We start from the raw sequence: 223,749 nt of genomic DNA on the forward strand, positions 1-223,749 counted from the left end.
GACATTTTCAGTTTGCTCCATTTTTCCCTTTCTGACTAGGTCTCCGAGTTCCTACAAAAGAAAAAAAATCCTAAAAATAAATTCCATCTTACATTTTCATCTGTGATTCACTGACTAGAGAAAGGGCCAAATCAAGCAAACAGGGTGTATTTACACTTAGTGACTGCAGTGGATGCAGCTCACATGGACACATTCAGACTAGTTTCAAGCCAGCCACAAAGTGGCATTTGCAGCCCCCTTGCTGCCAGCCATGAAGACAAACCCCTCAGTTACCACAAGAAGGACCAATGGCAGTAGGGGGAGGAATTTGCAGAAGATGGCTTCGACCATCTGTGGGTCTACTGAATTGAACAAGCCAGAACTGGGCATTTTTTTATGCTGTAGTGAAATGCCCACGCTACTGTTGTTGCTCTCAGCAAAGCCACCAAAAGAGAGATGTTTTACATGTGTGCATACACATGACTGTTCTGATCTATAGTACTTCACACATACACAGGTCATACTTACACTTTTATGTCCATGTCCTAGGATACCTCTGCTCTTCAGAAAAGAAAAGTGCTTTCATTTGACCTTCTTGAGTACCAACAAAAGAGTGACACAGGCAGCCTGAAACTCCACAACAGCTATAAAACCACCCAAGCCAAGTAAATACTTCGGTGAGTATCCCATACTGATCTGTGTGTTGCCGTGGCTATGCAGATAGCAGGACCGCAGCTAGTTTACACAGCTATACCTCAGCAGGTTTAAATGGCTACCGCACATTTCTCTAGAAGTAGGCATACTCACACACGGAAGTCCGTGATGCACAGCTACTTGCAAATCGAAGGAATTCACTCCCCTTCTGCAACTTGGAGCTGAAGGAAAGCTTTGGAAGAGGAAAACAGTATAAAAACCTTTCCTTTAAGAATAGCTAAGAACAGATTTCTAAGACCCAAGAGAAAGAGCAGGCCACGTGCATGGCTGGTAGCCTGTGCTTTGAGAGCTCTGACTTCATCTCCAAGTTCTCTCATAAGCTACCTACATAACCTCATCAAGATCTAATTTCTATACCTCTCTCCTGCAAAAACAGGGATAAGATGCTGCCCTCACTCTTTAAGACTGAAAGTAAAGACAGCAATGATTATGAAGTTCACAATGAGGAGCACCATGCTTGCAAGCTCACTGGGACTTCAGTAGCTCAGTTCTTCATTACAACACAAGGTTTTCAAATATTTCCTGGAAGACAGGAAATGCTGCTGCACTGGACACAGTAAGACCTGAGATTCAGGTAGATCCCATTAGAGAGATCTAACACAGATGAATATTATCCTCCCTCATCCTGTTTCATTAATCCGTCTCATTTGCCCCTCCCAGCTTCAACAGATGGAAACAAAAGCAGCATTTGTCTCCTCCCCTCCAAAACAGCTGCTCTCTCTAGCAGCAAAAAAAAAAAGTTTTGAGCAACATATCCACCTAGCATACACAGATAACAAAAAAAGCCATCATTAACAGGCAAATATAACGGTCCCTACAAAACAGCTATATCTTTGTCATCTGCCCGCCAAGTAGGAGCTGGATTTCTGCAGAACTTTCCCCCCCACACACTTGACCAAACAGGCTGCTGCTTTTCAAACAGCTGAGTGGATTCGAGAGAACATTGTTGATTTTCAGTGTAGGACATAAATCAATGGAGAAAAGTGCATTTAATCCCTTCCCCCGCTCTCCAGAAGCCAAGCAGCACTGAGCTTGTCTCTCTGCATTACAAGTCTGACAGAAGATGTCCCAAGCTATGCTGTAAATACCCAGCATGCTTCTTGGCTTTAATAAAATCAATGCATCAGAAACCAAGACAGAAAAGCCTTGTCACCCTGCACTCGCTCCCCAGCCTCCACCAAAACCCACAGAGCTAGGATGTTTGCGACAGGCCAAAGGAGAGGGAGGGCGGTGTTGAGACTGAACAAGGAGGCTATGCATGCAAAACCTCCTCCTTCAACATCTCCTGCCACTTCACGGCTTGCTCTCACATGACATTCAGCCTCTTCAGGAAGCTCCTCAAGAGCAAGTTTTGCTTTGGGGTTCAGTGGGGATTCTCCCCTCTGGTGTTCACCCTTATTATGGCAAGGGCATCTCACTTCATTGCATAGCAGTTCAAATGAGAGAAAAGTAAGGGCAGACATGTGCATGTGTGTGTACATATACATACATAAATATGGATACCCATACCACTTCTCACACAAACACCTACTGTCAAGACCTTTCCTAATTGTTTTCTGGGGGAATAGGTGGTACCTGTAGCACATTATTCTTCCAGGAGAGGCTAATTCTTTTAGCAGGCTTGTGAATGATTTAACCTGTTACTGCACAGTGCTAGCACAGCATGGGAGATAAACACCATGCACTTCTCAGTGGGGAGAAGAATGGAGAAAAGAAACCCAAGTGTTAGCTGTCACAAGCATTGAAGAAAAACAGACTAATTTACAACCTTCATCAATTAGTTAGCTTGCTGCACAACTGTGGACAGGGCCCAATTTTTAAGCCTAGAGTAGGTTCAGATTATAGCAAGTGTGCACAGACTACTCTATTTCAATCATCATGAGCCAAAACTCAGCTGTGCCATCTCACTTTCAGTCCCTCCCAGGTTCCCATAAGTAACCCCTACCAGGAAAGGGTCTTCTCTAGAAGCTGCCTTCCCTCAAGAGCCTGCCAGCTGTTGGGTTTGTTTCTGCATCTAAGCTGCTGGAGTATATTCATGGAAGGGATCCTCTCTCCATGTTCTACTGATGCTGTTTTCGTAACATCAGGTTACTCCTTTCACCTTGCTCCCCTTGCCCCAAGGAAACAGTGGGCTGCTGTCATCCCACATTGTCTGCAAAGTCAGAATCAATCTGGACACAGAAAGCAACCCCTTAAGATGTAGCTGTCCCCCTCCGCAGCAGAGCTACATGTTGTTTTCTCAGCCCCAAGTGGTGCTGCATACGCCCAGCAACAGCAGCTCTAACATCCACATCACCCAAGTAGAAGCCAAAAGGGAAGAAAAACATTGTGTCTTGAAGCAAAACCATTCCTGCTTGGACATGTAGGATAGATGGAAAACAGCTCTGCCATCAGTTTCCCTTCCTGCTTTTTCTTCTAGAAGAGCTGCTACACAGCAGTAATGCAAGCTTCTGCCCCTTTGATACCTTCTCATGTTGATTCCCTGATCAAGTTGTTCTGAGACTCCCAGAAGAAGCGTATCTTGTACAGCTTAAATGATTTAAACAATCTATTGATACAGTCAGTAGGGCAATAGGATTCACCCACTAGTATAGCTAGAAGAGCACTTGGAATCCCCCTGAGCAAAACCATATTCTGTTTGGCTTCACAACTCAGAAAATACAAAAACATGCTCTGAAAAAGGAGAGAGTATTCACACAACACCAACCAGCCTCTCAGTGTGAAAACTCAAAATAGACAAAAGAGAAAAACAAAGTAGAGGATAAAACCCAACATAAGGATTTCTTTTCACAGCAACTTTCAGCTGGAAAGGTCACTTTATACCCCATCAGAACTCAGACATTTGTTTGAACACTAGAGATTTAAGAAGCTCCCACCCCTCAAACAGGCTACAATAACTCATTATAAAAGTACTATTAGTCTTTCAATGCTAGCAAAGAAGTTATACTTCAGCAAGCCTTAACACTCTACTGCCAGCAGAGAGACATTAACTTGAAGACAAAAGTGAATAAGCAAAAAGCCTTATATCTTGTTGCAGCTGTCAGAAATATTTGTGTACATACATCTTGATACACCAACACTCTGTTTGTTTGATAGGACCAAGTCCTTCCTACCTGCTTGATAGACTTACTCTCTATGCAATCTAACAGTTAAGTGCATTCAGTATTTCCTCCTGCAAGTCAAAAGGACAGAGAGCTTCTCATAGCAAAAACAGCAATTCTGAGACCCACTAGCTTTATATAAACCTTAAGACAATCAACAATTGAGCCTGAAGTTAAATATTTATGTTAGCCTCCTGCCTCTAAAGGTAAAAGAACCTATAATCAGCAAGCTTCCATTTTTACCAACAACAGATATTTTGTAACACAACACTTACATTTTCAAGAAAAAAAAAAATTAAACTCATCTAAAACAAAAAATACACCCTTAGCTCAAAAACTAACATGTAGCCTAACATACAAGGACCCTAACAAAGACTAAATTTGTTTTGCTTTCTACATTTACTTACTCTCTGAAAGAACAAAAAAAAAAGGGGGATGTAGGAGTGTGGGATTTTATCCTGTTTCCTCTGAAAAACCTGCCTATGAAACTGCATGCTTTCACTTCCCTCAATTGGATTGGATAATTAGCAAGTTGATGGTATTCACTAATCACAGGTGTGCAGCATCTGAAATTAAAAAGGGTGGGTTAGAACACCAAAAGTTAGAAAAGCTGAAGAGAAGTAAGGTTTTTTTTTTCCTGAGTGTTTTGAGTTAAAGCAATTTTTGTTTTATCTGAAGGAAGGTTGGATTTAATACTCATATAAACATGTATGTAGGTGTTTTGGTTGAATAATGAAGTGAGTTGAAGAGTAAGGTAAAGGTGCCTGCGCTTAAGAGGTAGTGAAGGACAGCAAAGAGACTGAGAAAATAAAGAGAAGAAAAAGAAATGCATGGAGAGCTGTTTTTTTTTTTTTTTTTTTTTTTTTTTTGCTGTAAGGTAGGTAAGGCTTTTTTTTCTTTTTTGATGTTTTGATATGAACTTAAATTTTGCCTAGGAAATGTTTTTAAAAATAAAGGTCGTGTGGGCTTTTTTGTTTAAAGGGAATAAAACCCCTAGTTTTTTGCTGCTGAGTTGTCTGAACCAGTAAAAAACAAAGATGTATTTGTTTTATTTTATTGTGATGTTAGGTACAATATGTGTGTCGGCTTTATAAAAAACAAAAGAAATAAGTAATAGCAAGTGCAAAACAACTATGGCTGGAGACCTAGGAAAGCTTTTGGCGAACTAAGAGTAAACAGAAGCACTTTCCTTGTTCCTGAGGTTCAGCTTCTTGATAGCATGATGTTAGGTTTTAAAGAAACTTCACTTATGAGTTCATGTTTTTTCTGTTCTATTTTTCTGAAGTGAGTATCAATTTTGGTGTAGGGGGAGGTGTTTAAAAAACAAATATAAAACTTGGTGTAGAGGGAACTGTTACAAGTGTATAAAGTAAATTTTCAAATAGGCATAACATAGGAAGAAAGATGCTGGAGAAGGCTTGACTGAGACCGCTTGTGTGTTACTCTGTCTAAACCTTTGTTCTTGGAGGCTTGGGTAGCTGTGTTGTATCTCTAAAAAGTCTCTGTAATTTCTGAGTGTTAGTATTTCAGTTGTGTGAGTGGTTTTTGTGTTGGTGTGGGTCTCTACAGGAGAAGCTCTTCCATTGTTCAAGTTCCTGGTGTGGGAAAACCCATATGCAATTGTTACTGGATTAAACTCTTGGAATAGCATTCTGTTTCCCAGCAAGTAGCTGCTATTTGGAAGGAAGGAGTGTTTAGTAATTTAGCACACTTGAGTTTTAGCCTGTCAGTGACTGCCTGTGTGATATTCAGTTCATCGCCCCTTTCTGTGAGTGTTTTCGAAATACTGTACTCTTCTTGTGTGGTATTGTAATTACTAATGTAGCTGTACGTAGCAGACAGGGCAGCCTATCAAAACCCAACCTGTGAGAGAAACTGCAAGTCCTAAGCTGTAGTTTGGTTCTCTTGTACTTCTCATTGATTCAGCCTTAGTGGGGGGAGGGACAGCAGGTCACTTCTATATGGAAATGGTCCATGTTACTTCCACCTCCTTGCTATCTTTGCTTTTGTTCTCTTAAGGTAGCCACACGTTTGTTAGTAGCAGACAGTCACAAAGAAATGCTTAATGGTTGGATAAGATCTTATATGACCCTAAGGAAAAGGAAAGACTTGTACTAAACCAGAGTACTCTTAGAAATTGGTGTCTCTTATCTATTACTTTTGTCACTGGGGACAATGGCATGAATAAGACTCCTAAAGGGATTTGTTGGCCGTGATTTAGAAGTGGCCAAAAGCTGTTGACTTGCAGTGGCTGTTTACAGGACCATAAAACCCAAATCTAATAGCTTCATCCAATTGCTTAGTGGGCGTGCTAAGCCCCTGCACTACTAAATCCGTTGTTACAGTAAGCTGTCTCAAGAGGGGAAAAAGCGAAAATTAAAATAATTAGTGGAGACTTGTGGGCTCAATTTTTCAAGTATTTTTTTCCAAATCAAGGTTAAGAAATATGGTGAAGCTGAGGATTGCATGGGGGGAATGTGGTTTTGAACAGGAGCTGAACTGCTGCATGTGGGGGGCTGGGCAGAAGTCTTCTGTCCCCCGGAGTGTTTGGTTTGGTCTTTGCTAATACAGAGTTCGCTTAAAGTAAATGCCTCAACTTGGAAGAGCCTATTCTTTCAAAGGCAGCCAGTATAAAGCAATAATCTGAAGCTATGGAAGTGTTTGCAAGGGATCTGAGCACCCGGAGTCTTAGATTCTGTTCTGTCAAGTCGCTGTTGAGATGCAACAAGCCATTAACTTACGCTTCAATTTATAGCGCTCTAAATACATCGGAAAACCATGTTTTGCTTCTGTGTTGCTTTGAACGTATTTTTAGGCACTTGGGCATCATAAGATCAAGCCTGCCATTCGTATGCAGAGTTTGGTTATATTTGATCTGTTTCCTCCCTTTTCTTAAAATTGCTGCACTTGGGCTGTTGTTTCCCTCTCAGTAGTCGAATTTGATAACCTTAGTGGTTAGAACGACAGGATAATTTCATTAGGTATGCAGTCTTGCAAGAAACACGTACAAATACATTTGGACATATGCCTTGTTTGCCGATGCCACACTGAGCATATAATTCCTCAGAGTCAAGTTTAGGAACTCTCAACAATAACACTCATGTTCATTTTGCACAAAAAGAAGGGGAAAAGTCAGAAAGTATGCATGCTTCTGCTGAAATTGCTCAATATCTAGTTTTAATGACTGTTTGTGGCTGTCTTGACATCTTACTGGGTAAGACTGGCATATTTTCTTCTCTTGGCTGGAGCTGCCTGAACATATGGAAATATTCTGTTCACTGTTATTCAGCTCTTGTACCAATATTGTGCACTCCACAAACGTTCTGACAGGCTCAAACACACAGAGTGCATAATCTTAAGGAGAGGTAAAACTTGAGAAATTTCAAGTCTCTTTTTGCTTGCTTTAGGGTCATGATAGTTGGCATTAAAATGCTACTGTTTCCTACAGTATGTGAAGTACCAGGTATTTTTTGTTCTGCTTAGACATCCACATGTTATTCATGGATAATTGGGCACTTTAGGTAGCGTCTGCTATTAGTTTATTGTTGGATTTACTGTAGTTAATCCAGTTAGAGCTGGCCAAAAGTTGGATGGGGGAAACGTTTCAGGAACTGGTACACGTACTGTGTCGTAATATGTTAGTGAATGATTGGTCTAGCGAGATATTAATTGAATTAATTTCTTCAGAAACTAGTTGCCTGACTCCCTAATTGGGAGTTGAAAAACTCCATGTGTGTATCCCAACTCATCCTCAGAGCCCATAGTGATTAAATCCAAGCTGCTTAATTGTTTATCCATAATTTCAATAGGAAACGAATGCTGGTGGGAGCTGTTGGCCTGCTTTTCTGTAGCTCTTTGTGCAGATGGGTTGCTTTCTTTCAAAAGCAAAATAAATAAACCAGCTTTCCCAGAGAGAGGAAGTTTCCTCCTTTCCCCCAGTAGGGAGGAGGGCAAGAAGAAATCAGTGCTCCCTTTCTAGGGAGGTTCAGGGGAAGTAGGCATGTAGTTCATTAAGGTCTTGAGGAAGTGAAGTAATCCAGAAATGACAGAACATGGCAAAATCCTACAATTCCATGATTATAGGGGAATACGAATGCCAAAATTTCTGTAACTGTTTGTCTGAATCACAACTTAAAGAAGCTCTTGCAGAATGCAGCTTTTGTGCTACATCCTCTTGTTGATACCTGTGCGTTATTTAACTGCCATGTATGTGACAGTCCCCTGAGAATGGACTGAGATCTACATGTTGACAAGATGCCAAGCAAGAAATGGATGTGCCTTTGAAGCAGGAGTTTTGTCATTGGCTTAGTGAGTTCACTTTACTGTTTAACAAGTATGAGGTTGGACCTCTGAACCTGCTGTCCTGGAGTTTAAATTTTCCAATGCAACTGTCAGCAGACTGTTGCAATGTTTGTGTGCCACAGTGCCATGGCTGGGCTAACTTGCTGGTGGTTTAGAAGTAGAAAAGGTGTTGCTCTTATAAGCTCTATGAAAGTCCCAGTCTGCTTTTACCTTAGCATTTTGAATTTGATCCGCAGTTCCTACCTACAGATGTTTAGTTGAAAGACTTAAATTAAGCCAGTTTCACAGACAGATTATGCTGACATGGCTCTGAGAGAATGTCTGAACAGTTGTACTCTGCTGCCTTTCTACATAGGACAGTCTCTCTGGGCTTGTTCTAGAGGACTTGGGCTTGTTGCATCTGAGGCTATGCTTGCAGGTACTTTTTCTCCATGTCACTGCATTCTATACACAGCCCTATGTGCAGGGATTAGTTGATTTGATGAAGACTGAAGCACAGCAGGAGCTTAAGCTGTGAACATCCAGTTGCCAATGTAGTTGAGCTTCTGCAACTTTCTACTGTAGAATGGTCAATCTGTTCTCAACCAGGTTTGCATCACCCTCTTGAACACTAGCTATAGTTTTTAAATTTCACTACTGCTAACTGTGTTTTACTGTATTTTACAAATAGATAACCCAAAGCAAAGCAAAACCCCAGCACAGGTAACCTGAGACATGTTTCTTTAGCTTTCAAGAAATCACTGAGACTTGTGGGTGACTGGTCCAGGAAATCTGAGGCATCTAATTTTTCAGAGAAGTGTTATGTGCCATTTTTCCTGGAAAATTAGGGGGCTTTATCCTGTCCAAAAATGACTATTTCATTTTGAAAGTGCTGGCTGATCAGTATGGATTCTTAATGTGTTTGTGTCCTGTGTATTCAAAAAATGTGGAGGCCTGTGGGCTTGTTGGGCACACTTATATGTGCGAACATGTTAACGTACACTCATGCATATGTGAGTTGCATAATCCCTCAGTTCTTCTGTTGCAGTTTGCTTGAGGCAAATGTCCTGTGAGGTTATGTTTAAATAATGCCATCTAAGATAATCATTTAATGTATATTACTAATTTAACATGAACTGTAAGGAGTGAAGGTTCCGAGACCTGTTCTTTCAGCTCCTATTAAAATGCCAGCATGGTCACGGATGCTATGACACTGTCTCCATGTGGCAAAAAAAAAAAAAAAAAAAAAAAACTTGGAAAGGCTTATTGCTCAGTAGCTAAACCTTTTCTGACAGTCTCAGTGGCACAGATCAAAGCCATTTAAACACAAAGGCCCAAAGGACTCTTTACAGAAGTGATTGGAAGCCCCAAAAGGAGACAAGGGACGAAGGCCACGGGAACCAACGATACCAACATGGGTAACCTCATTAGTTTTCCTTTTACAGTCCTGCCTTTGTTATCAAGTTGTGACCTTGTGAAATCTACGTCTGTCCTTCAGTTTTGGAAATGAGGAGCTCTGGCGGTTTCAAAGGTTGTGTCTGGCCTTCAGCTAACTGCTGCTATGAAAGCACTGAGGGCTTGGAGAGAGAAGGGATGGGTAACAAGAGGGAGGGAAAAATCCTTGAAATAGTTATGCCTGTTAAACACTCTGGGGGCAGAAGAGAACAGGTGTAGTTGCTGTGCAACACAGGACAGGTAGTTTGGAAAAGGTCTTTGTAGATGATAAGGTCTGTCTGAGAGCTGGAGAAGGAAGGTCTGTAGTGCAAGTGGTTGGAAACAGCAGTTCAACATCCTGTTGGATCTTCAGAACTGCGCTACTCTTGGTCTTTCCTGAAAGCTTCTATCTATTTTGTTCTCATGTGTGTATCGAAAACACTTCTGTACCACTGAAAGGAAGATAATTTTCTGTAGTGAGCTCTTACATGTAGTTTTGCTTGTGTTGTCATTAAACCCCGTTTAAGTATGCAATGCCTATGACTTCCAATATTGCCCACCTTCTTCTGCTGTCTATTCTACATATTGGGCAGGGAGGGGGGACAAAGGGGAGTTCTATGTTAAGGGTGAGATGGACAGGGAATTCAAGAGCAATTTCAAGCATACTGTGCTTTTTCCCTTGGCTTCTTTAGTCAGCTAAAATGGTGTGAAATGTCAGGCTCAAATGGCTGCTGTGTGTAGGAAGAGCAGAGTGATAAATTTGTCAGTGAATTGCAGCACCCTCACCCTCTGCTATGTCCAATTCTTCAGGCCCAGTAAATGGGAGATAGTCTGCCCTCAAGTTCTGACCCTGCTGCAGATGGCCCTTGCTGTAAAGGATTTTTTGTGCCTTAGCCTGAGCCTGTCCCAACTTGGGTACAAGTGACATGGGCAGCAAAGGATGGGCTTGGATCTGTAAAGCGTAGGGCCCCTGTCCGCAGGGCTCTCTGGATACTGAATTCCCATTGAAAGAGAGGGATGTGGCCCAAATTACTTGCCAAGCTTGTTACAGAGAGTAGAGCAGCTAGGTCTCTCAAACCTTCTGTGTTGTTGTTGCTGGATAGTCTTTCACTGTTTTTTATTCTGATCATAAGCAAGTAACTTTTTTTCTTTAAGAAACTTGGAATCAAGATGTGCACTCCTTTGAGGCAGAGACTGAGCATGTTGCATTCATAGTGGAGATTTGTAGCAAATTGGTTCTGGATTATGAGCAGGATACTCTGAGCTGGTCTTGCAGAAGAGAGCACAGGGTTTTCCCCCCCCACCCCTCAAGGAAATATGTCACTCACAGAGCTTGTGAAAAAGGATTTTCTATTGCTGTAGCGTCTTGCTGTGTCTCTTGCCATCATCCCTGTTCCCCCCTCCCCCCCAGCATCATAAGAAATGAATGAGAAGTTGGGAAAGAATACATAGCTGCTCTCACTCCATCAGCCCAGAAGAAAACCTTTGCTAGGTATGTATGCTAATGTGTATTTGAATTTTGATGCGAGTGAGTCAGTGTGTGAAAATCTATGCATGTGAAATAGGCTGCTTGTCTTAATGTACAAATAAAATTCAGTAGGCTTTGGGGATTTGCAGCCAAGCTGTACAGACAGAACAGTGGAGAACCTTCCCCCAAAATTGATATTGCAAAAAGACAGATGCAGAATAATATTGAGGAGACCCTTTCTGTGATTCAAGGAAGGAGAAGCCTGACTTGTTATGGTTATCTGGACAGACATGCTGTGCAACAGGCTATATGCTTTTATCCTGTGATCCCTGCACCAAGTAGTATGGTTAAACTGAAAGAATGTGCTCTTTCAAAAGGTAAATTAATTTTTTTTTGCTTGCCACAGGGATGATCTATCCATTATCTTTCCATCACTTATAAGCAAATCCTTACAGATAGGAAAATATGTAGGAACACTTGCTTGCCTGTTGTGTGCTTGTGATGAGGCAGGCAAACAGGCTGGATGTCTCCTCTTCTCCCTCGTTCTGCACCGCAGCTGTGCACAGCCTTTTGTTTGGTGTTTGTTTCCCCCCTAGTTTGCTGAAAATGGTTGCCAGCGTAGCATTTACTGTTTCACAAGAGTTACACGCTGCTGTTGCTGCACAACAGCTTGACATTTGGAAGCTAAAAAATATACAAGTAAGTTTCATAATTGCTAAATATATTAATAAGAGACAGTTGTGACTTGTACTGGGCAAGTTGAGAGAAATACTACCTTGCTTGGGCAAGAAGCTGATGTTTGGTATGCTCAGGCTCCCCTGTGCACAGCATTAAGATGAGAGAGACTAGGACTCCTGTTGTTTAGAAGCCTTCAGCTAAGGAAATGAATATTTTGTTGTCTAGATTAAGACAAGGTGGGAATACTGACAGCTTTCTGCCAAGTAGCAAAGAACAAGTTCTGAGCTCTTAAGCAAAGAAGGCCTGGTTCTTGTATAAGTGTGATTGACAGTCACGGAACTTGCAATGTGGTCTTGTTCGCTCCTGAAAGATCCTCTACAGGGCTGCTGCTCCCTCTTCCCTGTGCTCCCAACCATGTGGTAAACATCTTCCCTTTGGCCCAGCCCTGGTCAGAGCAACCTCCCTGAAGTGCTCACACTGGAACTTGCACAGCCTTGGATCCAGCTGTGTTATGTATTCACTGGGCTTCTTGTAGTTTGCTGCTATTGTCTGGTTTTCACTAGACTTTTGTGGGCAAAATGTCTAAGTGTATTATTTGCCTGTATCTGTGGTGGTAAGTGTGCCTCTGCCACCACTGTAGGGCATGAACATCTATTACACTAACGTGGAGAAGCTGACTTTGCCCTTTTGTTTCTCTTAAGTATGCTGGTTGTAGAAATTAGCAGATCCTATCCCAATGACTACTGCAGCTGGGAAAGTAGTCCTGTCTAGTGAATTTGCTACTTTTGAGAGCCTTGCTTCCTTTTAAGCTATCCCTCAGGAATTAACGCTTGCATAAGAATTGTGAAGGATTTTTCCTCTTCCTTATGAGTTTGACTTATGCATAACCCAACTGTTGACAAATAGTCATGTTGTTATGGGTCTGAGATTGCTTGTGAAGGATTCAAAACCTTTCTGAAAGCCAGATGTAGAGTCTTCTGGAAAAAGTCCTCCACCATCTTTATGGCAAATCCTGTGTCTTCCTTTCAGCTCACAGGCATGTTGAATTCATCAAGCTATATTGCCTCCAAGTTTAAAAATAACCCCAGAAGAACAATCTTTTCCCTCTCCCAGTTTTGGTTTGCTGAATTCCTTCTACATTACTTGGTCTCCTATCTATACATCTAATAAAATACGAGATCACTGGGACTTATGTGGACAGATTTGGCAGCATTTCTACATTTATTTGGATTCTAAGGCATGACTCTCCTTCTGTTATTAATTTTTAGGCTTTCAGAGTATGTGCTTTTTTGTAACACTTAGGTATGACTTCAGTTATTCTGCTTTGGGTTATACTGGTTTGTGCTCTTAGTCGCAAAGAATTCTAGTCCTTTTCTTTCTTTTTAAAACATTAGGTTCAATAGAAATAGTGAGAAAGGATCAACAAGTAAATGAGACCTTCATGATCTGAATTGGGGGAAAAAAAAAAAAAAGGTAGAAACTGGACAGCAGTGTATATAACAGCCCCTCTCTCTGGGCGCCTATTCTCTTACCTACATTGACTTCAATCTCTTGACATACGTAGCTGGAAGTACTCAAGAAACCCAGTTTACCTAGCGGCTCACCTACAGAATTCTGCTGGGTGCTGACTTCCTTCGGAAACTGCAGCCTTCCCGTGCAGCTGTATGCATGCCTAGGGTAGGAAGCGGAGATCTACTGCACTGAAACGTCAATTGCTGCTTTAAATGGTCAGACCTGGATCCAATTATTTCTAAAGCACAAAAATTATGGTCATGTCATACTGCATCAGCTAAGACTGGGTGTGGGCAATACTTGGACAGGAGACCTCCAAGAAATGTGCTGAGAATCACAGGAAGTGGGTTGGGATACTTAAGGCTCTTACTTTCACTGTGTCTGAGTAAGACCAGTACCACATTATGCTGTGCAGTGTGGGAGAGCACCTTTTTGAGGCTAGAAAAGCACAAACTCATGTGTGCAGGTAAGCAGTTTCACCCTGATGTACTTGTCAAATCATGGATGTGCTGGGGGGGCATGAGAACGGCATGGATGGACAACTGGCTGGATCACTGGGCTCGGAGGGTAGTTGTTTAACTGACGACCGAGTGGTGATCCTCGCGTTCATTACTGGGGCTGAGACTGTTTAAGATTTCCGTCAGTGATCTTGATGGGACAGAGCATGCCACCCGCAAGCTCACGGGCAATCCCAAACTGGAAGGAACTAGATGTGCTGAAGTGTAGGGCTGCTGTTCAAAGGAACCTTGAACTTCAAGGCTCCCCTCAACCTGTTCCTCCAGCCTGTCAACTAAAATAGGCGCGAAGTCTGTCACCTTTGGTGGAATAACCCTGTGCAGCAGTACAAGCTGAGACCAATTCTGTTGGTGGCTTTTGCCTGAACTTTGATTGTGTTTCTTTCGAGAATGATAGTGCTATTTTTTTATCACCTCTTGTTTCCTTTGGGTTGAAAGTTCTGTGGGAAGGATAACTTCTTGCTGTGTGCTGATGTAGCTCTTCAAAACAGTGCCCTGATCTTCATGTGATCATCTCGATGCAGTCATGAGAAATAAGCAGTGATGAGTGTCTTCACTCACAGTTTGTATTCTCTGCTCTGAGGACAGACAGCATCTCAGTGGAACACATTTCTGCTGTGTTGCAGCTGGTAGGATTAGGATACCTTGTTGTTCCTGTTAAGGCAGTTGATCTTTGAATGCGATGTGCATGAATGTAAGCGATTTTGCGATGAGTTGAGTGGTGCATACATTTGGCTCTGTAAACCGCTGCATTGTCGTATTTCCCTGCCTTCTTCCAGATAGCTCTCTTGCAGGATATGATCTCTCTGAGCTTATGCTCATGATCCTTAGCCTGTCTGTGCTTAATCTCTTAGATGCAGACTACTGCTGTGATGCCTGCAGTGAACAAAATTGATTTGCACAGAAATGGCTTATCCGTCTTGGTTTTGTCCTCTCCTATCTGTGACTTCTCTTGGGAGAAGATCTGGCCACCTTAACCATTTGGAAGAGGCTTAACACGCATGCTGTGCTGTGAATTAATCTTGTTATTAAGTGAGCAAACTTTCTCTAAGGTATTCTTTGCTATCTGAAACTGAATTTCTGTGGCTTCTGAAGGGTCCTAGCTTAAGAAGGGCAGATAGACAAGCCAGGTTTGCTCAGTTATTTTGACAGCTGAGTTAAATAGCCTAGTCTCTAAGGAAGTCAGTTTTCAGGGTCCCAGTAGTAAGGAAAGAAGCAGAAGGATGTCCTTCCTGTACATGCAGAAATATTCATGAAGATGTTGAGATTGCGAGGCTGGAGTGAGAGTTCTCCATCAATAAATAAAGAGCATCAGTATCTCATGACATCAGTGAGGAAAGAATGACATCTCTTTTGCTTTTATTTCCTTCTGTTTTAGAACATTTGGGTTATAGCAGTCAGCTCAGAATGACACTTAAAGCAAGTTTCTGAAGGCTTTATTTAAAAAAAAAAAAAAAGACTATTTTGTGTTGTGCTGAACGAATCCATTAAGCACAGCAGGGGAACGTGCAGCTGTGCAGGTCTTCCCTAAGCCTCTCCCTAGGGTATCTCGGTGCCCAAGATAGTTGGCTAGCAGGTTCGAATACCCTGATTTCAGGCCACAGAGGTATTAGAGCAATGTCAGGAATGCAGGGTATACAGTAAGCATATGTAGGGAAGTAAGCAGAAAAAGCTGGTGAATTCAGTACATCAGCAGGGATAGTACCTGTAGCACAACTTCAGTGCTTGCATGATTTTTTTGTCAGTTTACTCTTTGTGTGGATTTTTGTTTTGTTTTTCATCAGGGTCACTTCAAAAGGGTTCAGTGCTAATTAAGAGAGAAGCCCTATCCCGCCGTGTTGGTGTCTGCTAAAATCTCACTTTGACCATGTCACAACTGTCTCTTAGGTAGCTGGTGGTAAGAACTATGTTGAGACTCTTTTTCTGTGTCTCTGCGTTTCCTTAAAAATTCTCTTGTGCCTTCCAGACTTCTTTGTCCAAGTGATCTGCTTGTTGGCCTTTGTCCTAAGATTCAGGAAGCCTACCTGTTCATTTGGTACAGGTGTAGCCCAGGCTCCAAAAACCTATTTGGCTCTTCAACTGATTGTGAAATGCATAATCCCATAGGCTTTGGTGGGACAAAGCTTAATTTCTGCAGTTGAGATTATCCCCTCTGACAGACTCATAAGGACATTGGAGGGCTGCAAAATATCTGTGATGGTGGAGGTTCCCCCATTGCTAACTTATAGCATCTCTTCCAGACACTGAAACAAGCTCATTTTTGGCATGAAAGAATCGCAAAGCGGGGGGCGGGCAGCCTGTTCGATTCCTGCAGACGAAAAAACTTGTCAGGATATCGTTAGAGCCCTGGCCTCTGATGCGTGATCTCAGAGGCGGCAATCCTGTTTCGGTGCAAACTGCAAGGGCCTCCCCTACAGAAGGTTGCCACTGAAAATAGCGATGCCCAGCCTGAGTACACATTGCTGTTCTGGTGCACCAGTTGAGTGGCAAAAGAGGAGGGGCTTGGCAGACATGAGCTCCTGTTCTGGATGACTTTACCTGGAGGTAATCTCTTCCACCAGGCTGACTCTGACATTAAAAATGGAAGAGGCCAGGGACATTTTCCACCCAGAGCTCAATGGAAAGTGGCAGGTGTCAGATTTTTGCAAATTTTTAACTCTAACTCACAGGCTTTTGCTGACAGGGACTTGAAGGCTCCAACCTGGAAAAGCTCCAACCTAAATCTCTGCAGCTAACTTAACATACAAAATATTTTTAAAAAGAGGGGGAGGGAGAAAGGGCAATGAGGTTAAAGGTAGAAATGGAAATTAGCTCAGAGAAGCAGTGTGTGGGGAGACATCTCATTTGTGTACTGTTAGTCAGCTGAAGATGTTCACTTGCATGCTGGTTTAGTCATTTAGAATACTGTCTCTTTGCCAGAAACACAAACATGAGGAACAGTGTTTTCCTTCTCTTGTCTTTCAAGCGCACATGGAGAAAAGCACAAATCAGTCAGGTCCTTGGGCTAACCTCTCCTGGGTTACCAGCTGCACCTTCTTTGTGTGTTTTGCTTCAAAGGCTGTATAGACATATCCTGCATATAAGTACATACTCGGTATCGTGTTATTTAGCCTACCATTAGATGAGGAACAGATGCTACAGGAAAGCAGATCACAACTTTCAGTGACTCATTTCCTGCTCCCAATAGATAAATGACGGATCTGTCTTGGGCAACACTTGTGTATTTTGTCATGGCAATAAATTTCATGAATTAACTTAACCCTGCAGACTGTCTTGAATGAGGTGCAGTCTTAGGACGAGGCACACGATGAAGATACAAGGGCTTAACAAGTTACTGCACATCAGGTGCTGTATGCTAGCTATTCACAGTTTGAGGCTGTTGTAACTGCAAAATGATGCAGCCCATGTTAGATTGATGGGAGACACTCAGGCTATGTGGTGCCTGGGGAACCTCTGTCTGAAGCTGGTGTTCATATCAGCTTTCAGACAGCTGCTTCAAAGTGGTATGCAAACTGGCACCTGGCAGGGAGCTGCCCCTGCTGGGGGGCAACTAGCTCGGGGTGGGGGTGGGGCTACCACTTTCTGTCAAACAATACAGCGATATAAATTGTTGAACCTTTGACTTCAAAGATAAGGAATTGGCTGAGACATGCAATCTGGAATCTGTCTGGGCTCCACAGAGTGTATTCACTACTTGGAGGAAACAGCTTTGTGTAGTAATCAATTCGGATTGCAGCTCGGGGAATGAATCTGTGTACAACAGCTAGTATTTCCTTGCATGCACCTGGACAGGAACTAGATGGAGTTAACTTGTTTTCAGAGACTTTGAGCTTTGGATTACTGAAAGAACAAAAGAATGTTTAAAGGGAATATTCTGGCTCAACTAGACCTCTGAATGGAGGAATCCTGTTAATAAATATTTGAAACTTCCTCTCCCAAGGATGTTAAGTTCTGTCACAGAACTGTACTTTTCCATTGCTCTAAAAATGAGCTTACTGGGGACGTTATCAAGAGTCAGATACTCTAAGTACTGCAATTGTGGCTGAAAGCTGCTTTATATATTCTAGTGGCTTTTGCCTGTGCTTTTTTCCTTTGAATTATCTTTTCTATTTACATGGCTTAGTCTTGCTGCTCTTTTTACTCTGTTGTATTTTCTTCAGCTGGGTATCTTCTTCAATACAGGGGTCTCTTTTGGCAGTTATTTGGGGAGGAGGGTGTATGCAGTCTGGCACTGAGCAGAGTCTATCAGCTCATTATGAGAACAGTGATCGCAGCTACTAATGAAGACAGAGTATCCTCCTGCATCTCACAGGAAGGAAGCTTTAAAGAAACTGAGTACCCTCCTTGTCTTAACAGCACTTAGTTTCAGATCCTCGAAGGTATTAAGTGCATTGCACTGATTAAAAATGGGACTTTCAAGATCTCGGTGTGGCCTTATGAAGCACAGGATGGTTCCTAGGTTACTTGAAGAATAAAAACCATTATAAAAGGACAAAACCTGCCCTGTAGGTAATGCAATGAGAGGATAAGTGTCCCTCTCCATTTTTTTTTACTAAAAGTCAGTTTCATCTCATCTGAGAGACAACACTAAAGTCTTCTTCCATGTCAAATGACTTATCTACTGCATCCACAGAATGTCAGACTGTCCACATCTGATCTGTAAAGTTTTTCAGATATGTGATGGGATTTGAGTCTTAAGAGTGTGGGACAGGAAAGAAAGAGGAAGGAAAATGGAAGCAAGGGAAGTTTTACTGCTGACCTGTCACACAGATATGAACCTGGCTTTTATGTGTTCTAAGTGAGCTCTCAGATCACCTGCTATTTTTCTTTTGCTTTCAATTTTTATTAGTTCAAAATCTAAACTCTCAAATACTTCATGAAGTGAATTTCTTGTTTTCTCACTGTTTAAACTTCTAAATGCAACTGTGTATGCAGGTGGGCTTTCTTAAGGAGTTATTCTTAGCCTAGGACGGGCGTACCCACTCCATGATTGCTGGCCATATTAAAACAACAAAGTAATTCTAAATAGAAACGAAGACTGTTCAAGCTGAAAGTTGAATTCAAAATTGCTTTCTCACTGTAGTGTTCAGTCATTTCATCTTGACTTTTTTACGGCAACCGTTACAGTGCCTTTAAATATTAGAAGCAGTAAAATAATCATAAGAAAGAAGGAAATACCTTGACTCCTGGAACGAAACGTTCTGATACTTTTTTCCTACTCCTTTTCCTCCTTCCTTCATTCCCCTCCACTAAAGCGGAGTGCAAAGTAAGAGATTACATGTTTCACTTGAACGTGAAAAATGTCAGTTTGGTGTAACTGCCTCCTTTTGAAGGAAAGCTGTTTCATCAAATATGACAGTGAGCTATAGCAGCTCTAATCCCCCCCTTCCATTTGGAAATTGTATGCAGACGGTACCCAGCTATTAGAATTCCTAGGCAATATTGCTGTTCCAAAGACACTGCTGGAGAGGTAAGGTTTGGCTTCTTGCCTTTTGATCTAGTTGCTCTTCTCCTGTCACTACTTTTATTCGTTCAGCTCTCCTTTTCTAGTAGTTTCCTCTAAGTTTGGTAACCTGAGGATAAGAAGTTAGTGTCTATGGAGGAAAAAAATACTTCTTCACTGTTGGAGAGATGCTTTTGCTCGCCTTTTTTGTTATAAATGTTTTAGCGAACCTTTAAACAAGCTGTCACAGCGTGGTACTCTGAGCATTAACAAGAGCCTCCATAAATAGGTTGTAAAGTGATAGCTATGTGAGCCCTGCTGTTGTTTGACAAAGGCTCAAATGTAAAAGGCATAAAGATAAAATGCTACACCTGTCCAGCTTCAGCTGAAGAAGGCAGCTACTAGCAGAGAGCTCACAAGGTAGCATGCAAGTTTCAGGTGAAGGGTGTGTGCATATGTCCTCATGTTGATGACACTGCTGAGGCATCAGAATTTTTATTATTTGTACCATACCCTATGTCATCATTGCAAGGCTGCCTAGGAGACCTGCCTTAGTTGTGGGTGGCCAGGTACAAATTTAAAAGAATATTATCTTGCAGAAGATGAAACCCCAAGCTAGAACAAGTGTATTTGTCAGAGCAGAAGTCCAGGTCTTGCAGTATTCTTTTTCTGATGCTGGCTGGTAGCAAAAGCTTAGCAGATGACTAAGAACAACTTTCTGCCTTGCGCAGTCCTGACTTTTTGCAAGGAGTGGTTGAGAGTCCTTGAGCCAGAGGCTGTAACTGCCTCCCAGTATTTGATAGCTGAAAACACAAGCTAATTCAGTTCAATGGAGCCAGGGAAACTGGAGGAAGGTAAAACCTACTGTTTTCAACCAGTCCATTCATGACTCAAAACTGTTCCATACAAGTTTAGGACTTAATGTTTTATCAAGCACCTCAGCATAAACAGTCTTAGACTTTAATGTGAATCACTGTATCCATAACTATGTTGGTATAACTGTTCCTTTTCATGCAATAGTCTATGAACATCTGCTTGTGTTACACAATAAAATATGCTTGTGCACTACTTTAACTGATTTACTTCAAGTACTTTGTTTTTGTACTTAGTTCTGTTATACCTATGCTTAAACATATTTAGATAAGGCACACAATAGCACACAGATTACCACCTCTGAGGTTTTCTGTTAATGAACAGTTGGTCCTCTGCCTGTGGTGTATGTAAAAAGGCTGAGCTTCGTATGTTTCCCTCAGTACATAGCTCTGAATTATTTATGACTGACCTTCAAAAGCAAAGGAAAAAGTGAAAAGCTAGTTAATGAAAAAGCTTTCAAAATCTAAATATGCTTCATCAGTACATTGTGCGTCTCTGGAACTGAAGACAAAATAACATTTCTGGGAGATGATAAAGCAAAAGCTCTTCGGAACAAAATGAAGGAAGTCGTGCCCTGTTGTCTCTGAGCAGAGGGATGCTGGGTGGTCTGGCTGTCACTTGGGGAATTAAGTTCTGGCACACGCAAAGCAGACAGATATTCTGCTCTTTTTATTTATTTATTTATTTTTATTACATTGTATCCTAGTCTTCATGCTGAGAAGAAAGAACTTACTGGGAAGTTCACCTTTTGGGAAAATGGGGCTCTTCACCGATAATGCTATAGTTGCCTGAAGACAGATATTTCTCGTTTTGTTAACAGATGGAGCAGGCTATGTTCTCACCCTGGCCTGGTGTAAGAGTTTATACGTCATGCACAGTGCGGCCCTGGCACAGAGTTTAAATAGTAGCGAGCCTGTCCTTCCGGACAAAACAACGTTCCCTTTGGTTTTGGGCACATATGCTTCTAATGCGCGTAGTTGGCTGTTTTGACTCTTATTTTTTTTTTCTTGTACTATCCCCTTTTTGGTGGCAGGATGATTCTGATCACTTCAGAGGGAAACTATGTAGTTCTGTTTGCTTGTTTTTTCACCTGACATCCGGAAGGGAAGGGAAGTCAGAGCAAGAGGGTTACCCTGGTGGATTCTACAGTCACTCTGCTGAACTGGACAGGCAGAGAAAGACTGCAAAAAGAGGCTGTGCAGGGGGCTTGCTAGCATCTGCTAGGCAGTGTAGTCTGCATGTTAGGGGCTTAGCTATGTCCTTCTGAAACAACTTTCCCCTGTAGAAACTAGTATGAACACATAGTAGCTGGTAGTGCAGGTCACGCTTTTTTCCATGCTGTGTGAAAGCTGTATCTTGTTTTGTCATCTGTAAGTGGAGCCTCCACTGATAGAGAAGTGTTTGTGAGTTTGCTCTTACCTTGCCTCACTTTGACTGCAGCTTCAGCGTCCCCAAGAAGTAATGCAAAGTAATAGAGGTTGGGGAGCAACAGCTGCATCAGTGTTTGAAATCTGTGCCGTTTCTCACACTGTACACAAACTCAGTTCAGTGTCAAGGACAACATTCTGGTTTTTATTCTTCCTTTCATCCTCTTTACAAAGAGCTCTTACATTACTTTCCCGACTTTGCTTAGTGTGCTGTGAAAAATGGTTTTCCCCCTGGACTGCAGGGTGGGGGGAGGTGGGTAGGTTGGGGAGTGAGCTGCAAATATTCCTGTTTTTTAGAATCAGAGACTGGCCGCAAAATGCGGAGCTCTTCTCTGTCCCGTTGAGGCAAGGCTGTCAAGTGATTTGTTGCTTGCTCTATCGACTAATGCTCTGTTTTTATTAAAAGTGGATGTAAACTCTGTGTTCAGGATTGCTAGCTCTGGAGTTCTCTGTCTAAGTATTCCACAGAACAATCTGGCAGCAGATTTGGCACTACCTCACCACATTGGTATGATTGGATGTTATCTGAAGGGAGGAAAGAGGATTCATCCCATTAAGTAGTAAAGGAGGAAAACAAAACTAACTTGAGGGAGAATGCTGACTGAAACATGAATTTTGTTGTGACAGGCACTGAGGGTTGGATTTGTACTTAAAGAATTGGATTTCGCGATGCTTGTTGCGTCTTTTGGGCTGGCATGCTTCTGACATGGCTGCATAGACTGAGAGCTGTCACAGTACATCTGAGTACAGAGTCCCACACACTCTGAACATATGTAGAAACTTAGTAAAGGAAAAATGTATTTCAGGCAGAAGTATAAGTTGTTACAGATAATGAGACACATGCTCCCAGAATATTGTTTTTTCTTTTTTCCCAAAGTATAACTGCCAAAAGAAGAGAAATATTTGCTTAATGAACAATTTGCAGACCACGCTCCATTTGGATCAATGCCTCTAACGAGGAAGACGTCCACCAACGCTTCTGCTTTTCTCTAACCTCTGTGCATCTGGAATCCTGATTGCTGGGTGTTAATTTCTCACCAGCAGCAGAATCTGGTGTTGTAAGTCATAGGGTCAGATGCCTCTCTAGGAAGAGGATCAGATCCAAAGCAAAACTTTATCTCCTGCAACTTTGTTGCTGAACAGACTACGCATTTGAGAATTGCGGTGAAGGGTGTGTACTCACATGGTGTAAATTCTGTGCTGGCCAGAGTCACCTGAGGATATAGTTAGGCTCTACTGCTTGTTTTGACTGGCATTCCCAGTCGTTGTTAAGCTAATCCTCTCTAAACTAGGCTAGTTTAGAGACTGTTTTCTGACTCTGCTATAGAAGTTGTCTGCAACTTGGAGCTATTTGCTTGGTCTGTCAGTGCCTAGGTAGCGTCCCATCTATTGATGAAAAAAAGTGGTGGTAGCTATGATTACATCTTTCTTGCCCAATTAGCTTCTGTAGAGCAGGGACGGTTCTGGTAGGTACGTGGCATAATCCCCTCTTCAAACAGAGTTTTCGCCTGCCCAAGAACTCTCATTTCCAGGAGTTCAGAGGAAGGTAATCTACAGCAAAGAGCCACTAGCAAAGTGGCTAATGGTGGGGAGGAGAAAGTAGAAGAGCACATGAAGTGTTCATAGCCTGCCTGCCTTTGAGGGGAAGGATATGGTAAGAGGGAAGCTTTTCATGGTATTTTGTGGCTGTAGCATTTGAAGAAAAAAAACTTTGAATTGCATGGGAAAAATCTGAATGAAGTTTGGGCCTGTTATTTGTCATCTTGCTGTTAGGAAGGCATATCGGCCATCTTTCAGAGGGCTGCTGCCTTTCACGTGCACATACATGGTACCTGTTCATCTGCTTGTGTGCATATACATGTGTTCCTGATGGTGTGTGTATAATTTTTCTTAGTCTTCTGTTCCTTTCCCTTCAATCGCCAGGACACTCTTGATTGCTGGTAGTTTGGGAATGCAACCCACACATATGTTGTCTTGCACAGTGAGGTAGAAAATGTCTCCTTGTTTCAGGTTCTCTGTCACACTGACTGCAATTATCTTTCAAAAGGACAGGATGATCGTTAGCAGCAGGAACGCATGATTCTTGCAGTGCTCAGGCTCTGCAGGAAACATTAGAAATTATTCCTTCTGGCTATTATTTCCAATGGAGTTGGACCTTAAGCTGAATTTTGGTTAACTGCAGTTTTTCTAACTTAGGAGATGTTAGGGGCTGGTGCTAGAAATAGAATAATCTAGCTTAGTATATGAAATCTTGTGGCCAAGGATCTTATCTTTTTCAAAGGGATTGGATTATTACTTCACCATATCCAATAATCTGCCAGTGGTCAATATTGATTGACTATGGCAAAGAGTAAAACACTGCTAGCGTACTATCACATACTTAAACAAGACAATTTTCTATTCCTAGGTATCTGTCAGTAAGTTGAATTTTGCATTCAAGGGCAACTTCTAATAATGATCTCTTACTAAAATTTTTTCATGTTTCACTTCTGTATTTATTGGTGAGGAAATTATCTAAAAATGTGATGCTTGCCACAGTTTGGGCAACCGAGTTACAGGCAAGGACTTTTTTTTTGAATGGGAACTTTGATTTCTACTCTGTATCACCTAAGGGTTTTTAAGAAAGATTGCAACATTCCAGTTGGTTCAAAGCTATTTTCATCATGGCTATATTGAATCCTGGAGCTGCTAAGACTGTGTTAGATGGAATGTCTTTATCCGTTTGACCTTACTCTTACGGAGAAGGTACATGGGTCTTCCAGCATAACCAGATGTGTTACTTCATTCTGTGGCCTATTTGGAGAATGTAGGTTTCTAACTTTGGTCCTTAGGTGAAAGCTGCATGCGCTACAAATCACTGTGTTAGATGTTTGCAGCATATATTTTATGTGAGTACTTGCATTGTCTTAGGAGCGCTTATTAAACTGCTCCCATGAGAAAGAAAGAAAAAAATGATATGATGTTATTCTTGCTAAGAAGACTTAAATATGCATTGTGGAGCTAAAAAAAAAAAAAAAAAAAAAAAAAAAAAGCAACATTTCTCAGGAATTGTTGGCCGCAGCATTTTCAAGGAAAGTCAGAGTACATTTATTATTCTAAGGTGGGATAAGAAAAATCTGAGACATGTAACTTGAAACAAAAGTGGAACAAGGGATGTGAAGAGACTGGAGACAGTGGTCTATTCCAATCATTAAATATTGAGGCATATGTCAAAACCAATGAAACTGATGAGTGTGCTTCTGTTGATGCGATTGTTATGAAAATTAGGACTGGAGAGAAGACAATGTGAAACAGGATGAAAGCTCTGGGGCATGACAGACACAGGTTTATTAAAACTACAGTCCAGACAGTAGCTGCTGTTCAATCTAAAATTTATCATTAAGTGAGTCTCCATTTCTCATATCCTGTCCCTCAGATGAAGATAATGGGGCTGTGAAATGTTGTGCTACAGTAGTATTGGAGAACCTTATTTAGATCTGTGCATGTTGACACTGTATGCTCTACAAATACTGAAAAGAAAGCCTGTCCCTATCTAGAGGTTTATTTCTTTCCCTGTGTTAGGCTAAGGAAAAATTTGGAACTGAAAAGCTACTGTGTTTGGAAAGTGAGGTTTCAAATTCTGCCATACAAGCCCCCCTTTTTTTGTGCGTCTCTGACTATTGGTTTGAACGGATGAATTTCTAGGCTCTTATTGTTTTAGAAATGATGCCACCTTGTGGGCTTGCTCAATAGGAAGGCGGGTGGGCTGTGCAAAAGATGGGGACTCGACTGGGCTGGAGACTGGAGAGCACAGTACTGGCATGATTCTGGTGTGTTGGAAAGGCTGGTAGGATTTACCTTTCTGCCAGTGTTCTACTTAGTCCCTCTACCATTATCCAGCCTTACACTGATCTTCCCTTTCTTCCTTAGTGTACTGTTTTTTTTGTTTTGTTTTTCCCCTCCTCCTCGCTATTGCTGTGGTATTTAGCCATCATTCCTACAGGATGATTTTAAAACCATTATTTTTATATTTGCAGTTCTTTGATGCGATAAGTATGGTAAGGATTTGTCTACCTTGGCTAAATGTTCAACTGGGACACTTCTTTCCACAGGGGTGGTGTGTAGCAGTATCACATCAAGTGTTGAAGTAAATCATTCTTACTAATTCTCATATGAAGTAGGTAGTGTGGCTGATGCGTGCAGCAGAGAATGGTACTAAAATGAAAAATCATAGATGAGGGAAAGAGAAATAATCTCTAGAAATGGTCATACTGTGATCTGAGGGAGATATTTGTCTTGGAGTCAGTCAAATGCTGTCTTTTTATTATGTAAATAGCAATTAAGATGTGAGGAGTTCAGCCTTCTGGGACCTTAACATAAGATCTTTGAGTAACCTGTTTCCAGGCCTTGACTATCTTTGCGTGTGTGTAGTTGCTCTTACTCCTACTGCTGTCTCGGAAATTTAGTCTATTTCACTGGCTTTTATTGTAGAAGTATACCTTGTTCTGCTAGGTAAAATATTTGAAGCTAAATGCAGTAGGTGTACCAGTCATGCTGATGGGTTGCCTGACAACTCCTAAGACTTCTCTATAGCTATTTCTTTCTACAGAGATGTGGTCTTACAGAAACTCTGGCATGGGAATGTCTTTTGAAATCTCTAGGTGGAAAACAGTTTTCTGCATCATCTGCCTCCTGGCTCTTTCTCTCTCTAGCTTCTCCCACCAAATGGAGACACTGCACTGTGATTAGTGGTGATAGTTCAAAATAATCAGATTTTTTTTGTCAATGTTAATGGCAGTTCTGTGGCTAAATCCCCTTAGCTGGCTTTGCAAACCTTAACAAAGCCACCTAGGCAAAATGTGTTCCATTGTTGTGGTGTCTTGGAGTTCCTTGTTGGGATCTGAGGTTCTTGTGCTAGAAACATAAGAATGATTGTGCTCTACCAGCACTGTGATTACTTCAGCCCACCAAGCAGAGGTCCTCAAAGAGTATGGCAATCCCTCCTTTCCTTAATTTGTATGACACGGTATTGGCTGTGCTCTACCTTCCATGCTGTACATTAGTAATTAGCTTAGTTCTGCCTCTTCAGAGCGAAATGAAAGAATCCTGATATTATGCAGATGTGAGACTCTCTCTCCTTCTGCTTGCATGGGTTTGCATTACGTAAACACACAAGGAAACATCTCTCTCTCATTTTAAGTACTTGCGCATTGGGGATTAGGGTGCCTATTAAGACTTACTACACCTCTTGGAATGTGGTTTCTTTAAAGCACATTTACAACATATAAAATATACAGATCAAGTGTTAACATGCTTTGCATCAATGAAGGTACCAGTGTGTTTTTCTTGCATCTTGCTAAAACTCAGTCTCTAATGTTATTTGGTGGCAAATTCTGTAGCTTAGCTGCTGTACAGATTATATGTACAGGAATAATGTGAAAAAGCTACGTGTCTAAGGACGATTAACTGCAGCCTACCTGAGCTAAGGCACGCTTTCATGCTGGATGGCTTCAGTGTCAGCTCAACCCTCTAGGGAAGCAGGAGCTGTCCATGGTTCCACATCCCAGTCCTCTGGCCTTAAGATGCTTCCAAGCAGAGGGTGTTCTGGGTGCGGTGAAAAGGTCTGTTTTCTGCTCCTTCTCTAAAATCTGAATGTCATAAATGATGGTGATACAATTGAACACACAGCCCTGAGGATAGTGTTGTAGGGACCAAAAAGCCCACCCCATTGTCTTCAAGCATACTACTATTGGCCTTGTAAAATGTCACAACAATTGGGTAAAAATCAAGGAAATATCAATGGTCATATCTTAGCATTCTTTTTCTTAAAGTGTTCAAAAGGGGAAAATGCAGTTTCTTCTTTACAAGGAGATAAATCACTGGCAGAAGTTACTTTGAAAATTTGCCCACTGAAGTACAGAAGCTTAATCAAGAATTTAACTTATGGTACGGGCTTGGAAAAACAAGTGCATTGATGCTTTGCCATTTTGCTTAGTGGTACTTAAGCAAGTCTACCAATACTGTTGATAACTTATTTCTATTGAAGAGTTCAACTTGTGGACAAAATTATTTATATATATATATATATATTTTTTTTTGCATATATGAATTCTTTTTCTTGTTTTTTTTTTTTTTTTGGTGTGTGAAGTGACATAAGGTGCCAGCAAACCCCTCAGTTATGCTTCCTTATGTAGTTTGCTCGCTGCCTTCTCATCTCTTTAAGCCATCTAGTGGCTTTATGCTACTTTTTCCTATCTGTGGTAACTTTAATTTCCTTGTTAACAGTAACTTTTTACATTTCTTGGTTGCCATCTGCTTACTGCCAACTTCTAGAACTGCTGTTACAAGGCTTATTTGAATTTTAATTTGCAGTTTTAAAAGCAGAAGTTAGTAATTTCATGTATTTGCCAGAGGGGTTCAGAAATTCCAACTACACTGCCAACAGTTGTTCACTCAATGAAAACTTTAGTAACTTTCACTTACTGAACAGTAATCTTTTCCTCAAGATTTCCAAGGGTTTAACTACACTAACCAAGTGGTGAGCTGAACCCACACGTCTGAGACAGATGAGGCATAGAAAAGTAACTTCATGAAAGTTCCTGAGAATGCTAATACCTGGGGCTGTTCTGTAACCATTCTACTTGCTGATGTTGATGAGAGGCCCTTAGAAGGATCAGACTGCTTCTTGTGCTGTTCTCTTGTGTCCTTTAAAAAAAAAAAAATCAGCCATTTGTGAGAAGATATTCACTAAGACGAAGGAAGGTATATCAAATACCTGCAGTGTTTTCAAAGGCCAGGGTGATGGGTAGAACATATAGACATACTGGCCCGCAGCATCAACAAAAACAGTTGTTATGTACTGTGATATCTTGTGACAGTGATGGACAGAAGAAAAAAATGTGTTAATGGCAGAGCATAGCAAAGCTGTGTGGGTTTCAGGTTTTTTCTACTCATCTGGGTGGGGGGGGGGGAGAGAATCTTCCTTCACACTACAGCTATCTCAATTCTGTGAAGGCAAGATTTGAAAAATCTTCTAATTATAATTGCTGCTTTTTGTTACAGCTAGACTTTGAAGATGTTTTCCATGGTAGAAGAAGTGTTTACCATTTGGGCTGAGGCTATGATTCTTGTATGCTAGAGTTTCTATGTGCAAAGCAAGACCTAAAACTGGCGAATCCCAGCCCTGAAAAGAGCTATGTTTATTATCTGTTATATTCATAAGGAAGTGATTGGAAGAGTGGGCTTAGCTAATAGGTTTTGGCTAGCAGACTGGTCACTTAAGGTCGTAAGCCATGTGTACATTTAACCTGGTTATTCATTATAGTCCAGAACTGGAGTGGGCTAGAAGTCTGCAACCATTCAGCTTTTACATATTGACTGCTGCTTGGCAAGCCATTACGCTTCAGTAATGGCCTAACTCCTTGTCAGCTACCCAAAGCTTTCTTAGCGCACATAAGCTTTAATACTGTATCTGTAGCGTAAACGATACCTCTCCGCCTCTAGACCATAACTTATTTCAGTTTGTTAGGAACCCATCTATGCCTCGTTAGCAATGACCCTCTTGGGTGCTGGCAATGGGGTGTGTTTACAGATTGTTTGCAAGTTGAATCTGTGTGTGAGTTCTTTTGTAGAATGACATTAGTAACCTGTAAGTTCCTTCATGCATTAACTATCCTCTTGCTGTAAAAGGTATAAAATAAAAAGTTCCTGGCATGAGAAGCTTGATGTTGAGAAATCCTGTGGGTTTTTTTTGTTTTCTGTAAATTGTGTATTTTGTTTTTTTACTAGGTTTCACTGTAGATCAGTCCAGTTCTGAAGAGGAAAGCAGATGCTAAAATGCCATTGTACTTGAATAACTAAAAAACTCTCACAGAATCTTACAGTGAATCTGCTTAAACTCAGAGGGTTGGGAAAAGAAAACAAAAATGCCTGCTTATTATTTTATGCTGCCACTGAAATACTAGATTTCTCTGTCACAAGAAACAAGTGTGTGTGAAATGAGCTTGTGGGTTGCCTGCGAACCAGAAGCATCCCTTCTGTTTTCATTTCATAACAAGCATTCCTGGGGGAGACTGCCAACACTTTTTACATGTTAGCAATGATTATCTTGATACATACAACAAGCACTGTCTGACTGTGGGGTTTGGGCCTATCAGAAAACATATTTAGTATAGAAACTACACATGCTAAGGGGACTTGAGGGCAGGAAATAAAAGAAAAAAAAAGAGGAGGCTAGCTGGCTGGGAGGTGTTTGCTTGGCTTTAGAGCTGGCGCCTCAGTGTTCCAACCTAGCCCTTCTCAGGAGGGACTGAAGCCACACTTCAGTACAGTGTGAAATGTCTTTCCTTTTTTTCTTGGCGCTCAATCATTAATACTCTGGGAAGCACACATCTCTTCAGTTGCGAAGATGAAAAGTGAGTTTTAGTAGAGCTCATAGCTGGAATAAGCACGGTATGTGCAGTTTGTCTTACCCAGGTGGCTGACTTCTCAGTTTGCAGCAGTAAGTACCTCCTGAATGCATCCACCAGTCCAGTAACTTTCACAGGGACCAAACTCCCTGCTAGCCCTAGGCCTTAAACTTCTGTGCTGGAATGAAGTCCTAAAATGAGCCAAAGGCCTGATCTGTGTCCCAGTAGATGGAGCCCTTGCTGAGCATTCCTGTTCCATGAGTACTTTTTCAGTTGCTGCTCCATCAGCTGAACATACCCTGGCAAGCACAAGTCCATGAGTACTTGCAAGGGTTAGTGCGATAAAGAGGAAAGTGATATAGTTGAAGCTGTCTGTGTGTTGGCAGATGCGTTTGCTTCAACTTTCCATTAGGACACGTAGGAGTGTCCTAGTCATGTTCTTTGTGAATACCTCTTTCTGCTTTATCTGTTACTGGATGCTAGCTGAATCCCCTGAAGGAAAACCAGGAGTCAGAACTTGCGTGTAACCCTGTTAACTGCACAATCATTTCCTTTTCAGATGACAGTCCTTTGTGTAAGACTGTCTGGGAAGGCTGATATTTAGCATAAGAGGAAAGGAAACTCAAGCTGAAAGGTGCTTATTAGGCAATGATAATGAGTAATATGTGCTGTTGATGGGCAAATGCCATTTTACTATGTAACAGAATTGCATGCCAACAGATGAATGTGTGCAAATGAATCTTTTGAACCGCTTAAAAGAACGTTTCAAGAGGCATGGTGTTTTGTGCTGTAGACTACATGATGAAGTGTAAGAGGGCATATAAGGGCTTTGGATTCTCCTTTGTGACAGAGGCATGGTTAGGGAGTTGAGAACTCTGAATTTTTGGGGTATGAATGTCTAAAACAGGAGGGATGTAGTACAGATAGTATGCTGTTACAGGGGCCTGGGGAATGAGGAATGAGTGCCACTGTGTTAAAGAAGCATTGGCAGGCATGTTTGTGTGAAACGTGCTATTTGGGTTTCCTGATCTATTTCCCCTCACTATCAAACATGCCAGAATGTGAGCTCTATAGAAGCACTGGTCAGTAAAAGGCTTTGCAGCACAGAAATACAAGAGCAGAAGCCATGTCTGCTGGGCTCTGTCTTTGTGATTTTCCATTTGACTTCAAGAAAGTATTCTAAGGCTAAATGGCTGAAAATAGGTTTGACTGAGTCTTGTATTTCAGGCGTAAACCTCCAAAGACTGCACTCCTTATTTTTCTGAGGTGCTGGGTTTTAATTCCCCAGGCCAGAGGCAGTGCTAGGATTATATTTATGAACACTACTGCTTATTATCCTCTAGCATGTAGGAACCTTAAACACGGACAAAGGAGTCTGTTGTGCTATGTACTGTACAAACATTGAACGAAATATAGCTCCTGCCCTACTGAGTTTACTGCATGCAAATTAACAGTCAATTACAGAAGGCTTAAAATAACTCTGGCAATTGCTGGCACGCTACAAAGAAGCTAGGCCCTACCACATCCTGTTCATCAGAGTTCTGTGGTTGACCTCTGAGTGGCATCTCTGGGCTGAAAGGCACTGAAGGGGTGGGGTGGCGGAAAGCTGGTGTTCTGCTTATCGTGAGGCGGCTACTTTCTTTTCTGCTCTCAAAAGAGAGAGGCTCGCCTTTACAAGGGAGGGATATGATGCTGCCCATTGCAGCTTTTGATTGTTGCCCCAGTACTTGCGCCTGGCGGTGAAGTTAATGGGACTGTGGGAAGAGTGCTCAGCCTATCTTAAAACCAAGGTGCGTTTGGATACGTGTTGGAATGAAGAGGCTGTTCTTAAAATGCTGCTCTCATCTTTTCCTGTGTGGATGAAAGTAGTAGCACAAAAGACTGAGCTTTGCCAGGTTAAGCCAAAGATTCTGAAGTGATTTGACATGTTCAGTTGAGCAGTGGTATTTGTTTATGAAGACAGTCTAGATAGTGTAAGTTAAGATACTAGCCAAATACTTCATGCAGTAGCGCTTGCATGCCTGTACAATGCTGGGAGTTACTTATAGCATCACACTTGTGCTTTCTAAGTAGTATGCTGCCTCTGTTCTTTGATACTCCCTTCTCTGTTACGCCAGCTTCTGGAATTCTGACTTCTTAGTTGTCAGTGGTGTCCTGCTGGCATCCCTAGAGAGCAGATGATTTGTAGTAATCAGTGTTCTCTGTAGCAATCAGCCTGCTTTTCAAGTGGTTGGTAATTCAAACTGCACTTGGAAAATGTTCCTTCAAAGTCAGCATGTGCCCTTGATGGCAATGTAGAAGTCGAAGACTTTCTCTGAAATTAAGTGGTCTGCAAGGCTAGCACAACAAACCACCCCAGCTTCTGCTGCCCAGGATGTGTGAGAAAATAACTCTCTAAACTTAAACCTTGGACTTGAGCGTAACTGGATTAACTGGAGGACCCCCCAGCTCAAGATCTATCCTCACTTCAGCCGCACTCCAGACTTAAGTGGTGTGCCAACAAGCTGTTCTCGGTGAAGAGGTCACAGTGAATGCGGTCTGGCATCACTAGATACTGTGAGAACAGCAGAAGCGGGGATTTGGAGGTGAAGTGATGATAAACTCAGTTTTAAACTCACTCTCTCATCTAAACGGGATCCAAAAATACTCAAAGCACCTTAAGCACCCACTAGAAGCCTTGTAAAATGGCTACGCACAGTGACAGCGACCCCTGGGTGGCAGCTGCTGAAGACAGAACGGCTATTTCACATGACAGTTGAGGACAGACAACGCTGTTTGTCTCCCAGGGAAAATAACACAAGCTACATCCTGGGTGGTAAGCCTATGTCCTGCTGGAGGCCTCTAGCTCAACCAGCTTTTACATTAAGATCTGGGTACATACTATGCTAATGACAGCTTTCCTCCCCTGCCTTTCATTTGCAATGCCTCTTTCTTGCTTCCTAGTCTTCTACGTTGCAATGTTGTGGCTTGTGTAGCAAAGCTCATGCTTTTTCCAGTCTTGGTAAACAGACTTATCAGACACGGATTTACTAAAGGAGACTAGCAGGGCTGAAGCCCATGACAGAAAATTGTCAAGGTAATGTACGCTCTCCCTTCACATGATGTGATCGTTCTTCCTCTGCCACTGCCTTACATAAAAACAGGGAATGTAGCCTCTGGGAATGCACTGGATTCAGTCGTGTAACAAGCCCTAGCAAGGAAAGACTGCAGCAGGAACATCAGTCTGGATAATACCAGCAAAGAGAAATAATCCTATTTGATACAAGCCCTGTGGCTATAAATAGAACGATTTGGCATGAAGTCTTTCTGCGGAGGTCCATAATGTGCCATAGTACTTGCAACAATGTAAATCATTTCAGTCTGGCAGACCAACTGCTGCCATAACCAAAATCAGTCAAAGTAATGTCCTGCTGGCCTTGCCTGCAACACCTGATGCCCAAGGCTCACAATGTCCTATTAGTTTTCCTTGCACCTACTAACAGCTGGCTGAAAGCTTTCTACCTCTGTTTCTGGGAGACTAATTCTGCGTGCCTATTGCTTTACCATCCCAAGTATTTTCAGCCAAGAGCCTGCTCTGTATCTCACAGCTCAAAAGCATGAATGCTGCAGGAAGGACATTGTAGAAAAGCAGTGAATCACAGTAAGAACACTTACGGCAACTCCATCTTGCTCACTATGTATCTATAGACAGCCCACACTGTTTTTAGGGTATTTTTACCTTAGAAAATGGTCTTGTTAAAAGGGAAGTGTGGCCTGAGCATGCACACTAGTACCACTAATGGAACTGGCAGATGTAATTAAAGTAGGGGGTACTTAAAGGAGAGTAGCTGGTGTATTTCTTTTGTAGCTTCTGTTTTGGGTTTTTCTTTGCCTGGATGGACTAGGTACAGTGCAGTGCAAATGCAATCATCTCTTTTTTTTTTTTTTTTTTTTCCCCCTCCCCTAGGCCTTTTGCTGATAAACCTCATGCAGAATGGTTGCTGTGAATGTTTTACTACTTGGCTCAACAGGCTAAAATGTGTAGTCCCAGGAAAGCAGAGAGTACTAAAAATTTTCATCTAGAGAAAGAGTGAATAATCCAAGTCTTGGATCAGATGTTTCAGATGAACTGTATCTAAATTTCTAGTACAGAAGGCTTGGTTTGGCTAATAATACAATAATGAACTTGCATGCAATTCTCTTCTATTGGAAACCTTTAAGTTCTGTGTACTCTACTGGGATGACTGGATGGTACTGTCTGCCAGGTCACTCCAACTTCTGTATTCGGACAGGCAAAAGAATTACCCTCGAAATATCTGTTAATTCTTCTCGCATGTAAAAACTTGGCTCCTATATCTAGGTAGGCTTCTAACTTCTATTTCAACTTTTTTGTGACTGTTAGTGAAATAATATCTTTATTCCTTACTCCTTATTGCTAGAGGAAAACTTGCTGTTACACTGGACTACTTGTTCCTGATTGATGGTGTTAAAGGATGACTAGACCTTGGCTCTCATTGGAACTGAGGCTAGCATGCCTTCTATTCTTTGTACTCTATTGCCTGAAAAACAAAAGATCAACATCTCCATGCAACATACTGGGGAAAAAAAATGGCTAAGTTTTGCAAGAGCAGTAACAGACTAGGAGTTCTTTGACAGTAAGGATACAATTTCCTGCAAAGGCAGCTCCTGGTATGCACATAGGGAAAACAAAATTAAGTGGAACTGAGAAGCAGGAAAGTTCATTGACCAATTCTCACTGTCGGTGTTTTGCTTGTAATCTGCGGGCGGTTCTACAAGCAGTGTTCCTGGAGAGATTTATAAGTGAGGTCCCAAGGAACTGTAGTAAAAGAAATTTCCATAGTCTGTTTTCTACCCTAAACCCCACCGGAACCTAGCGTGTCATCAGAATGCTTACAGAAGGTGCTTTAATGCCACCAGGGATTGGGCTTTTCCATTCTTAATAGTAGTCTTTTCTTCTTCAAATGGTAGTTGCTTCAGTGTACTGTGGCATGCCTTAGAGTCTCAGAGGCCCTCAGTGGCCTGTTGTGCTGGGTGCTGTGTAAGCCTAAAGGAAGTGCTACTCTCTGAAGAGCCTATATTCAACAGGCAGATGAACAGACTAGAAATAGGATGTGGGTAACTGCGATGCAAGTATTTAGGGCAAGTATTACTTGATAACTTGATTTTTAGAGAGCGCTGTTATCTATGAAAGCAGTAGATTATGCAGATGGCTGGCTGGATGATTTCTGGTATTTGGTCTTTTCATCTAGCTTATGGCTTGTTTTCTCTGTGCTTTAAGTGTTGCATAAATATCACACGTTAACTATAGAGATCCTCCCTCTGCTTTTTGATAAGAAATGGTTCTCTGTCTAGCATTTGCTTTTTCCTCCTTTGAATGCTGGAATCCAGCCATGGAGTTAGTGGTTTGTTTTTGTTTTTCCTGAAACATTTCCAGTTTCACTAGTGTTTTCTTGCTCTTCAGTGGGGGGAAAAAAAAAAAAAAAGTTGTGAAACTACCTGTTATTACCTCAGCAAGAGCCCTTATCAGAAAAGAAAGAAAAAGCCAAGCCATATGGAAATAAAGGTTAGAAAGGAACATAGTACCTACTGTATGTTATGGCTTATCTAAGCTTACTGATGATACTTAAGAACATCAACGGCATTGGTTGTTGCTTTACGTAAGTGTCCTGAATCTGCATCTAGCCATGAAAGAAGAAATTGTCTTTGCCTAATGGAAGCAGGCTGTATTTTACTATTGATTTTGGGTCTAGTGGGTCTGAGAAAGCTTAGACTGTCAGCACAGTAACACGTGGTAACTGAATGGGTATGATGGGGCCCAGTCTCTTGCTGGGGTATAATGCATACGTGCTTCATGTTATTCTAGCTGAGTTCGCTTACCTTCTGAACACATGCAATGATTCATTGCGAGGACTTTAAGATCCGTGGTAAGGTTTGATGAAGGCTTCAGTTCCATGACTGGAATCCTTTTGTTTGTCCAGCCTTCTGTTTCTTGACTTATTTTTAGGTTTTTTTCTGTATCAATGGAAGAAAGGCATAAAACTGTAATCACTTCTGAAGCAGTAACCTCTTGCCTACACTTCCTCCAAGGGGAAGGGAAAAGGAACAGTTGCATCATTAGCTCTGCTCTATTCCCTGGCTAGACTCAGTTCTTTTAGTACCTGGATGAATTGCAAAAGATTAAGAGGGGATAGAACATGATCAGGTAGTTAAAAGATAAGGAACTTGGGTGGCTAAATTCTATTTCTGGCCCTGACATGGCTCCCCAGGTGACACAGGGCAAGTCACTTGCCTTCCATCTAGCTCACAGCAACCTTTCCATTAATTCCTCTCTTCTGGGCAGCAGCAGCAGCTCTGAGTTAAATGGGAAACAGGTATATTTTTAATACCTTTGTTCTCTGTGCTGCCACCAGTCTCCTCTGCAAATGCTCTTAAAGTGCTGAGTGGTCTGAGCGGCTTGGAAAGGCACTCCTGGAACTGACGGATTAGAGGAAGATTTAGGGTATAAAAGCAAGCCTTTTGCCTCACTTTTGACGTTGGATAAGATGGGATGATACTCCCATTAAGTTCTTATGGTACCTTGAGATGCAATGCGGCAGAACGGGCAGAAAAACCTTGAGGGTTCATCACCTGGTCCATATGAAAACGCTGTCGGGGCTCTAAGCATGGGCACTAGTGGTGGGACTGGGTGCCCCTTCGAGAAGCCTCCCACTACACGAGGCAGCAGGGTCGCCCGTGGGGCGGCGGGCCCATCGCAGGGGCCTGGCCCGGCAGGCAGCACGGCCCGCTGGAGAGGAGGGAGCCGAGGGCGGCAGGGCAGCAGCCGTCTGCTCCTCCAGGCCGGGCAGGCAGCAGTGTGCACCTGCCCGAGGGAGCACTCGGCGCTGGGAGCTGCGGGGGGGTGGCGGCAGGCTCGGCGTGGGGGGCGGGTTGTTCCCGGGGCTGCCGCCGGCCTTTTCTCCCCCGCCTCTTCCCTCCCCTCCCCGGCAGGGACCGAGGGCAGAGCCGCCGTGACCCTCCTCGCCGGACAGGGGAGAGGACTCACCTGCTGGGGGGCGGGAGGGGTGGGGGGGGGTCCGGCCGGCCAGCTCTCCCCGGCTCCTCTGGGGCAAACCGTGTTGCAGCACCTCTCCGAGGCAGCGGGTAACTACGCAGTTTTCTAGCCCCCCCCCCCCGGCACGAGCGCAGCTCCTCACAGCCCCCTCAGAGCGGGCGGGGGCGGGGCGCGCGCAGGGGAGCCGGGGTTCTGGAAGGTTCCGGAAGGTTCCGTCGCTCGCGGCGCCGCCGGGCGCCGTGTAAGGGCGGGGAGGGCGCTCTTCCCCCGCAGCGCCGCGGAGCCCGCACGTCCTGGGTATCCGCCGTGCCGAGTTTCGCACCGGGGGGACCCGCGAAGGCGGTAGCCCCCGAAATGTCCCGGCTTGTGCGGCGTGCCGAGCCCCGGGGCTGCCGCGAAGCCCTCCGAGGCTGCGGGGCCCTTGGCTCGCGTTTGGAGCGCTGCGCGCTGCGGCCTCAGGTAAAGTGAGGAGAGAGAGAGGATGTTAGGGCTCCCCCTTGGGGGTCGGGGAGCCTGGGCTCAAGTCTCCTCCCAGTTCTGACCAGTAAATAATCAATTTCCACTACAATTGGTGTTTTAGCGTCCTAGCGACCTCCCTTTCCCGTCTGCAGAACTGGAGTGTGGTGTTAAGTAAAGAAATACCTGTAGGATTGCGAGATGCTTCTGAAAAATGAGAAGTTGTTCAAGTCTCCTGGGTAAAGTTGGTCCTTTCTGCTCAGAATTGGTGATGTAGGAAGTCATGAAGGATAAAGGGTGGGAAAGGTGGAGTCTGTTACCCCCCTCTGTATTGGGGGGAAGGGGGAGATGAAGACTGGGACTCGCTTGTGATCATGCAGGGTGTCTTGCAGTGCTTTCTCTCCCTCTCTTGAGTCTTACAGTGTCGACCTCAACTGCAAGATTCCTGTTAAGGAAGTGGCAAATTTGATTTATAAAATTTTACAGTAAGAGACATGTATTTGGGGTTATAACTTCTGCCTGCTCAAGGGATGCCTATTTGGTATCCCTTGCTCCTGATCTCAAGAGGAAGCAAGATATTGCTTTATAAACGATTACCTGGTAAAGTCTCACTGCTCTCTATTTCAATAGCCACTTCTGAGCTTGGAGTTTCTCTTTGTACGGTGAGTGTCTGTATTGTGCTTTGTCCTTCCAGGATGTTTTGTGAAGGCTGAATAGTGGAAATGCTAGGAGCCAAACAGAATAAAAACCTGTCTATCTGCTGGAAGAAGGTTCTCTGAAGTTGTATGCTCTTTAAATATTTCTGTGGTATTGATTTCATTTTCCTGAAGGAAAATTTAAATGCCAAGAGATCATGTTCATGTGAGCAGCTGTCTAACAGATGTGCAGGACAGAGATATACAGTCCTTAAAACTGTATTGTACGCATGAACTGATGGAATGTGAAAGCTGGATTTCAGAAAAAGTAAACCTACCTATTGCTAGTGTGCTTTGGGTACCAATGTGTCGTTAACTTTCTTCAGAACAATAGCTTGCTATATAAGCAGATCTCTCATTAGCAGTGTCCCTCCTCTTTAAGGTCTTGGGTACGTGCGGAGTGAAATGCCAGTTGACTGGCTTTATAAGCCAGTTCCCTAGCTTCCCTGTAGGGTTGAGAGACTGACTCAACTTGCGTAGTTGTCAAAAGTAACCGAGTCCCATTCTCAGAGGTCATGCCAAAGCTCAAGGCGCTCGATAGCTCTCATAACTGAAGCATTGGATTTTATTATATAGTGAGTTTGAATGTAGCGGCTTGAGTGTTGGTGTTGCCCTGTAAATTGGTGAGAGTCTGTAGCAGTCTGCACTCCCAAGGTTTGGCTGGACCATGTTTATTTTCATTATTTGCATTCCAGAGAGACTAGGTAAATTTGAGCTTTGAAGGCAGATGCTTTCCCCATATGCTTAATGTGATTTCTTCTCCGGTATCACTGTGGCAGCTTTCTTGACAGATGATTTTGAAGAGGAGCTATTTTACTCTTTAGCAGGAATCATGCCCTTGTTATATTGGCAATTTTTTCCACTGGCTTTGCACTCTTTGCTTACTGCTGTAAAGATGTTTTTGATGAACGTCAGTGTTGCGTGTGGCAATGCTAGGAAGATGAGGAAACTGAAGAGCTGAAATTGGACAATGCCTCTCTTTCTGAGGAACACTTCTGCTATGGAGTAAATACGGTGAATATATTAAATGACTCCAATAGAACAGGCTCAAGCCTCCCGCTTTTTCCCCTGAACGTCTGCCTCTGTGGTTATGAGAGCTGTATTACTCCTGCATTTATTATTAAACATCCCGTCCTTGAAAGAAGCCCTAAGGCCGGTTTTGCTCAAGAACTTTTATCTCTGGTATTTATTATTGTTGTCTACTGCTGTCTGTCTCTAACGTCATCTGTCAGCTTTATGCTTGTTTTGGCCTTGACTGCAGTGATGGTAAGGAGGGGAAATGAGTAGCGAAGATGCCATAACGCCCCTCTCCTAAGCAGAAGGGCCAACCCCAGATGCCTGCCTTTCAAATGAAAATCTCTAATTGTGGCCACTGCTTTTCTGGCAAATGGCTTGGAATCTAGCCCAACAGGACCCAATTCTGAACTGCCCGAAGGGTAACAGCTCCTATTTATAACCTACCCTCAATACATACAGCATTCTATAAATACAAACTGTCAACTTTGTGCTTCAGTTCTGATGCAGTTTTCATGCTTACACTTGAATAAAGCTTTGATTTGTGCAAAACTCTGTTTATATTTGGCTTTTTGGATGAAGCAGAAGTCCAAGTTACAAGGTTGGAATTACAGATCTAAGCTTACTCAAGTTGAGGTGTGGTTGAAGGTGGTATTTTTAGAGGCTGTCATATCTGTCATTTGCCAGATAGCTTAACTTTATTGGAGACGGGGACTTTTTCCTCAAAGATGTACCAGTTTTATGTCTTTTCATTGCTGTAGGTATTGCAAGGTTCTGACCATATTACGCTTAATGTGCCTGATCTTTGCAAGTTTAGCCTAGTATTTCAGGAAATGGGAGAGAGAATGATTCCTCAAGAGTGCACAAGGTAATGTGTGAATTAACTTAGTTTGAGCAGTAGCATTAGTGTAATTAGAAAAACTTGTTAAAAGGAATGTTAATATTCATGAAAAATACTAGATATGATAGATCTAGTGAGCTGAGATAGTTACATGTATCCGTGTTCAGCATGGATGAAACTGCCCCATCGCCATATCTGAAATCAGGTTATCTATGATTTAATCAGAAACATTGATTTCTTTGTGTAGATTTTTCACTGTTCAGAAAGGATATCAGAGGTCTAATGAGAGTGACAAGTTTGTCATCCAGTCACTTTGAAAACAGCCCTGTGGGGACATCAGCCAGTCAGTCACCTCATTGTCTGAACATCTTTCTTGTCCTTATCCAGCTGCTATAAACTGTAATAGGAACTGTTAACTGAAAAGTTCTGCTCTGTTATGTAGGTCTCCTGAAATTTTCGCAGAATTCCACTTAGTGTCGTTTTACAGCATGTAAGACTGGGATTATATGTTTCCTTTCTGCCAAAAGGAAGCTCAAAGATATTGCTTCTTTCTTTGCTGCCAAGTCTGTTTTGCCTACTCTTGCTGTGTGCACTGTAGGTTTATTGAAGCTGTAGCATATTTTTTGTGTCAAATCATTCATCTATGCATTTGTATTCCTTTCACAAGTGGGCAGTCTGAAGCAAGCAAGGAGTTAAGAGCAAAGATGCTATGGTTCATGGAAGAAATTCAGAACCTACAGCTGAGCACTTCTGCCAAAAGCATTCATTTGGAGAAAGGAAAGATACCTTTTTAACATATGTATTGCATCTCATCTGGCTTGACCTCTGTAACTTGAACAATGTCAAATTCTTCCTGTATAAGTAGCCTGTAGCCCAAGAAATATTCATGGAAATGGTTCAGAGAGTAATTAAAGGTGGGTTTATGATTTTTTTTTTTTGTTTTCAAACTGCCTGCAGTCGACTTCACGTGTTCTCCGGTTTCTCCTCTTCAGCACTTGGAACTACTCAGATGTCTTTTGCCCTCTGGATTATCAAATGGCCTGTATCTGAAACTTGAGTTGGTCATATGGGGCAGGTGGGAAATGAAGTGAAAAGCTAGGGCCTGCTTCTGTGACTAGCAGAGGCTCTTGGGGAAAAAAGCTATTTCCTGAACCAATTCTTTTTTCCTGAACCAATTCTTTTATGGATGTGTACTACTGATTAGCTGTTGACCTGTAACTCAACTCTGATCAGCTGACCGGTCTTCCTGTTTGGTTACCGTGTCTGGCATAAATGTACATAATATGGACTAGCAGACAAATAAGACATCTCGGCACTTCCTGAGAGATGTATCAGAGTGTGATATTGCCTCCCAAGAGAAGAGCGTGGAATCCATGTTTGCTGGTGTCACTTCAAGTTAGGCTCTTCAAAGTACCGGATTACATATTGTATCAGTCTCCAGTGGGGATCAATCCTACAGAATGCCCAAGGGCACTGAATAGATCTCTGAAGACTTCTTAAATCTTCCAAAGTCACTCGGATCCCATACTCCAGCTGTCTTAAGCAACATCAGCAGCTGCTGAATTTCTGTTTGAATTTACTGCTGTTTAAGGGTAGTCTGCTTTCCTTTTCCCCCTGCTCATATTCATTGGTAACTAGTTCACTTTCAATTTTACATGGGCCAAGAAAAATTGTACTGCTCTGCTTTCTGTTGGAAGGGAAGGGCCAAACTTCGCTTTGCTTTGGGTCTGCTCTAAGGACTTGCAAGGGAAGAACGAGCTCTTTCTGGCTTTGCTTTCTATTTAATGGCTCTTGAAAGAGTAAAAGCTCATCTAGTCACAGAACAGTTCCTAGTTGGAAGGAGCCAGTGGCAGCTGTGAATGATTTAGGAGTTGTCATTTACAGTGCTGAGCTGCTCCAACTGCTTTCCCTTCTCTATTCAGGACAGAAATGAACATGTCCTAAACTAATGATGTATGCAGAAAGCAAAACAATAGTGTAACTGTAAGAGTTGTCTAGTGCAGATGGAGTTCTGGTCCTAAGAGTTCTAATCCCACCTCTGCCAATCTCTTTGCTTTTCTTTCTCCATCAGAGATGACTTTTTTGCCTTGAACGGATGCTACTCCAACCTTTTGAAAATGGAGAAGGCTACACAAGTGCTAAATTCAGTATTGTCATTGGCTTACCTAGGAGAAAGCTTTGGTGCTGTCCTTGCCTTGCAAGAGAAAAAAAATTTCCTAGCTGTGTGGTAGGAAAGCAGTATTTGACTGTTGGTTTTAAATCGGAAACAGAATGTTTGGCAAAAATGAAATGCTGTATTTTACCCTTGAGTCAAATGATAGCAGAAAACCTCGTAATTGAGAGGGAATAAATAGGGAAAAAGTGCAAACACAGAATTAACCCCTTTTCTCGGTGGGCTATGTTAAATGTTCTTTTTTCTCCTCTGATAGCAGCATTTCTTTTGCAGCCCATCAATATCCACATAAGCCTTTGTGGTTGAATTCCATTCTCTGAACCGGTGGATGAGCGTCGTGCTGTCCCTCCCTGTTAGAGGGAGAATAGAGCCCGTGGGAAGTAAAAATGGTAGTGGTGCTGGTAGGGGCCCAAGTTCTTTGTCTTTCCAAGCGAACAGAGAAATAGGGATTTATTTCTGAAAATCGACAAGGGGAACCTGATGTCCAATGCGTAACTATTCTAAGCATTAGGGAGCATGCCTTTTGCTCTTACGATCTTGTTTACCTTCAAAAGTTATCTTAAAAATTTTAACTTATGCCCTGACAGCTCTTGCTTCAAGGATGCTTCTCTGAGCCATCAGGTGATGCCTGAAGGAGCAGGCTTCTGGAAGGGGTGGGCTTTGGTCTTCACAGATGAGCACTCAAAACTAGAGAGAGAAAGATGGTAAACTCCCTTGTGTAATAGCTGTATCCCTGACTACTTTTTTGGCTCCTGAGTGCAGGATTTTCTTTCAAGTCCAGGTCGGCTAACCCTGGAAATTGATTGTAATGGTGAGTTTTGTAACTTAGCATTGTAATTGATGGCCTTTGCAGGCAGACCAGTGCTTGCTTTGTTTGTGCTGCCAGCCCGTAGGAGACCTTTACAGTTAGTGAGCAGCACTCTGTTCTCAGGTGTACCCTGTTAGCTTAAATACAGTGGCTTTGGTCTGTGCTTGCTTGTGTGTAGTGAGTGAGGAGTGTGCGCAAAGCAATGGGTTTCCTGAGTAAAACGTCAGGGGATGGGCCGTGTTTTGTTGTTTACAAGTACTTTATGCTGTGATGTGCTTAAATGCTGGCTGTGCTTCCAAGAGTAGAAGGCAAATAGGCAAGAGAAAAAGCATCTTTAACCTGAACAAATTTTGGGTTTTAGCATCTTCCAAAGAAAAGTGGTTACCTAACGCTGCTGGTAGGTGGCTAGCTCCTTTTAGTGAACTGCAGGCTTCTGTCTAAATGTTCCTACAGCCCAGTGGTATTGGGACAGTGATGCATCTTGGCGTGTATAATGCTGCTATTCTGTATTAGAAAAAGAAAAATACAGAAGTTGTACTCTGCAGGGTGAGCGGTACTTTTATACAGAGAATAGGGGAAGATTGTATTTTCCACTTTAAAGAATCAGGAGATGCCTTTTTTCCTCTTTATTCGCTTTGTGTGCGCTACTGTGTTTGTGAGCCAAGTAGTCTAGCTGCAGCAGCGTGGGGGACGCCAAGTAGGCCAACGCACTCTGCTGCCGGAGTGGACGTGCTCTCTGCTGTCTCAGCTAGACTGCCTCCAGTTTCCAAGATAACCTGGTTATCTGTACTGCACTGCAGTGTAGACGAACCTTTAGTCCCTGACCACAGTTTCGTCTGGCAGCTGCAATAGTTATTATGCTAGATAAGGTTGTCCTCTAGGAGAGTGCTTGCTCTTTGGCAGTGGTCTGTTCACATCCTTGCGAAATCTGAATGTACCCAGATGCATCTAGCAGGCGTTAAAGAACAAACATGGGAGTTTGCCAATGGCTGGCTTACCTTCCCACAATAGTTAAGGTTTGCTCTGAGGACAGGCAGTATTGAGGGAGTTGAGGGCCCTGAGTTAAATGGCTTTCGGGTGTGTGGGGGAGTGAGGGGGAAACAGGTATTGGGGGGAGGGAGACTGGTGGGTTTTGTTTTGTGGCATGATTTTTTTGGTAACTTGCCATCTACCATGTTTTGAGCTAATACTATTTCTCTGACCGTGGTCAATTTGGGGTACATATTTTCTTTTTTGAGAGTAAATGTTCTTGAAAATGTGGTGAGTTTTTAATTTCAGAGGCAACATTACGCGATCAGATGTTAATGCTAAAGCACGCAGGTGTGGATTTATGTAAACTGCTTGTCTAAATACAGATTAGAGGAGGGTGTGATGGTATGGGGGTCAGCTTTAACATACACAAATGGAAGAAAAAAAAATGCTGGAGCATTTTCCTGAAGTATCTTGTATTAGAGGGAAAAAATAGTGAGTTTCACTTCTCTTTGTTGCACTGGAGAAAGATAGCACCATGTCTGAATGCATAGGAAGCCCATATTGATTTCTGGGCTTATTTTAAGTCCAGCAAATGAGTGAACAGTGGTAAAATTGAGATGGAACAGATGTGAGGGAATTCTCTCAATACAGAAAGCTGTAGAAAAGCTCCAAGTTTTTTCTTCCCCTAAAGAACAGGAGGCTGAGGAGACTGGTAATTCCAGTCACGATCTCCTACCACCGAGTGTTCTTATGCATCACTGCAGCATGTGTGAGATGTTTTGTCTTTCTGTAGCTGCCTCTTTGTCCACAATCTTGAAGAACTCCATGGTCTTTAATCAATTAGACCTTGCAGTACATGGCTGAGTTAATGAACAGCATCATGTGAATTTTATGGATGTAGAGAAGTTGACCTATGCCTAAGGTCACAGAGTTGCTCAAAAACAGGCTTAGATGCAGAATCAGAGTCCTAATGGATCTTTCTAATCCTAAGATAACAGTGGAATTTGAACATTTTTGTTGTGCACCTGACCTGAAGTTTCCTTCTGGGAATGACAATTAGTATTGCTATGCACCTTAAGGGAAAGTGCAAAACACGGTTTTGCTGTTTTCTGCTAAGGGCTTATTGGAGAAGCTAATGTGATCTTGGTAGGTGAGGAGAAAATCCTGTGGATTACTTGTGCAATGAAGGATGATATGCTAGAAACTCTCTTGAGAGATGGAAAACTTGAGGACCCTACCTTTTTATCCATTGCTCCTAGTTGCTGGGGACTGTCAGTGTTCCCTATAAAGCTGGTAAAGAAATTGCTGGGGCTCACTATTTCAGAATGTGGTTCTAGGGACTGTGGGTCTAACCAGCTCTGTGTTAAAAGGTGACCTAAGAGGTGGCATAAGCAGGAAGAGATTCTTTGCAAGCAAGATTTTACTGCTCGGTATTAAATACATGATCTATAGTACTCACTGTGAGGTGCTTGGATGCTTACTCAGTCTCTCTTTATCTGTCTTTTTATAAATGCATGCGAGTTCCGTCAGCCTTCTCAGTCTACTGAGGTAGCAGGCATCTAAATGGCTTTATAGATCTCTGTGTTTGTGGGCTGTCACAAGTCATAGTGCACAAGAAGATATTTGAAAGGGGGGGGGTCTCTGGAACACATTGATAGCAGGATTTAGTTGAAAATAGTAGTCTGAGATCCTGAGGTTGTAACGATTAAATATTAAAAATATTCTGATTAGGATGGGTTATGTCCATCTATTGAAAACAGGCAACCAGTTTTCTCTGATGTCTGTAATACGAGTCTGTCTCTTAAAACTTGTCATCTGCCATAGGGTGGGATATAGTGTTTCTGAGAGAACTGGAGCTCTTTCTTGTGCTAGATGCTGTACTGAATGTGGTAAAACATAAGCTGAGATTTCTGAGAGTTTCAAGCTACATGACAGACTTTGACTTAATTACAGTTAATGAAAACTTGTTATCTAAATTCCTAGAGCACGTTTTGAAGAAAGGAAAAATCACTGCCCGTGGTCACTGAACTAAGACAGTGTACAAGAGCAGATTAAACAGATGGTGTGACTGGGAAAAGAGGATCGCGTACCAAAACTGTGAGTTTTTTTTTTTTTTTTTTTTTTTTTTTTTTTTTTTTCCAGAAATAAGTGGTGTATGTACTTAGAGATGTTTTTATGCTGGAAAAAAACCTGATTACCTGTTAACTGGGTCTAGCTCAGTATCTCTGTCTTCTGTCAGGTGTTTTCTGTTTTGGTCAGGTGTATAACCCTAGTGCCCTAACCTGTCTGCTTCTAGGAACAAATAAATACTTCAACTCTTGTAGAACTGTAATCTTGCTGCGAATGGGGAGTGGTGAGGAAGGCAGGGGCACGCAAGCTCTGACCTTATCTAAATCAAACTAGTAAATGCAAGAAGTGCAAATATTCAGACTCCTCCTTAGGAGGATTCAAACCGCTTTGTTTTCATCTCCAGTCTTGTGTGCCTCGATAACAATGTGAGGATTCAGCTTGTTGAGACACCCCCATTCTGCAGTAGACCCTTGTTCTGATGATATCGGGTCTTGCTTGCAGTTTGCACATCTGTAACTGTTTCCTGGGTCTTTGTTGGTTTAGCAGTCTTTTTTTTCATTTTTTTAAATCTCTCTTTCCTTAGATTACATTGCAAAATCCTTCCTGATCTGTGAGAGGAGTTTTCCAGGGAGCTGTACTGAGAGGGTGGATTGGAAAGCACAGGGAGGTGAAGGCGCCTGCCTCCTGCCCTACAGCCACAGGAGGGTTAACGAGGCGTGCAGCTCCTGTGCAGGCAGTGTGTGTACTTGGCAGTGAGATGTGCTACAGTATATGAGAGGAGGAGTGGAACAGCTCTCAGTTCTGGTTACCGGCTGACGGACTAATCCTATGTCTCGGCAGCCAGTGAAGGGTCGTGGTGAAGGGTCCCCTCCTCCTCACCGTGCATCCTGTCTTTCTGAATGGGGACCTGTCTTCCTTCACATGGTGGCGTCTGAAACGGGCATGCTACTGTGAGGCGCTGGCGCGGCAGGCTCAGCTGGAGTTGCCCAGCTGGCTGATGAATGAGTGTTCCTCTGAGCAGAGCCAGGTAAGACGCCGAGCCTTACTCTTGTCCCTGTTCCTGCTGGTTTCTGGCTCGGGTCACCCCGGGAGCCCGTGGCAGTACCGTAGGCGCTGGGTTTTGACCCTCTGTGGGAAGCCAGGCAGATAAATCACCACGTTGGTCTCTTGGCACAGACTAAAAAGTATAGGTCTTTGGGGACACTGTCACACAGTCTCCTCTGGAGTACCTGTGAGGGCAGTTGCATTGCTTTATCCACTGTGGTCCCTATGTGGAGCACTGAAGTTACTGCAAGTCAATAGTAAAGCTATTAACATGGACTGTTGAAAGGCTGTGATGGGAAAGATCAGCTTCTATTTTTGGGGACAGAAGAAATTTGGTTGCTTTTCCTTTGCTTTCTTTTACAAGGTTTAAATGTTGCAGAGATGGATACATTGTGAAAATACTACATACTGTGTAACCATGGAAAGAATGTGTCTCTTCATGCAGGATGGGTGAATTTTTCAAATAATGGTATATCTAAGAAGTAATATTTTTTGGACCTTCTGGATAGTGCAGAACACTCCTGCAAATATTGTTTCAGTATTAAAATCAAGCTTTTCACTCCCTGTGCTCATGTCTCCTGTTTCTAAGGATTTCTTCCTTTCATTTTTGCTTTGATTTAAAGGCAAAATGAAGGTTTTAGCTCATTAGCTCACAACATGCGTTCAGAGCTTGTACATTTAAGTGTTTGCTTTGGAAGTTGTATGCTTGGTGTGAGCTAGGAGGTTCCTGAATGCAGCAGAGGAGTTTAGCCTTCTCATTCAAAGCATGACAGAAAAACTATTACAACAAACTAATTTCAGTCTGACCGCACTTTTCATGGCTAGCTCGCTGTGGTCATCTATGTCTGTATGTCAGGAGGCATTACTTGACAACTCAGTTGATTTACGGTGCTAAATCTTAGGATGGAGTGTGGGCAGAGCTAGGCAAGGATTTTGTGAGTATGCTCAGCTCATAAACTTCAATCTGACTAATCTTATTCATGATGATCCTTCACATAACGAGGCATTAGGACTTACTGAAATAAAAGATGGCGATGTTTTGCTTGGTTGTTAGCTGGTTGTATTCTCCAAATATCACAGCTCTGAAAAATTTAAAAGTAAAATGTGGTTTTTATTATTAGTTTTTTAATGGAAGGGAAAAAGATTACACTTATGGAACACTAGCCCCATGTGCTTAAATGTATAGAGTGAATGCCAAAGTAACAAACGTCATATACCATTGGAATTTTGATTGAAATTTCAAACTACAGTGGGGAAAAAAGCAGGTAGAAGTTTGACTTAATTTCTATGAAACATTCCCCCTATTCTTGGTTTAATTTTTTTTCAAAGCTATTTGGTGTTCTGTTGCTTACAGCAGTTGCAAGTTGTAAACAGCAATGGAAAAATACTGTGGTGTGTGACCAGTCAGAGCTGATCAGCTCATCTTTCATTTATTTAACAAGAAAATATTGCATCACGTGATATATAATCCATTGTGCCTGTGTGTTTTTACTGAAAATAAGGTGAAGCAAGTGGTGGTGGTGGAACTGCAGTCCATCAGAAGAAATCATGGGTGCAGTATTACCATGATCACTTTATTGGCCTTTTCCAAATAAGAGGTCTTAAAAAACAAACAAACAAAAAAAAGACCTCTGACTTTCTTCCCCCTCTCCCCCAGCACAGAAGCAGGGCAGTGAGTATTTGAATTCTTGGCCTGCTGTAGAAAGAGTATGTTCACTTCATCTTTTCCTCTTTTCTGTATTGTGTGTGGGTTTTTTGTCTTTCTCTCTGTGAACAAAGATTTTTGTCCATGATTAGAACTTATCTGTTCTTCACTAGGAAGTCCAGTAGGGATCAAGGAATGTTAGGAGGACATTCCTCTTTAAGAAGGAAGGAGGGATGTTAGGAGGGAGCACAAATAGAGCAACATCTACTGATGCTCCTGAGGGTTCTGTGTGCGCCAGGGACACATGCTGTTGAAGTTCCTTATAGGATGAGTGCAAAAATGCAACACCTCAGATACCACCATTAGTGTGGCTGGAGTATCCATTAGAACAGGAGCTCCTGGTTTTCCATTATTCAGCAGCTGCTAAAAATGCACATTACTTCAGTACAAAATATTGCTGTAGTTTACCACTATCTGCCTGCCTTTGAATAATCCCCAAACAGCTGAGGAAATCTCCTGAGGTTTCTCCCTCTTTAAGAGAAGGCCCTTCCTATGGAAAATGGGGAGAATCTTAGCCATTAGCACTGATTGCCTGGAGCAACAACAGTCAATTACATTTGTCATCAGAGCTACTCCCTGTCCCAGCTGTGAAACCAAGTGCTAGCAAAGTCTTGGGAAAGATGATACTGTACACCATTTGGGCTAAGAAGCAGTGCTAGTGGTCTGTAAATAGTGATGAGATACTGGGGGTGGGGTAGAGAGGAGTTTAGAGAAAAGAGGAAAAATTGGTAAACTTAGTTTTGAGAATTTGGAGGCTTAGGAAGCTACCTCCTAGTCGGACACTTTGCCTTGGTGTTGGCTTTAAATATCTTTGTCCTTTAAATATCGCAATGGCAAAAGGATTCTGCACGCTGAGTTGGGGAGCAGTAGTGTAGCTTGTGACCTGGATGATCAGCCCCAGATGGAATATCCACCATGGGATGCTCACTGATAATTGAGTTAGAGCAAAGAGTTATTTATGGAAGGCGTGTGCGTGCCGCCACAGAGTAGAAAGCGCGTTATTCTAACTACCTTGCATCTTGAAGAAATTCTGAGTCTTGGGAGAGGCCATGTCATCTCCAAGAAGAAAATGAAACAACCTTGGCCGCATGTAAGGCGCAACACCCAATATGGAGTAATCCTCTTCTATATTTGGCTGCATTTTCTGTGAAGGTTTTATTTATACATGACAAAGAATAGTTGATTAGCATCCCAGGAAATACTCTGCTTGTAGCGAGACTGTAATGCGCCTATATCAGAGGTGACTTTAAACAGTGAGTTCAAGAACTTGTTCAATACTGTGTATAACAACTGTTCAGTATTTAAAGCATCCATTGCTCGTTTTTCTAATTTTGTGAAAGATGTAACAATGTCCTATCTACCGTAACTGTGACTATACTTCACAGTTTTTCCTTCTTGTGAAGAGATTTCCAGAGTCAAGTTTTTGTCCTGACTCTGTTAAACTAAATATTGTTTGCTTGTGTGTGGTGTGGTGTTTTTCTTTTTTCTTTTTCCTTTTTTTTTTTTTTTTTTTTTTTGTAGAACAAAGCATGGTGCCATGGTTTTGGACTCTTTACAAAAATCTTAAATTGATTGACGTGCTGAAATCATACACTGCATAACCAAAATGTGGCATTCTGCATGTACAGTACTGTGAAAATATGGATGATATCTTATGGGGACCTGCGTTTCTGGTGTCTCTCTCTGTGCACTAAGAATAAGCTTCGCGATTTTTAATTGTACTGTTCTGTAGCCAATCTAATTCCTGGTGTTCCACAATCTCACTTCTGTTTTCAGCTTGATTCTCTCTCCAGTGCCTTTCGCACATGCCCACACCTTTCTGCCTCCTCTGTCCTCTCCCGCTTAGACTTGGACATTTGGCAAGATGGACGCTGAGGTATGGGCCTTCTGTAAGGCGGCTGATGCTTGTATTTCTAAAGTGGAGTTGAAAAGGAGCACATTCTGTAAGGGAAAGAAAAGATCATGTTTCTGGGCATGTGGCTGTGGCCCTTAATGACAGGGAGAAATTTTGGGCTTGGGTTTCTGAGCTCGCTATGGAATGTCACGCCCAAATCATGGATGGGGCAGGGGTACTAGACTAGAGGGACGATGCTGTTCTAGCCTTGTAGCTGCTATTTCTTGTGCTATCTGTGCCTCAGGGTTTGTGTGGCTTTTAAACACGTATACCTAGCTTCTGGACAGTTGCCTGTGTTCTCTTTTCTGCCCCCTGACTTTTCACTGTGAGACTAATAAGTAACTGTGTGCTACCTGCTTCCTGTGTGTACTGTACTGAAAGAAAGAGGGATCGGAAATGCAGTTCTGAGATAGGCGTCCGAGATGATTATGACTGTCTTCAGCCCTTGCGTGATCCAAGAGAAGCGAATGTAGAAGAACAAGCTGTCATCTTTCCCTCTGGTGTGACACCCATCACTGTGACACGTGGCACAATAGAAAGGCCAGAGACCCGCCAGCTGAAGAACCTTGCTGCCCTCGTGCCCCCTTAAGCAAAGAGGGAACACATCTTAAAAAGGACAGCTGACGTGACCTGACAGGCTTGGTTTTAGAGCTAATTGTGTAAAACGTGGAACAGAGCATGTATGGGCAAGGAAGGTATGTCTTCCCGAGTGCCTTGTCTAATGCTAAATCAACCAGGTGGCTCAGAACCTGGAACAGCTGGTGCTGTGCAGAAGGATCTTGTCCTTTGATAGGACAGAGCACAGGTGGATGGGGAAATGAAACCAAAGGCTTGGTGTGCTGCTCTAGGCTGTAGCGTTGATTGAGTGTGAGAGATTTCTGCAGCTCTCGCATGCGTTTCCATTTTTAACTAGGTCACTTACAGTAGTAACTATGCCCAACTGGCAGCCCTGATGACTGCAGCATAGCTATGTTTTTTCCATTCCAGTTCCTCTTTAGGCAGTTTTCGTGTGAAAATCTCTAGCGGGGAGTCATGATCAAAACAATGAGTGTGCTTGCAGGTCCACATATGTATTAAGCGAGAGGGAAGAACTCGCTCCTGGAACTGTTAGTCTCTTCATAATTTTTATTTAACTCTGTGGCTGAGAAGGAGAACCTATAGCCTCAAACACTGACGGATTATCTGTGTTGAAGTAAAAGATTAATCGAGGAGCAGCTCCGATGCACTGCTGTGATCGAGATTAAACTGCCGAGAGTCCACCTAACGACCTGCTAGTTGGCTAAGGCAGGTCTCAGGAGAGAGTGCTGCTGGGTTAATACGCTTTTTCACCCTGATCTTTCAGCTTGTACGTCCTGAGTATTTGCAGGCAAAATATTTGCAAGTAGTGGAAAGGAAAGGAAATAGAAGTAGCGAGAGGGCTCTGAGGGAGATGGAGGAAGTAAACTCAGTATGTCAGAAGTTCCTTGGAAGAATTATTTATATATTTGCACTTATGTATATGAAAGGCATCACAGGGGGACCTTGGACTGTAGCTGGGGTTTCTAGAAACTAATGCACTGCAAATGACCTTTGCAAGGGAGAGACTAAGGTCAAAAAAATGACCTGCCCAAAGGTGGCTTCTAGACTGCTGGCAAAACAGCCCATGTGCTGCTGACTGGCATGACAGAGTGCTAAGAAGATAGCCTTCAAAAGTATCTCAAGGTGTCATGCAGGAACATGCATGTATTTGTCATGAGTTTTATAAAATGGGGAGATGTATATTGCATCCTGAAAAGGGTTTCTGTTTGAGGCATTTGCAAACTACTGTTGCTTTTGCGGTAGAATGGAGTTGGCTAAAACATTCCAGTGCCCTCAGGAAAACACAAAATTAGCTTTACCTAAGGGGTTATTTACAAACGAAATAAGACATGCTTTTGTTTTGAATTAAAAATCTCCCTGTGGAGAGTTAGATGTGGCGACACTTTGTTTTAAATTCATTCCCCCTTAATCTGAATTAATATTCAGGCCTTGAGGTTGCTGGTCTGGATGCTGGCACTGGTATTTTGTAGCAAATGGACAGAGGCAGAATTGTAGGTGAAGTGCTTTCGTGCCCCGGAAGAGGGCTTACATTTCAAGGAAGATGTACGTTAACTGAGTGACTGCTCCTAGGGCATCTATGGATGTACCTGTATCTAAATATCAAGCTGTCTTGATAGCTCGGCAAAAAAGTGGGAGATATTCCTGTACATGAATTTGTGATATAGCCTGCAATGGCTGCGCTATGCATGATGAAGACATGCGTGTACTTCAGGGAGTGTGGCCTTCAAGCACTGAAGTGGGAGTGGAACAGGTAAGTTTTTCAGGGCGGGGGGGTAGGGGGCAGAGCTTGAGTAGAGCTGCCTTGTGTTTTGAGTTGATAGGCATAGAAGTTGGGCATCAACTCGAGCTTGGGTATTTGCTTTCTCCACCTGCTAAGCTCTTGAGTTGGTGTGGTGATGAGACGAACAGGGTATCAGCCATCTTAAAACTAGGAGCTTTGTTCCAGCAAATAGTTAAAAGATGAACAAACATGCATGATCCCTAGATTGCTTGAAATTCTGAAACCATTTTTCTTCCAGTGCGAATCTAAGGGCATATGAAATACCGACACACACAGAAACGTATCCAAGTGAGGCAAGCCTTGTGCAGATTCTCACCTCCTGTGCTGAGAGATTTGAGTAAATAAAGGATTTACAGGCAAACAGAATGAGAAACTAGACAAATCTTTGTTGCCTGGCCTGTGTATGTCTGCTGCCTGTTCTCTCCCTCTGCTCAACTTGAGTTTCCATCCCTTTGACTGTCTTGTCTTTGAAGTCAGCACATCTTTCCTCATGCTTTGAATCTGCGTTTGTGCTGTGTTTGCCTGCGAGGTTCAGACTCGCATGTCAGTTTGCCAATTCTTAGCTGCCTCATTGCAGATTCTGCAGTTTCAGTGAAGTGGGCATAGAATTTGGGCTTGCTTTAACCCCACCCTGAGTCTTCAGCAGTGTAAGTATTGTAAGGGCCTAAATACTTGACTAAAGAGCAAGGGGTTACCTGGATTTAGTATGCACAGCTTGGTTATAGTAATGCCAACTTATGTGCTCAAAAACCCCAGCTGACCCAGGCATGTTTACCACCAGACTTATGATAGAAGTTTTTAAGAATTGATCGTTATTCATGTTTTTTGGACAATGCCAAGTCAGTGACTCTTTCTTTCCTGCTTGGGACCTAGGGACACAGTGCTAGAAAAGGCTATTGAAATAGGGCCACTAAAAAAGTGGGCAGAAGGCTGAAGATGATCAGCTTGTTTTGTCCTGATGCCTGGTGTGTGATTTTTCCCCCCCCCCCCCCCCCGCTGCCCCCACATGCACCGTGATACATTTTTTCCATGGCTATGGCTAGTCCAGTCTTAATTAGATACAAGAAAGATAGCTTCTTTCAGTAATCGGTTCCATCCTTTGACCAGAAAACCCTATTTATTTAGAGTCAGAGCAGTCTAAATGCTGAATGATTTATTTTCCCCCTTGTGTCACAAGGGAATGAGAATGAAATATGTGATGACTGCAGGATGGAGGCTCTAGGCTACGCTGGCAGAAGAGAGAAGCTTCTGACTTCAGTGAGATGTTGGGGCATGAAGGCAGCTGTGTCTATTGGTCTATGGTTTTGCGAAGCAGCATGCGATCAGGGAGTGTTTCTAAAAGCAGTTAACTTTGCACTTGTGTGAGGCAATGTGTTACTCTGGACAACGAATGTTTTGGCTTCTGCCTTGCAAAGATATGGTTTGGTGTCTTGATACTCTTGTGTTTTTTCAGCTGCTGTTGAGCTGTCTCTGCAGTGACAATGGGCTTACCAGCTCACGTCTGGAAATACCCTGTCTCCATGTGTGCAAGCTGCTGCTCCAGCATCAAAAAGCCCTTAGAGAGGTTAGAGCTTTAAAGCCTTAAAGAGAGGAGGCAGGTTCCCTTTCCAAGCCTTTGTAATCCTATGACTGGAGTGGGCAGATCAGTTCAGCTGTGTATTTACTGTCTGTGTAGGTAAGCCTTTTACCTCTTTATATCTCTGTGAGGAAGGGCCTATCTTAGCATGAGTAGTCAACTCCCAGAAATGTGGGCTCCTAGCTTCTGCTGGAGCTTTTAGGCAACAACACAGTACAAATAACAGTATTGTTTTTGTGTAGATACTATCTCTACGTAAAGGATGAAGGAGATGTATTAGGAAACTTAAGGGGGAACTAAAACTTAAACTGAAGGTGGGTATAAAAATCAACTCCTCAATTTCAGTGGTGTTTTATATGCCAAATCATCTTTTCTTTTTCCAGTGGAATATAGTTGGTGTCACACCACAGACTGTGGATTGCAGCTGGGGGACACAAAGCCAAGCGTCCTGGTGCTCTGTACTGGCTGATGCAGCTCTACTGAAATAATGGAGCCGCTCTGCTTTATGGCAGCGAAGAGCTTCTGCCTGTAGTAGTTTGTTTTTTAATCTGGTTTTGCATAGCTGCCCGTGTTACTGCTAGTGTTTGCTTTTAGGTGGCTACAGCTTTTCATTCACTGCCTCTTGGACTGGTAATTGCAGAAATTGAGACTGAACTGAGTAGGCCAGGTAATGCACCTGGCATTTAGTATTTGATTGGCAGGGAAGAAAAAAAAAAAAGGCAGGGAAAATTGAGAGCCTTACGGAAAAGGAATAAGATTTACTTTTTAAATTTATTTTTGTTGGCTGGCATTGCCCTTGACAGAGGCAAAATTCTCTTGTAACAAGCCTATTGCTGTTCCTGAATTGGCCATCTCCTTTGACTTCATTGTCAAAATGTCAACTAATACTGAAAATGCTTAGTAAATTTGGAAGTGAAAAGGGAGACTTGTTAGGATATCTCTACTTAAATGCTGTGGAGTACTCCAAAGGGTTTAGAGTAACTGTGGATCTCAGAGCTACATGGGCAACAAAAACTTTTTAGTTGATTTAAAAACTTGTGGAAAAAAATGTCACTTCATTTAAAGCTGCTGATGTTCACTGCTGCAGCTCAATTTCCAGGCTGTTTAAAAACCTCTCCCAATGCATAAGGGGCACAGTGCTGGCTCCCTTTCTGTTTATTGCTTACTGTGCAGTTTGGTTTTTACACACAGGTTGCTCTGAGATCCTGCAGCAGCTGCTTAATCAGTTTCTTTTAAGAGCCAGTTGAGGCCTGCAGGCAGGGGTCTTGGGCTTTTTTGCAGCTTCCCTTCTGCTGTCTTGTCAGTCTCTTACAAAGTGTAGGAGTTCAAGGAGTTTAACGCAGCTCTCATGTCAGCCTGTCATACTTCTATCATGTTTTTTGATTTATTTTTTTCCTGTTACTCAGTAAAAGCCTAAATGAAATTATTCTGGGCTGTAATTTAAATGTCAAGTGTAATTATTGCTGAAATGATCCACTTAGCGCCCTTCGCTCTTTGGAGACATTTCCATTCGTCCTTAGAGAAGAACAGAAATTGAGATAAGGCTGCTGGAGGCCAGGACCTGCAAGCCATGTCCACCACAGAGCGTTTTCCCCCTCCCCTTCCCCCGGGATCTGATCAAACTTTACATAAGAGTATTTAACTTAAGATTAAAACAACAATTAGGAATATTGGAATAACAGACTCTCTCTGGTTTCTGGCATAACTCTGAGGGCTGTGATTAGCTCAGGGTAGCCTAGAGTTTATAGCAGTAATGGGGGAGTCAGCAGCTCATCTTCGGACTGGCGTTAGTGACGGGTTTGCTGATTTCGCACAATCCTGCGTTACTGGTTAGAGCAGAATTTTCCAGGGTTCTCTGTAACACAACACTGCTTGAGGGAAAACTCAAATTCATATCTCAGTGTCCTGTCCCTTCTTGCTGTAGCATCTGCAAGATTAGCAGCTCTGCCTCTTCAGTTATTTCCTCTCTTCTCCCTGCCCCCGTCCGACTTTGATCTAATAAAACACTTGTTTGGCTTCTCTACCTGCTATGTGTAATTGCGTCTCCCCAGAAAGACTTCTGGCTAGTAACCTCTGATTTGGAGAAGGCTGAAGCAGCTTCAGCTCTGCATTGTGCCTAGGCAGATGTTGTTCCGTCCTGAGGTTTGCAAGAAACCTTTCTACGTGCCTTTTCTGAGGATACCTAGATTAAATGTCTAGATACAAGTAGCTAGTAAGGTGTGATTTTCGTATTGCATGTTAGTCATGTAAAAATTTTTGGACTGTTGAGCTTCTAACTAGCCTGGCTAGAGGGGAAAAAAGCTCCTACGTGGCAAAGATGACCCTTTACTAAGGGTCCGTGCGCTGTGCTGGGTTCAAAGGCAATTCTCTCAGCTGAGGCTTCTAGGAATTCCTGTGGCTGCTATATTTAACTTCATTTAGCTGCATCTAAAGTAAGTAGTCACTCGAAGAAGCTCAGATTAAGGCTATGGGAAGATCTGAACTTATTTCTTTGAGGCAATCTCCAGCAAAATCTGACTGTTGGGTAACCCAAACCCCATCAGGATTCACAAATAGAGGATGACAATTGGATACGAGTTCTCTGTTTTCGAATTGGGGCTGTTAAATGAAAATAAAGTTTAAGCCCCTCATTATCACATGTATCGTATGTTTAAATTGCTATTACTGAGCTCGACAACGATTTTTTTCGAAGTTTGAGAACTGAATATGATGCATAAGCGGTTCAGTATTTCAAGTCAAGAATCCTATGCTTTTCTGAGCTTGAAATTGGGAGTTCCGTCTCTCATACTGAATAACCTCCTCAATGCATCAAAACAGTCATGAGGACATTAGAGTCCCGGCAATGGAAATTGCTTTCACTTTACAAGCATGTTTCAATATTTCATGCAACCTTCTTGCCAGATCTTATGGCTTTTCTACCCCAGTATATTAGTGCAGCACAGAATGCTTCTGCGAGGATGGTTCAGCTGACTGCAAAACTGCCGAAGGGAATTTGGATGCATTTTAAAAACTGGGATTGGGCATATTTGTCGTCTACGTGGGGGTGAAGAATAAGAATGGTAAAGAATATCTCATCCTCTCTCTCTGTTGCTAGACAATGTACGAGGCTGTCAGTTATTATAGAAACAAATCCAAGTTGTCAGAGACACCTAAAGGTCATTTGAATGGACCATTTCATGGTCCAGGAGTAAGAAAAGCTTCTGAAAAGCTTTGTACCCTTTTTCCAAGGTCATCACGTATTGCCTTTTTATTCTTCGACTTCTTCCTGGCTAGCTCCAGACTCCAGGGAGAAGATAACTAATCACAGCAACATAGCAAATCCATGTTAATAGTTTTACTATGAGCATGCTCAAAGATATGTGCCACAGATGTGTTTAAGTATGAGAAGAAATGGGGTAGAGCTTCGTTTATGGCAGGTACACCTGCTCTGAGTAACAGCTTGGTATATTAAAATCCAATTGTGCTGCTTCCAAAATGTCAAAAAGAAAACTTGTGTAGCATTTGACTGACTGTCTGTGTGCCATCTGTGTGTTTTCTGGTGAAGCTCTTCAATAACTTGCAAATTGTTCTTGTGTGTGGTTGATGTCTGTATCACCCATGATTGTTAGCCGAATTCCCAAGATAAAATAATTTTTTTTTTTTTCTCTAAGGGGTTTCATTCAGCTACGTGACCCTCCTTTCCTGGAACTCTTACCTGAGGAGGAAATGAACTCCTATACCTACACTGGTGTTCTGGATTAAGGCATGATCCCATCACAAAATATCAAAAGGTCTGCCTACATTGAGCGCTCTCAATGTCTGCAGCAAGAAGATGATAAAAACAACAGATCCAAGTTAACCGTTTAGTATTAGATGGAAATGGAAGTAATGAAGCAATTTGAGGCAGGAGAGGGAGAGAAGGTAATGCAGGCAGTTTGAAGAAGGTTGTTTAAGACTACAACAAGTGAGAAACAGTCCTGCAGTCCGGCAACGTAAATGTGTTCAGCGGTAGCAGTAAATTGTGTTGGAAATGAAGTTTTGAAGGGAGCTGCTTTTCTTTTGGTTTGCTTGGCATTTTCATTAGGATACTGTAAACCCACAGACAGTGTCCTACTGCTTGTAGTTCTAAACTGCCATCTTCCCGGCATTAATGACTTAATTCTACAAGCATGATATTATGTACAAGCTATGAAGTGAAGCTCTCCCACTGTAGGAATAGGTAACCTATAATGCCAACAAAAATACAGGAAATAAAATCATGAACTTGGGGGAAGAAGATGTGGAATTCACTCTGAGGTGCTTGGGTGGGTCTCAACTGTCCCAGTATTGTCAGGGAGATGCAATTAGGGATACGTATTCTGTACCTGAGATTGGGAGGAAAATGAATTTCCTGATGTGGCTTTTATCAAAAGTATTGGTAGAACTTGAAATAACATCTTGCCTGAGGCTCTGCAAAGCGCCAGTGTTTAGCCCCTGAGTATCATAACACGTACTGGATTTTATATTTGTGAAGATGATGTACATTTACCATAGACAAGGAAAGATGCTCCTAAGCAGGCGCTCAGACAAGGAAAGATGCTCCTAAGCAGGCTCTCTTGTCGTTCATTTTCAGGACCGCATGGGTGGGAATACTTGGGAGATGAATGCTCTGTGCTGAGGACTGGGGCACGGAGCAAGAAAAGCTTTAGAGCTGTTGTGACTTAAAAATGCTCAGGTGTTTCAGCATGGAGAGCTGGTTGTGTCTAGCCGTGTGAGCAGTAATGGAGAAAGATTAAAAACAAGAAGTAGTATCTATTGCTAGTGAAGAGAATTGCTGGCCTGTTCCCCTGGAAATGAGAGACAATGGGCCACGGCCACATGCGTGCTTGCGCTCTGCAATGAAGTGGCTTGTGAAATTCTGAACTGTGCTCTGATAGTTAAGGAAGTGGATTATCTTAGAGTTTGTCATGGAGTTTAGGGCCACAGAAGTCTTTGAGGGCTGGAAGCTCTCTTGAAAATGCGGTTATATTATGCAGAAGATTCAAGTCGGGGAAAAAAAGCTTATCCCATTTGATTTGTGAAGGTTGGCTGGTTTATCATGTTGGGGTTTTTCTGTGTTATTTTGTGGTCTGAATAGGCAGAGAAGGAAACAGGATTGCTTCAAAGTAGGACCGTTTCCTTCCCAGAGCATTGGTGCATATGACTCACTAATGAGGCTGGGTTAAAATGGTTACTTCACATATTACACACCCTAATATTAGTTTTTATAACTGTGGATGAAGTTGGTCCAGGTGTTAAATGAGAGTTCTGCTCAGGTCATCTTCGTGTATCACAGAGGGCCTCTCTGGAGAGAGAAAACTGCCAGGTAAACAAATTGCATCTTTGTTTTTCCAAGCGTTGCTGACTTGAGCCTCGGGTGTAGAAGAACTGCTTGGCACAGCTGCTTGTGCTGGAAAAAAATAAAAATAAAAAATAAAAAAAAGCTCTGACTGGAGAAGGATTTAAAAGATGCTCACAGTTTGAGAGTCATGGGAAACTTCTGCTATTTCAACTTTGTTAACTATTGCAAGGAGAGAAGCACAATAGCTCCAGTACTGAGGATGTTTTTCAGCTTCAGTCTGTAGAACATGGATCTCTTACGCCTGTTTATGCAATCCACGTAGCTGTTTGATTGTCAGTCCAAGCTAAGCAAGCCTTGTTTGCGCTTTTGAGATGCGAGAGAGTGGTTATTAGAGGAGTACAGATGTGCACAGCACAGTTGCATTTGGAAGGTATTTACTTGTTCAAATGGATCATCTTGACTTATGTATTTGTTCCTGTTCACTTGAGCTCCTTCCTAGAGGTGTTTTGAAACCAGAGGCTCTGGAAATTCTTGGTTTTAACTTAAAATTTCTGTGGAGTTTAGTTCTCCCCATAAAACATGCTAACCTCTAGCCACAAACTCAACTTTGTCTTCATAAGCTGCTGGTAAAAGCGGTCAATTCTGAGCTCAAAAGACACCTAACTTACAGAGTATTTGAGTTTTGACATCATGGCTCTGTTCGAGTAAACCTGAAATTCGCTTACTGAATTGGTGATAGCATTGTCTTGCTATAGGCTGGATTTAATGCTCTGCAGTGGAGGGAGCTGCTGTCTCTAGGAGAGCTGTAAATAGCAGACAGATTATAAGTGGAGGTGACTTAGAAAACTAGGCTTGCTGAAAGAGAGACCAGTAAGGCTATCGCTGAGCCTGGAAGAGAGGGGAAGATCATGAAATGTGTTATGCGAGTGAGATTTTGGCAAGCATTGGGAGACATGAGAAATCAAGCAAGGCAGAGAAGTGTCTGGGAATTGCGGTGTACAGTTGCAAAATAATGAAATGGCAGGGTTTGGAAAGCCAGGGGTAGGGCAGGGCATACTGTGTGCCTTTGAGTTCTCATTTCCTTAAGAAAAAGACTTGCCTCACATGAACTTCATAAAGTTTAGGGATAGCTTTTAAGCACCTTGTGTGCTGTCTGGCTGGCAATGAACTGTGATCGTTGTTTCACAACTGGGCATTTCACAGGTTCAGGGTCACAGCTGGATAGATGAAAGTGAATTTCCAAAATTGTGTTTAAAAACAAAGCTCTTGGGGTTAAATATAATCTGAGAAGAGGAAAGGGTACAGACTGGAAATGGGAAACATAACGGAATGGAAAAAGAACTGAAGAAAAGCTTTGGGAAGAAAACTTTGAGCTTCCTTAAACCTCCACAAAATGTGCTTTCTCAGATAAATGACAAAGCAGCTGGATGTTGGGAAAAACCTCTTTCACGAAGAACTTGAGACAATTTACTGTTGTTGTTTGAATTTTTCTTATGTTTTACTTACCCTCATTGACATTCAACAAGGGAATTGGGTCATGGCTGAGATACTGTTGCTGTTTTACAGCTAGGAAAATGGTGGTACAGATAGCCAGCTGCTCAGGTAGATTCAAGTAACTGTTAAAGAATTTAACAGAGATCAGTGGACTACCGTGTACTGATTAAGGGTCGGATTCAACTTGTTTGCTTTAGACTTCTGAAGTATTTAAATGCTTATTTCAGAATGAGGTGATAGTGCATGTTCCCCTCTACTTATTATAGAGGGAACACAGGGCAACTGCAGCAGACATAGATGTTTAAGATAGCTGAGTCTTTCTCTCAGTGACTTGAGCACAGTCCAACAGTAAAAATACTGCTATGGTTTTGTCTTTCCTCTTACAAAGAAAATGGTGATTTCCAGAAAGCTTCTCCCTATTTTTAAGTGGTGTTTATTCCAGGGTCTGCATTTCCAGCATGGGCCTCAAAGGAGAGATAGATATTCTGACATTCTTCCCCCCCCCCCCAAAAAAAAAAAGACCAGAAATCTCTCCATATCTTGCTTTCAGAGCAACATTGTGGAATTATGAGGTTTAGAATATTCAGATGAGCGTGTGAATCTGTGTACCTCTCCTAACCTGTCTTAGCTTGGACCACATTAAATTATGCCAGCTTGCACTGAAGTGGCTCGGAGGTTTAGCAGCCAAATGGTGAATTACAACCGCATGGCCAAACGGATGTCTGCACATCTCTGGGGTCAATGGGCACTGCAGTCATCAGCAGCAACTGATACAGAGTATACTCAGAGCTCCTGTGTCCCTCAAGTCTCACGCTGCTAGTCATGAGGTAACGGATCTTTGACTGACAGCTCTCTTGGTCTGCATGGCGCTCGTTTCACACAGATGACTATCATCTCTATTTCTTCCCACACAAACCTCCTCTCTCTACCTCCTCTGACAGTCAGGGCTTGTTTCCATGGAGCTGTTTCATCCATACCTTAGGAAACCTTTTTTTTCCTCCTTCCTCTATAGGCATAACTTGAGGTTTCCATGGAAACCTCTGAGGAGGGGAAGGCCCCTGTTATCTTATGCAAGTGAACTGAATCTTAGTAAGCTGCATCTATGAATGTATGCTTATAACACACATGATGGCAGTGTTTACTGCCCTATTAATTATTCTAGATTATGTCAAATGGTGAAAATGCTTTGGGGACTGCTTGACTTAAAGTTCAAGCTATGAAAATTACAGTTAAACCATGGAATTTCAAGTAGTTCATCCCAGCTGAACTGTGCCGTGCTGTGGAAATATAAAGAAGCTTGGGGTCAAAAATGAAAGGTACCATGCACTTAGATACCTATTCAGTGTCAAGGAGTCTTTCAGTAGGATGGGAATAAGTCTTGTAAGTTCATAAAATAATTAATATAGAATTGTAAATCCACAGGGAAATGTTAACTTTTTTCTTTAAGCACTCAGCATGTACTGGGGAGGGCAGGAAAGGAAATCAAACCTTCACTGCAAGTGACTGGAAAGCTGACTCCCAGCTCCAGCAGCGCTGAGTAATTTTGGGAGAGTCAGGAAGTGGAGACGATTTGTGTTGGAAGCTGAGTAGAGATCAGGAAATGACCACGTAGTTGAAATAGAATCCAAATCAGAGGCTCTAAGTATCGGAGTTAAGAACGTCTGGACTGATGGAGCTGGTTAGAAAAAGACACAGTATTTTGTGTGTGTGAAGAGAGGCGGGTCTCGTGCTAAAACTGAGTTTTACCAAACATCTCTCCACCCTCCCACCCCCATTTGAACTTTACTTTGCTCTGATTTGAGGTGAAAAGAATATTGTATGTTTAATGGTAACTACTGATCTATTCTTAGTGTCACTAAAGACAATTGGTTAAAAATAAACAAGTTCTTAGTATGCCAGCATCATACTACACTGCTGGAGAAGTTTTACTTTATCTGATCGAGGTCTTGAGAGGTTTTGCTGCTTGTAATGATTTCTGCAGTGCATCTTGTGACTTCCATCTTGAAAGATGCATTGGAAAGCCCTAGAAAAGGAAAAGGTGCCAAAAACTTGCCTGAGGAAATTTGCCCTGGGTATGTGCATCCTTCCAGTGAACAGGAATTGTCTTTCAGTGGTGTTAATTGAGAGGAGGGTGGGAATGCTCTGCTAGTGACTCACAAGTAGAGTGTAGACAGTGGAAAGTTCTTTTAGCTTGGCTGAAGCGCTGGAGGTGGATTATCAATTATTGCATTAAAGAAATTTCGGAGGAAGACATTTGATGATGTGAACCTTGGAAAATGTGGGCCTTGAGTCTTCTGTTACAAAGCTGTAGCTCTTCGTATTCTTGTCATTTGTCTTCTCTTGAACTCAAAGTGACTAATATAGCATATATCCTGGTAAGTGATTGTTTTAATATTCGTGTGTGTTTGCTTCTTGAGTTACTGGCAGCTGTTATGCTTCCTATTGAGCTTCAATTCACCTCTGCACCCATGTTTTGTTAGTGCAGGATGTTGAGGATCTCTTTGTCAACTTTCCTTTATTTTTGCTATACTTGGCTTCTAAACTTAGATCCAGGAGTAACTGTTAATTTTTTTTAAGGGTCTGTTGTCATGTTAACACATGTTAAACACAATCCTAAGAAAAAATGACCTGTTTCCCCAAGGGAGAATCTTGCAGTTCCTTTTGATTTTTATCACCGTATAGATTAAAATAGTCCCTGGTAACTGCAGATAAGGAGTCTGTGTACTTGATACTGTATGTAGGCAGTGTCACATACAGACTCTTTGCCTATTGAGCCGTTTGACTTTTGGACTGGAGTTGGCTCATGTTCTACTGTCACAAAGCATAAACGCAAGGGCTTGGTTTTGCCTGCACTCCTACCTAGACCTATCTGTAAAATAGAAGCACAGCCTTAAACAGGTTAGCCTTGGCAGGCAAATGGCGAAAGGTCAGTGGAGCATGTTTTGGAGGGATGGTTCTGCATGAACCCTTAGAACAGCAATACTTGCTTTGGTTGCTCTCGTCTCAATGGCATCTCTAATTGCTTTAACCCTTTTAACTAGGGTATTTATATAATTTAAAAGGAGGACTGGGAATGAGCTCTCACTCTCCTGTTTTTTGCAGGATTATGTTTGTATTTCTCCAATAGGAGGGCTAATAGAATCATTTTTCATGCAATACCTTTTTTTTTTTTTTTTTTTTTTTTTTTTGGAGAGGAAAAAAAAAAGTCAAACCGGTGGGATTACCTTCTGTTTGTACTTCTCTGTCATCACAGTGATGTGGTATCTCTGATCCAGAATTAGGAAACAAACCACAATTGGTTATGTGACTGTGATTCTTCAGTACTTTTCATTGAAAGGTTTAACTGGACAAACATTGAACTTAGGGAAAACTAGAAATGGGGAGAGGGAGGGCAGGTATGTTCTGTCTCTTCTTATTTGAAGATAAGAGCTGTTCTAGAAAACAGCGTAACAACACCCAAAAATATTGTATGAAAGCTCTGGAGAGTGTAGATGAAGAGTATCATTTAATTCTACCTACGTGACTGGAAGGTAGTATACCTGACACACCTAACACTAGCAAGGCTCATGTTGAGAAGTTGCAATCATGAAATTACCAGCCACAAATGGTCAGGACTTTAGTTTGGCAATTCCTACTTCACACCCTGAAAAGGAAAATGATTAAGCACCTGCTTCAGCTGCTCCAGAACCACAGTTGAGCCTTGTTTAAGGACTGTTTGAGGTAGATTTAAGTGTGAAATGAAGTGCTTTGTGGAACTGAGTGTCTGTAAGCAGCACGGAGGTGTAAGTGCATGTTGCAAGGCTCATGCTTAGTGACTCAGATGGAAGAAGGCCACCTACTGTGTCTCTGCTGCTTTTTGCAGACGCATGGTTTTTCTTTGTCTCTGATCAGTTCTTGGATTAAGAAAAATCTGATCCAGCTCCTTTACAGATCTAAGACCACCACAGAAGAGATGTGGAAGTAGAAATGGAGGCCTTCAGAGTAGCATCTTAAGGAATTTTGAGGTACCTGTATGGGTGTGCGTTTGAAAGCAGAGGATGAGCTTTCTTGGCCTGTGGTAGTGCAAATACCTGATAAAATAATTTCTGAGGATCACGCTGCTATGCAAGTTAATCAGATTTAATTCCAGAGGCTGTTTTCAGTTTAATATGCTTCTATGTGGATATAGAATTAGAATTTTGTTACAACAATGTAGCAGATATGTTTGGCATTCCTAAATAATTCATCTGAGTTGTAAAGCACATTAATAACACTAAATGAATAATTGATATTATGCCTCTGTTTTCTGTAGATTATTTGAAGGGCTGACTTATTTTTCTCTGTGTTGAAAAATACAAAATGCAGTTGTTGTGTAATTCCTGCAGGGCTGAGTCGCTGCTGTAAGTTTTGTTTTGGTCCTAAGAGTTGATGTTTGAATTGGGTTATTTCTGTACCCCAAAACAGCTATACTAGATAACTTTGCAAAATCTGAGATTAAGGAACAGCTAGCGACAGGTGCTCAAACTTCAGCCAGTTAGCCTATTAAAATGCTCTGGTGAAAGCCTGTTACCTCTGCGTGGCTAGAACAAAAGAAGTCTAAGTTGCTTTGTGTCTTGGAGAAACTTGTGATAAAACCTACTACAAATGTGTTGCTTAATGTGTTCTAGTTTGTCTGCAAACGCTATTTTTGGGAGCAGTGGGTACCAAAGAATATGTTGCCAAATGGAACTACCGTATGCTCTCGAAACATTAGCTGTCGGGCTTGCAGATAGGAGGATCACTAAAGGAAAAAAAATATTTCACTTTCTTACTGGATTCCGAACTGTTAACAGTGCTGTGCAGTACACACTGTAGGTGTAGTTTTGAGAGGAGGTGCTCAAATCTTTCCTGTGGTGCAGCAAGAGACATTTGTTATGCATCTTGCTGGGAGTTCTTAATCCTGGTCCCTCGGCTGCAGTGCATGTTGACTTCCATGGTCTTCCTGTGTTTGATATTGGCAACCCTGCGCTTTACAGTTGGATAACAAACTTAAACTTGTGGCATGCAAATTCTGTGTGATAAATGAGACGAATCAGTCTCGTATCAGTGTCGTCACTGTAAAAAGCAACTCTACCTGAAACTATGCTGGTGCTGATTCCGGTCCTCTTCACAACACTGGGTCAGCTGTGGTACTGGGAAGTAGACTAAGAAATGGTGACTCAGCTTGTGTTAAGCTGTAAGTGGCTGCAATGCTGTCACGGGGCGTTTCGGGCCGGACTGGGAGGAGACACTGCAAAATCATGCTCTGATATCCCATTTTTGTTTCTGTGTCCTCTTCTCTCGATTCAGTTTCCAAAAGTGTATTCAGGAGTCCTCTGAGAGGAGTTATTTGTGGTTTTCTCTTATTTTGTTCTTTTCCTTATCTTCTGGTATAGGTTAATCTGAGAAAATGGCTGCATAAGCACCTGCTGAGGAAATGCGTTGTTCTCTTAAGTTTGTCACTAGATAGCCAATTTCTGCAGTTAGCTTAAAACATGCTTTCCATCGGAAACACCAGCCAGCAGTGACATGAGATGCGGGTTCCCAGCTCCCAGGAGCGGTGCAGACTTGTACGTTCGTGTGTTTGGTGTTACTCTTCTGGAGCTCAAAGCAAGCCTCTCTTTGTGGAGTGAGATGCAGAATCTGTTTTTCATCTGAGTTTGCTTGAGTGATTTGAGACTGACAGATGATTATTTTGATTCATGTGACAGAAACCCTCTGGATTTCCTGAGCAGATGCTGTTGAATCTTCACTTCCTTGAGGGGGTGAGGACCCAGTCTGCTGGTCCGTCTGTCCAGGCATCTGTCTCATTAAGTGTTCTGTATTTTGGTTTAAGTGGGTGGATTGTTTTGATCTGAGCTGTAAGAAGAAGTGTGTTCATATCTCAGGCAGACAGCTGTGTGGCATTTGTGTATCTGACTTGTCTGTGTTTTTGTGTTTGGAGAAGTGGAATAACACAATAATGGTAACACTTCCACAGCACTTGAAGGCACTTTGTGCTTTGTCGAAATGGAAAAGGTGCGTGACAATTAATCCTGTCCCCAAAACTACTCAGTGTGGGAGTCCTGTTGAAAAGTGGTGGAAGTTAGAATCCTTTTATAATGTTTAAGGGTTATAAGAAACTCCGAGTGTGTAGGAACAAAGTATGTGACTATAGGCAAATCACATTTTTTCCTGAACCTTTTTATTACCAGTGTTATGTTGAAGATTAAAGTGTAGTTCACTGCTTGCACAGCTTGGGGATCTGTTGGTAATTCTATGTAGTGATCTAAATAAATGCTTATAAAACTCTTGAGCTGCTTTACAACCAAGCGGTTAAAGACTTCAAAAAAAAAATTTTTTTTTGATGTGACTTGGACAATATTGCATTGTTGTGTGAAGATCAAAGATGCAGTAGGTCAAATCTCTTAGGTTGAGGATGAAATTTGTGATCATTATCTCTGGAGGCAGATTAAGTCTAAGGTCCCAGTGGAAGAGAATGAAGATGAGCAGATCCCCAGGCCTCCTTCATGAAAGATGGAAACAATTTTCCTTCTTTCTTGGTACAGATTTAATATTTAAAGAGAAAGCTTTTCTCTGAGAACTATTTGAGTTGGTTTATAGCACTTATAGATTGACTGTTATACTACTGCTATCAGTACCTTTCCAATTGTTCCTAATTATAAAACCCATGGGTTACTTTAGACCCAAATCAAGCACTTACGTAAGCTCTGTGCCTTAGATTTAATTACTAGATGTTAGTCACATCAGACACACTGATTCATGCAAAGTAGGTAATTGCTAGATTTCAGTGCATTAAAGACATTTATACCTCACTGAGTTTCCACTTACTGTTTTTTTTTTTCTTTGCTATTGAATGTGGGCTTTTTTTTATTGCACCCTTAAAAAGGTGTTGGTGTACAGTTTAGCCCTAGGTGAACTGATGAGAGGCCCAGAAATACCACTGAAAAAGAAAAAAAACCAGAACCCCTAATAAGTGTCATTGTTCATAGCTAATACTGGGTGGCTTGAAAGAAGTGGGAGTAAAATACCACGCAAGCTAGAGTGAATGGCAGCTATATTTATAGCTAGTGAAAAGATGCTGAGGGGAACTAAGTATTTGTTCTTGGAGACATTGACTCAGATGCTGATTTGGGCCTGAATAATTTTGTAACTAAGAGTCAGAACTTTGGAAACTGAATTCCAGTTTCAAACACTTTGTTGCTACATTTGGAATGTGATCTGAAATCAGGGAAAGACTTTGTTTCTTTTCTTTTTGAAGATGTAAACGTTACACATAAAGTACAGTGAAATACTGCGTCTGTGGCATTCCTGCCCAAATTGTTTACAGTGGAACTAGAGAAGACATGAAACTGAGGTATGAGCTTGCACAGAAAGGGAAGAGACTGAACCATAGGTACGCACAACTTACGTGCTGGGTTTGCACAGAACGCTCGTGACTGAACGACTACTCTTTTTTTTTTTTTTTTTTTTTTTTTCCCCCTCCTCCTTTCTGCCATTGGGATTGGGTTTGGCAATTTGGAGGCAGCATTAGAATAAGAAATCCTGATCCGCAACTGTGCCTTTACATGCATTTTGCTAAACTAGTGTCGTGGTTCTCTACCTTGACAGTAATGTGAACTTGTGTGTATGTGCACTACAGCTGGAATTAGACCCTGAGAGTGAGATGCTGCTCTGCCGGTGATTTCTTTGTCTGTCCCTTAAACCTACCTTATAGCCTTAAGTAGAGCATTTGAAAAAATCTTTAAAGACAGGCAGATAGGACAGAATAGAAATATTTCAGAATAACACTATTCCTTCTCACAGACGCATACATCTTCCCCATGTCCTCTTTCCCTCCTATCTTTATAGGCAAGTCTAAAATTAGCACCAGTTAATATTTTAACATGAGGCTTGTTCTTGCATCTAGGAACTGATTGCTCTGAGGAGCCCTTGATTTGTAAATTTGGCAGACTGGGAAAAATAGGAGATGGGGACATTCTTGGAAGGTTTGGATAATGAATCAAAGTGACTTTCCAAAGATGAATTTGCCGGTCTGTAGCAGATACTGAAGTGGAGGCTGGAGTCCTGATTCTCTCTATCCTTTGTTTTACTATTGCTCTCTTGTGTTACAGTGTATTTTATATCTTTTGGTTCTCTTTTACGTGGCCAGAACTATGAAGGAAGCAACTTTCCCCTCTAATGCCTTTAGTTTAATCCCTCCTCTCTTTTAGTTTACATCTGATATCCTTTTTTGTTTTTCTCTCCTTCCATTTGTTGAAATGCAAGATGCTTGGTGAGGGAAATGTATAATCAGGCCTATTGTTTGGGCTCTGTAGAATGCAATTTGGGGGCAGAAAAGAAGTAGTGGTTTTAACTGCTTAAAATATAGTGAGGGAGAAGATAAAATCTGGAACTGAATTTTTCCTGGTGTAGTTCCCTGGGAATTCCCTGGGATTAATTTGTTCCTCAGCAAATGTTAAATGTCAAGTCCTGTAGCCTTCCCTAACAAACCTCTGTACCTGGCCGGGTCCTTCAGTTGTTACTTAGAATGTCTGCCCAGGAAGAGGATGTTTTTTGCCTTGAGAGATTTTTCTCAAAATAACCTCCAGGCCAGAAAGAAAAACAAAGATCCTGGCTCAAGCCCTCGTACGCTCAGCTGGTTGCATCTCCGTTGCCAGTTCAGCCCCTGATCTGCTAGCACCTGCTCATAACCTTTTCTCCTTTGTAAGTGCATGTGATATAACCTCAGAACATCTTGTACTCTGAGCAAGACCCATAGGAAAGGCCTCAGTTTCTGTATGAGCTCTACAACTGCTGGTATCAACCTCAGATGAGCAACTGGAATGTGGGAAGAGAAGCTGCCTCATTTGGGCAAGAAAATCTTCTAAGCTCCTGAAAATAGGCTAGTGTAGAGCAGTGGGCGGGACGGGATTGGGTAATACGGATGTCCAGCTCCTGGAGAAAGCTGTTCTTAAGCTGAAGATGGGTGAAATCTTCAGCTTGCCTTAAGTTTATGCTGCATCCCTAGCTCAGATCTAATCTATTCTGTGGCGTATCAGGGTAACCCTGTTGTCACTGCGCGGTGACGAAGCACTCCGCTCCCTTGGCCCTCCAAGTACGTGATAGCTGTTTGTGGCTTGTAACACAGGAAAGTTTTGATAAATGGCTGTGGACTCTACAGTGTTTGGCAACCCGTAGCTTAGTGCTTTGTCTGAGAAAGTCAAGTAATTTTACAGGCATTTGTGCTATTGTCCCATGAACTGATTGACAGATTTCTTAGAGGGAGCTTTTGTGGATGGCTCATGAAATGATAGGCTCTTTACAGGGGAGAAAAATGCTTTGCAAGGTGTGGAAGTGTCTTGCAACATTTAATGGTAGCTGAGGGTTTTGAACATTGGCCAGGTTGGGTTAATAGTAATTCTTGTGTCAGCATCTTGAACAGTATTTCATTTTAAAAGTCAACTCTTTGATGTTGACTGTCTATTTTAAGCTAGTCTATTACATGGCCTGCAGCCTTTTAGCCACTAGAGAGCAGCAGGGTTCCATTGGTGAAGGATCTCTTAACAGCCACGTTGCTTTACCGCTGTGCTCCGTCTTAAGAGAGCCTGTTGGGCTACGGACTTGACAAGGCAAGTGTAGGATCCTAGGGTAAGTGTAAAACACTGCTTCTTTCTTCAGGGACTTGTGACCCATCCAACAAACCTCGGGGTCGATAAGTGATCGGTTATGGATGTTCTGCTCACAGTCGCAGTTCAGATGGTAGGCTTGTAACGTGAATTTAAGATGCTCTTTTTCTGTTGTTTTTATTCAGTTAGGTGGCAAATAAAAGCCACACTTACAGATGAAGGAAGTGGGTAGCCCCTTTACCAAGTACCTGGTATCTTTGTGTACTGTTACGTATGGGTAGGTTTTATTTCTTAGCCTCTTACTCTTTTCATGTAGACACTATTGCATGTGATACGGTATTATTGCATGTATCTTGGCCTTAGTATAAGGAGGACGTTGAACATAAATTCATGTCCTTCCGTTCCATGGAACTTGCCCACGACTGAAGATTACGGTAAGCATCTGGCATTGGATGTGAAATTTGGTAAGAGCTGTAAAGATAGTGGAAACCAACAACAAGGGGTATTATTGAAGTAGTCAGCCTTAACTTTAATTGGAGAGTATTTTTCTGTAATGCAGAATTTCAAATACAGTTCAAACAAGGGGCAGGAGAGAAATGGACATAACATAGAACAATACAGCTGGAGATGTTAACTGAGAATTATGGCTTAGCAAATAGTGCAACACCCTCCCCACCCCCCCCCCAAGTTAAAGGAAAAACAGTAGGATTGCAATACTTACAAATTACTCATTTTCAGGAAAATACTTGCCAAAACAGGTGTTCCGGTTCATAAGTAGCTGGATTCCCATGAATGCTTAACACTCTGATCAGGAAAGAGAAATAATAAATTATTTCTTTTCCTATTCACTGCCTTTGAATGAGTGCTCGAATTGCACTGCAGTTGCTCTTGTTGAAGGTAGGTTGTGTAATTTTCAGTTCTGTTAGCTCAGAGGAACTATTCTGGTCTTCCAGAGTGTATGTTTGCGGTCATCTTTGAAGATCTGTGATGTACATACTTTCTTAAATGAAACTTCTACAGTCCCATCACATCAGGCAGCTATCTTTATTTCTGTTTTATCTGCATGGGAATTGAGACAGTGTGAAATGGCTCTCTCAAGGGCAAATGAGAAAAGTAGGATTGGATCCTGGGTATCAGGAACCCTGATATCCTAGTAGCAAACCTAACTAGTGCATGCCTCATCTCCCTGGCATTCAGGAGAAATAAACCCTTTTGAGATATATCCCCTTGCCCAAGACTGTTACACTGGTTGCAATCCTAGGGCATGTTAAGAGGCTGTTTACGGTATATGCAATGTGATGTGTGGTGCAAGCTGTTCGCTCTGTGTTCACAGATAAAACCTCATAATGGAGCCTACTTGCTGAGTAAAATCTCAGTATGGAAGAGTAGGCATTATAATTGTCCAACATTACTTAAGATCCCAAACAGCTAAAGAAATGTCAGCTGTCTGCTACTTTTGCTACTTTTATGCGGAAAAGACAAACAAAAGTAAGAGAACACTGGGTTCGGTGCGTTATGGTCGCTGCTGGTGCCCTTAGCCCTGGGCACAGATAAAATAGATAGAGCACAGTCTAGGCATTGTTAGTACAAGCTTTCTCCCAAAGTGCTCGACTCTGACCTTGACTGGGTGCCTCTGTGGCCCTCGCTTTGCCTGAGAGTCACTTGAGTGTAACTTGGTGATAATTTGGAGGGAAGGTATGGGAAATGGATTTTTGACAACTGGGATACAACCCGATGGTTCTAGGCTTTTCATAAAAGATGACTGTCATGGACTGATGATAGCGAGCAGTTCTTCGAAATTAGGTCAGCAAGAGACTGCGTGGCACTACCAGTTCAGTGTGCATTTGTATACATAGTTACATGTGGGTTATTTCTAACCTCAATTAGCAGTATAACTTACTCTTTTACAGCTTGGGCATCACTACTGGCCTTGGCAAATGAAAATGTAGCAGCAAAAAATTCTTTCTGGGAAGACATGACTATAGGAGGAAGGTATCTGTCATGTCTGGTCAATGTGTGTAACAACTGTTTCCAAGATGTTACTTGGCACCTGCTGTATTTCTGTGTGTATTGCACAGGCATGCATTGCTGGTTTCATGTTTGCCACATGCATGCTCAGGTATGCATTTCTGCCTGGGCATTTGCATTCTGTGTATACGTGATAAATGTGGCATCTGCTTTGTGACAGATGCATTGCAGATGAGTGCTTTGTGATTTACATATATAAAATTTTTCCATACCCATCTGCTGTAAATATTCTCTACCTGCTGATGTGAGTACTCTCTACCTACGTGTTACATGTATGGTGTTATAATTTTGTTAAGTTATGCATACAGGACACCTGGGTATGAGTTGATAGTATGGGCATATTCTATGCATCACATATATGCTTATGGTATGTAATACACATAAATGGACAGATACTCTTAGCTGCATTACATGTTGCATGCTTGTGGAGTGTGTGCTGTGGTGGGGAGGAAAAATGCACTACTTCTTTCATTCCTATAATAGGAAGCGTAGGACTGTATATGTCAATGGCAAAGCCAGCTAGAGGAAATACTTTCTAATTATCCGTGAAAGGGTTCTCCAGTAGCCCCATTCCAAAGGAGATCACAAAGAGAATTGACAGTTCTCCTTAGGCATTTTTCTAATTTAGGAAACGGGCTCCAACAGCCTTTCTGCCGAAGTTGTGGATAATGGAGAGATGATGGGCGGGAATGGTATTTATAAAGCAATTTCTATAGACTTACTATAAAATGAGTTTACCAGTCACAGACAGGAACCATTTCTGTCCTGTTGTTCAATGACTTTTGGGAGCTCGGAGCTAGTGTTAGAGGCTTCTGTTTGGCCTCGTGCAGAACAGAACTCGGGAACTGTTTTTCTTGCAGGCATTGCTTTCCTGAGTATTTTTATAGGGCAGTATAATATCCTACTTCTTGCTCCCCTGTGAGGGAAAAAAAGGGAGGGCAACCAGACAATTGGTTTTTAGGACTGTTTTTTATTGTCCTAAATATAAGACAATGGAAAGAACATTCAGTTTCCAACTCTACTGCTAGTAAAAAAAATAATGAATTGCAAGTTACATTATCATTCACTCTCTTTAGACTCTGTTTTAGCTTCTTATATTTCTGATATTTTCTATACTGGAAAGCCTTGTGGACAGTGTACAAGTCCTGCATTGGGAACCACTGCAGTTAGCAAGGCAGAAATTTTCATTGGAGTCAGGCCATCCTGAAAAGGACAATGAAGTACTTTCTAAAGCGTTTGGGATTTCCTTTGAGCTAAACCAAGGCCTAGGTGGGAAGCAGATTGAGGTAACCTATGCTATAGGAAGTACGCTACCTGGATTGCTGGGCATCAAGATTCAAGTCTCTGTGTTCTCTTCTCTTTTGGACCTATCGCTGCCTGTGTAACTCTTTAGTTGTGTATTCCTTGAATGGGAAGGAAAATGAAAGGGAGGACAGAAGACTGACCTTGTGAGAATCTTGATTGCTGGGTTATTGGGTATTCTGTGATCCAACAGCTTGCTGCTGCTTCTTGAACTTTGAAAGTTTTTAGTCTCATCCAGGTGCAGAATGAAAGCCAATACCAAAACCTTGCTGCTTACCCTTTAGCTGCCCTATTTCTTGTGAATGCCGACATCTGTTGTCTTTTCGACTAGTAATGCCTTCAATTTTGAGGTCTGTAAGTGTAGTGATTGCCCTATTAGAAGGTAACTGTTCTCTGTGGAAATTTCTTCAAGCTTTCATCCAAATACTGTGTGTTTGTCCAGAGCTCTCTGCTGGGTGCTGACTTTTAACTGTCAAAGGAAAGGGACTGTTAAACGTATTTGCCCCAAACCACAAATGGCAATAATTCCAAGAGTCTGCTTTTTAAGAAATGAGGTGCTGCTTGGACTTCAGATGCTTGTCCAACTTACGGTGGCCAAAACAGAAAGGGGGAAAGAGTTAAGTTTGTACTGAAATGGTTTAATTCAAGTATCGCAATGAAGCAAATCTTCCCCCCTCTTCCCCCCCCCCTTCTTGGAGGGTTGATGTTAACATTGCAATATCCAGGTGAATATGCATGTGGAAACCTGGGAGAACTCTATTCCACGGTGAGCGAGGCAATGTGCTACTTAGCTGTACATACCTTTGCTCCTTTTTGCTTTCAGCTGGTGGAATGCAGCTTCTCTTGCTTGTGTTTGTGGCTATTATGTATTGATTGGGTACGTAACAAAAGACTGAGGCTTCGTGACTGCTATGCTGAACACCTGACAGGGTGTGTGTTTTGGAATCCACATCTTTGCTGCTTGCATGTGGCTTGGCTTAAAGGGAAGTAAGGGCTTTTTTATATCAAAATTTGTTCTTTGGGTTAAGGAAGTTCGGGTATGTTCAGATTTCTTTTTCTTTTTAATGAGAACCATGAAAGCTGGTAACATCTGTATAGCCAGAGCATGGGTTGTGTCTTCTCAGTTACTGTAAGGAGTTTTTCAGTATGTCTTGGGTCCTTGAACTGGTGTGTACTTTCCTTTGTGTGCGAGTCTGGGTGAAATGCAACAAACCTGACTGACCTGAGCTAGTGAAGCAGGTATTCTAGCTGAATAGGAAAGAATGTACTGTTCAGAGACCTCTTGTGCTTGCAAGCTGGTTCTGCTGTGATTAATTGTGTGCTGTGAGCCGTGACCCATTAGCACAATGCTGTACAGGTAGAAGAAATTCAGGGGAGTTGGAGGGAGTCCCCTTCCTTCATATACAATGTATATAGTACTTATCATTAAAAAAAAAAAAAAAATGCAAGCTCCTAAGGAAATTCCTTCTAACGGGTAGCTTTACAGTGTGAGGGCAGAACTTGCTGTGCCCTAGATCCAGGCCACTGGAATTATGGGAAGAAATGGATCTCTCTTCTCTTCGCACTACATATGAGAGAGCTCTTGAGCACTCTAAGCAGGCTGTGCTGAACGATAAGTCACTTGATTTCTAAATTGTCAAGAAAAAATTTGAAATTGAGGAAAAAGGGCCCGGAATCTTGACTTTGTTGTCATCTTTTGATGAATTCTTATGGAAAAGTCATGACGCTACTGACTACTTCTTTTTGCTTGCTGATATTTGGCTCAACTGTCCCCTTCCTTTTGGTGGAAAAGCACCATCTGAAGAAATTAACTGTAAAAGAAATGCCCTGAGATTTACAAATGAGCACTCAGAGTTGAGGAATGTGCTGTTCTGTTTGAATCATGAGTGACAGTAACTAGAGTTTTGGATGGTGGCTGAAGAATTGGGGGTTTGCTGCAGTATATGAAGCCAAGATTTGATTGGATTGAATTACGCATGATAAACTGAACTCTGCAAATAAAAATTCACAGGTTGAAGTCTTTCATAGTTATTGCTGACATAAGAATTACTCAAAGGCAGGATACAAATAGACGCAGGCTCTTTTTAGATGATGTTAACTGGAGGAAGATACTAACCTCTACGCAGAAAGCCCTGTTGGAATTGGGCTTCTTTCAGCCTCTGCAAGCATTGTTAAAATGGCCAGCAAGTGGTACATTAAGCAATGCAGCACGTGTGCGACATGTTTTGTGTGTTTGGTTCTGTTACAAATTGGGTGGAATGCGATGAACCTCATGGCAACTCATTTCTGGCCCATGATTTTACTCCGTTTTACCACTGCCGTAGAGGTGAGTTGCTGTCGACACACAATGTGGTTCCAGTCGGAGTCGAGAGTTACTGCTTGTAGTATTCATATCGTATGCATTCAGTTCACCTATATGCCGTGCTTGGCACCAAGTATAAGTACGCGTATACCTGCCTTTTAAATCTGAGGTCAGTGGTTTTCTGACTTTGAACAGAGCTGACAGCTGGATTTTGGTTTCACATTAGGTATGCTAACAGTGGGTGTCAGAGAGAGAGAGCGTCATGAGACAAAGTCCTGTCACGGGGTAAATGTTGGTTATTTCCAAGTCACTGGTGGGAAATAAGCCAGGAGGCAGTGACAATGGGGTAATATTTCTTTCCGATAGCGGTGTGTATTATCCCAAATGGGACTTTATTACTTTTTTTCCTCACTATGACCAATATAGCAGGCAGGTATTACCTTCCTGTCCCATTACTGACCTGCTCAGTTCTTACTGACTTAAATGACAGACATGTTAAACTCTCAGGCCAGAGGCCAGTCCAGTTTGTGTAACTCATCCTGCAAGCTGATTCCCACTGAGTGGGGACTTGTTTGAAAGCACTTCTATTCTGGGTTGAACTGTAATGAAAACTGTTCTGTTCTTTGGCTAGCGGGCATGGAAGGCACATGCCAGGTCCTTTGGAGGTGTTTTTTTTTTTGTTTGTTTGTTTGTTTGTTTTTTTAAAGGCATTTCTTTGCAGCATGACTTTGGGAGACAAAGGAAGAGGAGTTGAAACTGTGTTTAACAAAAGCAGTGAAAATCTGCTGTTGTCATGAGACAGTGCAAGATTCCTTTCTGCACTGGGCCACTTGTGAAAGGGATCTTAAAGTCCTGAGTAAATGTTGTATGGAGTAGCGGAGAACTGGGGAATGCAAGGGCTACAGCAGTGCCTCCATCTTGCTTTGTACCATGCTGAGAAATTCAACCCGTTACTGGTATTTCTCACCCTGCAGCCTGTGAAATTTGTGGCATCTGTCTTGTAACATAGTCTCTGGGTTTCAGAGAACAACAAATGCAGGTGTCTGGTATCCCCGATCCAAAATAAAATTGACTGTGTATGTTCAGTTGGGGCAACTGTCGGTTGGTACTGGGTGATTTAAAACAACAGACTTGTAGGACACTAAAGTCAATTAAGAATGGCTAGCCTAGAACAAGAGAATTATTATTTACTGGTGAGATTTCATGGAGGTTTCTCTTCTCTCTTCTTCCTTTCCACGTTAAAGATCAGATCTTCTATCTTCCTCATGAAGCGAAGGAGTATTATCATGTTTTGTGAATGAAGATGCTTGAATGGCAAAGCATAAAGGATGTCTTGCAAGTGACCCTGGAAGTCTGTTGCATAGTTGCAAATAGAACTCTGATCTCCTGAATCGCAGTCCTTCCATATATCCACAAGATGTCAAATCGTAATATTCCTCTTTCTAATTTAACATATAAAGGCCAGAACTGGACTTCAGAACTTGCTAAGGAAATGTTCCACAGTTCCAAATATAACGTGACCATTCTTGCAGAGAAATGTCGGAATGCCAAAGTGAATGTAGATCAGTGTGTGTTTTTCTTTTAGAGTCACAGAAATACTGTAGAATTTTCATAATAGAAAGAAAAACTTTGCAAGCTTTGGAATTTGAGAGTCAGAATTTTGTGCTGGCAGGGCTTGCTTTGCTGTAGGCATGGCAGGTTTCTTGTGCAGAAGATGCCATTTTCAGCTTGTACATGAAAGGGAAAAACACTTAACTTAAAATTCTTTGTGAGAAGGGAGGGAGCTGTAGGGAGAAGTGAGTTTGAATGGGAAAATATGCTTTAGAGAATTTTTCCAAGTCTCTATTGGCAGTAAGCTTGGTGCCTGGCCGGAAAGACCTTCTCGCAGCACAGGATGGCCAGATTTGGTGTCTGAATTATTTTTGTTGTTTTTCTGAAAAAGTTAGTTAATCTCTGTATTTGAAAAACTGTTTTGGATTGGTATCATCTTTGCTCTGAGTGTTTCTGTACCATCTCTTATTCTGTATTCATTTACCAAGGATGACATGTTGCTGTCTTTTAGACACATGAGGAAACTATTATGGAAAGGACTGTCAAGGAATTTGAATTGACATTGTTGGATGCTCTTCATTCAGGAAAGATTTTCACTTTTTTCCAGGGAATTTTTTTCCCCCCTTCTGCTCTCTTTGCTTTATCTTGTCAGTCGTCTTCTAAGAACCCTGGAAATGCCAAATGAGACTGAGAAAGGTTTAAAGCTAGCCAAAGTATACCTGGTTTTGCTGCTGGCCAAAGGTGAAGTGTTCCAGAGACATTTTTGATCAGACTGTAGTATTGACAGCTCTTTGCTGCTATCATGAGGCTGTCTTAATAGGAGTAGTCATTAAAGAAGGATTTATTGGCATAGAGACTCTCATGGAAGCTGTGAAATCTGTTGTCGTGATTTGCACAGAAATAGTGCCTGACCATGGTTGGTATTTTTTGTTCAACGGGTCAGGAGTTTGAGCTGTCTCTCTTATTGCATAGCTTGTCCTCCCCCCAGAAGCATCAGACAGGTGGCCAGCATCCTCTGTCCAAAATAAAAATGGCCTGAGAATGTTTGAGTGTAAATAAATGTTGCTTACTAACCACCAAAGTACTTAGAATTAAAGGGATAGTCTCCATGTGTGTAAACCCTGTGCTGGATGGGGAGGATTCTCGAGGTACAAGCCGAGAGAATTATTTCAGAGTTCCTTGTCGGCATGCGTCAGGGGGAGCATCCTCCGTCTTCCTGTAGCGAATCCCGGCAGCGTTCAGTGAGGCCGTTTGGAATCCTTTTGATGACGAAGAAACTGCGTTTTGTTGCCACGGCCGTGCTGGTAAAGGCAAGTAAAGGGGCCTTTTTCCCTTCCCAAAGAGAAAAGCAGCGAGTTGCAAATGCTGCTGTTGTCCAGAGCAAGGTGACATGAGTGACTTGCTGATTAATTAATCAGCATCTGTGAAAACTTTGAGGGTCTGTAATGTACACTGTATAGTTTCTTCTTAAAATAAGAAAGCATAAAAAATACAACCTTTTGGGCCTTCTTATTTGCACTTATTTGTACAATTAAGCAGGTAAGTGTCATCTATTTGATAAAAGATTCCAGAGGAGATCAGACTCACTAATACATGCAGCAGAACCTCTTTATAATAGCTTCCGAAGGCTACTCATTTATTTGTTCCAATGCGTTACAAGAGGATTGAAGTTCCTGTAGTGGAAAAAGAAGCTCAGGGAAAAGTGCATCTTCTGTTTATTGTTGTGTGTTTTTGTAGAAATTAAGCAGAGCCACCCCCTTCCCCTTCAGTTGCATATATTTGCTCTTGGTTAAAGTTTAGGAACGGTATTATGGGGTTTTGATTTCTAGACATTCTAGGAGGAAGTTGAAAATGAATTTTCTGTGAGTTAACAGGTGCCCCAACAGTATTATGTGCAGGTGGCTTCTGAATGAGGTGATGTGAGAGAAATCATGGCCAGTGGGTGGCTGAATAACTCAACTGCAAATTCAGGTTTCTCTGTATTGCAGAGGAGGAAAAAAGCTATCGGCCCCTGAGAGGAGCGAAGAATGCATAGCTACTTATGCAGGTCTTCAAATAATAAATCTTGGATTCCTCTGTCTATTCTGTTAGATTTTTGTTTCTCGGAATTGATTTAACTAGTTGTGGTTTGGTTTTTTTTGTTTGTTTGTTTTTACTTTCTTTTTGAGCCAAGTGGATGTTTGGGGAAGGCATTCTGAGGGCATGTGTGCCTGGTGGATAGATACCAAGGTGACAGGAGCTCCAGAAACTAATTTGAAGTTTTGTTCCACCTATAAACTTACAGGAGGAGCAATGAGTGAAAAGGACAGCACAACAAAGTAGGATCTAGCAATTGTGGATTGGGAAAAATAAATAAAAACTTCTGGCTCTTCCCTCTTGTTCCTGTTGTTACAGATGTTCCTTTTCCTTTGATATGTTTAGCCTTGTATGTCCTAGATTCCGAAGTTTTTGATGTTCAAATTTCTTGTCAAGTTCATTTCGAAACAAAATTTTGAGGGAGACTAAACAATAACTTATTTTGGTCAACAGAAGTATTTATTTCTGAAAAGTGATGTTTTAAGCTAGTATTTCCAAAGATTCAGTTTATTGAACAACGAAAACGAAAATTGTGAGGTGGACTGAGAAGGTCCTTTCTGACAGCACACTTAACATTACTCAGCTGTATTCCAGGTCGCTCCCTTAGAGAAGCTAAGTTCTGTGCCCTTTTTTTCCCTGAAAATGCAGTTTAACCCAGCTTCCTCTAGAAGCATTCTGTAAAACCTTGGTGGGAGTCACTTCCATGCTGTTCATTCTCCTGATCTGCTCTTATTACCGGCACATTACAGGGCCGGTCCTCAGACTGCTGTTCCTCCCAATGCTTGAGCCTTGGTAGAGCCTTGTTTGCTTATTCAGTGCCTGTGAATCTTCTGTGTAGTACGTGGTTTTCCTCCTGGTCTAAAATCTGTCTTCTGTGTGTGATGTCTTTATGTGATGTCTTTGTTGATTCCTGAACCTGAGACCATCTGTCATCCAGTGTGTCATTTTGGAAGCAGCCTTGCACTCCGAGAACTTGTATAAGCTTTTCCTCATGTGAACCTCAACTAAAAACCAGCTAGTCTCTGCTTTTGTGCCACCTGCTGCTACTGCTTTTTAGGTATCTGTCAATCTCTCTCCTTCTGTGGTTGCTCTTTGTGCAGTCAAGGCAGACAAAAGTTCTTAGCCTTGAGAGAAGGCTGAAAGTCCAGGTTTGCGTGCTCCCTCCCTGCAGGAGGTTGCCTGTGGGAGCAAGAAGGTGGGACCGGGGAAAGCCTGTCCAATCGGCTTCTACAGAAAGTTGTTATCCCTTCTTACCCTTTTTTCATTAGGTTGATTTGCAGCAGCTGCATATTCTGTAATATAAACCCTGTCTCTCGGGATTAAGTGTGCAGTTGTGCTTGGAGCAGCTGCCTGTGTATGTCTTATCTGCTACAGAAAAAGAACACATTGCTCCTCCTCCTCTTTCTCCTGTTTTTATGTAGTACTGTTGCTTCCCTCCTCTTTCTCTTTTTCTCTGACCTCCTCACAGCTCCACACTGCTCCGTACTTGCTTCAGCTCCCTACTTACTTCATCTCTCCAGAAGACCCACAGCTGAGTTTGTGCAGCACAGCCCAGGAGAGTGTTTCACTGAGCCAGCATGAGGCAACGAGGACAGAAGGCAAAGGAAAACAAACACAGCTGAAAGTCACCAGCAACCCTTGTCGTGATGCTGAACATACTGATTTGAGAGACACCAGGCAGGGAAGGGAACTTGTTTTGCACGGAGAGGGGAAGGACAAAAGAAACTTGAAACTGGCTAACTGGCTTCCCTTGTGGTGTGTCTGTGTCGTCCTCCTCCTTCTCCTCCCCCCGCCCCCCCCCCTCGTTAAATGAAAGCACCTGAGGAACATGAGATTTCCTGCTTGAGAGGGAGGGGGAGTACTGAACTGGATGAGGGAGGAGAAAGGCGAGTTGTGCTTTTGTGGTGTGGTTTAAGCTGAGATCAGAGGGCTAGTGTGCGTGGGGGTGGGAGCAGAAGGAGAAAGGGCATCTGATGCCAGCTGCCAACATGACAGAAACCCTGCAGCTCCCGGCACTGCAAGTCCCTGAGCAGCAGGTGGTGGAGGGTGGCCGCGCCTGGTCCAGTTCATCCACCCCCACCCTGCGCAGGAAGCGCTTCAAGATGAGACGGATGAAGAATGTGCAGGAGCAGAGCCTGGAGCCTGGCAGGTATCAGGATTTCCCTTCCTCCAGCAAGGAATTCCTGCAGCTCCCATCCATTGAGATCACCCCGTCCAGTGATGAGGATACTCCGTGGTCCAACTGCTCCACACCCAGCGCTTCCCCGCGGCGCAAGCGCTTCCTGCTCCGCAAGTGGCTCCGTGTGAGAGAGAAGAAGGAGTACAGTGAGAGCAGGTATGTCTTTGGCTACTCTCCCTTCTCTACTTCTCAAAAGAGCCTATCCTAGAACAGGGGTAGGGCCTGCTGTTCAACTAGAGATTGTGTCCTGCTTCACCTTAGGGCCTTGTCCTCACCTAGTGGCTGGAATGGGTAAAATAGTTGATTGGACTCTGCTGATGCTAGACCAAATGGCCTAATGCTTATGCACAAACAATAGACATTTCGGAAATGGCACACTGCTGGGATCTGTCTGTGTTTCTGGTCCTCTGCATAGCTTTTCAGACTTATTCAGTGCCACTGAAAAGAGGTTGTTTTGGAGTGAGGGAAACCGAATCCTACTCTGCCCTTAACAGACAGGCGATCAGAAGACCAGCTTCATCAAGGGCCTGAATTCTGCGGACACCTGAGAGAGAAGGTGACCTCTCTACTGGAATTGGCAGGACAGGGAATGATGATGCTAAGTCTTTGTGTTTTTGTGGTGTTTATACATAACCACTGAGACGCTGTCTGAAGACTCTTGTTCACTTGCTGAAATTAAAAGAATGTGATGAGAAGAGTGAAAGAGAAACTAGCCTTGTAGCTGGTACACAGATCTGCATGTCAAGATGTCTGGGTTGAATTCTTGGCTGCCTTCCACACTTGAAAAGTTGCTCAGTCTTTTGGCTCAAAGGAAGACGACAGATAATTCAGAAAGACCTCCAAGAGCTTGTCAACGCAGCAAAGTTAATACCCAGTGAGTTACTGTGTGGACATACGAAGAAAAAGCTATACCTTATGTAATTCTGTGCAGATGCAATCGCTGTTTACAAAAGGCAAGGTAATTTATTCCACTTTTAATGGGAAAGTGGGACAGTCTACCTTGCCTGAAGGTCCAGAAATATATCAGGCATTTGAAAGATTTATCTGTGGGAAATTAGTGCATTATAAATTCATATCTTAGCTTAGTGTGGGCTACCTCTTTTCTTTAGTTGCCTTGCAGTGCCCATGCAGCCTGACGTGTGGGTTTAAGCCTGAATGTATCTTTGCTTGCATCAAAGAAAGGACAAACTTGAAGAAATTTCTTGGTGTTTCTGCACCCAGTTTGCTAGGTTGTCTTACTGACTGTTGTGTTGCTAGAGTCATGGGAGAAGAGAGAGCTTTTACTTCTGCAAGTATTGGCTCTAGTTTTGTGATAAGTCCTCTCCTATGAGTTCCCTTTTGCAAGGTCAAGCCGTCACTTTTTTTAAGTTTCAAGGAAGTTTCATCGATAAATGCATGCACCGAGGACTAGATAGAATCGCTCTTTTTGGAAAGTTGTCATGGTTGAAAAGCCTCTCTTGGCTGAGGACTGGTACTGATTTTCACCTAGCTGTGGCAATTTCAGTAATAATTTAGGCTATAGCGGAAAAAACATAAGGATAATGTATGGGACATTATGTTCATGTTAGTGTGAGAATCACAAAATTCAGGTCTGAAGTTGAACAGAGATGACTGCTTTTCCACCGAAGAATTTTAATTTGGGTTTATTGCTTGGGAGTATTTGAGACAGAGGCAAAGTCAGGCTTCTTTCTGTGCAAATGTGAGAGAAAACTCTGTACGTGCCTGTACACATGATACTTGCATGGCTGTGCTGACAGCTTTCTGCTTATTCATCTTCCTAAAGACATTTCTGACTTAACCTCGGTTATGTTTTCAGAGTGGTGACTGGAAAAAGCTAAAGCAGCTGACAGATTAGGTAGCATTAGCATACCAAAGTCAGCATGGCATCTCCTTTCTTCATATGTAGCAGGCTCTAAACCTGTGCCTTCTGCAATGGAAAATGTATCAGGTTTTCAAATGATGTTTTTCCCTTTCCAGTCCAGAGGAGAAAAGTGTTCTTTGCCACTTTGTGCAGAGCCTCTGGGCTTGGAGGATGCGAGAATCATCACTGGGCTTCTGAAGCTCCGCAGGAGTAGAAAAAGAAACGACATGGAGGACAGTCTTTGGGGGAGTTTGTCACAGCAGGAGAGCTGAACCCCAAAGGATTCTGTGGCATTAATCTGGAAGAGACATAGCAGCTGGTGCCACGAGGTAGACCTCATTGCATCACAAGGCCGTTGCATGTGAAACTCTTTAAAAGAGCAGAGGCAGGAAGCTGCCTTACTGCAAAGCTGATGGATATTGTCTGTCTGCCTTCCTCTACTTCAGACTTAGTCTTCTAGAGCACTAGCTAGCACCTCATCATGTGGCCCAATATCTACGTGTTTGCATGTCAGAGGCTTCCCAGCAAAGGTGGTAGTTAGGAGCACACTGTGCACCAGCTGGTTTATTCCAGCAATGTGCGTGTTGCTCGCGTGCCTCTGAGCGAGAACGATTGCTCCACAACTGTTAGCATACAGTAAGCGCATCCATGTGGATGAATAAATAAATACTGTTTGGACTCAAAAGGCTGGCTCTAACGCTCCAGATGTGATGAAGGCTGGCTGGCTTTTTTTATCTGGAGACTCCAGCCTACAAAATGTTCTATGTTGTTAGTTTTTAACAACCTGGATAATCCTAATGTTGTTTACATACTGGCTTCCTAAAAGCTGTTGGCTGGTAGCCTGAGCGTAAGAGAGAGCAGGTTGGAGAGGTGGCAGGTTAAGAGCCTTGCTTGTGTAAGGCACTGAGTTGGGTTCCAAGTAGAACGGTAGAAAGATGCAAATGTTCTGGGGTTTGGATTTCTCCTGCAACTTGTGCTTGAACAGAAGTAGTACAATTCAGCCTTAGGTCTGGAGCCCAGGGAGCCTATGCAGATAATAAATAGAATGATTTTGTAGAGGATGCAACTTTCCTCCTGCCTGTTGTTCCCATCCGTCATTTGTTACCCAAGCAATGAGAAGGTATTTACCTGCATACAGGTCACTGAAGTAGGAACCCTGTGATAAGTACACAGTATTTTTAAAGCAGGATAATGAGCCTTAACTCACAGGCTGCCAGGTGCAATCTGTTCATTAGATGTGCAGCAAAATGCTAACATTCATTATTAATGTGGGGAATGTGAGAGCATCTGCTTTATTTATTACTTAAAGCCACATGTCCTAACCATCTCTGGAATCGCATGTGATTCTTAAGGTGTAAGGTGAGAACTACTGACGCATTAGGTCACTTGGATTTAACGGACTGCTCTCCTCTTAGCCTAAAATGAGTGTTGAAATGAAACATTTGTCTTGTCCATCCACCCTTCCATTGATGGAAGCTGGGAGCGAACAGGTGGACGCTGCGCTGTGGTTGTCTGTCTTAAGTTCTTGTGTGAATGCTCTATGACAGTGCGTATGTAATAAATCCGGTGGGGTAAATCTCTTGTTCTTTAACGGTTTCAAGTGCCGCATTCGCACGGCCTACGGCAAAGTTGTGCCGGTGGTAATCTGAATGTTCTTCCCTGTTGTGGGCAGAAATGACCTAGAAAGCTAAGGATGGTAAAAGCTTCAAATCATGCTTTACTCCTCATTATGCCATGCTGAACTTGCTCCCACAGAAACTCCTGCAAGCTATTTTGCCCTGCTGCCTGTAGTCCCTTCCCAGAGCTCCCTTTCCCTTGGGCTTTCCTGACTGTGTGGTTTCTTTCCTGTTACACTTGTCTAAAAGCCAAATGTGTTTTGTCATTCCCAGCATGCAGAATAGTTAATAATTAAACACACAATGTTGGCGCTCCAAAGAATGCAGCGAGTTGTGGCTTTTGTTGATTCAATGTGAAATTGATTGTTTTGCAGCTCTTGACTTTCTGAAAGATGGATGTACCCAGCTCTTGGGGAGAAAGGTCCTCTGCTGGGAAGCTGACTCTGGTTGCAGTGCTAAAGAACAGATTTATATAAAAGAAGGACTCTCCTAAGTACTAAAATGACTCTAATAAAAGTTAAATATGAAGATTATTGAAAGCATTTAATCTCCTTTTACCTAATCTAATAGAGGCGTGTGCTGAGGAGACAGTTCTCTTTAATTGCTTGGCTCTAAACTAATGAGCTTTTACAGATGAGGTATTTACACCTTATCTGCCATTGTGAAACAAATGACATGACAGGAGAATCTTGAGCACCCTACAGTATTGCACTCTGGTTGCTACCATTTGCATTCCAGGGCAGAAAGGTAAAATTTCCATTTTTGGTAAGAAAACAAAGTTTGTCTGTAAGGTTTCTTGGTCACCTTAGTGAGACACATCAGTTGATGTTAGACTGGAATTTGATTTGTTTGGAATTGTACTGAATATGTTAAATACAGAGAGACATTTTGGGTATTTTGAATTTTCTTATACAAATAAATAAAATGAGTCTTAAGTATTTCATGTAGTTTGTAATGCCTTTGTTTTGCTTGCGAAGACTAAGAGATTTGCTCTGAACTGTTTTGGGAGGAGGTTAATGTTTCATTCACCTTTCGTTCCCTTCCACAGGAAGGGAAAATACTGTGGTGTTTTCCAGAGAAAAAGCTTGGGGCGGGGTGGGTATGTGTTTTTTGTTCATTGGCCTAAATAATTGTTGAACGTGAAAAGTCAGAATAAAAGCCACAAGAGTAAGGCTGTAGAACTTCTCGCATCGTGGTAATGCTGTGGAAAGGCAGATAGTGCTTGTGTTCTGACCTCCAAGATAACTACTGGCTTCAGTTAATATCAGTAGTGGTGTTTACAAACCTTGGATACAGTATTATATGAAAGAAACTCATCAAAGCTTGTTCTGCTTGCAATTAAAAGGAGGACTGGAACAAAACGTTGGCCTGTGATGCCTTTCATTTCATGCTGTATAATTCTGAGAATGAATAATTCTGTGAATTTTGTTGCGCTCAGTTTCTGTGGCTTTTAGAAATTTCGATGTTTCCATTTTTGGTCAGAGGAGGGAGGAAGCAGGACTTCTCTCTGTTAGAAATAGAGCAGGCCACTGCGGGAAGTGGCAGATGTGTGTGTACTGGAATTGCCAATGCATTTTTGCTTACTTGGTGTTTGAAGTTCTCGGACTCTCGGTGGTGTGTGAGGAACTGATAGTTCTGTGGAGCTTTCATAATGGAAGAACTGAATGGACTGCATTTGTTTCATGTTCTGCTTGTGGCCGGAGTTGGTTAACTAAGGTTTTGGGAACGACAAACGTCAGACGTGATGGGTTTTGCAGTTTAGGAAGGTGTTTGGACAGACTGCTTTTGTCTCACATATTTAATCACTGTCAAAACTTTCTGAATGCATCCCTCCCAATTTGTCTTTTAAACTATAGTTAATAACTTAATTTCTAGAGAAAGTAGAAGCGAATATGAGCCATGCATGAATATCCTATGAACTGACTTTGGAACTTGCATACATAATTGGTATTTAGCAGGTATCCATCCTCTTTTGCATCTTAAAAGCAAAGCTGGGAATGGGTTTCTAGGTAGGCCTCTGTAGTAAATGGTGCGTCCTTTCTGCCTTTTGGGTTGCTCTGCAACGTCCCTAAGCACAAACCTCCCTTGATGTGCTCTCTTTCCTGATCTGAAATGTAGAAATGCATGAATGATGGCTTGGAAAGGAATCTGCTGTTAATGCAGTCTTTTTCCTTTTTGAATCTACAAATTCAAATGAGGTCTCCTTCATGCTGTCAGTAGGAGATGTTTTTTTTTTTTTAATTGCTGCAGGGATAACTCTTATGAAGAGCACTGAAACAATATTTGTTGCGATTGCAGGGTTTTTTGTCATTTCTCGTTTGTGACATGTGCCAAGTGCTTGTGCATCCCAACAGTTTGGTTTTTCTCTGAATATTACTGCTTTTGTGCAGTTAGTTATGGTTTCCTTTTTAAATATTTGCCTTTTGATACTCTGTGTGGTTTAGGGTGACCAGTCACACAACAAAGGAGTACTGTAACTGGCTTGTTTGCAAGCAGCCCAGAACTTGAAATCTGTTTGTCTTGCCTAATAAGCAAGCATTTACTGTGAGACCTCTGTATTTCATGTCTTAAGCAGCATCAAGCCTGTCAATGGCATGTAACAAATCATCATCACCATAGTTGTTCTCTGCTGAGCTGCGTTTTGAATTTCAAGGCTTTGATTATTAATTGTTGAATGTGATATTGATGAAAGCTGTTGCGTTGACAGCTGTGAAGATTGATTTTAAGTTTACTCTTCATTTGCAAAATGGATGCAGCTGTCTCGTGAGTGCTTATACAGGTATATGTTTGTACATGGGCTATGAAGTCAATAATTAACAACAGTTTAAGGCTTGTATACCATGAATTGCAAAAACTTGAAAAGAAGGTAGCTGAGCAAGTGTTACTAGGAATGGGATGTTTTCTCTGTAAACCAGTAGTTGGGTTTAAGGTGCTGAAAAGATCAACTGGCAACTGAGGTATTAATAAAATTAGAGTACTGAGGGCGTGAAGTGTGTGTTTGTGGGTGTTTTCTGAAATTTGTATCAAGATCTGTATGAGCATATACTTACATTTCTATCGAAACAACATAGAGCTTCCTCCAGTGCAAAACGGATTCCTGCTTATTTTTTAGTGTACATAATCTTTCAATAAATGCAGAATTGGTGTTATTTGTTCGTTTGAACAAGGTAGGTGTTGTGTGTATGTATATCATCAGAAAACGTGTTTTTCCATCAGTGAGATTTTTTTTTTTTCTTGGGCTAAATGTGTAAATGGCTCATGCAGCCAGGTTTGCTTTGTGGAGTGAACGGGAGACACTGAAATGGAGGAGCAGTAGACTCTTCGATGATTTAATAGTTAAAAGGCATGGTTAATCTGTATTTAAAACTCCTTCAGCAGTTTCTAATGTAGTAAGTAATGTTCGGAATCTGAACGTTTGCATGAGAGTTGAGAACGACCGGAGGATATAAGACTTTAAGTAATGTCACTTCAGAATTACAAGAGGCACACGGGCAAACTCTCACCTGTGTACCCAAAGATTTCTCTGAATTTGCGTTTAACATTGCTAAAATTCAGAATGAGGTAAGAAGCTTGTTGTTTTGCTGATACTCTGGAGCGTTCTTAAACAGCTTTTGCCCTTTTCTGTAGATGAAAAAAATTGCCGTGTCTGTTTCTGAAAGCTTCCCTCTGTATTACTTTTCTATACAAATCCTATCTTTCTTATGTCCTTAACGTTATCCCCAATATAAAAAATAATAATTCTGTGCCATTTGCAAGGATTCTCTGTAGATTTAAAACAAAAAATTGTCATGTCTATATCTAAAAGCTTTCTCTATTACTTTCTGGACAAATCTTACCTTTGTTATAGCCTTACTCTTGTTATACTGCAGATAATGTAATTCTACACCATTTTAAAGGAAAGCTCTCATCTTGAAATCCGGTCACTTGAAAATGAACTGAAAATTGTAATTTAACAGTTTCCCTGCATTTTAGCTGCCTCGTATATTTTAGGCCGTTTAACCACCTACACGGTGTAATAGCTGAAAGGTCGAAATGATTTTTCTCTTTGCTGCGTGAAAAGCTCACAGACTTTTGTGGGAAGCTTCCATGGCAAACTGCTGTAATGAAACAGAGCGCTTGCAGGACGCTATTGAATGCACAGGCAAATGGGGAAAAACTAACTTCTCCCTCCTGAATTGGTTTTCTTTGATTTCCTGTAGTCTAGAGTGTTAACTGGTGACAAGGGGTCAAGTGTGGCAGTATTGCAATGTGTTGCTGTACCTACATTCTGTTAAATTTTAAAGCTTGATGTGGAGGACTTTATGAAGAAGAAATTTAATGATGGGTGGATGACCGCAGAAGGGTCTAAGGTTCGTCTTGCCTAACTGTCCGAAAGCAAACCTTCTTAGGAGACTTCCAGCAGTCCAGGTGCTGTGAAATACTGGGAATTCCTTTTTGGTAAAATTGGCTATCTCTCTCTTATAATGCAGACTGAAACAGTGAAGTTCTGTAAGAGGTTTTTATTGAGAAAGAAGTAATCTTAAAAGTAGTCTCTGCAATGGGGGGTGCGTGTGTTTTGTGTGTGTTTTTTTTTTTAATCTCAAAAGGATGACAAAGCAGGTTTGCTTTGAATTAGGGAAGTTGTGCTTTGCTTTTGTACTCTATCTGAAATATTCATTGGGCCGTAGGTAAGCCTCAAAATACGGGAAAACCTCTCCCCTTGCATTTTGGGATATAGTGTTTTCACTTAGCTGTTTATAGCTTGAAGTCAACATACAAATTTTAAATCTCTAATTATGCTTTCCATGGTGAGGCACTTAATACAGCAACAATGACTAAATACGTGGGTATGGGAGCACAAAATTGAACCGTCTGTCCCCTTGCTGAGAGACTCCTGTGAAAAGAAGTTGAGCTGCAAGGACTCTGACACTATGCGCTGGGGAAACAAGCAAGCTCCTTAAGGAGTTAAAAATGTTGAGAAAATTGAGGGTTTCTTTGTGTGTGCTCGTTCCTATATCTACATGTATAGATATAGGTGCACGTGTGTGTGTGTATATATGTGTCTATATATATAGAGAGAGAGAGAGAGGGAGAACTTCCAAGCATGTATGTGTAACACATGTTTTAAACCTACTGTTGAAAGCCATGAATATTGCAAACACTGAAATGAGCTTTGCTTTTGTATTCAACTTAAAAGGCTAAATGCTTTATTACCTATTTGAGAATTTTACAAATAACCGTCACCAGCTTCTTTACATTGAAAGCTTCTGCCTGCTCTGCTTTCCACCTTAACAGTGAAGAAAACCACTTTCTCCTGCATGTTGTGGAGAGGCAGCAAAGATAGTGGACAGTGCCAGGTGTGCCTAACGTCTCTAAAATGCTGAGTGGCTCCCAAGTGAGCTATTGTGCCTTTCAGAAAGGCCACATGAAATGAGATGGAGTCCAAAAGACCTTGGAGAACAGCTGGTTGAAATCAAAGTTCATAGTCAACATATTAAGTGAAAACAAGGTTCTTTTTGTTTGTTTTTGTTTTCAGTGGAAAAAATAAACGTCGTATGGCAAAAACTCTGATTTGGAGGGAGAAGAGGGTCCTTTCTCCTCTGCTTTTTAGAACAAAAAGGAAAAATGGTCACATTGGAGAATGTGATATTTTCACCTTAAAACTCTTGAATGCTCTTTCCCCAAAACAGTGAAACTAATTAGAATGGCACTTTTACTTTGGGGGGCAGAGTGCAAGGATTTGGGGGTTTAGCTCCCTGAGAAGTGAATGTGTTTCTTTTTAAGAAGTATTCTGTCATTTCTTGGGAGAATGGACAAGACAAAAAAAAAAAAAACCAAACACCCCCCCCCCCCCGCGCCCCCCGGCTAAACCTCTTCACGTTTTCTTTGTTGCTCTTCTGTGGTGGTAAAAATACTCTTTCTACCCTTTTTACACTGGATGTAATTCATTCAAGTCAATCCATTGGTTACGAATTCAGAGAAGGCTTCTGTAGCAGAGTTTAGATGCCTGAGTAGGTGTAGATAAGAGGAGTTAATGTTTTCTTCATGCAAACACAGAATACCTTCAGGGTATAAGAAAAAGAGATGTGTATTGCTGGGGATTTTGGAGTAATTACCTTGGAGCAGGAGAAAATATTGCTGAAATGGAACTGGGGAATTTTGCAAAGCAGAAGCAAGAGTTTTCAGCCAAGAGGTAGGACCCTCCTTTTAGTGGTAAGGTGATCAATGCCAGGTAAGCCAAAAAAAAAAAAAAAAAAGTGGAGAGTTGACAGAGATCCCAGTAAGAGTGAAGCCAGAGCTTTTTAGCGTGGTTCAGACAAGGGCCCCGTGTCCCAGGTGGGACTGTGCAGTTTGTGCTGAAGCCGTATTGCCATGGCTCCATAGCCGGTGGTACCTGGACTAAGGAAATTTTAATTAAAGCTCAGAAATATCTGCTCTTTGTGTTGCAGTCTGCTATCAGAAGGCAGAGTAACACCTAGTTCGTGCTGAAAAGGAACGCGGAGCTATAGAAATGAGAAGCAGGACCCCTGATATGTCCTTGAAGCAGGTGGAGGCTGTTGGGGGGGGGGGGGGGAAATGAGACTGAGATCATACAGTGGATTTGCAAATATCACCCAAATGCACCCATTTAAAGGAGAACAGTGACATCTTGTGGGCTCAGCATGCAACTCTCCACTAGAAATTCAGTGTTGACTTCTTCCATCCTTAGCCAGAGTTCCTCTAAGCTGCTGCCTTGTCCCACTGCCTAGAAGTGAAACTGTATAAGGGGCGATATATGGAATATGTGAACATACAGCAGTTCAAGGCATACTGAGCTCAGATGAATGTTCCTTCAGCCCTGCAGGAAGGTCTGCTTCTAAGACATTTTGTTGGAGGAAGGGAGAGAAAAGCATAGCGAGATCTAGCAGAACAGGTTAACGTTTGACGCTGGTGCCTCATGGATTGCATAGATCTCACACAGCTGGAGAAATGGCTAGTCTTGTCTAACATCTGTGATCTGTTCAGGTAGCGCGCTTTGCTCTGACCGGATTCCTGTAGGTTATTCTTCCCTCCCATCCCTTTTTCCCTTAGTGGGCATTTTTGTGCTTTTGATTTGTCACAAGAAACAGTTGCTTTCTAATGTGTATGTGGGGTGTTTTTTATTTCAAAAGGTGGTATTCAAATGAGTTTGAATGTTAAACTATGTGAAGCCATTGTGGTATGTTGAAACACAATATATAGGTGCTATGTAAGAGTGTTTCTGTTTTAGTTAAAATTCTTAGAGAAGTGTTACTAAGCAATGTTGAAACAAACCAGTCACACGTGTTGCATGTCCGATAGGATTTTATTTCCTTGTTATTTTTTTGCACCCCAAAATATGAAGTGTGAACCCTGTTTTTTTCTTGTGTAGATTTTAAAGCCAGTGTTTCATAGAGACTTATCCAAATCTAACTTCTGTCTTCCTCTCTCATGTTGCAGCAGTCAGCAGAGCAGCCAGCAAAGCAGCCATGACGATGATTCGTCCCGGTTCTTGAGTCCTCGTGTGTGTGACGACAGGTAAGTCTGTTCGTGGCTAAATTGGGGGAATGCCTGATGCAACTTGGTCAAGTTAGATGGACCAGGGTGATTGAGAGTCCGTCTTATTTTCCCTCTATTTCTCAGAGTTGTTCAGCAAAGGGATGTGCTTCGTTTTAGGCATGATATAACTTGTCTTATCAGTGTTTTAAAAGACGTGTTTTTCTTTTATTTAAAAGTAGAACTTGCAGGATAAGCACATCCAACTCCTGAAGCAGCCTGCGTTTTATGCTCGGAGACGAACTTGTACAGAAAGGGCATATCGTAAAAATATTTTTTGTAAGCAGTCCTCGCTACAGGAAATACTGAAAATACTGGCTATTGCTCTGGGGTCAGCTTTCATTTACGTTTAACTTGTAATGCAAACAGAAGAAGAAATTGCAGTCAAATAAAGAGGAAACCTTGCTATAGCAAGCCTTACAGATTGTATAGCAATTCTAGATTGTAGAGGAAACGTAGGTGACTGTAAGCGCGGTAGTTCAGGCGATGGTGGATGTGTGCTGAATACACATAATACTGCAAGTACAGGTAATGATACCTACAAATAAATAGAGCGTACTCAGCAGACAGTACATCAAACAACTAATGAAATGGGATCCCTGGTAACCTTACCGCCAGTGTTTCGAAATGCATGACGAATTCTTTGCTACATACCAATGTGACAGCAGGGAAGTTGGAGGTACCTGATTTTGCTGCAGCTTCAAGTGTGTGCAGACAGAAAGGCAGCAAACTTTAAATAGTACAGGCATGTATGGAGGATCAGTCCTGTATGCGGCGAAAATTTTCGTGTTGTGCCTTGCGTCCTAGCTACTTGATAGGTGAGAATGAGGTGCTGATAAAAAGGTGGTAAGTGATAGAAAATCAAAAGATGCTGTTTGTGGAAAAGATTTCTGAAAGAAGCAGGCAGAAGGGGATATCTGTCAGTTTAGGGCAGAGGACATTGCTTTATTGTGTAGTAGTTGGCTTGGCCTGGTCTGATGCGGTCTGTCGTCATGGATTCAGGATCAGAATTGTCAAGGGAGGATTTTGCACTGACTGTTTTCCAATCTAAAATGCGACTATTGCTCACTTAGAGCTTTGCAAAAATGTATGTGAGGAAAGGCAGAGGGGTACACTGGAAATCTGTGTTTTAAAAACCTGGGTTTTGTTCCTGGCTGTCACCCATGGAAGTTACTTCCAGTGCTTTGGTTTCCAATCTGAGCAGTGACTGTGGTAATGCATATCCAGTGCCATAAAGTACTGTAATACTGTTCAATGAGAGACTGAAAATGCAGACTACTATTACTATTGTTAACGTGCATCTAAGTGGTCTGAATGATTATGTCAACAGTTGTACCGTGCCTGCTTTTACTCAATGTGTGCTGTTATCTGATGTAACCAGGCAAATGGAAAATGAAAAGAAAGAGTCCGAGCCACTCCCCCCCCCCCCCCCCCCCGTTGGCTGTGGCTTGTTGGTTTGGGGGTGGGAGGGTTGGTGTGTTTTACAACCTGATGCAATGATGGAAATGGCTTCGGAAAAGAGGATGGCGGGGAGAAAGTACTCTGGCAGCTTCGGGGGTGGGGAGGGTAAGGAGTCCAAACTGTAGTGAAGTGAAACTGGTAATTACTTTGGTAATGCCCTTGGAGCAGTTCATGCCATTTATTGTATACACATCACATATGTAGAAGGCAATGTTCAAAAATGTCAGGCTTCAGCCATATTATAACGCAGTAAGAAGGTGACATGTTGTCTGTGAACTTGGGAGGTGTCTCTTGTTTTAATACAGCTTGGCAAGAAGTGGCTCGTGCTACCTTGGCCCTGCCCAAGCTGGACACTTCGGAGCGTGCTCCATTCTAGCCTGCCTCCCTGGTTCTTTGCTGATTCATAGCTGTGCAAGTCATCGGTCTGTTGGTGGCGGATGGGTTTCCTTGTGGGGTTAACAAGTGAAAAGTCTGTCATTTTGTCCCCCAGACTCATTCTCCAAAACTGTAGCTGGTACAGCATCTGGTACAGATGGCTTTGTCAGATCCCGTTCATTGCTAATGAGTGGCCCTGATGCTTAAAAACTCCAAGAAGTGAAATTCTGTATGTGATTCTTGTGCTCAGGACAGGTAACTTTGAGATTGGCTGTTGTATTTAACTTGTGTTGGAACAGTCCTTGTGTCTTGTCTAGCATCTGGGTAGGAGTTGCTGTGAAGTTCCAGAAGAAACTTACTTTCCTGCACTTAGAGTTGATTAATGACCGCTTCACATTGCAGTGTTGGCACGGAAGCTGTCGAAAAATGAATACTTACATTTGTGTGTGACTTAATGTTGTTGCTTTGGTCAGAATCAATGGTTAGAAGTTTTACTGTATATTTGTGGTTCATCTTTTGAGCCTGAACTTGCTTCACTTTCTTCTGTTGAGCATGAACTAGGAGTCTTGAGCAACAACTACCTTTTTATCTTGGGCCGGCTCCTGCAGACCTCTTTCCCTAGTAGCTTCCCTGCGTCCAGTGTTACACCTGCACTTCAGTTTGTGAAATTCATGTTTACTTTATTACTGTGTAAAACAGCTTCCCTGCGTCCAGTGTTACACCTGCACTTCAGTTTGTGAAATTCATGTTTACTTTATTACTGTGTAAAACAGCTTCCCTGCGTCCAGTGTTACACCTGCACTTCAGTTTGTGAAATTCATGTTTACTTTATTACTGTGTAAAACAGCTTCCCTGCGTCCAGTGTTACACCTGCACTTCAGTTTGTGAAATTCATGTTTACTTTATTACTGTGTAAAACAGCTTCCCTGCGTCCAGTGTTACACCTGCACTTCAGTTTGTGAAATTCATGTTTACTTTATTACTGTGTAAAACAGCTTCCCTGCGTCCAGTGTTACACCTGCACTTCAGTTTGTGAAATTCATGTTTACTTTATTACTGTGTAAAACAGCTTCCCTGCGTCCAGTGTTACACCTGCACTTCAGTTTGTGAAATTCATGTTTACTTTATTACTGTGTAAAACAGCTCTGGCAAGAGACAATGCGACATGTTGCCTTTACTTTGTGCTGCTGCGTACAGGATTGCAAGCAGCATGGGAATACGGTTTCTTCCATATCTTTTTATCCTGGCACAGTGCCTCAGACAAGAGTTGCATGTTTCAGCTCTGCAGTTGGGGAACCTTATTCCACTTCAATTATCTCTGAGGTCAGAGATCTGCCTTACTGACTGTGCAGTAAGATGAACTCTTACTGAGCTCGGGTTCCCCATGGTGAAGCCAGAGGTCAATGGACTGAGTAAGAACTGAGTAAAAGCTGAGTACGCATCTGAGGAATTGAGTCACTTGAGAGAACATCCTGACCCTGGAGAGCTAATTAATATCCCAGCAGAGAGTTTGGCTTGAAATTAGCACTTAGTAGTTGCAGCTAACCTTTTACTCCATATGTTTCACTGCAATTATCAGTCTCGCTGTGGAGCTGTGTGCTGCGGAGCCTGGCATAATTGACTAGCGGGAAGCAGTATTTGCAACCGGGACATCGAGAATCTGACAGCAAAGCTGATGGGTACTTGGATCGTGTCTGGGCTGCTTCTGTGTAATGTGTGCTGCTGTATCTTTTGATCTGGGGCTTCACAGGCTAAGGAGGGTTAGGCTTCATTTAATACTCAGATGGGAGAATCTTGGCCAAGAAGGTATTCATTTGGGAACGCTGCCTGTTGCACATACGGACTAAACCAGAGCCCGTAGGCTGGTGATGAAAATATCTTCCCAGCCAAAAGAGACGTCTTGTAGCTAGAGCACAATCAGACCTATTTTTGCGCAGTCAGGGTGGTGGTAAGCCCATTGACTTCTTTCTTATCAGGGGCCTAGAACATTGCTGCTGCCTAGATTTAATTTCAGCTAATTTTCTGTTCAGTTTCACTGGAGAGACTAATCCTAAAATGACCTGAATTCAGGGCTGGTGAGTTCCTTAACTGCTGTTGGTTTTCTTTGTTTTTGTTTTGGGGTTTTGGCTTTTTTTGTCCATGTATTGCATCAGACTCCACTGGTATCATGTCCCTTTGGGTAGCAGTGTCTCTCGCTCATGATACTCAGAAAAGAATGTGCCACAGTGAAATGTATTTGGAATGTCGTGCAAGATGTGAAGCTGGATATCGATTAGAGCTTGGTATTTGGTGTTTGTATTAGCAAAACGGAAGGTTCAGCATCTTGAATCTGCCAGGCTGTTGAAAGTAGAGTGAGAAGGGGCTTTCTCAATGCCTTTATGGTATTATTTTTGACCAGTGACAAGGGCTCCTCCACTTCCAGGTTCTGAGCTCTCTGCATGTCCGCTACAGTGACAAAAACCTACAGGCAGTTCAGTTAGCTTGTTCCACTGACTATCATGCAGTGGCTCTGAGTACAGATAACTAGAGTCTCAACGGTCCTGAAAGCTGTGACAAAAACTGAGCAGGGTAGGGGAGAAATGGGCAGAGCGAAAAATGCACATGGTATATACTGAAAGTTGGAGTCCAGCATACTTCAGAGCAGAGCAAGGAAACTCGTACTCTCTTCCCTTTGCCCCTTCTCTGACGTGACGGGCAGGAGGAGCCTGTGCTGTACTCGAGATTAGAGCAGAGTGAGCAAGGATCTTGCACCCACCTCGGTACATCTGGGAAAGTGCTGAAAGCTGAAAGAAGCTACCCTGGCCGCCAGCAAAGGGATGCTGAGTCATTAAGTTGGCTCTGGGATGAAAATGGGGAGGAGTACGTAGCTGAGGGTGGCTGAAATCTGGACTGGGCACAGCCACAATCTTAACTGCCACAATCTTAACTGCCTGCCTGCTCTTACCATCAAAGATGGTACGAGGGAATGCAGCTAGTGGAGTTAACTGCTAAGTGACAGACTTTGGAGGATCACGCTCCAACTCTCAGGTTCTTTCAGAGAAGATTCAGAACTTCGTCCCGCTGTCTGTAGTGCTGTCTAGCAGCTCTTTGCTTAGAGACGTGAGCACTGCCGTTGCGAGGCGCAGCCATGGTCCAGAACCTGTGCCCGGAGAAGGTGTCCTGCAGCACCGCAGTGAAGCAGGCCTGTCACTTGCGTGTGTCTTCTCTGAGGAAAAAGCTCTCCTTCCGGAAAGTCGCGTAAGTTGACTGTGTATGTGGTGGGTCTTTATGCTGAGGGGGGACCTAAGCAGATTTTGTTTTGTCTTAAGGTGAATATGTGCTGTGCAGGTGTTTAGAGGCATAGGAAGGAAAAGTTAGTGAGGCAGGCTAGAAAGTAAGTAGGGTTTTGTGTGAACTTGGGGCTTGATTCCCTCAGTGAGTCTGGGTGAATCATTTAACCTTTCTGTAAAATGAGAGTTACTTTCTTACCTCACAGGAAAATAGGGATGATTGATTAATAAGCCTGTGACATTGAAACAACCAAGTCTCAGACTGTGAAGTGCCACACCATATGAGTGTAAAGACTGGATACTGAGTGACCCCAGTCTCCTGCCAAATCATCCTGCTCACAATTGCAGCTTCCCTTTAATTAAAAAAAAAAAAAAAAAAAAAGTAATTCGAAGAGTTGATAAGTTTGGGATGGAGGCAGCCAGGGACTTGGGTGAGATGTGTGCACGGAACAGGGTTCCTAATCAGTGTAATGAGCAAAAGTTAGGTATGAATTGCCTTGGACTTTGATCTAGTTGAAGTGCAAGTTCAGAAGCCCATTGAGGACTTGTTTTTGGTCCTGACACCGAGACACCTGTCTGCTTAGGATGCAAAGTAAGTTTTAATGAAGAGTAAATGCTCTGCTGAAGAACTAGAAGGAAATTCAGTCCTTAGACTCAGATGTCCAAGAGCCTTTGTTGCTTTCCTGAAGCCTGCAGAGGAGAGGGGAAAAGGGGGTTGTCAACAGGGGAAGGAGGAGAAAAATAAGGTGAAGAGAGGACAGTGAGGAAAGTACAAGGATGGCAAGCAATAGGACGTAGGGAATGGAGGAGAGAGAATTGGATGGCAGTTCACAAAAGACACGTTAGAGGTCATACCACAGTGGGGGAAAGAGTTTTAAGATGTCTCAAAGAGAATTTGATTTGTCTGTTGAACTATGACTGACTACAGCTTAATCAGCCCCTTAGTCTGTGCGGTATCTTGTTCTGTTAATCGCATGGCTGCAGGGCTTGTTTTCCCTCTGCATAAGCTAGTAAGCATTTCTCAAACAGTGAATCGAGGCTCACAAAAGAGAGAAATTGCAAAAAGTTTAGGGAAGAGCTGAAGTCATACATAAGCTCAAATTCTGCCTGCTCTTTGGATTCCCAGGAAGCTATGCAAAGATCTGAAAGGAAGTCCGACTTTGAAAGTGTTTGTGCTAACATGTCATTGTTGGGGCCTGTGTGAGAGGTCAGGATAAATTCGATGTTTTAGTAGTGTACCCTGGGCTTGCTTACAGAATCTTCCTAGCCTGTCCCTTTCCCCTTGATACAGAGAGAAGCTGGCGCTAGCATGCTGTGTCCCTGTTTACCTGCGAGAGAAGGCACAGCGAAGGCTACCGGTGCAGCTTCAGGGAGAGTGGGAGTTTTTTTCCATTACTTGGGGCAGCTGAGCATACAGGAATCGGAGTTGAGAGCAGATTGTGGCTATATATGCTGGCTCTCTCCTTCAGGGGGGAGAGTAGGGGGTGACAGAGCCCAAGGGACCCTTGTTTGTGTGTCTGGATGTGATGGTTCTGCAAAAACAGTGTGCTGGTGAGGAGATGCTCTCTTTCACTTGAGTTATACTGAGCTGGGCTGTAGGATGCAGGGTCCCCTGCATTACTAGGGAGAAAAGCTTTCAGGAATAAAAATGGAGTGGAGGTTATTTTGATGATGGTGACCAAGCAGAAGCCAGAAGTAGAATGCAGCTTTCTAGTGCCAGTGTAAAGCTCGGGGAGAAAAGCCGACTGCTATTCCTAACAGTGCTAAGCTTTGGGGGTTGCCTGAATTGTGAGTCCTTGGTAGGAAGCCCTAATATTAGTCAAATCCTGAGCAGCTTATCTGCATCAGGGATGGATGCAAATAGGAACTGGAAGGAGGTTTTCCTAAAGTACTGCTAAAGATCTTGAGTTGTCATAGGGCGTAGAATTGGAGAGTAATGAGCTCTCTGAGGGTCCCAGGTCAGAACTATGATGCTCTTGCATTGGATTTAGGGGAAGTTTGGGTTTAGATCTAGCTCTGAGCTCTGCTGAGTCTATTGGACTTGATATTAAACAGACTAACTTTGGATAAGCGCCAGAATACCATGATTCTGCTTTGTCACATAAGGAACTTCAAATTTAGGGTCAGATCTGGCATAGTCTTCCCCATCCCTTCCCCAGTTGTTGCTGCTGCTTTCCAAGCCCCAGCACTGACTGTCTGCTGTAGAACAGAGGAAGAGCAGTTCAAGAGCAGCTCTCCTCCATTTGGATTGTCGGATTTGCTGCTGTCAGCAGAGCTATTGTGAATGGAAATATCACCTGCTCCCTGTTCCTCATACGTCAGCTTTTTTCCTTCTTGCAAAGATTGGCTGTTGTTCATTACAGAGTGCGCCTGGAGCCGGCTTTGGACAAGGCAGACTTTTGACAAGCACCTGGAAAAAGATGAATGTTTCCATTGTCTGTTTAGCTGAGACCCTTCTTCTGCACCTGGCATTCCAGCTTTGAGAGTCTACCCCATAGAGTGGTAACCTGTCCAGGAGAAAACCCCTCTTACCCCTTTCTCCTAAATTCCTGTGTGTTTTGCTCTCAGTGGAGATAAGGCTGCTGTTCTTGCAGACTGGTACTGGATTTGATTCATCAAAACTCTGCTCTGCTCCCAGTCACCTCCATTCTTGGTCTGCTTTGATCTTAAAGAAATTGAAGCGAGAGCCCTTTGATGTGAAGCAAGGGGGAAAGCCCCCAATTCTTCCTTCCTCTGTGACAGTGAGGGGAATGGCAGGGCAGATACCACTCCTCTGTTTGTTTTATTGGGGCCAGAGACAAAGAGGAGACCTTACAGGCTTAGATGGCTGCCTTGTGCCTCTTCCTGTGCTCAAGTATTGTTCCTCAAAGCTTTGAAGAGTTCAGAGCTATCGGCAAACTTGAGGGCAGGGTAACTTTATGCTATCTACAGTAATGTCAAATGTTATGCTTCTGGGCATCAGTTGATTTGCCACAGGCAAGAGTCAAGAGTTTGATTTTATGGATAGTGTTTGTGCAGATAGTAAGTAAAATAGATTGTGCAAATCCCCCCCCCCCCCCAAGAAAATAAATATTTCTAAAAATCTATCCCTTTGTTCCAAGCAGTCATAGTAAAATGAAACCTGCCTGCCTGCCTGTTTCCTTCTGAAAACATACTTTGCTCTGACAATAAGCTTTTCGTATTAGTAAATCTCTACAGATCAGTAATGTAACCTCACAAGGGAAGGCAAACGGTGCACTGGCAAAGGCACAGTCCTACACCAGGTTTAACAGCAGGGCAAACCAGGATTTGGATCTTGCTTCTCCTTTTCCTGGTCAGTTGCTTCTCTACTGGACTACTGTTTTAAAAATCAGCCAACACCCAAGACATGCCTTGCATGTCTCTGAATGCAGAGGTGGTCTGACAGACCTCACACAGCTGCGTCAATAGCTCGTGATATTCGGGAACGTGAGGAGGAGGAGGAGAAGCGGCATTTTAATGTCCCTCTTTTCCCTTATCTGAGATACCGGGCAGTTTGCTTACCCTGCCTTCTTGCTCCCTGGAGCTGAAGGGTCAGTTGTGTAATTGCATTCCACTTGCTCATCTTGAGTAATGCTCACCTCTTCGGCTCAGTTTCTGCCAGTAGCATGGGGATTTTCAGTTGAGAGAGGAGGCTGGGATGCATTGTAATTAATCAGCGTACTTCATAGGCTTCCATTTCTTTATATACACCTCCTTGCCCCTTTTTGGCAGGCTTTTGTGCAGTTTGCTGTCACCTCCTTGCCCCTTTTTGGCAGGCTTTTGTGCAGTTTGCTGTCAGCTGCTGAGCCCCTTGCCTGGATTCGCCTTACAGCGAAGCATCCGCTGTGCCTCAGAGCCTTCCCCACCGCATACTGACAACAGAAGGTCAGTGGGAGTGAGGCTACCAATTGGATGCTGAAGAGCATATGTGTTCCTGGAGTTCAGTGTGAGCTAGACAAGAAGATATTTTTCTCCCCTCCTTGGGCTGAGTTTTCTGGTGAGGTGAGGCTGCTTAGAAGTATCCAGCTTGGCTAACTGACCTCTACCAACATAAACTGCAGTCAAGCAATGGCTGTGGTGCAGCATCTATCACATTTTGTGCTTTGCTTTGCTGCTCGCGTGTTTTCCCCAGGACACTTTTTGGTCCAGTACTTGTTGCTTTGAGGTGTCTACTGGCTGTGGGAGAGCGTGGCTGGTGGTTCAGAAGATGAATTTAGATTTGTTCTGCTGGCATCTCCTTCCTCTTTGTATCAAACGCAGAGAAGGAGGGCTTCCTGAGAGGGAAAGTGTTGGCATTCAGCCTATTTAGGGGCCTGTTGAAGTTGTCTGAAAGCGGTCCAATTGTTGACCAAATAAAGGGCAAGATCAGCTAAGAAGGCCATTATGAAGTTCTGTTGTGGCACTGAAATTTCCATACGTGTACAAAATCATCTATCAGAGCTTCTCAGGGAACTTGATTTTTATTTATTGATTTATTTTTTTGTCTCTGGCAGCCAGAGCTAGGGGGGTTTAAAGATTCAGAAAAGTGAGGGTTTTTCAAGGGAGCCTGATGTTTAATTCTTAGTGCTTGGCCAGCTTTTTGTACTGAAGCAGGGAGAGACTTATAGAACCTGAATTACTAGATGTTTACTTGAAATCTCTGGGCCAGAGATTCCTAACTTGTGGTGTATGTCCCATTTTGATGTACACATGCCATTTTAAAATGAGATGTAGGATGTGGCCTGAACACAGCTAGGAGCTATAACCGTCCTTCCAATTGCATCGCGTGTGACTTTACCAGTGATCTCTTCTTCTGTTGATAGCACTCATAGAAGTGAACTGATACTAAGTCTCAGTGTAAAGTTCTGCAGAAAGAACCCCATGTGGGCAATACCCATCTAACTGCCAGAGAAACCCACCTTCCTTTACACTGGGAACATTTAAACTGAGATGTCATCAGACACCAAAGTGTCCCTGTGAGTCACGCTGTAAGCGTGCCTGGCGTTCTGCTGCAAAGAAAAGATCAGAAGGCAAGTTGTTCCTTGCTTCTGTCTTATGTTGTGGTGCGATTGACTGATTAATACAACTCAGTAAAGCCAAGTTGGTGTTAAAATGCAGTACGATAGGATGACGTGTGGCTCTTGAGGTCCCTTTTCCTCTCCTCTCTTCTTCCCTTGTGAAGAGAAGGGCAAGTTTAGGGAAATAGCTGTATGCCAGGAAGGCGAATCTCAAAAGGTCATATGGGAGCTCTGTGTTCTTTTTTCAGTCTTTAATCAGGTTCCTTTGGAGACAGAGCAAAATCTCCTGACTTAAAGTGACTTTGACATGCAGGCGGGCATAGGGAGAAGATAAATACCCAAGTGAATAGGTAGGGAGACGTATTGCAGGAATAAGCAGTTAAAAACTCACCCTTTAGTTTGTCAGTTGGCAGATGGGACGGGCATCTGCCAAAGAGCAGAAACCGAAGGCCTATTTTTACAGTGTTTTTCTAGTGCTCCTCCCACCTCAGCTTAGGCCCTGGGATCACCCTGCACATCTAAATTGGAGCTGGCTTTAGTGTTCATGGCCCTGGCTTTCTAGCTGACTGCTTAGGGAAGTTTAATGCACAAAGGAAGATGATCTTTCTGCTTAAGCCTAGGACTGCAACTGGAGGAGAAAGCTTTTGACCAGCAGTATTGCTTCAGCTTCCCCAGGGACTTTGGCAGGTGAGGTGAATGGCAGATGAGGATCTGGGAACAGCTGTTTTCAGCTTGAATGGATGTGCTTTTGCCCTTATGGAGATGTTTACAGGCCTGTGTTAACAGTGCACTCATCAGCTGTTACTGAAACCCAGCTGCTCAGCGCAGGATATGTCTCCATTTTTCTCCCCAAATTCCAAAGGTACTCATTTGAACTAGGTACTTAAATTCTTTTGGATTTGCTTGTTGAAACATTCTCTTGCCTCCTCCTTTCCTGAGGTAGCTGGTATCTCAGGTACATACTGTTCTCAACATAGGTCCCTGAACAAATAAGCTTTTTTCTAACTTTATAGACAGCTTATAAGCATTTTATTATTCCCTTTTCCATGCTTCGAGTATCTTTAGCATATGCAGGTATTTGCACTGGCCACCTTGAAGAAGATCTGCAGCTTTACCCTTTTGTATTTCAGTGAGGGGTGAGTCCCTAAATGGGGATGGGAATGTTCATTATACTAAAACCAGAAGACTAAGGATGAGAGGGAAGAATCTGCCTGAAGCCCTCACAGACTGTCAGTGTGTTCCAGCTGACAGGTTGGGGTGGGAAGGGAACGTGTCCTGGCATTTTGCTATTTTACAAAAAGCATACAGTTGAGCACTCGCACAAAGTTGGTGACAGAGGAACACAGTTTTTGTCTTCTGATGGTAGAGGGCTGCAAATTAAATTCTCCTTTGCCTGTGTGGAATAAGAATTTATTTTTTCACTTACTGAGTTTGATGACTGCATGGGAACTATTGTATGAAGTGATTGCCTGCAGTACAAGGTGATGGGACTGGATGTCCAAGGAGATGCTTCCTGTTCTAGTGTTTTGGTTCTCTAGAGGGAGCAAAACAAGAAATCCTTTGCCTACTGCAAACTAATTTCTATTTTGGCCAAGCTCTTCTTGAAGCTTTTCCCACAGATGGGCCAATGACCTCTTTTGCCTCAATCTGTGCTGCTTGCCTAGGCAGTGGTAATGACAAGGTTCTTAATCCATATATCCTGGAGAGTGAGCAGCACTATTCATGTTTGAGGAGGAGGAACTGAAGCATGGAAGATGGAGTGAAGGGCCTAAGGTTTTGCAGCAGACTGCTAGTGCAGGTAGGGAGAGGTCCCAGGCCTGACTCTGGTGCTTTGGGACTTAACCCTACCCAGTGCCACAAGACATACGCAGAGAAGAGCTTTGAGGTTTGATGCTGTTTAGCACTCTAAGGTGCTTTATTAAGGCTTCTTAGGAATCAGGCCCTGGAAGACCCTTTTGAAGAGGTGTGAGTTGCCTCAATCTTTCAGTGCCTTTTTCATCTTTTATCTCCTATGTTAGCCCTTTAAATGCTAAGCTACTTCTCTCCAGTCTCTTAAGTGCCTATACTACCAATGCCAAAGTCCTAAAGTGCACTCCTTTGAACATCTGTGTCATTAACTCTTTCCCCTCAACTAGACAGCACAGTGAGGAGGAAACAGCCCAGAGAAGCCCCTGCAACTTTGCTTTTACCTGCCTCTTTTTACGCACTTTTCCATCCTAAGCTCCTGACTCTGTTTAGAGCGCTGCACTGGGAATATGAGTAGAGCTCGTGTATGTGTCCCCGGGGAGAAGTCAGCCAGTGCCGGCTGGCTGGTGGGGGGGATAGAGGGAGCAGGCCTTGGGAATGAGCCAGTAAGCAGAAAGTGTGCAGGGTGCCTTGTAGTGACTTGATAGCTTGGACTGAGCTGCTCAGGCTAGCCCTTTCACCAGTGGATTGTAGTCCTGGCTGTCCTGGCAGAAGCGGCAGAGAGCAAAAGGCTTCTTTGAAATGGATCAGCAGAGCTTGGAACATGGTTTTACAGAGTCTCCCTCGGCAAGTGAAAGCGCAGCTTTGTTCTGAGCTGCTCAACGCCCATACTTTTCACCGTGAAGAAAATCGGTAGTGCTGTCGGTGTTCAAACCAGCTCCTCTGTTTACGTTCTAGAACACACGTGGGAGAAGCGGTCTGGGATCAGACAGTCCAGTAGAAAAGAAACACCAGTTGGTTAATTCTGGCCATGAGAATTTTGATTCAGATGCTTATTAACCTCAAATTTTTCTTGTTTCAGTATAGAACTTGTCTTTGTTTTGCTCTGGGTTTTGCATCTTGTCCTATAGCAACAGCCAATTTGACAGAGATTTGAAGGCGGCTGTGCCTTTAAAATTGGATATCCTGTGATAGAAGAAATCTGAGAGCAGAGAAAGGAGACCAGTGCATCTTGCGCAGAGCAAGCTCTTCGGAGATTTCTCCATCGCTCTGCCTTTTCATCAGCCTAGTTGCCGCCCCTGCCCTCTGGGGCCGAATTGCAGTGACTAGAGCATCAGTATTAATAAAAGCCATCCCAGGACCATCGTAATGGTGACGTTACATCTCTCCACGGTGGACTCTGAGGTTACTTCTCTGTGAAGTAACCTCTTCTGCTTTCTCCCTGAAACTGCTGTGTGTATGTAACCAAGCTGGGATTCCATCCTCTTCTGGTTCAACAGTGTTTCTCTCTCTTGCTGCTGAAGCAACAGTTCCCCAGTGTGCTGGGGAGCACACTGGCACTTGGACAGACTTCCCTATCCCTGCAGATGACTGTAACCGTGTGAGTGCTCACTCTGACTTTTGCGTTTCTTCTTTTCCTTCTCCTCCATCCTTGTTTTTCTTCCCATCCGTTTCTTTCTTGGCCTTTGCAGAGCATTTGTTGTGCATTTCGGTGATAAGATGGCAGCATGCGTCTCCCTACCGCACCATGCATCGTAACAAGGTCAGGCATTATAATCGGTACTAACCAAGGTCCCTGAGCCCCCTCTGCTGTACCTCTGCTATTCTTCTGTCCTGCTGTTGCTTTGACCTAATACCTTTCCTTAAGCCCTCTCTCTGCTGTTTGTCGTCCGCTCTCTCTTAAGGCCTGCCTCCCTATCTTTAACTGTAGTATGCTCTGTTAAGTGCTCCCTTACCCTTTCCTTTTGCTCAGCTGGCAGGCCATATGCTGTATGGGCCTATCCAAATGATGTATGTCTAATTTTACTTGTTGATGCTGGAAAAGAATCTTCATTCTAGAGCCCTCTCCCTCTGTCTTATGGGGCTTTATGTAAATGTTTAGTCTTCCCTATGTACGGTTCAGCTGGCTGTTGCTTTATCTGTGCTGCACCTGCTATGCTTCAGTCCCCTCAGAAATTAGGCATCTTTATTCTGGATTTCCAGGTGAAGTGTGGTGTGCAGGACAGCAGACATCTTGTGTATTGTATTCCTAGTTGCAGCCTGCAGTCGGTTGTTCCACCCTGTTGCTGATGCCACAGCTAGTGGAGGAACCCTCTAACACGAAGGAGGTGTGACTTGGGCTATGGGAGTTTTTCACTGCTAAACTGAAACGCCTCTCTGCAAACTGGAGGCTTGTGTTCAAGACTTGGGTCTTGAGCCTCCACTCTAGCTACTTTTTGACCTTCCCTCTCATGTTCTTAGAAATGACAGAGGTCTAGGACCTTTCTTCTCATTATTTTCTAGTCATTCCTCTTGGAGTTTTTCTTAGAGCCAAAATATTGTGTATGTGTTCCTGCTACAAGGTTCTCTCACCCTTTTATCTGAAACATCTAGTGCTAGTTTTTGCCCAAGGTAGGATATTGCACTGGATGTCCCATGAATCCAGATCGGTATGTAAGGCTGTGTTTCTCTGATGCACTCTGTGTGTGCCTCTATGGATAATCGCTTAAGCCCTGTCAGTGAAGAGACTGAAGATGAGACCCTGTATAAATATTTAGGAGCAAGACACTTTTTTTTTTTTTTTTTTTCTTCAAAGTTACAGATGAACCAAAGTGTCTTGGCAGCTAGGCACCTGCTCTTTAAAATACTCTGATTTTGAGAAAGCATATGTTCAGCATTATCTCAAGTTTCTTGACCTGAAGCAAAGGGGAGGTAATCTGTGGCTGATCTAGTCACGACTTTTCTGCCCAAGATAATGAAGTCTTTACTGCCTTTTCACTGGCAGCTGGAAGTTATTTGCAATGCAAGATGAAATTAGGAGATGGCTTTTCATTTCCTGACAAATTCAGATCAAGGATGAATTCCTCTGTGAGGTCCTGAAGGTTCCTGTTGATAGTCTACTCTTTTTCCAGAGGGAGCATTTTTGGGGGCGGGAGAGAGAATTGCCCAATCTCAAGCAAATGGAAGGTTCAGTGTTGAAACATCTTTGAGACAGTGAGGGGGAAGAAACAGCCAAAAGTCTGTATGTGAAATAACAGCTCTCTTGTATTCCTACTCTCACCATAGTGCCCAAGAAAGAAGCAGTAGCCATCTGAATCTCCTAGTTTTTCCAGCTTTCTGATATTGATCATCTTTCTCCTGTCACAACGTATTTCTCCCTCAAGAGAGTCTCTGCAGAGAATTAGTCTTTCCCTTTGCCCTTTAAATAGGGAGGAGCTTTTCTTCTTTCTCATCTTCCAGGGTTCCCGGTTTGCTCTTTTCTGCTCCGATGCTCCTGTATCTTACTCTCTCCAAACCTGTGACATAATTTGCAGGCCGTGACAAACACTGCACCCACGTAGCAGAGAAAGTGGCTTACGTGCACGGTGTGCGCAGTACACAGCGTGACTACAGCTCCCATGATGCCAAGAGTGAAATGCGTTTCTTCTTTTTTCTTTTTAATGGAAAGGAAGCCTCATGTGACTTCCCAGCTGCAGCAGCATAGAGGCAGTCCCTGCTGAGATTTTTCCAAGGGAAAAGGAGGTGTGCCCTAGCTTGCAGATGGTAGATTGCATTTGAGATCCTCTGACAGCTGAAGCGGTAGAGCTGCAAAAACACTGCTGCCTTCAGAGAGGGTTCAGCGTTTTATCCATCTTGGCTCATTTTCCCAGGGATCAGTACACCTGTACGTGAAGGTGCATAACACTTACGTTACTTATTCCTGACATTCTGGTATGGTCTATAGCCATCCTCTCTCCCCTTGACATCCCCCGTTTTGTTTCTAGCTTTCCTTCCCACTGGTTTTCCCATTAACGGGCTTTGTCTTGCATGTACATTCCACAGAGGCCCAGTTCTATGTTGCTGCTGTCCAAACTCTCGCTGACTGCCCTTTCTTGACTTACGGGACACTTGAACTGTAGCTCAAGTGATGCCTCACAGGTAGCTTGTTGGATTCTGTGCCTGCAGGTCCCATACGTGCTCTAGTGAGCCAGTATGTTTAAGCCGCCTTTACCCTATTCCTGCGTAAATACTTGGGTAAGTAACTCCGTTTTGTTATCACTGAACTTCTCAGAAGCAAGACTCCTCTGGCTAGTGTGAAACTAGGACCCTGATGATGGTTTGGCAGTAGCCAAATACATACAGGGGATGCCCTAAAGGCTTCGAGTGTGACGGTGACTGTTTGAATGGGCAGTGACGCTTGCATGTAGTGCTTGCAATGAGCGATATTTTCCAATTTGTAAGGCCTCTTTATGGAGGCAGTCGTGAGCTCAGGCCCCAAGATAACACAGCAGCATTGCTGTAGCTATTTAGAGAGCCTTGGATTTTTATCAGGAGCTTGTGCGTGCTGGTCTGGGTTGCTCATTTCCACAGAGTGCACTTCCTCAGGAGACGTTTCCTGTTTGCTCTTAAGCTCATGTACTGCTATACCCTGCTGGAAGTACAAGTAGCCACCACTGCAGAAAGAATGGAAAATGGGAAGTCTGCTTTTTCTGAATTGCACAGTCATGCTTAACTGGTTCTCTAGCTAAGAAAGAATTTGCTGAAGGTCCTTCCTGAGGCTCTTTTTTTCCTTCTTCTTCCTTTTTCTTCTTTTCTTCCTTTCTTGTGTTGTTGCTGCAAGTATGTACAACAGAATACATGCAAGTGAGTAGACTGCCACTGAGGGACTTCAGCGGTTCTGTGTAAGTGGGGCTGGAGAGTAGATTGCCTGCAGTGTGTGCATTTGGTGTTTATGTACCTCTGTGTCCGCATTAGATGTGTTATGGTCACTTTTGGGACTATTATCATTGTTAAAGCATAGGAACCGCTGGGACTCTATCTAGTGCCCATCAAGCGGTGAGGATGACAATCCTAAGCCCAGTGAGTTTAGCTACCTCAGGTGGTTATATTTTCCATGTGTGGCAGTGGAATAGCAGTGTATGAAGATGTGTTATATCTGCAGCAATGCTTGGGACAGAGATCAACCTGAATGTGTTTAAAAACATGTTTTAGAGATACATATTATGGCATTCTTTGGCTGATGTTCTACATGTGTTCATAAGGTGAGTTTTATGTGTGTGCGAAGCACGAGGAGGAGAGAGGGTCAGTGTATTTGCATGTGATAAAGTAGAAACAGTCTTGATGAAGTAAAAGCAGTCTTGAAGTGTGGCAGTCTTGATTTTTATAATTTTTGTGATGCATGAAATGCATCAGAAGAGAAACACACATACAGATGCATACATACGCTGTATGCCAGGATAGGTCTTCCAGGAGTGCTGTCTGTGCATATGCTTTGTCTATAGATGGCCCTTTGCAGAGGTGACTTGGTTTTGCGAGACTGCCAGGCCCTGTTTGTTTGCGTTGTGTAGCTGTGTGATAGTGACATATGTCACATAGGCTCTAGTGCCCACTAATGATGGCACTGCAAAATATACTAAATATAATAAAATCCAATGAGACTTCATTATGGTGTTTGTGTGCGCACACAAAGAAATATGAGAGTAGCATGGTTCTGCAGATTGTACATAGCTGCTCTTGAATGTATATGTGCTGTTTAGTGTGTTGTAAATTATCTGCCGGTGCCCCGGTCTTTGTGTACTACGCTAAGGTGCCTGCTGTGCGCTTGAGCGCAGCGTGCTGCACTGTTGTATGAATAAGCACTTTCAAGCAGTGACGTTTCTAGCCCTCAGAGGCTCTTAATTTGGCTGAGCTCTGCAGTGGTTTTCCTCTGCGCTCTTCTCCCCTCCCTCCCAGCTAGGATTGCTCACATCTGTCTGGTTTACCAGAGCCCTCTGACCAGTCACATACAGCAGTTCTTGGGTTGGCTAGCTGGTAGACTCCAGTGTGATTTACTGTAGTAAAGTAGGCCAGGAGGAAACTGCAGGACTGGGGAAGGAGAGGGAGAAGCCGTCCCTGCTCAGTGATGAATGGGGCTGCGTGAAGTCACCCTGCTCCGCCAATCAGGGCCGGTCGCAGCCAGGCAGAGCCTCGGCAGCTACGGATGCCTTTTGACGCTGGGACGGATATGCCGTAGATTATCATTTGATATTTTCAGAGTCAGAGCTGAGTGTGAACCAAAGAGTTCCTAGTTCAGGCCCAATAATTTCTGAGTGTTGCTCTGAGGTGAGTGCTCTGAATAGGGTGCAGATGACTAGCTTCCACCTTGCTTTTTTCTCTGCACATGTAAAGCTCTCTCTTTGGATGTTCTGTCTCTGTTTTCTTTTGTTTCTTGCACCATTGCTTATCCACCTGTCTGGCTGCCCCCCCCCCCCCCCCTTCATTCCTTCTTGGCTTTCCTTTTAGAAGCTGCTTCTTCCTTCACTGCTCCCCTCCTCCTCGTATCTGATCTCCCTCCTTTGCCCATGCACTGCCTGGGACCCACCTGCTTTCTTCCCTTCTCCTGATTTCTGAGTATCCATTCAGGGCTTCCTTTTGTTGCTTTCCTTTCTCATAGAGCAAGAGGGAGAAAGAGCAGCATGTCCTTTTATCCCTAAGCAAGACAGTTTGCTTGCCTGCTCCCTGCAGAAGCTCAGACTTTGGAGGAAGCTGGGAGGAGGATGCTCTCTGTTGCTCAGCATCCTGCTAGAGCGCTTTGGGTGGTGGCGGGGGGAGGTCTGGCAGCTAACTCGGACCTCGTGCCAGACTCCAGCCAAGAATCTAAATTGGGACCATCAGTCTGGGATGCTTTTTCTTCCTATCTCTGTTTGGGGTCGGCTGGGAAAACCTGGGAGTAGCTCTCGGATTACTTTCTTGTTGTTCTCATCCTCCTGTCAAACTGTATATTGTCTTATCATCATCATTATCTTTTGACTTTCCCTTCCCCCCCCCCTTCTTCTCCTTCAACGGTCTTGCTTACTGGTAGGCCAAGCAGAAAACATGGAGACGTCTGATATGGCGACAGCAAAGGTAGGATGGAAATGCTGCCGGCCTCACTGTGCGTAAGTGGTTTCGCTTGGCAACTTCTTTCTTTCTGTCACCCTTTTTACTTTCTCCTGGCCCCCTTTTTCAGATGTGGAGAGTGATACTAGTGCTGGGGTTGGAAAAAAGGATTAGAGTTCCAGGAGGAAGTTATATCGTGGCCGTAGTGCTTATGTTGCTGTCTTTGTGAGATTGAGAAGCCCTCTTCCTGTGCTAAAATGTTTACGCTCTAGGCCAAGACGGGAGCGGGAGAGAACCAGAGGAGTCTGTGGCACTTTGTTTCCTTTGTCCATGATTTCAGGGAGGAGGGAGCAGGGAGGCTGGCAGAAGCCTGCTTTTTTGTGGTATGAGAAAGTGACGCTAGAGGGTGCTTTAGGGGCAGGATTCCCACTTCCTGCAACTGGCTTGTGGAGCAGAAATGGCCTTTTAGCAGCTTTATTATTTAATTATTTTGGAAAGGGTCTCAGGGGAGTTCAGACTGAGCAGGGAATTTGAGCTCGTAGAGGCATCCACCCTTTTCTGCAGGGTGTTTCCTGTGCTGCTTGCTTTTACCGGATGGTAGGTTCTGCTTTCCTGTGGGCTGGCCAACTGCGGGAGTGGCGCTGCATAGATCACTATGGGTTTATGAGGTGGAGATGGGAGATGCGTGTGATGCATTCCTGCGATATGGTTTGGGGGTGGGAATGCACAAGACGGTCTCACCGTTGGATGGCTGTATCTCTTACTACAGAACGGCTACATCTTCACAGCCAACAGTTGTTTCCTAGCGTGAGCCTGCCACCAGTGTGACTTCATTTGGCATCAGAGCAGGATTCATATGCAGGGGTTGTGACTGCAGACTTATGTTGTTGCGCTGTTATCTCAGCAGTGCATGAAACTAAGCATGGTTGAAAAGAGTCATAGCTTGGATGGAAAGAGTGGGAAGTGGCATTAGCGATTGAGACTTCTCCTTTTGAACTTGCACTGAGCTGGGTACCTGAAGGTTGCAATACGGCATGCTGTGTTCGAGAGGGTAGCTTTTAGCTGGAGGTAGAAATCCACGCTTTATGGGAACCCCGTGGTGCTGTGTATATATCATGGGGGTTATTCCCGTAGCTTGGCAAGAATTCAAACTGAGTAAATATTTTACCTTTTCCAATTCCCTTCTGCTGAATACTATGTATGCTTCGTTTTCATTTCCCCAAAGCCTGTGTGATACTAGTGAACAGCTGCCATGTTTTGCCCCAGGATTGGGTTGCGTGTCAGTGCAGGTTTTGAGTTTGTAGCATCAGTCAGTAAGTTCCGTGAAGTACTTCTGGATAAATATTGCTTTATGAAGGTGAGATCATCCTTGTTATCATGTTTGCTTTTCAACTGTTCTGTCACTGTGAACCCACTTACAGCTTTGGCGTTTGAAGGAAGAAAGAAAAAAAAAAATCCATTGAGAACACTGCGGGCCAGTGGCATAAAAACAATTTGAAAATAACCTCAATTTCAATTGTGACAGCTTGCAGTTTTGGGGGACTTCAGCTTTTCTGTGTTGAAAAATAGACATTTTCGAAGACGACAACAAAGTTGCTTTTAAATTCTTTTTGTCTGTGTTTTTTCATAGTTTCTTGGTTTTAATTAAAGGAAAGCATGATCTAAAGCAGTGTTAAAGCAACATCTTAGTGTGAATGCGCTGAAAACCTAATCATCTTTTCTTGGAAAATAAACCTTTAGAGTGAAAAATTGAGTCCAGTTTGAACAGTCTAAAACGGACACAACTATTCGTGATGTGAATAATCATGTGAATAAGTGCAGGTTTCTTTGGATTTATACCATGGCAAATGATGTTTGGTCCTATATTCTTTGCTGAATCCCACATTTGCTTCTGTGATCTATTTTCTTTTCCCAGTTTGGACCGATGTTATCTGTATTACAGTTTGTCTGGAGCCTCTGGGGGATGCTGTTAACTTGGCTGAACTTTTTCCTGGGGTTAGCCTGGGCCTGGGCTAGCAGAGAACTTCAGAGGAGAAGGCTAACAGATTTATTTTCTCAGCCTAAGCACTGAGAGCATCCATGGGATGTAGCAGCAGGATGTTATTTACTTCCACAGTTGCTCTCAATGGTATTGCACTGTCACTTCCTGTACTGCTGGGACACCTTTCAGGGTATCTCAAGAACTGGCATTTCCTGACATATCAAAGAATAGTCCTAAATTTAGCACTTTATTTTCCCAGAGAGGTGCAGTGAACAGTTTTAGCTTATGGTTTTAATCCCAGAGTAATTAATCATTCATCTGAGCTTGAGGTTTCTTTCAAAACTGTCAGTGGAATCCCCTGGAAGCTGTTCGTGTCCCATGCGTGCCGTGGGGTGTTTTGCAGCGGGATCATGATATGCTGCCACGGGACCTCACAACTTTGTTCGTAGCGTGCCTCGCTAAAAGTAGTAGCCCTGCTTATTTTGTCCCTGTTCCTTACGGAGGGCAACGGGGAAAATTAGAGAGCAAAGAAAATCAGCCCAATTTTAAGCTAGAGTGCTTTTTGGGGAGAGCATGAATCTCTTTCCAGGTAATCAACTAATGCTGACGTGGAGCATAAATCTGAGCTGTCCTTCATTGCCCTGACACTGAAAGGTTCTTGTTCTCTGTGCTGCGAGTACGTACAAGGACTGTCCTGAGAGCGCTGAGGGGAGGCAAGGGGAGATGCAAGTAAGCACCTGATTTGCTTGTTCTGTCTTGAAGGAAGTGAGAATTTCTCTTATGAACCCTAACTAGAGAGATGGGTCAAGTCAGGGAAGATGCCAGTTTACAATATCTTGGAGCTTTTTTATAGAGAGTATTTCCTTGGTGTTTACTAGATAGCACAAGCTCAAGCACAAGCTCGGACTGGGATTGTTGGGAGGAGGGAGTTAGGGAAGGTGTAAGGGAAGAAGGAAAATAGCGTAGTGCAAAATGGCAGGCATATGAATGAAATACTGCCAAATATTAAATACAGTCATATGGCTTTTAATTTCTGTAGTGGCCTCTATAGTGCCAGCTTTCATCGAAGCCTGACAAGGGAAGTGACAAAGTGCCGCATAGCATTGCCTGTTTCTTAATCGGACCAGAAGGTGGGAGAGCACCGGGACCTAACTGGTTGCTGCCTGTCACTTTGTACAGGCATTTTTGATCGGAGGGAGTGTAAAGCACTGTCCCGTCTGGGCAGTAGCATTTAGTGCTGTTTTCCTCCAAGTTGGAAGGAAAAAGTAAATTCTTTGCTTGATTTTGTGTGTATTAGTCTTAATTTTTTTGAATTCATGTGGCCTTGGCAGTTTATAGTTACAGGTCAGGAAAACATCCGGTCTTTTTTTCCAGCTCCTTTTTTCTACTGCTCAATCTCCAAGTCTGTCTTCAGTTTGAAAAAGTTCTGCATGGTTTTTACTTTGTTGCTGTTTTTAGTGTTGGTGTGTGCTGTTTGACTTCCTCATCCTGACTGGCAGTGGAAGCAACTAGAAACCACAAGGGAGGCTGTGTTCATGGTATTTTTGCTCTGGACCAGAAGAATTTGGAATGCTACTGGCAGTAGGCCAGCACCAAATAATCTTATTTAATCCTTATTGAAGTTGGTGGGAATTCTGCATGGGTCAGGGGGAGACACCCTGTGGATTTGTCTCACTGTTACTTATTGCTTACAGTTAGTAAATAATGTGTATAAGATTCTAATAACAGAAAAAATGAGTTGCAAGCATACTAAATTCTATTAGAATAAGCCAAAATTGAAGGCTAGAAGGGAAAACAGTGAATGTCTGATCTAACATCCTGTACAAAGGCCAAAGAAAGGCAGTCATTGATGAAAATATACATATTGTTCCACTTAAATAGATCAAATACAAATCTGTACAAAGAGGAGATGAGATGGGTATGGGAAGAATTCAGGGAAAAGTTTTGGGTTGAGAGGGAGGAAAGAAGGTGACATGGTGATGACCACCATATGGAAGGGAGTCTCCAGTACAGAGCACAACACTGAAAAAGATGTGAAGAAAAAAGTCAATAAAAATGTTACGAAATAGCTGATGGAGAGATTAGCGAGGGATAAAAAATAAAAAAAGAAATGTGGCAGGGAAGGAGGACCAGCAGGTGTAGAGAAAAGTATTGTTTAGGAAGGAGGAAAGGATTCAAGTTTGATATGGGCCCAGGTGGCTGTCAGCCAAGGCTCCTGTGAACCTCAGCTGCAAAATCTTGCATAGAGATAGGTGTACAGGTGAAAGAGGAAGGACTGTGGCAGAGAAGAGGTGCACTCAGAAGTTGCCTTTTAGGTCCTCTTAACTGGCTGATAGATGATCCTGGTGCTCTGGTTAGGTATTTGGACATTAGATGTGACTGCCCTTCTCCTGGAAAGTGAAGGGCACTTCCAGATGTTTTGAAGGAACCTGAGTTGAATTCAGACATTTTTATTAGGTGATGGTGGTGTCTCCAATGGTAGGTGAGACACAAGAGAGAATTTTGTTGTGGCATTTCTAGGATACTGGCATTGCTAAAGCTGTCTGAAGATACCCATTTTCAGAAGTCTTTCTTTTTTCAACTTAATACTGTGCTTGTTCTTATGAAACACCAAAACAAAAAAGTTTTAGGAAAACTGATACTTCTTTAAAACTATTTTTATCATTCACATTGAAAAATACAGGTATTTACCAAAACAACAATGGCTTGGCAAAGCTCTTTCACGTTCCAAACGTGATCATCAAAGATCTGTCACCTACATTCACACTTGCACAGTCCAAAGAAATGTGTCTTAGAAGCTTATTACAACTCTGTAATGAATGTCTCCTTGCAACCTAAGTTCTACAGATAACGGGAAAGCCATAGATTGTGGGACTTGCCCCATTTCAGAACAGAAGTCTGTGGCAGAATTGGAAATAGATCCACATCTGTCAAGCCCCAGTTCTCACGGCTCCTCTTTCAGTTTTTCTGTTTCCTGTTTTGTGGGGTAGGTGCTCAGGATGGAGTAGGTAGATAATGTATCTGGAATTCAACTTGTGTGTGACTTCTAAGTATTCTTAGCACTGCGGAGGTGGACAGGGTGGCAGCGCGTAGCCTCTCTTGATAGCTGCATGCACTTCTTTGTTATACCCTATTTAAATTTTAATGTCACTTTTTAGAATTTTTCTCTGGAGTGGGTATGTGCCAGGCGATGGAGGAAAAAGGAAGGGGCTCACTCTTGCAGCATGAACTGACACAGATGGACCAGTCAAGTGAATGCAGAGCTGAGACTGTAACTAGCAGTGACAGTTGGGGTCACCTGCTTGGGGGTCACTGAAGATGGTTGGTGACCCACAGCCCCTTCACCCAGGCTCCTGCTATGAGGATTTCAGAGAGCAGATCCCAGATGAATTGCAGCAGAGAGATGGCTTTGCCTGCCAGAGTCTGATGCTTTTACAAACACTTTCTTCTTCCAAGTGGTCCACCTCCTCTGGTAATTTCCTGACCTATGCATTGGTTGTTTTTTTTTTTTTTTTTTTTTTTTTTTTTTTTTTTTTTTTAAAGGGGGGGGAAAAAAAAAGTACATGACCATGTGCACTCACCTCCTAATACCTTTCTTGCCTGAGCTTTGATTTCCAGACATGTGACTCTGCAGCATTGGTCTGTCCCAGATTAGCTAAGCTTGCAGGTCTCCTGACCTGTTTTACAGCATTGCAATTTGTTTCCCTCCGTGATGACCTGCAGGCCACAGATGCTGAGCATCTCATGGAGAGTAGTGGTTTTGAAACTGAGATGAGTTCAAACTAGGCATCCGATGCAGGCTGGACCCAATGAGGACTGAATCTGGGGTTACGTGGGGCGGTAAGCTTTGGCTGTTTCTCCTGTACTGCTTGTAACATGATGTGCAAATGTGTGCCCAACTTAATGCTAAGTTGTTAATGTTTTTGTTTAGAAATAAACAGGAGGGCGTGTTGTGAAGTTCATGTTCAAACAAATATCTCAAAGCTTTGGTTTCACAGTTACTCTGCATCTCTCTGCCTAGCACAGAGTGTCTGCAGGGTCCTGTCCCACAGTTTCTTTGACAAACTGAGGCATGGAAGACAGTTCCATGTCAGATACAGTTTCACATTAGTTGCTTCCTTCTAAAGCAGCTACCCCAGCATTACAGTATTAAATAACAAGCCACCCCCCCACCACCACCCAAAAACTATTGAGAAACAAACACAAGGGAGGTGGGGATTATGTGTGCATGTGCACACGTGTGCACCCCCTACTCTTCCCTTGCTAAGCAGCAGGAGGATTGTGCTCTTTTATGCCACCATGGTTTTTTGTTTTTTATCATTTTACACTTAGATATATTAACTGCAGCAAATCGAGCGTGAGGTCAGAATGATGAATAGCTTTAAAAAAGTTAAATTTGTTTATTTTTACGTTACTCTGACCTCTTTAGCTGTCTTGCTGCTGACCCCCTGAAACTGCTGCACTGCCATAGTGTTTGCAAGTAAGACTTCTTATTTCATTTCCAAGACCAAGGATGTTCAGAGCTGCCTGTATCGGGTGAGTGTGTCTGCACATGAGTGTGTGTGTGTGTGTGTGTGTTCAAACCTGGATGCTCCACAGCTCACTTTGAATCACCTTGGGTGAGCCTTTGCCAGGCGGTCACTAAACTATAGGCTACTCTGAATACACTACACAAGCTCCTTAGCAATCCCTGTGTGCCTACTCAAGGGTCCCCTAGGGCTGCTTTTAGCTCCCCCCTTCCCCCCCCCCCCCCCCCAACAGAAGGGTCGGGAAAACCCTGGTGTATTGCAGGCACTGGGGCTGGTGTGGGAATAACTGGCCCTGGGGCCTGGCAATTGTGGGGGCAGTGGGACAGCAGACTTCTCATGTAGGGCGAGGAGACAAAAAGTGAGGTCCTCTTTCCACTGTGATAAATAGTGCTAGAAAAAGCCTCTCGTGCCTTTTGTGGAAATGACGACAGTGCGTGTCATGAGATGAAGACATTCACTTTAACCCTGCTTCAGTTCTCGCACAGGAAATTACCTCCTGCTTTTCTGAACATTTTGGTTTCAGTTAGGCACTTCCTTTACTTTCTGTGGCTGGAGCGCAGGGTGACCATGCAGAACAGTCTTTTCTCCTTCCAGCCGCTGCAGTCAGAATGGTGGATTAAGTAATTCCCCCTGTCTTTAATTTCGCGTGTAAAGAACCAGCGGGGGCCTGGCAGCGGCGGGGCCTCTGTGCCAGCGCTGGCGCTACGGGTGCGCTGAAGGCGGCAGGGCGCCGGTGGGGCCGGGCCGGGCGGGCCGCGCAGCCCCCTTGCAGCCTGCGGGGCGGGCGGCGGCCGAAGCCGAGGCGGGGGGGGGCTGCGGGCCGCCCCCGGCAGCGGGGCCGGGCGGCGCGGCGGGCGCGCACGGATGCCATGGCATGCTGCGCGGCGCGCTGTCCTGCCGGTGCTGCACATGCTCAGCAGAGAGCGGGGCGGCTCAGCCCCTGGCGCTGCTAGTGCGCGGAGCCCTGTGCCTCTCGGCGGGGGTCTGGGGGGGCGCCGAGGGCGGGAGGCGGCCGTGCCCCGGCGCGGGGGGCTCTGCGCATGGGGCTCGGCGCATCCCGGGGGACGCTCGCCGGCCGGGTCTCCTCCAATATGTCCTGGGACCTCTGGAGCTGTCAGTGGGCAGACAAGGACACGGGCATCGGATTATCGTGACTGTACTAATGAAAGGGTTCAAGCTCGCCTGGTAAGCGGAGCGCTGCGGGCGGGGGGCGCTGCCAGCCTCCCCCTCCCTGAAATCCCCCCCCTTCCTGGCCCCGCGGCGCGCCGCAGCGGCGGGCGCAGCGCTGCCGGGCGGGGGGAGGCGGCGGGGTCGGCGGGGGAAAGGGATGCGCGCTGCTAAATCGGCCGGTGGCTGCGTTGCAGCGCTCGGGCCGCTGCAGCACCGCCGAGGGGACCTCGGTGCGGGGAAGAGCCGCTGCCGGCGGCAGTGCCGGGCTGCGGCTGCGGCGGGGAGGGAGCCGCCGGGGCGGCCATAGGCGGTAGATGTAACGATGGGCCGTTCCTGTCCGGGCATCGCTGCATCGGGACCGTGATGCCGCGAGCCTCGCTTCAGGCTGGCTGCATCTTCCGCCCCGCTGCCGCCGCCACCTCTTCCCGGCTTTTGCTGGGGTTGTGCATGAATTTCCATCCCTGTGCGTGCACGTGTAATACCTGCACACCTGAGTGTCTGGCCTCGGAGCATGTTTGTGTACAGAGAAGATAAGCGTTTGCAGCTTTTTCTGAAGAGAGGGGGGGAAACGTGTGCTGAATCTTATGCGCACGGAACAGCCCCTGCCCAGCTTGTCCTTTAAATAGCTGCTTTTAGGGAGGCACCTCGCTGGCGCGGTTCTGTGCCGTTGGAGTTGGTAGCCGAGGGAGCTGGCAGCTTCCCGGCAGGTTCCGAAGCGCTCCTTACCGTGGTCGCTCCCTGGGGGCTCTGGGGGAAAACTCTGTTTTTCCAGGTTTGAACAACTGGGTAGCTAAAGAAAACGTTGCATGAGTGCAACTTAACCAGCAAAGCTGTGCATATATGTAAAATGTTTATATGTAAATTTTTTTTTATTGGTCAAGTTTGTATTTCAGATGTAAAGGTAAATGCAAATATATGTGTATATATATATATGATTTTATATATACGTAGTATATAGTAGAAGCTTGGTAGTCGAGATGTATATAAACTTCCTAGCACAGCAAAACTTTTAAAATCGCCCATATATCAGAACTGCTTAGTTGTAATCAAATATCTGTGTAATACCATGATACAATCTTTTTAATTAAAACTTTATCAGATGGGAATGGTTCTGTCCTTAATAGTGCAATGTGACTTTGTAATTTGGATTAAGATTGTGAAGTGGATGACAAGAGCAATGTGAAGGCCTATTTCTTTTTCTTAATCCTTTTTCTCATATGGGAAAAAGAAATAATAATAGAATAAGCACTCTCCTTCTCAAGGATGCTGGAAGCATCAATGTGCACTTAGTGTTTTGAGATCCTTACTGGTGAGGTGTGAGAAATTAATGAAGTTATTTTTCATTTATTGTTTTTTTTTTAATTGTCACCATTTTTCATTTTTGGCTGTGTTAAAAAAACAAACAAACAAACAAACCAAAACACTACAGTATAGCACTAAGAAGCATCTTGCACTGGGCCCCAGGGGACAGACTAGAGCCAGAGATGACTCAATAGGTCATCTTCTTCTCCCATTTCTGTAATTTTCTGTTTTAGCCTTTGAAATTTTCCTATGCACACATGACCATATGTGATATGGAACATATAGCTGATATAGCTATTAACCTTTGCAAGCTCTACAATTTTTTTTTCCTATTTAAAATAAGAAGCATAACTCTCTCGACGATGTGCTGCTTTATGAGGTATGCAGTTGGACTGGTGAGTTGCATAATGGCTTAGTGTACTACCAGGGAAGCAAAGCGTGTGTTATAAATGCTGTGATCATGTGTATCTGCAATAATATGGCACCTCACCACATTCGTCTCTGTGCCTATTCGTGAACAGCACTGGGTGTTTTTATTTTTGTTAATTGTATAACTGCAGAGCTTTTGCACGCCCAGTTCTCTCCGGGTATTTGTAACAATTAGTGCTGAAAGCAGCACGTTAGTTTTGTCAGACTTCGGAGCTAAGCAAGCAAGGCTGGCAGGTTCAGGAGCTGGATGGGGGATGTAAGAAGATTACTTGTGTGCTGGATGAAGCGATAGTGGTGTTTCAGTAGGTGACGCTCTTTCCTCTGAGTTACTTCTGTATCAGGATCCCTGCAAGGTGCTGGGGCTCCCTGCCGTCCTAGGTGCGTGCGTTGCAGTGGGGAGTGCGGTCAAGGTCCCGGGCCGAGTCCCGGGCTCTCCTGGGAACACGCTTCAAAGACTGTTAGCCTGACCTTGCTTAGTCTACCTCCTTTGCATCCCTCCTTCATTTTCTTCTTCCTCTGTGCTCAAAAGAGAAATTTTTCAATTCTTGTTATTAAACGGTTATTTAATAAATGTATACAGCATTTTGGCTCTTCGCAGCGGTTACTCTGTTCCTCCTTTAGGCTCTCTGTGTTATGGACAGTTTTATTCACTCTGCTGTGCTGCTATATCAGGGCACAGAAGGGTGAATTCAGGATGTGATTGTAAGTCCTGTTTCCCTTAGTCACGTGTATTTGTCACTACTGGAACGATCTGTGTGGTTCGAGGGGGGCATAGCTCCGAGCGCAGAGCACCCTCTCTCCACCGTTTGTCAGGCAGGGTTAGGCTCTCTTAACGTAGCTGTTCATAACAAAATAGCTTTACAGGAAGGGGTCAGCATTTGTTTGAAGAAAAAAACATATCAAGCAGGTGGCATACAAATCAGTCTTTTGGGCTGCTTGTTTAAGAATTGGTGATTTGAGTTCTAGATGGCGCTGCTGGGGTTAATTTTGATTTCCTTATGGAGTAATTTTTAGAAAGACACACGGTTCCTTTCTGTACCAGGAAGGGCAGCAGCGCGGGGACAGAACGCTGTCAGCAGGAGCGGCCCGCTCTGACCGTTAGGAAGCGGACGTGCTGTTGCCTGTCTTTAGACCCACCCATTCATTTCGTGACGGGGGAAATATTAGGCTGTTAGATTGTACAAGGTGACGTAGCGCGTTTTGTTGGGGAACCTCTGGGCCCCCTCTGAGTCTCAATGCAAGCTTGTTCTGGTATAAGACAGTGCATTGAGGTTTAATAAGATGTTATGCACTTTTGCAGTCCAGCGCCTAGTTTTGCCCAAAATGATCTCATCACCATCTGGTATCGTATCACAGTATAGCTGCGTGCCGTAGTTATTAAGTTGTCACGTTATGCTGCAGTACAGCAGGACCCTGATAACGAACGTCACGGTTTCACGATATCAGAATGTTACTGTATGTTCTTACGATGCAAGGTCCTTGCGTTCCAGCGCAACATCATGCTGCGGTGGTTCAACGGCCTGGTATCAAAAGTGATACTGCGGTCCCCCGGTATGTTGTTACTGTATTATAACGCACATTTGTCTCGTCAGGGCCTAGCATGTTGGTTTGATAGGACACCTTCGCATCACAATGTAATATTCTTATACTGTCGCCTGTGTCTTCACCCTGCGATGCAGCATTGTTATCTCCCAGTGGGAGATAACTCCAGCTTCTGACCTTACATCATTGTTATCTCACAGATCCTTAGTGACTATAACCAGCCAGGCCCCGAGCTTTGTGTTTCAGAAAGGCAGGAACTGCAAGGGCAGGGCAGGCAGGCAGGCAGGCTTTCCCTCCCCTCATGTCCCTGGCGGTGCCTCTTGCCGTTAGAATTCTCCCTCGTTAGGAGCTGTGGAGAGCTCATAATCCAGTCTAGCGTGGCTGAGCTGTGATACCGATTTGGACCTTTTCTGAGAAATAAGAATCAAACGACTGAGACGGTCTTGCAGGAACAAAAGCAAGCTGGTAGCTGAACTTGATGTCCCACAAATAGCATACCGGGCAAAACTCTGCTCATTTGATTTTCCTCCTTTTCTGGTTCCTTTTACGTTGCTTGTGCCGGTTTGTTGATTAGAATATTTCTGAGCTGCAGAACCTTCTATATGGAACCTATAAAGAAAATAAGGGCTAAAGGCTCTACCTAAAAATAAATCTGTAGTTCATTTTTCTGCTAGTGCCTGTGGGTGAGAAAGAAACTCTCAATGTTCCAACACCCTACTTATCTGAAGGAAGGATCTATTATGTAGTTGTGGGGGTGGGATAGGAACTAGGTAGGGTTATAGAACAGCGGAGCTAAAATTAGAAGTTGTTTGATGTCAGGGAGCAGTGCAGATTAACATTAGGCAGTTTCAGTTATGCGTGCTGTAAGGCTATGACTTAAGCATTTCTTTGCATCTAGGCCAGGCTAACGACACCTGCCCTTCTCATTGATTCTGTCAGCGTCCCAGTGCCGTGCGTGCGTAGGAAGGGAAGGAAGGGGGTTCAGAGACTATCACACCAGGCCTGTGTAGCTTTGTCCCCGCAGTCTACTCTTGCAGCTTCTTTGAAGTCTAAAATAACAGAGCTGTGAAGGAGACAAGAGGAATGCGTTCTTCCTTTGGTTACAGAGAATCTGTGCTTGCCATAATACAGTAAAGTTATAAAGGGGGGGGGGTGGGTGTCTGGGATTCTCACCATTTACCTTCTTAAATACATAGTGAAACAATGAGGCCATTTACATAATTTTCAATTTTATATTGATACTGCAGAGACTTAAAGAGCTACCCTGTGCAGTGAAAATGAACTTTGTTCTATTGCGTTGTCAATGAAAGATTAGTTTTCAAATCAACTCTCTGTCCTTTTCTTGGAGAAGTCTAGCGAGATAGTTTAGTTGAAGTTACATAATGTATTGTATTGTTTGACCTTCATGTTAAAGGTTAAAATGTTATGTTTCAGTATTATTTTCTCCTCTGTATTCATCCATTCTTCTGCCTTTGCATCTTTCTTCTCTGTGCTTTTTATTCAGAAGGAAGAAATAGATACTAATAATCCTCCACTGAAACCCATCAAAGGTGACCCACATACATGTAACTTATAAACTTGGCTCTAACGTTTTGGAAGCGAGAGGCTTTTGTTCCTTATAAATTCTGCAGTTGGATCTTACAAATCAAAATGTTCCAGCTTGTTGACAGCACGGTAGGAAGAGAGAACCACGCTAATACATCAGTCATCTCTGCAGGTATCCAGAAAGTTCTGAAAATTGAATGGAATTTTGGTCTATAAAATGCAGTTTCTTTCCTTTCACTTTTAGTAGGAATAAATTTGATGGTGTTACCTCAGATGATTTGGCAAGATCTTTGAGCGATATCGGTACATTTATTTTGTAAATGGTTTCATGGTTCAATAAAGTGGTTAGCAGGCATTTTTTTTTTTTTTTGCAAGTTTATCTGGGCTTTTTACTGCTGGGAAGTGAAAGTAAGCAGTTGAGAGCCTCATCTGAGTCCACTAATGTCAAGGAAAGAACTCGCAGGCAATTCACGTGGCCGGACTGTACTCGTAGTCAGGAATTGAGACAGAAATGGAACCAAGATTGGCCCATTCCCCTGTTTTGTCCTGGACTTCACACTGCCACACTGAATTAATGCTTTTGTTGGTGGTACGGTATAAAGTGCAAGTGAAGTGACTATTTCAGTTAAAAAAAAAAAAAATACAATGGAAGTAAAATATCTGAAAGAAAAACTGACTGAGTCATTATGAGGCCCTTGATCTGAGATTTGGTTTGCTGTAGCTCTGTGTGATGATAGACTTACAAAACTGCCTTGTAAGGGTTTTTCGTTTGTTATGTGGCCTGTTTTTGGCATCCCATTTTGACTTGAAATTTGATAAACATCCAACATTTTATTCTCTAATATATATGTGCTTACTGAAATCCCTCTGAAGGCAATAAACAGAAGAAGTCTTTGACTGACATGAGCAGAAGATGCTGAGCTTTGCAGTACCTCTGCTGCCAGCACCCAGTATCTCTCCCCCAGATCTGTACTTGGGCTGGAGATTATTTTGGCTAATTGAATCCCAATAATTTGTTTCTGAAATTGCATCGTTTGCTTATCAGATGGTGAAACCACCTTGCTCTCTGTACAGTCCTTCACCAGCCTCAGAAATGTCGAGTGAAGGGCAACAGCTCAGAACAGTCACTGGATTTCTGTAGGTATCGCTTGCTCAGGTCCTGAAGTTAAGGTGAGTGAGGCTACAGTGAGGCTTCTCCAGAGATTCTTCTCCTCATTTGTGCAAGAGGAAAGAGCTTGGAAAGAGGCAAACCCAGTCAAAAAGGGGCTATAGATAAAATTTAGCAGATGCTAGTTTTCTCACTCGGAGCTTGAACATGTTGTTTAAGACTGTTGCTGTGCTAATTAAATGCATGGCGACCTTCAAATGAAAAGGAAGATCCTGGCTATTGGAGCTGCGAGTCAAGGAAGGCCGGTTTTATGCCAAGATCTGTCACTGACCTGCTGTATCATCTTCTTGACTCTGCCTCAGTTTCCCCATCTACAAAATGGGGTATACCATTCCTCTCTTCTCTCTTTCCTTGTGCTCCCTCCCTTAAGCAATTTGATATTTGCACGTGAAATGTGCTAGAAAGGGTATCTCGAACACTGCTCCACGATTTGTAAGTGTGTGATTCACCCTGTGTGTATTAATACTTCTATCGAAGCTAAATTTCTGCTAGGTCAAGCTAGACTCTTTGGCAAATGCCCAAGGTCAAGACCTGAAAGAGCCAAATATTACTGTCACAGCTCCTGTGATGCGTTATTCAAGAATGAGTGTGTCCCGTTCAGGATCTCTTTTGGTTGATCACATTTTGCCCGCTGGAATTCCCGTAAAATTTTTTTTTGGACTAATCCAGGACTTTCCACTTCTCGCTCTACACCAGTTTGTGGTATTGCTTGACCTATTGAATGGCTGCCTTGTTTACTCTTGAAACTTTCCTTGTGTGCCTGTGATTTCAATCCTGGTTAGAAAGTGTAACATAAGGGCAGAGTGTCAGTATTATTGTAACTGATACTTATTATGCATGGAAAATGTTAATTTTAGCACTTTTAGGCTGGTAAAAGCAATTTATGTAAATTGAGATATAATAGCAATAGTGGTATCTAGGTATAAAATATCTAAGTTCGGGAGAGAGTGCTTCAGACCAAAACAAATGCTATACGTAAATGAGAAGCTTTTCTTTTCCGTCTGTAACTGATTTTTGTTCTCGCAGAGCCAGCTGAATACAAGATGGTGGAACGTTCTCTAAGCTTCTCCTTTAGTAAAGTTTTCCATTTGGCTGGCTTTTGGGCTGTGCTGTTTTTTATACTTTATGTTTTCCAGTGGTTTACTCTTCATAACCATTTCTCCTAGACAAAATGCTGCCTGTGGGTAGCCAAGCGACCTGGGGGTAGACGTTCTGCTTTTTTTTCAGCTAGTGCAAGATGTAAAATCCTGCCATCCTCATTTGGCAACGTGCTGCACCCACTCTACCCATACGTCGAGGGAGCACAGAAGAAAGGATTTTTTGTTTTTTTTTTTTTTTGGGGGGGGGGAGCTGTATATTTTTGGCGTCTATATTTTGCATAATTTCAAACCAGTTGGAATATCAGGTTAGGAAAAACGCAATTTGAACCACATCTATTTTCAGGCCTTAGAGCTGGAAGGAGGAAAATGGAGGAGAATCTAGTTGAGTGAAAAAGACATTGTGGGGAGAGAAGGTGGTATGTATTCTGGCCTGGCAAAGATTTGGTAAAAGAAAAAAATATCCATATATGCATGTAATATAAGGCACCAAATTAGCTGGGGGAGGGGGAGAGAGGACAAAGACAGACTTATCTCCAGTATAGAGAACAACCGTCTCTCTATCTAGAATCGTTCTTTTAATTGAAATACTAAGCAAACAAACCTGGGTTTAAATGGCAGGAGGAGAAGAAGGTGAAGTCCGAGGATTTCAGAGACAGAGAAATAGTTTGCAAGGTCTCATCCCTCACTTGCGTAGCGATGACACGTGAAGTGCTACGAATGTAGAGGTTTGCACTGGATGCAGAGGTGTTCTAGGAAGCAGGTGGAGAGCTAGAGCTATAATGCTTGTGTATTTCTGACCCTGTAGGAATAGAAATCAAGCAGTGATAGAGGTCCACAAGAAATGTCCTCTGCTTGTGAGGAGATTGTTGAGGCTGTCCAGCCCTCAAAAACAGAATTTATTTTGTTCAGAGCTGTCAGCGATTAGAGAATGGAGTAGTTGCGTGGTGGCCTACGGTGAGACATTTGTCTCGGGAATGAGATTTGTGAGGCCAGCTGTCGTTTAGCTGTAGACCCTAAAAGAAGATACGTGTCTAAAAGCTGCAGCTCAGAGAGTCCGACCAGCATTCGGTGGCTGGTTTAAGGCAGTAAACCTGTATCATTGCTTCAAATGCCTGTTAAATTATTTTTCCAAACTTTCCAACTGGAAGAATAGGTTCCCCATTTGCTCTTCTGAGTTTCCTTTTTGATGACAGCTGATGGCAGAACTGATTTTGGAAGTGGATCTGTTTTTAAGATTTTGTTGTTTTACGCTGAGAGTGTCTTACAAGAAGGGCCTCGCTGTGCTAGGAGATTTTCGCGCACGTCTTAAGAGACAATCTGTGCCCTGAAGAGCTGACACCCTGTGTAGGCAAGACAGACAAAGTGTAGAAGAAAGGAAGTAGTAGTATCCTTGGTTTGCAGATGAGGCACACAGAGATTAAAGGCTTTTCTACTTTTAACATGTTGGCGGATAGAGTTGTACTAGAAAACTTCTCCGATGGAAACTCTTGTTTAGGTGAGAAAACATTGTTACAATTTAAAACAGTTCTTCAAAGAGAGCAAAGTATACAGATGCAAGAGCTAGCATCAGTGATGTAATCCCAGCCTACCCTATCCCCCGCACTCCTTACAGGTGCCCTGTCCAAAGTCACAAGCTGAATCTAGATAATTGCCCAAAAGCCACCCATGTTTTGCTCATATTTAGAAACACCATAGTGGTCATAAGGGCATTTGTCTGTCAAGGATCACAGCCCAGATTCATAGTCTTGAGAGCTTCAGATGATTTTAGATGGAACTTTGCAACATTTCCCTTATGAAACTCAAGATCATGTGGATAAATTTCACTTGAAGGTTTTGGAAACAAAAATACAGGAAGTCAAAATTAGCACATAACTCTCTATAAATCATGATGCTCAGACAGCTCTGATGCTTACCTAACCTAATGCAAACTCAGAGTCTTTAAGTCTTGCATCACTAGGAAACACCGGTAACCACAAATTTGTTGGAGCTGGGCTGCATCCTCTTAGGACAACTACAGAATCTGGAGACAGAAAAGGACTTAATGGAACTGAGTCATTAGTCCATGCCCCTGCCAATGCAGGCGCGTTCCCTGTTACACCGTTATTAATGATTGTTCAATGCTTTTTATAAATGTGACAAGCAAAGGAGCTTATACCACCTCTCTGTTTTTCACGACTGCAAGGATTTGACTAATGTTCAGCTTATTTTTTTTCCTCGATTTAATTACATCTCATTGTTCTTTGTTATTAAAATCTTTTAATACAGTAAATAGCTTCTCTTGCTCTCCTTGGTATTTGCATTCTTCAAATATTTGTTGACTATTTTGCTTTGTTTACTCTTGAAGTTTCTTTTTGTAAATGAGACTCATGAATATCGTGATTTTTTTTGCTTTCCTTTGAACTTGTTCCTGTATATTAATATCTTTCTGATTATGTAGCACCTATAATGAAATTCCTGGTACAGATTAACTGATCACACAGAGCAAATATTATATCAGCTACCATGAGATATAATTGATTAGCGTGTGCAGCTCTGAATCGCATTAGTCTTTTCTGCTCCTATATCCTGTTACAACAACATGTCTGATTTGCTCTGTGCTCTCACCCTGCGTGTTGCCTGAACTGTACTGCTTTCTTGCCTTCTTAGTTCTTTTAATCACTGGGCGTGACCTACTGTTTCTCCACTTACGCCCGTTTGCAGTAGGCGCAAAATCAGGGACAGCCATAGGATAGCTTTCTTCGTGCTTTGCCGAGAATTGGAATCAGCGCCAGGCTCTGTTTGTTTTTGTTCTGAGGCAGATTTTTATATATGTGTTTGTATACGCACACTGAATATGATTCACATTCTTACCTTCTGCATCTTATAACCTGCCTATAGAAGATGGCCTTTCAAAGAGCTTATATTTGGAAATAACTGCGTGTCGAAGACTAGTGTCTCTCCTGTTGCTGGCAGTGTTGCCTGCTGTTGTACTGGGGCAATGAGGAGTTTGCATCTGATCAGGTTTAGAGAGGGTGCATAGTCCCTCTAGCTCAGCAAGATAAAGAGTCAGTATGTCTGTAGAAATGAGGGAGTATTCAGAGAAGAGTGTTTTATGGGAGGAAGGAGGAGGCTGAATTCAGAGGTGTTCGGGATGCTTAGGTCGATGCTGACTGCTCCTTTGCCATCACAGAAGTACTCTGGTGCTTCTTATAGGAGGGAGTATGGGGATATTTAGTAAAGTTCTGCTGAAGAGTCCATGTGAAAGGATGTGGGGTGCCAGGAAGGCGCAATGACACAGAGAAGCTTCTCCAGGGCGGTAGAACAGGAAGGTGAGAACAGAGGAATTAGAAAATTGAGGAAGTCCTGAAATTTCATGGCAGTCTTCAGTGAAGGGGGTGAGGAGCAGCCAGGGTTAACCAGGCGCCAGTGATGTGGGATAGAGGGCATTCTTAAAGAGACAGGGAGTACATTTCTTCCCAGTGGACAGCAGCCAGTTCAGATGCCGGAGCTGGGCAGCAAGTTGCAAAGAAGCCTTTGTTTCAGCCATGTGAAGCCGTTATCAGAGTGGGGAATCTTTTTGTCAACTACTGTTGGGAACATAAAATGCATCGGAGCAGTAAGATTCTTGTACGGTTTGATGGTCTCTCCCCCAGCAGAATCACTCCTGTCTGCTGTTTGAATGGTGGTTTCAGAATCGGAGAGCAGAGGAGCAGGGAAGACACACAGCTGCACCCCGGGAAGTGCGATGTGGTAACAAGTGGTGAGGCGATCGTTGAGTTCTCCATTTCTCATCTACCGGGCAGGCAGGAGGACTCCTGCCTGTGGATGCAGGTTCCTTTGCGTTTGCGCGTGCATTGAGAGGTCAGGCAGTTCCGCGGGAAAAAGGGTGCCCTGACGCAGTGCAGGGCCGGGAGGGAGATGCGGAGGGTTCAGATGAGGGATCTAAGCCTGGGGTGGAAGGGACGGCGGGGGCTCGGCAGAGCTCTCGGGGAGCGGCGTTTTGCATCTTCGTGGGAGTAAGGGCCAGACTCAGTAGCTGTTCAGTGTTGTGAGCGAGCGCTGCAGAATATTACAGGAATCTGAGACCATCTTGGAAGAAAGGGCCGGCAAGGTTAAGAAAGTCAATCAGTGAGAGTGGGGATGAATCCGGTGTCTCTGGGTATCGGGACAGAAGATCAGAGATGGTTCGGGAGGGGTCTGTAAGCAGGGATTGGGGGAGTGCTTTGGAAAGGCTTTAGGAGGCTGATTTTGTACAGGAGAAGCATATTGGAGCAGTCCTGAGAAATGAAGAAGCTGGCATGACTGTGAGCGTATTACATGACGTAGAAGTACTCACTGCACCAGCCAGTGGTAAAGGAAGAGGTTAGACCCTCTTAGGGGCCCCTTCCTCACTTCCTTCTCTTCTTAAATTTACTCGTGGGTCAGAGCTGTTCAAGCTTAATGCAACACAGAGTAGGGAGTGGAGAGGTGGTGGTGGAGGGGGTTGAAGGAGTGGGGCATGTCTGTACCAGGAGACTGGGTGAGGCCAAGCCGCTGGCGCAGAACAGCTGCTGTGCGTTTGGCTGTCTCCAATGGCCGCTATTGAAGCTTCATCCAGATGTCGGGGAGTTCTCTTTTTGTGCTGAGCCTGTACAGGGACAGCATATACGAGGGTTGTTCCCTCATTGCTGGGAGCAGAGATGGATGTGGCATCCTCGTATTCAGAGTGGTACCGTGATTTGTAGAATGTGATTTGTATTGTTGGGACCGAGGTGACGTTTTGCTGCTACTTATCCCCGGTGGCTATGCTCTCAATATAACTGAAAGTACAATGACATGACATTTAAATCTATTCTGAAGGTATGAGAAAAGAAAGATATACAGATAGATAATGGAGGCAGTATTGTAATGTTTCCACAGGGACCTGTAATTAATGGAGGATCTGTTGTTGTTCTTTGTGTGCATGATATTCTTCCCTGGTTAACCAGTTGTTTTGCTTTTCTCTTCCTCCTCTCTTAAACTGGGCCCTACCTGTGCAAGTGGGATGCACTTGCACCTTAGCGGTTGCAGGTGGCTCCCTTGGCCGCAGTAAGCTTTGAGTGCCTCTTGTCTTCGTGCCCGTCACTGCCGGATTGGTCTTGCACTCTGCAGAGTGAGGGTCCTGTTTCCTTGGCTGTCTGCAAGCTGCCCGGCCCTCAGCACGGTGCCATAAAACAAACAAACACTGGCATTACTTTTATTAGTGCTTGAGCTGAGAGAGAGTTCTGGCAGCACTATTGATGCACTTGTTAAGCTGGTTTTCAAGTGCGCTATGTATGCGTTATCCGTCAGTGCAGTGCTTGTGCTTCTGGGATAAAATATCCAATAGCTTATCGGTACACTAGAACAGAGCATTTCAGATTTTTTTATGTAGCTTTCCTTTCACTGAAAGATTTCAGTTCATTCTGTAGGTGATCAACATGCACGAGAATTTTTCAGTGGGAATTTTCATTGGAATATTTTTGAAGATACAGTTCTGCCTTTAATTATGCCAAAACTATTAGAAATTCAAAATTTTGGGTATGAGAAGTTGGTACAATATAAGAGCTGCATAACTGAGAAAATAAGCACCTTCTCATCTCTTTGTCACGTCAGCAATTAGGGGAGTATTATAAATGCACAATTCACAAGTAATCGTCTTTGGGACATCTCACTAGAAATTCAAGATAGGGAGTTTGTGGGAGGTCGGTTCAGCCAGCCTTTTCCAGTGCATCATCCGAAGCCGGGGGTTTCCAAGCTGGGATCTGTTGCTCATGCCTAATCCACGAAGCGTTTGCTTTGTGCCATCCGTTTACCCTGACCAGGACACTATGCCTAGTCGTGTGGGGATATGATTCTGTCAGACTTGACCTACAGGGCACAGTTGGGGCTAAAAGGCAAATTTGACTGGTTTACCTTGGCTATCCTTCCTCCTTGTTTTCAGGTATCACATTGAATTAAAGAGGACAAGAACTGCATTAAATATCCTCATGAATGTCACTGATAATGAAAGCACTTACCGTAGGGATCTTGGGCAATTCCAAATGCGATGTCGAGTGGTCAGTGAAGAAACTGTCTAGAAAGATACTGGCCATACTGAAAATGTTTGTCCTATTTGATGTAGACTCCAGCTCGCAGTGGGGCCATCCTCAGACACCTCACTTCGTGATGCTGAGCCTAACTCCCCCCACCCCTTTTCCCAACAGCATTTCGCCTTTCCCACTTTTGGCTTGCCACGGGCTGCTTCTCTGAGCACGGTGTGGAGGAGAACAGGTGGGGCTGCGTTTCCTAGGCGAGGTGGGGGTCTGCTACTGCGAATGTCTTCGGTTCTGTGTGGTTCCTTCTGTGCAATTAAGGAGAGCTAATTAGCTCCTTTTAGTGCAGTCTCCTTGTGGAGGTAGCTGACCTCTTGTTAATCCTGGATTAAGTTCTTACTAAGGACTGGCTCTTTGTGTGTCCCAGTTAAGATGTTGACACTTTGTTCTCTCTCTCCTTGTTCTCCTCCTCCCCCTCTTCCTCCCCATGCCTTTGAGCACATGATTGCCTGCCTCCTCCCTCCCCCACTACTGTAGGAATCCGCGCACTCCTAGCAGCCACTGTATCTTGCTCCGTGAAAATGCCATTGTCAGTTCAGAGTACTGTAGGGAGATTTTTGCTTGATCTGGTACCTGTCTAGGAGTGCACCCTCTGCAAAGGGAGAAGGAAGAGTTTTGGCCCCGCTCCTTATTGCTTAACTGAATGACAACACTGGGGTTTGAAGCGTAGCACCCGTTTTGTACCCTGGAAGGTGGGAGGATGTTCTGTGGGCTGAGCGGGAGCTAGCAAACCACACTGCGCGGCCGGTCGGAGACCTGAGCCTGTGCAGTGCTGCGCATTAGACAGCAGAGTCCATGCAGCTGTAGTAAAGGGAGTACCTAGGAGAAAAGCAGAATCTGTGCTCTGACAAAGGTACGAGCAAAAAATTAAATACCTGCAAAATAATGTTTGCTATCCAGATGTGTCAGTTATCAATTACTGCTCATCGTAGTTGCAGATCTTGAGGCCGTAGCACTACACTGAGTATCTCCTGAGGACGGGCTCTCTGGAGATTTCTGACGTGGTCTTTTTGAAGGCAAGGCCAGAAGTACTATGAAAGTGTTAGTCTTCCTCTGTTCAGTTCTGAACTCAGCTGAAAAGTAGAGGTGTTGGGAGAATCTGTCCTGATGGTTTTGAGTTTTCAAAAAAGGCCCTATTAAAATTAGACAAAGAATTATTGGGGATGGGGAATGAGAAATCTCATCTATTTTCAAATTCGGGTGCTCATCACTCTCAGACGTTTTGCAGAGAGACTTTTAAAGACTCCTCTCTGTTTCCATATTGCTGGTCTGGCTTGCAGGGAGGGTAGGATCGCTTTTAGTAGGATCGAGTTGGATACAGTTTATCTCAAACCTAGTAGTAGCTCTACAGGCCTGGATGTTCAGGCGCTGGACCGCCTCCTGTGTATCTGTCGTCAGCCTCGGGCTTTAATTACTCGGACAGTGCATCATTTCCTGTCACCTGAGAGTTGCAATATGTACGAGTAAGCTTGTGTTACGGCTGGGTCAGAGACAGCAGAACAGAAACCAGCCCTGTCGCTCTGGGTCCAGCAGGCAGCGAAGGTACAGCTAGTGCTGTCAGCGTGAGCGCTGAGCAGCCTGCCGCAGACACGTGTGCTCTGCTTAGAGCGTCCTCGGAGTAGTGCTCCTGCCGTATGCGTTTGCACCTTTCTGAAGGGCTTGGTGGTCCTGTGGTGTTAGTGCCATGGCATGGGGCCATACCATGCCGTGGGTAGCTCAGCAGTCCTGTCTTCCTAAAGCTGTCCTTCCCACGTGAAATAACATCTCGCTGCTTGTTTTGCTTCTTTCACGCTAGCACCAGGGCTAAGGCTGCGAGGTGTTTGTGCAGAAGCAAACCATTCGAGATAAAATAAGAGTTTTGCAGCTCTTGAACCAAATGGGAACTTTTAGCTTTATGTTCAAAAGAGCTTCCTTAAAGGCCTCTAAAAGTTCCTTTTCTCAGTGCAATATTATCAAAGCACCGTGAAATAAGCTGTCTGCATAGCGACATGAACGGTGCTCGAAAGAGCCAGAAATGTAACAAAGGTGTTTGTCCTTCTGAGAGTTCTGCTTGAATTCTGCAGATCTGATACATTTTGTAAGGCATTTGAGGCGCTGCGTGATTCTTCAGATTACCCCAAACTTCGCCTTTTGCATGCCACGCAAGATAAGCCGAAGGAGTTGAAGAAACTTTTCTCCAAGTGACTTGTTTGCGTTTTCATGATGGCTTTGTTCAGTGCTTTTGAAAACAGAATTTTCTTTGGATTCATCTTGACTCTTGACAGTCTGAAGAGTGGGTAGATGGTCTTAAACTTACATGTTAGAGCTGTCCTGCCACTTCATGACCTGTTCTGAGCCTTTGCATGATCTCCGTGGTTGGAGGTCTGAAGCGGCCATCACGGTGTATCTCGTCAGAAACATTCGGTTGGTGTAGCTCTCATGTGGTTACTGAAAAATAGTATCTCGTTGAAACCTTAACAGTCATTCACACAAAACATATCAAAAGTTTTAGAGGCAAAGGATCACACTTCCAACTGTTCCGTGTATCTTTCAGAAAAAAACATTGGAAGATTCATAGATTCATAGTAAAACATAGGTTCATAGTAAAACCAACAGATCATCTCTTCTGAACTCCTGTTAGCTGGGAAGTATAAGACTTTCCTGAATTGACTTCTGTTTGAAGTACAGCACGGTATTTAGGAAAACACAAAATCTTGCTTATTTTTATTTTCCCGAGATGGATAATCTAGCCTTGAATTAGTTCCAGTGGTTAGTTTTGTTTACTTCAAGAAAAACGTGTCCCTCTCTCCCGGTATGAATTTGTCTAGCTTCAGCTTTCAGCACTTGGTACTGTTATACTTTCAACTGTTACCCAGTGTTACCAAATTTGTGTTCCAAGTAAATATTTAAAGTTTGTCATTCCTTGACCTTCTGTTTAACTTGAACAGACTCAGCGCATTGTCTTTTATCATTAATTTGCTCTTATCTGAACCCTGTCCAGTTTATCTGTGTTGTTGGTGAGTTGAAACTAGATACAGTTCTAGACATAGCGTTTCAGTGGGAGTGACACCATCCTTTGCATAGAGAGGTGCCATTGCATCAGACACAGGGAGCAGGATGGTTTGTATATTACTGGCCATTTTTCTATAAATACGTTCGGTAAAATTCACCGGCTCATAAACTGTCATAAACATTTGAAACTTGTAATAGTCACATATACAAATAAAAAATCAAGTTGTGAGTTCTAGTGGCACTGTTGATCACTTTGGTTTTTCTGAGTAGATAATGAGATGCTGCTGTATTCCTGTTAGGGCTTAAGTCTGTACTGCAGAAACGCTTCACTGTTTTTGGTGAGGACTCCAAGACTGCTGCTAGTTGATTTCTGCAGTTGCAAAACACACTGGAGAAACGTGGTTCAGTGAACCCCAAATTTAAGTCTTGAGAAGAAGGCATTGCAAAATTAGCGCGGGGTTCTGTGCGGGTGAAATGTCAGTACATGTGTGGGCAAGATGATGCAGGATTTGGCCCTAATTCTTAACAGCCTGTTGTTACTTTACATCTTATCCTGCTAAAGACAGCAGGTTTCCACAGAGGTAAAAAGCTCCGTCCTTGTGGAGATGTGCATCGTCAAAGCCTAAAATCAGGCGTTACTGGATGAATCGAAGTGACAAATACTGTTGCCGGTTCTTGCGGTTGTATCATGGCTTTCATTTTGATTGATACTCGTTGCAATTCTCCAACGCTTGTAGATGTGCACTTGTGTGAGAAACTTCACTTTCTCCTTTTAACAGAGGTTTCTCCCAGGATTTCAGGGAATAGCTTGAGAACACAACCTGAATGAATGTGCAGGAAAGGAATCCAGAGGAGTGAAAACAGGTTTGCTTTTATGAAATTAGATTTTATGAGCCAAGTTTATGGCTAGGGTGAAAGTTGACTTGTGTTTTGGGTGTTTGCGATTGGCAGTACTGTAAATGGAGAACGTGTAGTAAGAAGCTTGGTCACGAGAAGGGTGTCACAAAATTGACATCAAGCTGGTGGATCTCTAGATACAATGCATTTATTAAAATCGGTGTGTATACATGGTGAATCCATTTGCATATATGTATATTCTTTCAGTAATATAAAAGAGATGCTGCTGCTGTTAACGTATCCTAGTACAGACGTGTGTATGGTGATAGATGTTTTCAATTTAAAAGCCTGTGCAGCTTTTGAAATGCACCGTGGCATGAGCCTGCTGGTGCAGAGCATTGATTCTGGGACCAGAGCATCGCTCACTCCCATTGATTTTGATTATTGTGAAATGATGGATGCTCAGCCTTCTGGAGAGATGGTCTTTTGGGACATTAGTGCTGAAAGCTGTGGCTGATTACAAAGAGAAGAGAAAATGATCGACCATTTTACCCACTGCGAGGAATGGGTAAAACGCAACAGAAGAAAGCGGTTGGCAGAGTGGAGAGTATTTACATCACTTAACTTGAGGCACAGCTCCTTGTGTTATCAGTGGGGAGCTGTAAGTCCCCAAGGGAGTCGCTCACAGCATCTGAATTTGGTTGTAGGTAAACTCCTGAGTTAGGCCCTCTGGATCACACTCTGGAGTTGCCTGCCTTGCTCGGTGGCAGCACAGGGAGCTGAACTCCTAAAGTAAGCGTCTAAGGTGGGCGATGCAAATACAGACGGAAGAGCCTGCTGAGGAACAGCATTGGCACAAGGTGTAAATTTTTAAAACGCTGTAGCCAAGCTGATACAGGAGCCTCTCTGGACAGTCTTTTAGGCCTACCTATACTGGAAGGTTATTTCACATTTCAAGCCCTAAAATAACACAGAATACTTTACCACATGGGCACTTGTGCTTCAGATCAAGTGTGTTAATAGAGGAAGCTGCTCTAGAATAGTTTTTCTGCGTTATTTCCTTGCACAGACAAGGTCTGGTTTCGTATACTGGAAAGAAAGTGTAAGCTAGCTGATTGTTTTGCTTTCTCCTTTTTCATCCTCCAGCCTACTTAGTATATGTTGTATTGGAGGAGGTTTTCATAGAGGCTGAAACCCCTTTTCCTTATTCTGGCATAACAATGTGTGGGTGTATAGGGGTACAGTGGTGCATATGTCCCCCAAAGTAATACCATGTGTGCTACCAGAGCTGTAAACTTTCCTTTGATAAGTGGCTTAAAAATCCTAGGCCTGTTTACATGTGGACAGTCATGAAAATTAAACCAAATTAGCCTCCTGGATGAGTAAGCTAAACTGAGCTGCGGTCACCTAAATTCTGAATGAGTGTGTCCTCACAGTGTTTAAGTCAGTTTAGATAATCCACTTTACCGGTTAATTAGGTTTAATTTTCCTGAGTGTTCCTGTATTGACGTGCTTACAGGTTTGGAAACTTTCTCCTGTGTACGTACAACAGGTCGGGCGTGTAGACAGAGAGGATGGATGTCGGTTTTTAACCTGTAGGGTCTGCACTTGTAGGCCTTGCCAACCCTCATGAACAGCGTCTAGAAATGACAGGTATCAGCAGGGGACCGTGGGACAAACACAGGAGCTCGCCCTCCCCCGTTTCTTGGGGCCGACGGGGATACTGAAGGCATTAGGGGGTTGCATTATGTAAAGCAGCAGCCCACGGCTGCGTGCGCGCGCACGCCTGTGTGTTTGTGTGCGCGTGCAGGAGCGTGTGTGAGAGAGGCTGGCAGCAAGGGAGAGAGGCACCGAGACCTCAGCAGAGCCGCACAAGCAGCCGTAATCACAAAGAGCAGGGTGGGGGGGGAGAGAGGCTGAGCCATGGCAGGAGCCCCAGCGCTCTGCGAGGCGGCTGGGAGAGAGGGCTGCCGGTGCCCGTGAAGAGCCCCAGGCACCTCATCCTCCCTCTTCCCTCAAGGAAGGGCTCTGAGATGGTGCGGGAGGTGAGTACCCTCCCACCTCAGCGCTGGCCCACCCTCGCTCTTCCCCCACCACACGCAAGTGCATGAATGAATGAATTCCTAGCTGCTCCGCGCTGCACTACGGTCCCTAATGGCTACCAGGTTAGTGTTACTCTCCTGTTCCTTCTGCCGATGCCGCTCTTCCTCTCCCCTCTGCGTGTGTGCTGCCTGCCGGCTCTGAGCCTGTGTGTGCACGCGTGTGCGTTTGCATGTGTGTGTGTGAGAGACGGAGTCAAAGGCGACCGGCTGTACGTGCTGTGCTTTGCACAGGTTTACTGAGCAGAAGCTACTGTCTGAGACAAACGCTTTCAAGGCAGATTAAATCCGGAGTCCATGTTGGTTGCTGCTCCTGCTCCTTTCTGTTTGGGGGACTTGAAAGCAGACAGCGTGACATCATGTTGCAGGGATGCTTCGTTTCTTTTCCCTTCCACGAGCCGATTCCTTTTTCTCCTTGTTCTCCCCCGTGCACGCGCCCTACCTCTGCTGCATGGAACTGCTAAAGCAGGCTTTTGGATTGTTTGAAACAGCAGATGATCAAATCTGACTGTTGTTTGCAGCTTTCGTTCCCCTCACCCCTCCTCCTTTCCCCTTTACGCCTCCCGTTTCCCCCATCCCCCACCCCTGAAGGGGCAGTTATTACTCTCGCAGCATCTGCGTGTGTTTGAAAAGGCAGAAGGGGGTCGAAGCTGGAGGAACTGGCAATGCGTCACAGAAGGGCAGCTGGAGCTGCTGCAGGGAGATGGTGTATTTGTTTGCCCATGTGCTCCCTGCCTCTTGAAAAGGCTCGGAGCATGCACGCTGTCTTGGTTCTGCTTTGCATTCCTCTCTGTGCTTATATATTGGCAGTGATGGGGAGGGCCAGAATTTGTTTTGTGTCACTTATCAGGCCATTCTCCAGAACCTATACAGGTGGTGGTGGTGGGGGGGTTTGTTTGTTTGGCAGGGGTTAGCAGTCGGCTATGAAGGCTCGTTGCATAGTGCGTATTTGTAGGCAGTGAGAATCCGATGAGTCCCCATTCCCTAAAAAAATGCCTTTTTCTTAGATTGCTGGTGACTAGCGTCGTCCTGTCCATCACGGACACAGTGTTCTTAAAAGGGAATGTATTTGTGTATCTTTGCTCTGTGAGTCAAACGCATCTTTGGGAAGACTCCTTTGGAAGCTGGTAGATAGACAATGGAGCTGTGATTTTGGCTCAGTAGGTTGGAGGGAAACTTTACGCCAAATCTCAGAAATATATTTTCCATCCGTGAAATGTCTTAGGTTGCCCAGTGTTCTGCCAGGGGATGCCCCCAACTGCTCATGTCACTGAAGACTAGAAAGCTGGATAAAGAAGAGAGAATATGCCATGTGGGGACAAGCCTGAACCAGGTCCTCAGGGCAGTGGACTCTGTGTGACTCCTGCACTGATGTACTGATGCTTTCTAACACTTCACAGGCTCAGCTGCAGCCCTTGGCCCATCTATTTTTAACTTTCAACCAGACAGTGCTTCTGCATCAGGTTAGAGCAAAGGAGAAAGGTTGCACGGTGGATATAAGGGCGGCGGGATGTGAAATTGGTGCATTGTTGTTTCTGAAATGATAAAGTGATGGAACATAAAGGGATGAGCAAAAGAAACTGGTTTGAGCCCAGCTTTGAAGATCACAACGTCTTTCATTAACCCATGAAAGCTGATGCCAATGAGCAGCAGGTAGCGAGTGGGAAGATGTAAAGCTCTAGCTTTATCTTCCAGTCCTGAGATATACAATATCCCTATCCACCCCCGCCTTGTCACTGGTAAGATGTGGTGTGAGGCTTCATTAGACATTTAATCTGTGGGTTATAAAACCCCTGCCACGAGACGAGAATATGTTCGAGGACACTACCTGCGCCTACAGATAATGTCCCAGGATGCCCTTAGTGTTGCTGAAGTTGGAGCAGGCCATGGAGAGAAAGGAAGAATGCTTGTGCTCCTCTTGAGGTAACCAAAGAATCGTGTCACACAAATACATCCTCTTCCAAAAATTAGTATAGATATTTGTCGTTAGGTGTTTAGCCTTGTATTGTGAATATATGCACATGAATTGCTGTATAACAGCAACGTTGTGTCTCCCAACCATTGAAAGATTTTGAAATAGTTTTAAAATAAATATATTCAGGTTTATTTCTGTTTGCTTTTTACTTTTGGGACTGTTGGGTATTCAAACTTCTCTTGACATCAAAAATGGCTTAACATTATTATTATTTTTTTTAACATGAATTGCAAGCTCTCTTCTGCATACCTAAGATCCAGGCTTGGAACAGCATCGATACTGCAATTCCTGCTAATTACAGGGGCCGCTGACTTTGTGGTGGGGAGGAGAGGACCCAAAGCACAAAGGTGTCCAGAGGAGGTCCAGATGGGAGTGAGCGACCTGCAGGTGACAGTGTTGGGGCTTTGTCTGAAACAGACATGTGGTCAACTTCAGAGGGATGTGAAATTCTTATTTTTCACTTTTCCCCGTGCATTGCCTCCCAAATTTCATCTCATTGTGCATCATAGTGTGGTTTTCTTTCTTCAGAGCAGAGGTAGCTATATTAATTTGTGAGTGATGGAGAGGTTTAGTATATAATTCATGAAGCATTTTTGCTTCCATCCATCCAGGTCAGTGATCCTCTCTATGAGATGATCATTGTATTGTTGGACAATATTATTAAGATCTGTCTGGTTCTATTTTGAAAACCCTTTCAGGCTGGTCCTTGGGATTTTTGTAATTATTCTGAGCACTCACCAGTTAGGAAGGAAGCAGTGGAGGGTTTGTTTCAAACACAGCACAGTGGGAGTTTCTGTGAGATACCATACCATTTGTCCCTCAGAGTTGATATTCTTTCTCTAGCGGTAACGAGTATCAGGTGATTCAGAGAAAGACAATGACATTATTAATAATGCATTTGACCAACCTCGCAGTGCCGTATATGAATAGAAGGCAAATGCCTTCCTAACACTTGCAGTGATTTGCTAATCCCCTGAAGCATAGTAGTTTTATTAATTTTATTTCATGAATATGTAAATGGGCTGCTGAATTTCATAGAAGAAGGACACCTTTCTGTGAAACTTCAAAATAATCAGAGCAGTTCTTTGATGAGGGTAGAAATCTCTGTTAAAAACTGTATGGTTGTTTAAAAGAACTTGCAGAAAGGTTACTTATTCTCAGGTACGTTTTTAAAGCCACTGTCATGAAATACTGCTTAATTTCTGTATAGCCCTACATTTCTCATTGCTTTTAAATGTAATGCTTTCTTTTTTTCTCGTTCCTGGGAGATGTAATGCAAGTAGAGCACATTCCTGTTGCTTTCAGAGCAGCGGCAAGCCAGTGGAATTGGTTGAGGATATATGGAGGCTTTCATTCGTGGACTGTCGACTTGAAGCGAGTGTAGGTTGGCGATGATCAAAAGTTGTTACCATCTGCTTGCTGTTTGGTAGACTGCATAATGAGTTTCTGAATCTCATCTTTTCCAAATGATGTCAGACTGTATCACAGAGAAGTATCTTTGTAGGCGTCTAATTCACCCCCTTGCTAGCTGTTTCTGAGGAGAATTAACTCTTTTTGTATTACAGTCAGGCCGGAGGTGCCTTCTTGACCTTGTAGTTTTTGCTGCTCTTTTCAAGACTTTATGAGTAGACTACTGTTTTTATCCCTGCAAATATCCTCCATTATTGTTTAGAAGACATGTAAGCATAGGCGTGACTTTGCCTGCACGGCCAGTAGACTTCCCGTACAGCTAGCATCAATATATGCTTAAGTTCTAGGCTGATTTGGGGACATGGTGCTCAGCACTTTGCAGAATTGAGCCCAGTGTTGGCAGTGCTGTTGATAAGCCCTGTTTTGTGCCTTGAAGCATTTACTGTTGGGTAGATGCTATGGGATGCAGGGAGATAGAAATAACTTAAAGGGATTTACTCTTGTAAACCACTTCTTCTGAGAACTGTGGCAGACTCGGAGGCTGCCGATTAGCTTTCCAGATCAGGACTTTCTTCGGGAGGCCTGCGAGGCTTAGAAGTGTGCTGCGGGAAATGGTGTCGATGCTGATCTGTTTTGGCCCTCTGAGACGCTCGTGATCGCAGTGAAGGTGGGGAGCGTAGTGCGGCTGAAGTGGCCACCTGCTTAGATGAGCTGCCCTCGTTGTTACAAGTCCCTTGGTACTCTTGGTAGCGTAGTGATTATTGCTGGCTAAATTCTATTTCACATTCTCAACTGGCAGATTCAAATGGATTTGCTGTGCTTCTGTTCTTAATCTGTGTGTATCGCTACCTGAGAAGAAAACAACAAGCCACGATTTTATACTGTCGTCCCAAGTGCTGCAGTGCTGCACTGTAAGCTGTCGTGTTCTGGAGGATGACTGCTGAATATTGTTGCGCTCATGGTTTGGGAATAAACCGTTTCAGGGTGCTTGTCTTAATCCCAGGGATGGCTGTGGTTTTTTTGCAGGCAGCGTGATTATTTCAGAAGATCTGGTAGGATGGACAGGCTTTCCTGTCAATTCCAGGACTGCTTGAATGTCATTCGTGCAAAATTTATTTAACAAACTCAAAATCAGGTTTCTTGTTGAGTGCTCTGTTAGAGCATTGCAAGGTGTTAGATATGGTCCTCTGGGTTCCCCTATAGCTGTAAGAGTCCCAAGCTTACCTTGTGGAGTAGACTGTAGCCTTTCCCAAGAGCTGCTGCTTGTTGGAGGGGGAAGTCTGTGCCTTGCCTTGCACCCCTGCTTTGCGGTGTCCGAGGCAGAACGTGACTGGACAGCCTGTCGGTGCGCTGCCAAACATTCTTCTGCTTCCCACCGCCTAAAGTAAAGCTCACTTCTGTACCGCAGTGCTCCAGGTATCTAGGCGTCTTCTCTGCATGACAGGGAACAGAATTTGGCCTCTTCCTAGCCTTCTCACTGTTGCTTGTGTTAGTTATATTGCAGTCGCTCTTGAGAGCGCCAGTCATAAGACTAGGTGTTTCTGTGAAGTGCTGTACAAACATTAGAAGACGTACTCTGCCTTCTCTGCTTTCATATACTCTGTGCAAGGGTTTCCCGTAGGAGCAAGGGGCTTCATCTTAGGTGGCCTTGTTTGTGTTGTGTCCCTGATTTAATCTGTTGCATCTACTAAAGGCTGTACTGCAGGGGGATGTGAGGCCCTGAATGCTCTCTGGTCAATCAGTCCTGTAAAGCATAATTTATTACTATTATTTTTTTTTCAAAGTGGGTCAAGCTGTTTTGGCATTTCAGGCATTGATTCCTGGTTCTATTGCAGGCCTTGGTCACTATGGCAACTGCAGAAAGCGTTCGTCATGGCTGTTCCTTGGGTCGGATTCAAACTTCTGGGACTGAGCGGCAGCAGCGAGTTTTGTGAGAGGCTGGGGGGGGAGGCGACCGGGACGGAGCTGCAGCCTTGTGTTTTTTGTGCCTGTCCTCGCTGTAGTCGAGAAGAATGCCTGAAATAACAGACTTTTCATATTCTCCATTGTGTGCACGCCAGTGGAGTCCTCCATGTGAGAAATACTCAGCATCATGCAGTCATCAGATAATGAAAGGAGGAGTCAGCCCTCCGGAGTTTGGTCAGCTCTCTGCCACTGACTTAACAGATGGCCTTAGAAGGTGCCCTTATAGCTGTCTGTTTTTTTCCCTTATCTCTGTAAAGTTGATCATCCGTCCATGCATAACACAGTATGTGTGGATGCATTTGGTTTTTTTAAAGCATGCCAGTGATGCTGAGTGGTGGAAAAGCCCCATGTAGGCCAGTGTCTGCTGTCAGAGGTGCCACTGGGTACTTACATACCAGCACTTAGCTGGTGCCACGGCACAGGGCTACGGTAGCGTGGCTGAGCCCAGACAAACGTGTCTGCGCCAGCTTTAAGCTAGTGCTGGTGCTGCAGCAGCGTGGGTTTCTCAGCCGTGCCTGAAAAAAACACCTGAGGAGCTGTGCAAGTCCTTCAGGGATTAGCTTTAACTGGCCTCCGTACCTGCGCACTGCTTAGCAGTATCTGAGCTAGTCGTGTTAAAGCCAGTTTTAGTGTGTGTCCGCAAGCTGTAGTGTGGATGTACTCAGAGTACGGAAACTTAGAAGGTATTTTCCACGTCTACATGTGAGTGAGGGTATACTGAAGTCGGTATTAATGCATTTATTACAGTCTACAAGAGGCAGAGTTTGTCTCATTTCTCACTGGATTACAATTTGGGCAGAAGAGTACCTAACTTTTTAGCAAGTTTCATCTGAGTTTCACATGCTCATGGTACATCTGGGCCCAGATTTTGAAATGGTTTTTTTTTATGCTTTGCTTTAGAACCGGGCAAAACTTGGTGCTCCTTCAAAACTGTAACCTAATAGCAAGCAGGAACCTTGATTAAATTTGACTTGGTCTATTTAGAGTTGCTTGAAGCTGAAACTCAAAGTGAAACTTTCAAGTTTGAATTCCCATGAACTGAAAATGAGAAGGCATTTGTGCGTGAAAAACTCAGGTTTTGTAGAGCCGTAGAGAAAATGAGTCAGTCTGTTGAAACACATTTTGTACAGCGCTGCTTATCACAGGAACATTGACTTCAAATTCTTGTCTTGTATTTCTGGGGACCTCTCAAAGAAATCGATTTGTGTTGAACCAAGCGTGCTGGGGCAAGAGTTAGGAAATTTGATGTAGTGCCAGATGAACACTTGCACAGCATGGACAGCAGCAGTACAGCTCTTAATGACCATAGGAATGGCTATTCAAAACCGTTTTGAATTCTGGAAGCATTTCTGATAAAGTTCCAGTTTTAGCACTGTTTCCACAGCACCTGTTGTGTTTGTGTTCCTAGATGCAGGTCAAGCAGTAAGAGGCAGCGTGCAGGGTTGTTAAAATAAGTTTGTGCGTCTTGAATTTAGCCTGGAAATGCAGCAGCAGGGAGGAGAGAAGAGTGAAATACCCGTTCTAACTGCATCATCTGAAAATCTGCAAAGAAACCTGGTACTTTTGTGTATTTCAGTAAGCCAAAAACCCCTGGTAATTTCACTGAATTTCACTTCATGATGTGCCTTGTCTATTGCAGACAGTGCTGCTGGGAGACAGATCCAGGTCTTCTTTTGCTCATTTTTTCTTTTGTTTCGAATACAATCCTGAGGGACGAAGCCTTGGATGTGGCTACAGTCCTGGTGTACATGAACTCTGAATTCAGAATACCTGAGTATCGACCCGGTGAAGGGAGGACACAGAACATCGTTGGCATATTTCACTCGTGAGACTCACCATCGTTAAGTGTGAACTGTGTAGAAACAAGCCAAAGGATGGGCTAAATTATTAGGCTGGGCTTTGCACTGGAGCTAAGTTGAGGTTTAGGGGGTGAACCTAAACCTCAAGCAAGTTCCTTTTTATCCTTCTATATCTATCTGATTCTTGATCTATTAAGGAGAAATATGTAATGAAGCAGAGCCTATATATAGTTTACTGAATCTTTCTTCTTGTTCACAGGACGTCTTGCAAACCTATTCTCTCCAGTTTGTTCATTGTTTGAATGAGTTTTCATACCTTATATTCTCGAAAATATCTTTTAGTGGTTTTTTGCAAAGTATCATGCTAATGTTCCTGCCAATTGCAAGCTCATCATGTGTATGAGCATGAAATTTGATTTCTGTGAAGGTTTGCATAAGCAACTTTGTTGTGTGCTTTCTGGAAATTGTCTAGTGAAAGTTTCATTACTTATTTGTTAAATTAGAAGGAGCAAACGGAAAGAGGACACATTACGAGACCAGTTCATTCAAGACAAAAGCAAACGAAACGAAACCTGGTAACTGGCGAAAATGTACTGCAGTATCTACCCGTATCTGCTAACGAATATTTGTAAAATGTTTTGGTGTTCTCAGAGGAAAGAGGTGATAAAATACTATTTTTATCTGAGAGTCCCTGAAACCTCAGGCATATATTCGGCTTTTCTAGATTCTCAAGCGAGAAAGGACTCATTTTAACTGCCTCAACGTACATCCTGTTGTATGGAGCAAACTTCAATTTGATGTGTGTAAGCAGGCTGAAGTTGTAGACCTAAGAGTTTGATTTTACTAGCTCCTTTAACTCAATCCCCTACAGTCCTAATTCTCTCATCCTTCTTCTTTTGCCTGCTTTTCTCTCAAATGTGGGCCACCCTCTCATGCTCAGAACGTAACAGGTACCGTAACAACGCAGCATGTCGGAGCTGACATGAAGTTCATCTTTGGATCAGCCCAGGTTCCACGGTGACCTGCAGACTGCAGGGTAGAACAGTACCGGCTGGAAAAGCCCTCAAGACCTTTGGGCTGGTGGTAAAATAAATTTGACCACTGAAGGAAATTAGTTATTTAGTGTAAAATGGATCAAGTATGTGGTGTTTCGAGGAGTCTGGCAGGAAAGAAGGCATGAAAAGCGAAGGAGCAGTAAGGAAATGTGAGTTCCCCTGTCCTGTACTGAGGTTTGCTGCTCTGTTCTGTATAAATATGTTGTAACTGGCTTTCTGGTTGTAGGTGTTAGGGCATTCGCCGAAGATGTGGGACGGGAAGTTCCATTCCCCTGAATGTTCCATTATTTCTGTAAAGCTCCGAAAGGTCTTACTTTTGCTCTGCTATGAAAGGGGAACTTTTTTCTTTTTTTAAAATCATGAAACCTTTTATGTGCAAGGAAAACTTTTTCATAGCCTATTGTAACTGGTGTGAGAAAGGATGATGTGATACGGGAAATCATGACTGCACTGTCTGTCACTGGTATCACATGCTTCTCCCCTCCCCCAGGGGTTTTGGTGATCTTTAAGGGAGTATTTTCTAAGATACGGTCCCATTTCTGTGCATGCTCTGGAGAATGGTTACGCTTCCTGTTATAAAAGAAATAAAGGAGGGACAGAGTGGCCCTGATCAAGACCGCACCAACATCTCCCTCATTGCTGAGCACAGGTTTAGGTTTTCTAAGCTCAGATCATCGTTTTAAACTCTCAGAGCCTACAGGAGAGAATGAGTTTGTTCTCTCATGACTTTCTCTGTGGGCAGATCAATTGAGGAGTGGGTGGGGAAGGGCGGTGACAGGCAGTTAAAGTTATCTTTGCCAACAGTAAATGCTGTCTGTCTATTGCCTTATTTTACTGTGGAGTCAAGGGCTAAGTGTGGCATGGGATGCATCACTTCAGGAAGCCAGACTTGGCCAGTGTGTTAGTGGAGAAATCCGCGGGTAATGTTCCACCTCAAGCCATGGGTGCAGTTCCTCTCTCTTTGAGCCAAAGGTTATTGACTCTGCTTCTTTCTGTCTGCAGCACTGCCAGTAACTCAAACCGCAGCACGCCTGCCTGCTCCCCCATCCTGCGCAAACGGTCCCGGTCCCCAACACCACAGGACTCCCAAGGAGACGCCATGGTGGAGAAAGGCTCGGACCACTCGTCAGACAAATCCCCTTCCACGCCGGAGCAGGGTGTACAGCGGAGCTGTTCCTCTCAGTCAGGCCGCAGCGGGGCCAAGAACTCCAAGGTGAGGAGCGAGCGAGCGAGTGACTTAACTCAAAATGCGTGCACATCCCCTGCTCGAAACTCTCTAATGTTATACACTGGCTTTGTCCTGTGCCTTTTTTTCTCTAACTGTCCTCCTCCTTCCCCCATCACACTTCTGAAAACTCTCCTAACTGGGAGCCATTTGAATAGGTCAGACTTTAGGACAGCTCTGTCATCCTCTTAGTGAACTCAGTTCCTGAGTTGCTGAGGGCTTTTACTGCAGCTCCCTAATGGCTTTTGTAGGCGAAACTTTTTGCAGTCAAGGGCCCTGTTTCCTTTGGAGGCGCTGTGATTTTGAACAGGACCTTGAAAATCAACTGCTGCAGTTACTCTTTATCAACTGGATCTTGAAGGGTCACGGAACAAATTCAGACAGCCAGTGAAGGGCCCACGCATTTCTCCAGCCACGTCCAAGCCCTATGTCGAGGTGAGATTCAGATGGCTCTGAATCCTTTTGCCAGTCTTCTGCACCTTGGCACCTTTCTGTTAGGACTGTCTGGCACGTTCCATGCAAACCTTGACCAGAGTAGATGATTCTTTCCCTAAAGCGGGTATCATGTCTTTCGGCTGTAATAGAACCAATGAGCAGCCTTGACTTTGCTGTACAAAAATGCACGAGGAAGTGGGTTTCAGTTTGATTTTCTTTGTGGGCAGTGGGACCTGGCGAGACACACGAGCGAGGGCCTTGGGAACCAAACCGAACCTTTGGTTATAACCCTCATGTCAGATGCTTAGTGTAAGACAGTGAGCTGTCAGGAGCATTTGTGGTTTTCCAGCTTTGTGTAGTGAAATGTTTTCAGTCTGAACAACTTCACAGTGTCATAGCTGACTACATAGCATTGCGCTAATGGCTTGTGTGAAATGAGTTGGTGGATCCTCTGCCCAATTTATTGTTGGATTGTGTCATGCGCACAAAAGTCCCTATCCGCACCCCGTTTGTTGTCACTGTCAGCAGAGGAAACAGGATTCACTGGGCTGCAGAGGCTGAATTCATCTCTTGCCACTGAAGGGAGCGTCTGTGAGTGTGCATATGTGTTCGAAAGGGGGGACAAAGTGTTTCTAGATGATTATTTGAGACCTGCCAGTTCTGAGGTTGCCCTTGAGGTCAGACGTGCTTCCTGCGTGCACAGCAACGTACAAACATAGCCCCGGGGCAGCAGGACCGGATGACAGCCTCACATGTTACAGTGCCGCCAGGCTCGTTCTCATCGGCTGTCTGCAGCCTGTCCCCAAGAGAAAGCCGGGCAGATGGGAGGCAGCCGGGATGCAGAGAATGTTACGTTTACAGCCACACTGGGGGACACTTTGTCAGGGAAACGGACTCCTTGATAAGGGGGTATTCCAGGGATGACTTGCATTACCATGGCCCATAAAGTGCTGTGATTCAAGGCCGTGGGCGTGCAGTTCTGCCAACACAGCGACTACTAAAGCTGGACGTTAATTCTTGGAGCTTTCCACAAGGAAGAGGGGGATATAATGCTTTCAACTGGGCTTGTGGGTTTTCCTTCTCTTGATTTGTGAGGCGATTTCTTTTTTCTTAATTTCTCTCTTTTCATTCCTGCATGCTTTCTCTCCGATTAAGTCACACAAGCGCCTCTCCAAAGTAAGCCTTCTTTTTTCTCTCCTGTGCCCCACTGTCAAATTGTCTCCTCGCTCAGAAACCCTCCCCGTGGTACTGAGCCGTGACCCGACTAAGGCATTCTCCTGGTGCGGCTGAGAGAATGTCAGCGACAGCTCACCCCGCTGCCTGTAGCTGTGAAGCTGGTTTCACTTATGTCACTGGGATCTCAATATTTGCTCACATGGTATGAGCACTGGCCTGTTCATCACACTCCTTCAATTACTTCCAAGTAATTTCAGGCTTCATTTTAAGATTTGCTGCTCCTCTCCCTTAAACAGAGCAGCTATCTTTGCAGAGAAGGATCTGCTGGCTTTGGTAGGCTGTACAGCACTGTAATCCCTTCTCTTTCTCCTCTTCTCACTTTATGCCTTTTAGAGATGGGAGTCGATCACCATACCTTCTTGCCTGCTTTTTTAATGATGAATAACAGATTTGTGGCCACTGATCTCGGTTTCCCGCCCCACATGTATCCCTGCGTGATGTAAATATTAGAGATCAGTGATTTCAAATGAACCCAGCTTAAACCCATTAGAACAGACCTGACCCTAATGAATTGTGAGAATTCATGGGCTCGCTCTGAAAGGTTACGAGTGGAAAATCCCTCTGTGGGTGCTTGGACTGGAGATTAGCTCATGTGAGATTTGATCTCAGATCTCTGTGCTACCCTCAGAAGAATGTAAAAGTCAGAAATGCCGGTGGGGTGCTTACTGGACCAAGTGCAAGGCTGTTGACATTTCCACGTGTATACAAGTAAAGTTAAAAGCAGAAGGGCTTGCATAGCATCATAATCCACTAAATCAGTGTCTTGGCCTTTCCCCAGTGGATGTCTTGGATTAAATTCTAGGAAGTTCCTGGTAAGCAGTGACATTTATGGTACTGGCTTACTGTTCCTCCTTGGTCATAACGCTCCTTGTAGCCAGCCCTGCCTCGCATGATTGCTGGTGTCTGCTGGAAACTCCTTGGTGCCTTTCTTTAGACAGGTTGTCCTTTGCATGGTAACTGTAGCTTGGATGCTACAAATGAGGACTGTGGGACTAATGTCTCAGGTGAGGTGTGAAACAAGTTCTCAGGAAAATGCAGTTCTGGAGTAGCAGCGAGTCCTGAAAGGACTGCCGGTGAGTGGAGGTGTGTGGGCCAGGACAAGTCACGGCTGGGCTACGCTAGGCCAGAGGTGCTTTGCCTAAGATATGGAGAGATTTGTTAGGAGGGGGGCTGGTGGGAAGAGCATTGGTAGAGAGATGTATGTGTTCATGGTAGTAATATGATGTGCTTGCAGACAGCCTCTTGCTTTTCTGAGAGAAAAAATTATTTAAAAGAACTAGCAAAACAAGAGTGAAATGAACTTGAGATGAACTCCCGTGCGAGGCAGCCAGATGTACGGAGAGAAGGGGATCCCAGGCACGTCCTCCGAAGGGCGCGAGTCAGAGCCCCCCGCACCGCTCGTGGGGGTCGGCGCACAGGGCGAGCTGAGAGCAGCGTGAAGGCTGGTCTCTGTGTGCTCCACAGAGCGGCTTTCTGTGGTACAAGTGAGGTATCTTAGGCCTAATAAGCCCCCAGATTCCCCCCAACACAGATGATGTCTGTTCAGGATGGAGAGATTATGAACAAAGAACTGAAAGGCAAAGATTTTAAAATCTCCTTTCTCAGCCTCTTCTCCTCTCCCCATCTCCTAACCCCCTTCTGCAAGAATAAAAAGTGATCTGATTTTCCAACCTGTCTCGCTGATGAAAGGAAACAGCTTGAGCCCATGAGTTTGATGCTGTGTTTATACAGTTGCTGACAGTTCTGCTTGAAGTCCCTTGCCCTCTTTTGTCTGTTGTGTTAATTGTCATACTGCAGTGTTGCCATCAGAGGGAGCGCTTCACCAGGAGTGTTTAAGCACTGGATTACATGTGTAGGAAATCATTTCTGGAGCTTGCTTTTCCGTGCTTTCCACCAGGCTGCCATGGACCAAACCACCTGTGGGCCTGCATCAGCCTTAGGCTCTTACTGGCTAACAAAGCTGCTTCTGACACAGCTTTCTGAACTCAGAAACAAAGATTTTTGCTTGCAGCTAAAAATGAATGCTGTATTTTTAACTCCTTTGCCATTGCCCAGTGTTTTCCTCTCCATTGCAAATCCTTCAGAATCTTCCCTCTGTCTATAGCTAATTATGAATGCTGAGGATAAAACAGACTTATATCAGGTTGGGAGAAAACATGAATTTTGGTGTAGGTCCTGAGGACTTTAGAACAGTTTAGGTCACAAGGGATCCTTGAAGGTCTCTAGTCCAACCTCCTGCTCAAAGCAAGGCTAATTCTGTCAGATCAGGTTGCTCAGAGACTTTTCCAGGCACATTTTGACCATCTCCAAGGCTGGAGATTCCACAGCCTCGCCGGGCCCCTGCTCCAGTGCTTAACCACTCCTGTTGGGAACAGGTTTTTTCCTTCTATCCAAATAGAATTTCCCTTACTGCAGCTTATGACTGTTGCATCTCATCCTTCCCCTGTGCAGTTAAGAGAAGAGTTTGTCTGTGTCTTTTCTTGTACCCTTCCCATTGTGTGATAAAATCCCTCCCTAGGTAGATCATGAAATTCTAGTTATTTTGGATCCATTTCCATCAATGTCTTTGAGTTTCTTGGCCATGGGGGTTTGGAAGCCAGATGAATAGCTTAGATCTTAGAGGTGCTTGGATGGGGAATAAGGGTCGCCTGCCCTGACCACAGGACAGGTGATTCACTTGGCAAAATATTTCCATTCCCCTGGAAGCAGTGGTATGGAGGGGTGAGTTACGATCCTGCTCCCAGTAATGGTAGAAGATGAAACTTCCGTTGGCGTCAAGCCGCCAGGCTGCATTTTGTGTACAATGTGATCCACTGCTGCCCATCCACACTGGAAAGCTGTAAACTTCCAAAGCAGTGTATGCAAATATATGATCATTAACATACGAAGAGTTAGAGGCAACTGTATATTAATTAAAGCCTCTGTGAAAATCCCCCATTTCTCTCCTTCCTCAGGGTGTCCTAAGAGAAGTTTTTCCTAGTTACGGCCACCATGTAACTATAAATTCTGTTGTCTGCCCCTATAGCATCATCTCTGCAAATCAGTGACATCTCTCCCTCCCACTTCTATGTATAAATCCATTCCTCTGTTACTTACTTACTTTTCTCTTTTCAGTTCTAATGCTTATGGTTTCTTTTTCCAGTATGACAGACTTAACCTGCTCAAAGTAAGAATATGTTTTTCCTCTTCCTTTCTTTCTTTCCCCCCCTTATCCTATCTCTTGATTTGCACATTTCCCATCTCCCCATAACCCAACTCGGAGTGAGTTAAAACAAACAAATAACCCTCCAAGAAACCATTTGAAGATGGAAGCAAAAAGTCTGATTTACACTGAGGCTTGGTCTCCCTTCACTTTGGGCTTTTTGTAATACGTGCTGCCTGCAAAACACTGGGCTCGAGAGAGAGGCATCTCCTGAAGTTAGAGCACTTGGTGGAGGTGAAAGATGAGACTTGGGTCATTTCAGCAAGACATTGCTCTGTTTCTGTAATTTCGTCTCGCAGTAAAGGTGATCGTGTGCATTACATGGTAAATGGTGCACAATAAAAAGGCTCAGGGAAATTATTCTCACTTAGAGAATAAACATTTCAGCTGGGTGGAATTGCAAGATGGAGAAGAGCGAAGGAAACATTCGATGGCAAAAAACAGCAGGAGCGTGTACCCAAATCAGGGAGGCTATTGGTGTAGTTGTGTGGAAAAGGGAAAAAATGCCATAGAGGAGCCAGGGTTTGGGGAAATCAGCTGTGCCTTACTGTAATTGATGCAGCAGAGGGGAACAAAAACCCATTGCAGTGTGCTGACACCACAACATGTGCAACCTGCTTTAGAAGTCACAGTGACAGCAGTGTTTCTGTTTTCTCTCTACCACTTTTAGTTGATTATGGATTTTTTTCCCCAGGAATGTCTGAGTAATGCCTTTTGCTCGGTCAGACAGACAGATGGCAAAACAAATCTGCAGGAAAATCACTCTGTCTTAGACCCCGTGCTCCTGGGCACAAGGTGGTGCATACATGGATTAAGCTTAATTCCCCTGATTTTTTTTTTTAGTATAGCCTGAATTGCATAAGGCCTTTTTCTGTGCCCTACTTGCAGAGAAGAATGACTTCAACCATACCCTCACGAAGCAATGCACATACCCTCGATGGCTTAGTGCAGCGTATGGCCAGCCGTGGAGAAGCGCGGCTAGTAAGAGAAAGCTCCTCTGGTTAGTTGACGAGCCATCCTGTGTATTCAGGTTGTCAGTTCATTTCCTTTCCCCAGGGTTTGTGGAAAGGCTTTAGGGGTGGTGTTCTTCGTAACGTGTAGCTTTTGTGTTTTGGACTGTGGCATGTACCGTATTACTTTGGGGGTATTCACTGGAGACCAGCGCAGTGAAACAGGATGCTTTTCCAGCTGGCAGAAATGGCCAAGGGTGCAAGGGGATGCTTGAGAAATGTTGGCTCTGTGAATGAGCTCCAGACGCTAGTAAAACTGTCTGTTGAAGTGGCCTACGAGGAGCGCAGGAAACTGAAGGCGTTGAGGTCTAGGAAGAGAAAGAACGAACAGTGTCAGCAACCACGTGTAATCCAGAGATTACGTGTCTTCGTAATCTCTGGACCAATACAATCTCATGAACACTTTGCACTTACTTTCCCTTTATGTTTTCCCTCATTTTCCCACTGGATATAAAGCTGTGAAAAATACTCTGAATACTCTGGGTCCTAGGTCAGAAGCAGGGTGACATCAAAGAAAGGAACGTAGTAAAACTGCTGCTGCCCTTGTCCGTTAGAGTGAAAGCCCCCAGGGTAGAGCAGACGTGCCGTGGCTGGTCGGGCACGGGGGCCAGCAGGGCTGCCTGGCTGCTGGCACGCCAAGTGCCGGCAACACGCGCTGTAGCTGACCGCTGTTAACGGCAAAAGGCTACAGTGCCCCAAGCCTCGTTGCCCTGAGGTAAATCTGCTGGGAAATGGGGGATGCCTATACTTTCTGACTTTTCTAAGATACACTTTGAGTTCTGCTCGGTGTCCTGATGCTGGAAAGGCAGCCTCACTTGGTGTGGGAGTGTGAAGCTTGTTTCTTCCTCTCTCTGCGCAGATAAATCTCACCTCCAGCTGAAAATTGCCAAGTGTGGCTTTCCGAGCTGAGCTAGGTTTTCTGCATGCTCTAATGCGACATGTGGCCTATCCTCAAACCGCCTGAAACGCCATAATAAGGACCCCCCCCAAACCCACATGTGCAGATGATGCAAAACGCTGTGCACTGAAGTTTTGCAAAAACAGGGGGGAGGGGAGGGGGGGAGGCTGCTCAACTGCTCTAGTGATTTTCATCAGCAATTTTCCTGTCTGTGTGTGTGTCCCTTTTAAAATTTAACATACTACTGAAAGTTTTGCCTGATGGCTGCTGTGAGTAAAATTGTGTCCCTGCCTCCTCATAGTTCTTTGAAGGCTTATTTATTTGCACAGGGTCCTTAGACGACAGTGTGATTTTTACAGCCTAGCCAGCAGATATGTGGAAAAATGAAGCTTCTGAAAGAAATGGCTGACAAATGATGAGCTTCTCTGTTGCTAGTGGGCGCTGCTGTTGTGCCAAAGTGATTGCAGCATGCGCACGTGTTCGTGTGTGTGCGCGTGCATGTGGACATGCACACATTAGCCTGAATTGTTTCCTATAATAGACTCGTGCTTTTGGATTTCTTCTTTGTTCCTAGAACTGGAAATAACCATATTAGACCATGCTGTGAAATCCACTGAAATCTTCTGTTTAATCCCACTGTCAATTGACTAATTATAGAAACCAGATTGGACTTACTTTCTGTGTCCATCTTTCTTTTTGATCCTAAGATCTCTGTGCTAACTAATGCTTCTCTTTTATTTTGTCCTTACAGAAAAGCCAGAGTTGGTATAATGTAAGTACTCCCGTTTCTCTTGTCCCTTGGCGAATACGGGTTGGGTACTTGGGAGGGGGAAGGTGCAAAGGGGCTTTGCAGTGGCACGGGGGTATACTGACCATTTCCAAAAAGAGGAGTTGGAAATGGCTCAGAACTGGCAAAGGAGGACTGACATCCTAATGGGAAGGATGCCAGAGATAGGGAGCAAGCGCTCTGTCTTTTCTGTCACACTTCCGATGATCTCCACATCCTGTACTTCCCAGTTTCCCAGCAGAGTTTGTCTTGATGTGGTGCCAGAGCTGCCACCATGCAAACCCTTTGCATCTCTCAGGGTGGTTTGGGGCGAGAGAGGAATTATGTTCTGTTGACCTCACAGAAACACAAACCGTCTTGTGCTTCTGCCTTGATCGTATTTTTTGCTCTGCAAGCGTGAGTGGCGGTGTTTTAGGCACAAAGCTGCTGGTTAGCAAATCTCCACAATCCTGTAGTGTCACCTTTGCACAGTTGAACCTCCACCTCTCAAGGGCTTTAAAGTAGATAGCAGCAGTGCAATGACTTTGTAGGCAACTGCAGCAGCCGTTCTGGGTTCAACAGCTGTTCCTGTCTTCCTGCAGCCATGATTTTAGCTGGCCTGCTGTGATCAGATTTGACAGAGGCATGGAAGGTGGACTCACTCACTTGCTGTAATCGCCCTAGCCTCAACTGAAGTTTATTGAGCAAAAGCAATAGCTGCACGAGGCCCTGATTTGATCCCGTACGTGGCTGGGCACTAGCCTTTTTCATTCAACAGCTGTTTCAAAGGATACCCCATGCCAGATAGATGACTGAATCCTTTCTGGATTAGTGCTACCACTTTAGCTGTTCTTGGCCTGCCTTTCAGAAGTGTCTGTTGTTTGTGGAGAGAGCAGGACATTTCTGTCCAGTCAAGCACTGGTGGCGTATGGGTTTGACTTTTGGATACCTATGTAAAGTGAAGCATTTGTTTAAGGGGTTTGCTTAAAAGGCTGAATCCAAACCTCTTACTTGAATGCTTTTGCTGAGCTCTAAGCTCGGTGGTTTCCCAGTCAGTCTGCACCACGTTGTAACTGAGCTGTGAGAAGCCCCAGTTTCTTTGGCTTCCTGCTTCCAGGATTTCTTCTTGTGCTTATGACAGCTCAAGACACAGGAGATTGGAGGAGACTCTGATCAATTACCCTTGATCCACCTCTCTGTGAGGTAGAAAAAATTGACAATTAAATAACAAAAGAACGTAAATTATTTATCATTTATTACTGAAATAATTCAAGTAATAATGAAATTATCTGGGCTTTGAGCCAGAAAAGGGAAGAAAGTTGAATGAATGCACCAGAATTTTCCACATCCTCTGCCTTCTCCTCTGAAAGGCCTTTGCCTGGCTGGCTTAGGTACTAATAACATGCTGTGTAGCAGTGGCAGGCTGTGGTTTCTCTAGGTGTACATGCAGGCTGGGAAGGCCATGTGTCAGGTGGCTCAAGCCCTGATGCGGCAGATCTGTGACTATCGGCGTTAACGTTAGCTCAGGTCTGTCTGGAATTGTGTGCCTGAATCACAGGATAGACGTGTCCAAGAGGGGCTGCTGGCAGCGCCTGCTCTTTCTTTGTCACCAAGTGAAGGAGGGAGGTATGTTTTCCTCACTCATTTTGCACCATTCCCTGCTTTAGTTATTAGCCCGTATAGGTCTGCCATGCCGCTGAGACGAAATCCCCTTTGAAGACTATTTAAGGTGTTAAATGTGCTTGGCTTGATGTAGGGACTCTCTGTACTGTGGATGGGAGGTGGACTGGCCTCCCTCGACAAGAGGAGAGAGCGTAAGAACATTGGAGAGCAGGGGCAGATAAAGCGTGAACAGAAAACAGCTGTCCTCCTTGCCGTGGCACCAGTGCAAAACCCCTTTTGTTGCTGGGGAAGAGCCAGTTTGGATAATCAGATCAGGAGGCAGAGGCATGGGGCAGTGACAGTGAGAATAAAGCATAAACCACAGCAGAGCAAACTGGTAGAGAAGTGGCAGTTAAAGGAACAGTGGAATGAGGCAGCTGGGGCAGATACACATGCCTGACCAGGCACGTGAACAAACAGATTACAGCAAAAATGTGAAGTCCATGGCCACAGCTAGAGGTGACCTTTACTTTTACACAAGAGCTGCTTCTGACTGTAGCTGCTGAGATCCATACCCTGCTGCATGATGCTTGGCTGTGGTCTGCTTCTGTAGGTCTCCTGTGTTTTCATGTCCTCTCTATCTTATCTTTCTGTTCTCTTGTTTTTCCTCCATGTATTTTCAGCATGAGAGACAGTACATCCGGAGAGTAAGCACTGGCTGCATTCTTTGTGGTTTTCCCCGCCTCCAATTATTTTCCTTAAAACCCGACCAAACCAAAACAGAAAACGCGTTCTAGTTTCCAGAGGCATTCTAGCCAGCTAAAAGCAGCGATGTGGAAATATGGATGGGCCACAAACTCCAGGAAGGCAGTCAATCCTACTTGGCAGTATTACCGTTGTCAAAAATGCACTAGTGCATCTCCTTGATACAGCTTCCCTTCCTTGCCAGCCCCTTCCAGGTAGGATTTTTCTGGCACTGAAGCCATTCGGACTACCCTATTCCCTTCTGCACTGAGAACAGCTCCAGAAATTAATCTGGGGAGGCTGCCCTCCATGGAGTCTTGCAATTTAGCTTCCCCTCACTTTCATTTTCCTTAAACTTCTGTATGCTCAGACCAAATGCCCCACATTGTTCTTGGTGACACTTTGGCAACCCTCGGTGCCACATACTGTACAAACACAAGCCGAAAAGATAGTCCTTGCTCAAAGAGCACACAACCCTCAAAGCTCCCCAGAGCATCAGTGGTCAGAAGGCCACTTTTATAAGATGGTAACTTCATTCTGCTGCTTTTAACTGGCCTTTTTGTCCTTGTAGCACTGTATCCCTCTTTGCCAGTTGGAACCTTTCCCTTTCTCTCTTCAGAATTCCTTTCTACTTTTTCCTCAAGATGATTGCAACTTCTTCTCCCTCCTTGTGTGTTCTCCTTTCGATCCTACCAATGCATTTTGGGATTGCTATCCCTAGCAGATTGACAAGTGGGAGAAAGGGAGTGAACCAAGGTCACGGTATGGTTTGGCAAGAGACCTTTCCTTTCTTGGTCTTGGTACGTTTTCTTCTTTGCTCTCCAGAGGAAGAGTACAGACTGGTCATGGCAGGTGCCCCGTGAGATTTAGAAAAGAACGCCAGTTTGAGAGTAAAGGTACTCAACCTTATGGTGTTGGCTTTGTGTTCGTGTCCTCATGGCGGAAGAGCACACATCGCGGGGCTGGCGGCGTTCGCTAGCAGCAGAAAGGAAAAGCCCTCTGAGGGGTTTGTTGTGCCCTTGGTGAGGAGCAGCAGGCAGGGAGACTCTGACCTAGGAGAACCGTTACTCTTGCAGGCTAAAACTCAGTTTGCTGGTCAGCTGTGCTTTAGGCCCTGCCTGTTTATGCTTAGGCATCAGGATGCAGTTTGAGTATGTCTACTTTGGGCCTGTGTGTTTGCATGTTGAATTATTATTTATTATTTATTTTTTAGAGAAGAGTAGAACTCAGAACCAAGTTGTCTCTGTAATTTTGTTCACTAAAACACAGGTGGGCCTTGTTCCACAGACCTGATGTGCTTAAAGAGGTGAGGAATTCGTGCATCTCCTATCTGGTGACTAGTGGGAAAAAAATAACAGTGAGAAGACACTAATTACCACTCTCTGGTGTTCTTAAATACTGCTAGAAACTTCTGCTCTCTTTGTAAGACTTCTGCTGAAAAGATTGACAGCAGCACAGTTCTACCTACTAGTCTTTGGGAGAACAAAGCCTGCACTGCAGATTACACTGAGCGGGACAAAGCCCTGGCACAAGCCCTGCGTCTGCAGTTCTGCAACGAGCGCTGCGCACGCACGGGAGCTTTCCAGCCGATGGCTCCGGCGTGTCATTTTGTGTAGGCCTCTGCTGAGCCGTTCGCAAAACTGAAGAGTCCGCTTCTGGTTTCGTCTCACTCAGGGCAGCGTGCATTTCCCTCTGATCACAGATCTGCAACAGTGGAGGCTCTCTCCAGCTGTAGCGCTGGAGCTGGGTACGCTGTGTCACTGTTTAATACCTTTGCAAAGTAGGGGGGAAAATAACGCTCAGTGAATATAGTAATATTGGGACTGTGCAGTCTGTGTGTATCCTCCGTAACTTTTGAACTTCTGAGCCAATTTTGGCCTGGCTTGCAGCAGTGAAAGTCTCAGAAATAACTCTGGCCCCATGCAAATAGGTAGCCATGTAAAGGAGGGAGCCCCGGCTCTGGGAAAACTGCAACAGAAGCGTGTGCATTATGCGATGGTCGAGAATCCATGGTAGATTGCGATGCTGAGAGGGGCCTTACTTTGTGAGAATCCTCACGCAGAACTAGCAGCTTCTTAAAAACAGCATCGAGCAATCACAAGACTGAGCGCCGTAGGAAATTGGCCTTTGCTGGCCTTAGTGTGGTGTCTTTTTTCCCTTGCAGTACCCTACTGGAGATCTCACAGATACCACAGTGGAGGGGAAATGCCAGCTGTTGGAAAGAGTAAAATATTCCTTGTAGAGTCTGTGAGGGATAAATTATGCATCTTTTTAGAGAAAATATCAGAAACAGCTTTCCAGCGGATGGCAGCCTGAGCCTGACTCAGCAGCAGCAAGCGTGTAAACAGAAGGTTCACTGCAGAAACGCCAGGCCCACTGATGAGTAAGGTGTCGAATGAACAGCAGTTTTCCCTGTAAACCAGTGGAGTTGGCTTTAAGTTTTGGCAACCATTTTGTCAAATTATTTCTGGAGCAATGCAAACTCATTGTCTTACAGGTTTTCTCTACAGGCAGTTCCTTTCAGATGTTGCCCATATGGATTACGAGGCCTGGCATTGTTACCGCGGTTTAGAAGTACTGTACTAGAATGGCTTTTGGTGCAAGTTCAGGTGATGCTGAATTCAAATCTGCTTTCCACTCCAAATTGCAAGCGATTTCTTTGAAGCTTCTCCCTCTGCCATGCATTCACTTAAAAAAAAAAAAAAAAAAAAAAAAAAAAAAGGCTACCTCTCCTGTGGGACAGGCGGCCAGGCTCTCTGCTGGCGTTAGTCAGCATCGCAGTCCTCTGTCAGTGCAGGTCTAAACTCTCCCACCCGAGCAGGGGGACGCATGCCGTTCTGTTCAGTAATTTCTGTGCTCTCTCCAGAAAAAACATAAATTCTCCCTATAGAGTTAGAAGTAAGGCCATCATTCATGAAATCAGAGAAGAGGATTTTCCTTCCTCCTCTTCTCCCTGCCTCTTGCCATCTCCTCCCAACTGTTTCTGTGGTGCGTGCTGTGCAAGACTGTGCCTTTCTCAGTTCTCGTGTTGTCCTGTCCCATCCCCCAGCAATGGTTGCTTTAGATTTCCTGTCAGAAGATTTGTTAGTGTATTAACAGTCCAAACCAGTGAGACTTTGCCATGGGAGAGCCACCCTTTTCTCCCCTTTTCCCCCACTGAGCCCCTGCTCTCCACCCTTCCCAGTGCCATTCTGTCCTATCTCTCTCTGTTTGCAGTAGAGTTAATGTTTACTGTCCCCAGCTCCGGTTAGCCCTTCCTATCGCATGTGCCATTCCTGCTCTGGGGAGGGAGGCGGGTGGGTGTGTAGACACAGATCCTGGCGGTTTCGTCGGAAGTAATTCCGTAAGCAGTTCCAGCAAAGGGGCCCATTCAGTGAACAGTCCCGCTACCGTGCACTTGTCTGTAACGCCAATACCTTGTCCTTCCGCTGTCGAGCAGGGACTGCAGTGGGTGTCAGAGGTTACAGAAATTTTGTTTGCTCTCCCCGCCTCTCGCGGGCAGGTGGATATACTGCTTTCCTTCTAACAGTGCTAGCAGAGATACCCGAGAGCTGTCTAGCATCAGCAGTGCTTTTGTGGAGCATCTGGGGGGAGAGAAGAGGGGAGAGCGAGCTTGCCTGCTCTTCCCCTTAGAGGGCAGCTTGCGGTCACTGGTCCTGGAATGAAACAGTGACTTTGCGGAGTTTTTTTGTTTGGTTTGTTTTGGAGATATCCGTGTGCCCACTTTGTTAGGAGGAATTAGGGATTTTCTTCATATGCTTATGCTTACGACTACTTCGTGCAGGCTCAGCAGCACTGGTGGTGTGGTGGGGACTTCTCCCTGTGCATTTCTGTACTTGTGCAGAGAGGGATGGAGAGTTTGGGCACCGACAGGGAGTTCCAGAGCTCCAAGCAGTCTTCCTGAAACCCGCAGGGAGTTCGTTTGCTGGAGCCTGAAGGAAGCCTTTGCCCTTCCTTTCTGAAGTGACCTGACTAATGAATGAAACCTAGTAAGACCCGTGCTTTTTCAGGGCTCAGAGATACATACAGGACTTGCAGAGCCCCTGAGAACTCCAGCTATTCGGGTCCCGAATGGCTGATTTCATCATCGCTTTATTCTTTAGACTGGTCTCTCCTTACCCCAGCCCCCCCTCGCGCCTCCCCCAACACGCGCTCTGTCCAACAACTTTCCATTACAGGAAACATCTGCTGGGAGGCAGGGCTGAGCCTGGGTTACTGCAGGGCATTGGCCGACAGAGTTAGCCAGCTACAGTAACTTAAAGCATGTGCGAGTCATTTTGGTATCTCCCCACCCGCTCCTTCCATGAGAAACATTAACAAAGACCAAAGCTGCCTTTCAGAGAGAGGGACTAGGGAGGAGAGCCTGAGGCAGGCACTGGAGGAATAAGAATCACTGCTTCTCTGGCTTAAAAGAGAAGAAGATAGCTGAAGTCTCTGGGCTGTTTATCGTCCTGTTGAGTCTGGGAAAGTGCAGCTAGATCTGTGAATTACAGCTAGTCCAGTGGGGTGCTGCCTCTCGGAACTATTTAAGTTACTTGCTCTGGCGAACTATTTAAGTTACTTGCTCTGGCAGCCCAGGACATCGGGCCTGGGTCGGGAGTTACAGATGCCTTACGCAGACCTGCTTTGGACTGCTCAGGCTGCTGGCACTTTTGCCGTGCTCCTTTAAGCAATACCTTCAGCAAGAAGCTGGTGAGACTGGAGCAGAAGAGTGCAAAGGTTGCTCGCCAGCACACTTCCCCTAATGAGCCACTTCTTCAAAGTCCTCTGGAGGGTGAATCCTCTCTCAGAGCAACAGAGCCGCTTAGGGCAGACGACCCGAATGTGAGCAGGAAACTAGGGGAAGGCACGTATACTCCTGCCAGGCTGCTGCATCTCTTTCGACTTTGAATCTAAACAAGAAACAGTGACAGCAGGAACAGGAAAAGCAGAGTCTGACGGAGAACACGGGGAGCTGTGCAAGTTCTGAGGGAACGCCATGGATTCCTTGCTGGAGTGCGGGGCTCTCTGGGATCTTGTACTGCATCAGGAATTCCCTTGTCTGCTCTGGGACCTGGAGGGGCTTGTCGACGTATCCCAAGAATATGTCAGCCACGGATCAGATGAAATTCCAGCTGTGAGTGTCTCTCAACTGAGCTGTTTGTCACTGTAACAGAAGTTCTGGTGCTAAACTGAAGTGTCTGGCAGGAGCCAGGTTTTGGATAGGTCAGGGCATCCCTGATGCGGGGAAGGGCGGGGAGCATCCCTCCACATGGAAACTGCACTGCTAAGTCTGGTTGCTGTAAGGCAATGAACCCAAAGCTCAGATCTGATTATAATCCCTATTCCTCCCTCCTTTCTTATCCTCTCTGCCTGCCCCAGGAAATAATGGGATTGGGCTCTTGCTGGAGCCCATCTCTGACCAAGATCTCTAACCCAATATTCAGGCTAGAAGTCTGGTGAGTAAAAATGTATTTCTTTCATCTGCTGGTTTGCATATTTTGTCCAGAAGGGAGACATCTTCCTTTGGGCCCACAAGAAGGGAGCAAATATCTGAAGTGCTGAGCTCTTAAGAAATACTAATTTATTAATAAATCATATTAAAATATGGATCATGGAATGCAGCCACACTTCAAGGGAGAGTGTTTCTAATTCATCGTATTGGTGCAGGAAAGAGGGAATGCTTTTTGTATGTGTGTGTGCGCGCACGGGGGGATGTTCTGTGTTTCCTTCTTCCATTTGACAGCATTTGAAAATATTGTAAGGCTAATGCCAAATAACCTTCATATCCCCCCCCCCCCCCAATCCCTGTGACCCCACCAATACTACTTCTCAAACAGAAGGTGCCTTCTGTAATCGCATTCATTTTTGAGGGCCTTGCTGGGAGGTATGTCCACCGTTCTGCGTTGGCAGAGTTGTACTGCACGGCTGGAAGAGGTGGGAAACTATTGCAGAGAGAGGAGAGGGAGATAGGGTTGTACCCCAGGTTACTTCACCTTCCTTATATTTGGTGGAGAAAGCATGACAGATTAGATGAGAGATACTGGCCTCCCGTATTTGCACCTGCCTCTATTTCAGTCAAAGGATGTTCTGGCTATTCTGAGCTGCTGTTGGCATGTGCGTGGTGTGTAGGAGGCGGTCTTTGGCTAGAACTGTAGCTCCAGAGACGGAGTCACGTTAAAGTTTAGTAAACAGCAGAGAAGCCAGCTCCTGATCGCCGTGCAGCCAACAGCACGAGTTTTCTTTGACTGCCTTCCATGAGGCCAAGTGTCTGCATAATAAATGCGAAACGTGGTCAAGTCCCTCCGAGAACCTCTTTGGAGCCCCGCAGAAGTGTCCTCGCTTTACCAGCGAGTCGCTGTGGGTTCACTGGCTGCCAGGCGCAGTGCTCGATGGGGACAGGAAAGGGACGGCTGCAGAATTCCTGAGCCCCCAATGATGGTGATCATTCAAGCTTCCCTGGCAGGATTGCAGCTGTACTGAAGTGCCTCTTCTCTGGGGTTGCTACACTGTTCCCGGGAGTGTTGGGGATTGGCAGCTAACTGATGAATTGCAAACAGAGGCTGTGTCATATCTCCTGCAGCGTAGGATTGCGGGAAATGAGATTTCTCCTACAGCCACAGCTTCCACGCAATTCCACGCTGCTGCCTAGCAGACAAAGGCATAGACCTTCTACTCTATTCTTGCTCTTTCCTTACGAGTCAGGTTCTCCTCTTCTTCTCACTTAATGGACTATATCCCAAATCCTCCCATCCTTATGTCTGGTGTGATGGGAGCTCCTGGACTCATGCTTTGTATGTGCATCTGATCCCCTTCCTCCTTACCATGGTGTTCCTGTTTTCCCACTCCATTTCTCTGTACTCATGCCTGCCCCTCTCTTTAACAGGCACTCTGTTATTTGCAGGTGTTGAGTCCAACATACAAACAACGGAATGAAGATTTCAGGAAACTCTTCAAACAGCTTCCTGACACAGAGCGCCTCATCGTAGGTAAGCACAGCCCCTTTGTGCTGCAGTCTGTTGTGCCAGGCTATAGTCTGGGACGAAATCCAGCACCAGGGCATGCAGCTTTTCTCTCTTCAAAGAGATTGCCACCAAAGGAACTAGCCCGGCGTCTCTTTCCTGTGGACAGTCAATCCCCCTCCTTGCCATTTCTAATGGGTTTCATTCATTTGGCTTCAGGAGAGCAATGCTGGTTTGTATCAGCGGCACCTCTGTCGCCTCAGGATTTGGGGAACGTGCTTTCCCCTACCGTGCTCCCCCAAACCAGAGAGTTTGTCAGTGCTTGAGCTCTTTTCTCATTGGGGTAGGATGGCACGTCCCAGCACGCATGCCGCTGAGCTTCCCCTTTTCTAGCCCCTTTGTGCATGCCCCAGGCTCCCTACTCACACACGTCTGTCCTTCCCATATCCATTTAGGCTTTGGCCATGCAACGAACTAGTGATTGCCCAGGGCACTGCATCTGTTCTTTTATCTTATGTAACTGGTGATCTCATACCATGTCTCATGCTGTTGAAAGAGGTACATACGAGAAGAGAAACACGAATTGTTTAGGATGCTTAAACTGGGAGAGAGATGAACAGTGGCACTAGAAAGTGAAAAGGAAAACACGGGTTAAAATGTGGAAATCTTTTGTCAGATGTTTCAGAATGCCCTGCTAATAAAGCGAGATAATCAGTCAGACAGACAGCCTGCCTGTGATGTGTCCTTGGGAGGAATCCTAGCTTAGTGGATAGAGCAGCGATTGTGGCACAGCACCTTCCGGCTCTGCCTTTGACTTTGTGCAGGTCAAGTAGCTTCTTCTCTTGGTGCTCCTGCTTATCCTCACCCTTAGGCTGTCCCGTCTGTTTTTGATGCTCCTTAATTATCACGTTCTCTACCCACAGATTACTCATGTGCGCTTCAAAGAGACATTCTCCTGCAGGGCCGCCTCTACCTCTCCGAAAACTGGATCTGCTTTTACAGCAACATCTTCCGCTGGGAAACGCTGGTGAGGCTCTCTGACTGTCCCACTGAGCGTGTGTTTTGTGTCAGTGTGTTTGCTGACAGCCTTAAAAGCACTCTTTCCATTGCCTTTCTCATCAGTGTCTCTCTCTACCTGCTTTCGTTTTCTCCCTTCCCCTTTCTGCATGGCTGTGACTGTAGCTGACAGTCCGCTTGAAGGATATCTGCTCGATGACCAAGGAAAAAACAGCACGGCTCATTCCTAATGCCATCCAAGTTTGCACTGACACTGAAAAGGTATATCCTTGAATCCGCCATCTCTGGGGCCACACTTTATGGATTTCAGGGGCAGGGGAATACTGAGCGTGTTAAGCTCCCTCTGAGGGATGTTTCCAAACTGCCTGCTTGTGGTGCTTGGGGCCGGAGGGAAGCACTAAGGGAAAAAAAGGGGAGGTGTGGAGCTTCTGCAGACCTCAGGCTTGAGCCGAATCTGAAACGTATGTAGCTCCTATGTGGGGTGTGGGGCGGGTAGATCTGAGCTATGCAGCAGCACACAGCTAACTGAGCTGTTTCTGTGCTCAGACTCACTCCCTCGGGTGAGAGGCACTCAGCTCTCTCCTTCAGTCTGTGCCCAAGAACTGAGCAGCTGTGCTGTTTGGCTTGCTCAGTCCTTCTGTGAGCTGTGGCTGGAAAGTGTTTCAAACAGGCTTGTCTCTTCCTCTCCCCTTTTTGGGGCCTTTTCTGAACTGATTATTCTCTCCACCTCTTCCATTCAGCACTTTTTTACTTCCTTTGGGGCCCGAGACAGGACGTACATGATGATGTTCAGACTCTGGCAGAATGCCCTCCTTGACAAGGTACAGAGAACAGCACCTCTGTGTTGGGGTGGGATGACAGGGAAGTGGTGAATTGATGCAGGAGCATAATACCGCTGTCTAATTTATATGTGAAGAGAGATGTAGAGACAGTAAGCACGTACGTTTTTAAGCAAAGCGAGTACATAACTGCAGGTGCAATCGTCTCTTTTTGCATGGAATTCCCTCTGTGTAGAGACATGTCTTGCACACATCTGTGTGCCTCTGCTGAGGTGTGGAAGCGCCTGCCTCAGGAAGGAGTTTTTGTGAGATCCTTATTTCAAGTGAAACAGGCCAGAAGAAGGCAGTTAAAAACTGCGGTGCTAGTAGCTGACTCCACGAGCAAAGCTCTTAGCAAGTCTGTGCTTCAAAAGGGTAGAGCTCAAGCTAGGACAGGACAAGAACGTGTGTTCAGGGCATCCCCCAAAACATATGAGAACAACGGCAGGTGCAGGGCGCGTTGGGTAAGGGCTCAGTAGGCTGGATTCTAAAATAAGGCAGGGATGTGCACCTGCTACGCCAGAGGCCCCCTATGTCTTATGTCTGATGTGACTAGCAGTTCCACGGTCCATTCAGTATTTCTGGCTCACTGCAGGAGTGAGACTCATGAACCGATCTTACAGGGCTGCAAGCATTTGGAGATGTTCTGAGCTTGAGTTCATACCATACTTGGAAGGATTAAGTAATCAAACACCAGAATGCCCCGTCCTGAAATCAGGGCAGTGCTTAGTATGCAAAAGGATCGCTTTGCATTGGGTGGTTTGTATGGCTACCATATGCTGTAATTTAATCAGCCTTGTGAAGTTCCTAACAGAGTTCAGTGCCCTTGGTTTCAAGGTCAAAACAAACGGGAACTGAGATTTGGAGCGGTATAGGCAGGAAACACTTAAAAAGCTCTTTTACCAAATCTAGGGTCGAAGACTGGCAGGAGAGAGAGAGGGAGGGAGAGAGAAAGAGCCTGGCCCCGTTTTCCTGATAAAACATGTGAACTCTAAATAGAGTGCGTACATGAAGAAGGTGAAACAGAGGGAGATACTCTTCCGGATAGGTTTCCCATTTGAGTTTTTCCATGCCTTTGATCCTTACTTTGACAGTGCTGCAGTATTAGGAGATAGACTATAATCTTTCTAGCTTGTCACATACAGTAACTGCAGGAAGAAATTCAAGCTAGCCAACTCTGAAAAAGTTTACTAGATTTGTTTTCCCTCATTATGAAGAAATTTTTGTCATTGGTCATAAATTTCTCATGGGTAAAAAAACCCAGTCCTTTTCATCCCTGTGCCACAGATTTAAGTCACAAGTTCTCCAGCCCCATTTCTTAGGGAGTTCTCCAGCCCCATTTTGTAGGCGCTCCTGGATGCAGTCATATGGTGATCAACTGATCTGCATCCCTAAAAAGTCGTCTTGGTAATTCATTTTCTCTTTCTAACTGGAGATACATACAGGCTTTTCACAGTAGTCTCCGGTGAGATAAATGCCTCTTGATTTTAAACTGCAGCAGGAAACTTTCTCTCTTTTTGCTGCTGTTTCAGATAGTTTTAACTGCAGCTGTAATCTTTAGGCAGTTTTAATTTAAACAAGCTGGAGGAGGAAAACTCATAAGGCTTTGGACTTTGGTATAGGTGTAGTTACTAAGTAGAGGTATGGCAGAAGAGAGGAGAAAAACTTGCATGGAGGAGAGATCAGTTTCCTAGAAAAGACAGAATTATTGGTCACATTATCACAAGTACAGCATCATAGTTCTGCAAGAGCTTGTTAAGTATGCAGAAACCCTCGTTTCTTGTGCTGCTGTGGATGTAGCCTCGTGTTGGCTTTCCAAAGGTGTGTTAAATAACATGAGATAATGGCATGGAAAAATAACCAAGCTGGATTTTAAGGCAGAACCTGAGCTGACAGTAAAATCTTGCTTGGCCAAAGTTATCCTTGATCAGGGCACTTTCTAAGCCAGCTTGGAACAAGTGTGTAAGAACACACAGGCCCGCAACCCCTAGCCAGCATGGAGCTGGGCCAGCCTTCCCGTAGCATGCAGTCCACCTCGGAGCAGCACTGGAATTCGGGAAAGGTGAGACCGTCAGACGGCTCTGACCTCCCATCAGGGGTTGTGTCAGAATCTCTCACTTCTGCTTTCAGGGCAAGAAACTTTATACTCCTGAGAATGAATGTTACACTTGAGAAAGATATAAGCATGGCATAAGCTTTCTGAATGCCAGCATTTTTGGTTTTGACTCCTACTGGGAGAAAACTGGCCGGGGCTGGGGAAAAAGGTATCACAGTCCTTAGTGCTGTTCACTGCCATGACCTATTGCCTAAGTCAAACATGAAAATTATTTAGTCAATACCAAATTAGCACTTGGAAGTGCGAGACCCAGTGTAGGTGGGAAGTGAGGTGAATTCATTAACTTTTAGGATTCTCAGGTGAAAACGTGTGCTCTTCTCTGTTCTCCTCCTTAGCCTCTCTGTCCGAAGGAGCTTTGGCACTTTGTCCACCAGTGTTACGGGAATGAGCTGGGTCTGACCAGTGACGATGAAGACTACGTGCCTCCTGACGATGACTTCAACACAATGGGGTGAGTGAGGAGGGATAAAATCTGGTTGGGATGAGAAAAGATGGCCTCTGGAAAGCAAGAGCCCTGATGCATCAAATGCCTCAAACTGCTACTGCTTTCTTCCCTGTGAGAGATTCTGGGTTCTGGCCAAATATTTGGCCTTAAATGTGCAATGTCTGAAAAGCTTAAACCATAACGTTTCCTCATGGATGTCATGTTTCAGTAGGAACTGAAATGGCTGCCCCTTTCCTCGCCGAGCTAAATGATCAATTCTGTTAGTTCCTGGCAAATACCGCAATGTCCCCGTCAGCAGGCCAGTCAGTGTGTTACCTGGTCAGAAAGTGCTGATGTTTGTCAGCTCTTGGCGTAAACATCTGAGAAGTTTGGGCCTGACATCCCCTGCACTGAGCCATTTCTGCTTCCAGTCAGACTGCCAACTGCATAGAAACTGTCTTACTTGCACCATGTGTCCAGTTGTAGCTGCACTGAGAGGGGTAAACATAAAAACTTGTGTTCCCTGTGGGGTCTCAGCTACTGTGAAGAAATCCCCGTGGAAGAGAACGAAGTCAACGACAGCTCCTCAAAAAGCAGCATGGAGGCCAAGCCGGAAGCCAGCCCTCAGCTGCCAAAGAAATCTGTCACTGCCAGCACATTGACATCTACAGGAAGCAGTGAAGCACCCGCCTCGGTAAGCGTTCCTCCTCCATTGCAGTGGGAACGGTAATCCTTGTCTCTGGGATCGCACTGGCACTCTCTGAATGTACAGGGTAACCGTTTACCCTATAACTTCTCTGCCACTGCAGCTGACCACAGTCCTTGAGTCGCTGATGTCTGTGGGCACGGCATTTACCCAAGAAAAAATGAGCAAAAGTTGCCTGTCTGTAAAGCCAGTGAATTGACACTTTCAGCAGCAAGGGTATCTTGCCATCTGTAGTTTTAGATTAAAAGAAGTGGGGCTTTGGAGAAGGGCTGTATTTTCTCCTCTTCCTTCAGTCATCCTCTAGGAAACATTGTGTGCCTTCACACGGTATCACACCATAGCAGACCTTGTCTAAATATAACCTGAACTCAGATTTTCCTACACTTGTTCGGGGAGAAAAAATAGTATTGCTCATGTTCTTTTCTGTCATTATGTGTGTGCATTTGAAAGAAACAAAAAACCTGGTGTATATCCCAAACTTGAACCGTATGCGGTTCTTTCAGAGGTGATTTAATACGTCCCTGTGTTCTACAGAGAGCACGGGGTAACCCTTCCCGTCTCTGTTAGCCAGCTTTCCGACACATTGAAGCCACACAAACATTCAAAGCTGTGAAAATTGTCCCACAGATTTAAACAGTTTACAGAAGTAACCACCACTTTCCAAGTGCTGGTTGCGCCCTCATTATGCTCTGTCCCTGCTGCAGTTTGATGGCGTGCTACCAGAAGAGGAGGAAGCAGTGGTGGAGAGTCCTGTGGAGAAAGACCTGGCCATTGCAAATATCATGGGAGAAAAGATTGAGATCATTGCCCCTGTGAACTCCCCTTCCTTGGACTTCAATGACAATGAAGACATTCCCACTGAGCTCAGTGACTCGTCGGAGACCCATGACGAAGGTATGTGGGGAAGAGCCACTGTCAGCATTGTGTTCAGCCCTCTACTGCCCTTTCCAGTGAGGCACCGGGGTAGCAACTACCGAATCCCTTTTCTGAGCCCTATGACTTCGGAAGGCACAAAGAACTCCCATTCTGGGCCGTGGAAAGCTAATGTGGGTGGGGGTAACTGGAGGGGTGTCACTAAAATAACAGTGGTGGTTAATTACCCCTTCTGATGTTACAACTCTTGCCTTGGGAGCAGTGGAGGAAAGGGTCGAAGAACCTCCTTTGGGTCTCTTCTTCACTGGGGTTAGAGTAAAACTAACTAAAGTCCTGGTACTCTAAAAGCACAGGATCACGGTTGGGCTTTGTGGGCCTGTTTCCTCACAGGGGAAGTCCAGGCCTTTTACGAGGATCTGAATGGCCGTCAGTATGTGAATGAGGTGTTCAACTTCAGCGTGGACAAACTATACGACTTGCTCTTCACGGACTCCCAGTTCCAGAGGGACTTCATGGAACAGCGCCGGTTCTCTGGTGAGCGGCACGGGGTGAAGCCCAGTGATGATGGGCACGTTCCCTGTGAGGAGCAAAGGCCTGCACAAAAGGGAGGTCTCTGCCTGTGGTTCTTGACTACATCCCTGGAAATGCAACTTCACCTGAAGATAAAGGGTTTGGATAATAGTCTTAGGAAATCTTGGGATCGCTTTCGTCTGTGCTGACTGTAATTAAAAGCAGTTAGAACCAGCCTTGTTTGGCTGTCTGAATTATATTTCCTAAAAGCTGGATCTAAGTTTGTAGCAGAGCCAGGCTCTTTCTTTTTTTCCCCCTAACCTCAGCTGAGGCCTGATCCTGTCTTCAAGGCTTAAAAGTCTGTAGAAAAATCCACATCAGACACTGGGACAGACTGTGCAGTTGATGCTTTTACAAAGAGAGCGTTCCTCGGCATACTGCGGTCTTCCTTTTCCCTGTCGCTGTCGGTTTGCAAAAGGAGAGAGACCTCCAGCCTCTCCCCTTCCCCATACACTGAAAGAGGGGAAGACTTCTTATTCCTCGGGCATTTCTAAATCTGAAGCCATGCTACAATGGGGCTCTTTCTACAGCTGCTCTGCCTGCCCCTCTGAGTAGCAGACTTGTGGGACTCTGAAAGGTCAGGGCAAAGCCACTGGAGGAAAAAAAAAAATCATATGTTAACTGTCCGATCGACAGCCCCAGGCACAGATGTTCCCATGTAATCTTGGGAGTGGTACAATACCAGCAGTTATGTCCGTGACTCCCTTGTGCTGATATGCCTCGTCCCTGCAGTGACCGCATTTAGGAGAGGAGACCTTTCTTTAGCACTTGGTCTGGCTCTACTGCTTCTGCCACCAAGCTCTGCAGGGAGGAGGAAATATTCTCTTGACCTTGGTTGTATGATTCTGCTTTCCCTAGGGAATGGACCTGAGACCCCTCTCCAATTAAAAGTAATTGGAGTAATTGGAGTATTGTTTTTTTCTCCCAGATATTATCTTTCATCCCTGGAAGAAGGAAGAAAATGGCAATCAGACCAGAGTGATCCTGTACACTATCACCCTCACCAACCCTCTGGCCCCCAAAACTGCCACCGTCACTGAGACGCAGGTACGTGAAAGGGGAGCAGGGACGTAATGCTTTGTCGAAACGGATCTGACATGTATTTTCATGTCTCGGGCATGCGGCTTTGCACATTTGCATTCTCCCTATACATTCTCCTTTACACCTTTTTCTTGTATTAACTTGCTACCCAGTATCACTGCAAATGTGAACAGCTGATCTTCCACGCACACTGGATTGCATTGCAAGGAAGGGACCGTGAATTTTCTAGGAAAAGCAGACCAGTTTGCAAACAAGCAGCGTATTCCAACGACCATGTTTGTTGCCTGTACGGGTGGTCTTGAGCTGTGCTCGGTGAAACAGATGCTGTTCATTAGCAGGACTGGCAAGAAGGTCAGATACTGTCAGCTAGTGCTTCCCACAGCTGTTCATAGAGATGTCCAGGCTTTTTACCGGTGAGGAGAGTCAGACAACCTGTGCAAACAGGTGAAAAATGGGAGCATCTGCAGTGCGCTACAAGAGCCAGGCTGGCTGTGTGTGCTAGAGGCTGCAGCCTCCATCTGTGTCCAGGGACATGTCCAAGTGTTCAAGGGTAAAAGCTGTGAGTTAGCTTGGGAGAATATTAAGAGGGAGTCGAGAAAAGACGGGGTGGCTGGGTGGTACATTTCAGAGAGAAGAGAATCTCAGCAGCGAGGTGTGCCCTGTAAGGATGGGAGGAACCGTGCTGAAGCAAAGATTGTGTGCAGGGAAGACGGAGACAGAATAGGGGAGTGATGGGCAGAGGGAAGCAGCGCGCTCTGAGGCAAGCAGGGACATAACCTACTTGATTCTGAATACGGGGTCAACCACAGGGATGTACTTTGCAGTGTCCTCGCTGCAGAGGTAAGTGGAAGGAGTCTGTAAGAAGAGCCATGCTTCCACGTATGAGTCTGCGGTTACTGTGTCTGCCGCCTTGTGAGGTTTGTTTTGGGGCAAAGAAAGAAAGATTGGAAGCACTTAAAAGGGATGAACAACAGGTTTTCCGATATTTACAATCACAGAATAACTTAAGATAGAAGGGACTTCAGGAAGTCGTCTGGTCCAACTTCTGCTCCAAGCAGGACCGTGTCTGGTATTAGATCAGATTGCTCCCTGATGAGCTAGTGATCGGTTTACTGAGAAGAAGTAACACTGATCACTTGCAGAGGCCCCGAAGAACCGGTACTCAGGTGGCGGTGTATGTAATTACATAACTGATACAAAATGCTGGAGGCTGAGCTGCTGGAATTTATGCCCGTTTTGAAATGTGCCATTGGGAAACACCTGAGAGGAACTTTCGGTTTTCTTGAATATGCCTGTCAGAAAAGAAGAGCTGCTTTTATTGAAAAATTGTAGAGATGGAGCTCGGGCATGTGCACGGTCTCTTATTTGTGGTGGAGCTGTTTTAGTAAAGTGGTAGTGAAGATGCCTGTCTACCAAAGCCTCGTTCTAACCAGACTAATGACTGCCTTGCATGCTGTCTTTTATGCAGACAATGTACAAAGCCAGCCAAGAAAGCGAGTGCTATGTCATAGATGCAGAGGTGCTAACTCACGACGTTCCCTACCATGATTATTTCTACACCATTAACCGCTACACGTTGACTCGTGTTGCCAGAAACAAAAGCCGACTCAGGTACGCTTCTTGTGGGGTAAACAGCCTTGCTGACGACCGAAAGTCACCTCTGGGAACTGGGGTGGGAATTCTGCTGCTCGGTGTGTTAGAAGGGGCTGGGGAGGACTTAACCTTATTTCTTTGTCCTTGTCGTCAGAACCCTCCTATTGTGGGAGAGGCAGCCACCTATGGTGGTGACCTCGAGCAAACAATAAAATCGCTTCAGAGGAGTTGCAGCTGGATAAGGGACAGGATTCACAGACTTTTCTTGCCTCCTCCTTTGAAGCAGTGGCTTGTCAGTTGCCACCTGGCATGCACAGTAGACAAAATGCAGCAGGCACTAGGACGTATCTCCAGAGACTCTCTCTCTGAGGAGCGTTTGGGGGGACAAGCAGAGGAGTTTGGTACCAAGCAAAGCTATGGGCGTTCGTGTTTGACTTGGATAAGTAATGTGTGTGTCTGCCACTTGGCCAAAGGTCTCGGGAGTCCTCTCAGGGGAGGCTCCCTTGAGGCCTTCCTGCTGCTGCCTTTGGGAGGACTTTTCATGCAGTGCTTCAGACCCAGAAACATGAAGGGCTGAGACCATTCCAGAAGTAACAGTGTGCGTGATTATTTTGCATATTTACGTGGACAAAGGCTTGTGAACTGACATCACCTCCTGGAAGCAAAATTCAGTGCGACTTTCCCTCTTTCACATAGGGTTTCCACAGAGTTACGTTACAGGAAACAGCCTTGGGGGCTGGTGAAATCCTTCATCGAGAAAAATTTCTGGAGTGGCCTAGAAGATTATTTCCATCATTTGGGTAAGAAGACTGGCAGTGACTGGAGCTGCGGTAATGTCCCACAGAAGGTGTCACCCTAAAGCCTGTGCACGCTTCCCTGTAAGCAGGCGGCCAACAGCGTGGTGTCTGCTTGCCAGCCTACCGGGGGCGAGATGTCAGGGTGGCTTTCAAAGAGGGCCAAGCCAAGGTTATTATCGCAACAGTCGGTAGCGCTTGCTGGAATTACACAGGTCATCAGATCCTGCTTTCTGGCACGAGCACAGGCAGTCAGGGCCCGGGGCTTGGCTACAGGCGTAAGGGCTACGCAGCGTTATCTTCCCCTGGCACAGCCAGCGCCAGCCCACGCCAGGATGCGTTGGCTCGGACGGCACTCCACCAAGCGGCTGTGCCGTTAGAGGGCTCTAGGTTGATGCCAGTGTGCAAGGCTGGCGCCCCTTCTGTTAAACGCTCCTCTTCCTGTCTTTGCAGAGAGTGAACTGACCAAAACCGAGAGCACGTACTTGGCTGAGGTCCACAGACAATCCCCCAAAGAGAAAGTGAGCAAGCAATCGACCGTGCGCCGGAGGAAACGGGCCCACGCCCACCTGCGGGTGCCACACTTGGAGGAGGTGCTGAGTCCCGTCACCACCCCCACGGATGAGGAGGTTGCACATCGAATCAAGCACGTGGCAGGTCAGAAAAGTGCACACACCTCAGGGTTGGGGGTGGGGAACGGGGCACCTCCGGAGACACACTGGAGCCTTGTTGGAGGGAGGGTTAATGGGAGAGAGGGATCAGGGCTTTCTAGAGCAGCGGATGCATGTGTCTGAATGAGATGGAGGGGCGGGTGAAGAGTCGTCCTCCCCATCGGATGGCCTGTCACAGCCTAAGTGCATCTCCTCAGGTTCCACTCAGACACGGCACATCCCTGAGGAGAGCCCCAGCGGTTTCCACCTGCAGAGTGTCTCCAAGCTGCTCGTTGTTATCAGTTGTGTGTAAGTGATCTTTTCTGCTCTCCCTTCACAGTCCATCCGTCTGTCGTCTTTGGGCCTCTCGCATCTTTGGCGTTCTGCGCTCCCCTGTGCCAGTCTTTTCTCTCTCTCTCGTTCCTCTCTGTTCCCAAACTTTGTTGAGGACAGAAAAGCAATGAGAGGCAGAAAAGAATGAGTTAAAATTTCTCCCAAAAGCCCCATCAGATGTTTTGTCTGGCTTGATCGCAGCTCTTGCAGACCCAAGCCAGCCACTGATACGGCTCCGTAGCTGCTTATTTCATCGAAGTCTCTCCTCTCCCCTCAGTTTTGACCTTGCTTTAACCAAGAATGGGCTCCACCTTCCTGCATGTACCTAGGAGTCCTCAGGGGAGGTCTGCTCTACCGTACGGGACACAGGCAGTGTTGTTAGCTGGCGCAGGAGGCAAGGGGCAAGCTGTGCAAGAAGGGGAGTCAGCAGTTGGACAGTGCAGTTGGACAAACAGAAAGAGGCTCTTTTATTTTAGGGACCCAGTTTAGAGATTTTGATTGATTTTTCTGATGTCATCTAACAAACGTATTTTGTGAGCCAAGTCTTTTAATGTCATATGCCAACAAGCTAGCTGTTATCAGGAAAGATCACCGTGCAAAGCATTCTGGGGGTGGCTGAGAAAGAGACTGTGCCATCACAACAGGGCTCAGTGTTTGTGAGGAGTCTGTTTGCTACTTCTTTCCTCTGAACTGGCAAACTCTGGTTGGGTACTTGGAAATGTCTGCTTCTGGGCAGTGACTTTGGAGAGAGGTACCATCCTGGAAAGAAGCTGGACCATTTAGAGATGATTTCTGTGAAATAAGGATAGGAAAACGGGAGGCAGGAGAGATGGGTGAGATTTTTGGTAGCTCAGCAGCAAGAACTAGGTTTACTTTGGGTCCTGTTTCTGCCACCACCTTTCACAGTTGCTAGTCTTGGACTATACTGGATCTGTGCTCAAAATGAGCCCCACATATCCCTATGACTCTGCCGTTAGGCCCAAAACCCAGGAGTATTTGTTGTTTCTCTGCCTTTTGGGCTGTCGAGAGCTTTCGTGCGTTAGTGTTGCAGCTGTTGCGGGATGGGACTTGTGAAGCAGTCCAGTCTGAAGGAGTGATCTGGATATGGCTGGGGTTTCGTTTCAGCACTTAGGGAAATGGAAGCCTAATGCTAACCCCGGCGGAATAGAGGGCGTTTGCGCATTCTTTGCTTAAGCTCCATCCATCTTTTTGTGAGGTCTGAAGAAGCTGAGATCTGTAGACTGATGTTAGTATTCAGAATTCAGCTCCGTTCTGTTTCTTTCTCCCGTAGGGGATGAAGACTGGATAGGTTTACAGCAGCAAACCAAAAGCTTCCCACCAAACGCAGTTCAGTAACTGACTGACATTTGGGTAGATGTGACTGCACACGTAGCAGCAGCGCAGGTATTTGTGGGAGATGTGGGCCGTGTGGCAGATCTTTGTGGGCAGACAGCCTGGTGCTGTCCTGTGTGTCTGGACAGGTGAGGTGACCGATGTTTTTGGTAGGAAGGCACAGATGCTTTAAAACAATCTCTATTTACAGGCTACTAGCTTAGAGTGGTCAGAGCGCCCTTCGCTACTGTTTCCAGAGCACATCTGGCCAGTTGCCATCTGCCTGAATTGGCTTATAGTGGGCCATTCTTCCAGCAAAACAGCAGCATTATTCAGAGACAGGCACAAGCGTGTTATTTTGGAATCTATTCCCTGAGCCTGTCAGTGTGGCTGATAGATAGGAGGAGCGGAAATGCCAGCGCGTGGTGGTGGCAGTGGCAGGGGAGAAGCAGCTGCAGTACCTGTCTGGTAAGAGCACTGGCTTGCACGGCGTGCGGTGCGGTTCCCATCACTGGGCATGGTGTCAGTAGGTAAGGGATAGGTGCACGCAGGCTGGAATGTGCATTTCCACCGGTGACAGTGCCCCACATGGGCACTCTCTGTGCTTGTCCACAAGAGCCACCCACAGCTAGCCTTTTACTGACTCTCACCCGCAATTGCAGGCACATGAATATTGTCCTTCCTTCTTGCCTGTCTTCCCGCTGTTCCTATCTTCCCTCCTCCCCCATATATCTTCTGTACCCTCTATGAGCTTTCTGTGCTCAGCCCAGTTTTTCCCATCCTGTGTCAGTCTGTTTCTAACCTGCAGCTACTCCGTCTTTTCTCTTCCCTGCTCCCATTAGGATCTGTTTCAGGTACTGTCTTTTTTAACCTCTTTATTCTCCCATTTCCCTCCCTTTCTTTGCATTCAGCACAGCCACCCATCCAGCCTGTTCTGTCTGCTCCATCTGTCATCCCTGTCTCTCTCTGTCCTTGCTCTCTCGTCTCTCCCAGAAGGTGAAGTTTTGAGCTCTGTGATCGCCTGGCCCTTACTCAGATTAAATTCCCACTCCCGTACAGAGTAGCCCTGGACCCCAGAAACCTTGTTAAAGCCCTGGGTGTTTTCCCAGGTGGGAATGGCAGGGAATGGAGTTATGAAGTGCTCATAGTAAATTGACATGTCTTTTTCTTTTTTTATTCCCAGTCTGGTGTTGTTGGTCATTCTTAACATGATGCTGTTCTACAAACTCTGGATGTTGGAATATACCACCCAGACGCTCACGGCCTGGCAGGGCTTGCGGCTACAGGAAAGGTAATGTCACGCCTTGTCCATTTTGTCTTTGTCTCTTCTCGTATGCTTCCTGTTGATGTTCGATAGAGGGTTTGATAGACTGCTAGAGCCTAGGGTTCTCAAGTAGGTGGCTTCTCTTCTCTATTTACAAGAAAGGTAAGACTTTAGACAGATCAAGCTGCTAGGTAGCTGAAGCTGTGAGGCCATCACCATTTCTGGATAAGTTTTATACTGTTGGACAGGTAGAGCAGAAGACGGTGAGTTAAAGGCCACTTCTGCAGCTTCTCAGTCTCCCGTGTAATTGAGGACACAGGCTCTATGAAGAAATGTTCTGCAACCTCGGGCCAACGTTGTCACCTCCCTCCTTTGCTGGCTAAACTTCTGTTTATGAAGAGCATGTGTATCCAAATGAGAACTGGAGCTTGTGGCACCCAGTTAACTGAGAAATATTTTGAAAGGTCCAGATACCAGCAAATTGGTACAGTGGGGGAGGAGGACAGTGAGCACTAGGAGGGCACAGGGAGCTCTATAATGACCTCGAGTTCCCTGGAGGCAGAGGTGGTAAGCAGTGAAACGCCACTGCCGATGACTGCCTTTCTTCATAACTGGTAGTGTGGAACCTGGTCCGAGGCCTTTTGAGCACGCTGTTACAGAATGTCGTACTGAGTGTGTGCTTACTGACATGTTTGCAGGCCTCTAGGCAGTAAGGCAGGGTTTCCATATTGTCCTTTGCAGAAGGCACACTGCCTGCCTCAAACCAGCCCGAGTTTGTTCCCGGGCTCGGTCTTCATTATAGGCTCTCCCATCTTGTCTGGATTCGAAGACTGCTTTGCCAGCTGCTGTTTCCCGGGATGCCCTCCAGAGCCCTTTCTGTAGATGGCACTTACACTGGCGGCTTGATGTTGTTTGTACTGAGGGCCAGCAGTTTTGTGTTGTGAGTGAGTTCCCTCTGGCATTTGGGGCGAATGCTCTCTGTACACAGAATGCTAGATAATCCTGCTCTCCTGCTTTGAGTCACTATTTTTAGCAGCTGAGATGTGGACATAGAGGCCCCCCCCCTCCCCCCCCCCCCCCTTTTTTTTAGAGTGTTTTTGTCCCCATTATGCCCCGGCAGTATTTTTGTGTGGTCACAGCGATCCCCTTGCTGGCTCTTTGCTTTGTCTTTTAAACATCTTAGTGCAGTGCTACTTCAGTGCTGTCTTTCCTTTGCAGGACCTGCTTCCTGGGATGGGCTTTCCCATTTCTCCTTTTCAGGGAGGACTTGCTCTTTTCCATAACAGCCTCTGTATACTCTTGGTATTTGGGCCATGACTGTAGTATTAGCGTAGGGCTCATTCAGTGCTCGTGTGCTTCTTGTAATGTGCATGTACTGGAATCGTATTATTCCCTTGCAAAGGTAACCTCATTGTATTGTGACAGCGATTGCAGAGAGGCTGCGGAAATAGGTGCTGCACCACACCCTGCCCTGTGAGAGACCAAAACCATCTGCTGGGATCCAAGGCTGGGTGTGCTTAGAAGCGGTTTAAGGCTCCGCAGACATTTCCTTCCTCTCTGGTTCCAATGAGACTTAGATTCAGTGGAGCGAGGGGCAGTCAGTGGTCCCCCTAAGCTAAGTACCAATTCTAAATGTGTAACCTCTCCAGCTGGACAAGGGAAGCAATCTTTATTAGGAGTAGAGTGTTATTTTTTGAGAGACTAGAATTGCCACCATTGGGACTGGAACCATTGTTTTATCATCATGATGTTTTTTACTCTGTTACGCAGCAGATCCCAGGGCTGGAGGATGCCGAGTCAGACAGGTGCCAGCGCTCAGCCACTGATGGGGAGGGGGCCAGGACTGGCTGCCCGCGGCTGCCACTCGGGGGCACGTGATGGGGCTCGAGCAAGTGCCAGCCCTGAGCCCGGCGAGCGGGCGGAGCCGGGCCAGGCCAAGGCGAGGATAAAGCTCAGTGGGGCCGAGCGACGCAAGGAGCGCAGCGACGAGGAGCGTGGTCAAGGCAGTTAGCACGGCAGTTGGCGACGGCAGGAAGGCGCGGCAGAGGCCGGCACGCTCTGCCCTCCTCCTGAGGTAAGAGGGAACAAAGTAAGGTGTTATACTGCTAGGAAGGAGAAAAGCAACTTAGCAAAGAGGTTAGTCTGGGGAGCTATTGCTAACATAGGAACTCCCATAGGAGGGATATCTTTAGAAGCTCTACTCAGACTCCAGCATAGGAGGCTGAAGACCAGGACTATAGTTCTTGAAGTAGCCTGCAAAGCAAGCAACATTTCCTTGCATAAGATGGGCAACACCTAAGAGAGGAGGGATTTAAGTACCTAAGCAGGGTCTTCAAGTGTAAGGCAAAGTCAGAGAGGTTTAGCTCTCTTAGCAACAGGTAAAGCTGTTGGTATTGCAGCCTCAGGGGAGAAGCTGCAGGGCACCTGCCTCAGACTAGCAAGAGGAACATTCAGCATACTCTCAAAGGGGGAGAGGCTGTGCCCTTAGGCAGAAGGTAAAGCTATCTATCTTAGCCATGCCTTGGGCGAGAAGCTAAGGGCCCCTAATTCAGACCAGCAAGGAGAAAAGAGGCTACATTCGGCTTACCTTCAAAGGGCGACGGCCTCTGCCGTGCCTTCCTGCCGTCGCCAACTGCCGTGCTAACTGCCTTGACCACGCTCCTCGTCGCTGCGCTCCTTGCGTCGCTCGGCCCCACTGAGCTTTATCCTCGCCTTGGCCTGGCCCGGCTCCGCCCGCTCGCTGGGCTCAGGGCTGGCACTTGCTCGAGCCCCATCACGTGCCCCCGAGTGGCAGCCGCGGGCAGCCAGTCCTGGCCCCCTCCCCATCAGTGGCTGAGCGCTGGCACCTGCCCTCAGCCAGCCCCATGCAGCAGCCTCCAGTCCTGGCCTGGGGGAGTGGTTGCGCCTCGAGGGAGGGGCTTGGTGCCCCCACTTACCTGCCATTGCAAAAGAGAGTTGGTGCTGCGATGATGCCTCGAGATAAAGGCAAAGCCTTGTACTAACAATGCTAATGCAGCATGTCTAGAAAAACACAACCACAGACGCGGTACATGGCAGTCTGTCCAACAGCATAACGTTCATGTAAGCACTGCCTTCCTTTGGTACACGCATCTCTGCCTTCTGGCCTCAGGCTTTCCCCTGGAAACTGGGCATTCAGCTATAAGCACATTAGGGCACTTCTGCAAATGCAAGTCTTTGCTATTACCATGGTTAACAGAGTTACATGGGTATGCAGTACAGGAAAATGCAAAGCACATAAGGAGATACTTCCTCAAGGAGGAAAACTGCCTCGTGGGTGGAGAGATTGGCCGGAAATTGACACAACCTGCCCTCCAATGCGCTTTGCTCCAGGTCGACCATAGCTTTCCCAGATTCACTCTTGCTCATATTCTGCCTGACAGGTTACCCCAATCCCAGACAGAATGGGCCCAGTTATTAGAATCTCAGCAGAAGTATCATGACTCAGAGCTACAGAAATGGCGTGAGATCATCAAATCTTCGGTGATGCTTCTAGACCAGGTGAGAATGCCACTCTGGCCAGTTGACACTGTGACTGGACGGGCACCATGTCCTCTCAGCTGGCTAGCTGCCCGCCTGTGATCCCACAGCCTTACCTGGTTCCACTGCAGCCAGTGAGGTAGATGACCTCTGTTCCCATCTCCCTTTAGAGGCCTCTTCTGAGGTAGGTGCGTGCGGTAGATCCCAACGGCTGCTCATAGGATGCCACAGCTTCTCTTTCCTCTCTTAAGTCCAGGCAAGTCAAGGAGAGAGATCTGCAAGGCCAAAGCCTTAGATTAGACACCACATCTTGTATCTAGTCTCGGGCATCCCCGTGGGGTCTGTAAAGACCTGCTCAGTCCCCGTTTAGAATGCAGAATTTTTCCCCTTCTGGCCTGGGTTCACACGCAGCTGGCGAGGACCGAGGGGACGCTCTGCACGGGCTCTTAATGCCGCAAAGTCAGCGGTTTCAGCACCCGCTGCCAAAGCGCCGGTTATATGCTGGCCTGCTTATAATGGGGCTTGTGAATGAAAGGTGCTCTCCGGTATGGCGAGAGGAGCTCACGTGGCACCTCATTCTGCTCGCCCCTTCCTTGTTATTTTGGAAAATGGCCTCTCGCCGGCTCCCTTTTCGATCCCCGTTTCTCTACGCGCACATCCCAGCCCTGGCGTACCTGTGCCAAAAAACAGAAGAATGTGATTTCAATACTTTGTATGGAAGGAAGAGGCAACTGAAGGCACTGGTGGGGAAGGAAAACCCAAAGGCTCTCTCTCACCTCTTGGATTTAGAGTAGCATCACATTGGAGACATTTCTTGTCTTGCAGATGAAGGACTCGCTAATAAACCTTCAGAATGGCATCGGGTCCCGGGACTTCGGGTCAGATCCAGAGGAGAAACGGAAACGTTTCCACTAACAGGCAGGAATGCAGGAGGCCAGAGGACGGTGTGCAATATGTGTATATAGGATATATAAATATATATATAAATATATATATATATATACACAGAATATAAATATATATATTATATACAGATTTTAAGAGAAAAAAAGCCTATGTATCGTGAGGAAGGATTGACCTCCAGCACTGGCTGAAATGGAGCGTCTCTGGAGTAGCGTGGTGTGCGTATGGCGGGGGGGGCTGTGCTCTCCCGGCACTGCGGTGCGCGTAGGGGCTCACCAAAGTGGGCTCCCCTGGGCCTTTGCACCACTCTTCTGTATATTCCTGGCTGTTTGTCTGTCTGGCTGTCTGTTTTGTTCTTGTTTGTTTCAAAGGGAAGCATCAGAGCGGGTGTCCCTCCCCTCCTCCCTGCGCATGAGGGTCCCTGACTGACTGTAATAATGCCTATGTATAAAGGGGACACTGTCAAATGTCTTACCTTGCTGCCTTCAGGGCAGAGAGGTTTTGGCAATCACCGTCAGTCCCTTACGGAACTGCTCAGCATTCGGAGAGGAGGCCTCGGAAGGAATTGCTCCAGGTCTGTAGACAGCAGGTCTCATTGGCAATCACCTCCCACATCTCTTGGAGCAGAAATGCAATTTGCTGTCATGCTGGCCAGCCTGGTTCAGAGAGCAAAGCACAGAATGTACATGAGCTGAAATGCTTTCTCCAAACACTAATTTGTTTCCTCCTGTTACTGATACTGCATTAATAGCCAGGGAGATGGCGGGGAAGGGGGGATATCTGCCTACATGCTGCTCAGATGGAGGAGAGCCACACCTCAGACAGCACGCTTCCATTTCCTTTGACAGTGTCCCCTTTACATTTTCTGCGGTTCTCCGCTTTCCACGTGCTCGAGTCCCTGCCGTTAAGTCACCCCTGCGCTCAAGGGCTACATCGGTGCTGAAAGAGCTACCTATGTGACTTCCCACGATAGGAGGAGTGCCCCAGCTTAAAAACAAAACCAAAATTAGTATTTACTTGCAAGCCCTCCTTTCCGCCAAGCCACGTTCTATTAGCAGGATGCGGGAGAGCTAAGGAACTCCACAGAACAGCTTTCGCTACGCTGCTCGGCAAAGTTTTCCTCTCGCCCCTGGTCAGCAAGACCATTTCATACGTACCTCCTAGCCTTCTTCAGGGTGGGTGTTTAGATGAATTACAGCTGTGGCATCTATCCATCAGTCCAGAAGAAGTTACAGGGACCAAAAGAAAAAACAAAGGACGGTCAGTGGGCGCAGGACAGATGTGAGCAAATGTCCACAACGTGAGGCAACTCCTATCACCCGGATACTGAAGCCTTTGCTCTGTAAGCAGGTCAGGTCCTAGAGATGCCTTAAAAAGGCAACATGCATTTTTACTTGTTCCGGAGGTTAATGTCAAACTCCCAGCAGCAGCCAAATAAGGGAGAGAGGCAGAGAGGCCATGCTGTGGAGTGTACCAACACCACTGCGAGTGAGTGGGTGCAGGGTGCTTCTCTGAGTAATTAATAAACGCTTTCTCTTCTTACCCAGCCAGGTAGATTAGCTGCTATGTGAAGTCCTCAGTCTCCGCCTTGTTCAACGTCAGGGTTTTTCCACGTTCTAAAGGGCAGGAGGGAGTCAGCTGACTATCTCCCGTATGCAAACAGCGCAGTTCTAGCTCATCCGTTGTCTCTAGTTCCCGTGGGCACTGAAAGAGCAGGGGAGAAAAGGGTGAGTAAATGGTCCCTGTATCAGAGACTCCCATCTGCACAACTCGGGGACAAAGTAAGAGTCTAAGGAAAACCCTCGCAAGCTCCTGTTCATGTAGCCTGACCAGGGAGAGGTGCTGTTGGTGGTGGTGGGGAACTCAGTGATTTCTCCCAGCGTGCCCAAGTGTCACGATCGAATGCTAACTGCAGCGTGTCCCAGGGAAGACTCACATTTGAAGGAGCGAGGATGAAGACATTTAAGAGTGGGAAACTCAAGGTACAATTGGCAAAAAGCATGCCTGGGAAACTAGGGAGTTGTAACTTGTATTTATGACTATTTATTTAATTTAATGCTGCTGACTACTGTACTACTCCCTAGCTTTTTCCAGCGAGGCTGCTGAAATGGCTACTGTACAGTGAGACTGAGCTCCTAGCGCCTGGGAAGAGCATTCTGCTGCTGGTCTCGGGACGGGAGGGCACCGACTCCCCGCTGTTACTTGCCCCACCGACTGAGAAAGAGTCTCGTTTCCCCATCGTTCACTTCCATAATTGCTCAGTATAGAAAATTCCTTTCCTGCCCACCTTCCTCTTTCCTAGATTTTAATTCAAAGCGGCAGGGAAGGAGATAGATAGACAGAAAGACCTGTGCTCGCCACCTTGCACATGCCAGAAAAGGAAAAGGCTGGATTTTGGGAGAGAAACTTGCAGTGTGGGTCTCTGCAACCCGGCAGGCAGGGTTCCATACGCAGACAGCCAAAGCTCACCAAGAAACAGAAACCCACCTGTCTGAGAGCATCCAAAATAAATGCTAGTAATCAAAATTGTTTTCTTACTGTTTTGGCATTGTCTTGCTAGCTGTGGAAGGAAAAAAAATCCATTTAGTCATCTGTGTAGCCTTCTTCCTCTGCAGCGGTTTTCCAGACTGCCGTCTTCGTTAGGTTCTGGACTTTCCCATTGACGCTGCTTCCTCGGACTTGGCCTCAGAGACGGAATTTTGCAAGTTTTGCTCAATTGGCACGAGGCCGTGCACGGGCACTTAAAACAATCTTAGGTAGGAACATTCGTTCTGCCTGCGCTTTACTCTAAATTGGGTTTAATGTGTTTGATGGGTATCCTGACGCACGGCTGCACCGAGTCCTTCCATGAACAACACTGTTGTTCAACAAACAGAACCTTGTAGCGTGCAGCGTCCTTCAGACTGAGGAAGGTTTATCTGCTAGAAGTTAGGTTTCCTTTTCTCAGACTCCTAGTTGATGTGCTTTCTTTTCACCACCTAGCAGCAAGTCTGGCTTGGAGTCGGATAGGGGTCAAGACCCTATATTGCCTCTTAATTTATCATAGCAGTAATAAAAGGAAAAAAAGAAAGCTTTTTCTTTTCTTTCTTAAGAGGTAAAGCCCACACCAGCACCAGAGGTGAGGGCGTAACCAAAACCACAGCAAGGTTTTTGTCTGGCTGCCTTCTTCCAGAGAGTTGAGATAGGAAATACCTCCTAGCGCAGTTCAGTTCCACCGGACAGAATAATTCCTTTTGCATCCATAGAAAAATTTGGCCCTTTCACTTTACGATTAAATTTCCTGAATAAATTAGTAATGCTTTCTAGGAGCAAGACTGCACAACCTGAATAATGTTGCAGGAGGGGGTACTTCTGCCGTCCCTAAGCAGGCACGGCCAGGTGGTAGCTTGGCTTTCATTGGCAGGGTTTCACTTCTTTACTTGCCTGCGTTGCTTACCTGTGCCAGAAAACCCACGCGGATGGTCGTTCGTACCACCTCGCCGACACGCTTCCCCTGCCAGGTCCTCCGTCCGATCCTTCTGCCGCTGGTAATCTGCCAGGTGAGCGTAGCTAGGTTTTAATTTGCAGAAACTTAACAACTACAAAACAGATGTTTTAGAAAGCATTTCTCTAGCCAAATGTAATACATACAAATCAATGCCAACAGCTGGTAGTCTAATTCTTGCCAAATACCATACTATCTACTGGGAGGAGGAGGAAGAGAGAAGGCAAAAGTTGTTGCACTTTCTGACTTCCTGCTTTGTACATCTCACCTGCTTATACAGGAGGATGATACAGTCATTAATCCCAGCTTCATACAGTCTTATTTCCAGTAACTATCTGCCTTCTACTGCTTACTTTAAAAGAGGCGTTTTGGGTTCTGCTCTCTGGGACAAGCTCAAATTGAATTTGAGACCCAGATAACAGCTATGCAATAACGCATATCATAAAATAGATACCAAATGTATCTAGTGCAGAATCTGCGGGTAAACTCTGGGAAAGATGAAAGGCTTACGTTATTTCAGGTGGCGAGATCAGAAACGTGTGCCCAAGACAGGGGCATTGCTGGGTCTGCGCGTTCCTTGTAGAAGATAGGGAGGAACCTGCAATGGAAAGAATAGTAGCTCAGCTATTAATTAATTGGACAACCATACTTTTGGGTGTTTAGTCAAAAATGAACTAATAATCCAAGGCATAGGTCACCCACAGAACTTTGATATTAACTGATATTAACAGATACTAAATTCTCCATAAATCCTTTGGGAGCAGAGAGGCGAAGTAACATAACCTTGATCTCCCCCAACATATCTCAGGTATGCTGCTGACAGAGAATATGTATTTACTCACAGCTTATATTCAGCCATACCAGCAGACTGCTTGTGACCACCTGACTCCATCTATCTACCTACATCAGTGCTTTCTAACAAAGAGAAACCTAAGAGATATATGTCTTTACTATAATACGACCCTACGTTGAAAGAGGCAGTGGTTCAAAGCGCGATACTGTGCTCGACTTAAAGCAGCGGCACGAAAGCTGCTCTGAAATAATGACCCCCTGCATTGCCATATCTCCTCTCAGAAAGTCTTGCATGCCAGGCTGCACTCGTTTCTCATCAGACCCCATTAGTTTCAGAAGCTCTCTTGTGTGTAGAGGGGGACAGACTTTAGCCTACTTGTCCCCTCAGCACTAAACCATGTAGCATATCTGTATGTTTTTTCCTGCCTTTATATGAGAAGGTGGAGGGTGTTTTTGCGTTCCCCCCCCCCCCCCCCCCCCCAGCTAGTGCCTGGAGACATTTTTTGGTCCAGGTGCTTGATGAGTCCTTTTGGCTAGGCTCTGCAGTGATTTCTGTAGACATACAAAGGTGACAGGAAAGGCTGCACTACATCAAGGCTGAGCAAAGGACACGCCTGCAAACCTTATGGTCTGACTTTCTGCGTGTCAAAAATGCTTACTGCTAAATAGAGTGATTTCTGTACAGGTACAAAGGTGACAGGAAAGCCTGCCATACATCAAGGCTGAGCAATGGACACCTGCAAATGTCACAGTCCGGCTTTCTGCGTGTCAGAAATGCTAACCAGAAAGGAGCGCATACCTGCAGGTTCTGGTGAACGCAGAGCTGCTGTGCCGTGTAGGCTGTGGCACGCTCCTCTTCCTAGCAGCTCTTCCTTCTCAGAATTGCATTTCCATCACCTTTCAGTGATCCAGAAGCACCTGAACAGAAGGGAGACAGAGAGGGCAGTTTCCAGCTTTCACACCATGCAGCACTACGAGAGAGTGGTGGAGATACTCCTAAAGACCAGCGCTGCTCTCGACAAATGAGCTTCAAAATAGAGGTTAGTGGCAGACGTTTCAGGGGAGTAAACTCCCTCCTGGCTAGTTAGATGTGCTTTTTTTTATGCAACGAGAAGTGGGAAAACTTTTGTGACTCCTCATCCTGAGGTTTTTCAAATACATTAAACATCACACCTGCTGGCTTTATGCTAACTGTGCCATGTAAATAAACCCTATCTGTGAACGCTACTACCAAAGTGCACAGTCTCTAGCCTACTGCAGTGATCTAGGAAGAGGCTCTGTCTGGTGTGGCCCAGTCTCCCCTGAGGGGTGCTTTCATAGTGCTTGGCCAACCTGTCGAGTCCTACTCTGCCATCGGTCTGGAAATACTACGCTGCCTGAGAGTAAGTCTCCACACAGTGTCCTGACAGTGTTTCCATAATTCCTCCCAGGTGAGGAATGTATTGAACTAGCCATTTTTCAGCATAGGACCAAGTGGTCTTTCAGTGTTGTTTTTTCTTCCCCCAGCCAGGACAGAAGCAGACTGCTTGCTAATTTAACGGTGGAAGTTTCCGATTCCCCAGCATGCTATAGGTGAAAAGCACAGTCAGTAACAAAAGCTTTAAAGCAGCACTGCTAGCTAAGGAAGGAAGGGACTGGCTCGGGGTGGGGGGGGATTCTCTCACGTTTGCCACGGCTGCTGCTACCACCCCACAGTTCTTGGCGAAACTCTGCTTTCCGAGTTACCTGCTAAAATCCAAAGAGTTCGTTCCAACGGGATCTTTGGCAAGCTTGCTACCGTTGAGAAATTCTGTGGCACGGTCGTGGACTCTGGCTCAGACTTTTCAGAAGGTCTCAGCACTGGTTAAAATATCCAGCAGGGGCTTGCTTAAACAATACTCCAAATAGAGACTCTTAAACCAAAGCATCTGAGGTAAGTGGCTCACAAAACATTTGTGGCAACGTAGTTTCCGAGATGCGAGTGTCCTGACCTTTTGGCCCGCTCCCCTTGCCTGCCATGCTTTGAGCTATGCTTTGCAGTTTCTACAGCCCAAGTCTCTCTGTGCCATAATACTTTTTTTTTTTTCCTAAATGTGCACACTGGCCAAATAACACTGATCTCCTGTCTTGATCAACTGTTGATAGAGATTATTCTCTTATCAAGCCAGAGAGCATGGGCTTCACTGTTAGCACGGATACATGCTGTCCTAGGCCCTCCTCTCCCGCACAAGTTTTGCAGCGCTTGCTCTTCCCTCTCCCCTCACGCCTTCGCTGCCAGACAATCACGCCCGTTGTCATAGGTGGACTGACGTGGTGCTGTCCCTGCTTGCCTTTCCTTGCTGCAGTCTGTACGCTCCTTAAGTGAATGTGTTCTGTTTTTTCAGTAAGAAAAGGACTTCCTTCTGCTGAAGGAGTTATATTTGCACATGGCTCAGGGAGGTGTATCCTCTGGCCGTTTCTGTTACCTCACTCATTTAGGCCAATTCCATTGCTAACATAAATGGCCACCTTCCTCAACCCAAACTCTGAGCTGGTTAGAGATGCAAACAAACGTGCAGCTCAGGTTCTAGAGCTGCTCGGTCACGTCTCAGTGTCGGCCCAAACTGCCCCAGCGGCACTACAGTGTGGGAGAGTGGCTGCTGTGAGACAGCAACGTTATCCAGCAAAGAGGTGGAGCTTGCGCCACACGCGTAGTTTCTGTCCTCGAAAGCCCTCCTCCCTTGTAATAGCAGATAGGGAAGCACTAACCTGGCTCTTGGCCCGATGAGGTCGGAAGGGAAGGAGCGGCAGCAGCACACTTCAGCGTACACCGTTACAACCGCCGAAGCCTGGCATCGTGGGGCTGTGGCGCTTCCGGGATGTTGTCGCTCTTCCTGCAGTTCATCCCTCATCGCATGCTCTAGGGCTGGATAAAGCTGCTAAAAACCTGGAGCATGCTCTCCCCACCCGAGGCCCTGGATCCTGCAATGCCGACTGCTGTGCATAATCTCAAATTAACAAGGATCATCTCTTGTCAGCAAGGATAGGGAAGGGGGTCATCCATTCACCCCTAAGTGTGCACTTCCCTTCTGGATTACATCACCAGAGCCCAGGAAAGGGGGGTGCTGTCGGCCAAGACCGATACAGCCTGTAGCGCTAATGTGAACTTCGGGGGGGGGGGGGGGGAGGAACTGTGGTTTTGTTCTAGGAGTTAGATCTAACTGTCATAAACTTTGCGCTGTGCGCAAAGTGTGATAAAAAGATAATGAAACTTACCTGCTAGAACCTAGGAATTATAAAGGCTACACAGCCAAAACTTAATGTAAAGTAGCTAGTACAATGGAAGTATGGTATAAATTAAAAAAAATTATCAAACAAACAGCATGACTTGTGAGTGCTTTGTTTTTATTGTCCTGCCTATTCTGGAGTCTCTTCTGTTGTTTCCAAATATACAGAGGTCTTTTCAGGTACCGACCAGGGCCATCTCTTCCAGGACAAAGCCTGTCTTTAACACTGCCCTTGAAAGGTTCCATTTTTTTTCTGTGAGAATCTTGAGCAAAATTTACACACAGTTTTCCCCTACCTAGAACACAGGGGGTCAGTCACATCCGTCTGAAGGATCTGGACAGATAAAAGATGCGTCCAGAAAAGACATCTCGAGAAGATGCGTGTAAGGTACTGGAAGGTGCAGGACTAAAGGACGTCTCTTCTTTACCTCCTGAGGTAGCTCTCGAGAAGTTTTCAGTTAACTCGCTTAGCGTTATGACACGAGAGGGTTATCAATAATTCACCAAGACTGAGAGGGAGCAGAGCTAAAGTAGGAGAGAGGTTATGTGACCTTACCTAAAAACCACCCTGGGCACCAGGTCAGCAATGGGATCCCTGGAGTTACGACCTACTGCCGTGGATCTAAAGTTGGGAGTATGCCCACAATTGCCCTGAGGCCCATCTTAAATTGGCCTAGGGAAAGGGAAGACACCCAACAGATTTAGAAGAGTAACTGATTTTTTACCCTTTCGGATATCAGGTTTTTAAGGAACCAGTACCCAGATAACAAGTGTGCTCCGTCTGGAAAATGTGCTCAGATTGCCAGACTTGGCTCTGGACTTGACAGCCATCCTACTGCAAGGACCGGGATTGCGATAGTTTGCTAAAGTTGACACTCACTCCAAAAAGGAATTTTGAACAATGGCCAGTTGGAAATCTGGCCGGGGCCTGACTTAAAATTGGAGTAATTTCTGCGATTTTAGGAACACATAAACTGCAGCAGAACAAAGCAGAGGAAATTCCACATGTGGGAAGCATGCCTTGATTCACGAGCATTTTATAACCATGAAGAAGCGATCAGTGTAGCAAAATTTTCAAAGGCTTGCAAGCAGGATAGGCTCCATTGCAGCAGGTATGTACTATATGAAAAAAACTACATGTACTATATGAAAAAAACCCAACCATCTCCCATTTTGTATTAAGGTACAGTTCCACTCCAGGCCAACGCTTCTGCCTGCTTTCTCCACATAATCCTAGTTGTTGAGCTCCACCCACCTGTATTTGTTGTCTATAGAGGCCTAAAAACAAATTTTACTTTGCTTCATCTGCTGAAATTTAAAATGCAAGTTTGTATAGGAAACACTGAATTTACAGCATAATTCCTGGGCAGCAATGGGTCACGTCAGATGCCCGCTGACTATTCGAACTACACAATAATTACCACAAGAAACAATCACTACTGAAGAATGAGAATGTCCTGTTTATGCCGCTAGGTGGTGCTACACTACGGTACAAAAACACTACCACGGTTACAAAAGGTGCCACCACCTACAAAGTTGTCTGTCCTTGTCCTCTTGAGGGCTATGCAGCCTATTTAATTTGCTTGCCTATTTGCATCCGGCTGTCCTCCTTTCAGGGGTCTCCCCATAAACAGGTCACTGCATACCTTGTCCCACGCTTGCCTGCTGTCGCAGAACACCACTCCGCAGGTTCCCCTCACTGGGGGTCTCTGTGTACTTGAGGAGTAAATCTGCTACACAAGGCAAAGGGAAGGAAGTGAGACTTTAGACTTTTGCTAAATGAAAGGGAGAATATAAGGGATTCTTATACTTGCATCATATAGCCTCCCAAATTAGAATTCAGATTAAGGATTTAGATTCACAGTTCTCTCCTTCAAAAGCAAGTCTGAACTTTGCACAGGGACTCATCCTTCTTGTTACACATTTTCAACAATTCTAATGCATTATAGCCCTCACGCTGCTCTCTACGTCTGCACTGGCAGCCTAAAGTCCACAGCAACTTACCGAGCAACAGCTAGTTAATTAAATTCTTCCTGTTTCACACCTATAACGACTTCTTGGGCTGTAACAAATGGAGCATCACCGTAAAATGAATGACCTCACTTCCAGTCCTGCAGGTCAGAGTAACATGACACAACCTTTACCTCTGCAACGGAGAATGAGCATATTCTGCAAAAACAGGTGGTGGTGGTCACAGCAGCTAAGAAACGACACTAATATTTACAAAGCCGTTAACGTGATGATGGGACTGAAACTTGGGAAGGAGCTGTGCTGCCCACACCCCCGTGCCCTTTGCTCAGCATGCTTCAAAAGAAGAGTCCCTTAACAATGGGCTGACAGCTCAGAACGGAGTCACGAAGCCAAAGTCAAGGTTGTGCAGAGTCCAAGGCAAATGGAAGAGAATTTACACTTCCCCGCATTTCCTCCCGACGGCAGAGAGTTCTCCCAAACCTGGCTGGCATGACGGGGTCCTTCTGTCTTCAGAGTCCCTGCAAGCGAGAGAATCCCACTCTGAGCCTGAGTCATTTGATCTTACTGAAGTGACGATCATGATACAATTAGCATGATAACTGACAGGAAATGAAAAGATTTTAAAAGATCTAGATTTTGGTCTTTTGCACACAAAGTACTTCCTAGCAGACGCTCCCTTTGGAGGCAGTGCCTTCATATGCCTCCCGAGCACAGCTCCCCATCTGCACGGAGGGGAGAGTGACTATGCCCAACTCCCCAGAAATGGGCTGAGGACAATGACATCATGGCCTGAAAGTGAGTATGTTTGCTTGTTAAGGTTTTAAAATAATCTGATCACACCCACCATCCAAAGATACCTGAATTGCTTTTAAGGTCACTGGGGAAGTTCCAGGGAAGAAGCACAGCCAGACTCCAGAAATCCCCCCTCTACCACTTCTCCAGCCCCACACACCAAACCCACTGTAGAAAGGCTGAAGGGCTGACAGACACAAGCAGCAGTCGACCGCTCGCTCCTCACCTACCTTGCTGCCATTTGTTCCACTGTCTCCTCTCTGCTACTCCTCCACCGGCACGGCACAGTTTTCCTTGTTTTCTGATGGAATCGCAAGGTAGTCTGTCCTGCAGTTGGAAGGAAAGTGGAAAGTATAACCTCAAGTGACACTGTGCAAAAACCAATTGAGATTCATCTAGCACCGAGCCTTCCCTGGGTGTAAAATCCTACGCCTACATCCTTCTTTCCACGCACAGAGAGCACTGTTATCTAAGTCATGTATGTAGAAAGATGGAAATGGGACAGTATAGAATTGGAATCTCTCTCCTGTGTCAACAGCCAGAACTACCCTTCTCTTCCTCTCCTTCTTAAAAGCAGCGTATGCCGCAGACTTCTGAGTCAGAGCTCTGCAAGTAAACCTTCCAGGAAATGACCTCTGCACAGTTCACAGGAGGCCACTATTGGGATACCGCACACTTTGGCCACTCTTCCTACCTGGTGCATTGTCCCTCACTTTGTTAGTTCACGGCCTCTTTCAGTACTCCTAAATCTCGCAACGCTTCCAGACATGGCAAACATCAGCTAGAAATGTGTAAAAAGCAAAGCTCAGTCTTCTTGAAGTACAACTTGCATTGAGACAGCTGAAGAACCCTCTGAGAACAGGTCACACCTGGGGAGATTTCACACTTACGCATTTTCCTGGGCAGCCTCCTCCGCCTTAGAGACTTTCCGGTAGCAATAGACCATTTCTATCAGTAGCCACAAGGTAAGGAAGACCAGAAGAATATACATCATAATTTCAGAGATGACCGAAGTGAAGTCTTCTCCAGCTGTTAAGAAAATGAAATAATCTCTGATCATTTACTGTTGGAGCACAGCAGCTGGATTCAAACTTTCCACCCTCATGTCCTACTTCCTAACCCACCTTTCCACAGAGAACCAGGATGCCACTAGTTTGTGAGGGGTGAGAAGACAGGTCAGGGCCTGCTGCCAACAGAATATGCCAGCAGCGATTCCACTGTGTGCTTCCACAGGAATCAGACATACACGGGCTTGCGTGCATTCTCTGCAAGGCACGCTTTCATACAGATCGCTCACTGTTAGCCAGTCTCATCTTCACACACTGTTTCCTTTGCAGTTCTTACTCCCCGGTGTTACTTAATTGTACTGCACCACCATGAGAACAGTAATTTGAGAGAGATCAAAACACAGAGAAGGAAAGGAAGGGAAGACAGAGCAGGAAAAGGCGAGGGTTAAAAACCTTGTTCCTCCCTGTCGTCGACAGCAAAATTCCCACTGATTTTCAACAGGCCAGGATTTTGGCACTGAAGCGGAGAACAAAAGGAGCAGAAAACCAGGGCAGCGCTGCAAAGGTATGGAGGGACTAGGGGGTGAGAGGGAAGCAAGCGACTGCTATCAAAATGGAGCATGAGTTTTGTTCAAAGAGAGAGGGAGCAGAAGCAAGGAAGGAGAAGCCGTGGCTATCTTAGCAAAGGCTGTGCTGTAGCATCCTACAGCCGCCAGGGGAGAAGTGAGGGTTCTGAGCAGAGAAACTGGAAACCTCCGCTTGCGCTTTGCACCTGCCTAGCCGTTCTTAGAAGTTGCCCAGGCTTTCCTTGCATATACCTTCCCATATTCACACAACCACTCTGTGCCTGAAGTGAGGCTACAGCGACAAAACAAAATGCAGGGCCTTCCTCTTGAACCCGGTGTAGGGTTTGCTGTCGGCAAAGAAAGACACAATTATCTGGCAGCTCAGTCACCCCTCTCCCGCAGCGTGCCTGGATGATGACACCCACGGCACGTTAGACACAAGACACTTTCTGCCAATCCTTCATACCCTCCTCCACCACGGTGAGATGGATCAGTCTGGAGCTTGTGAAGAGAGGTCGGTGAATCTCAAACTCAAACTCCCGGGTAATATTACAGGTGTAGATACCCGAATCGTTCAAGGTCACATTTAACACAGTGATGGATACATCCTGCATGTCTTTACTCCCATTCCACTGCAGCCGACCACTGAAGCGGCTCGGAAATTCATGATTTGTTTTCCTGTACTCGTAGATCTGTGAGAAAATGCAAAGAGATGTTCTGATTAATCGCTGACTCGTATCTTGGAAAACAACTCAGCGCACGCAAAAACAACCTCCTCCTCTAGCTACACATGCTTGGCAAGTATGTTTTGGGATGCGGCCTATTTGGAAACAGCACGTATTCATAGTCTACCATTGTTTACTTCAAAATCTAAGAATACTTTATGAAGGAGAGAAAACTGAATTGCCTCATCGTGAAAGTAGAAAAACTGAGGCATAGAAAAGCAAAGATGTTGGTTGACAACGACACAGAAGATCGGCAATGGAACTAAAACTAGAATCCTGTATGTCTTCGTTCCCAGCCTTTCAGTTACTGGACATAAGATCATCTTCAGAAAGCGAAGATGACCTTAGAGACGATCATTTTTAGTGAGCCACAGGATGTTCAGCTTAAGTGTTATAGCATAAATCTGACAGTGTGAAAAATGACACGTTAGAAGGACAGAGCTCGGGTAGCTTTCGCAGGCCTAATCTCTTGCAAGTGTCTAGCTCGCCACAGTCCACATCATTAAACCGCCTGCCCTCACTCATTTGCATTAGCATTCCTTGGATTGCCATCAGCAAAAACATCACCCAGGTGATTGAATGTGAATTCCCGTCTCATTCCTTGGAGTTTCTCTAGTTCTCAGACAATGAGAAATCACTTGGCATCTCGTCTGATCCTACTTCTCAATCGTGATGAATCACAAGCACTCATCTAATTCTCTAATACTCAGATAGGATGGCTAGAAAGAAATATATGCATTTAAACTTACTTATTCTCAGATTTACCATTCTTTCTTGAACTGCAGTTGCCCCTTGTATGTAAGATTGCCATTTTGATTCACTTTCAAAAGTGACAGGGATCCAAAGCAACTCACAGAGATCCCTCGCTCAGGCAGTGCATCTAGAACTCACTTGATTCCACAGTCAGGATACCGCTGCTTCCTCTGGGGTGAAAGGAAGTAAATTTTGATACTGCAGATTTACTGGAACCTGATTTAACCTCCAAAGTACAATTTGGGGGTTCAGAAGCCAACAGGTGAGCCTTTCCCAGGGTACCAGGAGTCATTCCATACTTCTGTTTCCCTTCTCGAGTTCCTTACTTATTAGGCTACACCTATTCAAGGAAAGGAGCTGGAAATTCATATTCATACACGTACGACCCCAAATCTCTGAACTCAACAATGGGTTCTAGCTCTTCCTGCAAGGAATCACAGAACAGCTGGCATCGGAAGGGACCTCTGGAGGTCATCTGGTCCAACTGCCCTGGCTCAAGAAATGCTAGCTTGCTCATGGCTACGCGTGGTGCCCAAGTGCTTAGCCAATCAGCTAGGCAAGAAAAAGATGCTTTAGTTACTGCCAAAAACTGGTGCTACGGAACCTCTGGGTGAAAAATGCTGCAGAAATTGTGAAGACCTGCAGCATGTTGCTGAACTCAGAAGAGTTGCTTTCCTCCATGATATGAAAGCAGCCTGCTGGGTATTTCTGTACTCTCTGAATCAAAATGTGGTAGAAAGCTTCTTTTCATAGTTGATCTCTCTCCTTCTCTCACAGAGTCTTCCTCAGGGATCCCGTGGTAAGACAAAACTATATTCTGATAATACCTTTTGGCTTCTCCTGCAAAAGTTCGCTGGACCACGTTACACAGTAACACCTCTGAAAGCAAGAACTCAGCTACCAAACATACATACGGGTTCATCTTTTCCACCCTCAGGCCTATAGAACCACTCCACCACGGTGCTGGCTGTGACCTCTTCCCTCTTCATGCAAGAGATGCAGAGTAGCTTCATGTGTGTCCCTTGGACAGCCTCTGTCTCTGAGGGAACTTCAACACATACGGCAGAACAAAAACCAGCTGGGAAAAAGGAGCAACAGAGAAAAAGTGAGGAGAAGCGCAAGAAATAGAAGAGAAATCAGTTATCCACAGCTCAGCATTTACAATCACATCATCCCCAATGGAAACCATATGATTCATTACTAAGCGTCCTCTGACAACAGGTAAGTCTCAAATGTCAATTTTTACCAAGCTTCCTTCTCTGAGATGTAAATAATTCATAATAATAGATCACTGTGATCACTTCATGCAGATTCACCTCTGCAGCATCTGCTTTGCCACAACTTTAATTTTTTCCATAGTAATTAATGCTACTTAAGAGGCGTTGTTCATTCTCTCACACACGTACTGAGCATGCTCCCGTTAGAGCAATTATTAGAGAAAGCCTAGAATTCAAGCACAGGAACAAGCTCTGCCTCTGTGCTAAGTTAAAAGGGCTGGATGTTTTAGTCTGGCAGTGTGTTCAAAACAAACTGTTAGGATTCACCGCCCTTCCTGTTTCTTGGTTTCATAAAGAGCATTTCGGAACCAAGGGGCTAAGCCTCTAGCAAATCTAGCAGCTGGGGGAGTTATTGATTTTACATGCATTCTTGTTCAAAATGCTTCTGATCAGATCAGTGCTAACACTGACAACTATAAAAGAGTGCCCTCCCAAACCCAACAAAAATCATAGTCTGTGAAGTTAAATACTTCTTATAAAACTAAATGCTTCACCGCAACATCTCAGATGAAATCCCTGCTGACATTTGTCCCTTGGGCTAAACAATACTGGGTTACATCTGTCCAAACCTGCCTCCACAGCTTAGAGTTTAGCTCCCTGTGAAGATGCTGACTTTGCTAGCTGCTCCCTCCTCCCCAGCCTCTGAGATACCATTAACTCACACTTTTAAGTACTGTATTATCCTAGAACCCTAGAAAAATGCTGGAAATAGCCAAATGCCAATTCTCCCATATTACCAGTCCATGGGTGGCACTAGCTTCCTGAGAGAAATAAAGAAGAAACCACTAGAACATGCTTAACTCCAGTTAAATTAAGTATGTACATGTATATACACACAGAGCCATAAGTACCTATGCATATGAGATATACCTGTTTTTGCAGAACTAACAAACCTTTTGCTCATTTTGTAAGGAACACTGAAATTACAAAAAAAAAGATCTCCGCTAGTTTATATAGACTGCATGGAAAACAAGCATTAATATGTACTGCACAAAGGTTTGCACAACCTCTCTGAAGCAACCAAATGTTAAATTACATCGCAAATTTCAAAAGAACAACAAACTGGAATCACTAAAGAACTTGCATGCATTTTAAAGCACACACTTTCTGCCACAGGACCACTTAGCAGTAATGTATTTTCTCTGTTCGTATTAACTCCATTACATTCATATTAACTCTGTATGAATGTCATTTCCTTCTCCTCTTGTAAACAAAATTAAAAGCCATTTCTAAGGCTGGGCTTCAAGCTAGCATTAAAGGACCCTCGCTAGGAAAGGCAGCGCTTTAAAGAAGCATCATACAAAAGGCAAGCTGCAGGTACGGGGGAGAACCTGGCTGAACACAACATGGAACAGAAGCACCTACCCCAGACCACCAGCACGACTGAAGACACTCGGACCAGCCTTGGCAGTGCAGCCATTGTTCTGAGCGAGGAGCGCTTCTCAAGCTAGGCAGCGGCTCTTTCGGAAAACGCTCCTTCTCCCCTCCTCACTTTGTACCCAGCGCAACAGGATGCCTCGGGCTGCCAGCCGCTCAGCGCCTGTTGGCTTGGATCCGCCAGCGGGAAGGGAGCTGAGGATGGGCAGAAGCAGCGAGCTCACGCGGATTTTAAGGTGCGTTTCCCTGCGGCCCGAAACCCGCACGGAGCTGGGCCGGGCTCCCACGAGCGCCGGCGGCAGCACCACGGACAGGGCCCGGGGCGGCCCGCGGCCAGCTCCGCCGCCGTTGCTAGCGGCAACCCTCGCCGCCCGCCGCCGCCGCCGCCCGCCGCGGGCAGGCCCGCAGCAGCAGGTGGCTGCGGGGGCCGCGCTCAGCCGCGGGCGGGGGGGCGGCTGCCGGCGGCCCTTTGTTCTGCGGCCCGGCCGGGGGCAGCGCGCATCGCTGCGCGGGGGTGCAGCCGCCCTGCGCGCGCCTCGGCCGAGCGCTCTCCGCCGGCGACGTCTGCGCGGAGCACAGCCGCGCCCGGGCGGGGGGCCCCGCTCACGCCAGGCATGCGCGGGCGCCTCCCTCCCGCCCCGGCCCCGGCCCCGGCCCCGGCCCCGGCCCCTCCGCGGGGCGCAGCCGGGCTCCTCCCTGCCCGTCGCGCTCCGGAGCGGAGCCGGCAGCGGGGAAGGAGCTTGGGGGCTCGGCTGTGCCCCGGTGCCAGCAGCTACCTGCACTCCGCTCTTGCCCTCGGGCTCTGCAGCGCCTTCTGGGGTCGCTGGAGGGGTCAGCGCTTGGGCATCCTGCTTCCACGGCTGCAGGGACGGGGCAGCTTAGCAAGAGGAGCTGGAGAGGGGATATCGGCATCATTCATCCGGCCTCCAAAATAAAGCCGAGGGGGAGGGTGGGGGACAGTTATCCACGGAGGTCACAGAAGGGCCTCCCCCTCTAATGAGTTTAATACCAACATTTGTACAGCTCTGAAGGTCACAGTTGGAAATACTGGGAAATCCTCTCTTCTCATGTTCCAGTCTGATTCCCAGGAGTTTAATGCCAGCAGCAGGCTGGGCTTTCTCCTCTTGGACTGGAGCCACAGTGCCCAGAAGGGCTCTTCTAACTTTGAAGGTCACGGTGGGCACAGAGGGAAAAAGCAAGCGCTTGTTAAACGTGCTCCCTCTTTTTACAGCATCTACTCTGATGGCAGCTCAATAAACAGCACAATCAATCGAATTAAACCTGACCAGCCCGAACAGAGAATGGCACACGAGCAATTTCCAGTGCCAAACATCAGAAGCAAGTGTTGGACACAGCCAGTACGCGGACAGTAGGACTCCCCCAAACAGAAATTTGCAGCCTTTAGAAAGCATCGGCTTAGAGCTGTCCATCCGTTTTTGACAGTCAGATGCACGTCGACTCACAGCAGGGCACGACACTGCAGAGGAAGTGTGTCTCCAGGTGGTGTTTGCCGACACCACCCTGCGGCCTCCCGGCACTGGGGGCTTGGTGCTAAGGGCGTGCACGCGCAGGCTGGTCCCCACGCTGCATACGTGCAAAGCAGAGAGAGAACGAAGGCAGCAAACACTTTTCCTAGACATCACCTAATCATGTTTGTATCAGCAGGCTGCATTCGTTACCTACCAATAACCACATGCGAAGTGGCTGCCCCCACGTCACCCTTCATATCCTACTGTGACTTCTTTGCATGCTGCATTTCTGCAGTAGTAGGGTAACATGAATCATGCTCATGTCAGAGCAGCACTGACATGTCCCAGTACAATTTGGCACCACTCTACTACAAATACATGGAAGAGGCCAGACTGTACCTGTGCGCGAAGAATCATTCTCGTGGTTAGAGCGACAAGTCCAATTAATTCCTAGCTAAGAAGATAGCCTCCTAGCTCCTGGTCCTGCTTCCTTTTACTGACTTGACAGGCTGTACTCTGCCCTGTTCCAACCCACGGCTGACTGCGACCCCTGAAGCAAGTATTACAGTGCAGGGACAGAACAAGGCCACAACAGTTTCTACACGCAGGGGTCTGTTAGGTTTCACTCGGTGCCCCCTCTTCTGCTAGGTTTCTTTGGGTTACTCTGCACTCTTACCATCAAACTTACCATAGAAAACACCTATTTAACGTCCCTCCAGGGGCCAGGCGCGACTCTGGAGACCAAGAACCTGAAAGTCAGTGGCCCACAGCTATCAGCAACATATTCCCAATTGCCCCCTTAAGAGCCATCCTTCATGAATATCCAAACCGTAACACTTGATTTTTCTCCACAAGATGACAAAACGGCAGCTCAGTATCTAGAGATCATGGAAGGACATAGTCCACTGCATTAAGCCATCTCCTCTTCTCCCCTTGCCCCTTTCTAAATACACAATTCAATACAGGAAAAGGCAGGTTAAGCCATAGGATTTGCTCCTAACTCTTTTAGAACAATCCAACCTGTGCATCGTGGATGAATGCTGATGGTGGGGCTTTTTATAGATGCAGAAACTACTGAACAATGTCCCTGGCTATCTCATTTGACAACCACCTGTTTCGTGAAGTGCAGTGGAAATAACATCTGTTCTCAGGAAGCCAGGTGCACTGCCAGAAAACAGGACACTTGGATCAGCAGAGCTGTACTGTTTGTGCTATGGCTGCTCTAATTACATCTATTATGGACAATCCTTCCAGGGAAGAGAAAGAGGGTCTGAGAATATAAGATTAAGAGGAAGCAGCAGCTCTATAACGCTGATTTGGTCAGCAGCCACGAATCGACCCTTCACCCTCTTTACTTATTTCTTAGCACAGTCCTGCCATCAGGGCCTTGGTGCTCCCCCCACAAGGTGACCTTGGGAACAATATTCCTGCGGAAGGCTTCAGGAGAAAAAGAAGCCTTTATCCTCTCTAACCCCAGGCACTCCAGAACTCACCTGTCAACCAATTTAAACTACAGCGAACAAACATCCTGAAAAAGTAACGACTTGTCCTTCAGAACCTGTAATTTACAGACCTCAGGCGCTACACACTACTCATCCGGGTGAGAGCGGTGTTCCAACCACCATTACAAGAAGGGAAATTGGGCCCAGAGGTGCAGAAAATCTGTGGTGAAGCTGGGCTTGGGTTTGGGTGGATTATAACACGAAAAGCCCTAGGCCAGGGAAGCAAATGGAGATCACACCCTTTCTCCCAGCTCCAAAGAAGTTTATTCTTCACCTACAGCATGTTCCACGTACTACAGACAAAACCACGGATGATTTAAAATAATTACCAGTAGTCAGTCCAGCTTACTGAATGGCCAGGACCTGATCTTTTTTTCTTTTTTTAAACCTGCCTGGAATTACTCAGGCAGACTCTACTTTTTTAGAATGAAAGGATAAGATACTTTAATTCTCGCTCTGATCTGGCCTTAATTGGGAACCACTCCAACAACTCCACGCGCCCGTCTTGAACAGGCAATAAACACTGCCCAGCCCTCTTCAGGAAAATATGCAAATAAACGGGATGTCACGGTGCAGTTTCTGCCACACTGGAAGCTTGTTTCAATCTTCAGCTCCCGTGTGCTGCAGAACAGATAGAGCACACGTATTCTTCAAAAACCCTCCGACACAAGGATGCACAGCCCCAGCCCCTCTTTCCTGCTCTAACGCAGCCCCCCAGGCTAGAGGACCGGTGTAATCCGTAGGGCACAGGATGCTCTGCAACACAAAACCCTCAGCCATTTTGGCACTCCGGGGGGAATGGTGAAGGGAACTGAATGTTGAGGGAGATAAATCTTGAATGCTGCAGGAAGCAGCCCAACTTATCATGCAGGGGTTGCTATGGCAACCCACCCAGTTAATGCTGCACAGACAAGAAAAAGAAAGAAAAGAAAAAGAAAAAAGGCTGGCACCTTTGCACAGGCACAAGAAGACAGGGAGATAAAAATAAATTCAGCACCCCCACGCCCACCAATGCCTCACTCTTACGGTCTCTTGGCCAGGGTATGGGAGTGGGAACACAAAACCTGCGTGTCTGCCCTCCATGTGACAGCCATCTCAGCAATTTCTCTGCCATCCACAACCACGTCAGCTCGCTTCAGTGCAATCGTCCTCTTTATTGCGCAGCTAAGCATTAGCAAGGCTTGTTCCTCACACAGCCCCTCCTGACTGTCAGGAGCCAACACAGACTCACCACTGGCATCAACTGCTCCGAGTCAATCATCCCTACCGCAAGGCCACTGGAGCTGTGCAATGGCCAGGTAACAGCGGTGCAACCTCCTGATGCACAACATGTGCTGGAAGAAAGAGCACGTAAGGGAAAAAAAATGAGATCGCCCTTTGCACTTGGACACTGCTGCCCTTACAGAGCAGCCTGTGATCAGTAACCAGTAAAGGTCTGCACAGCTGCCACACAGCTCCCTGTCCACTGATTTTAAAATGTTGAATTTAATAGATGAAGGCACCCTTCCCATGCACTTTTAAAACTGTCCTGCAGAAATCTATAGTAGGGGAAGACTTCTCTGGCTGCATTGACAGGATGACTGAAGGGTTTTAAAAACTCATTAGATTTTCTGCTTTTTCACATGCAAGGTTTTAAACACATTCTTCACGTATCTGCTGACATCTGTCCAACATCTGGACCCCCATCATATACTCTTCTCTACAGACTTCTCCAGCTATACACGTCATACCTCTTTGCATTTGTAGACCTGCATTTCCAGCCGATGCACACTTCTCAGTGCTATGTCTGCACTCGTCAGGCACGCCCAGTCCCAACTGCATGCCCCTCTCATGCACATACAGACTGCACACGGGAAGGTAAGTGCCCATCAGTGCTCTCAAGATGCAGGTACCCAGGGTAACTAGTTCTCTCCTATGCAAATAACCTGCCTGCATTCAATCTGCATCCTTCTTTTACCAGGTCTACTTCCCACTGCGACAGAGTTGGGTTCCCCACGTGTATACCCCTATGAATCCTGAAAGCTACGTCCTGTACTGAGCAATCGCTCCATTTGCTGTAGCACATATGCTGTAGGACCTCTTTCCACCATATACAGATTTCATCCGTTCTTGATCTACTGCTACTACCGGAGCTTGCCTTAGCTCAGTATGTGCCTGTGAAAGAGGCCACCTGATTTCCAAGGCTTCCACTCCGGATGGGCAGTGATGCTGGCTGCTCTCCCTTTTTTGATTTCACTGGGGGCACACAAGGCACAGTCCCTTTACCACCCTTCTCTCACAGAGAAAGCACAGGTTGTTCAACGTGCTGCTATTTATCCTTGTCTCTGAGAATCATTTTCCTTTCAGGACTAAGAATAAGGACGGCTGCATATTGCAAAGTCCTCCCCTCTGTAAACAAATAACAGCTCTAGCAAGCAGGCTGCCTGAGCTGTGTGTGAGCCTTTAATGACTTTCATAGTGGTACTCCCTGTCACAGAAATACTTCCTCTAGTGCACAACGCCGTTGTATAAGCCAAAGCCTGGGCATGAACAGAGAACAGGCAGGGTCTAGGAGATGTGCACTCTGAAAGGCTGGGTTGAAAATTCCCCCTCTGTCTTCGGGAAAGCACTGAACTGCACTCCTGCACATTACTAACACTTTGCGGTCAGCAACTAAGCAAACACGTTTATTCACAGCTTTAATACAGGCCACATAATATTTACAGGAAATACCTGGAAATACCGAGCCCTGGCTTTGCCCCAGGTATTGTATTCTGGGACTAATTGTCAATAAAATCAAGGAGGGTATATGCTTGGCACATAGGCAGGCTTTTGTGTGCCCTAACTGAAGTGCTGTTTTACCAGTCTGGAGTCTAATGAGGTGGCACTTTCACAGGAATATGCTTTTAGGTCTCTTCTCACTTCATTCACTTCAGCAGTGGATAAAAATCCATTAGCGTGTCAGATGGCTACACGTATTCATTCACATTTGCTCATTTAATTTCTACACTCTTACTGCTAGTAAAATAGTCTAACGAATCAATAGTGAATCAATAGCTTCGATTATTTTAGCATAATGTAATGACTGCATTTCCATAAAGAAAAGCTTGTTCAGCAAGTGTTACCATCTTACCTTGACTAGATCGAAGTGCTCGCTGTTGCATTTTTTCTTAACAACACAAGGCTGAATCTCCTCGTAGCTGTCAATAAACAGGGATATACCTCCTGAAGTTCAAGTTCCCTAGAAGATGGCTGTGGACTACTTCTCAAATGAGACTTGTTTTCATGGAAACCATGGAAATGCAAAGGATTCCGAGATTTCTTTTATACTGGAGATGTTTTGTCAGTTATGCTTATTTTCTTGCAGAATCAAGTTTCCCACTGTAAAACAGAAGCTTCTTGCTCTTTGGCTATGTTGTACACCTTCCATCTGCAGGTTTCCATCACTCTCTTCCTAATGGCCTAATTGTGGTTGTCTCTGGAAAGCGGGGTTTCTCTTTCATCTAAAAGAACAAGCACATACATATTACATTAGATAAGAGACAAGACAAAAGAGAAAACCTTTTTTTCATGCTTAAATATGACAAATGTTGAAAAGTCTTTCCTCTTCTGACAGTGAGGAACATCTCCCAAATCAAATTCAAAGATGATGTGTACAATAAAGTTACACAGAGCCTAGAGACTGTAAGAAGTCACTTTCTCCTTCAAAACCACCACTGGAGGGAACTTCTTGCTAGCCCCTCAGAGCCTAAGCAGGCGTCTTGTCTTGGCTACAAATTCTGCGATAGCTTGCTTAACTTTGGCAGTTATTCTATTAACTTTAAACAAAGAACCAAGCAGAGGAAACAGCAAAACCAAGCAAATGTAAATCTACATCTTAGATTTACATCCACAGAGGCCAAACTGTGCAGAGGAAGGAGAGATTACACAGAGAGGTCCCAAGGGGTGTGCACGCGTGTTTAATATCATGCCTGGTGCTCTGCTGTGAAATCCTAGAGAACAGTGGCACTGTTGCTGCAGATCCGGCAGGTAGCGCTGTTCCCTCTGCTTCACTGCGGAGTGCTGGCAAGCGGAGAGGTGCTTTTCTCTGGACAAGAGCTAAAGCCAAGCTCCTCTGTTCAGAGACGTTTTTCAGACAAGAAAGATCGTAGGGCTAGAGATACTGTGCCACTGTTTCTGTGTCCTCCCCTGCCATTCTAGCTGCATCCACTTATTGCCCAATGCATTGACTGATTAAGTCAACGGAGAGCAAAGTTCACCTCAGGAGAGACAGGAGTTGTACACAGACCTGGATCCCATAACACCGTGACATTCGTCTTCTGGCATAGAGTCCTCTCAATATTCTATGGACAAATTGGGCCATCCCTTATTACATAGTCTCTCTACGAAAATTCCCTTTAATCCATCTGCACTGTAGAACTCTACAGAAGCACATCGATTCTCTTACAGAAATGGGCAGTGCAAGCCTACATTGCAGTCGCACCGTGGTATCTGTGGCCGGTGGAATGCAGTACTAACTTTTTGTGTGCAGGGGCAAATACTGCACTTTCACCTTGAAGATCTGAAGTTCTTGATTTAGCAAAACCATGAAATCCTGGTGACAGAATAGCTACTCTGTTGGAACCTGACAAGTTCTAAAAGTGTTTGGCCATAAAGGACCTAAGCGATGGTCCTGCCAGTATAACCGAGAGCTACGACAGACAGACGCAGGCTGCAACACTCGGCTCGTGCCATTTGAGAATTCTTACTTGAGCACAGTGAGAGTTGCAGCCTCAAAAAAGACTTCAGAATTAGATTTCCACAACACAAAAAAAGCAAGAGGGATGCACAAAGTCCTCTACGGACTAAACCCTGGAATATAGCACCAAATGCGCTCCACTCAACATTTGCCTTGCCTCCCCGCTCCCCAGCCTGCTTCACCTCTTACTGATTTACTGTCCACCTCTTTGCTCTGCCCCAGTCCTGCCCCTCCCACGGGTACCCTACTTCCTCCGCCGTTCTCCCCTGGCTGTACCCTATTCGTAAGCCTTCTCTGCTTTTGCCCCCTCTCACTGCCCACTGGATGGACAGTTACTCTTTCCTCCCTGGTGCCTCTAAAGAGCATGTGGTTTACACTGAGCAGGGAGGACACTACACAAAAATAGACTGCGCTGCATGCAGCAACCAATTACAGTGAGTCATTACAAGTTACGGACTATATAAAACACTGGCTTTGGCTATAATTAAAAAACCTGATGCTCTGAGAAGAATGAATCATTTACTGCTGATATCAGGCACAGAACTTAGTGTGCGCCTGCCACTAAGATAACAGCCAGTTATTTAAGATAAATAAAATAATAAAAAATCAGAAAATGTTTGCAAGACTGGACAAGCTGGAAGCCACACAGAATAATCTGATTCCACCAGCAGCCCTTCAACAGAGCATAACGAGAACCCTTAGGTCCACACGCAGTAGACAGAATGGTCAAGTGGCTGAGTCACATAATTGGCAGAAGGTCACAACGGTTGCTTATTTCAAGGTGAGCTGAAACTAGGTCATCAGCTCAAGTCTATATTTTGGCAGGGACTAAACGTTAGTGCCAACTGTCAGTACCATGAGGAGGATGAAATGAGCTCAAGAGTGTTCTTCGTCTCGATGGCCCAGGCACCATTATTGCATGCCCACCCTCGATACTAAACAAAACAGAACCAAACTTTTTTGGATGGTGTCTACTTTGGCAATAGAAACAGTTGCCATCCAGTGCTGCAGACAGGGCCCTCCAAATTAAGACCAACGGACACTGTTGAAGCAAGCTCCCCACCTATATGCACACATGCCAAAATACAGAACTTCAGCACAGTGCTTCCAGAAAGCCGTTATTATCAGTAGCACTTCCTGTTAAAAGAGTATTTGTTTTTACTCATCCGTGAGAGAGAAGCTTGCTGTTCTGAAGACAATTAAGTTTTGTCTGCAACTTACACATCATTTTCCTTATTATGCATACAATTGAATAAATAAAACAGGAAACCACTTGGACTGTAATCTCTTTTGCGTTGCCCTTTCATATTTTTATAGATGCAGCATCATAGGATCCTTGTCCAAATACAATTATCCAGTGATAACAACTGATTTTGGTAAAGACCCATGCTGACCATATCAGAGAAAGAACACTATACTGAAACACTATGGACACATACACCAGCAAGACAGACAAATATATATATCCCTATATATAGAAGCGGATATGGTTGTAAGTCACCCATATGGTCGCAAAAGCCTAGCAAGAATGAGGTGAAAGGCTACGTATGTGACCCAGTACACAGCGGTGTGACCTTTTCCATTCCAGTGGCACTAGACATGACCATCTGCCCCTAACAGTACAAAGAGCTATTAAATTCTGATCACCCATGCACTTAGGCTGCTCCATTATATCTACACCAGCTCATTATTATTTCTGTTCTGCAATGTAAATAATCCTTGATTAAAAACATTTTTGGAAGTACAATGTTTATTCTAAAACCAGGACGCTTCACACTGTCAAGTCAATCTATGGGCTTTCCGGTACAGGATCAGCAGAACTACTGTGACACACTGATACCACGTTCCTGAAGGGAGGGAATTACAGCAGTAAGGACAAGGAGATCAGTCGACAAAACCTGAGCTCACAAAGAGCACTCTTCTGGACGGTGTGAACTGAATAGGGTAGTGAGTGTTTCAAAAAGGGCCTTTCAGCACTGTATGCAGCTATGCACAGGAGAAAAACTGGGAGGTTGAGGCAAGTAGCGATTACTCTGAATCCTCACGCATAGGGAGCAAATGATCATGGGACAAAGGAAGAGGAAGGACTGAGCTGGTACAGTAAGCTCAACTGGTTTAAAAAAATTCTTCCCCTGTGGAAACCCGCAGTGAAAAGCCCAAACAAAGTGCAGTTTTTCTTAAAGTTTTCTACGTGTCCACTTCTTGACCAAAGTGTCTTTGAACAAAGCCGGGGGGGGGGGGGAAGGGGAGGGATTTAACTTTTGCTATAAAACAAGTTTTCTGCCAGAAATTTCATTGTATTAGAAACCAAGCTTTGCACTATAAACACAGTCCTCACAGAAGTTCTCAGTCAGCTGCACTTAAACGCACTCCATCCCGGTAAGGACTGCGTTCTCGTCTTCTGCACCTAACCGTTCTCCTGCCCGGGCAGCTATGCCGCGCTCTCAGAGAGCCAAGGAGAAAGGCGCTCTGTGGGGTTTCTGCTCACTTTGCACAGCGCAACTCCCCGTGCGTTGACAATAGCCTTTCCTCCTCCTACACTCATCCTGAGGCGAACAGTACAAGGACTGTCACCTCCTAACGCAGGAGCTGTTTGTTCTATATATAGCCTTTTCCTCACATACCATGGAAATCAACACCCTTTCCCAGCATCTAAGAGCAAGAGCCCACAAGCAGTACCAACTCCAGTTGTTTCTCCAAGAAACAAAGAAGAAATGCATCATATCGGTGCAACATACTGAAGGCACAAGCCATGAAGCTACGCACTGAGACAGAAATAATGTAAATTCGCACACCCTCAACAGAAGCAAGCAGCTTATTTCAACGGAGAAGGAAACGTGCTTTCTCTCTCAAGTATGTAACAGTAGTTTTTAATTCATTCTCTGGCAACCAGGAATAAAACTGAATTTTTAGAGGAACTGTAACTAGTCTATTTCTTTCTGCTAGGAAAGATTTTACTGAATGTAATCTTTTAAGATTTTTTTTTTAATTAACCATAAAGTATTAACAAATATCTAAAACACAGTAGCATTTCTGAGTTGGTCCAGAACACCATGAACACACAGCGCTCCTAGTCTGTAACAGAGTATTAAGTAGGATTTTTTTTTTCAGCTACCATGGGGTCCCTAAATGTACAGTCTGAAGGACTTTACAAACAAAGGAGACCCAAGTCTGCACTCAAATATATCCATGCACCTTCCTGTGATTTCAATGGCTACTGCATACATATGTCCATTAACTAATGAAGTCTTTTAACATCTGAACAGGTGAGGTATCAAACCGCCCCTCCCGTGTGGCAGAGCGGAAGCGGAGGTAGATTGAGGTGAAGTGATTTGCTTAAGGCCACGTATTAAATGTGGGGTTGAGGTGAGGGCCCTTCACTTCCTGTTTCCTGTTGTAACGACTAAGCTACGCAGCCTCCGCCTCATCACTGACCCCATTCCTTCATTGCTGTCCCATGAGAGCATACTGGCTTCTTCAGCAATACAAATCTTTCTCCTTCCCCTATGCCGGTTGCTCAGCAAAACCTTCTCACCTCATTTCCCTTTCTAGGCAAAGCTCGGCCATCCCTTCTTTTCCCCATCTTGTATCTTCTGTCATATATCTTGAAACATATGGGTCCCCTCCTCCAGTCCTCTACTAACAGGCAAATGGGAAGCACTTCAGCACTTTAAAATATCGAAAGCCTTTGCCTTTGCTTGACAACAGCAGCATCCTCTTAACCTAAATAACTCCATAAGCAGCAGCAGGGCAGATACTGCAGCAGCACAACACAAGATCTACTTCCCTCACTACTCTTCTATACGAGAAGAAATGAAATACCACGAAAGGCAGGTACAGAAGAGGACAGTGGACAGAAGTCCACTCTTTCGATGGAGTTAGCAACATCAGCACGTTCATTTGCCTGTGTCAAGCTGCCCATTTACAGCACGTTAAGGAGTAACCTCACAGAACATTGTTCTAATCCTATATGAACTATCATCCAACTATGACCGTTTCACATATTGCAAATTCTTAATCTGACACTGTCTTGACACATGCCACAAAAACTTCTTCATCCTTTGCTGCAGAGAGAGGGTCCCACTGTTGCAAATGTTGTACAAGCAACAGACTATAAGACAGATCTTATAGTTTAAGTAGAAGACAAGAGACAACTGATTACTGCAGAAGGATGGGGGAACAAAAGCAACGGTAGGCCGATAAATCTAGACTAAACCAAATTTTGCCATTTTAACTTCAAAGTGTCCTTGACTGACTAAAATCCAATTATAAATTCTGCTTTCCTCTTGTGATATCTCAGAACGAAATGTTTCTTCTTTTTTTTTTATTCTTCTCTTCCCATACTTTTTTTCTTGGGGGAAACAATCACTAAAGTTGCAAAGAGCTATAGTTCTCTACAAACTGATTTTGTTTCCTGATAATTTACCATCTTCCACTGAAAACAGTCATCAGCCACCTTCACAGACTCTCCATGTATCACACTCAAAGTATAGTACGCATGAAACTGAGCAATACTGAGCGCAAGCTTGGCCTCCATGGCTCGGTTCCAAATGCAGGATTAGACTGATGCAGTTAGGAACACTTCCAGCAGCATATGGATTTTCTGTCCGTTATTTTAGTCTCAAAGCCACAATGCTGACTTGGAAGGTTGAAATCTTCCAAGTACATTTGGAAAACAGAACACAGACAAATGGCATCAATGCATCTACATGCTGCTGTGAGAAAGCACTATCTCCATGACTTGTTCTGGTCTTGATCCGAGTGCTGGCACTGTCACCAGAGGGATTCACTTATGCCAACAGAGGTAGCATTTCCCAGTCACACGGAACCACTAACACAGAAAATACACGAGCCCACAGCTCATTTTGAAGAGTCTGCACAAACAATTATCAGACAGCAACACTGTGGTCCAGTCTACTGCAGCAGAACTCAGGCTTGGCAATGGAAAATACTGCCTGCCACTTATTGGAACAGGTAGAAAAGCTGGTCAGCAGCATGTAAAGACTGTCAGCCATTTACTTCTCATTTCCAACTGTTTTAAAACTATTTAAAAAAACAATCTGTTAACGAGTAATCAATACTTATGATGATTTTTACCCCCTGAAAAATGTAAACATTCAGAATTTATAAAACATCATCCAGTTCCACCGATTGCACTTTCACGGGATTTCCACATTCCTGAAAAATCTCCCCAAACACCAAACTGCAAGTTCTTTTCACCTCAAAGTGTACTAAAACAGTAGTATCATCAAATATGTATGCGATATACAGTATCAAAGTGCTGAGCAGAAGCAGAAAGAAAACTTCAGGGAGAAAAAATGAGAAGAGAGCACAAGGCATCAGTGAAGCAGGTTGCTGGAGAAGACAGCACAGTTACTGTACCGTGAAAGGTGGAGAGATGCATTAAATAGCAGACCCCAATACTCACCTCGGCAACAGGAAAGGAATCTTGGGAAAGGAGATGTTTTGCCTCCTGTGTCCTGCTCTAATGAGGCCAACCCAGTCTTGGTTTCGACTGGAATTTCCTACTGCAACCAGAACAAAAGCTTCCCAGCCCTTGCCTGAGGCGGTTTAGAGTGCAACGCACACGTGATAGAGGTTCTTGTTTTTTGGCGCAGCTCTTGGAAGTGGGAAAGAAGCAGCATTCCCACAATCCTTACTCCTATTTCCAGCTGTTTGCTACAAAGCATTTTATCACTCACTTATTTCGTGTGGCTTGTAATACTTTCCAAAGGGAGGCTAGCAAGTAGAAACTGGTGAACAATATTGAAACAGGGCACTCAGTCCTGATAAGCAGAAAGATAAACAGGGCGGAAAACTCACCATCAGTTAGGACTTCAGACATATAAATCACATGTGCTTTGGTTCAGCGTAAACATTTAACTCTCTACATACCTTAACTTCTTCAGGGAAATTAACCATCTGCTTTCTCCTCCAGCAAATTCTCAGCGGCATCCCAACATGTCCCCGCAGCCCCATCAATGCTTATGTAATTTCTTTGATTCTGCGCCCCTCCAAAGTCCTTCCAAACCATTCTTGCCATCTTTGTTTCCTCACTCAGTTTTCCCATTCCCTGGACCAGTGCTCTCTTTCTCACTGCTTGCATGCAGATTTTGCCCATGTCCTGAATTTGCAGCAAAAACCTTTACTCTTGGGGCCTAATAACCTACCTGATCCACCATTTTGTCCAGACCTAGGCGCGCTGTTCAGAACCAGCAGGACAGAATTTAATTGTACGGGAAACATATATGCAAGATATGACATGATTTCTGGCACTGTGACGGCGACCAGACTATGAAGCACATAGCCTTAAGATCATAGGATATTTCTGTAAGGTGGCAGAGGATTTATAGGGAAGTAAATGCCTCAGAACTGGGATGGGTTTCTGGGAGCGAGGGAGGTGAGCCATTGAGGAGCACATGTCAAAGAATCAGGCAGGGAGTTTGAAAATTATGAGGTGGCATGACGGTTTGGGACATGCTCCAAGGCTGCGTCTCGACATGCCTCATGTTACAGAAATCCCTACTGGAATCGGTGCCCAAATCTGCTCTCCTCTCAATCCCCAAGAAATAGTCTGAGAACAAATACAGCACACAGGCTAAGAGACAATCAGAAACAGAGTACTGAATAAAGACTGCTTGCTGCCACGGCCCCACGCACAGTCTGAACCGCAGGTTCAGGTGCTGGGAGTGCTGACAAGGGAGTCTCAGGAAAGAAATTATGCCATTTAGTCATTCCAGACATATGCGCACTAGGAGGCTGTGTTTTGCTGTGTTTTATCAACATATAATACAAGAATACAAAGTAGGTAAGCAACCAGGAAATCTCGAAATGAAGAAAACTATCTTTCAGTCCCTTCTTCTGGCAGGGATTTTACTGATGTACCTGCTCACCCCAGCAGAGCTGATTTTTTGAGTTAAAAACTGGAGAAACTGTTTGAGCCCTAAGGCTGTAGTGGAATTCCTCAGACTAAGGCGAGTAGCAGTGCAAGTAATTCAGCTTGCAGGAGAGGAGAGAAAGGGGTCCACGCCTAAGGTCCTGGGGGCCCTGGGCAGAGGCATATCGCCAGCTCTAGGTGCTCTGACAGCATCCAGAAATCAACCCAATGTACAGCAAAGCAGTGATTACAACATCAGATCTAGCTCAGGCACACACAGCTTTAAGCTATTCTTCCTGAGTGTCCTACATAACAAACCCAAACAAATTAAGGAATGAGTAATGAAAAGCTAGGAGGTGGCAAGGCTTGTTTTGGTTCAGGAAAGAATTCCCATCCCTTGCCTGGAATCTAAACTAGATTCAATTTAGATCAGAGTAAGGCAAGGCCAAATCCCCTTGATGAACAAGTAGCTGCAGTAGATCATTTGTATTTGCAGTTGCTCTTCATTAAATTTAGTTTTCATCTCCTGCTTCTACTTTGTTTCTGATCTCGTCAGCTGCATGCCATGCCCTCCCCTGTTCCTCCGGGTTAGGATATCCCTTATAATCTCTCTCAGCAAGGAAAGAACTAATTTGTTGTCTAGCAGACAGAGAGCATGTGCTTGGGCCGATAAGTGACTGATCTCCACAAACATGCTTTCTAATGCAACAACACTCCACGCACTCACATAACCAAAGGAATTAATCACAAGCAATGATGCAACATTCGTAAGGGAAAGCTTCCTCTTCTGCCTAGTATGTCAGTATTACAGCCAGTTTTTTATCTACAGGGCAGAATCTCAAATACAGTACTGATTTTCCAACTTGTTCTTCCTGGGTAATAGGGTTTGTGTAAACCAAATGCAAAGGCCCTCACTGACGCTTCCTGCAGGAGGCCGCACTGCTGGAAGGCATCTGTGTGGCCTGAAAGCACTAACTCCAGCAGCGCCCGTGGGAATGGCAGATTCACCCGGAAACTCTGGACACACACGTGCCCTTCCTCTCTCACGCACTGACCGCTCCAGCAGCACCGCTCCAATGTAAGTACCTCTGTCAGAAGAAATGGAGCAGCACCGAGGAAGCAGGAACAGGCAGGCTCTTCCACACCGCGAGCATGCTACTTCAGGCCAGCGTGAGGGACAGCTTATCTTGCTGCTACAGCTAGATTCCACAGAGCCCACGGAGAAAGATACAGCCCTACAGGGCAATTCAGTGCAGGAGACCGAATGTAGTAGGCCTGCAGGGCCTAGGCTCCTAACTTGATTTCCACAGTTAAGTGACTAAGGTAGCTGCAACGAATTTGGGCGAGGGGGGCATACATGAGGAATCCACGCGGATCTCCTCTGGGGATACGTTGGCTTTGTGATCTGGTTCCAGTTTCCTGTGATGGATCAAAATTAAACCGCTGTATTCTGTTGGTCCACCTTCCTGTGGAAGTATCTCATTTTTTGTTCTTTTCCTTGCAGGACCTGGTTTCACAATGGGAAGCTGCAAAAACACTGAATTTCCTTTTTCAGTGCTTAGATTTTGTTTAAACATGATAACTCTGGCAGAATGAGTCAATTGATCATTCCAGCAAGAAGAAAAACACAGAATTATTTTTCAGAGTACAAGACAATTCCCATAGGACCTACCATCTATTAAGACTGATAATTTTCTTTACAACGTTTATTTTCCCTTCCTGAACTTCAGGTGGCCCTCATGAACTGTTGCAATATTGTGTTTTAGTCTTCTTTCCTCCTAATACATCATATAATTCTTCCTTTCTGACATCTGGTTTCACATGCATTCACTTTCTGATAAAATAATACCCATTTTGTAGTATCACTTTAGCAGCTAAATAATACACTTTAGGATGATGCCGCAAGACAAGAATACTTGACTGCAATGCCAATTTTATGCAATAACCCCCCCAAAATAAGTACTGTCCTAAGAAGCTTCTTTCTTGAACAGATGCACAGAAACTTCTCAAATCATTAATCTTAAAATATATTATGCTAAAGGGTAATTTAACATAAAATCCTGCAGCAACCTGAATTTCTATAAGCTATGAATACAAAGCCTCATTGTGTCAAGTAGTATAAATTTTCAGGGTTCTGAAACAGCCCTACAGAAAGCATTATTATGTGCATGTGAAACATTAATATATCAGCTTTCAATGCCAAGGAAGCAATTACTAACCCAGGTATTTCGTGTGTGTGCGTTTACATGTTTTTGGGAGAGGGGGACAATAGACATTTTGGAACCTTTTCTAGTCATCCCTAACGCATTATCTGTCTGTGCTGTGCTGCCTGCCCAAATTGTGCTACAATTTAAAGCAATCAAATGAAGAGACGGAGACTGAGCTCACTACCACCAGCTAAGAAGTAGAAGCATGGTGTCCAATAAAACCCCAAGTCAGTAACTAAATTGTGCACATTCCCGAATTTAAATTCACATCAACATCAAAAACGAAGAAAACTTCTCAAGAAAAACTAGTATTATGGTACTGAGCCCTGTAAATCTCTCATCACAGTACGGCTCTCACATTAAGCAAACCAGAGCATTACTGCTTCCTTGCCTTGCAGGGCGCTTCCGGGAATCAAGGTCCCCAAATGCTGCACACTGCTCTCCTTAACAGTTCTGTAAACTCAAATGGATTCACAAGCCCATCTACACAGTTTAAAAGGAATAGGCCTGCCTAGCCAAAGTCAAACTGAAAAAAAGTATTTGACTCAGCCTTTTATTTTAACTTAAATCAAATGCCTAACTCAGTAAATAGCTGACAGACAGCGTAAGCTGTACTGACAGTCTCAAAGCCAACACATTTATCATTTGCACTGAAGCAATGCTTTCGCGTATGCAAAGTACAATGCGAATAACAATTACCGCTGTGATGCAGCAGAGCTTACTAACACAAGCACAATGCTGACGTGGCTATGCTGCATCCAGCTCTGGAGCTAGCTCATTTGCCAGTAGTCCAGCAGTCTCTGCCCTGCCTGCATCTGTTGCAGGATATAGTTATGCTCGAACACTCCCATCCCCACCACACTGCCCTGGAAAGTGCCTGGAATAAGAATACCGCAATACATCAAAATTCAATTCCAAAGCATGGAGCTCAGTTTCAACACTTGGATTGCTCCTGATAGTTGCGTTGCAGGTACAGCTTTGCAGACAGGCTAGACAGCAGCAAGGACGATGAAATAAAGCTCATTTGACAGGATGCTGCACTCATCCCTTGCTTTATCCATCTTCTCACAGAATTACCAAGATCATGGCCTATGTTGCATTTCACAGTTCTTTGCCTTCTTTGCTTGAGTCCAGAGCATCTCCTATAACTTTGCTCACTTTTGATTCCTCTCTTTCTCTTCTAGCCAAAGACTTAAAGCACTTTGCACTTTTCTCATTAGAGAAACAGCTTCCTCAATCCTGGGAATCACCTGGGTCAGACTCACCAACAAGAAGGCTCAATTTGTCTTCCTTCCTGTCAAAAGCACAGTTATCTTGCTAGGTGTCATTCAGTTTACTTACTTGCTTATACTAACATTATACTTATTTGCATATAACTCCCAACGGACCTCAGCCACTACCTACGTATTTGCCACAGAACTTTGCACTCGGAAGTCGGATTTGGTGACATGGGCTGCCTTTGATCCACGGTTAGCTTGTTTACAAGTCTCCTCACCTCAGATGCATTCAAAATAACTGACTCTTAAAGCAAACCTTGACAGGACCTGCAAGATCCTCTCTTGGTAAAATCAGTATTAAAAGCAAATCTTTCTCCATGGCAAATCAGTGTGACAGTCTGAGCTCAATTCCTAGCTTATGTTAAAATTTTAAAATTAAGCCCAAGAGCTACCCATGGCCATATCTGTGACTAGCTCAGACACGTCTGTACACGAAAGACAAATTCAAACCTGTCCCAAGCTTTGGAGACGCTTGTTTTTACATTTAAACCATGTCACCTGGACTCATCTATATACATTTGTTCCTAAGGACAGGATTCATATCCCCCAAAAGCGAGCTATTTCATTTGAATTATTCTTCCAGGCTCCTCCTTTTCTCAGCCAGAGAACAACATGCTTCCACAGGGTAATTCATCCCATACATGCCTAACACAAATGAGACCAATTGCCGCCTGGAGGTGCTTCTTTCCTTCCTGTGACTACAAAGACAGCCTGAGTGACTAGTGTGGCCTCACTTTCAGAGAGTTAAATTAGGTTAGCTGCCTCCTGTCCAAAGCAATTTTGTACAAAGATAGTCCTATTATATTTTGTAGCTGTCATGCAGAGCGGATGGGGAGGTGACACAAGTCGAGCGAGCAAGCAAGCAGAAAACTCAAGTCTCCTCCTTTCACTGGGACTTGGCTACTGCTGCCAATTTTATTACAGCAGCGCTCAACGTGGGGATGGCCAGCTGTAAGAACACCGGAAAAGCCTGACACCCCAAGCAAACAGTGGTCCACTCTGCACCCCTTCACAGAACACTGCTGCAAGTCCATCCTGTTCCATCAGCGCTTGAGGTGGCAGTCGGTAGGTGGAATAGGAGAAAACACTAAGTAAACGGCTGTGACACTGTACCCGAGTTGACGGGATACTAGACTAGGACCTAGATTTACTGGGTGATCTTGTACAAGTCACTGTCCTTCTGTGACTCAGTTTCTCCATCTGTAAGTGGAGATGATGCTCCTGGCCTCCTCTGTCAAATCCTTTTAGCTGATGATAAAAAACCTACTAACACACACATAGGTATTTTTACTCACTAAATATAGGTATCTGTAAACCTTTAAGTACGATACTAAAGATCCAGTTCTAGGACGTTCCTCAAGCTGAGCACAGTGAAGAAACAGATTCCACAGACACATGATTTTTAAAAGGAAAAAGGCTACAGGGAAAAACCTAAACCCAGCTAACACGTATTCTAATTAGCATAACATTTTGAAACCTCTAAGTACAAATGCTTCACCAAAACAGGACTGTAAAACACTTAAGTACATGTTAGATCTAGCAAAACCTTGCATTCTTTGTACATATGACAGCTTTTTAGAAAGTCAACCATGCTGTCCCAAGACATTTTCAAAGTCAAATAGACCACGGTAACTAGTGAATTCAAAGCAAATGGTAACATCTTCTCTGCATTTCCACTCCATCAAGTCTAGCATCCTATCTTCTGCTGCAACAGTACCTAATACTTCTACAAGCTCATATAATGCTGCACAGTACAGCAACATGCTTTCTATGCAATCTAGTGGTGACTTGCCAGTATAAAGCATGAGACTGGATTACTTAAATATTAACTAGTCATTAGATTTAATTGGAGAGTATTTTGTCAATCTGTTTCATAATTATTTTAGAGGAAAAGACTGAATGAGGAAAGAATGTAAGAAAACACACTAAGACTGTGTTACTAATGTAGATGTCACTGTGTCAAAAAGCAGAATCCAGTAGCTAGGACCCAATCAGTGAGCCATTGAATGGTAACTGCCCTAACTCCCTGACAGCTTCAGAAAAAACTGGGAATTTAGAAATGAAAGGTCTCAAAGGAAATGGACACCTTTCATTTCTAAATTCCCCTGAGCCACACAGTGCCCTTGAATACATTTTGATGCACTTGGGCCCTCTCTCCATGCTCCTCCCCAGGAAAGCAGGTGATGTGCAGCCCTCTCGAGCCAAGCTCCAGTCCCAGAACCTGCGATATTTCTTACTTAACCGACTTTGTTCCAATTTGCATCGAACGAGCGGTTGGACTGGTTCTCGGCAGCAGCCTGACAACAGCTGACGTGAATCAAAGCCGACAGCATTTTCCCAAGAGGAAAGTAGGCGAAAGGTTAGGGTCGCTCCTCCTCCAGCACGCGTGGCTCCGGCACGGAGAGGGCAGGGGAAACGCTTCCCACAGACGGGCACCCGCTCCGTGCTGGCGGCGGGGAGGCCAGGGCAGCGGTGCAGACGGAGGCGGAGCGCCTCCCGCGTGCCGGCGAGCTTCGCGCAGAGCTCCGAAAGCACTGCCAAGACTCCTTCCCCTCCTTACAGCCATCGCTCCCCTTGAGGCAGCCCCTGCACACACACCTAGCCCCAGCGCATAAGGCTTCCTTTTTCCCTGGAGGGAGCCCAGTGGCAGTGGATGTTTTTTACCATGATTTTCTGTACCACAGAATCTTTGTACCAAATTGTCACTCGATCTCGAGCTCCCACTGAAGACAGCGTGCATGTTTGATGAAGCACCACAGTAAAGACAAATCTGCCTGATGGCCAAAGCACAAGTTACTTAAGTTTTCAGCGTACAACCAGAACAGCTGGTGAGAAATGGCAGGGTGTTTCTTAAGCTGACGCCTCCTGCAAAGCCCCGACTCCAGGGGAAGGGGTACTTTTTCTTGTTCTGCATGTGACCTCTCCAGTTGCTCACCCCCACCTGCAAGTTCTCAGACTACCCGTGCGACTCTGAAGCAAGCCACTGGGAAACGAGTACAAGCTATGGTGTAGGGCCAAAACAGCAGCAAGGGCAGGGAGACTTGGCCATGCCCCTTCACATGACTTTGACAAATATGAAACAAGTTTTTCCTGACCCTAAGTATTTTCAGTACACGGCCGAGTGCAAGGTCTGTAGGGAAAAGGCTCGGCGCTGCTCTGGGCTGTGTACAAACCCACCTGAGTTTCAAATTCCGCAGGTAAACGGCTGTTTGCAACTCTGTATCACCACTCAGATACCCCAGTTGTGTTACACCTTAAACTAATTCGAGTCCCTTTTCTCGCATGCTCGAAGCCTTCTCTGGATTTTACTCCTGTGTACAAGTATGACCGCTACTGCTAGAGGACAGACTTTCAGAAGTAAATACAGATGAAAACTGAAATACATGCAGATTCTTCTAAAATTCCTCAAAAGATATAAAGAATTGAGTACGGAATGGTCTTCCTCCCTCCCTGCCTCTTAAAGAAGCCTGTAGAATTTCACAGCAATGATATCGCATTTAAATGAAAAAAAAAGGAGGGGAGAGAACATAATATTCCCCATTAAATTTTGCAACAGATGTTAACCACCCCACCTGCTCTTGTAGCAGCCCTATACAATCTACCCAGTTTTGTGGGAATGCAAAAATGCAAAGGCAAAACTTAAAAATAGTTTGAGAGCATTTTTTACATATTGTTTATTCTTTTCTTCCATTAAGCCTCTGAAGCCCACAGATTTCAGCATCCCTTTCAACTAGTGGTCATTTAAACTTTAACTCCTGCCTGCAAATGCGCTAGCAGATTACAAATGGGAATATCGAGTGCAGAGGTCGGTCTTTATCAGAACTATGGTTACTGGCTGGCAGCTTGTGTAAACCATGAGCCATCACTTTGCCAGTCTCAGCCTTTGGCTTTGCAAGCTGTGACTAAAGATCCTGACTTGCTCTGCTAGCAGCTGTTGCAAGCTGTGAGCCAGCATCTTGGCATTCTCAGCTGAAACACTCACCACTTCCCTGCTGCCAAACTGTCATTTTCAGTTAGCAGAACTGGTGTGACACTACAGCAATGTAAGGCCATCATAGGGTAAAAAGGGATCATCTGTTCGAACAACCCACATTCAGCCAACTGACTCATTTTTAATCACTTTCCAATAGAGGTCATCCAGATGGTAAACATCTGGCTGTATGCATCTTAGCAATCTTCCAGTGAGAATTATCTTGCTAGTCAACATCTAGTCCTATCAGTTGTCAATTACTTGTGCAGTCACGTTCCTGCAATGACCTCCTTTTTATCATAAAAAATGAAAGCTACAGTATAAAAGTTCTCTAAGCAAAAGAGCATTTTTGTCAAATACTGATTACCTGACTTCCGCATCAAATTAGGAAATAATCGTTGTCTATTCACAGAGTGACTTTAACAAATAACGGACAACATCCTTCCAAGACATTGCGAACAGAAGCCTTTGCTGACTACAGAGTGCCATTTTTAGACAGCGTTACTTGCAAACACACATAACCCAGAAGCAAAAGATCACCACAAAGTTTCCTCTCCTATGCTTGCATAGGTGCTTTGGGGTAAACTTACCTTGGTATCACTGTCCATCTTCTTTTCCCACGTGCCCAGCTTGAGCCACACGAAGACCCATATTTGCATCCCCTTTCTCATTCTGCCATATAGCCTAAAGAGTTAGTTTGCCTCTGACACTTGACAGGCTGTGGGGTCTTTTCAGAGGACTAAATTCAGTCTGTGAACTACAAATTGGCCCTGCAAACTCTAGATGTACAGTTTGGCACATTACACCAGCACACTGGATTCCATTTTAAAAGCAAAAATGTATCTGTGAGAGAATGCTGAAACCATGAGGAACGCAACTGCGTGAAAGAAAGCCAAGAATGTGCAAATTCCTATAAATCACAAAGGATTGAAAAAGAGTGTTGAAAATATCACTGCATTTAAAGAAGACAGTTTTACTGTGTTTCCACACCAACTTCCAATTCTGACTGTACCTCTGGGCAGCCCCAGGAAGTTTCAGACAGGAAGAAGATCAATATTCCTTCCCGTTTAATACCATGTCAATAGGAATTGAGTAATGGTTCATATTAATAGCACTAGGAAGTAGGAAGATAAAATAGCAAGGTGAATACCAAAAGTCCTAGATACAGCATCTGATTCTGTTTTCTTCCTCAGAGACAGCAAATGTCAAGAGAAAACTGTCCCTAATTATGATCCCCACCACCACAAGAAATGTGCATGTTCCACTTCTTTTAAAATTTCCTTCGGGTAGAGGCCAGCCAGATCAGCAATTGATAGTATACTGTGGAAGACGTACCTCTCCAGCTCACTGTTTTGAATAACCCAGGATTGTTTTCATATTTAGAGACATTCACAGCTTCTTGATAAGCCACGTGGAAGTACTTTGAACGAACAGCTCTCTATATTAGATGACAGAATTCAAATTACTACATCGCTGCAGAAATCTAAGTAGAAACTCCATAAAGAAGGATTGAGATAACAAGACCAGTTGCTTCCCTCACGCCTAGCACACCTAACTATCACTTCTTCAGATGAAGAGTGAAGAACATGTACGGTGACGTATTTTGTCCGTGTTACCTCTTTGTGGATACACAAAAGTCCCCTCAGCACTATACTGACTCCAAAATCCATCAGGGGCCAAATCCTCTTGTAAAACTGGGACTTACCTTTCCATGAAACACACTGCAACTGTGGTGACTGTGCCAAGACCCTAGGAATATCAAGGGAGTGTGGTACTTGCAGTGAGGACAGGCTCATCCCCACCATCTAAGATCTAGCCCACCATCTAAAATACCTTCTTAGAAACTGGGAATTAAGCCTCTTTTCTCCCAATAATTTCCTACTCACCTGTGATTAACCAGACAGAAAAATTACAGAAAAGCACAGAACTTCTTATAACACTATGGAAAATGAAATAAGCAATTCCATGATCGTGAGGATGACGACACACATGCTTTAGACACTCGGATGCAGAGTGGTTTAGGAACAATGCCTCAACTATCAATTTCAAAGTACTGCCTTAGTGTTTGCTTTACTTCTGCTCCCGAGAGCTCTATTCGAGTGCTGTGTTCATCACTTGTGGCCTGTGAATTATGGGTTAACATCCTCTAGGCTAAATTAAGAAGGGAACAAGAGGGGATTTAACAATAGCTCTCCAATGAGAGGGCAGTTTCCCTTCTCCCTGTGCGAGGAAGCAGGGAGTCCTCACGGCTCCCCACCTCTACTAACGGATGAACCCAGAGGACACTCTCAGCTCTTTCTACTTGCTTTCACCAACACGTTGCCAGCCCCTGGAGATGGCTGGCTGCAGCAACTGGCTGCAGGGCCTTGTTTCAGGTTTTGCTCTAAAGTTGGCCACAAAGGGAAAACCCCCCACTTGCCTATAGCTGGAGACAGGCCGGTACCAGGACATCAAGACACATGTGCACTCTGTTCTCGGAATTTGTATTTTTGCTGGTGCGAAAGCAGCAACTGAACAAAGCGAGCTCCGAGCAGAGAGGCCGCTGCACTCCCTCTGCTGGCTTCCTCTGGGGGATGGCAGCAAGCCCGCACTACACCTTGGGAAAGCACACTCAAGTACCGACCTACCAACTGCTCCTTCCTG

The 223,749-nt window shown here is 44.7% G+C and overlaps 2 protein-coding genes and 2 long non-coding RNA genes across 9 annotated transcripts; 1 reads left to right on the forward strand and 3 right to left on the reverse strand.

Moving 5' to 3' along the window:
- Positions 1 to 13,467: 13,467 nt before the first annotated feature.
- On the forward strand, positions 13,468 to 183,230 carry GRAMD1B (GRAM domain containing 1B). 4 transcript variants are annotated; one of them, XM_064524291.1, is made up of 20 exons: positions 81,996 to 82,462; positions 93,221 to 93,298; positions 148,110 to 148,320; positions 155,865 to 155,885; positions 165,091 to 165,193; positions 166,090 to 166,193; positions 166,349 to 166,444; positions 166,924 to 167,004; positions 169,453 to 169,568; positions 170,022 to 170,235; positions 170,952 to 171,141; positions 171,511 to 171,654; positions 172,619 to 172,737; positions 174,200 to 174,342; positions 175,021 to 175,124; positions 175,572 to 175,775; positions 175,987 to 176,077; positions 178,617 to 178,724; positions 182,099 to 182,216; positions 183,021 to 183,230. In XM_064524291.1, exons 1-20 carry the CDS (start codon positions 82,101 to 82,103, stop codon positions 183,108 to 183,110), a joined length of 2,697 nt encoding a protein of 898 aa, XP_064380361.1. In that variant the 5' UTR covers positions 81,996 to 82,100; the 3' UTR covers positions 183,111 to 183,230. The 4 variants fall into 4 exon arrangements, 3 of the variants coding, with proteins under 3 accessions (XP_064380362.1, XP_064380361.1, XP_025955007.1); XM_026099222.2 differs by having other exon boundaries at positions 82,006 to 82,462; positions 165,109 to 165,193; positions 170,079 to 170,235; XM_064524292.1 differs by lacking the exons at positions 178,617 to 178,724; positions 182,099 to 182,216; positions 183,021 to 183,230 and adding exons at positions 13,468 to 13,633; positions 177,393 to 178,607 and having other exon boundaries at positions 81,596 to 82,462.
- On the reverse strand, positions 24,640 to 35,811 carry LOC135330515 (uncharacterized). Its single transcript, XR_010392535.1, has 3 exons — positions 35,690 to 35,811; positions 28,020 to 28,109; positions 24,640 to 27,052 (listed from the first exon to the last, which is right to left on the reverse strand). It is a non-coding gene; the product is annotated as an uncharacterized LOC135330515 (long non-coding RNA).
- Positions 182,214 to 184,780, reverse strand: LOC112982674 (uncharacterized). Its single transcript, XR_010392510.1, has 5 exons — positions 184,642 to 184,780; positions 184,256 to 184,305; positions 183,574 to 183,754; positions 182,972 to 183,106; positions 182,214 to 182,470 (listed from the first exon to the last, which is right to left on the reverse strand). It is a non-coding gene; the product is annotated as an uncharacterized LOC112982674 (long non-coding RNA).
- A 5,936-nt stretch (positions 184,781 to 190,716) lies between these two features.
- SCN3B (sodium voltage-gated channel beta subunit 3) lies at positions 190,717 to 199,195 on the reverse strand. 3 transcript variants are annotated; one of them, XM_026099223.2, is made up of 6 exons: positions 199,076 to 199,195; positions 197,348 to 197,511; positions 195,422 to 195,647; positions 194,273 to 194,411; positions 193,613 to 193,709; positions 190,717 to 193,108 (listed from the first exon to the last, which is right to left on the reverse strand). In XM_026099223.2, exons 1-5 carry the CDS (start codon positions 199,128 to 199,130, stop codon positions 193,646 to 193,648), a joined length of 648 nt encoding a protein of 215 aa, XP_025955008.1. In that variant the 5' UTR covers positions 199,131 to 199,195; the 3' UTR covers positions 190,717 to 193,108; positions 193,613 to 193,645. The 3 variants fall into 3 exon arrangements, with proteins under 3 accessions (XP_025955008.1, XP_025955009.1, XP_064380363.1); XM_026099224.2 differs by having other exon boundaries at positions 193,609 to 193,709; XM_064524293.1 differs by lacking the exons at positions 190,717 to 193,108; positions 193,613 to 193,709 and adding an exon at positions 195,208 to 195,302 and having other exon boundaries at positions 194,351 to 194,411.
- Between the last annotated feature and the right edge of the window lie 24,554 nt (positions 199,196 to 223,749).

The sequence above is a fragment of the Dromaius novaehollandiae genome, chromosome 21 (assembly GCF_036370855.1).
Source record: "Dromaius novaehollandiae isolate bDroNov1 chromosome 21, bDroNov1.hap1, whole genome shotgun sequence".
Lineage (NCBI taxonomy): Eukaryota > Metazoa > Chordata > Aves > Casuariiformes > Dromaiidae > Dromaius > Dromaius novaehollandiae.

Bases quoted from the DNA above. Each gene is read 5' to 3' on its own strand.
- GRAMD1B (XM_064524291.1), top strand. From the start codon at position 82,101: ATGCCAGCTGCCAACATGACAGAAACCCTGCAGCTCCCGGCACTGCAA. The intron at 166,194-166,348 runs GTGAGGCTCTCT...CTGTGACTGTAG, and splicing joins TCTTCCGCTGGGAAACGCTG to CTGACAGTCCGCTTGAAGGA. The intron at 172,738-174,199 runs GTACGTGAAAGG...TCTTTTATGCAG, and splicing joins CCACCGTCACTGAGACGCAG to ACAATGTACAAAGCCAGCCA.
- SCN3B (XM_026099223.2), bottom strand. From the start codon at position 199,130: ATGGCTGCACTGCCAAGGCTGGTCCGAGTGTCTTCAGTCGTGCTGGTG. The intron at 197,512-199,075 runs GTAGGTGCTTCT...CCTTTTTCCCAG, and splicing joins AGTCGTGCTGGTGGTCTGGG to CTGGTTTTTGTTCTGCCGTA. The intron at 195,648-197,347 runs GTATGTATGTTT...ATTTTCTCACAG, and splicing joins AGGGTGGAAAAGATGAACCC to ATCTACGAGTACAGGAAAAC.